This window comes from Bemisia tabaci, chromosome 8 (assembly GCF_918797505.1).
Source record: "Bemisia tabaci chromosome 8, PGI_BMITA_v3".
Lineage (NCBI taxonomy): Eukaryota > Metazoa > Arthropoda > Insecta > Hemiptera > Aleyrodidae > Bemisia > Bemisia tabaci.
In genome coordinates, this window is record NC_092800.1 from 36,811,556 (window position 1) to 37,093,007 (window position 281,452).

General features: G+C 37.6%; 16 protein-coding genes and 2 long non-coding RNA genes across 26 annotated transcripts in view; 8 read left to right on the forward strand and 10 right to left on the reverse strand.

Annotated features, from left to right (window-relative positions):
* Positions 1 to 8,491: 8,491 nt before the first annotated feature.
* Vlet (COMM domain containing 10 protein valette) lies at positions 8,492 to 12,869 on the reverse strand. Its single transcript, XM_019053976.2, has 4 exons — positions 12,551 to 12,869; positions 11,569 to 11,770; positions 10,413 to 10,571; positions 8,492 to 9,283 (listed from the first exon to the last, which is right to left on the reverse strand). Exons 1-4 carry the CDS (start codon positions 12,583 to 12,585, stop codon positions 9,089 to 9,091), a joined length of 591 nt encoding a protein of 196 aa, XP_018909521.2. The 5' UTR covers positions 12,586 to 12,869; the 3' UTR covers positions 8,492 to 9,088.
* A 79-nt stretch (positions 12,870 to 12,948) lies between these two features.
* Positions 12,949 to 21,252, forward strand: LOC109038780 (O-glucosyltransferase rumi homolog). Its single transcript, XM_019053969.2, has 6 exons — positions 12,949 to 13,387; positions 14,435 to 14,588; positions 14,923 to 15,124; positions 17,032 to 17,310; positions 17,944 to 18,176; positions 18,892 to 21,252. Exons 1-6 carry the CDS (start codon positions 13,240 to 13,242, stop codon positions 19,106 to 19,108), a joined length of 1,233 nt encoding a protein of 410 aa, XP_018909514.2. The 5' UTR covers positions 12,949 to 13,239; the 3' UTR covers positions 19,109 to 21,252.
* Positions 21,253 to 21,932: 680 nt separating this feature from the next.
* On the reverse strand, positions 21,933 to 36,144 carry Bre1 (E3 ubiquitin-protein ligase Bre1). The gene is made up of 9 exons (XM_019053915.2): positions 35,986 to 36,144; positions 35,625 to 35,792; positions 33,524 to 33,710; positions 32,508 to 32,696; positions 31,809 to 31,927; positions 30,672 to 30,923; positions 29,302 to 29,427; positions 28,149 to 28,322; positions 21,933 to 27,060 (listed from the first exon to the last, which is right to left on the reverse strand). Exons 2-9 carry the CDS (start codon positions 35,775 to 35,777, stop codon positions 25,378 to 25,380), a joined length of 2,883 nt encoding a protein of 960 aa, XP_018909460.1. The 5' UTR covers positions 35,778 to 35,792; positions 35,986 to 36,144; the 3' UTR covers positions 21,933 to 25,377.
* Positions 36,145 to 36,459: 315 nt separating this feature from the next.
* On the forward strand, positions 36,460 to 49,541 carry SMC3 (structural maintenance of chromosomes 3). The gene is made up of 8 exons (XM_019053912.2): positions 36,460 to 36,724; positions 38,063 to 38,138; positions 39,174 to 39,212; positions 39,731 to 39,870; positions 41,208 to 41,366; positions 42,723 to 42,834; positions 43,512 to 43,693; positions 44,446 to 49,541. Exons 1-8 carry the CDS (start codon positions 36,710 to 36,712, stop codon positions 47,332 to 47,334), a joined length of 3,612 nt encoding a protein of 1,203 aa, XP_018909457.2. The 5' UTR covers positions 36,460 to 36,709; the 3' UTR covers positions 47,335 to 49,541.
* A 3,840-nt stretch (positions 49,542 to 53,381) lies between these two features.
* Atg1 (serine/threonine-protein kinase unc-51-like protein Atg1) lies at positions 53,382 to 70,774 on the reverse strand. Its single transcript, XM_019053917.2, has 18 exons — positions 70,234 to 70,774; positions 69,486 to 69,578; positions 69,060 to 69,143; positions 68,545 to 68,581; positions 67,818 to 67,868; positions 66,816 to 66,941; positions 66,061 to 66,134; positions 64,744 to 64,904; positions 63,615 to 63,784; positions 61,942 to 62,017; positions 61,465 to 61,579; positions 60,391 to 60,474; positions 57,703 to 57,811; positions 57,004 to 57,102; positions 56,089 to 56,358; positions 54,987 to 55,114; positions 54,530 to 54,665; positions 53,382 to 53,727 (listed from the first exon to the last, which is right to left on the reverse strand). Exons 1-18 carry the CDS (start codon positions 70,327 to 70,329, stop codon positions 53,642 to 53,644), a joined length of 1,995 nt encoding a protein of 664 aa, XP_018909462.2. The 5' UTR covers positions 70,330 to 70,774; the 3' UTR covers positions 53,382 to 53,641.
* Positions 70,775 to 71,237: 463 nt separating this feature from the next.
* On the forward strand, positions 71,238 to 74,321 carry LOC109038744 (Vacuolar H[+] ATPase PPA1 subunit 1). The gene has a single exon (XM_019053918.2). It carries the CDS (start codon positions 71,411 to 71,413, stop codon positions 72,035 to 72,037), a length of 627 nt encoding a protein of 208 aa, XP_018909463.1. The 5' UTR covers positions 71,238 to 71,410; the 3' UTR covers positions 72,038 to 74,321.
* A 1,607-nt stretch (positions 74,322 to 75,928) lies between these two features.
* Positions 75,929 to 84,447, reverse strand: LOC109038764 (zinc finger CCHC domain-containing protein 8 homolog). Of its 2 annotated transcripts, none has more exons than XM_072303828.1 (9): positions 84,297 to 84,447; positions 83,770 to 83,863; positions 81,872 to 82,353; positions 81,329 to 81,522; positions 80,221 to 80,432; positions 79,387 to 79,511; positions 78,650 to 78,836; positions 77,487 to 77,683; positions 75,929 to 76,269 (listed from the first exon to the last, which is right to left on the reverse strand). In XM_072303828.1, the coding sequence occupies exons 3-9, from the start codon at positions 82,298 to 82,300 to the stop codon at positions 75,958 to 75,960; spliced, it is 1,656 nt and encodes a 551-aa protein (XP_072159929.1). In that variant the 5' UTR covers positions 82,301 to 82,353; positions 83,770 to 83,863; positions 84,297 to 84,447; the 3' UTR covers positions 75,929 to 75,957. The 2 variants fall into 2 exon arrangements, with proteins under 2 accessions (XP_072159929.1, XP_018909495.2); XM_019053950.2 differs by having other exon boundaries at positions 84,218 to 84,438.
* Positions 84,448 to 85,175: 728 nt separating this feature from the next.
* Positions 85,176 to 91,446, reverse strand: LOC109038765 (lymphokine-activated killer T-cell-originated protein kinase). The gene is made up of 5 exons (XM_019053951.2): positions 91,188 to 91,446; positions 90,004 to 90,189; positions 89,070 to 89,264; positions 88,349 to 88,687; positions 85,176 to 87,821 (listed from the first exon to the last, which is right to left on the reverse strand). The coding sequence occupies exons 1-5, from the start codon at positions 91,297 to 91,299 to the stop codon at positions 87,688 to 87,690; spliced, it is 966 nt and encodes a 321-aa protein (XP_018909496.2). The 5' UTR covers positions 91,300 to 91,446; the 3' UTR covers positions 85,176 to 87,687.
* A 132-nt stretch (positions 91,447 to 91,578) lies between these two features.
* On the forward strand, positions 91,579 to 94,173 carry LOC140225320 (uncharacterized). Its single transcript, XR_011900448.1, has 2 exons — positions 91,579 to 92,662; positions 93,587 to 94,173. It is a non-coding gene; the product is annotated as an uncharacterized lncRNA (long non-coding RNA).
* On the reverse strand, positions 93,827 to 100,820 carry LOC109039316 (uncharacterized). Its single transcript, XR_011900447.1, has 4 exons — positions 100,602 to 100,820; positions 99,566 to 99,720; positions 98,545 to 98,627; positions 93,827 to 95,632 (listed from the first exon to the last, which is right to left on the reverse strand). It is a non-coding gene; the product is annotated as an uncharacterized lncRNA (long non-coding RNA).
* Positions 100,821 to 101,446: 626 nt separating this feature from the next.
* Positions 101,447 to 113,978, forward strand: LOC109038772 (pentatricopeptide repeat-containing protein 2, mitochondrial). 2 transcript variants are annotated; one of them, XM_072303829.1, is made up of 9 exons: positions 101,447 to 101,968; positions 102,547 to 102,778; positions 104,478 to 104,580; positions 105,763 to 105,957; positions 107,587 to 107,775; positions 108,987 to 109,106; positions 110,755 to 110,862; positions 111,739 to 111,903; positions 111,976 to 113,978. In XM_072303829.1, exons 1-9 carry the CDS (start codon positions 101,902 to 101,904, stop codon positions 112,081 to 112,083), a joined length of 1,287 nt encoding a protein of 428 aa, XP_072159930.1. In that variant the 5' UTR covers positions 101,447 to 101,901; the 3' UTR covers positions 112,084 to 113,978. The 2 variants fall into 2 exon arrangements, with proteins under 2 accessions (XP_072159930.1, XP_018909506.2); XM_019053961.2 differs by having other exon boundaries at positions 111,739 to 113,978.
* Positions 113,979 to 115,214: 1,236 nt separating this feature from the next.
* Positions 115,215 to 130,362, forward strand: LOC109038748 (hydroxymethylglutaryl-CoA synthase 1). 3 transcript variants are annotated; one of them, XM_019053926.2, is made up of 6 exons: positions 115,215 to 115,472; positions 116,017 to 116,196; positions 124,553 to 124,721; positions 125,227 to 125,413; positions 127,399 to 127,541; positions 129,232 to 130,362. In XM_019053926.2, exons 1-6 carry the CDS (start codon positions 115,392 to 115,394, stop codon positions 129,432 to 129,434), a joined length of 963 nt encoding a protein of 320 aa, XP_018909471.2. In that variant the 5' UTR covers positions 115,215 to 115,391; the 3' UTR covers positions 129,435 to 130,362. The 3 variants fall into 3 exon arrangements, with proteins under 3 accessions (XP_018909471.2, XP_018909472.2, XP_018909470.2); XM_019053927.2 differs by lacking the exon at positions 115,215 to 115,472 and adding an exon at positions 115,590 to 115,745; XM_019053925.2 differs by lacking the exons at positions 115,215 to 115,472; positions 124,553 to 124,721; positions 125,227 to 125,413; positions 127,399 to 127,541; positions 129,232 to 130,362 and adding an exon at positions 119,235 to 122,738 and having other exon boundaries at positions 116,020 to 116,196.
* Positions 129,482 to 142,875, reverse strand: ics (ras suppressor protein 1). 2 transcript variants are annotated; one of them, XM_072303830.1, is made up of 9 exons: positions 142,636 to 142,875; positions 141,673 to 141,723; positions 140,232 to 140,352; positions 138,636 to 138,754; positions 137,386 to 137,468; positions 135,527 to 135,641; positions 134,747 to 134,879; positions 133,508 to 133,609; positions 129,482 to 130,331 (listed from the first exon to the last, which is right to left on the reverse strand). In XM_072303830.1, the coding sequence occupies exons 1-8, from the start codon at positions 142,781 to 142,783 to the stop codon at positions 133,516 to 133,518; spliced, it is 864 nt and encodes a 287-aa protein (XP_072159931.1). In that variant the 5' UTR covers positions 142,784 to 142,875; the 3' UTR covers positions 129,482 to 130,331; positions 133,508 to 133,515. The 2 variants fall into 2 exon arrangements, with proteins under 2 accessions (XP_072159931.1, XP_018909474.1); XM_019053929.2 differs by lacking the exon at positions 129,482 to 130,331 and having other exon boundaries at positions 132,639 to 133,609.
* Positions 142,876 to 145,099: 2,224 nt separating this feature from the next.
* On the reverse strand, positions 145,100 to 150,807 carry Tim17b (Translocase of the inner mitochondrial membrane 17b). 3 transcript variants are annotated; one of them, XM_019053958.2, is made up of 4 exons: positions 150,746 to 150,807; positions 149,527 to 149,717; positions 148,544 to 148,778; positions 145,100 to 147,067 (listed from the first exon to the last, which is right to left on the reverse strand). In XM_019053958.2, the coding sequence occupies exons 2-4, from the start codon at positions 149,671 to 149,673 to the stop codon at positions 146,952 to 146,954; spliced, it is 498 nt and encodes a 165-aa protein (XP_018909503.1). In that variant the 5' UTR covers positions 149,674 to 149,717; positions 150,746 to 150,807; the 3' UTR covers positions 145,100 to 146,951. The 3 variants fall into 3 exon arrangements, with proteins under 3 accessions (XP_018909503.1, XP_018909505.1, XP_018909504.1); XM_019053960.2 differs by lacking the exon at positions 150,746 to 150,807 and adding an exon at positions 150,564 to 150,717; XM_019053959.2 differs by lacking the exon at positions 150,746 to 150,807 and adding an exon at positions 150,461 to 150,700.
* Positions 150,808 to 152,079: 1,272 nt separating this feature from the next.
* On the reverse strand, positions 152,080 to 156,807 carry LOC109038781 (uncharacterized). Of its 2 annotated transcripts, XR_011900343.1 has the most exons (3): positions 156,567 to 156,807; positions 152,721 to 155,472; positions 152,080 to 152,274 (listed from the first exon to the last, which is right to left on the reverse strand). XR_011900343.1 is itself a non-coding variant. In XM_019053970.2 (2 exons), exons 1-2 carry the CDS (start codon positions 156,612 to 156,614, stop codon positions 154,945 to 154,947), a joined length of 576 nt encoding a protein of 191 aa, XP_018909515.2. In that variant the 5' UTR covers positions 156,615 to 156,807; the 3' UTR covers positions 152,080 to 154,944. The 2 variants fall into 2 exon arrangements, 1 of the variants encoding a protein (XP_018909515.2); XM_019053970.2 differs by having other exon boundaries at positions 152,080 to 155,472.
* Positions 156,808 to 159,543: 2,736 nt separating this feature from the next.
* On the forward strand, positions 159,544 to 182,685 carry LOC109038767 (apolipoprotein D). Its single transcript, XM_019053953.2, has 5 exons — positions 159,544 to 159,707; positions 175,819 to 175,954; positions 178,647 to 178,869; positions 179,910 to 180,061; positions 181,543 to 182,685. The coding sequence occupies exons 1-5, from the start codon at positions 159,694 to 159,696 to the stop codon at positions 181,849 to 181,851; spliced, it is 834 nt and encodes a 277-aa protein (XP_018909498.2). The 5' UTR covers positions 159,544 to 159,693; the 3' UTR covers positions 181,852 to 182,685.
* Positions 182,686 to 183,059: 374 nt separating this feature from the next.
* LOC109038768 (phospholipase A2) lies at positions 183,060 to 203,026 on the reverse strand. The gene is made up of 6 exons (XM_019053955.2): positions 201,629 to 203,026; positions 189,980 to 190,110; positions 188,854 to 188,984; positions 187,332 to 187,491; positions 185,655 to 185,786; positions 183,060 to 184,443 (listed from the first exon to the last, which is right to left on the reverse strand). The coding sequence occupies exons 1-6, from the start codon at positions 201,632 to 201,634 to the stop codon at positions 184,284 to 184,286; spliced, it is 720 nt and encodes a 239-aa protein (XP_018909500.1). The 5' UTR covers positions 201,635 to 203,026; the 3' UTR covers positions 183,060 to 184,283.
* A 16,433-nt stretch (positions 203,027 to 219,459) lies between these two features.
* The window catches only part of LOC109038766 (transmembrane protein 178B), a 152,990-nt gene continuing 90,997 nt past the window's right edge, over positions 219,460 to 281,452 (forward strand). Inside the window, exon 1 of the mRNA XM_019053952.2 lies at positions 219,460 to 219,832. Within this exon, the coding sequence (XP_018909497.1) occupies positions 219,707 to 219,832 (126 nt within the window). The 5' untranslated portion in view covers positions 219,460 to 219,706. The remainder of the gene's footprint in view (positions 219,833 to 281,452) is intronic.

Consider the following 281,452-nt stretch of genomic DNA (forward strand, 5'->3'; position numbering starts at 1 on the left):
ACCATTCGCACGCATTTCGCGCCACTGCCACCGGCCACGCCCAAACCATGAACGAGACCCCGCGTTGTCGGCCCGTCGCCCAACATTCTCGCCCGAAGATTCAAAGTTTCGGCTTGTCCTACCTCCTTTGTCCATTGCAACCATCCGCTTCCACCTATATACTGCCGTGCTTAGGAAGAACGCCGTACACGGAGAAAAAAACCTCGTGCGTGGGACCCGAAGTTCAGGTCATATGGATCTCTGAAGTTTTCGGATTGAGCATCTGAACACTGGTTCACAGGTTCGGATCACACATCTGAAACTTCAGTTCTCACAGCTGAAGTACTTCAGATGTGAGAACCGAAGTTTTTCGGATGTGAGAACCGAAGTACTTCAGATGTAAGAACTGAAGTTACAGATGTGTGATCCAAACCTCAGCAGCTGGACCTACAGTGTTCAGCCGAAAACTTCAGAGATCCATATGACCTAGACTTCGGGTCCCACGAACGAGGTTTTTTTCTTCGTGTATGAGCATTCGAGAGTTGCCAAATTTCGTTCTATAAAATGTTCATTTTTGAGGAAAATTATGAATATTTTCCCTTGAAATTTTCAGGAACCTCAGGTGTAATTGTAAACAACATTATTTGAAAAATTTGAAGAAAAAAATTCATCAGTTTACCAAGAAATTTGTGTTTTATAAATAGAAATTTGGCAACGCCTGGAGGTTCATACGGCGTTTTCCCTTAGCGCGGCAGTATAGGATCCCTCCATATCCCTTTTGTCTTCTTTGTCTGCAGCTTTGTCTATCAATTTCAACAAGCAACCTGCTGGGGCGGCTCTCAAGTTTCAGTCCAAAACCTCGATCCATCCCTGAACCAGATAGATCCTCTCTTAGGTGTTCCAATGAGAGTATCTTTTTGCGTAACCATATCGATCTATGGGTCAGTTGTGCTGGTCACAGAATCGGGTTTTGATGCTTGATTCTTGTTAATTAGCTCAAAATAATAAGATCTGTCCAAACAGCAACTTTCTTTGTTCAATACTAACCGAGATTTTGCCCTTTGAAAAGTCGGGTTTTTGACGTCATCAACTGCGGTAGTGACACCCTTGGTTTCTTCCACCTTACTTTCATTCGCTTTTCATGTTGAACAAGTGGATCAAATGTGCGTCACACTGACTGATGAATGCAAGGTATGGAAGAAACCAAGGGTGTCTCTATACCGCGGTGGATGACGTCAAAACCCGACTTTTCATAAGGGGATATCTCGGTTCATATTTAACGCCGGAAGTTGCTGTTTGGACTGATCTCCTTATTTTTAGCTAATCTGCAAGAATCAAACACTAAAACTCGATTCTGAGACCAGCGCAACTAACCCATTACCCTTCGATCAATTTTTTCCAGCAACCTTCATGGATCGACTCATCTCTCACATACAATTTGGGATCTTATTTGTTTTGTGCACTTTTAAAGGACTCAGCGAGGCTGTGTGATTGGCTCATTTCTGATGATTGTGGCACCACTCTGAATTTAACAGTAAAATTGTTGAAAAAATAGTCAGTCGCATGATCGCAGCACTGATGCAGCTGCCTTATCTACAAAACTTGAAGCTTGGTTCCGCCTGCCTGTTTCAACGTCAAGTTTTTTCGATTAGTAAATAATAATCAAATCTGTTAAATCGCCAGTCGCTATGTTCATTGATGGCCGAGGACATGAAGCGAACTTTGAAAAGAAAGTAACGGTTTGGGTAGTGTGAGGTCTACGTTTTTTTCGATTAGAACACTAAACCGAACTGTTCGGTCCGTCGAACCGACTCTTCAGAATTCGATCATCTCAAGCGAATAGCTTGGTCGAGCTGACCGAATAATTCGGTTGTCTGTATCGAACGAAAGCATATTCCAAATCACCAGGACTATTCGATTTCAACGACTTTTCTCTTCAGCACACGATGTATAACATGCATCTGCGTTTCTGTCGTGCTACGGAAAAACGCTGTATGAACATTCGAGAGTTGCCAAATTTCCTTAGATAAAATATTTATTTTTGGGAAAAATTATGAATATTTTTCCTTGAAATTTTCAGACACTTTGAATTAAATTACAAACAAAATTATCTGAGAAATAGGCAGAAAATTATTCAAGATTTTTCTTGAAAATTAGTGATTTGCCAGAGGAGATTTGGCAACGCCTGAATGCTCATACTGCGTTTTTCCTTAGCACGGCAGATTTGTCCTGACTACGGTTTTCTCCAACTTAAACTGACAGTAAGTTTAAAAACGTTTTAATTTATGCATAAGAAGCGTTTGGTGCAAATTTATCGTGTCACTAATAAGTAAAGCAGCTTTTCTGCGCGAAGAAAGAAAATGGAGTAACAAAATGGACCGTGCCGTGGAACGTGGTTCCCGGTCAACGATGGAGTGTGATTCGCCTTAATTTACAACAGATAGGCTATTATCTCAACACTTCAAATTTTTTGCCTATACTGTCAAAATGAAGGCGAGCAACGTTTCAGGAACTGCACTCTGTTTGGCGCAATGCATGAAGTATTCATGCAGTCCTGTAGGCGCTGTGCCTTTCACGCCGACCGCTGCTGAACGCAATGTGTTTCACGCAAAATCACCCAAAACACTCTGCAGGCAAATATATATCAAAATCAAAATTTTCGGATTTTCCAAAATTAAATTGGTTTCTCGTGAGCCTGGAATTTCCTTTTTTTTTGTAAAGTATTAACTCAACTCAGTTTCACCTCGTATTCTCGAAAGAAGGCGTTCATCCGAAATTTTAAATAAGCTTTTATTGGTCCTGAATATGCCCCTACAGCATAAAAAAAAAAAAATTCAGAACTTTCGGACAAATGTTGAGTATCTTTTAAGCACTCAATTCTTAGTCATTCTTTTTGAGGAGAAAATCAATTTCTTGCCTCTCCTGTAAACATGTCATTTCGCGGATTCATGGACCTCTACCACAAACCGAGTCAATTAATATCCCTTTACTTCGTAAACAGGCACGTTGTTGCCATAAAAATAGAGAATCCCGCGGTGTGGATGATTCACAGTGATTTTTTTTCTCTCCTCAACAACACTAGCAGGCTGATTGTTAAAATTTATAGACAAAGAAGACAAAAGGGATATGGAGGGATCCTATTGGTGGTAGCGGGTGGTCGCAATGGACATAGAATGAGGTAGGTAATGGACTAGCAAACAGCAACCCAAGAGAGACCCTATAGTTAGTCCATCATTTATCCCCCAGGTCTAAACCATCCATTTCAATCGATGAGATTGCTCCTTACTCCCTATGTCCTCTTTGTCTATAGCTTTGTCTATCAATTTCAGTAATCAGCCCTCTAAGCTATTCACGGAATGATCTCGAGCGCTCATTATCGGCACGGGTTAAAACAAAATCCGACCAGAGGCTACCTTTTTTTTATCAACACACTGACGCAACTTTGATACTAAATAAATTAATTCGCCTAATTTGGCAACAATGACCGAATATTGCGCACCTGCGTGCACGATGGTGGTCCTGATTCCCACTCCGGTGTCCCGAATTCGAATCCCGGTCAAGGTGCCCGCCAACATTATTGTCAAACTGAACTGAATTTCCCTCTGAAATTGCATTCTGCTCGCTCTTCTCATTCGGTACGGCAATTTTGCACCCATTGTGCTGCATTAAATCCGGGAACAGTGTTGCCATTTTATTTTACTTAAGATTTCGGGGTTCCTGACATTAATTCCGATTTCTTAAAGTTCCGAGAAAAATTCTGGTTTTTTCAAGAGTTCCGAGGAAATTCCGAAATACACCCGGATGTAGTTCCGAGGATCGTCAAGTTTGTAAAAAAATCGGTCAAACTGACATGTTGTATTTCGGACCATAACGTCCGATTTTTTTTCTTAGATCAACTCATGATATAATTTTAAATACTTTACATAGAATGACTTTTTTCCATAAACTACGGACACCGTTTCCAAGAGGATCGATGATAAAAGTCGGCTGTAACGACTTTCGTCATAAAAAAAAAAATAAAGATGCCCGAAATGCAAACACCTCCTTTTTTTTTCTCTATGGTTTTGCACCTTCAATGAACTATACTGGTGTGGTGTACTGCAATGCTAAGGAAGAACGCCGTATGAACATTCGAGAGTTGCCACATCTCCTTCGATAAAATATTTATTTTTGAGGAAAGTTATGAAATTTTTTTTTTGAAATTTGCAGGAACTTTAGGTAAAATTGCGAACAACATAATCTTAAAAATTGGAAGGAAAATATTCATAAGTTTACCAGGAAATTTGTGTTTTATCAAAGGAAACTTGGCAACGCCTGAAGGTTCATACGGCGTTTTGCCTTAGCACGGCAGTATACTGGTGTGGTGTACTGCCGTGCTAAGGAAAAACGCCGTATGAACATTCGAGAGTTGCCAAATTTCCTACTATAAAATGTTTATTTTTGAGAAAAGTTATCAACATTCTTCCTTGAAAGTTTTAGACTATTTAGATCAAATTACGAACGAAATTCCCTGAAAAATCGAAATTATTTTTTCTAAAAATATTCCCAAAAATTCGTGATTTAGCAAAGGAGATTTGGCAACGCCTACAGGCTCATACGGCGTTTTTCCTTAGCAGTTAGCACGGCAGTGTAGGTAGCTGTTGTGACAGTAGTAGTGAGAGGGACCCGAAACAACGAAAACGACAAGGGAAAGCGGCGTGTTTTTAGCTGTGATATAACTCACATGGACGTATTCATGCTAAAAGGAACTATGTCACATGCAAACCCTATGCTTATAGTTCCTTTTAGCATAAATGCGTCCACATGTGATTGCCCGTGCCCGCTAACCTATCTCATTAGTATGATCAGTGTTGGGTTTCCGCCGTATTTGGTCAACACCCAAACCAGTTCGCGTCACATCTCCGTCGAGTCTGTTTAAACATTCACGTCATCCGTTCCTAGCGGCTTCACGAAATTAACGAGGCGAGCATGAAAATGATAAGAGGACTTCTCCCATAAGGACCGTACCTGGAATCATAGAAAAAACCTACACGGAAAAAATTAAATTGCTGATTTAACAATTCAATTAGGTACTAAAAAAAAGTGACTGCAACGTTTCAACGTAGATTTTAAAACAAAAACACACTACTTTAACCGCTATTGTAAGCTAATTTAACCACGGGGGTGGTTGAAGTAGCATTTTTGTTGTTGTTGTAAAATCTACATTGAAAGATTGCAGTCACTTTTTTAGCAAATGAATTGTTAAATCAGCAATTTTTTTCCGTGTAATTCGTCGGTTTTTAGACGAAGGGACGTAACTCTATTCTAAAATTTCAAAGACTTGAATATCTCTGCCCAAAAAAATCGTTGATTTTTGCAAGTAATTGGACAGCGTTTAGCAGAAAAAAACCAAGCCACGTCAGCTATTGCCATTTTTTAAACTGGGCAATTTCATTTTTTTTACAAGAGAACGTTTGTGCAGATTACTTTGAAAATTTTAAGGAATTCGCCTCGTACTATGCAAAAATGTCTCTAAAATTTGCACAATAATCCGCACAACCCTTTTTATATAAAAAATTAAATTGCCCAAATAAATTTGGCAATAGCTGATGTGGCTTGGTTCGTTTCTGCTAAACGCAGTCCAATAAATTAGAAGGAAAATTAGCGAAATTTTCCCTGTAAAAATACAATTAACAAACGGCAATCTAGTTACGTTCTTTTTTTGCCCGGGAAACAGATATACTCTTTCGCCTCGGAAAAAATAAAATAGGATGAAAATTTTGAAACACCGCAATGGAGATACATAGTTTCACACCTTGGCCTTCCGTGTGAGACACGGACATCCGTCAAGCTTGGATGGTAGCATTAAGACTTTGCCAGCAACGTGTTTGTCCATCTACCCAGCTGCAGCTAGTGTACAGTAAATTAAAACGCCTTCAATTTTTTGAATGCCACACGGACATCCGTTGAGGTTGAATAGTTGCATCAAGGCGCTGTCGTCAACGCGTCCCATCGTTCGTCGCCACAGACTAATACAAGTAGTGCGAAGAAAGTCAGAAGGCCTTTAGTTTTTTTTACATATCGATGGCCAAGTGAGAAACCACGTATCTCTGGTTGCGATGTTGCAAAATTCCCGTCAATCTTTATTTTTTCTTCGGCAAACTAGTCAACGTAGAAATCTCGTGATATTTCCTCTCTGTCAGCAAACAAATTGGTGTACATTTCAAGCCATAAAATAGGCTTATTTAACTTGGAAAAACTATGGAAGGAGCGGACATTTTGAAACACCGCAGCGGAGATGCATGATTTCGCACTTTGGACATCCATATGCAACACAGACATCCGTCGAGCTTTAGTAGTCGCATCAAGGCGCTGCGCTGTTACCAACGCGTCCGACGAGCGACCCAAAACGCCTTCAATTTTTTGAATGCAATATGGACATCCGTCGAGGTTGAATAGGTGCATTAAGGCGCTGTCATCAACACGTCCTCTTGTTAATCGATCCCTAAAGACGAGTATGGTTAGTGCGAAGGAAATCATACACTGGAAAAAAAAAAAAAAAAAAAAAAAAAAAAAAAAAAAAAAAAAAAAAAACACACATTGGATCTAGAGTCCAGACTCTTGAAAACATTGACAAGAAAAAATACTCTTGATTCAATCAGATTTTTGCTTAAATCAAAAGGAAATCCGCTCAAATTAAGAGGATTGGTTCTTGATTTAAGCAAAAATCCGATTGAACAGGAGTATTTTTTCTTGTCGATGTTTTTAAGAGTCTGGACTCTGGATCCAATGTGTTTTTTTTTTTTTCCGGTGTAAGGCCTTATTATTCAGTCTCTTGAAAATGCGACATGCGGATGTATTGTCCATGCATCCACCGAGCATGAATGAATAGTTTCATATTCCCTTCAGAGCAAAAGAGATTTTCTCAAAACAGACGCAGGCACCGATGAACCCTAATCTGGACATCGTCGGTTCGGGGGGGGGGGGGGGGGAGGGTGTCAGTGGTATGCCCCCCTCTCCCTCCTATCAAAAACCGAAAGAAAAATGACAAGAAAGGAAAGAAAGACGGAGAGGATAAGTTTTAACAGGTTACACAAATTTTAGTTTGGTTTTGTTGTCGTTCGTTAAAGTCTCCGGAAATATCTATTGAGATGGCCAACGGAATGATGAATCCGCTTTACCGTCAGTGAACTTCATACTGACGTGCTAAGGAAGAACGTCGTATGAGCCTTCAGACGCTGCCGTATTTCCTTCAATAAAAACTTAATTTATTCGGAAAATCGTTAATATTTTCATTCAATTTCTTCAGACAATTCAGCTCGCAATTTTATCTAAAACGTTTAAAAATTTGAAGGAGTACTACGCATAAGGTTCTTTAAAAATACACGTTTTATCCGGGGCAATTTGGCATCTCTCAAATGTTCATACGAACATGTTCTCAAATGTTCTTCCTTAGCACGGCAGCATAGAGGGGTATATATAGCTGACGGTGTGAGAAATGTGACACCTCTCTCTTCCTCCCCCATCCCCAAATGATATTTGACGTAGCGCATTCGATGGTGGAAATGCAGAAGTGCGCATCTCAGAATACACGATTTTCCAGGAGAGTACAAAAAACGGTCTACATTCCTCTTTTTAGTTCGTAGACGTGTAATAATTTTTGAGGATAGCAAGAATAAGATGGTTTTTTACACTCCATCAGCATTTTGAATTATTTTTCGAACTGTTAGAAAATAAGGCGAAGATGCCGAGATTCGCGTTTTCGGTTTTCGGCACTAGGAATTGACGCTTCATCCCGAGTAACGTATTTTGGCAATTAGTGTTTTACCCCTGTTGTTGGCGGATTTGGATCATCTAAAGCCTGAAAAAAGAGTTTTACGCTTAAAATTCCTATTCAGATAAGGTTTAGTTGGATATCATATGGCCCATGCACGCTATTTCCATTTAAATCTTCAAGCAAAAATACTTAAAAACCACAATCTGAACCGAGCGTATGGGCTCACTCTTTTGAAATAAGACTCGGAGATAAAAACAAAAAACTTATTATTTAATCAAAATAATACTCTTCGGACTCCTCGGGCATTCTTCAAAATTACGGCTCGAATGAAGACATCAATATTATGAACATTTTTGGTCTACGCCATTGCACAGAGCCACTAACTTAGGATACAGAAGAGCGCCTTCAACCCACGCCGTAATCTTAATGCAGAATTCTGATACCACTATTCGGGCGGGCGTCACGACAGTCGTTTTGCATAGCCGGCTAATTGAAGGCAGATCATTGGCCCAGGCAATAGGGTACGAATTTCAGCAATTTGAGGCGTAATTTTTAAGGAGCAAAACCTCCGGGGGTGCTCTCCCTGCCATCCAAGGCATTAATTATGCAGAATTTGTAAGTAATATTTTGTAGTATATATGATGTGTCGTAGTATTAAAATTGCTCATTTTATACTATTTGCCATGTATATCAAGCCACAATATGTACACATATCAGCCATTTAGGTACTTGCGCATAAATAAAACTATAAAAAACTTAAGTTATCAACACATTTTTATTTTCTAGGATTAAATTTTTACAAAAATTTGATAGAAAAATTGCAATATAAACCTGAAATGGGTACATAATACATTACTACAAACTTAATACTTGAAAATAGCATTTTAATGAGATAGAGCAACAATAACATTTAATGTACAGGAGTAAAAAAAAAAATATTGAGTAACAGCCCCCCCCCCCCCATCAAAACAATAATTAGTAGTAGTCTGGCATTTTCCATAGAAAAATACATTTTCCATAAAAAAATACTATTTATAGAATGTACGATAGAAATGTTGGAAAACTAATCAGGGAGTTTTCTTGCTATTTTGTGTGATTTTCTTTAGAATGAGTGAGAAAAACTGACAAAAAATTTCATGGGAAACTTTTGGTTAGTTTTTCTTTAAAAAAATAAAACATGAGCATAGCTATACAATGTCCCAATCTGAGATACACACTTTTTGACTTTAGCCATTGACATACCTACCTCACTATAAAACAGGTAATCTCAGAGATGACGGTCTTAGAATAATGAAGAGTTTCTCAAAACAAGTCTGGAATGATTGCACCACAAAGGATTAAGATAAAAGTCAATCAATTTAGAGCATCCAGTTGAGATTGGATATTTTCTAAAACTGAGTAAAGCTTCGTCAATTCTTGACGATTTAAATCCAGGAGAATGTCTTCTTGGTTTCTAATATTCAATTTGATCTCAGCTCTAGGCTCCAATTCTTGGTCCCCTTTATCCGATTTTATGGCTACGTTTGTACTCCAGTCGATGCCTGTGACCTAAAAGCCAAGAAAAAAGAAGAATAAATTATAGAAATGAAATAGACAATAAAGTAGAAAAGAGTTACAAAAAAACAAAAATAGAACCCCACTGAGTACATGAATATGACCATGGTAAGAGAGGAACAGTCACGGACAACAAAAAACCGCCGTGCCTCTAATTACTATTGATTCATCTGCATTGTACATCACAGGTCACAGGTCAAATGGACTGCATTTTGCAATTTGGAACTATAAATTCTGGCCCGGTTTAAAAACAACGTATGTGCCATTAGTTTCCTTATGCACATACGTGTTTCTTCAAATGAGACAGAATTTATAGCTCCAAATTGCAAAATGCAGTCCAAATCTATGCCACATAAGTTTAAACACTTACAGAATGTAATAGAAGATCCACCACCTTGATTCTTGCATTTACTTTTGATGCTAAACTGAGGACAGATGATTTTCCGTTGCACTCTAAAAGTGTGTGAGCTCAGGTGTGGACTCTACAAAAATTTTGTTGATCTGTTCGGGGAAATGCTCGACTGCTACATCACAACCCAAAGACTTTTTTTGCATAATGCTCTGCTGCAAACTGCTAGGTTCAGATACCTGTTATCTTCTACTACTGTTAATGAGAGAGATACAAATACTGAACAAATTCCTTTCTTTTTCCTATTTACACTGCAATCATGATACTTTTCTTTCAGACACACTTTATAGCACCACCTCATAGTTTGAAATCATTAGTGAATCATACTAAACTATTTTAGACATCTCCGTGGTATTATTCATTCCTCCAAAAACCAAATTTTATGCTGCAGACTAACTCTATTCAAGGTTTACTAATTTAATTGGACAATTTAATTAAATAATGAAAAAGTGAAGGAGGCAGATCTTCTGATTCACACCAAGAGAATGACCTCTAGTTTGGTGTTAAATCTAAATTTAGTAAAATAATTAAGCTTGGAATCGAGGTCAGAATTTTATAAGAATCTTTCAACAGATTCAAGAATTTTAAGTTTGTGAGAAGCCTTTTCTCCAGTTGTGACATTAAACTTTGGTGGAGGTTTAGTCGACCTTTAGACGGAAAATTTCTGAATCTTTTCTACAGGACAACTCAAAATGACTTTTTAACTTCTCTAACCTGGTGGGAGTAGAGAGATTTTTGTTTCATTGCGTTCACAAGAGATTCTGCTTCTGTTGACCACAGTTGAGAAAAAGCGACGGCTCTTTCTTCTTCCATGCGTAATGTTTCGACCATATGTTTATGGAGAGCTGCAGGTTTTATGATGTGGAAAATTGCCTTGAATAAAAGAAGAAACATAATTTGTAGAAATTAAAATTTTAAGGCAATAGGAACAATAAAGCATTTTACTGCCAAGATAAAATTTGGATTGATGCTATCTTTAATAAAATCTGACCAAAAATATTCAGAAATTTTTGAAAGCATAAAAGAACTATGTACCTACATATTTTATTCATTTTTCATTTTTTTCCTCCAATGTAAGCAGATGAATGCAGGGCGCAAGTATCAAAACGATTTGAGAAGATAAGAAATAGGAGGCTCCCTGTTCTATTTCTTCACTTTAAGTAATTCTCACAGCTTTATGTTATACCTTTCTTCAATATTCACCCCATGCAATGCTAGATGCCAGATACTCGAGACTGAGAAATTTAAATCATCTGGCCAAAAGTCATCAACAAGGTCTTTTGATCACTAAGCAAACGGCTTTGAGGTGAAGCTCTCTCTTGCTGACTCTTGCAGTGTTCACTTTCTTAGAAAAATGTCCTGCAAACCATTATACTCCTCTCTATGAAGTAGGGATGGCGATGTTTTCTAATAAATCAATTTCGGGAAATCAATTTGATTTTCGGTAGAAAATTGATTCGATTTTAAAATCGGATGGAAAAAATCGATTCAAGGTACAATCGATTTTCTTCGAAATCGATTTTAAAACACTTAAAAATCCACCTTCAACGCCAAAAACAAATCTGAACCTTGAAATGAAACTCCGGTTTCACAGAATTTAGGCCTTTTTGTGCCACATTAACGTAGAAAATTTCGATTTTTTCAATAATTCGATTTCTGCTCGAAAAATCGATTTCGATTAAAAATCGGCAACAAAAAATCGATTCAACTTTTTCGATTACTTTTTCCAAAAAATCGATTTACCAAAATAATCGATTTGATATCGCCATCACTAATTCTCATTTTGATCCCCAAAGAGCATTGCCCCTGACATGTCTTGCATCTTACTACCTACAGAAAAGATATTGTGGAGTTTATCATAGATGCCTACCTTTTTCAGAATGTGGGTTGTTGTTGATATTAGTTGATCTACTTCTACAGAGCTCAATTCCAGAGAATGTTGCAATTTGTCCCTTTCTTCTGTTGTGAAGGGTTCGTCGAGATCCTTAGAGATAGCTTTGACAATACGATTGGTTATTAGAAGGAATTTTGTACCATCAATTTTATTTATGATGTCCACTCCTTTTGAAAGCCTGAACAAAAATAAAAAACAATTTTAGTTTGTCCACATTTAGTCACTTTGTGTCCGAGTGTGAGCACGAACTTTCATCACTATCATCGGGACAAAGAGTATGAAAATATAAGGGAACTAGGATCTGGTGGTGATGCTGGTGTGTTTCGTTCGTTCAATCATTGTATTTTCCGTTGTTATTGTAATAAATAAATAAATAATAAATGACCCGCAGCAGCTGTGACAGACAGCTAATTGTATTAACGTACAAATTTTGGCAAACAGTTTTTAATTTGAAAAAATGAAATAATAAGCTGTAAGTAACTAAATGGTTTCACAGACAACTTTATGAAAAATTACGCATAAATGTAGAAAAATGATTAGAAAACAATTAAACTGCCTTGAGTTTCAGGACTTTCAACTCAGATTTCAGAATAGAAATCAGAATGATAGAATACCAATTCTACATACATCAAAAGTACGCATAGAACACAAATTCTTGACGTTTATCGATACCTCTTCTATTCTATTCTGACTGAATTTGGATCAAAGAAATGCGCATTCATACAAGGCTTGGTATGAAGGGGATCATGCAGTCAGAAGTACATCAAAAGGTACAGTATGGAAGTGGTGAATTCACTTCAATATGTACTCAAATAAGGTTCCAGAATTTTGAATACAATTCTGAAGATATGATGCCCTTTTCAATGTACTGAGACGCTTGTATACTTGTAGCTATTTTTTATGACGTTCATGTTAAAATCGAGTCGTAAAGTAGTATATATCGAAGGGTGTCGCTTACTCAGAGTCTGCTTCCCAGAGATCAGCAGAAGCCATGTTTTATGAGACTTAAATTGCACTCAAAGTTAAATGAAGCACACCTTTACATGCACTTAAATCGCATGCACAGAAGACTGTAAGAGTCGAATGGTTTTCTGAAATTATGCATCGAAATCGATGGAAATGATGTTAAAAGTGACCAACACGATTTTTGAGTACCTTGAGGTAAACCATTCAAACTGAAAGAAAATATTTGGAGGGACAATTATAACTTAAAATAAATTAGAAAGTCACGAAAGATTAACAATCTCCTCGTTGATTCTCTCTTATCACTATTAGATCACTATCAAGTTTTATTTACATAACATTGATGGATGTTGCATTCGTGCATTCTGGCAACAGGTGGTTGCGTTTTGTAAACATAACCTTATCATTTTCATGTCCATTCGTGACTTCATGACTGATTCGTGATAAAACTGAGCAATAATTTGTAAATTTTCCTTTCTAGTATGTTTAGAAAAACAATTTTTTAGTAGTTACGCGATTAGCATAAGAAGTTCTTACCTGAATTATATTTATTTCTTTTCAAAGAGAAACTTTGGTAACTTCTCCACCAAAGACATGTCTTTGTTCTTGACTCTCTTGAGTGTAGCTTAAAAAGTATTTTTTCCGGTCTGATAATCAGCTATCCCTTTTATATTTTTAGTCTCAATGGAGGACTTGTCTTCAAAATTGATCTTTTTATTTTTCATACTCTTTTCTACGCATGATTTTGGGTTTTGCGGTGATACGTGTGACCCTGGTGATAACTCAATATGCAGCCAGGAACCAACCAGCAAGAGTTCAGTGTACGCCAAAGGTAGGCATGTCAGAGGAGTATTTTTGGCTTTTCTAAGCATTTTAAAATTTTGATGTATACATACAAAAGAACTTATAGAGTTACTGAAACAGGCGTATTTTTCTTTTTGCATGCAGAAAGGAAAAAGAAGCTTGACGAAACATGGAAGAAAAATAACGATTTATAGCTCTTGTTTGGATGCATTTCAGTGAACAGTCTCATTAGCTATGAAGAAATCAGGTTCTGATGCTCTCCCCATTTCCTATGAGTTTTGCTAATTTCATGCCACGAGTATGTCTTGACGAGACAGGCATAAACCATGAAGCTAATGACATGGTCACTTAATAGTTGTCCCAAGCAAGAAAATCACATCTGCAATTTCTCAGTTTCTCCTCATGTTATGCATAAATAAATTTGGCAGTCAATAATGGATAATAACTGCATGGTAAGTTGCAGATGCTTCCACTTGTTGAAAGCACACTTAGGTTGAGAAAAATTGGAACACTGAATTTGATCCATTCACTGCTTAAGGCGATTTGTCCTGGGTTCCTGGCTTGGTCGAACTGGCGTGCAATTTACTGCATCGAGTAACTAAAAAATCTTGGCATATTTTGATTACTCAACCAAAAAAGGATGATAGCCCCCACGCATGAATAGGAGAATCACTCTGAACAAGAAATTTGCAAAATTGGAGAAATGAAAGCAGGATTTGTCTACCATAAAAATGCTACAATCAATCTGAGTTACCTATATTACATGAATGTAACGTTTTTTTGTAGCCTTATCCTGGGGTTTTTTTCCTCTAAATTTTACAATTTTTTTTTGGTTGAGAACGATTCTTCAGACTCATGTGCAGGGTGTATCTTCCTTTTTTAGGTCAAAAGGTCAAAACCCGCCAAGATTCTTGACTTATTGGCTACAATATATACTATGCTTGTTTGACTATGCCAAGAACCGAATACAAATCATAATAAGTAAATCTTTCTTGCCCAGAACCGCAGTATCAGTCACTACAATATTTTTCGAAGAAATTAATTCTTAATTTGTCTCTGTTTGTATCTTTTCCAGAGGCAAGTTATATAGTCTCCGAAATCGAGAAAGCGGAGAAGGAGTTCAAACCTTGCCATGATCCTCTATCATGTTACAGTCCTGTCATTCAAGCTGATTTGAAACCGTTCAAGGGTGGAATTACCAAAGATATGATTAGTGAGGCAGAAAAGAAGTAAGCACCGTACTTTATACTCTTTGTTTCTTTTTTGTTGGGCTCCTCTTTAATCTACCTTTAAATGAGTAATTAATAAATGATCATCTGATAAGCATGGCAATTGGATCTTTCTTCTAGCAATCAAGATCCATCTAAGTGTGCTCATAGTTTGTAAAAATAGCATGTGAAAATTTTAAAAAATGTTGTAAATCTGCTCTAATTTCCACACAGTCTTTCAGCAGGTTTGATTTTAGTCATTCACTGATCTTCTTTTTGTCTTCTATTTTTAGTAAATAAGCTCTTATTTTTTTTTAATGTTTAAAAATGCAGTACAAAAATCTCTGTCTTCTAGGGGTACTAAGTATCAAATAATTGATGGTCAGCTGTATCGATCGAAAGACTGCATGTTCCCAGCAAGGTGCTCTGGTATCGAACACTTTATTTTGAATATTATTGCTAAACTGCCAGACATAGAATTTATCATCAACACACGAGACTGGCCCCAGATCTCAACACATTTTGATAAACCAATCCCTGTGTTCTCATTCAGTAAGGTAAGTCAACTTTTCTCAATGATAAGAAGAGAAAGAGAGTAAATTGATCTCCTTACCATTCTACAGTATGGAATGAACTGGATGCACCCCTTCAAACGAGTGGCAAGAATGGAATATTTAAAACTGAAGTTGCACTATTAAAACAGAATACAAAAAAGATGGAAGGATAAATGTTCAGGCAAGTTTTAGGGCTGAAAGCAAGGAAGGTTCAAAGCTACTGAGAGGGTACTCCTTGTTGTCAGACCCTTTGGATATTTTTCATAGTATGCCATTGTGACTACTTGAGTGAACATTATTCTTTGTCCTTCTTAAGTACCTAACATAGAACAAAAAGATGGTGAGACTAATGAACAACATCTCTGGTCTGGCAACATTGCAAATCTCCTGTCACATTTTATTTTTTGAAGAAGGCCTAATCATCTTTTTTGTTCGATTTTTTTCCCCTCCATTTTTCCAAGAATATTTTTTCAATATTGCAAACGAAAATGTTGAGGAGTATATTTTGGAGAAAATAAAACATTAGTGAAAATTTTCCAACTCTGCAGATAAGATACATGGGCTGTTGGTTTCACCAGCGATATGTATTTCATAACTTCCTGCCTCTCACTTGTATTAGTATCATTCTCCCAAAGTGCAAATTATCTTTTACCTATCCTGTGGCATACAGGGTGAGCGAAAAGTCCCCGACCCCCCCTCTAACTTTTGAACGAATTGAGCTAGGGAAATGAAATTTTGGGGATGTTCCTATCTCAAAGGGGACCATCTTTCGGGGGAGTCAAAATTTTGGTCCCCCCCTCAGGGGGGGACGGGGGCCCCCCAACTTTTTTTTTTCAAATGGCAACCCCTACCTTGTGATACCTCATTCGAAAGAGCATAAAAAACTAAGAATTTTGGCGCAAACCGCAGATCAATATCTTAATTTTTGACCGAGTTATGATAGGTCAAAGGTCAACTTTGACCTATTTTCAAAAAATCATAACTCCGGTTCAAATTATCGTAAAGGAAAAAATAAAACGGGAAAATTTACCAAATTGTGTCCGCTTTTAAGTAAAAATTGCAAAAATCACTTCGATTTAATTTTAAGGGGGGGCTCGGACCCCCAAATACGTCAATTCAAAGGTCATTCAATTTTCCCGCGAAATAAGCCAATTTCCCCTGGATTTGCCTCCACATTATCTCAGTAAGGTCAAAATCAGTTCAACATTACGTTGGCAAGTCCCCAAATTTCGGGAAAAGTTATAAAAAAATGATATTTAAGGTAATTAAATTTGACCGTTTAAATATCATTTTTTTTAACTTTTCCCGAAATTTGGGGACTTGCCAACGTAATGTTGAACTGATTTTGACCTTACTGAGATAATGTGGAGGCAAATCCAGGGGAAATTGGCTTATTTCGCGTGAAAATTGAATGACCTTTGAATTGACGTATTTGGGGGTCCGAGCCCCCCCTTAAAATTAAATCGAAGTGATTTTTGCAATTTTTACTTAAAAGCGGACACAATTTGGTAAATTTTCCCGTTTTATTTTTTCCTTTACGATAATTTGAACCGGAGTTATGATTTTTTGAAAATAGGTCAAAGTTGACCTTTGACCTATCATAACTCGGTCAAAAATTAAGATATTGATCTGCGGTTTGCGCCAAAATTCTTAGTTTTTTATGCTCTTTCGAATGAGGTATCACAAGGTAGGGGTTGCCATTTGAAAAAAAAAAGTTGGGGGGCCCCCGTCCCCCCTGAGGGGGGGACCAAAATTTTGACCCCCCCGAAAGATGGTCCCCTTTGAGATAGGAACATCCCCAAAGTTTCATTTCCCTAGCTCAATTCGTTCAAAAGTTAGAGGGGGGGTCGGGGACTTTTCGCTCACCCTGTATAACGACAAGGAGCAATTACTGAAAATTGTATTTTCAGACAAGGAGTTATTACGACATCATGTATCCAGCCTGGAGTTTTTGGTCTGGAGGTCCAGCCATTAGCCTCTACCCCAAGGGGATAGGGAGATGGGATATATTTCGCAAGGCGCTGAAACATGCAACAGAAAAGTGGCCTTGGAACTCCAAAAAACCAACAGCATTCTTTCGAGGCTCCAGGACAAGTGACGAGAGGGATCAGCTTATTTTACTTTCTCGAGACTCACCGGATCTTGTAGATGCTGCTTTCACAAAAAATCAAGCATGGAAATCAGATAAAGTAAGTCTTGCTTAGAATTGTAAATACATCGAGTTTGATTTGAGTCTCTTACTGATAAAAAATTCAGATTTGTTGGAATTTTTTGTAAAAACTTTATTCACCCAATTTTCTCTTTCATATATCATCTCAAGATTTTAGCTATTTATTTAAAGACTCTTACATTTTGAAAAAGACAAATGAATTTACTAAAAGGTAGGAAGTCTCATTTGAGAGATAAATAAGTTTGTTCTGTTAGTAATAGTTTTGAGCTCAAGTAGCAAGCTACTTTAAAGCTGAGAAACAGAATATTTTGAATTCGAAAATGGGTGTTGAGAGATATCTCTAAAATTTAGGATTATGGATGAATGTAATTTCAAAACTCTTTTTCTCAACTCAATCTGGATGCTCTTTGGCTCCTTTCTTTTAAACATGGTTCAAATAATGTCATAAAACAGATAAAAGAAGTGCGTATCACTTACTGCCTTTTCTAAAACATTTCAAATCTGCTCACATGGTTGCATTGTTTTTCTTTGTTTTTTTTTCTGTCAAATGTTTTTATTTCCACTTTGACTGTTGATCATAATTCTCTTTCATGTATTTTTCAAGCCTTTCTAACTTTAAATTTTTCTTGATATTTTCCTATTTTTGCCCCAGGATACTTTATATGCACCTCCTGCAGAAGAAGTTTCATTGGAAGACCACTGCAAATTTAAATATCTATTCAATTTTCGAGGTGTTGCTGCGAGTTTTCGGTTGAAATACTTGTTCCTTTGTAAATCATTGGTATTCCACGTCGGCGATGAATGGCAAGAGTTCTTCTATCCGGCACTGAAAAAATGGATCCATTACATTCCTGTTCCTACGCAGGCCACCAAAAGTGAAATTCGGTAAGTACCTGTCTCAAAAAAGTCTGATTCCAATATTCTCACATCGATTAAGGCTTGTCTGATACATATCGGCGGTGTAAGACAGCAATCACATAACTCGGTTTGCGACGTCGCAGACTTCCTATCATACTTTATTCTTTAAATGGAAAACTACTCAACGAAAATTCTTTGAAACTGCCGTGATTTTTCTTCTTCTCTATGCGAAGAAAATTCTGCAAAAACTTCAAGGAATGGTGCCAATTTTTTCTCCTTTAAAATAAATAACATGGAGGCGGAGATTTTCAGACATGCAAACGAGTTATGTGATTGCTGACTTACACCGTTGATATGCAATCTGTTCCTGTAAGTCCTAAAACCCTACTATTATGTTAATACTGTAGCCAGGACTGCAAAAATGTGGGAATGGATCTCTTCAGTGAACATAAGTTCTTCACAAAGAGTTCCTGAACTTTTTTGACAATTGTCAAACTTGGTTTCCCAATCTTGTCATATTTGGGAAAAAATTGATCATCTATTCTAGGTACAATAATTTTTAAAGAATTAAATTTGTTAATTAAATTTGTTTGTTCGTTCATTTGTTCAGCTGTTTTGCTCTTTTTTGTTAATTACTTTTGTAATTGGGCAACTTGCCCGTTTTGTATAATAAATAAAATAAAATAAAATTAAAGTTAGTAGAGCTATAACAGATTTTAATTTCCTGTACTGTATGTTTCAGGGCACTCATAGAATTTTTTAAGGAGCATGATGATCTCTCCCGGAAGATAGCTGAAAGAGGTCATGATTTTATCGCATCGAATTTGAAATTTAAGGATATTGAATGGTACTGGAAAACGTTGCTCAACAAGTATGCAAAATTGTTAACGTATAAGCCTACATTAGACGAGTCTCTAATCTTAATTGAAAGAAGCGGTGGACCGAAAACAGAACTTTAAATGAAAAAGAAGGAAAACTCAGCTTCATTGCCATTTTTTCTGTTCCTCATTTCCAAAACAGTTTTCTGTCTTAGTTTTTCAAACAAGAGCAGTTTTGAATAATCTTGGATGTTTTCCTCCCACTCTCTAGAAACTCTTTCCCCCTAAAACAAAGAGCCTCGCCAAGTTTCGCCCCTTTTTTTTATACCCGAGTTGATCAACCGGACAGTGCTCAAATAAAAGCCTATGGTAAGGCAAACTTCCATGCAAAGTTTCAACTTGAAGTGACCCCTGGTTTAGGCTGTACAGCGTTGCCAATTTTCCAGTTTCATGTGCTAAAATCAAGGATATTGGACTATTAGTCCGATGCATAAGTAGACTAGTACACCCAAGTTGGTCAACGGGACAGGGCTCAAACGAAAGCTTATGGTAAGGCAAACTTCCAGGAAAAGTTTCAACTTGAAGTGAAACCTCTATTAAGCTGTACAGCGTTGCCAATTTTCCATTTTTATGCGCTAAACTCACGAAATACTGAATCGTCATGGTTCAACAGACTATTATACCCGAGTTGGTCAACGAAACAAGGCTCAAACGAAAGCTTATGGTAAGGCAAACTTCTGGGAAAAGTTTCAACTTGAAGTGAAACCTCGTTTAGGCTGTACAGCGTCGCCAATTTTTCATTTTTATGCGCTATACTCACGAAATACTGAATCATCATGGTTCAACAGACTATTATACCCGAGTTGGTCAACAAGACAAGCCTCAAAAGAAAGCTTACGGTAAGGCAAACTTCCAGGAAAAGTTCCAACTTGAAGTGAAACCTCGTTTAGGCTGTACAGCGTTGCCAATTTTCCATTTTCATGCGCTAAACTCACGAAATACTGAATCATCATGGTTCAACAGACTAGTATACCCGAGTTGGTCAACGGGACAAGGCTCAAACCAAAGCTTATGGTAAGGCAAACTTCCAGGAAAAGTTTCAACTTGAAGTGAAACCTCCTTTAGGCTCCTAACCTAACGTATTTTTCGACTTCAGCCATTGATTTTCATCTAATAAAGGGTGGAAAAATACATTGTCAGATAAATCTGGGCAACACTGCCACGCAATTAAGACCCTCTCGTTTTGCCCTTTTTATTGTTAATGAAACTATATAGAAAACCAAGTGCCTTAATTTACGGAATAGGGAATCATCTTTTATGCTTTAAATAATGTCCTTGTCTTTTCTTGAAATTTTTTGTGATTTTCCCTCACTTGGTAAAGAGTTTCCTGTGAAAGTGCATTTTGTTTTTCGTGTCTTTCGTTTAAGAAAAAAAAAAAGAAATATGTTGTAAGCTGAAATTTTAAAATATTTTACAAGATGCACGTTTTTCAAATTTCATCAGTAATATTGCTCCTTCAACTCATGCCACTTCGCTACTTAGCCAAGTTACTCTGTTAGCTTAAGTCTTGAAATTTTTTGTTTTAAAAAAATTTCAAGTTTTACCATAATATTTTGTTTTGGGTTATGTGAGAAAGAATATCAATTTTAAACAGTGTAGTGCGTGTTCTAAGGTGCGCATGGAGAAGGAGTAAAACTGCCTCCTGCCATTGATAAATGGACGATCAAAATCAGTCTAATTTCATCAACTTTGCCTAATTTCCTCTGATATTATATTCTTCAAAGGGGAAAATAAGCAAAATTGGCATTTGAAATTTTGTGAGTGTACTCTTTATAATCTAAGGTAAATTCTCGGGAGATTTAAGGGTGTTTAGTAGTTTAGTTCTCTCTATAAAAAATCAACCATTAGAGGAAATTAGGCAACTTACGATTCTATTAGACTTATTCCAGTTTAATCGATCCAAATAATCATTCTACACATTTCTACCAGGTTGTTATTAGAGTGATCAATGAAGAACAGAAAATAGATAAGTTTTCCTTCTGATAAAGTGGGTGGAGGGATTTGGATCTCTTTAAAAATGTTTTCTTTAGCCGTCTGATTTTGATCTCTTATCCAGCTTTGTAACCAGGTGATATCTGATTAGTTCTAGAGTGAATTGCATTTAAACTCACAATTCCTGTGATATTTATTGTAAAAAGACACCTTTTTGTTGAATTTTTACATTTTGTTTTGAAGTATTATTTACCAAGGAACTGAAATAAATCAGTTTTCATACATCTCTTGAATTCTTTATACAATTATCTTCCTGACTCTAAAACCTCGAAATGAGGTTTTTTCTTTTCTTTTTTTCTTCCTCATGAACTACCACCTTATCTCTTGCTGCCAACTAAAATTGACCACCAGACAGGGTAAAAAATTAAGTATTGCAGCACAAGTTTTCTCCTTAAAATTCATTGCAGAATACGTTGAATACATCAAGAACTTCCAAAATTAATGGATAATGGAGAAATAAATTTTTGGTAGTTTACATTGTAAACAGTAAATTGAAACTTCCTACTCAGGAAAAAACCACGATCGACAAAGGCCGAAGTAGGCTTTGAAATCAACCTCTACATTAGACTAATAACTAGAGCTTATTTCATACACATTTCCTTCCTCTTCTTTTCAAAGCGCCTTTAATCACGTCCAAAAAAAAGTTAGTACACAGAGAAATTCTTCTATCGTAAGAAAATCCCAAAATCAGTTTTGCACTCGATTTGACTTGAATGGACTCTGGTTTTTTTTGTAAAACGGAAGTGTGAATCAACGTAGAAAGAACCATTGTTTTAATAAATTTTAAAGTCCGATCAATTTGACTTCATCTGTTATTCTTACTAAGGCTTAAAGAATTACAGAGTACAAAAAGAAGTCAACATTCTGGGAGCATGCATCCTCAATCAATAGAATTTGAAATAATAAATCAATGTGCATGTACAAAACGATTATTTATTCATAGCTTTTTACACAAGAATTAGATTTATACACAATATCATACCTGCATGTTTGCGAAGAACGAAGTGCCTTTGTACAATTACTTAATTACAAACAAAACCATTTTTCGCAGGCAAAAAAAATTCATGCCCTGTTCAGTTAGTAGGTACAGACATTAGGAAAATATAAAAAACGATGAAAGAGTTGTGAAATACAGAGAGAAGAGATCGGTCCCTAAACATTAGTTTTCAGGATTTACTATCAAGATGAGTGAATATGAGAGTCGTGAGGAAATAAGATTGCTTGGAGCAATAGATCAGTGGCTACATCAGTGGTTACAGTAAATTGAAGCCAGTTATGGCATTTTAATATCAGGAGAAAAAGAGGTTTGTTAAAAAGTGAAGCAGAATCCAACTTTCTGCTTGAATTGACATCCAAACCTAAAAATTTAAGCTTCTACTAGATAAAATTGCAAAATCTGAGGTAATGCAGGCAAGAATTCATCTATAATTTGGCTGACATCATTCCATAATGTAAGTAAACCATGGATCAGTTAGACAGATTCAACTGAAATCAGCGCAACTTCATTGGACGTTGCCAAGTTTTTCCGCATGTTTGATTTTTTTACCAGAGAACTAAACAACTTAACGTCTTTAAACTTTCTGAGAAGTAACCCTAGATTACGAAGAGTGAATAGAAACAAATTTCAAGTTTCAGTGTGGTTTAGTTCTCTGTTAAAAAATAAAGCATTACAGAAAATTGGACAATGTCTGATGTTGTTAAGGTGATTCTGGTCAAATTAAAATTAAATTTCGATTGATGAATTGTACATCAATTTAACTTGATAAATACGAATCAACTTATTGTTTTCAGCTCCGAAAACTGACACTAAAAAAGTGCAACTAATTGGTTACAGATTACAATTTTTACTTGTCTCTTTGGTAGTACCTCATCCAAGAACGATCAAATGATACATTTGCACAACTTAAACAAATAAAAAACGATTTATAAAATTCATGACAAAAAGACTTCAGCAGTCTTCATTCCTGGGTAAATTGCTCGAATAATCACTCCATTGTTTGACTGAATGAGAGTTCATTCAAAATTAGTCAGCCGATTGGTCTGAGAATGGCAGATCTGCCTTTTACATTTTCGCATTTTAACTAAACGCAAGAATTAGGATGGCAGATCTTCCGCACCTGACATGAAATATTGCTAACAATGTTGTCAACATGAACTCCAAATCTAAACTTAAGATGGAATAGTGGTGGTTTTGGATTCAAATCAATTCCTGGAACTTTGTCGGGTGTCCATTACATGAATCATACTTCATGGATTTAATTATGTATGTCACAGGCACATAATCAAATAGTCAGTAGTCAATCAAATAAATAGTCGAGTCACAGCAGACAGTAAAATTTTGACCATGTTCAAATTTGAGTAAGTTTTTAACGTTTTTATAGTAAAAATTCATAAAATCTACAATTTTTCCTGATAGTTTCCTCTCTAGATGCTCCTAAAATGTTTTGACTGTATAATTTTGAAAAATTCTGTGCTTCACAACTTTCTGGAAATTTTCAGATAAATTTTATTTTAAAAAGACGAGATCATTTCGAAAATAATTATTCATTCTAAAATTGGTAAAAGGATCTAAATTTCAATTCAAGTAAGATTATTTTACTATCTGCCTAGGCATTTGACAAAATGCCTGATTTGATTATTTGCCTGCGACTTGTACTTAAAACAGGAGGAGAATCCTGTGGGTTTCATTGTAAGTTCTTTGCATCCGAAACTTATTAGAAACCCGGGATGCATGGAAAAAAGAAAAAGAAAATGCATTAAAGCTACAGAGATCATGAAAAACACAATAGGCCTCTAGACAATGTATAAATTAAAGCACCACACAGCATGTTATCTCTTTAAAATTTCATGAGTAAACAAATTAATCAAAATTAAGTTCAGAAATCAATTCCTTCAGAAGATATGAGAGGTTTATAATTCACATTAGCTGAAGGGCAAAAATACTGATTGGAAGGTCAGAATTTGACTTTCATTTCAGCTGTGTTAAAAATACATGTTGATATCTCGTGCAGGATTTGATTTTTGAACTTCCCATTATGTGATTTGTTTCCTACATTAGATTTTTGAGAGAAAACATGGGACGTTTCTATTTAGTTCAGACTTTGTCTGGTAGCCCACTGCATAAAGGATTAAACAAAGACACTACATCTCTTAAACAGGACAGGAAAGACTCCGAGAGATTGGTGATACCACTTGGGTTGCGTTTCTTCTGATTTCAATAACAATTTAAAAGGATACGATCAATACGAAGCATCACATTTTTTTTTATTATTATTATTAATCGACTAGAACAAGCTAGAAAAACCGTGTTTTCAAGAGAGGCTTTAATGTATGTTTGAAAAAAAGCCTCAAAGAGAAAATGCAAAACCTTTCAGCTTTCATGAGCTTTCCTTGGGAACAGAGAGCTTGCCTTACAAATATCAGAACTTCACAAGAAATCATGAAACCTCCAGTTTCTTCAGAAATGCCTTAAGATGAAAGATGACGATCATGATTAGTGGAATGTACAAAAATAGTGACGACGATGATGGGATGATTATGTACAGCTAGATTTAACACGCTTTCCTGAAATGGTCTTTGTCTGTCGAGACCAACCTCAAACATGAGAAACAGTTAAAAAGGTTATGGGGTTTATAGGAGAAGGGAGAAGTATAATGAAAAAAAGGGGTCTGAAACTGGAAACTGTATAGGTCACACAATCATACTGAGCCTATCAATCTAACAAGAGGCAAGAAGCCTGGATTTCAAAGCCAACCTTATACTCAACCATGTTGTATCAAATTAAGGCAGCCCTCATCAATTTGATGGCGATGCGCTCTGATTGGTGATCGAACAACCAATAGTGGCAACAACCTTCTTGAATGGATGAGCTCAGTTTGATCGGGTGACCCACGCTTCTGACATTAAAAAGTTTGGCAGTTCACTATGAAGTGAAAATAAGACCACATAGCAAAGTGTCAAATCTTAATGATACGTTTTGATAGGCTAAGTACAAATAAATTGGTTTTTTCCCTTTGATTTCTTCAGACCGTTACAATAATTAAATCACAAACAACAGTGTTCTATTCAGTTTGGAAAGTTTGAAAAGAGAAAATGAGTAGATTTTCTCTTAGAATACATGCTAAGTTTTGCACTCAATTTAGTCTTTTTCTGAATGATTGAGGAATCACATAACTTACAATGGAAATTTTATCGATTTTTTTTTTTTTTTGGTTTCCTCTGAGAGAAACCGCAGTATTGAAGGAGCGAAATGTAATAGCTCTTTCGAATAGGAAAAAAAAATAGGGTTTTGGAAGTTTTACAATTTCCAATGTGGTCATAATTAACCTAAAATCAAAAGCTCATCGAATTTGATCCCTTTATGAGCCTAGATACAGTCTATGATAGTCATTCGCTCCGAACGCAGCATTACATTTAGGACATTTGCGTTGTCGAGTCTCATAGCGCGTTCGCAGACAGTCCCAACAGAAGACATGGAAACACTTGCTGAGCACAGCATCTTTGCGCTTCACCTTGCACGATGGACATGTCAGCGTCTCCTTGTACTCGCGAATTTCTTCCATCATAACTTCATCGAGGGTTCCTGCCAGCTCGATTTTCTTCATACGCTCTGTCTTACGACGTAGCTGCGCTATTTCCTCTTGCAATCTCCGAGTTTTGTAAGCCTCTGCTTCTAGCGCCGATGTTTTTTCAGCAACAACTTGCTGTGCTTCTGTCATTTGAGCATGATACTTCTCTAAATGGAGCTTCAGATCAGCTGCTGACTGGGCTGACTCAATTGCCTTCCGTTTATGCATTTCCATAGCTTGCTGACGAAGTACAAGCTCTTTTTCAGTTGTTGTTAGATTGTTCTGCAACACCCTTTCTTTCTCTTCTAGCCTCCGGATGACGACATTCATTGCCTCCATTTGACCCGAGACTAGGTTTAGTTGCTCTTTCAGCGCATCTTTTTCTTCTCGTGAAAGTTTATGAAGTTGATTAGACTTAATTCGCTCTGTCATAAGCTTAAAATTAGCATCATCTTTTTCTCGCAATTGCTGAATTAACCTTGAATTCTGTTCTTGCATATCTTCGAATGCTTGACCCGTGACCTCCATCTCGTTCAAAAGGGCCTCCTCTTCCTGTTTATGTGTCGCAACCTGCTTTTGTAGTTGATGCGTCTGTTCCTCAAGGTGCTTTATTTTCCTAAGTGCATCCTCATCTGCCAGTTTTTTGCGTTCTTCCCGTTTGCTTTCTTGAATCTTTTTAAGCTGCTGTCGAGCATCTTCTAGCTCGGCTCTGATTTTCTTCTCAGCGGCCATCAGCTGAACCTTGTCACGCTGCTCTTTACTCACTCCTTTGTACATATCTAATAGCAACTTCATTTCTTTTTGATCGTTCATGGCTTTTTTCAACTGCGCTTTTAACTCACGAACTATTTCTGACTCCGCGGGTTTCATCTCCTTTGCGCGGTGTGGTTCAGTTTTAACTGGTGGTTGAGATCCGGGCTCTTTCTTGATGGGTTGTTTTGCAGCGGGTCCAGCAGCCGCTCCGTTACCTTCTTTTTTCGTAGCAGACGGTGACAGAAGTTGTTTGTCTTTCTCGCCATCTCCTGCTTCTACTTCTTCAGCTTCCTGTTCTTCATCAGCTTGTTCTTTCTTCACGTTAGCTTCTTCTTTGATCTTGTTTTCTTCGTTTGACCCACCTTCTGCACTATTACTACCCTCTTTGTGCTCATTTCTTTCTGCTTCCCTGCGACACTCTTCACGGAGCCGCGTTTTGGTGTCTTCTAGTTCTTTCTTGAGCCTAGGAATTTCTGCATTTGCATCTTTATACTTACGTTTGTAACGATGGACCTCTCCCTTCAACTGCTGGTTATGGTTTTGTAGAGATGTAATTAAGTGGCGCATTTCCCTGTTGATAGGACCAGTCTGTTCGTTAGCTGCTAGATTTGTTTCGAACTCTATCCGAAGCATTTCATACTCCTTGCGAAGTTGGGCAAGGACATCCTCTAACTGCATGGCTTCTGCACGTAGTTTCTTCTGTGCTGTCAGCTCCTCACTCTGCAAGGAGAATTAAAAAATAAAACTAAAGAAAAAAAACTAGAAAGAGCAATGATTTACTTCTCTTCATTTATCAAGTGTTTAGGAAAACAAAGGAAAGAAACAATTTTTTGAATTTTGAAAGTTAATTACTTTTTTCAATTTTTTTTCAAAACAGAAATAATCATTTATCTGCAAATTAATTTAGAAGGAGAGCACTGAACTCATTTGAGGGAAAGTTGACGATAATCTCATTTTAGAGGGAAGAGAAGGTTAGTATGCCACTGATCTAATAAGGTTTGGTTAGATTTTAAATATTGTTGTAGTGCTACAATGAATAATCATCTTTCACCTTCAAAAAATCTGGTAAAGGGGGCAAAAAATCGAAATTAAGAAATTAGCAAAGCAGATGTTGGGTTAGTAGAAGGTTTGATTAAAGACAAACGTCCGCACAAAAATTGGTGATTCCTGTTCAAATAAGATGGAATCCCTAGATTGAGAACGGTTGAAAACTGAGAAGTCACCAAAAAAAATGAAAATCAGTTTTTTGCTGAAAAACTCATAAGAAGGAAAAAATATTTTTGATGAAAGAAGTTTGACTGACTGTCTCATATCAATGATTTTAACCCATTGACTTATGATTTAATTTGACGAAAATCAGTAACTTTGAACACTTCAAAATAATCCAGAAATTCTTTTTCTGAGGGTGAAAATTGACACAATAAGCATTCACAATACAACGTTTGAGAAAAATGGAGAAAACTTTGAACAAAATGATTTTTTTATTATGGTTTATTGCCGCAAAAATCGCAAAATCAGCGAAAATCAGAAAATTTTGAGGTTATTTCATGTTCAGACGCACAGTAATATAAAAATACCGTAACAAAACAAGAAATTACCCTACACAATAAGTCATAGAGTGGCCACACTACTCATATAAACATTGATTAGAACGTAATCTACCGGAGAATCGCCGAAATAATGCAAAAAATCAACGGACGGCTGGGAGCCGTCATTTTAAGTCAATGGGTTAAATGTACAAAAGTTGTTCTCCGTAAGTATGAAAATTGAGTCCCTGGTGACAAGACTGGAAAAAAAGAAATGCTCACCTCCATCATTTCTATTTGGCGGAGGTGGGTGTTTTTGCAGGTTTGAAGTTGGACACGACACTCATCTAAGGATGTTTTCAACTGCATTGATTCATTATAAAGAACGGAGAATTGGGATTGAAGACACTTATATTCTGTTGTTTCTACTATGACGCTTTCAGGCAACTGTCGAATCTGAAAAACGAAGAAAGCATTCATTTGTTTTAGAAGAAAAACGTTAGTGATAATCCACCATAATCTGTTTCATAACTTTTGTTAAGCCAAAGCGATATAAATACATTTCATCTTGCGACTAAAGTAATTCCTAAAGTAAGGACAACAGAGTTAGTTTTTCATGAATGTTGAAGAGGTAAAAATAGAGCTGCTTGTTCTGTACGTCGAGAGGTAAAATTTTTTCGGTAAAACATCAGCATATCAATGTGAAACTGCAGAAATGGATATCTTATTTTGCGACATGGCAGACTTCCAGTTGTAATTCATTTTTTAAACTGAAAAATACTTGAGCTGGATAGTTCTCCTTTGATAGAATAAAATGAAAGCAGAGACTTTGAAACTTTGCAAATATGATAAATGTTCCTGCAGCTTCTCTGTCCATATTTGCAGTTTTTAATTATTTTAATACATACATTAAATGATAAAAAATAAGTTCACTATCTGCCATTTATTTCACAATAATGCAATTAACACAGATTTTACACAGGTGGTAGAAATTGTTTGCCCAGATAACCGAAGCCAATACCTTGTAAAAGAGCAGTGGGTCATAATTCTTTAGCCCACATTTCTCATTGTTTTCCGGCTCTTCCTTTTTGGATCAATGAAATAAAAATAAATTATCAAATCAACTGATGGGAGGATACCTTGTCCTACCAGCATTTGTAATCACCTTGTTGTTCAGATCTTGCTATTGACTATTTTCAAGCTCAAATGAATCGGAAGTTACTCTCATTGTCTCAAAGAGTGCGCCATTGACCCTGTAGTTAGGACATTGTCTTTGACAGGTATTGCTTTGATAAGCAAAGTCACCGCATTTTACTCTTGATTCTGAGGGAATCAATAAATTGAAGAATATCCTCACAAATATCCTAAAAATTATCTTCACTTACTAACAATTAGAAAACGCTTGATTCAAAGGTATGAAGAGACAAGAACTTACATCCATTTTTAATTTTTCTACTTCTTTAAGTGTGTCTCGGTGTTGTTGATGTAATCGATCCAGTTCAGTAAGCCTGTTGTTAGCTAATTCCTTCACTTCTTCTAATTCTTTCTCCAGCTCCTCCAACTACGGGATAGAAATAAACATAGTAAGTAAGATTAAGACTACCAAGGAACTCATCAATAATATACTAATATTCTCAAACAGAATATCTAGTCCAGACATAATTAAATATATATAGGTAACAATTTAATCAGCCCAAAATATGTAAATGAAATGAGAAGAACACGGGGTACAGGCTGAGTTTTGCCTTGTTGTTAAGCGGTGGCTCATTTATGTGTAAATTTTAACTTTTGTTTTTTTGTTTTTTTGGCGGTTGAAAAAGGGAATGTGAACCCCGAAACGTCCCGTCCAAATTACTTTTATTTACAGCCTGTACCCCGTGTTCTTCTCATTTCATTGACATAATTAAAAGTGGAAGGTGTTCTGCAACTGACTGATAAGTATAGAACAATTACTTGATGTTTTCGTTATGAGAATAAGATACAGGGTTATTCAAAAGTCACGCACCACTGGCCATGAGACCATTGAAACCACCATTTGACCATTTGAAATTTTTAAGTTGCTCCCCGCCCCCTCCCCCCGGGGAGATAAAAAACTGGAAAGTACCTGAAAAAATTTCCCCCTCGATATGAGGAAAAACGTCTTAAACCGTAAGTTGATATCAGAATTAGGTAGAACTAAAGTTATGGCCAGTGGTGCGTGACTTTTGAATAACCCTGCAGTTGACTTGAGTGGTGAAACAGATTGTGTCATTCCCGGGTGCTGATCCTTTTTCAACCTACATGAGCCAAAAATCAAAGTCAAGGCTATCATTAAATTTTACGATGCAATTGCAAAACGACTTCCAGTTGCTCAATTAATTGGTTCAAAAAAATCTATCTGTAAAAATGGGAAGCTCACAATAATTTTTGCTCAAAAGACAGTCCTATTGCAGAATGTGTGACTCACAAACGCACACTCAAATAAATCTGCACTCACAAGTATAAATTGCAACTTTTTAGATAAAAATTTCTGGAAGCCATTTCGTTTCTAACCAATTCGGATTCCACGATCACATGATCTATTTCTTCTAAGTTGGGAATCATGTCCTCCTCGTATCTGTCCGCAAAGCTTTATTCATGTTTTACGGTCATCAGAAGGAGTAATTTAATTTAGGAGCTTGGCATTTTTTACATTTCCCGCCATCTGGAAGAGTAAAAAACACAGCTCCACAGCTGAAGTATAAATCACTTCAATCATTGGGTCAAACTTTGCACAAAATCAAAAATCCCCTTCCCTCCCAGGAAGTTATAAACGGCTGTTTTTACCTTTTTCTGATTGATTGTATTAGTGACGACGACAGCCTGCTTTTTGTCCTTCTCACCGCTCTTCTCGTCCGTCTGGTGCTGAACCTGTTGCTGGACGTTTTTCAACTTTTCCATTGCTTCGGCAAGATGGTTTTCTAGCTTATCGTTGCGGGATTGCACTTTCTGAAGCTCGTACTGCAAATCATCGATCTGATTCCGAAGCTCTGCAGCTTCGGTGTCTTTGCCAACTACCTGTTCTTCCAGTTCTGCCATCTGCCAATGATGAAATAAAGAGTGTAAACATTCCGCAAAAACAGCACAAAATGCCTTGGGATCCATTTTCACTTATTTAATTAGAAAATGCATCCTTACACAGTAAAATCGTTTATTCGCAGAAAAAAGATGTAGCAAGGCAATGAAGACGGTAAGATTATACAGTCTGGAATATGAAAGGCGGCACACTTTTTAGCACTTTTAGAGATACTTATAAATGTAGTTCTAGGCTATCTACAGAATTCATAAACATTTGATTTATTAATTTTTCACCTTACCATGAAATAAAATGACAAAATAACTCCGGCTTTGTAATCAGTGGTTCGTTGAAAATGACCAATTTTTTATTGTAATTTGAAAATAACCTCAAGGTCGTTAGGTATCCTGATTTAAATAATAATTTTTTCACAAAATTTTTAGACCATAATGAAAACCGAGGCGAGGGGGAAAAAGAGGATTGATTTTTAATTATTTTAATTATTGTTCATTTAATGAATAACATTAGGGAACAGTGAGAGTGTGACTTAAAGCATGCAAAGAAGTATTTTGCCAAGTTACGGAAAAATACTACATGAATCTTCGAACTTTGCTAAACTGTCTCTGATAGGATGAGAGTTTTCAGGAAAGCTTGTGAATTTATTTCATCAAGTTTCCCAATAAATGTATTTTCTGCCTACAGTTTTCTAGAAACTTAATATCCCCACAGATTCAATAAGTGAATGAGGAAATTTCAAGAAATATAATAATTTTTCTCAACTTTTTCCCCTCTCTATTTTATTAGTGGGTTGGATTTAGTAAAATTTGATTACTCATATGGTATTTTCTCTTGGCACGGCATTAGAGCGCTTGAACCGAGAGAGTTTGGGGGTGTGATGCATAAATTACCTTTAAAGAGTTTGCGTGATATTTTTTGTGCAGCGAGGTGTTCAATGCTTGTAAGTTTCGATTTTCAGCTTGAATTTCAATATTTGCTTGCCGCACAACTTCATCAACACTTGGTGCTTCTAAATGAGTTAATTAAAAAGAAAGAAAAGAACGCAGTCAATAACGGAGCTTGGACACAATAGCTTAAGATTTAAACTTGGCTCAAAAAAAGATTGCAGGTCAGAATCTTCCAGTATTGTTTTGAAGTACTTAAGTTAAGTTTCAATGTTCAGAAAAACTTGAAACTAAAAATTCTAGGGAAGTTTGTGCCACAATAGATAATGGAACATATATAAAGAATTTAGGAACATCCAACAAATTTCTGATGTAAAGTGTCGAATTTTTGGACAAGATTATGAGTGGAAAATTAGGCTTTTGCACGGTTTATTGCACTTTGCTTACCAAAATCTAACAAAAAAAAGCTATACTTTGAATTTGATGAAAAATGACAATATCAAACATCTTTTGATCAGTAATAAAATAAATAATATTGAAGAAAAATTAAATTCCAAATTTTCTGAGTTATCAGTGACTTCTCTGCTTAGGAGGCAACTGTTAATCAGCCCAAAAAAATTAATAATTTCTTTTGAGGGACCAGTAAAACAGTCGTGAAGCTAGGCTACTAGATTGATCAAAATTATTTAAAAGAGGGATTCGTACCATTATTCAACTCTCCTTTTAAAGCAGCAGTAATTTTTTCATTCCTTTGCATCAGGCGATCGAAAGCTTGAATTACTTTGGCAACAGCTCGCTTTGACACTTGGACTCGATTTGCTAATTTCTCATCCAGTTCTTCTTTGTCCCATGTTGATAGCTGCATAAGGAAAGAAGTTGTTGCTTCGTTCTCATCTGGAAAAAACAGGATTTAAAATTAAACTTGGTATATTTTGGGCATCATTCCTCTTGTTATCTATTTCTTCATAGCTGTCAATCAACACATTGCTGATATCAGAATTTTTTTTGGGAGAATTTCCAACAAATGAGCTGTTTTCACCCTGAAGTAGTTTTGGTATTTTATGAAAAATGAAGCTTTATACCAGTAAGTGTTGTGGAAGATAAACAAGCATGGCTTACAAACAACTGGACGAAGTTAACTGGAATGAACCTCACTACGTCAGATTATTGTTAAAACAGAAAACTAAGCACTATTGAAACTTGAAATTTTGTGAGTGCATAATCTACAGTAAATTCTTGGCAAGTTTAAAGTGCGTCAAGTAGGTACTTTAGTTCTTTGTTTAAAAAAATGGAAAACAAGAGAATAATTGGCAAATTTGAGAATTTTTGTAGATATAACTGGTGCAGATTTGTGCACTTGCTTTGACTCCAACTGTTAGAAAACGAAGCGTTTTTGGGCGATCTCAGAGTTTAAACACTGTAAGTCAATGATAATAAGAACGTTTAATCCCCTTCTACATTATGGTATGCGAGAGAGGCTTATAAGTGACTGAAGTAAAATTCTGATAATACTTCTATCTGGTGTGAGATGCACAGTCGGCGACTAATGACTCGCAGCAAATGCTGACAAGAGCAGATACAGCTATGCAAGGGCTTTGCCATGTGCTTTGAGCAAAATGATTTCTTTTCAACGGTTACCAGAACTGATAGATCCTCATTGGCTGCACCTGATAATTTGCCAGCCACAACCAAGCGGTAACAATGAAATAATGCCGACTTACTTTTACTCTCAGACTCATCTGCAGTTTCAGAGTCAAATCTTTGCAACAGAATTCTGATATCCTCATTGAGCTGATTCCAATATCGGTTGACAACGTTGAGGACAGCATCATCCTGAGTCTGTCGCTTTTCCAGCTGCTCTATTCGCTGCCGCAACTCAGCTTCTGTCCGGTTCTTTTGTTCTAACCTCTGAAATGAAAAAAGAGGCAGTTTGGATTCATCAAATCGAATAAGAGGGGAGCTAAGTTTCCAAGCATTGACAAAAGTGAAGTAAACGGGTATTCATGGACTTTGCAGCAGCGGCAGGGGCTTGCAACTATGCCAGCAACTGGGGCTAGGTTTCCAGATATATGACAGAATACAAGCTGCTAGAGGGCTGTTTTTCACCCGTGGAACACTTAGTACGCAATGGAGCAGGATCCTATACGGTTCGGACAGGTTCCTCAGGAATACAAATTCAAAAAAGAGGATTGTTTTTACGTTAGTTTATGTTTATGGTAGCATGTAATAAAGGCATGTTAGTTGGACGAGTGTTCAGTGATTTCAGTGTCCTTCTTAATTTTGGCTAGATATTGATAAAGGATGAACAAATGAATTTAATGCCAATTTTGATTCAAGACGCCTCAAAAGTTTTAGTAGAGCTATAAGGATGATTATTAATGGAAGGCAGGTTAGGATTTGGTATGACCGCCCTTTGGACCCACCTAAGAAGAGCAATTCAAGCGTTTTACTGGAACGTGCCAGTGGACCGGAATAAAAGAGTGACATGTTTCATCATGTTCTATAGTGATCCTCTGCAGGTGCAGATAAAAAAAGCCCCTAAATTCAGTGGTTCTTTGGTTTTGCATTTCATCTCAACGAAAATGAACTTCGCGGCAAATTTAGCACTGATTGAAGTTAGGGACTCTGAATACACATAGCCTTTAACTTTTAGATCCCTGCCCCCCCCTAACAACGGTTGAAGAAACTTAATGAAAACTTTGATGCAGCATTACTTTCAGCTGCGACCATAAATTACGTAACATTTAAAGAGGCATCACAACCGTCAGTCTACATTGAGGGATGTCCCTCAACCAACTATCTGACTTCACCTAAGATTAAAGTTTTTTTTATCTGAGCCGCAGAGGATTGCAACGGAACGTGACGAAATGCTTCACTATTTTATCTTGGTCCACAAGCGTGGTCCAGCCCATTCCTTGCATTCCAGAGGAACGCTTAGACCCAGTTCCAAAGGGCTTTTTTTTTTATCCGTGGAACGCAATGGTGGCGGTCCGGGCTGGTTCAACAGGCCTAACCGCAGCTTAAACCAACCTCAACCCACCTTTGAAGAGCGGTCCAAGCGTTCCACTGGAACACATGGAACGCGCCAGTGGAACAGAATAAAAAAGTGATGCGTTCCGTGGCAATCATCTGCGGTTCGGATTGTAAAAGAGCCCCAAGGTGGGTTGAGATCGGGGTAACGCCAAATCTTGGCCTGTAAAGCTAGAGCCATCCAAAAAACATACGACCACTATGATAAACACCCTTTAAATTTTTTTCCCCTGAAGAGGTGGTCCTCAGCATGAAAGATGCCAGTCTTTCACATTTGAAGGATAAAAAAAAGCCCTAGAGGTGACAAACATTCAGTTCAGAAGTATTCTTCTTTCCGGATTGAAAGAGGTTATGTTATTGTTTACATCCACTTCGATAAGAGAGCTTCGGGCTTCTTCTCCAAGCTTTGAAGTTAGATCTACATAAGCACATGACCTCATAAAAAGCTGAACAGAGGAATACTTTTGAACTCATGGAGTAATCTTTATCAACTTTAGACAAAGGTGATATTAGGTGTATAAGTTAGATCGGCTTCATTCTCGACAAGATGGTAGGGTCCGAAAATCAATCAACTCCTGAATGCCCAGCTCATTCGTTGACATATTAAAACAACCTTGGTAGTGAGCAGTAAAGAAATCAAGTAATGACAATTAGTATCGTAAGCGACTGAGTGAATCATAACCCAATATTTTAGCGGTAAACAGGTATTAAAGGGTGTTTCTCTCAGCATTGGATGCTATGGTTCCAAGAGGTGCCTCTTTAGAAAGGGTGAGAGATGAAGGAATTTTATACCTGCGCTAATTTCTTGTTCTGGAATTGTAAGACTTTGATGTCCATTTCTTCTAATGTTGAAATTGGGCCGATCCTGATCGGTTCAAACTGGACTTTCTTTAGTGGTGGTTGGCCGCTGCCCATGGGGTCGTTGTCCCCTGGCCTTTTGGCCATGGTCTTCAAATTCGCCTGGAAAATTAAAATTCTTTAGTTATTACACGAAACTGGTTGTAGGTGCAGAGCAAGTAGTCATCTTGTCATGTGATCGGTGGCTCCAGTAGCGTTGACGGATAACTGGAGAATCAAGTGAATCTGTGTTAGACCTAAGAATAAAAAGGATGAACCATATTATATATAGTTGAAAGTGAAAGTATAAGCTTACAAAAGAACAGGAAGTGGAGGAAACGCAGAGATTTCTGAGACCGGGAAGAAGTTGGTTGACTTTACATCACAGATTAGCAATTTCGGGGGAAATTCGCCGTAGTAAATAAAAATTGATACGGTCTTGTTGTGAATATCGACCAATCAGAGCTCGGTCTGACGTCGCCATGTTCAACGTTTTTCCTGTTGAATGTTGAATTAGCTAAGTTGCCAAATGTAAAATAATAAAGCGATTAAAGCGGCCGAACAGAACTTTGGCTGTTTTCTTTTGAAATCTGATTCAGATATACAGGACTGCTATGAGTTAAGTGAAAATTTGATGCATTTTAATGTTTTTTAATGATCGAACTAAAATTTTGAACTCAATAAGAGTGATATGATAACTTTTTCAAAGTATTTTTCAGAGGATTTAAACTTTCGCGCTTTTTTCATAGTAGACTCTGATTGGTCATTTGCGAATCGTTGATAAAACACTGTTGTTGTATGAAAACGGCGCCATATTGATTGCGCGAAAGTGTTTCGGTTCGGCGGCAAAAGTAATTATTCATTTTTATTTTACGATGCTTGACTGAATACTTTCAATGTATTGTTTTTAACTATCAGACTAATTCCATTTATGCGCTAGTGAAGTTTTCCTCGGCCTCGAACATTGGAATATGCGTGAATCTTGAGTTTCAGGTCCACTGGTCTTCTAGGTTCCATGACCCTTTATCATCTTTCCGAAGATGTATATCAAGCAGGTATAATTGTTTTATTCAACCTTCCATCTGCTACTTGAAATTGTTTTGCTCATCCCTCACGCAATTATCTAATTAATGGCTCTCCATGACGTGCGGAATACTGCATTGTTCTGAACTGAAACACGTAGATGAAGCAGCTACGATTGTCGTACTTGCTTGTCCATTTCAATCCCGCAGCTAATTACATTGCTCACCAATGCAATCTCGCTTTCGATGAACGTCATTGGGAATGTTCAATAACCTAGTAAAGCTACAAACTTATGTGACTTAACTTAATTTGCCCACATGAATCCCTCTTGGCCACAGGCATGGGGGAATCTCGAACTCCGTTAAGTTGCACGCCACTCCTCATTACTATCCTTGCATCATTAAGTATTTGGAAATTACCGTGATTACATAGACTTATAACATAATCTAGACCGCGTGCTAGATCTGACTTATGGTGGGAGAGGCAAAACAGATAGGGGGGTAAAGATTCGTCTTATTACAAGATCCTAATGCATGGTCTAAATTGTGTTATAAGAGTATGCACAATCATTATGCCCAGGCGGTCCACAACATCAGATGTGACCTATGTAAAAATGCAATGTTTGGGAGAAGTGCAGGAATCTGTTCATCTTATGTCTACCTGGTCACACCGCCACCTATCTGAGCCAACATTTGTCTGTACATAAATGCTGAAAAACTCCAATCTCACCCCTGAAATGCATGAAAATACACTCTGAAAGTTCATAGAAAGCTCTTGTACTTTGAAGACTCAACCAAACATCCAACAGAAAATGGAGGAATTGATCCAACATACATTGCGGAAACATATTTGATTTCCATCTCGGGAAATCATGTTTCTGAATTACTACTTTTGCACTAGAAATGGCAGTATAGGTCCAGACTCATCTGAGACTCAAATTCGTATCAAAATCTTGGTTCAGAAAACTCCATTCCTCAATCTAGGGTTACTAGTTAGGAAATGCCAGGGTAAGTGACGAAAGTGTGGAGGAAATATTTTTGTATTGCCTACATTTGCTACTGAGAGTGTGTTTAACATTGCCAGAGATGAACGCTTCATGTTTGGGTCTGCAAGTAGCAATTTTTATCTCTCTTTAGTAATCCTGTGCATCCGCAATGTCTGCTAATTATACCCAAATTTGTCTGGAAATTTAATTTTCTTGGTAATTTCTGTGGCAACTGTGTAAATTAGCCCATGAAAATTCTACATCTCGCCAGACACTATTTCTTTATACTCTAGAGTAATGGCTATTTAACTTCAGCTACCTGGAACAATTTTTCCAGGCGCCACAACTCCTACTATATTTCTAATCTGTGATCACTGTGTTTCAGGTCATTATCCATGGTTTTAAAAGTTACAGAGAACAAACTGTTGTAGAACCATTTGACAAACAGCACAATGTTGTTGGTAAGTTGTCATTAGTATGCACTTTAGAATGAATCATGAGAACAAGAAAATCAAACCATATGAAGAAAATCGTATGAAATGACCTAGGTACATCTCTACTGCAAACCCGAAGTAAAAAAGTAAATTCTCATGTACCCATTCAATCAATTATTAAAGTGCTCTGCACTTAAGTATTCAGGACCAATCTAATATTTTATTCCATTCCACCCTCCAAAAAGTGTACCCTTCTTCCCAATGAAAGGAGACCTATGATGACAGGGTTTAATATTTAAAATGCTATTAAGCATCAATAAATCAAGTGCACTGTAATTTAACATGAACGAGGACGAAATGTGGAGGCCACATAAACAGGTCAAAGAATTAAGAAGTAACAGGGAGAACTCAATGGTAAGGGTAGCGCTTGTAACTGAGGAAATGGCATGTTTTTCGTCAAATTGTGACTGATTGTATTTTAAGATTTGGCAGGAAAGAAGGAATCGCTGAAAATATGGGGGAAGAGGGGGTTTTGAAAATGGCAAGACGAAGTGAGAAAAGGGAAGTCTAAGAACTTTCTGCATCCCTGGAACATTATGTACTACGGTGCAGAAACAAAGCAAGCTTCATAACTTTGATAAAAATAGACTTACCAAAGGTGAGTCTATTTTTATCAAATTTAAATAGTAGCTTTGACTATCATGCGAGCATATCATGTCTTGTATTTGTATTGATTTGCTTCAAAAGCCTAGTAACGGAACCAATATTTTTCTCCAAGGCCCAGGTGCCAAAATCCAAGTTTCAACAAAAGAGAGCAAGAAACTGTACCGTTTGGCGTTCCCTCAATCTTTCGAGCTCAACATCTTTTTTTTAAAGAATTTTGAAACTGATCTCAATTATTACGCTAAATGGTGCACTTATATCATGTATCCTACATTTTTCTTGAAACTTGGATTTTGGGGCTTAGACTCCTAAGAAAAATATTAGTCCAATTTAGGCAGTGCAGCCATACCGCTAACGTTTTGGATACAAGCTAATTTTGTTTCTTTTGTATTTTTACAGTTGGTCGTAATGGTTCTGGGAAGAGTAATTTCTTCTACGGTAAGCATCAGAATTGTTCTATCTCACAATTGACTAGTCCAATTATTTAGTATGAACAGATGACATTTTAACAGGTAGCACTCTTTAGTATTCTAGAAAATAAGTCACTAGCAGTTTTGATCTATTTTGCACCAAAAAGGACATGAAGTTGCCTTATTATCCGGCAGTTTTGTTCCCAGAACATAAAAGATAAGAATTTCAAGTGGCTTTTTCTGGAAATTATGCTCTTTAAATACAAGCTTCAAACCACTGTAATCCTGGTTTGGTTTGAAATTTGCAAGTGTTTTTTGGTTGCAAAGGTTAGTAGAACAACTCAATTTTGAGTTTTCGTGGACAAAGGTCCTGTTCCCTGTAAATAGCCGTGTATCTATAATTGATGATAAGTCAAGAAAAATTCTGTGACTACTAAGCAGTGTTTTTCATACTGGCATGCTTTTTTTGCGATTTACAATTGCAACACTCAGTCTCCCCAGCGTAATCAATTTTGAAGTTGTTCATGTTTTCTTTTATTGTTTCAGCCATCCAGTTTGTATTGAGTGATGAATTCTCACATCTTCATCATGAGCAAAGGCAGGCCCTACTTCATGAGGGTACTGGGCCACGAGTTGTCACAGCCTACGTCGAGATCATATTCGACAACTCAGATAACCGGCTTCCGGTAAACTTAACAGAATTTTACTTCACACTACTGAAGTCTATTTACTAGTCAAATTCCCGAATACTTGTTTTCAAAGAAAGAGTAATTTTTTTACTAATGTCTTTTGTTTCATTTACTGAAGTCTTTGAAACATGAGAAGAATGATACATTGTTTTCTATTAGTAACAGGGTGGTTGAATTTTGCTGGATTTGCACCATTCTGGAAGTCAAAAGCCAGAAAAAAAACAATAATTAGAAGTAGAGTTACAATGAACTGTAATAAATTTAGTGCAAGACTAAGAAGGATACTGCTCAGCTCCAGCAGTTGCATCGGAGGTGCATCACAGGTATCCTAGAACTGGGGAAAGAAAAGAAGAAACAAATGTCACATCCAAAAATTGTACCATTCAACAGATATTTACATGTTAACCAATGGGCCAACTGATGATTGATGCATCCAGACTGATGTTACTTTTGTCTCCTCTTTTCTTTCCCCAGTTCTGTCAAGAGACTAACACTGGTTTGACTCACATTTGAGGACATTAGTTAGTCATTCCCAATTAGATTGCAGCTTAGCTCCTTGCAAAATCCTTGATGCCGTTAAAACGGTGTTTTGGATGGATGGTATTTCTCTCCAATGTCTTCTCACTCCTTTGTATATTAAGTTGGAGTATTTTTGTTGTCTTATTTGTTTTTATTTAAGGAACTTAGTCACCTAACCATTGCCATTTTTAGCCCTGTGTGGAATTGTAAAACAGGGGTGACACATTTTTTCAAATCATGTCGTTGCCAAAGTATATTTCATGGAAGGAGAGACTGAAAATGAGCAATTTCTTATGCAGATTGTGAAGTTCGGAGTGAATTTCAAACTTACTTGATGTGTAGGGATGTTCAAACGAATTCTTGCCAGAACCCTATTGGTAATAGGGAGGGGTAAAATAGGGGGTAAAATAGATGTACACATGGCAACAGCTTATTTTTGTCAGCTACGAAAACTCAGATTGCTATCGGTAGGAGCGCTCTTATCATAACTTTTTCTTGACAGAACTGTTTCAGTAGATTACGGACAACCGATAGAACAGCCCTAACTTGATTCGCATATTGTAATTTCAGTCTTTTTTTCATCAGAAGTTAATCATTTTGCTCCAGCAAAAGTTTTTGAAAAAGAGGTAAAACTGCTTTTTGCTCAGTACTCTTCCAAAATTGATGATGTCTACGCATTGACGTTTGACTTTTAATTAATACAATTTAAAGGGCAGTGTGCTAAACCCTCCATATTGTGAGCGAGTTGGCCTCAACTCCTAATCTTTTTGAGCCAATATCCCAAATAATTGAATCTTCTCTCTTTTGTTTCCCAGATCGAGAAAAATGAAATCGTCCTTAGACGTGTAATCGGTGCAAAGAAAGATCAGTATTTCTTGAACAAGAAACTAGTCACCCGATCAGATGTTGTGAACCTCCTCGAATCGGCCGGATTCTCCCGTTCCAACCCGTACTACATAGTCAAGCAAGGAAAGGTATGTGTGCTTTCAATTAGTATTTATTATTGTATTTTTCATCTGATTATTCTGATAATTAAAAGCAAACTTCTGAGCAGTGTTGTCAATCTTGCCCGTCACAGGCAGGAGCCGAGGAGGGAACTTATGTTGAAGTCTGTCAAATTTAAAAATATTTCATTTTCATACTTTTGTAAATATTCCATTCACTATTATAAAAATGAATGCATGCATTTAATGGGTCACTAAACCATGAACGAATTTTGACTTGCGAATATAGTTTTCTGAAGGAAAATTACGCTTAGAACACGATGCGCACATTAAAAACGCGAACAAATTAACTCAATAACCGAGAAATGCGCAGTTCAAATCGCTCAACTTATACGCAAATTTAAAACGCCCCGGTTTCGCGCTGCGCCGAATGATGTCATCCGGCACCAATCAGAAGCGGGCACGGGTTTCCACGGCTTCCGTCAAATGTCTATCTACTCTTCGTATATGAAAACATTACTAAGGTCGAAATCATATCTTTTGAATTCAAGACTTGAATCTCATTCATATGTTAGCTGTAATAAACGAGCAACAATTCCACATTGAAACACGTTTTATTTTAACAAACATCAGAGGAAAATGAGAGAAGATTGCGATATGACTATCGCAGTGCGTCAACACCGTCAGTTTCCCGCCATTCGGGTGCGTTTAAAATGTCTTGCAGTTTTTAGATTTTTCAAAAGCGGGTTTCTCCGCGATTTCGGCTCCATAAAATTGCGGAAAAATCACCACGTTATCTACTCACATTGTACTTTCAGAATATTCAATAAAATAAACAAGGTTTAGTGACCCATTGTAATATTTACGGAATATCACTCATGATTCCTTTTCTCAAAGATAAAAACTAGCAACAGAGATTCTAAAACTCTGCAACCAAGAAATGCCCTTTTTGCACCCAGTGCCTCAATTAATTAAACAATTTTGTATACATCATTTAATTTTATTACATAATTAGGATTGGAAAGTTCCTGCCAGTTCCTTGGTGACTGCCTTGCATGTCAGTAACTCCATCAATATTAATGGTTGGTTATTTTTTGAGCTGTTTCCACATCTTCCAGCAAAATTATGTCATCATCCAGGAATTGTACTCCTATTTTTTTAGCTTGTCAACATGTATTCTAAGCAAAGCTCAAGTAGTACCTCTAGTACTAGCAGTATTTTTCGGATCTCAAACTTTAACCAATTTCTTAATTCCTGGCCCCAAGTTCAGCTTCCCCCTTATTTTCAAACAGGACTATGGATTTTAAATAGCAATCATCCATAGCCTCCAAATCATTTTATTTACTGATACGCTTTTAATCAAATATATTTTCTTGTTTTCCTCAGATCAATCAAATGGCCACTGCCCCTGATTCTCAAAGGCTGAAACTACTCCAGGAAGTAGCTGGTACTCGAGTGTACGATGAACGGAAGGAAGAATCCATGGGCATTTTAAAAGGTGAGTGGGCATTTGATGCAAAATTTCTAATACCAGTCAAAGAATTTGTGAAGTGGCATTTGGTGCATAAAATTCGAATAATAGTTGAAGAATTTAAGTACCTATCAGTAAAGAAAATCTAGAAATATATGCAGATATGACACTATAAATTTTTTCCTAGCGTGAGTGCTGGTGTTTTTGTTGGATCGAAACAAATTTAGCATGTCGGCCTCCTAGGGTGTAGAGGTTGTAGTGATGGCTCTCTGGTCCTAGAGATCCTGGGTCCAATTCCCAGTCATGTGACCCCAGTTTGATGATCTGAAACAACAGTTGCTAGAGACTGGTTGTATGGACTGAGGAAGGATGGGGTTCTAACTGAAAAAATGCAGGATTACCCCCTGTCTAGTACTTAAATTAATGTAGACAGCAGCACTAAATGATACATTCAAAATGTCTAAAATGGCAGCCAACTCATTTTGCATTTTACGGAGGGATGACAAATTCGTAATTTTGACACGCTCTAAAGGGCTACACAACAGTTGTATGCAACGCACGTATTCAAGAAAGTCTTTCCGAAAATCTTTTTTGCCGCTCTTGAAGGTCTTTCATTTGATGGATGTTCTTTTGCTCAACATGAAGACATTTCAATTTTATCATGAATTTCTAGCCCTAAGTTTTGACCTTCTGTTTGTTCACAGATTCAGAAGATAAGATAGATAAAATCAAGGAATACCTACGGACCATCGATGAACGTCTCGGAACCTTAAAAGATGAGAAAGAAGAACTGAAGGAGTATCAGAAATGGGATAGGATGAGACGGTCTCTTGAGTACTGTATCCACGACAGAGAGCTAAAAGACACTAAAAGAAAGCTAGATGAGGTAAACAATGCATATCCTGCAGAAGTTATCACTTTAGAACTAACCAGAAATTCTCTTATTTAGAAAAAAAATTGAATTTTGTAATTTTTTTCTGTACCTATTTCTTGTTTCCTTACAAAGCTTTTATCGATTTATCTCTATGACGACAAAATTTGGCCATCGCACCGAATTAAGTTTCTATCTGGAAAACTGTAAAAATGCAACCAGTTCACAGGAAAATCTATACAAAAGGCAGATTTTTGTGAATTCAATGAACTTTTAATAGAATCTTGCTTGGAAAATGAAGGATATCCTCTTGAGCTAATAAGTAAACGTTATATTGTTAAGATGAAATCGTATGGATTCCAAAAGGATACAGCGCTGGCAAAATTCAATTATTGTTTTACATTGCTCTTTATGACCTCCCGAGCTCTATGTAGCTTGAAAAATGAAAGCTATGCAACTTAAAAATTTCATTGGTGAAACTACAAAAGTGCTTATCTCAGTTTGCAGTGCTGCATTTTTCCTGTGATACTTTATTTTTGAACTGACAAAAGACTCAGCATCATCTCTTTAAGACTTCTCTGGTTTTACTTTTTTCTTTATGAAGAGTATTCTGTGAAAATATCTAGCAATAGTGTTGGTTTGTTTTTCTTCGATAAAGTAAAATGGGAGTGGAGAATTTGAAACACCGCAAATGAGATCCTTGTTTTTGCAGTTTTACAATTGATTTGCAGAATACTAGTATTAATATGTAATTAATTGTGTTTCAGTTGATGGAGAAAGTCAACAATTTTGATGAAGAGCAGAAAAGACTTCAAGCAGAGGTCAAGGCAGCAAGTGAAGGTGCGAAAAATGCGGCACGGAAGCTAAAAGAAGCCAAAAAAGATGTTCAGCAAGCAAAAGAAGATAGGGATTCACTTTTAATAGAGCAACAACAGCTACTCAAAGACAAAACAAAGTTAGAACTCACTATTAAGGATTTATCAGACGATGTGAAAGGTGATAATGAATCCAGAGATAGAGCAGAAAAAGAACTTGACAAACTGAAGCAAACGATAACGCAGAAAGAAGCAATGCTTGAAGAAATCAAGCCGCAGTATGAAGCGATGAAGAAGAAGGAGGAGGACTGCACCCGTGAGCTCGCGCTCAAAGAACAGAAACGGAAGGAGCTCTATGCAAAGCAAGGTCGTGGAAGCCAGTTCACGTCTAAAGAAGACAGAGACAAGTGGATTGAGAAAGAACTGAAATCTCTGAAGAAGCAAATCAAGGATAAGAGTGAGCATCGCGACCGGTTACAGGAAGATCTTGAAAAAGATGCAAAGAAATACGCTGAGTTAGAGCAAAAAATTGAGCAGCAAACAATTGAATTGGAACGACAACGAGTTTCAATAGACGAGTATAATAAAAAACAGTATGAATTGAAGAAGCAGAAAGACCAGCATCAAAGTGTGAGGAATGATCTTTGGAAGAAAGAAAGCGACCTGCAGAGCAGGATCACGACTCTTAAAGAAGAGTTGGCGAAGGCAGATCAAAACTTGAGGAGCATGGTCGGTAAAGCAATCTTGAACGGTCGTGACAGTGTAGGAAAAGTTCTGCGAACGATGCGTGAAAGAGGTGGTAGAGATGCTGATAGAGCCAATGGGTATTATGGCCAGGTTATAGAGAATTTCAAGTGTGATACGACAATTTACACTGCGGTTGAAGTCACTGCTGGGGCAAGGCTCTTTTTCCACATAGTTGAATCTGATGAAGTCGGAACTGCAATTCTAAGAGAAATCAATCGGCAGAATTTGCCAGGAGAAGTCACTTTCATGCCTAAAAATCGATTGGTTGTTAAGGACATGAGGTATCCTTCTTCTGACCATGCAATTCCGATGGTCAGCAAGCTAACGTACGATAGTCAGTTTGATGTTGCTATGAAATATATCTTTGGTAAAACCCTCATTTGCAGGAATCTCGAACGAGCGACAGAAATTTCCAAAGAGTACATGCTTGATTGTATCACAATTGATGGAGATTCTGTCTCATCAAAAGGAACCCTCACCGGTGGTTACTACAAAAGTAATCGCTCGAAATTAGAGATGCAGAAAAATCGTGCAGACTACATCAAGCAAATCAAAGATCTCGAAATAGAGTTGACTGAGCTCCGCGATAATCTCAAAAAGTGTGAGAAAGATATCAACTATGCCGTGTCTGAAATGCAAAAGAGTGAAACAAAGAACAGCAAGGCGAAGACCAACTTTGACGTTGTGAAAGGTGACATCCGACTGATGAAGGAAGAGCTGGCTGGAATTGACCGTTACAAGGGACCAAAGGAAAGATCATTAGCACAGTGTAAGGCAAGTTTGGAAGCTATGATGTCCACGCAAGAAGGGCTGGAATCGGAGCTCCATCAAGATCTTCTTTCTCAGCTCTCGGTCCATGACCAAGTTGAAATGGACAAACTGAATGATGATATCAGGCGTCTGACTCAGGAAAACAAAAACGCCTTTGCATCACGTATGAAGCTAGAGGCTGACAAAAACAAGTTGGATAATTTGCTCACGAATAATTTAAGACGGCGTCGAGATGAGTTGATGCAAGCATTGCAAGAAATCACGGTTGAAGAGCGGAAGCAAACTTTAGCCAATAGTAAACTAGAGCTTAACGGAGTCGAGAGCCGCATTGAACAGTTAAATAAGGAACTTAAACTGGTTGAGAAGAAAGTTCATGAAGCTGTGAAAAAGCAGAAAATCGAGCAGGAAGAACTGGAAAACTGGCGCGGTAAGGAAAAAGATGCGCAAGACAAGCTTGACTCCGACTCGCGTGACTTGTCAAAAGTAAACAACAAACAGGCAATGTTGCGCACAAAAATTGAAGAATGTACGACCAAAATCAATGAGCTTGGATCGTTACCACAGAAAGATATGATCGACAAGTATATGGCATACACACAAAAGAATTTGTTCAAAGAGCTAGAAAAAGCAAACAGCCAGTTGAAAAAGTACAGTCATGTAAATAAGAAAGCTTTGGACCAGTTTATGAGCTTCTCCGAGCAAAAAGAAAAACTAGAGAAACGGAAGGAAGAATTAGATCGAGGTGAGGAGAAAATCCGAGAGCTCATGAATGTTTTAGAACAGCGGAAGGTGGATGCTATCAACTTTACTTTCAAACAAGTATCAATGAACTTCTCTAGCATTTTTAAGAAGCTTGTTCCCAGCGGTCATGCACAGTTGGTAATGAAATCTAGTGACGGCACAGAGCAAACAAGTCAGCATGACTCACGGGATGTAAATATTTACGATTATGCAGGAGTTATGATCCGCGTTTCTTTTGCTGGCGGTGGAGAGATGAAGGAAATGAATCAGTTGTCCGGAGGTCAAAAATCACTGGTCGCCCTTGCGTTGATCTTCGCCATCCAGAAATGTGATCCAGCTCCCTTTTATCTCTTTGATGAAATTGATCAAGCCTTAGACGCACAGCACAGAAAAGCGGTTGCCGATATGATCCACGAAATGTCCAAGGAAGCTCAGTTCATCACAACCACTTTCCGGCCAGAATTATTGGCGCATGCTAACAAGTTTTATGGTGTTAAATTTAGGAACAAAGTCAGTCACGTTGAGTGTGTTAGCCGTGAAGATGCGTACGATTTCATTGAGGATGATACTACTCACGGTTAATTCCATTTTCAATTCGTGGTTTATGCAAAGAACTCTCAAGTTTGTGACATTGTTTTTATCTAATTCTTCAGTTTTTACTGTAAAACCGACTATATCTCCTCTCTGTGTGCTGACAGAAGACTTATGTTAAAAGTTGACTGATTTTATGAAGTAGCATCAATTTTAATTTTTAAATTTCAGTAGTCTATCACTGGAAAGAAACTATGCATACTTTTTTACACTGGATGGTTGCTACTTGGCCTTACTGTCTTGGCTTACATGATTTGAAGCATTTTTTCTGCATAAATACTATCAAAATTCATCTGACTGTGCCAATATAGCCCTTCATATAGGGTTGCAAGAAACCTGTAGTAGAAAGCAAGATCGAGAAATATTTGAGACCTTGAATTAGGAAATTTCTCAAGTAACTCTGTCAAGAATCGAAAACATAATAAACTCGTCCACCAGCGCAATCAATCAGTTCCTCATTCACCAATGTTTGTGGGATCATCACTGCTCTCCAATCGCAGAAAAAATTGATCTCTCAGTTTATTTCTCAAAAAATTCAGTGAAGCCTCTTGATAACCTCTTTTTTTTTCCTTCTTTTGTATTTCGTAAATATCAGTCATTAATTGTGCCAATAAGCCAAAGAAATTGCTTGAACCAGAACATATATTTCATCTTGTCAAAATTAATCTCTCTCTGTGGCAGAGAAGTAGCATAAAATCATTGAATTATTGATGTTTATTTCTTCAAGACCCTTATTTGACTTTATTTCCTTATCTTGTTTGTTTTCTCTTTTCTTTTCAATTCACTTTTGTTTACACCTACTTGAGATGATTCATCTCCTCAATTGTCTATTTCTCTAATATTAATTTGCTGAGCTTGGGAGAAATCAGAATAATTAGGCTTTGAAAATTTAAAAGCACTCAGGAGTTAGTCGAAATTCAGTTGTTGTAATATTTTTCTTCTTCTGTTGTAATGCTATTCTGAATTTTTCACTGTTTTTCCTTAAGTTGTGTGGTTGCCATTGGATGCTGAAACTCGTCAAATGCTGTCGCATGTTTTTAACTTTTCATTGTATAGGTTTACTTTATTTTACTCTTTTGATGATCCTCATAATTTTACTTTTTTATATTCTAGAGAGCACGCTCTGGAAAGGAGATGTTGTACGAAGAATCGGAAGAGCTCTGACCTCTCTTTAAGTTGGCATAGTACAAATTTTTTGATCACCAATCGACTAATTTAGTGACAACGCCATTAGGTATTAGATATGTTCAATGGTTCCACTCAGAACCAATGACCTGTTTTGATGTTGATTGTTTTGCTGCACTTCTTGAGCAGGGCACAATTCAACAACAATATATCAAATGACGTCACCACTAAATCAGTCTGAAGAAAATTAATTGTTGGGTTAATCATAGAATCTAACAAAGAACTGTTAAACTCAATTGACCTCAACCTGGAAAATGTAGTTTTCGTTTCACCTTGATTTGTGCATAAGCTGAGTCTGTGATTTAAAACAATTTGCCTTCGATCATGTATGTAATTTCTCTCCATCATTTTTAAATTTACTGTTTTTCTAACATTGACCATTAATTTTTATGATTTGGCTGATGCTTTTAAAATATCGAATGGGTGATCAAGAGTGGCTGATATTTGATGTTGAGTCTTGGCATATTTAGATTTTTCCACCATGCATGACTTATCACTGCCGCCCATGATATACGTCATGAAAGATATATGTTTACCTACCCCAAGGATGAGAGGACCACGCATCCCATGTGCTACACCTGTCTCAATTTAAAGATTTTTTATTGTAATAACTAAAGACCTTGGTTTTTCACTGCGTCTAAAAAAAGTTTTCTTATCCCTAACTGAAAGCCGTAAACAGCCTTTCTAAAAAGTTATATTTTAATTACACGTTTTAAGGTGTGATGCTTTTTGTAAGGTCGTGATGAATTTTAATAACAAGGACAGATTGTAGATACTTGGTGTACATGGAAGCTTTGTCTATGTTGGTGAATCAAATGCAATTGCATTTGGAGCTTTTTGAGAGGCTGAAAGTTCGCCTCAAGTTTAGCGGAAGTTTGCCTGCATAGATAATGCATTTTGCTTTTCAGGTTCGACTCGGAACACATTTCCTTCTTGTAATCTAGTTGTTTCCATTTTATATAAAAACGTGTAAATATTTTAAATAAATGAATTATTGTATGTATTTTTTAGAAGATATGTCTTGTTTTTTTTTTTCTCATCAGTATACTTCTCTCGAGTATTTCATATAACAAAAATGACAGTTTCATAATGAATGAAAATTAAATATTCAAATGCATGTACAGCATTTAGCAGAAAGGAACAAACAGGATCACACTTTTTTTTCAATATTGAGCAACTTCTGTTTTGCTTTAAAAAGTACTCAACATGTTCTCAGAAATAAAATTTATACAATGGTTTTTTCGGCAAGAAGACCAAACCCATTTGCTATTCTAGGCATTTTTGAAGATAAAAAAGAAAATGCTTGATTTTTAATATAACACCGCAATTGCATTAATTCCCTTCTGCTAAATGCGATCCATGTAGCCCAGAAAAAATTCAATCAATTCTTCAAACTTTAAAAACAAGATTCACATGCCTACTCTTGGTAAAAAGGACATCTTTCCAAAGCTTTCAGTTGCTACGCAGTCAAAATAGCCGGACGTTAAGTTTTACGTGTTTCTTGTTGGCAGGTTTCAAGTTTGCCATTTGCACTGACTCTTCATCACTGTGATCTTGAAGCAAAAAAAGAAAAAAAAATGCGACGAAAATGTACCCAAAAATGGTTTGCGGGGGCACAAGTTGCACCGGGGGAAGGGGGGGGGGGGATATACACGTGGACTTAGAATCGAGAAAAATCAAAATCTTGACTGATCCTAATTTCGAGACATCGCAATTTGAAATTTTCGTAGTAAATGCAAGTTTTCTACTGATTTTGATCCGCTTTTCTAATTCTTTGTCCATTGAATCAGTATATGTTTATTAATTCGTTTGATTTATGTCAATGGAACTCATACCCTCTCATTACATGCAGACTACCGATTATACTATTTTGTTCTTTCTTTTTTTTTTAACTTAACAATTCGCCTTCTGCTGCGTATTGTTGTTACGAATGCGTGCTGATTTTAGCCTCAGCTCATTACATTCTTGACTCTCTGAAGTGTTTAATGTGCGAAAGGAATTCGCCTTCAGTTGCGTCTGCAGCAATTGTTGTTAACAACATGTTGTGCGTGCTGATTTAAACTCATTACATACTCGACTCTCTGAAGGCGTTTTATGCGTGTAAGTAGCGCAGTCTGTCGGAGAACGAACAAAGTAGAAATTACGCGATTCATTCAGTTTCACTTCTGATGCTCTCCAACAGGGTGCTCTACTTTTGCACATTAAACGCCTTCAGAGAGTCAAGTATGTAATAAGCTGAGATCAGCACGCACAACATATTCGTAACAACAATTGCTGCGGACGGAGCTGAAGGCGAATTGAAAACAACCGTATAATTCACGTTGAGAAACATGTTAGCTCTTTAATGAATATTGTTAGGTATCAAAAGAGAGGTATATTTTATAGTCTTTATATGAGGGATTCTCGAAATACTTTTCACCATCAACTAAAACATAGATTAAGTTTAAATGCAAAATAAAATAATAGCAAAAATAAAAAAAATTGCGATATCTCGAAATTAGGATCAGTCATGATTTTTATTTTTCGCGATTTTAAGTCCACACGTACCATTGACTCACTCTCTGCAAACCGTTTTCAGGTACATTTTTATCATGTTTTTTTTTAATGGTTTAAGACCACTGTATCATATTAAAAAACAAAAAAAAAAAAAAAAACTTGTTTGACCAATCCTCGTCAGCTTTACTCTTAAAGAAACTCCTGTATTTTAAGGTGAATCTACAGCAAGAAATTTTAGAGCAACCTTCAAGATATTAGGCACTTTGCTAAAATACTTGTTTCATGTGAAATTTTTGGCAGCAAAAGGATAGATCACACCCTGAGACATGCATCAGCTGTTTTACCCAAAGATTCTATTTTGTAAATCCTAAAATAAAGCTGAAAGTATACAAATGCGAAAATTAAATTTTTGACTGATCGATTACAACATTTGTCATTTGCACACTCTCAGCTTTACTTACGAATGCACGAAAAAGATTCCACAGAAAAAAACAGTTAAGATGTGCCTTAAAGCGTTTTCGATCGAAAATTTGTTTGATATCTCAATGTTTGTTTGTTTTCGATGTAGATTCACCCAGTACTAGATTGCCAGGTTGAATTACATAGTGCTAATCGTAGTCTGTTGGATAAGATCAGTTGATTTAGAAAAATGGTGGGTACAAATTAATGAGATAAGAATAAGACACACATTTTGTAAAAATTATATTTATAGGATTAAGAAGGAAAACAAGAAAATGATTGCACAAATTTAAAATTTTAAAGAATTTGAAAAATAAGGTCTAATTTTGACTTGATAATCATTTTAAAACGTCTCTCACTGCTATTTACATTGTTCAAAAGTCTCTTACTACTAAGCACGCATAGGAAACGAAAGTTTTGAACCAAACATTGCATTCTAAATTTGATTCCAATCACTTTGTACAAGGAATTACGTACGTTTACAACTAAGAATTTGTTGACACAGAAAAATAAGCAGTGCCTTAAAAAAAATGCCCTCGCAAATAGTATCAACACTTGATTTCACTGGTAAAAAAAAGAAAAAACAAGTAAGTCACTTTTTAAACAAAAGCAAGCAACATTTGCCGTAACTTAACAGCTAGAACAGGTAAGTTATCTCACTTTTAACGCATTTAAAAACTAGATAGACATCTATGAACATTTATCTAAAAATAGATGATCAAACAGTAAGCCATGTAGGAAGGTGAACTTTTAGCAAGACATCTCTCATTGAGCAGGCCTTGGGATGGAAGTGGAAACTTTTCTGTTTTCTGAAGCATTTCCGGGAAACTAAGGGTGATCCAAGTGATCCAGGGACTAGACTGCTACACGGTCTGTGTCTTTGAGGAGCAATAATTATCATAATGCACAAGTTAATGCAAGACACTGATTCATAAGGTGTAGCAACATTAATACTAAGCACCTGGCATGACATCAAATTTGTGAAAATTCGTTGAAAAAATACACTGGCTACCTCTCTCATACACATCGAGTCAATGAGCAATGTCCGTTATGGTGGTTTCCAATATAAATTTTCGATATATCCTTACAAAGATGTCTACTATTTAGTATTAATGCTGCTACCTGTTAAGGATCAGTTTCTTGCATTGACTTGTACATTTCAATAATTATTGTTTCTCTAAGATACAGACCGTGGAGCGGCGCAATGTGATAGCAGTTCTTCTCCCTGGATCTCTTGGAATCACCTTTAAAAAGGGGGAAAAAATCACATGAAAAACATTAATTGTTTGCACCTAAATGGAAAACAGGATCTTTTCCGGGAATTGCTGTTGCAGGCACTCAACTTTCCAGCAAAACTTTTATCCCTCCGCAGGTCTTGCTCGACATTTCTGCACCTAGCCTCATTCACCTCAATCTGCTTAGCATTATTTCATGACATAAATTCCTATGAAACAATGGAAGGAATTGCTGCAAAGCATACAAATAAAGGAGCCAATTTCAAAAAAACGGGCAACATGAATTTACAGAGAAAATTAAGCATCTTACTTAGTTCTTAAGCTTCGTTTTGGGGTACATTTACCTTCATGCATAAATTTTCACTTTAAGGTCCTGGAAACGTATCATGACTCAATTGCCAGGCCATTCTTTTTTGACAGAGACACTACATAAAGATCACTAATTCAAAACATCCATATACGGTGAACATGGTTTAAAATGCTACTATCTTCCTTCCTCTGAAGATATTGTGTTTCTGCCTAAAGGAATAAAAGGACATACCATTCTATCACGGAGCAGGATTTGCTGCTGCTTTCTTGGCGACAGACAAGAGGGAGAGTTGAAAGTGTCAATTTCCATCTCTAATTTTAGGAGTAAGTTTCTTTCTTTTTTTAAAAAAAAAAAAAAAAAAAAAAAATAAATAAAATAAAATTGAGCGAGAAAATTGATCTTTTGAAACTTGGAACAATCTATGAGTTAGTCATTCAACTTAAGCTTTTCTTGGGCAACTGGGGTCCTTCATTTTCTTATGAAACTGATACAACAGCCGTCACCAAGTCTGAAGAAAACGCTAAGTACAGTTGAAAAAAGCGCACCAGAAGTTATTTTTGTTTTGACCAGCCCAGTTATCAAATAACTGCCAGGATGTAATACTTGGACACTTTTAGTCATCCTCGTAGTTTGTGTTATTTGAGTACACGTAACCTTGTTGCTGAAGAACGCACAGCCTTTTTTCCACAGCATCACGGTCTGAAAAAAAAATTAGATACCTCTCGTCATTCATTCACAGACTGGTTGGATCAATTGATACTTATTTGGAGTTCGAAGGAATGATCGTTCTTTGTGAGGAAAATTCAATTTCAGCAAATTGATATAATCTATTACGAAAATTTGATATTTGATTAAAACTGCAATTTCTGAGAATTTTACTGGAATTACTTGACATTTCCTTAAATTTTTTTAACATTTTCTTGATTACTGCAACTCAAAAACTAAAAATGATCCAAAAAGACTTGATTTCTGTTGTTGCACAACAATTTAAACAAGGAAGCTCATGGACAAAATGAATGCCACTTTCGAATCATTCCAAAATTTTTTGATTTTTCGGATTATTTATGCAAAAAATCTACATTTGAAATTACTAATTTGTGACCATCCATGGAGATAGGAACCTCAGTCTACAATGGCAAAATTTTTCGTAGAACTATTCTTATTGAATTTGGTAGAAAAATCAGATTCTGAAATTTTGACCGAAGACTCTCTAGTGTTCTAAAAATTATAGTTTTATCCAATTTTAACAATTATAAATATTTTTGTGCCTAGAGATTTCAGGAACCTTACAAAGATCCCATTGGATCTGCTTGAAACGCATTGGTGCAACATTGGTGTTTTTTCTTCCTCCTGACAGGATTTTCAGTTCATAAAATAAGGTAAGGAAAAAATGATGACATGAATACTAGAGCCACTTTAGGTTCATATTACTTGGCAGTTAAAGATGAATTTAAAAATTCAAGGGAATAAAGTCGGAGAGGAGATTAAGAGAAAAGCTTACATTTTGTCAAGAGGGCTTTGTCCTGGTGATGATTAACCTGCTGAGAGAGACTATGGAGAAGAATCTGCGCTGTCTGGTACCTTTGGAAACACTCAGTTGGATTGCCAAACAATTCATCTAAAGCTGCTGACTGGCACTGGAAATATGAAAATTTTCGGGTTGATAGAGAATGACAGATAGAATAATATGTATACTGATCATTTGTAATAGAGAGGAAGAGATAGAATTATATACATAGTAATCATTAATAATGAGTTGGGATGGAAAACAGGAATCTGAACCTGAGAAATCTTGAACAGATAATTTGATTTTTTAAGACTTCCGAGTTGAAGTATTCCAGTCAATCTTTATTGACTAAATACTGTACAGTTATACCGTTAGTAGAGGCACACTACACATTTTTGAAGAGACAGTAAATGGAAAATTGAGTAGAATTCATCATCCGATAGAAACTTACCATTTGAATGGCATGATTGTATAAAATCTTATCAGCTGTTGCGCTTGCGTTCTGTAGAATACCAGGAGAGTTCAGTTGTTTGCAATCGCCGAGACACTGCCGGAATCGGACATTCAAAAGCTTCACAACTAAAACCAGAGCAAAGGTAAGTAATCAATAATTGTTTCAAAAATAGTGCGGAAACATTCTGACAGATAACAGACCATTTTCCTTAGAGAACATATTATATTTTGTTCTCATTGATTGCATTCTTGTTGTGTTTTCTTTAGCTTTTTCAGCAAAAATGACGGAAATTTTAGTCACAAACAGAGGAAACATGGTGAAATTGCCAACAAAGCTACGGTATCAACTGATTCTCGTCTCATCTCGGTTTGAAATTTTTTAAAGTAAAAAAATACAATAAATTCCACATAATTTCCAGGTTTCCTCTGACCAAAATGATCAAAGTCTCTCACTTTTCGCATCAAATATTTGTGCATGTAAAGATATAAATTTTGGAAAAATTGCAGTCCCCAGTTGAAACTAGTTCCTCAATTCACTATTCAGAGAGTAACTTGTAGCATTAAATCCTTAACCAGACTTCAAACTTAAATTAATGGCACAGAAAGTGTTGATGTTTCCTTAGATTTCAAAAATTAAGATTTTTCAAAATTCCATTCTTGTGCGTAAATTCTCTGTTGTCCCTGAGATCCCTGACCTGATGGAATTCCCTGACAATTCCCCAATTACCAGGTTTTTCGGATCTGTACATACCCTTCAGCTCATGGCAGAAACTAGTTGCTAACGGAAAAATACTTCTGCCCTGTGAGATTTCAAAATGACCAGGAGCCGCTGGTTGAGTTTTGCAGCTATTTAGGAACACCATCAATGAGATACAAGGTTTTTTAGATTGACCATTGACACTTAGATTGACCATTGACACTATCATTTAGTCTTCCAAAATCAAATACTCTATCAATCCTGTAACAACATCTTAAGCTTCCTTTTTCGAGAGAATTCACATCAAAGTCAGGCCAAATAGAGAGAGATCATAGGCGGAAATTCTTCTTTATCCCCTCCTCTTATCTACTAACCAGCAATTAATAGAATGTATCTGAATTACCATTTTTGACTGACGATGAAGGTTGAAGTTGCCCAGATCTGAGCTGATTTGTTGCTAGTGTTAGTGCAGAGCTGAGTAGCTGCAGTGCACGGACCAAGAGGACCAGTCGCTCTGTCCTGTTCCGAGATTGCGAGACATCTATGACACAATCGACTAAAGCTAGGACGAAGTTTAACTTGGCCAGTGTTTCATTGTGCTCGCGTTCTAAGATTGTTTCTGGGGATAGTTCGGGCAGGTTGAAAGTCATTATGCCTTCCGTGCCACCTAACTCTGCACAGAGACAAAATCTTGTTAGAAACCATCAAACAATTTATTTTCACGAGAAAAAAAATGTTCTTGCTATAGACAATAAGAAACAAATCAGAACAGTGTTGAGAGGCTTGCAATTAAAAATCTACGATTACATATTACGTATATCCCTAAAGGAAAATTAATAAAAATGTTTCCTTGCAATTTTGTGCAATTTTCTTGGTGGGCCGAAACAACTTTACAGAAAATTTAGATAGAAACTCATGGTTAGTTTCCCTTTGAACAAATAACATATGAGTAGAGACTTGCAATATCACAATCTGAGAAATGCATTTTTCAGCTTCAGCCGTAGCTATGCTTATTACAGTGAGTTTGGAGACTTGTCTTCCATCATTGGCTGAATAAATGCAATGGTGGAATGTTTATGGCTGTTGCGGTACATTGCAATTGCAATGATGAAATTTTTATTAAAATTCATAATTAAATGAGAGAAAAATGATAAATTGTCAAAAATATTGCTTAAGATGATCTGATCACTGAACAGTAAACAGGTGGTGCGATTAGAGAGTTTCTAATGGCTTTGAAAATTATGGAATCAGATTAATCTTGGGTGTTTTACAAAGTTTAAAAAGTCACAAATCTAATTCCTTAGTATAAAACAATTACCTGGCAAAGTCATGGCTCTTGAACTAAATGGAACTAAAGGAAGATTATTTGAGTTTAATGCCGGAATAGCACCTCCGCTGACTAAAGGAGCACTGAAAACTAAAAAAAGAAAGAAAAGTAATTAGTTATAGAATATAAATCTTAAAACTGAAGTGACCCTTTTTGAAATAAAAATGTGTTTCTCATCTCTGTTTCTTGACTCATTTGAAGGAAAAATTATTTGATCTTACTTAATGTTGTGGCTGAAAACTGGGGACTTTAGGAGAAAAAATTCACATTTTCTTTTTTCCAAAAGCTTAAAACTGGGGGGGGGGGTAAAAAAACTAAATTTAGCGTTGTATATTATGAGGTAAGGTAAGAAAGGGACCTTTATTTTGAATAAACCAATTAACTTGATGCTCGTTGTAAATAGCTTTATCTGAAATTAAGAACTGTACATGATTCTGTGTTAGAACATTGAAATGATTGTGCTTTAAAAAAAAGGAGAAAAATCCTTATTTAGCTGTTATGGTAATAATTTTCTGTAATTTTAGTTCCATCAATCCTGAAAGTTGTGAAAGCAACAGACTCACTAAGTAGGGGGGAAAAGGCACAAGAGAGAAAAAATAACATTTGTATTTTTAAAATTTATGAACGCTTCCACCCATTCCTCATCACTTCCAAAAGAATTTGTTGCTCTTTGAATTCCTATAACCTTACCTGATTTGCGCAACGGAGAATTGGTTGGCGTGACAGTCCAAGTATTAACTGGAGGAGGAGTAGGCGGTGGGTTTCGACTTCCAGGAGGAGTTCCCAGTACAAACTGCACCTAAAATTTGAGAGAAAAGAAAAGGTTTAGAAAATGTAAAATGAACATGAATATAGCATACATATATTATCACTTTTCAAGAAAATAAAAGACTCCCTTCAGGGGTCCGAGCAGAGCATCTTCAGCACCATTAGAGCCCAGATGCCATGTTACCAAACATCTCAGAGAGGCTGAAGTTCTTAAACAGGTCACATCAATTAAAAAACTCTGATTGGCAAAATTTTTCATTTACATTGCATGCTGCTACGAACTTTTTTGACGGGTTTTTTTCCTGAGAACGATGGGTCATAAGCGTAACATTTCTACCCACTAACTGACAGTTGTTTTGAGAGAAAATTTCATGAACTACCCAAAAATTTCATTGTTAAGTTTAGAGAAGCACTTCTCAGGGGATAAAAAACAGGCCAACAGTCGTGATGACCTAACAAGGCCTTGTCTTTGGCTCGGCTTCAGCCAATCAGCAAATGCAGACTCCCTTGTCTGCCCACATCATAGCAGACAGCCATGAATATCGCTCCTAAGTGGGTCCAAATTTTGGCGACTTCAAACTCGATTTTACCCCTTATTTTGAGTAAAAATAAATAAAAGTAATTGTGGGAACTCAACTTACTCAGAGCCTTGAGAAAATGAATTTTAAAAAATAGATGTAATTGACCCATTGAGCAAACACCCTATGTCGCATTTTTGAAAGAAAAAAAAAAAGAATGGACCACTAGACAAGGTACGAATTTCAGCGTTCTGATACATGTTTTCAAACCAAAATTTCACGTAGAACACGATACGCACAACGAAAATTACCGAAATTAACTCCTTACTGAGATATCTAGATAAGAGCTTCACTCTTAATCTTAATTACCCGCTTCTGTCTCTCGTAATTTTTTGATAAAACGTTCCTTTTTATCGGATTGATCTTTTGATTCTTGTAAAGAGCCTGAGCTCTCAGCGAGAACACTTTCTGGCCAGGAGCCTCGGCCTGGTTGGAACTCTCTCTCATTTCTGGACTCTGGACTTACGTTTTTTGGAACATGGAACTCCGGAAAACTTTGGTAACTCGTCAAAAGACTTTTCTTTCTCTCTCTGAAATCTTTTTCATTTTTAGACCATTTTAACATTTTAATTTCGCTAATATTTTCAATGTTTTATCTTTTTCAAAATTCTTAAAATTTTCAATCAATAAAATTGTAAAACACCAGACTTCTTTGTCTTTCTTAACTTGAAATAATGCCGATCGTAAAAAGCATGAATGTTTACATATTATTTTTCTTCAGTTTGCTAATTTGCTCTCTCACACTAATTTAGCAGGTATAATTGTCCAAATGACATTATGACGAAACAACTCATTTGGTATGGTCATGTCCAGAGAATGGCAGGAGACAGGTTGCCGAAGAAGGTCCTTGACTGGGTTCCTCCTGGGAGAAGACGCAGAGGGCGCCCAATGAAAGGTTGGAGGGAAGGGATTGAAGCGGAAATGTTAAGGTGCTCAATCCCCCAAGATTTGTGGTTTGAAAGAGAGCAGTGGAGGTTAGGGGTCGTAGAGCGCGAGGGAGTGCTGTAAAGCGACTTATGTGTGTATGTATGTATGTATGTATGTATGTATGTATGTATGTATGTATGTATGTATAATTGTCCAAATACTTGGATCTTCACTTTAAGGGTGAATTTCAGAGTATTTCGTCAATTATATCTCACAACCGCTCCTCCAGTGATAATACTTGTTTCCATGTAAGAGTATAAGTCGTAAATTTATAAAATTACGCCTTATATGAAATCGGGTTTATCTCTGAAGGAAGGATGACCATCCCAATGAGCCTTCTGCTCAATTTTCTCCATTGTAGAACGGTGGTCGTTGCATTACGAAGATATTTAATGATTCTTAATGCGTGAATTGAAACCACCCGCTCATGAAAACTCAATGCTCTACGTGATTCATATCGCGCGCTAAACGTTATCATAAACGTCTCAGCGATATAAAAATCTGGCAACCTCAGTCTTGACGCTTTGGCTCAGCTATAGCAAATTGCTTATAGTTTGAACAACACATGGTGGGAAATGAACATTGCTCGATTGAGAAGCTTGCTGAAACCATTGTAGTGTGCGATTTGACTCACGTAGAGCTTTGAATTTCTTGTGAGCGGGCAGTTCAAATTCCTCGTAACTGATGTGAAATAAAAACGTTAATATCTTCGCTAAGAGTTGGTTTCAGTAACTTTTGTTGCGTGAATCGTGTTCTACGTGAAATTTTGGTTCAGAAACATGTGTTAGAATGCTAAAATTCGTACCCTGTCTAGTGGTCCATTGGAGGTAATTTTGATTTCAACTTGTGGTTGGTTTTTTTCTGTCAACGATTTAAAGTCGAGAAAAATATGTTAAACATGAAATTGAAGTTAAGCGTTTCCCTTAATGTTGAGTCTTATGGAGGAATAAAACTTTGACTGCTTTTTCTTGCTTCAAATTTTATGTAACTTGGTAAATTTCTATTAGACAATGTCTACTTTTTTTCAAAAGTTTTTTTTTTTCTTTTCCAGGAGAGTTTTGGATTTTTGAATTCCATTGCGCTGATTTAGAACCTAGAAACTTACAGATGGCGGTGAGATAGAATGAATATCCGGTGGGGTGTTACTATAGCGCTGCATGCTAATTGGTTGAGATCTTGGAACTGAGTTCTGGAAAATAATAAAAAAGAAATTATTAAATTTTAAATTATGAGTTTGAAAGAAACTTTTTTTTTTTTTTTTTTTTTTTTTTACTACTAAATAGCCCTCAAGGGCTAATCCCACGCTTTAAGTCCCATCCCCCCTCCGTCTCTACTGAACCAGTCCCAGGCAACCATTGTTTGAGACCATCAAACTCAGGTCGCCTGGCCGGGAATCGAACCCGGGACCTCCCGATCATAGAGCAAGCGCTACAACCACTACACCATAGGAGGCCGACTAAAACTAATAATGAGAATGAAAAAAAAAAAAACCAAAATGAGGTTTAAAAAGAATAACAAATCGTCATTGCCTGCATGAAGGAAAGTATCTTGATTGTGCTCTTTCAGTATTTCTTACCTTTATTTAATTTTTCATAGATAAACCATCACATAAATTTTCCTGAAATTTTTACTGACTAGTTTTAATCCTTGTTAGAATAAACTCTGAATTTTTTGGATCAATTTGTGCGACAGTTTACCCACAAAAAATAATGATCCTAGAAATTTGGAAACATAGCAGACAAGATACATTCCAAGATACTCCTCCCAGAGACGACAATATGGTGTCCCTTAAGCAATATAATTTCTGATTTTGTCAGTTTTAAGTTATGAGTCACCTTACTTTTTAATAAATTTAATACAGACAAAACATTGCTAGCTGCGACATCTCCCTAATTTTTGATAATGTTTATTTTCCCGAGTCTTTTCTCAGGAAAAGTCTTTTTCTTCGGACATTCATTTGCTTGAATTTTGACTGATAAAAAATTAGGAACCTTCAACAGGAATAAATCATACATATTTGAACTATACAAAAAGGGGCTGTTGGAATAATTTTCCACTTAGAAAAGGATTAATTATGGAAAGAAATTTTGTAGAAAGTCATTTTTTTGAATACGAGGTCTTGTCTCTCAACACCTAACTACCAACATCAATATTAACACAGTCATATTAAAGGTTTTACCTTTGTGGGTGAGTTTGCACTGGTTTGTTGATTCAACGACTGGTTTGGAACGGGAATCGGCACGGGAATAGAGAGTGAGCTGGGCCGATGAGGACCAGTTGCAGTTTCTCGAGCACTGAAAAGCAAACAAACACCATGAATTACACCATTTTCGAAAGATGACAACAATTTCTCTTGTTTGCACGTTTTTCAGCCATATAAACATCATGATTAAACGCTAGGATCACAGATTTCATTGATAAAAGAATGATAAGTACCACAACTCGTTTCTTTAAATGATCAGCCTCTGTAATCAATGGATGCACTAATCGCTTAACCGACTTTGGCCAAGATAATATTATAAATTGCAAAGTGGAAAAGAAAAGTTTGCGCTCAGTTAGATCAAGAGTTAATATACTGTTGTCAGTTACTTCAAGTTAAACGCAAACGATATGAATGAATACTAAATAAAAAATGTTAAAAATTAAAATTACTAACTGTTTATCAGTAGGCAAATTTGATGGCACAAGAACAAAATCATCTGATCCGTCTGGACTGATGCAAACAGGAAAACCTGTAAAAAAAAAAAGAGAGCAAAATTGAATGGACATGAATCTTGCTAAGTCGGGCGTAACAATTGCACATAACTGTTTTGCGCCATTGTAGAAAAAGTCTATTTTGTTTGAGTTTTAGTGAGCATTTGTGGGCAAAACTCATTGAATTTGAATTTTGTTTCTCTTGATTTGCAGCACTGGCGTACTCTTCTGTTCAGCAACAATCGGAAAATCAAACAAAGTAGGTTCCAGAAATTGTCAGGAGGTTTTTAACTTAACTTTTCTTGAATCCTCTCTTATTGGCTGCACTTCAATGGGCCTGTTGCAAACTTTTGCTAGAGCAAAAGTAAGAGTTGTTTCTTGTAGATAATGCCTCAAAAATCACGATGAGCGCATTGGCAAAGTCTGAAATGCACTCATAACTTCACAATCTGCGTAAGAAATTTGCGTTTTTTTAAGCTTCCCGCTTCAAAAACGATACTACGGCACAGGTGAACATTTTGTTAGAGGAGTCGCTCCATTGTCGGCGATATTCATCATGACCGACGCTTGCGCGCAGTTCCGCGCGTAATTCGAGGAGAGTTCAAGGTCAATCAATTCGGGCGTGGAAAATATGAACGTTAACACACCGATTGTTATCTGGTCTAATTCAGTTCAGGTGTTATCTCGTCCCATCAAACGTGTTTTGGCGGATTGGCGTCGGCCATGATGATTATTGCCGACGATGGAACGACTCCTCTTACAAAATGTTCACCTGTGCCGTAGTATCGTTTTTGAAGCGGGAAGCTCAAAAAACCGCAAATTTCTTACGCAGACTGTGAAGTTATGAGTGCATTTCAGACTTTGCCGATACGCTCATCATGATTTTTGAGGCATTATCTATAAGAAACAACTCTTATTTTTGCTCTAGCAAAAGTTTGCAACAGGCCCATTGTGAAAAATAACACAAGGATCAATTTTAATGAAACATGTTCCCCCTACTCCTGTTTAACAAAATGCACCTTAAGGCATGTAGCACAAAGAAATTTGGATGAAGAATCTAGAGTTTATCATCAGCTTACTATGGTGGTAGAAGGGTGAATCAAAACCCATTTTTTTACATTCATTAAGCAAATACAATTTTCAGACATTCCTTCAAAAAATTTTTGGCCAAAACGTGGAATACATTCTAGAAAGCAAGTAAAGGGGATTTGATGATTTTTCCCTGACACTTTCGTCATGTCTCCTGACATTCCCTGATTTTCACAGATTTTTTAAAATTCGCTGACATTTCTTGGTTTCCTTGACTGTGGAAACCTGATTTAGATCTGGCAAACTGTCCCCTTGGCATGGCAGACTAGAATTATAATCAAATTTTCTTAAAATTATATTTTAAGAAAAATTACATTTTAAGAACTACAAACTTCAAACCCTATTGATCGACTTTGGTTTGACAGTTAAGAGCGTTCTTTAAATCAAAATTTGTTGTAAAAAAGTCCCCAAGGCGCCCAAATTTTGACCAGGTAATTTTGCGTTTCTATAGATTGAGATATTTTTACCGACCGCCAGTCACAATTTGAGAATCATATACTGCAGTTTTAAAATCGGCATTTGATGAGTCTGGCTGAGATATCTTACCAGGTTCATGAACTGGGCTTGTGGCCAATGGTGTCGGCTGATTTGGCTGCGGGGGAGGATGCAGGAAGGCATGATTGAAAAACACATCAAAATCCATTCGCTCAGCAGCGTTCCGTCGCAGTAATCCTTGAAGTAGATTTGTTAGTTCTGGTGAAGTTCCACTTGGAATCCTGATAAAATACAACAATAAATTGGTAAGTTTTGTGCGGCATTTAAGGATTTAAGAAACACTGGCATTAAAAACTCTCAGCTTTTTCATTTGTAGGATGAGATTATTTTCACTACAACTAATGTAATGAAACTTGGTAAAAAAATTAAGTAAGAAACTTATCGGCCATGCCTCATGGGAATTACAGTGTGTAACTCCTAATAAAACACTCAGCTTGACTGCTGTACCCTCCTTACTTATTATGCGATGAAAGCAAGTCAAGTTAGGACTTGACTGTTCCTCATTTGAGGCATATAGAGCAGATATTTAGTCAATATCAATAATTTTTTACTTGTATGATGTGCAACCAACACACCAACACACTCAATGATCAACCAACACACTCTGATAATGCAAAATTGTTTGACTTCAAGAGTTGGTGATTTTAATTATAATTATAATTATTTCCAAAAACCAAAAAGAACGATCAATGAGCCTTGAGAGTATTGATACAACCACTTCATCATATTAAAGATACATGATATACATATCGACAGTGAAACTTCCAAATCTTGTATCTCGCTTTACAATGTTGCAGACTGCCTGTCATACTTTATTTAGCGTCAATGCTTAAAAACTTTCCTGTCTTTTTTTCTCTGTGCAAATAAAATTCTGTGAATACTTCAAGGAATGATGTTGATTTATTCTCCTTCAAAAGAATAAAATGGTGGGGCAAAAATCACTCACTTTATTAAAGATTTAGGCATTCTGCCATAAAATCAGTTGCACGGCCATGAGGCAAATCAAAAATAAAGCCGTGAGGCAAGAACGTCAGATCATAGCATACAGTCAGCATTTTGAAATTTTTTCCACCCCTAAAATGATATCAAATGAATGCTGGGAGAGAAATTCACTTGAAAATTCTCGTGACCAACAAAAACTTATCATCATAAGAGCAAATTAGGTGCAAACTAAACTTACTTAGGTGCCAAATTGGGATTTTGTTCGTAGAACTTTTTGAGTACTTGTGGTGTTTGAGCTTGGAACGGTGCCTTCCCAGTGAGGCATTGGAAAACAATCGTACCTAAACTCCACAAATCAGCTTTGGCATCATATTGGAGAGACATTATTACTTCAGGAGCCTGTATGAAGCAGAGAGAAAAGAAAATTAGGCAGGGAGCAGGAAAAATCACACTGTTAATCAAAACACTGTGTTTCTGGTGATAAATTTTAAAGTCAAGTGCCTATAATATTATTGCACTGACTGACCCTTCAGTCTGTCGAAATCAACAACACTATCATCTACAATGACCAAAGCATATGGAATCAGTGGTAATCAAAATTGAGGATGAATTTTCTGGGTATTTTATTTTTCTGACCTCAGGAACCAACCTCCAAGATCGGTCAACGATCTAGCGTAATTTATCAAGATAGAAACGGTTTTTACTATTTATCGACAATGAAACTGCAAAAGTGCGTATCTCAGCTGCAGAGTTTCAAAATCTCCTCTTCTATTTCATTTTTTAAAGGGGATTCATGGCCATACAATTTTCATGGAATTACAGAAGAAAATTCGCTAAAGTTTTTAAAATATAGCATTTCGTGTTTTTGTACGTAAAAATAAAGTTAGAGAGGAAGGCTGCAATGCCATGAACCAAGATATACATTTCTGCAGTAACATCAACGTTATTTTACTTAAAAGTGATCTCCAAGTTCTCAATTTTTACATTTAAAGTTATGATTTTAGGAAATAATTGTTCTAATAGTCAGGAAAATTTGAAAGATTTGAAAAATGGAGCAAGACATGGAATGTTGAAATCCCTTAAAACCTTTGTAGTGTGTCTCTTAGCTGATTTTTTAATCTTCTCAGATAAAAACTGAATGATATGATGCTAGGATGATCATCTTCATGAAAATAAGTATGCAATTAATTCTGACAGTTTGATAAGGATGTAGTATGCTTGAGCAAGCAAGCTTGTGTTTGCACATGGCGTGAAAAATTTTTCCAATGAAAACTTTTCTTTTCATGAGTCATGAGAAAAAATTAAGAAAAGACCGAGACAGATACTAATTTTTGCAATTTTTCTACTTAGCGCATACTTAAAATCTTTGTGCAGAGTGAGAAAAATGTGTGCGACTCAGGTTGCAATTGATTGATGCTTTGAAGTACTTTCAGCAACCCTGCAGTGCAGTGTGCAATACATTTTGCTTTCGATGACTTTTTCATAAAGCTGTTGCTCTACCTGAAGCTTATATATTGTAAATTTTTTCCAATCCATAAAAAATAATGATAGTTACCATGTACATGGGAGACCCACAAAGAGTAGCTGCCATAACCCCATCTTGTAAGAATCGTGCAAAACCAAAGTCAGCTGAAATTAATACACACTGATGAGAAACTGATCATTCATGTACACAAAAGAGAAAACTGGGAAAATTTTATAATTATTCAGAATAAAAGGATATGTGCAGATCTACACTAGGGTGTACACATCTTAGCTGGTGCATTGACCTTTGACAAATTTTTAAATCTTTTACGGGTCAAAATGTTTTTTTCTGAAATACTTAATGCTGAGAACCAGTTGTCTTTTGGCACCTTGGAATCAGGTTTGTTCTAATTGATCACATAGTTCTATGGCTTTCCATCACCCAACTGAATCCTGCCTGAAAGTTCCAAAATAGAGTTTAGCATCAATCAAAGAAGTTTGTCTTGGTTCCAGCATTTCAGAGCATTTTACACACTGCGCCTGCTGGATTCAAACACTGCCTTTGAACCTAGTTAATTATCGAACTTTCAGACAGCATGATTAAGTCAAAAGTAAAATTGAGTTTTTCTAAAATCTCAAACATGGATAAGGTAGACTGATCAAAAAAAAAAAAAAAAAAAAAAAAAAAAGAACCTCTGATAAAATTGTTGAAAATAATAAATACAAGTAATAAAGAAAATAGTTAATCGTAAAGATTCTGTTTTTGAAACTTAGATTTTGGAAACAAATTAGATTATTACAATCAGATATAAATCTTTCAAGCGCAAATTTGAGAAAAGCCAGTACCTATTTTTAGGCGGATGTGTTGAGGCTGCGGGTAAGGTTTTGTTCCGGCGTGACTAAGCAAAATATTTTGAGGTTTCAGGTCTCGATGGACAACACCCTTTGCATGGAGAGCCTTCATAGCCCCAGCTGAAACGAGAAGCGACAAATCAGAACAGCATACGCAAGTAGAGATACAAAGGGGGAAAATATTAAAGAGGAATAAATAACTCTCAAGAAACTGTAAAAATGTTTTGCTCAGAAAAGTTTTTAAAACCAGCTGTTGAAAAAACCTAGGTTGATATGTGATGGGTCAGAAATTATTTAATTACAGAAAAAATGGGTTGCTTGAGCTTTGCTTTTTAGTTACAAACAACGGCTGAAGCTTGTGAATTGAGAGAGTGATGATATCTCATACAAACAGGGTTTCCATAAATTAGTTTTTGGATTCGTTGACTTTCCCTAACTCATTTTAGTTTCCCGAAACTCCAAAATTTTTGAATTCCCTGACTTACTTTGACCTAATTAAGTTGATCGAAATCTTGACTTAAATTTTTTTCTTTGACCTATGCTGCTTTTTGCTAAAATGTGGGCAAAATATCCGGTTACAGATACTTAAATTAAATAAAAAAACTCTTTGAAATTGTTGGTTCTCTCTTGACTGGCACCGGCTGAAAATGCCGATGCACTATTCATAACATTTACTGATTTTTTTCAGAAGTTCCTGACTTTCTCTGATTTTTCCAGGTTGCCAAGAAATTTTTTAACCTTCCAGGTTTTCTAGACTGTTTAAAACCCTACAGTTGATCAACAGAAAATTTGATCCATTTATTGACTGACGATAAGATAGGTCTTTCAAAAAAGGTCTTTTTACAATATATTGACTTTGATCCTGGATCTTTCTAATTTTGCCTCACTTATGAGAAAATGCAATTCTACAGCACACGCAACTGACCTGATGAGATACGTACAGGAGTCAAGACGAATTATCAAAATACAGATTTGAGAAAACATGAAAGAACTTACCTAGTTGCGTAAGAAAGAGTCTGATGGTATCTTCACTTAAAGTTCCTTTTTCTGGAAATGAATACAAAATAACAAGTTATAAAAGTTATTGAATTTTTTCGTGGATTTTTACTACAATTTTTAATTCATCCAAAACCACAAGGTTTCCTGACGTTTTCATTCTTCCTTTTTTCTTTTGTGGTAAATTTAAAAACTAACAGATAGATGAGGAAGGAGAACATGAAGAAGTGGACAGATTTGACAAAAAGCAACCTGATTACTTGATCTGAAACTCTTTTCAGGGGCTGAGGTTAACTGGAAAGTTTGATTTATGATACCTTTAGGGTTAACAAACTATTAGTTTCATGTTGACATTGATTGAAACACAATGTCAAGGTTAAAAAATGAATCCTAGTAATTTTTCTTCTACTGTAGAATATACACCAATCAGTAAGGAAACTGTCCATATGCTTCTTTTGATGGTAACTTTTCTCAAGCAAATTTGAGTAGGGCTGCGGGGTGAAAGCAGACAAGACTTGAAACTGTTCAGGCAGAAAAACTTAGAGCCTTAAGCTAAGATGGAATCTCAGGAATTAAGGCAAAGATGACAAACTGTTGCCCTTCTGGTGGTTATTATATACTTCAGCTTCCTCCTTCCCAAAAAAAAAGAAAAAAAAAAAAAAAAAAAAGAGAGAAAATGTAGAGATGAAAAAAATGATACTAAGTATAAAATTGGGCCATTGATTACCTGTTAAATAATCTGCGAGATCCCCTCCATTGCAAAACTATAAGAAGAAAAAAGAAAAACAATACTCAGCAAAAGATGCAAAATGAATAAGGAATATGAGATTTCATTCACATACTGAAATTATGGTGATAAAATGATTGTTACCTACTTTTATTTGATGATGAGTAAAAATATATCCAGATATCTCACGATTGAGTTCCAAAGAAATGTTAATTAATTAGTGTTGCACATCTGCTTCATTACTATTCTGAGCGGTATAGAAATAATTAAGGTCATTCAATGAATAAATTTTCAGTTTTAATTTTTTACACATCCAGATGAAAGAAAAAAAAGCAACTTCTAAAAATTTTAAAGTTTGAATCAATCAGATGCAAATAAAACAAGAGAGAAGTTGCAGTAATTTCTTTTTTTTTAAAGAGAGGACACTACTAATTATTGTTCAACAAATTCTGTACAAGATACTGAGATGTGATGGGAGGATAAGATCTCTTATCACAAAAGGGTATCATATTTACCTCCATGACCAGAAAGACATGCATTGAGGACTCCTTGCAATCCAATAAAGCCACAACATTTTCATGGTGTAGTTCTGTCAGTTCCTGAAAAATAAAATCAGGAGTCATCAAAATTTCATTAATGAAAACAATTTTAATACAAAGATTGAGAAAAAAACACCCGAGGCAGTGAGTTTGAAAACGCACAATACGTACTATGCAAATTGTGCATTTTGAAGAGAGTTGCAGGATTTTCAATCAGCTCAACAAGATTTTTATGAAATTTTACAAAAAAAGAGTCTTGTTAATTGAGAGAGCTTAAGTAGAAGTAATGCAATTATTGGTCAAAGAAAAGTTTATTTCCTGGGCAAATAAATTGAGAAAAAATTCCAATCACTACAAGGGAATATCAGTGAAAGAACAGTATATACTTGATAGATTGCTTACTTTCAAAATTTTGATTTCCTTAGCAAGCAAGTTTTGAGACTTGGCGAGATTCTTCTTAGTTATACTCTTGATGGCCACAACAGATTTCGGATTCTGAAACAGAGAAGATAAGCATTGAAAAAATAATAATAATAATAATAAAAAAAATACTGCGACTAGTATGATCCACTGCATACTTGCCTGATCGCATCAGTCATGTCCGAGAAGATGACCGAAGTTGTCGAATCCTGTCAGATATTTATTGAAATTCCCCTCTGACTAGTGAGCTTTAAATATACTTTTGATATTTTTAGTTATGAAAGAGAAAAACTTCAAAACTCTTTTTGTCAGTTCAAACATGGTGCATTTTTATCATAGAATAAATAGACTACACCAACAGAATCGAAAGCCACCGCCATTTATATATGTCATCGAAGCAAAACTGAGTCAATAGGTCTGCGGCATGTCGACGTTCTGCAGAGGCCGGATGATAACAGATACAGACATTTTTAAGAATTAAAAGAGATTTTTTTACACTTATTTGCCGCTAATCCAGAGAAGTACTATCAAGTTCCTTAAACTTCAGGTTTCAATAAGTGCGAAGATTGACCGACTCTGGGAAGAAAAATGTTAACATTGGTTCTTACGGAGCTTTCGCATCTGTTGACGTAGTCTGTTTATTCTATGAAATGGGGCAGGTGATTTTCGCTACAATGGCTGATGTAATATCACCCTCCTTCGAAACACATGGACACGAGAGTTGGTTTACCTTTTTGAGTCTCCCTTTGTAGACGACTGCAAAAGCTCCATGTCCGATGAGATCCCGAGAGTTGTACTCGTAGTCCCCGATCGTCTCCATCGTCATTGTGTTGTGTTCCTGGGTTGTAGACCTCTTGAAGGCCTACCGTGCTCGCGACCTAGTCAGACATCATCTTCGGGTATAGCTCTTCACGCTCCAACTCAAGACGTTACGAACGCGTAGAAAAATGGAAAGATGCAAGAAAGTGTCGCATTGTTTGAAGACTCAATTGGAAAAATGAAAAAGCGAAACGAAAGTTGCGTGATACTAGGCACAAAGCGAGATGCGAGGAATGACTAGAGAGGTTTCTCAGTAAAAAGCACTTAGATTAGCTTACACGGTACGAAAATTAACAAGGTGGCGTGGAAGGCTGATGAAAGCTTTAGCGGAAAAGTACTGACTGTAAATTTAAAATGCCCGATTAATCATGTAATTATGTCGTAGAATTTCACAGAAAAAATGATGGAAGTGTGATAAAAGACTCTCGGGCACTCAATATTTACAGAGGGCAGCACCAGCTCAAGTATCAAGTCAAATCTAAGAATGAAAATGGAGTGATAATACGATTTTATTAATGATGATTCAATACTTTTGCAAAGATATTTACATAAATTTTCAATTTTTTTTTTTGGTTTTTTAAAATTATTTCTTTCCTTTTTCAATTTTTAGCTCCATAACAAAGTTCCAAAGTTTAAATGGCTAGTGTGACTTACGTAGTTTAATCAGATATTACAAGGTAGCCAAATTTATCTCTATTATTGTTGTTAATTTTAATAGCAACATTTTACTTCAAAGTATAATGATGATAGAATTTTCCCCGCATACTTTTGAAAGCATGAATCTAGAGAAATGTACTGTGAATTTTTACTCGGGATAGTTTTCAATAATAGGGCACGATTCACTGGCGTTATCAAAGAAGTTTAGAAATTCGGCAACAGTGTGTAAAATCGACGTCCATGTAAAAAACAACAACAACAGTCACATGACGTTCCTTTCCCCTTTGAAGTTTGTGATAAGTGCTGCTACAAAATGATTATCTAGACCCTCCCTTTTATCTAATTTTAAGTATTAAAGTCGTTTCCCGGCCTTCTCCGTGAGTGCAGTGATTTAATATTTTATTTCATATCGCTTATATCCATCAATCAAAATGGGTATGCGTCACACACTTCTATATATTTGGTCTGGCACAGTTTTGTCGGGTGTCACAGGAATCGGTCTGTTCTATATGCTGGCTGGAAAAGGTCACAAAATAGATTTTGGATGGCTCCTTGAAGGAATTTCACCATACATGTGGGGAGTGCTCGGTGTAGCTCTGTCCGTGGCTCTATCAGTAGTCGGCGCAGCCATTGGCATTCACACGACGGGAGTGAGCATCGTGGGTGGAGGTGTCAAAGCACCGAGAATCAAAACTAAGAACCTAATCTCTGTTATTTTCTGTGAAGCTGTGGCCATTTATGGTCTCATCACTGCCATAGTACTGTCTGGTCTATTGGAACCTTTCCACATCACGGATGCGACAGACCCTGTAATCAAAGCGCAAAATTACCATGCTGGCTTTATCATGTTCGGTGCAGGACTCGCAGTAGGCATGGTCAACCTGTTTTGTGGTGTTGCAGTAGGAATCATTGGGTCAGGAGCAGCCCTAGCAGATGCAGCTAATTCTGCACTCTTTGTGAAAATCCTTATCATTGAAATTTTCGGTAGTGCTATTGGTTTATTTGGTCTCATTGTTGGAATTTTCATGACGGCAAAAGCCAAAATGGGTGACAAATAAGATGGGACCTCTGGACTGAAAGTTAGTGATCAAAATCTGCATCATATTACATCTCGCGGGAACGTCTTGCATCCCTGTGTGGTATTGGCTACTGCATAACCTCATTAGGTGATCATCAAGCACTTTTTCATACCACCTGTTATGCGAGTTTCACCTGTTGTCCTAAGCGTCTCAATGTTAATATTTTGTAAATTGAAGGTGTCTTCAGACTGTAAATAAATCATGAAGTAGATTTCTACCAATTAGTTCTTTGTATATTGAAGAATGATGCATGATGCTTTTTCATCTGAGAAAAAAAATTAGACCATTCCAGCTGTCACTTATTAATGCACTCATGGATGAACTAATTTAGGCAAAGAAATCCTGTTTAGGAAAGAATCCTCCTGTTTTACTTTTTTCTTTTTTAGGTTTTCGTTTGTTTGCATACCATAAATGACAACTAACCGCTCCCTTTAAAGTCGTTTTTCAGCGGTACACTTACCCGACTTCCCAATGCTACCGATGTATTATCTTTTTTTGCAAAGTGCGGTAAACCTTTCTTTTTTTCCAAGTTTAACACTTCATTACTACTAAATTTGCCTTAAGCCTCTTGAAGTTTAAGTTGAGGATTCGCCACCATTCCATTTCATCTGTTTTTTGTCATAACCAAAGCTCTGAATTCACTGTAATCGTTATCTATTATTTAAGCTGCCAGTATACTCTTTAGCTTTTGGTGTACATTTGAATGTAAAACTTACTGTTAGCGCCAGAAGTTAAATATTAAATCTGAAATGCATTTAAAAGTGTGAATTTTATTCTTCAGCTCTGTCAACAAGTACTTACTCTTATAAAGCGGAGACATATTTTTTTAATTATGAAGCCAGAACTATATATTTCCATGGAAATATTGAACAGCTACTGAAGTGTTAGGAAAAGTAACTGGATTCAGAAGCGTTGCAGCTCACTCAATTTTTCAAAATTAAAATTGATAACCATAATCGTTTGAAATCCTCTGTCACTTTAAGCCTCTCGTGGGAAACAATCTCTGAAAACTGCAGATGAACACGACTCAAATGTTGTCTTTTCAAAGTATACACCAAGGATTAATGTCTTGAGGTCTTCCAGGCTATTCCTCTCTTGTGCACATTAATATTCAAGGAAGTAAGTAGGAAAGAAAAAAATTTTACAAATGTGGTGTGATCTGAATTGTGAAAATTCACCCGCGAAGTTAAAATGTAAGCAACCTGTTGAAAATTTATTTTGACCGTCATTGTTACCGAAAATTCGTGTAAAATACAAGAAGGAACAACATTGGAAATATGTATTTTGTTCTCATCATTTTTTCCATTTGCTACCTAAATGTTATTTAATGATAACTTTGTAGAATTATTAGTTTTTAAGAAGAGTAGGTATGCAGTATTTAAATTCACGGAGAAAATATAGGAGGTGGTGGCAAAGCAGTCTTTCTCAGGTTCAGTCGTAATGTTCATATGTACATCAGCCAATAAGAATGAGGCTACAGGATTGGAGCAAACACGGCTTCATGTCATCATGATCCAACACTGTCACAACTCCTATTAGACCAGCGTTTGCTCGCTGTGGCGTAGAAATGTAGGCCCATTTCTCCGTTCACCACCACCTGCTGAATTTTCTGTAGAAATGATCTAGGTAAAATGAACCCACATTTAATTTTTTCTCTGAAGTATTTTCTTTTTGTTTTAGTTAAGAAAAAATTATAGAATATGTAACAACTTCACTCATAACATTTATGATAGTTTTTGAAAATAAAATGTACAAAACACTGTAGACTTGCATGGAAGTTGCATATCTGTTTCGTACATTTATCTACTACAGCTTTTTGCCACCATAGAACACCATTCTTCCTCCTCAAGGCCAATTCAAAAATTAGCCTGATAATTTTAATTTGTTTCATCAATTGTTCTCTATCTAGTAGTCTGACAAATTTTTCTCACTGTGAAAAATCTTGTAAAATCAAAATAATCGTATCTGCAGATAAATTTTTCACTGCTGAAGTTCACATATTTCCTTTAATTTTGTTGGAAAACACCTGTATTTTGCTTGAATGATGCATAAATGAGAAACAATGAGCATAAATTACCACTGTCTTTTGAATTACAAGTATTTTTAATGTTTTTGGTTTTCATGAGTCATCTGTTTTGAGGATGTTGTTGAAAATTATTTTGATACCCTCCTTTTGTAAGTAGAATTGTATTTTTTTGTTATTTGATGTTGACCTTGAATTTTCTTTTTGAGGATAATAAATTATTAGATCAAAAAATAATAACCATGTAGTTGTCGTCTTTCTCCTTTTCTCAGGTTAAGAGAATTAGTGAATTATAAAGGTTTAATACTGGGAATGAGAGTACCTTATCCATGGCTGAAGTTGAGAAAATGCATAGCTCAGATTGAAATGCTATAAAGTCTCCTCTTATGTCTCATCTTTCAAGGGGAAACCAACCATCAGTTTCTGTTGGAATTTTCTTCACTCATTCTATAAGACTAGCACAAAATTGCAAGGAAAAATTTTAATCAGATTTCCTTGAAGAAAAAAATTTGATAGAAAAACTCATTTTTGGATTTTAGTCATCTATATCAATGGTCAAGCCAGAGAAACTTGTTTTTGGCTTGTTACAGTGTAAACCTCTTGCCTTGTTTCATTTTACTTCAGAAAATGTAACTACCTCTGAGTAACTCCAAAAATTTTGCACAATTTCTCTGAAACTCAATACTTGAATTTGAATTTTGGGAGCAACTTTCCGCACAAGTATTTTGCTTCAAAATTTAACATAAATTAAAAAGATGTAGAACTCACTTGTGACGATAATTTTTGTTAAGGTACTCTGTGTTAAACTTTAAAATCAAAACTTAAATGTTACAGCCGAAATTTTGTGCGAAAAAATTGGTTCTTTTCCTTCTATAAAAATAATTGAAATTTTGAAACACCCCAATCGAGGTTAGATTTCTCTAGTTTTTCATACCATGGATGTATAAGTTGAGATCCAGAAGATTATAGTAACAGATTTGGTATTTTGATGTGATACAAAGCATCTGAACCAACTTCTGGTACTATAGGACGAATTTCTTTTGTCATAAGTAGAAGCCAGAACACCTGCTTTGTAAAAGTAGCGCCAAAAAATTGTCTTACTATTATTCTTGGAAAACTGTGACACATAGTAAATGAATCTGCAGTTGAACTCTCCTATAATTTGTCGATTCCAACACAAAGGGACTTATTTAATCTTTTCTTTCAGAGTTCCTGAGCGCATTATGTTTTTTGTGGGAGAACTAACAAACAGATGAATCTGTAAGTTTCAGAAACTTGTAACTTCAGAAACAAGAGTGAAGAAAAATCACTGAAAATTTCAGGAAAGCTCATGCAGTGATTCTGCTACGCACAAATAAAATGTAACAAAGAAATTCTGAGACAGTGCAATCTAGATACGTTCCTTCGTGTGGGAGAAGACTAAGTGTATCGAGAATTCATTAATCAGGCAATCACAAAACACAGATGCGATAAGGGCACTTATCAATTACAGTGCTTCAGAACTTTCATCAATAAATACTTTTTTATGGGAAGAAATACTAGATCACTGAGTCCAAGATTTGTACTGAAACCTTGTCGGATTTTAATATGGCTCGTCTTCTGTAAAATTTCGTGAGAAAACCAAAAAGTTCATTGAAAAGTTTGAGAAATCATTTCTAGGAAGCAGAGAAGATCAGAAAAATCATTTCAAACATCCCATTTTTGGCAATTTTAAAATGAAGTTTCTTCGCTATTTAGCGATGGAAAAATTTGAAAAAATTCCTAGAGGCTTTGTTTGCTCTGTACTTCCAGAAACTGAATTTAAAAAAATGGGTACCACTGAACAAAAGAAAGTTAACACAGAGGTGTGGTTTGCATAATATCTACACATTTATTTCTATGGATTAATATTTGACATCACTTTTTTAACCCTATTGAGTACAAGACTTAGGTTTTCATATTTACCTGTTGATTCAGGTAAGTTTTCAAAATTGATAACGTCGCTAACATTCTTCTGGAATTTGTCGAATGAGGGAAGTTGCTGATAGGGGGATAATTTCAAGACTGGGGTGCCCTGCTCCATTGACTTGACTTTTCCAAGAGATGCTACAGGTGTCCGATGCGCACCGGTCGCACTGGTTGTGTTGAGCTGGTTGAGGAGCTCATTTTTGTACTTTTCTAATTGCGTCAAAGATGGTGATTGACTCCGCTGAAAAGAAATTAATGGAAAATTAGAGTTATTTCGAACATAATGAACATACGTATTTAAATTCATGAGCAAGCAAGTTTAACACTTGTTTGCGAATCTGAGTTGAATTTTTTTGTTCTCAAAATACTTACATAAGCCATATATAAGGTCGATTGCTCAAGGTATATGGAAAAATTCCTGACGGAGGTCAATAAAAAAAAATATATATATATATGAAAACTTGGACCAAAAGCTGATAACTACAGAAATTTATAGAGTTTGACAAACTCTTCGAAAGTGTGTGACAGACTTATAGGGTATTTCCATAAGTTGACTTTTTATTCAAGCCTTTCTTCCAGTGTAATTTTTCGATCACATACTGCTGTTCAACCCAATATTAGATGAAATTCAATAATTTTCTTGTCATTGATTGCCTCTTTTTTTAAATAATCCAATATTCACTTTGCAGAGAATTTACTTGAGAAGGGAAACCAATTTCTCTGCGCTATGGGTATTTTTGACCTCAACCCATTATTTTGTTCATTTTCTAAGTTAAATCTTAAAATTTGAGTATTAAACCTAATTGTTTGTATCTCAGGGCTTCAGATTCACAGTGCAGAACAAGCAGGAAGCATCGCTAGCTTTCATTTCTCTGTCTCTTTTAATTTCATTATTTGTACTTGAAATGCATAAGTCCTTTGTAAAAAAGTCGGACCTAGCAGACTGTATTACAGAACTGAAAATTTTGCACATTTAATTTGACTAAAAATATTCTTTCAAGGTTCATGTGATCAGCATTATACAAGTGCGGTGTTTTGCATCCTGATTTTTCTGAACACACAGTCTTAAAGGCAAACATTTTAGCAACTGCTTCTGAGTGGCAGCAGAAAATTTGTCCGTGGATGCATTAGAAAAATCAGTGTATAATTGAACATGGATCCTTGGTCACGGTAACGGCAGATAAAAAATCTGTACACCAGTTTTATTCATGCATAGTGGTGAATAGAAAATTCCGCACCACTAGGCCAGGCACCACACCTGCAGCTTTTGAATATATAGAGACAAAGAATTGAAATTTTGTGAGTGCTCCTAGATCAATGGCAACGACTTTTAGGATTTTCCAAAATTTTAGGTGGACCTCGCTGAAAAAAAGGCAAGATACATGAGATCTATAGGGGTGGTAAGGGACTTGAAGATCACGCTGGATATTTGTGAAAATGAGATTCCAAGGTACTCACAGATGAAGATTCTGCTTTTTCCTCCTTTTGTTCTTCTACTTCCTCCGTTTGTTCTTCTACAACTTCTCCTTCTTCCTCATCATCTGGTTCTGCTTCTTTATTGCTTTTGTCAGTCGGAGGAGGGGGTGGAGCAGGGGGCTCCTCTGGAGGAGGACAAGGCACGAACTTGCAGGAATCTGGCGGTAACTCTTCTCCATCTAAAATCAGCATTGAATAGACATGAGGGAGGAGTGTTGATAAGGGGCGTTTCTGGGCCCACCCACAGGCAGGTCCAGCAATTTGGCAACACCGGATTCCCTCCATTTAAACCTGCGTTAAATAATTGATTCTTGTTGGAGCACCTCCGTGTAATACGAATTTTTGCAGTTTCACCACTAATGTAAATTAGAAGATTTTAAAAAGGACCTACCTGCATAAAGCTTGGATCGAAATTTAAGATAGAGGTCTGAAGGACCATTCAGTGCTAATTTTAAGCCATCAGGTAACTATTGACAGAAGACAAAGCTGGGAAAAAACATGACAGCCTACAGCAGATAAAAGCTTTTTTTTTTCGCAGTTCTCATACTCAGACTTAGTTCGTGTAACGCTGCTCCAACTTTCAGAATTGTATAAGCAGAGAGAGTCTATAGAAAGGAAGAAAACCCGTCACTGCCACTGACTTTTAATGGAGCCTTGGGTGGTATTCCTTCTTGTTAACACACTTGTTCCCTTCCTGTATTTTGTGCACGTTCCTATCTAACATTTGTTAGCAGTTAAAGACTTGTCTACGTATGTATTTTCTTAAAACTCTCAATGCACTTGGACTTCCGTAACATAAAAGCGCTTCAAAAAAAAATTAGCTTTTTCTAGTAAATATGTTACTTTTGAAAGCTTTAAAGTTCCTCCCAAGGATCGGGAATCATTTTGATCCACGACAGAGAAATTTGAAGGAGGGGGAATTTCAATCGATCTACATGAAATTTGAAAATTGTTTGATCATTTCTATTGAACAGTATCCGAATGATTAAAGATTTTTTTTTCTTAAAAAAGATTCGTTTGGGAAATGGGGCTTTCTATATTTATTTCTCAAAATAACCTGATTGTTAACTATAATGAAAATGAAAAGCTTCAGAAAATTTTAGCTTCTTGGCTGAAAAAATCTATGGAGTTTAGTTAAATTTTACCTTGAATTTCTTCAGTTTCCATGAAATCGCCGTCACTATCATCTCCATTGGCTGCATCCTTTTCCAGCTGCTGCATGGCTTCTTTCCTTTTACGGTACGCTGTTACGGCTTTTGGCTTCAATCTAGCGATAAGATTCTCTAAACTATGCGCATCCTGCATGGGTGGAACTTGGTATAATTCACTTTCCTGTAAAAAAATGAAATATTGCATGTTTGAACGAATGTATTTTGAGAGAGCATTTACATCATTTATTGACTTAAATACTGTTTAAAATTATAAGTAGGTAAATAGGTACAGCCAGTGATGTGTAAATGAAAATAATGGTGTCTTTGGACTTGACAGGGAAAAACTCTCAGACTTTTCCTGGTTTTCCTTGACCAAGAATTCCTGAACTTTTCACATCAAAAATTTATATGCACAGAATGGGAAACACGGAAGATGAAATCTTTTCCCAAGCTGCCGGCCTGGCCGAGAGCCTGGTGATTCGGCATGTACTTGTCTCCTTTGGAGATTTTTACGCCAAAGAGACCGCAATCAATTCCTCATCCATAAGTTTTTTCTCTAAAAGGACTTGGAATCAAACCCTTCCTTCAGAGTTGACTTGCCGCTGAGGTTCATATACACGAGGCTCATCTGCAATAAGGTTGCTTTTAGCAGAGGTTCTACCTAATTCTTTTTTCAAGGCCTGGAGATACATGAATAAAGTCTCATGAGAAATAACTGAAAATTAACTTACATCAAGAATGTCTTTTGGTGGCGGAACGTTAAAGCCCGGAAATTCAACCAACTTGTTTAGATCAAACTGATCCCTTTCACCTTGACCCACTATTTCACCATCTTCATCGTTAGGGTCTGAGATAGCTGTTAGGACAAGATTATTCTTGTAAAAATGAATGGAATGAGTAAAACAACAAAAAAAAATGAGGAATAATAGAAATTATACAAAATAAACAACTTAAACGCTTAGACCAGAATCTGCCGAATGGTGATCGATAGAACTCTAAGAGAGAGAAAATTCAAACCGTGGTCCATTTTTAAAACTCAATTGCTACAGATATCTAAGAATGAGTCTATTGAGACAGTGCCAGAGATGTTCTAAGTTTTTACGATTCTCATAAACTATGTTTGCAATTTGAGGACTAGCAAAAACTAAAACAGGGCGTCCACAGACTCAACAAAAAAAATTCCCAGACTATTCTAGGATTTCCCTGGTTAAAATAATCAAATTTCCTAATTTTAGGCATCGATAATTTGTTAGATAGTACATTATTATTTTAAGGTTTTTTTGCATTTCCAAGTCTGTGCCAATGACCTACAAAATCCACTTGCTTAATAGCATATTGCCCTTAAAATCACGATAATTTCATCTACCCCCTTCAGGCTTTGGAATTTTTTAAGTCCTAAGGTCACGTCCAAATACTTACAAAACCCATTTCATTCATAGCTTGCAATTCAAAGAGTCAAAAGCATTTCATTTAACACCTTCATGCTTTGGCCCTTCAGTTAGTCGGACAATGTTTAATCTGTTTGAAAATAGTCAAGCATTTCCAGAATCAAGCATGAGACTTACGTTGACCAGTAGAGTCTAACAAATTAATGCCAGAGTGGCGCACTTTGGCCTCCTCCAACCACCCTGGAGGATAGCCGAGGACCCTCATCCTATAAATATACTCAGGTAACTGGTTGTCTTCAAGTCCCATTGCTTCTCGTAGCTTCTGACTTGGCATTCCAGGGATGGGCGTTCCATACATGGTGCCTTCGTCTTCATGATACCTAGTTTGCCTGAAAAATAAAAAAAAGGGTTAATGAAGTGCACAATGACAACTCAAAATTTACAGTGATGAATAATTACGTTGGTTGATCTTTTCATTTCTGATTATTCAAGTGCTTTTGAGGATTAAAATCATTCAGACTATGGATTATTATCATAATAGACTGGGGCTGTGCGAGCGTGGTTTTTGGGTTCGAGCATTTTTTCACTGTGAAGAGTCGAGTTCGAGCTTTGAAAATGACCCTCAAGCCTAGTTGAGTTCGAGTAATTTTGAGTTTGAACACACGATTTTACAATGAAAAATGATGACGAAACTAAAAGTAATTATAGAATGATCAAAATATTTAGGAGTTGGACTCTTATGGCGTTTCCAGCTTAGAAAAGCTCGAAATACTTGAAAAAAACTAGTGTTATTGGCACTTGAGCCAAATTTGTGTACTTGCTCGAATCTAACCCAATTTTTGAGCCGAGTTAATACTCAGCTCAACTTGAAATTTGAGTACTCGCACAGCCCTATGATGCACTATATTTTATTGAAATCTCAAATGGGAGAATGTACGATTACCAGATCCTTATTGAGGGATCACACTTGAAACTACAGAGAAAATTTGTGAAGCATCGGTCTTCACTTGGAATGTTGAACTTTTATTTTCAAATCCGTACTTGATTATTTCCTCAAAAATTCAGTGATTTCAATAAATTTTCAGGACAGAGAAATTTAGAGGTTTTCAGTCAAAATTTTTCAAATTTCTGGGAGAAAATTTTTGTTTTGGACCAGCTTGGCAGCACTGAAATATATTTTAATAATACTCATTAAAAAAGACTGTACAAGAACTCCAGATAAATCGCAAATTAGTGGAAACGAGCCTATTAACTTTTTCTTCTTGATAAATAAGAGTACACTTACGACAAGCGAAATGCTTTTTTGGCTTGCATTTCCATTCGAAACTGATTTATCATCGCTGGATTTCTTCGTTGCTTGCAATCTCTGATCTGATGCCCACTGGTGCCACAATTCCAACACATGGGACCCCCGCGACCTTTGGGTTTTTCCTCTACCGGCTTTTCCTCGCCTGTTATCACCTCATCTGCCTCAAATTTCTGCAAGTAGAAAATTTAAGTCAGTAGATGTGATTAAAATCCGAGGTATATTTTATTAATATAAAGACTGGATCTTCAGTAAGACATATTTGGGCTTGAGGAGTCTTCTAAACTGGACATTAGAGGACATGATGGATCTATTTTTCATCACATTAAATTAAACAGCCAACTTGGCCTTCCTCTATTCATGATGTGTAAAATTTATAAATATGAACTTTTGGATAAAATTAACACAAATCCAGTTTCAATCTGTACATAAGCAGCAGTAGTATACTTCCTTCACTGTACATTAGTTTCAAAGAGATCACATCAGTAGGCAGATGTAAAACAATGAAGAAAGTTTACTTACGCTACGATATTTTGGGACAGCTACAAAGTCTTTCGTTGATGGAGTAGTGTCAATTTGAAACAGATCATCGCAATTAACATTTTGCGGAGTTTCAAAAAGAGCTAACAATGAATTTTTCCGTCGAACTGGGGTGATAATTTCAACACTATTGTCTATTTCGTCATGGGTTGAACAGCCTGGGGCATCCTCGTTGGTTGAGTCAAGTATTATTTCTTCCTTGTCAGACTGTTGAGGTGAGAATCCAGTGGAATCAAGGACTATGAAATCCGGTGTGCTGTTCACATCTGCTGTCGGTTTTTTGTTCTTTTTCTTCTTCTTTTTTTTCCTCTTGGGGGGAGGACCAACTCCTATTTCATCCAGAACTATCAGGTCCTCTTCGCATATAACATCAGAGTCGTTTGAGTCTACACTTTCTTCAGGGGCTACCATCTTTTCAAAATGAAGCTCTTAATTTTGAAGGAAGAACTAACTTTTGGCAAAATCTGAAAAACAAGACCCATCATAAATTTAGCATAGATAATATTTTAAAAAAATGGTTCACGTATTTATGATACCATGAAAAGTATTTTGGTGAATAAATTGCAAAGATTGCATACATAATTTTTAGAATAAACTTTTCAATAAATCAAAATGCAATTTTGGACTAGACGCATCAACTTTAGAAGTCGAAGCTCATCTAGTTGTTTTATATAACACGACATACATGATAGGTCATAACTATCCTTAAATGACCAATTTTGAATGATAAATGGAATCTTATGGTCTTTTTTTAATAATCACAAGGTTGCACATGGTCTAAAATAAAAATGAGTTTTCTCTGGAATGGGGTTTTACGATCTCTCATTTAGAATTCACTCCAGGTTGTCACAGTCTGACAATGCTCAGTTCATTTGTTTAAATATTGGGAGCTCTGTCAGTGGGAAGATTAATAAAATCATACGTTCCTCTACAGGACAAGTCTAGAATAAGACGCGATCGAGCTATGTGATTAGTCAGCTATGTCGATTGAATGATTGGCAAAAGCATGGCCAGCCCTTAATTGGGCTGAATAATCGACTAGTTGCTGACCAGCAAGGGGGTGCCATTGGAGAGTCAATTTTGTATCCTGATGAAGAGCTCGAACTGCAGATATCTATGTATGTCTGAATGGCATATCAAACTAATTAAATAGTTCCATTCCACATTGGTATAATCATGTCCAACAGAAAACCACTTGAACTTAAAAATCTGCCTGCTGACACAGCAAACAAGATTCAAAGTTTTAAAACAAATGAATTAAAAAGTTGGCAGCTGAGTTGACGCACAGGTTTCCCAAGATCTGATATCTGTAAAGGGCTGGACACGCACTCAAAGTGAAGCTTCAGAGTGGTGGCTGTTTAGTCAAGTGTTGCGCATTCGGTGCGGTAATCAGTAGCAACACTTGGCTAAACAGCCACCACTTTGAAGCTTCACTTTGAACAAGTGTCCAGCCCTTAATAGTGTTGTAACTCACCTTAGGTTTTAAACTGCAGGTATCGTCATCTTCTGCACAGAAGAACATATCTTGACTGCGCCGTTTCAGTATTTCTGCCAGCATATCAGTTCTCCATGGGAAAACTGTTGCCAAAACTTGTAAAATTTAGTTTCTTTTCTCACAAATTAGATGAAAAATGAACTCGGAAATATTTAGAAAGTTCATGTGACGTTTCTCCCATAAAAAAATTACATGTTAGCAAGAGATATTGAAACAATGCAATTGCAAAGCGTTCCTTCTTATGGAAATCAACAAAAGAAGTAAGGAATATTTCGACATTGGAGAATCACATCGATGGCTAGTATCAGTACACTTGGATAGTATACAAAATACCTGGGCAATAAATCAAAGAGCTGAAAAAGAAATAGCTGACAGCTTAACTTACCTTTTTACTGTAAGCTTTCAACGATTCATGTCAAGGTAAATCATCAGCAGATCATGCAGCTACATATCAGCATCAACCAGTTTCGTTCTGCCACCTGTCGCAAGAAAAAATAGATGATAGAATCACTGCATATCATTTGTAGGGTAAAATTTGTATCTAATCACAAAGCTATACTTCATAAATTAATGCTAACAGTCTTTATTGCTAGCCTTTGCACTCCCGATTGTTGATAAAGGAGAGCATTCAGTCAACGTACAGATATTGTTGCAGAGTACTTCTACTCCGATAAATGATGGATCAGGAGGTTTATTTCTTCTGGATTTTAATTTTGGCATATTCCCACTTAGTTGACTAGGAATTTCAAGCGAATTAGCAGCTTTCAGGAAAATTTACTTACAGATAATTAGTTAAAATGAGGCAGATAAACAAAATTCCAAATGCAACTAACCTCAAAGTCTTGTTTTGTGATGAACACTGGCTTAGACGAAATAATGAGCTTGACAGAAAATTTGATCGATAAAACTCACATGTAAACCGCTGTCTTGAGATTCTGTGGATACTATGTAGTTGAACTTTTTTAAATTTTAGGATATGTAGAGGGTAGGAACATGAAAGAAGGTAGAAGGTAGCTTTTTGTCCGACAATTTTTCTGTTTTTCACTGTACTTTCTCGTCATGCCAATAGATAGCGCCACTTCTCCAAGTGAAAATGCCTTCAAAACTATGGTTATGTAAATAACCTGCATAACATTTCTATTGCAACAATTGCTTCCGATGATATTGAAGGCGCACTTTAACTGTGATGCTAATTTAACAAAAACTGACTAAAATGTTAATTTACTTTTTTAGCGCGCTGATTAAAATTTAAGTTATAAAGTTGTTGCTTATGACTGATTATGCTTTGACTGGTCAAAACAAATATCTGAGAAACTGATGATTTCACATTCAGGGCCAGATTTATGATTTCACTGCCTGCAGCCTCCTGCCTCAGGCTGAAGACAAATTAATGCTCCAAGATTTCAAAAGTGAAGACTTCTTTTTTTTCATCTTTCCAATCATCATTCACCAATAAAGTGGCAAGTAGGTAAGTCACCCTAAAAATATCCAATTTTTTTTACCCCTTTTCTTACTTCTCTATGCTCCGGTATAAATAACTCAAAGTTGAATTTTAGCTAACATGAGTCCTTAATCCTGCGGACAGTCACATAAAACAATTTTTTTGAGTCAATGTTGAACTAGTTAAAAGTATCATCTTGAAATGGCAGCAGTGGTGGGTTGCAATGGCATAGGTAAATATGGTAAAAAAAAATAAGATGGTACAGATTTGTCGCAAAAAACTCCTCAAGTTTTCGACCGGATAGCTATTCTTGGGTTCTCCAGAGAAAAATCAAAATAAAAATTTACAGCTTTACAGTTATTTTATAAGTATATTCTCTTTGAAAAGCTGTAGTACAGCATTTATAAACATGTTTTAAACATTCATGGCTTATTAGAAACCCTTAGAATAAATAAATTCAGATATCAAGATCAATAATTTACAGAACCAACTTAGCATTAAAGTTGCATTCAAGAACATGTTTAAAAAATGAACCGGTCATTATGAGTAACTCTTACATTCCTATAAATATTAAAATTCTCAGAGCAATGCTCAGTGAAATATGAGGTTAATCCTTTAAAAAAATGACATCGATTGTGAATTTAAAAAGGATTAAGCTTGCCTTTTTCATCAGATGAGTTGACGTTTGTTAACTGTGAACATTTGTACACAGTTGACCGTATCACATATCTGCACTTGGCATCAGTGCTTTTGGTCAATCCTAAGGCATTACTAGCTGGTGGTGGCACGATTGTTTACAAACGAGGTGTGAACAACTATCGCCATCTAACATAAGCTCTGCTAAAATTACATCACTTGAGAGGAATACAATTTCTTCTAACCTGTAAAAAATAAGTCCTTAAAAATCTCTAATCAGTCTTTGCAAACTAAGACACTTGTAAAAAATGGTTTACCTGGTGGTTGAAGATGGAAAATGACTATTGTACCTGCATTGTCTCTATTATTTTATTGTTGTCTCCGTTATTTTTTTATTTTTATTATTTCTATTCAGTTCGCTGTAATTGTGGAGGTAATTCAGGGTGGCAGTAGAAAAAAAAAAAGTTAAGACTTTTTGATCAACAATGAAGCATAAAGAGAAATTAAATCTCATGTTGAGTGACATTAATCTACATGGTTTTCCTTATCAAAGTTATAATATCTCAAAATCTTCCTTCAATTGGTTGTGAAAGCGAAAAGTTGAAGGAAAGGGGGAAAAATGTATGCATTATTACATTGTTTAACAGTATTGATTAGTTTTCCTTGCCTTTCCAAATTTCCTGACTCAGCGGACACCTTCGGTATGACCTGCGCACATGTAGTGCAGTAAACAGGTAACGTTTAAAAGCCTGCATTTTAGACAGAGAAGGTGAGAAGCCTTTAAAACAATTATCCACTATTTTGAATGATAAAGCAGGTAATTCAAAATAGTTTAAATGAAAATTTATACCTATGATAACTTCCAGGAGAGTTCACATCTTAGGGCAACATTTTTTTTCAGGCTGTGCAGCATTACCAAAATAATATCTTTTAAATGCTGGAATATTGTCATTTTTTAAACATTGCTTTGAGAATTGTACTTCAGCTTTAAACATAAGTCTTACATTACCTTGTAGGTTAAGGATCTAGTCTGTTAAAGTAAGCCAACCAACTAGACGATTGAGCATTTCTTTCATCCAGCATTAAAAAAATAAGAACATGGCAATGTTGTTGTAGATCTTTTATGAAAGGTTATTTTGTAAAGCCTCAGGCTGAAATTTCACCAAGAAGTTTGCATCAGGTTTGGGTTGTATTTTAGTGACCTGTTCAAGTATTCAAAAGAAGGAAAAAAAAAAGAAAAAAAAAAGAAAAATCCTATTTTTGCAGACTCTTCTGGTAGCATTTAAAACGACCAGCATATACAGCAGAAAATATTTTAAAACCGATGATTTTGCACTTCAACAGATTGCTAATACAGATTACTAAAACATGCTAAAACCGCGATATTAGCTGCCTAAATTATACTGATTACTGAATTACTGATCCTGTCAGTATACTAAATTATACTGCCAAACAGATTGCTAAAACTGTGATATTTCAAATGAGGTATGAAAAACAGTCTTTACAAAAAAAGATACATACGAATTAGACTGAAAAAGAGTACAGTAAAAAGAAGAGATCAAAAACTTGCTAACATAACTTTTAAGTACATTTCTATACATATGCCTGCAGCATTTCGATTATTTTAATTACACTTTTTTAGACTTTCGTTGTTAAAATTTATCAGGAGAAAAGCTACGGTCAAAGAAATTGCATTTAAATTTGAAAACTCATTTTAAATTTTTGACAGAATATCATGGTATGTCACCTGAGTGACCAAGAAATCATGCTGCAATATCTAAAATGGAGCAGAATCATTATAAGCATTCTGCTTGTCAATCAATAAATAAAATTGTAAAAATGTTTTGATAGGATGAATTTTTACTCCCTACATATTAAATTCCTGATTTTAAAAGGCTAGAATTATTCCAGGCTGAGGCGATTTTCATTGCAAATCAAAACTGAACAGAATTTTTTTCTGGTCGGCTTCCTGAGAATTTTTTAATCCTTACAGTGTTGTTAAATTTTCATGCATTTAATTTTTAGATTAGGTATTTCATATATAATTTTCAATATTCTCGTCTGTGTCTCCTCCGACATCCAGATTGCTAAAACTGTGATCTTTCAAAGAAGGTATGAAAACCAGTTGTACAAAAAAAACGATACGTAAAAATTAGATTAAAAAAAGTACAGTAAAAAGAAGAGATCAAGAACTTGCGTACATAACTTTTAGATACATTTCTTTGCTTATGCCTGGAGCATTTCGATTATTTGAGCTGCGCTTGGGCGTTCATCTGGCACTTCCTCTGTGCACATATTAAACAACTTAATGACAAGGCTGTATTCTTCTCCCAAATTTTCTGGTAGCTTTGGTCGAGTACCTATGAAACATTTAATAATAGGATTAGTCACAGATTGAGCCTCAGTCGTTGACAAGTCTACCTATGATCAAAAAAAAAAAAGGAAGGACATTCTGTAAAAAGAAAGGTACAAGAATGGCTTTTTGCATTCTTATCAACCATCATAGAGTATGAAACTTTTGAATGAGGAGTTTGCAGCAGGTTGCGTACGTATGTTTTAGGTTTCTTGTTTGGGTAGTGCTCTTAGGTTTAAAGGCACAACCTTTTAAGGACACTGTTTTTTATGCTGGCAGTCTTTCAAGCATCCTACTTTTGAGAAAGGAAGCTGTTAAGCGCGTTGTTTTATTTAGAGGCGCAATTATAGCAAAACAGCAAATTTTGGGGAAGATAAATTAGGGAAGGCTAAGAACTTTCTGCATCCTTGAAGCACCTACAATTAAAAATGGTTTGAACGCAACTCCTTCCTCAGATTCATTTACTTAATAGCCTATGGAAAGAATATTCAACTTTTTAATACAAGAAAAAAATTACAATTTATTCAAACTCACCATAGTTCTTTTCGTAAGCCGAGAAGTTTCCACTTGATGCGGAGCTAGTTGAGGTGAGTGATACCTCATCACTGAACACATAAGATACAGAGCTATCTGTATCAGGAAAGTGTGGTGTTCCTAGCGTCATCAGTTCCCACAGTGTGAGACCAAATGAAAAAATGTCAGCCTTAGATGTAACGCTGCTACCATCTTCATCCTCCAATATTTCAGGGGCTGACCAGGATGGGGTTCCAATGTACCAAGCATCTTTACCAGCATTTTCTTTGTCTAGAACGTCATCATCGGTCAACGGCAGGCACACCCCAAAATCGCACAGTTTTATCGATGAGAAATTATCTGAAAAAATAAATAATAGGTGTGCTTGGATCAAGGGTGTGGAAAATTTATGATAAGATGCTCACAGGAATGCCTGACAGGCCATTTTTAGAAATGCTCATTGAGGTGTGACTTGCCTCACGAGATAATTTGGGATTTTTCAGTTAAAATTGTTAGGAAATAAAAACATACCAACATGAATTGTAAAGCGATTGTGGATAGTATGTGGTGGGCGAAAGAATTGCCACATTTTACAACTCTTTTCAGAGCTAAATCTTCTCTCCTGAAGGGAAATTAATTTGCCTGGAAGAGGAATAATTTCTCAGTTTTTTTAATAGTTAGGTGCTTACTTGAACCTCTTTGATGTTAGATTAGACAAATGGTCTTCAACAATGATACAAACCTTTTATGAGGATATTGTAGGATTTTAAATCTCCGTGAAGTATATGTTTCACACGGTGAAGATAATCAAGACCCTTTGCAGTCTCAAGCGCCACTTTTAGTATAATATCTGCTGAGAAAGGTCCCAAGTTATTTTCCAGTCTCTCCTCTTTCATAGTTCCAAGGCAAGTAGAACACTGTTCAAGAGCGAGGCAATCTGTCGAGCAGAAGATAAAACATGATGAGATTAAATCGGAGGAAAAAATGCAGTTATATTGTGGTTCAGGGTGTCTACTAAAACAGGCTGGCCAAAAATCAGTACTTTTACAGTGATTTTTCAGTACTTTTCCAAGAAATTCAGTACCTCTTCAATAGAAAAATTCAGTGCTTTTCCAGGACCTCCATCTGACGAAATTCGAAAAATTTCAAAAATTTGAATTCCTCGCTCAGAAATGAAAAAAATTTCGGACCTCCTAGTTTCTGCACTTTTTCAGTACTTCCGGACCGCCCTTAGAAAATCAATACTATTTCCGGACTTTCCAGAAATTCCGGACTTATAGACACCCTGAGGTTGTACTTACTTACACAAGAAAACGGTAATGAGTGAGAACAATTTATAATTGTGTTTCCGGCACCAGCCTGAGTTTCACAAAAAGAGCATCCATTCTTCTGGCGGAATTCGATACACAGTACAATTTCAAAAACTTTCAGAGACATGACTTTACCATTAGCCATACCTTTTTGGAGAAAATCAATGACCGAAATGGTCTTAACTCACCCACTTACATCATCGACAAAATACAAGACGTCCAAAATGCAACATCCTCCTTATTTTCTCTCAGAGCGAGCTTCATTGATTGATGAATTGAAGGTGGATGGATGATGTATGAGGACTAACAGTGGAGTTTACAACAAAAGATCTTGTTTATGAACACAACATACCGCACGGTGCTTACCTTTGTTGATGAATCCTCGATACCCGACAATGTTTGGATGATCCAGGGTTTGCAAAACTTTAGCCTCTTTCTTCAAACGGGTTTTCAACTCATCAACTTTATAATTGTGCCTGATTTTCTTCAGTGCCCACGGAGATCTTTCAAATCCCTCTTTTGGAGGTCTGTTAAACTGATACACATTTACACCTGGAATAAAATATATAATATTATCAAACATTTATCTGTATAATATGCTTATCTTGCCACGCGAGCTAAGCTCTAGGCAAGTGTACTAGTGTATTTGTTTGTCTCTATTGTGTTGTAATCACCTGTGGATGAATAAATAAATAAATACAAATATCCAGACAGTGTTCAAAGGAATTGAACTGAGAAAAAAATCGAATGTATTTAGATGTCACAACCAAAGGCATTATTCCAACTTTTTTAAGGAAAAATTCATAAAATTCACAACAGTTAAAAAGATGAGCTGAACTCTCATTTTCTTAGATTAAAAGGATGGATATTCACCTCAACTTCTGCAAATATTTATGAATAAATGTGAAAATAATTGTCCTCACAGGTTTTGATAACAATCCACCCACTTGATTTAAAATTTGAATCTTCCTGTTCAGGCTCCTCTGCTTGTCAAAATTACTCATATCAGAGTTTGAGAATAGTGGAGGCATCTAATACATTTAAATTAAAGCATGTAACAAAATTTAAATTGGCAATAAAAGATCCGAATCACGAGATACCTATTAAACTCTTGGAGTCAAAGCTGTAGAAACAATTGTAATTAACTGGAGAGGATACAATATAATGTGAATTAAGAAGCGTATCATATCTTGGGAGTTGCATTGAAAATGACATTCGGGTGCTGAGACCTGATTAGCAAGCACATTGAAAAAAATTTTGCCTCTTCTGAAGCGCATTTTCCATGCACTTGGACGATTAGATCCTCTTCATACTAGAATTTGTATGAAAGTACACGCTTCACACCCAAATTTGACTAGAATTGAAAAGGTAAAGAGTCAGGAGTCGTGTGAACTACTTATCTTTTTCCAGTGTGCGCTGAACCTATATTCTGTAATTCGCATCCGGTGATGCATGTTTATTATAGAGAGCCCATATGAATGTGACCAGTGCTCAAGTGCTGTAATACTTAATGTTGAGATTGAGATTCGAAAGAAAATTTTGAATTGTACCTGTGCCATGACCAACATGCTTCAGCTGTGGGGTTGGAGGAATGTTCAGAGGCGAATCTTGTGAAACCTGCCTTATCTTTTTAACAACGGGAGTTTGGCAGATATTTTCCATGGTGAGCCGCAGAACTTTCAATTACAATAATAGGTCACAAATTGCTTTAGGAACTTTCTCACGACAGTGAAGACCAAAGCTTCAATTTTCGAACTCAAACTCAAACTCAAAACTTCAAAAGTAAGTAACGGCTAACGGCTGATAACAGATAACATTGGGAGCAGCGTTGTCAGATGGGTTTACGGGGTTTATTACATTAGTCCAAATTTTGCATTTTATTAAGCGTAAAAGGCAACATTTAGCGATACTAACGTTACCTACCGTCAACATGTAAACAAAGAGAAAACAAGAGTCCGGACGTGAATTGCGGAGCGCGTGGCACCCCCTACTTTTAGACGAGTCGTCTCTGATTGGCTGATTCGCCTGGTGCCCACTTTCTGGAGCCCTTATGGAAAATAACACGGGGTTCATTTTCCATCGAAAATATCTCGAAAACAAGGAAAAATTTATACGTCCATAATCCAGAGGTCGATTCTCCAGATTTTTCTGAAGAGATTGATGGGTAATACATGACACTTCTTTCTCAAACACACGGAACAGCTCGACTTGGAAATTTTTTTTTTCAACTTGAAATATGGCACCCGCCGATTGTTTACTGACACCAGGTCAGCTGATAATGGGCACCAGCAGTTCTCGATCTGATATTTGACAAATTTTCAATTTAAAATAATCTTTTGTGACTTAAAATGGTTTTTTGTCTTTCAATCAGTATTGTCTTAATACTTTTTCACTTCAGTTTCTAAAGTTTATCGCGTTTCTTCATTGTTCCTTTCGCTCTTAATGGTTGAAGCTGAAGCCAAGTAGCTCGTCGGTTTGATCTGCTTTTTTTCCTCGTAGAGGATTTTATTGTGCCTCTCCTTTAAGTCTCAGCATTAGCAGTGTTACTTTTCCATCACATACACTTACTTCAGTAATCATCAAAGCTTACATTTCAGTTCTGTGTCTCCAAGTATCTGTGTCAGGAATCGTTCTCAGAGAGCTGCATCTCATGACTGCAGCATACAGATGAAAATTATGCTTGTTTTATGGTTTTATTTAAACAACTTGTGCTCTAAATTTATCATATGAAGTGACAAATGGTGTCTATTACTGTACTCGAAAGCCTAGCATAGAAACTTTGAGCACCTGTCTCAGTGTGAGCGGTTGTTTGTTGCGGTCAAAGCTGCTCGTTGATGACAGTTCCTCAAAGGAAAAGTCTTCGATGGATCAAGGATAATTGTCTCCCTAAAATAGTAGTTCACACCCTTTCTTCATGAAAATCTCAAAATTTAGTCTTCGTTTCAAGTTTGAGACCATTTCTTAGTTTTATCCTTGGTGTTGCGGTGTCATCAGAAGTGCACAATTTCTGCGGGAACAGTTCTAGGTATGATTTGGAATTTTTCAATTAAGAATGAACTGCAAATACCCAATCATATACCTACATCAATCAAGCTTGACAGTTATTAATGTAGGCTGAACCTCATGAGATACATGCGGCACTGTTGAATATTATGAAAAGAAGTTTCAACCATCCACCCCGAAGATAATTTGAATTCTATTTTGACGGACTGGTGAGAACTTGAGGTTTCATTTGCCTGAGGAGGCACCTTCCATATTCACTGCCAATGGAGTCCCTATCTTCTTCTCACAAGGGTATCTGAACATTGAAGTAGTTGTGGATTAACTTCATGATGCCGCAATCACACGCTGAATTTGTCAGCTGAATATGGCAGTCAACAGTCAGTGCTCAACAGCTGAAATTCCACTAATTCAAGTAATTTTGATCCAAACGCGTATCAAACCTATTCGAATAGTTCAGACAAATCAGACATTATCCGATGGTCGCTGAGAATCCTTGCTGAATTTTGCGCGTCAGGCATCGGGCCGATGACTTCCACATTCAAGCCACATTCAGCATGTGATTGTGGCATGAAAGGTAGATCAACTCTTAATAGCCTTCATCAGCAATATGATTGATGAATTTCAATTCTATAATTAATTAGCTGTGTTTTAGGTAGAGGCAAATATTCCATTCTTTTTAAGTCATTTATTCTTAATTTATGAGCAAATGGTTTGGTTTTTTTTTCTTTTTTTTTTATTGTAATTGCTAGTTGGGATCCAGACACACATTTGTTGAGGATTAGATGCATGAATGTGGTCAGTTGTATGTAAAAGAGAATGAAGAAGTACGGGTCGTAAGTATGTAAAGATAAAAAAGAAAATTATACTAAATAGATTATTCATTTATAACTAATGGTTGTAGTATTTTTAGAAACAATAAAAAAAAAGTATGATTCCCTGATTCCAGAGGAAACTGGCTACGGTGGCGTTCTGTAAAACCTCAGAAAACCTGAACTACACAAATGTCAAGGATCATTTGCTGAAATCAATCCTAATTGAGAAAAATCACATCAAGCGACAGTATTGGACATCCAGATTTTCTCCAAGTTTATTCCTAGAAAGAAAGAAAAAAATTAATTATATTTTTACTAGTGTTAGGGTCATCCCCTGAGGGGATGAGAGGTTTGGACACGAGATACTCAATGGATGCAGGTATGATGACGAACTGTATTGTGAGATGCCAAGTCCGACATCCCCGGACAGCTAGGCGACAGTGCTGCCTCAGGTGGCAATGTATAGAAGTACCGTAGAATTAAATAGACATACTTATAGTGAGCACAGTTTGAGCATCAAAGACAAAATATATGCTGAAAGAAAATTTATATTTTGGTCTTCGTAGAATCAAATAGACATAATGAGCACACTTTGAGCATCAAAGACAAAATATGTTGAGGATTGTTGTTTGCGAGAACCAACTATCTATTTTACATTGAGAGAATTTTTATGCATTTGTGGTAATAATTTAAAGAAAATATGAGATCCAAATTGACCTACCATTAAGACATTCCTTTAAAAAATGGATCTGGACAGCAACAATAGCCTGATAACACAATTTTGAAGTCTAGTGTGGAATTGATATAGGTAAAGAGTTCAATAAATGAACATGAATAATCATGATTTGCCTTATCATAGATTTCAGGTTTTTTTTCTCTTTTTTTTCTTTTTTTTTGAAGTTTTGAAAATCAAATAAAATTTAATCAGTTTGTTTTGTACACAATCAAAAGTAAGAATGTCCATATACAAAATTTCAAAAAGCTGTGATGTACTTCCATAGAAAAATAAATGAAGACATTTTCAGTACTATTTTCTAAAATGAAAAATTTGATGAGACCTTCTGATTGAAAAGTTGGATGTAGACATAGTTACTTGACAGTAATACAAATGAGAATGATACAATCAAAGAAAGAAAAAATCACAGATAGACTCTAAATGAATCATTGGATTGTAAAATTCATTCTACAAATGCTAAAACACATCTGGATCTAATTAAGATTTTATGATGCAGTGAGAGAAGATTACCGAGTGATTACGGAGTACAGAAAAAAAAGAAAAAAGAACCATACACAAATATCCTAAGAAAACTATTTTCCAAACAACTGATAAACATTATACTAGACAAATGCTTTTAAGCTCAGAGAGATAGTTTTTCGTTGCTACGGACAATTTTTGCCGAAGACATTGCCTTGCCCTTTTGGCAACAAATTAAATCAATAATAAGGTAGGAAGAGTATTTAAAAGAAAGAAAATAAATAGAGCCTATTGATTTAGTAATTGAATGTTGGGCGAAAAATATTTCTTTAGAGAGGTAAAACTTAACCAAAATTCCTCTGCTGTAAAATTTTTGAAAATTCGATCTGATCACTTTAAAATGAACTGATGAGAATAGATCCCATTAAGGCAAACACAGATACTCAAATTTAATTGACAATACACCTCAACTTCGTTCTTAAGTAAGTTACTGGAAATAAAAATGATTCGAAAAGAAAAAATAATGTTAATGGCAAGCCTAAGATACGCGAAAAAGTATGATCACTTACATATAGTCTGCACTGCTTCTAAATTTCTTTGAAAATGGTCTTTGTAGGAATGAAGGAAGCTTTTATTAAACTAAGGATTAAAACATCACATTATCAGGATAAATTTTCTACAAATAACTTAAAATATGAATTAGTTCCTGTTCGGGTCATCCCCTCTGGGGATGTTAAGGTGTGGTTACCACTTATTAATGAGAAATGATTTTCTCCATTCAATTGTGACGAGACACTAGCTACAAATTTTTGCGTAGAAGGACCATAATTTTATGTAGAGATAAATGACATTCCGTAACAATAAAATAACTGGAGCCGGACAGCGTTTAATAGCTTGCTACAACAGTTCTACTGCATTGTCCTTGTTGAAGTTCTACTTCATTGAGGTGATGGAGCGAATAATTACACTTCATTTTACAACAGTCCTAGAACAAAGAAAAAAATATAGAGGCTATTAGTTCAACCAAATTAGTAGTATAAATAGTTGCTCATAAGAATACCAACTTACTATTTCCTACCCGAAGAAATTAAATTCCTCGTATGACCTCTAATTTTTAGATGCTAATGTTAATGCAAAATATTTTACAACATGCACAGGGTTCCAATAAGTTTAATTTTCTGAGACTTGCACTGCTTGTCTTTTTTGAAGGGGATTGACAGGATTACTCTTTTTTTCTACTTACAACTCACTCAATATTATTAAACTTTTACTACTTCAGTACCTACTCTACATACATAGAGCCGCTTCTATAGCGCAGCCTCGCGCTCTGCGACGCCCAAACGCCATTGCCCCCCTATCCTCCCAGAGATCATCAGGCAATTGACACCTTCTGATCTCCTCCTCCACCCCTTGTCGCCAACCTTTCACAGGACGTCCACGCCGTCGCCTTCCGGGAGGAACCCAATCGAAAACCTGCTTGGGCAACCGATCGTCTGCCATCCTTCGCACATGTCCATACCAGACCAACTGCTTGGACCTGATATCGTGCACGATGTCCTTCTCCACACCCATTATCTCGCGCACTTTTTCATTGCGGACCTACCACCACCTACCTTTTCAGTACCTACTCTACCACTAAAAAATTCAAGATGGAATCTTGGCCAGACACATTAAAATAAATAGTTTTAAATATGAAGCCGCCATTTCAAGATGGACAAGTTAGATGGTCAAATTGGCTCCTGACTTACAGAAAGTTTATCTGATTTTAAAGTAAATGCCCGTTTAAAGTCACTTTAACATCCAAATTTGAAACATCCTCCGATTAGATGTTTTGCTCGACAGAAACTCAATAAACGTGAGATGGTAAAGTAGCAATTAAAATGAAATAATACGGTATAAATTATTACCCTGCCAAGTCATGATTTTGTATAAAGATTGGCCTCTTTTTCTTTACTTTATATTATTACAAAAGCAATGAATAACGATGAGGAGAGGCTGCTGCTCACTGATGAGTTGTATTATACACTTGCATAACTCCAGGATGAATTTGGAACAAATTACTTCATTTTCAATTCAGGCTGAGGAGAATCAAAATGTTCGTTGTTGTACCACTGCATAATGGTTTCTGTCTTCTTGGGGAATCATGTTCCACAAATCTGATATGTACGTTTCAAAACGAATTGTCATTTAATTAAAATTAGGATGTTTGAGATAACCGTGAAGAAATGAGGAGATTCCATTTGTCTCAAATTACAGAGAGGTGAAAAAACTGAGGAAATGCTTTGTTTTAAAAAGCTCTTCTTGATTGGCATCTACAAAATGCTTTTCTGTACTTGAGGCAACTTAATAAACTTCGAAAACTGTTTTCCTTTGGCTATTAATGACCCATGAAATCAGACAATTTATTATAAAAATTTCTCTTATTTTCCGCAGACTCAATGCTTTTTCTGCTGATATGGTGGAGTCTAACATTGAAATAAGATCTACAGAAGACAGATATCAGTTCAAATTTGTGCTTGGAAATATTGTCTGCATCATTAATTCGATCGTTTAAAAGTGGAAAAATATTATTCAAGTCTTCCTCTTGGCATGATTTTAGGATAATGTCAACACATTTCTTTGTGGTATACTTTGGTTGAATAAATTTACCTCCACTTTGAGACATAATTTGTCTGATAAGCCGTTCGCAACAGAAAGCAAGATTTCGGCAGTCCTCACCGGGAATGATCAGCCCTCCTTTATTTTTTTCTTCAATTAAAACAATAAAATCTTTGACCGGTTGAAAATTCATAGTGACGGTGCAAGCAGGACCTCAACACTTTTTCTGATGGCACAGCCGGCAATATACGTGACGACGACTTTGGTATACACCAATAAATTCGAGAATTCAGTAAATCTCCACAAACCACGCCCCAAAAAAAGAGAAAAAATTAGATGTTAAAAAGGTTTAAAGCAAGAGAAAATCCCATGATAATTTTTACTCAATTCCGATAAAAAAATTATGTTATATTACACACCGATCTTCTCTTCGTTTGCTTCTGTAAAGAGGGAAAAATTGAGGGTTCTGCAGTGGGAGTAAGTTCCAATTTCCCTGTTTTGGGGTTTCGAATGACACAATTTGGGCGAAAGTGGATGGAGCAAATCCTAGAGTTTCCATTCGGTATCCAATTTTCTCTCCTTATAAGCCTTAGCCACTTTTTGAGAACTTTCTCATTTGAAAGGGGTAATCTAACATCATTACAAAAGAATATTTTTCAAAACATCAATTAGGTAATACTTTATAATTGGAAAAAATTTAAAGAGAACTTTGTGATACAGAGAGCACTGAGTGAAAATCTCATGATGATGTTGAAGAGACAGAAAAAAAAAAAACTAGGCCTAGAGATAGGCCTTCTTAGGGACCACAGTACATTTTAAAATATGAAAAAGGAGTGGCATCATACGAGATACAAGGCTGTGAATCTAAACAGGCTAAGACCATGATTAAGAGGGTAGAAAAAACAGACTACAAAAATGAGTTTTCTAAGAACTGAAAAGACCAGTGACTTCGAAGAAATTTAAACAAACGCAATAGAATGTTTGAGTATAAAAGTATAAAAGCAAGCACAGGAAGTTACAGCTCTTGAAGGCCCACTCCCTCTCCTTCTTTCTTTTGCCGACACTGAGTGAAATGATAGGAGGTTCATGTGACAAAATGATCTCGATGAGCCAAGTTATCATTATTCTCCAGAGATTGCATTTTCGAGGTCATTAATTTAATTATACCTACATAGTTTTGATGCGAATACCAAGAAAATAATTGAGAGAGAGAACCTGGATACACATGGTTCAGTTTAGATCATACGCAGTTTCAGCTAACTTTACAGATGAGTACTTGAAAAATAGGAAAATACGAACCTGAAGAAGGAAAAATTCTCCTTGTCTCTTTTTTGTTCACTTCTTGACCTGCAATTGGGCACGCAGCAGCCACCCATGTTTATCTGCAAAATAATCAAGTATGTTAGCAACCCTTAACAAATTATGATCAACACTTGCCTAATGTAAACTTCGATAAAGCCTTTTTTTCTAAAAACCTAATGTAAACTTCGATAAAGCCTTTTTTTCTAAAATTACCACTCTTTGTGTTAGTCAGTCTTCAAAGCATTAAATTTTATTTGGACGCATTTTTTTTTTTTTTTTTTTCTTTTCATCAAACAAACAAACTATGTACAAGGAAACACTTTTCGATCTTTTATAAGACTTTTAAAAGCTTAATTAAATCATTAACTGTGCACTTAACAGTAAGTAACGATTATAATCTTAAGAAATAAAAAACTATAATTCTGATAATTGAAGAGAAATACTACCATAGGTACTTACGGAGTTGGAGGCAGTGCATAGAAAACTAAGAAGAGTGCCTTTAAATACTGATTACTGTCTACTATTTATTTGCATCAAAGTTAAGAAGAAGAGCTGAAAAAAACCACCCAGGGGCCACCCTTACCCCCACCCAATAATGTCCATGGCCTACCAAAAAGCGACCCTTCTATCCATAAAATAGTAGGTATCTCTAATTATTGCTGGTCATTATCTTCACTAGCCAGCTAATAATGACTTCACAAAAAAAAGAAAGAACGTACATTGGGAAAAAAATGTATTTAATGAGATGCTTTGTCAGAGAAAAAAGATTTGCTCCTGCATTAAAATGGAAAGACTTAAAAATTTCTCACGCGTCAATGAATGGCGATGAATTACACAAAAAGTTTTTCATCTATCAAGACATAAACGAAATTCTACACAGAATCAATTCAGGATTTTATTCCTTTTCATATTTTTTTCTCTCATTTTAAAACATTTATTCTTCCTTCAAAGAGACAGAAAAGAAGAAACAAATTGATGACCCTGTTTTACAGGAAAAAATATTGTTCTGACAACTTACTATGCCAACTGCTTCTAATATTGAGAATGAATAACTAGGAGCTTGTTGCCACAAACAAGCTGGTTTAATTCTAATTGCTGTGAAAGCTCGAGGATTGCCACATGATAATCAAAAGGGTCTTCCTCATACAACGGATCGATGTGCAGTTGTTAAACCTGAATGAAAAAAAACAACAACACCAAATATTAATGACATTGCATCCACACGGTCATTATTATTCCGATATTAATTTTTCATTCATTAGTGTCTAATGAGAGGCTTTTGTCGGAGAAAAAAGATTTGCTCCTGCTTTAAAATGGAAAGACTTTAAAATTTCTCACGCGTCAATGAATGGCGATTAATTACGCAGAAAGTTTTTAATTTATCAAGACATAAACGAAATTCTAGACAGAATCAATTCAGGAATTTATTCCTTTTCATATTTTTTTCTCTCATTTTAAAACATTTATTCTTTCTTCAAAGAGACATTAAAGAAGAAACAAATTGATGACCCTGTTTTACAGGAAAAAATATTGTTCGGACAAACTTACTGTGTGACACCAAATGTATGTTCACATTCTAAAAGACAGCAGTTTCAAGTCAAATAGACGTCATTCTGCCAAACAGATCTATGTAAATAGAGACATGAGCCCTGAGACCCATAAGGATATGCGATAACAGTGCTAACGTCATGATGCACACAGTTCTGTTTGATAGGACTTCGTCCGATTGTGAAATGATGACAAATCCAACATTGGCCACCCTTGCCCCCAGCCAATGTTGTCCATGGCCTGCCAACATGCGACCCTTCTACCCTTAAAATCGTAGGTATCTCCAATTAGTGGCTTTTAAAAACAAATAATTCCTTTTTTTCGACATTTTATGAGTCCAAATGTTTTCACTTTATTGCTCTGGAGAGCAGCTATAAGTCGTACCAAACCCAGGAGGAAAAAGGAAGAAAGTACTTTGGGAAGAAAAATGTATTTAATGAGAGGCTTTTGTCGGAGAAAAAGGATTTGCTCCTGCTTTAAAATGGAAAGAATTAAAAATTTCTTACGCGTCACTGGAAGGTGATGAATGATAGAGGATGCAGGATTTGCACTTATCGTCAAACCACACTTCAATTGAGTGAGAATTCAGTTTCTGTCCTTGTGTTTTCTTGAAATTTGCGAAAACACACACTTGATTCGAAACACAATGACATAAAAGCACAAGACCATTTTACCTGCACAAAAGATGATTACAAATTTCGGATCGAGATTCGAGAAGTCGAGATTATCAGCTGACCCGGTGTCCGGAGTAAACAATCGGCGGGTGCCATATTTCAAGTTGAAAAAAAAAATTTCCAAGTCGAGCTGTTCCATGTGTTTGAGAAAGAAGTGTCATGTATTACCCATCAATCTCTTCAGAAAAATCTGGAGAATCGACCTCTGGATTATGGACGTATAAATTTTTCCTTGTTTTCGAGATATTTTCGATGGAAAATGAACCCCGTGTTATTTTCCATAAGGGCTCCAGAAAGTGGGCACCAGGCGAATCAGCCAATCAGAGACGACTCGTCTAAAAGTAGGGGGTGCCACGCGCTCCGCAATTCACGTCCGGACTCTTGTTTTCTCTTTGTTTGCTACTCGTTCTTTCTCTGTTTCTACCACCCCACTCCTCGCCTTGCCTTGCCCCCTCTCCTCTGCCATCTTTGTTCTCCGCTGCGCCCTGCGCCCGCTGCGAGGTTGACTATCGAATCGTTATCGAATGATCCCGTCATCCCGATCGATAGATTCCTATCTCAGCCATATCTTCTATCGATCAAGGACATTCGATATCAATTCAACAATCGAGCAGGTTCTCCCCGCCCCGGCACCGAAACTTTATCAGCGTCCAGGGCTGCCGATTCGTGAGTAATTACTCACATCGTGAGTAATTTGAGCACCGGTGAGTAAAACGTGAGTAATGAGTAATTGGTGAGTAATCCGACGATCCGTGAGTAATCGTGAGTAATGCAAAATCCATGGGTAATTCTCAGTAATTCTCCATTTTTGGCGCGATTTGTGTGAGTAATCGGTGAGTAAAATTTGGAACGGTGAGTAATCGGTGAGTGAAAACAATGTCAATGTGAGTAAAATCGGGAAATGGTGAGTAAAAAGTGAGTAAAATTGAGAACGGTTAGTAAAATCGCGATCAGTGAGTAGCAAGTGAGTAAATTTTAGATTGGTGAGTAGCGTGTGAGTAAAAAATTCGCGAAATGTGAGTCCGAGTATCGGCAGCCCTGCACGTGGGACCAGAGAAAACCCACAATTTCTAGCAATTTTCGCGTATAAAGCAGTGTTAATTCCATTCAATTCTAAATTGTAGTTTCCATCATGTTTGCAAGATGTTTGACAAGTGCCATCAAACTGGTCCAACGACAGCAATCCAGTATTTTCTCAGGTACTTCCATATAATTGGTTCCTATAACCTCTACCTCTCAGCCCCTCTCTCAAGAATATATCTCATTATGACTTATGATGTAATGGTCTTTGAAAGTTTTTTCCCGACGAAGATAGATTTTGATATTCTTCGCAAGGTATCGAACACTGTGAAAACCTCTGGCTTTGTAGTTGTATTTCTCAGCATTGCTGTGGCCATCGGTCTTAGGCTGTACCGTAGCCTACGAGAATGGAGAGGCCGTAACTAGTCAGTTTTGTGACGTCAAGCTGTGTAGAGTAACGATTTTTGGTATTGAGCTTTCATTTCCTCGATTATTAGACAATGTCACCTATGGGTTAGTTAGTTTTCTGAAGTGAAATTTCATCCTCTTTCGAAAAGGTTCTTATGAATTATTGCAACAGATCAACCCCCGAGAAGATATCGGCACGGAAGAAACACGTGTCAGGCGTTCTCCCCTAAGAACACATGTTAAACGTAGTTACGTCCTCTCCATTCTTGTAGGCAACGACTGTATCTATTTAGAATTTTCCGCAGTCCTTTGTCCTCGTATTCCAATCACTGACTTTATGTTTTTTCAGGTGTGAGAACTCTTTACTCCTCAACAATGATGGGAATAGACAACTTCGCTCAAGTAAGAGAACTTCAAATCGAACAAACTCAAGATACAGCTGAAAGGTTCCGCACAAAAATGGGTGAATTTGTTGATCCCAGCTCCACAAATCTAGTTTTTACGGAGGATTTGAAGCTCATGGTATACATAGCAGCCAATGAAAAAGATGATCTCATGTTACTGGAGAAAATGATGAAAAAGTTAGTGAAATCTTTTTTTTCTACCTGTTCATCTCAGGAGTGAAGGAAATAATCTACCATGGCAACTCAGAATGTCATTGAAGAGTTACACTTTGTTATACCTGAACATTGATTTTTACAATCCACGCCCTGAAAAGTGGCAGGTGACAGGCAAAGACTAAGACATGCCTGGACCATCATCATAGCGGCCTGCATTACCATTGAACAACTCAGGCGTGTAACTAGTGAACCCTAAAACAACTGATCGAGCTGCTTATCTTAGTGTAAGAGCTCGACCTGCTGTTTCAGGCCCGCCACAAGGGGGGATACTGGGCCCCTAGTACCGGGACCCAGGGCCCAGAGGGGCCCATGCTGCCCTTGACACACTACTTTGAATTTAATTATGATCCTTGTCTCTCAAGGAAAGTGAATAATTTACCCTCAAAATGTCGTCAAATGTGAATAACTTTTCAAAAACACGCTGGGACTCTGTAGAATTCTTCTTACTTCTTTGAAAATTTCTATTTTTAAAGATTTTTTAGTGTATAAATCATTTTTTGTGTGTGATTAAACTTCTCGCCCTAAGGGTAATGATCATCTATTTACCTTTTCTTTATTTTAACCTTCTTGATTTTCATGATACTATAAATTATTTTTCTGGGGCGGGGGGAGGAAGGGTAGCATTCCTGGGGCCTGGGCCTTAAAACTGGTTCCAGGGCCCAAGCTGGGATGTGGCAGGCCTGATCTTACTCTGTCTCTCACTTACCACTTTTCATTAGGGATGTCGATACTCAGTATCAATACCGGTTTCGACACAAAGCATCGATACGGGTATCGAGCATTGAGCAGAAGTATCGATACCATCGATACTATTTCTAAGTTATGCTGTAATTCGGAGTTATGTCTGTCAGCTGTTTAATTCCGCCATATTTATGCTTTTCTCTAAACTGCCCCTGTTCGCATGCTGAGTCAACTATTATCAGCCCCTTACTGCTGTTATCGAACCGAGCTTTTAACATTTTTAACGGAAGTAATCATCCTGAAAAACCCGATTATTCCGTTGTTTGACACAGTGCATAGTGAAGGTGTAACTGAAGAGGGAGAGGTTGGTTATTAAAGAAAAAGAAGCTTTCTTCATGGCCAAATCAGATTTATCGATATCGGGGTCTGAGGATCGATACCACATGGTATCGATACTTTGGAAGCATCGGTTAAGTATCAACAACCCTACTTTTCATAGCATAAACTGAAAATACATTTTCAAGGATCAGTTAGACGGACCTGCATTTTTCTTGCTTGGCTTATTTATTTATCATGATTGGCACATGAGTCTTAGGACAAGCATGGTAAACGTTTAGTGGATACTCAGTTGGATACCTGACAATTTAAATCCTACTAAAAACTTTATTTCAGGTACCCAAAAATAAACATGAATGGAGGTGCAATTTTTTTTCTTTCTTGTAGGGCTTGCAAAATAGTGAAATGCTTTCGTAAATAATCTAAGCCCCTGCAAAGGATATGCAGTGTGGTGTGTATGGTTTACTCATTTTTCTTATGATGATTATTCTCTCTAATTTAAGAACTGATATTTCATTTTTTGAAAGAATTCTCTCTTTCTTACTGGACTAAGTTTCTTTCGTAAGAAAGAGGTGAAAATATTTTTTGATGAATTCTCCCATTAATTATGTCTGCAATGAAATATTAAATCTTTTTCTTTTAGGTTTCACAATCAAAACAAGGAATTGCGTTTTGGCACATTTTCATTTGGTCCTGTAGTCATGCGACTTTATACCTTGTTCAACTTGCCCCATGAAGCTTTCAAGGTAAGATTAATTTTTTTATTTTCATCAAAGCAATTGCCTGCTATTACACAGAGACGAAAAATTCCTCAATAACAAAAGTAATAAGAAAGTGTCAGTCAATAAAGTTATTGGAAAACATTTTTTGAAAAATTTGAGGTAAGTAATCGATAGTTTTAGGTAAACTTGTACGAGAGTATATTTGGTTTAACATCTATGACTTGAGTTTGCTTTTAGCCCTCAGATTTGAATATGAAAATCAACAAGTATTGTAAACTTCCATTTATTTGTTTGATTGATTGATTGATTGATGGACTTGAAACAATTTGATTGAGTAGTTTTCCTCAAAGAAAGCAAACCATCATGGGAAATCGTTTAACATTGTAATGCAATTGTGTTGTGTTAAAACTGCTAATGTCCCTTTTAGTGTATTTTCCGAAGGAAATACACTATTGCGTTTTTTCCAGCTTTCAGTTTTTTTTATTTTATTAATACTTTTCAAGAGGTGATACAATCATGAAAATGGTGCAAAGACTTGCTGTGGGATTAAGATAACCCATCAACGAGTATTAACACCTTTCAAATGGTTATGTCTAACTCTGAAAAGTATCATCAACTCCATAAGATTCAAGGCCGGAAAAATAGACAATAGCAGTTTTTGCACAACATTATTCAATTTAGATGCGCGGTTTTCGTATTTAGCCATCAATATTCGAAGCTTTAAGTCTATTATTTATATGTATAATTAAAGATCAGAAAATAGTACATAAATCATAACCAATTCATACAAATCAGTCGCTGCACTATTTTCTAAGATCTATTCCAGCACCGAACTTTCTTTGTATGATGCCTATATGATGTACATTTGGCTCATCTCAAAATAATCCCATGAGAAATTTATATTTACCTCCCGCTGTCTCCTTAACTAACCTGCGTGGATTACTGCCTGGCTTTGGTTGTTGAAAAGGATGTAGAGCCATAAGTAATGTTGAGGCAACCTTTTTGGCATCATTGCTAGGCACGAGGTTTTGCGCTAAATATTTAGAGAGAAAACTTTGAGGAGGCAGCTGAAAAATATTCTCTTCTCTGTGTAACTGCCTACATTTGCTAATTTTATAATCTCTCAACTGTGCAAAACTATCTTGAAGAAGTCCCTACTTACTTACTTTTAAAATACTTACATCAGGTAACTCTTTTGTGTCTTAGCTTTTCAAGGATCCGGACCTTAATGGATTTTTTGACCAAATCACAAGTTTTGTGCTCCTAGCCGATCTCCTTTTCAAGAATGAAATGTACGAAGAAGTCTTGGAAGTCTACAAAATTATTCAAGACAAGCAAATACAGAATATGAGGTTCCCCAAGAATCTAACCACTGTTGTTTTTGCTGCTTTGTACAAATTGGTAAGTATGAGGTGCTTTTTAAACTTTTGTGAGAACCAGGCTCGTAGTAACTATAAATATCTATGTGTCTAACCCATATTGTCGATAAAACCTGAGATTTTGTTATCAGAGCTAACGCGGTCGCAAACTACAGATCTAAATTAATTTTATAGAAGAGAAGCTCAAAGTGTCTACAGGTCTGGAAAACTAGGAATTGTCAGGGAATTTCATTGGATCAGGGAAAAGTCGAAAATTTCTCAAAATATTTAGTGCGTCCAAAAAGTATGGGGACTGGTGCTGTAACCTCAAAACTAAGAAAGCTATGAGCCTGATCTTGGTTTCATTCGAAAGATTAAGTGAGACCAAGATCAGGTCCCTAGCTCTATTAGTTTTGAAGTCAGAGCACCAGTCTGGATACTGCTTGGATCCAAATGTGGATTAGAAACTTGAAAAAGTTTGAAATCTGAATAAATATTGGTCCTCTCCACACAATCCAACTGAGTCGTGATCTGGTCCGAGGTTCACTGCCCTGAGTTACATTCTGAATAGTGAATAGAGGAATAACTTTTAACAAAGAATTGCAACATTTAGTCAATTGAAGGATTAATAATTGGAGGGAAAAGGTTTATTTGTTCTTGTCTATCGCACTGAAATTAATGCTGAAAACTTCTCATTTTCACTTCTAAGCTTTTAAATTGCCAAGTTGAAAAGTTAGCAAATTTTTTTCTTGCCAAAGTTGTGGACACCCCGGAAGCTGTAAAGGTTTTGCACCCTTCCAATAAGTTACAGGGTTGCACAGTCAGGGAATTTTATAAAGTCAGGGAAAACCTGGAAATGTCAGGGAAAAATTGTCAAATCACCTTCATTTGCTTTCTCGAGTGGGTTTGATGTTTTTAACGAATTTTGCCGGAAAACTATTCCTAACTTTGACTTTTGAAATACTGGCATGTACTCAATGGACCACTAGACAAGGTACAAATTTCACCATTCTGATTCATGTTTCTTAACCAAAATTTCACGTAGAACACGATGCGTACAACGAAAATTACCGAAATCAACTCCTTACGAAGATATTTAATGATTCTTGATACGTGAATTCAAACCACCTGCTCATGAAAACTCAATGCTCTACGTAATTCACATCGCGCGCTAAACGTTATCATGACAGTATCTGCGATTTAAAAATCTGGCAACCTCAATTTTGACGCTGTGGCTCAGTTATAGAAAATTGATTATAGTTTGAACAACACATGGTGGGAAATGAAAATTGCTCGATTGAAAAGCTTGCTGAAACCGTTGTAGTGCGCGATTTGACTAACATAGAGCTTTGAGTTTCTTGTGAGTGGGCAGTTCAAATTCCTCGTATGCAATGTGAAATAAAAACGTTCATATCTTCGTTAGGAGTTAGTTTCAATAATATTCGTTGCACTAATCGTGTTTTACGTGAAATTCTGGTTAAGAAACATGTATCAGATTGCTTAAATTCGTACCTTGTCTAGTGGTCCATTGTCAGGGAAATGTTAGCGAATGTACTTTTCCAAATTCTGTGGCAACCTTGAAGTTAAGGTGAGTCAGCTCTTTTCAGACCACTTTGATACAATTTTATTAATTGTTAATCACAGTGCCCGCATCCGACTGTTTTTCTTGCAGAATACTCCTGAGGCATTTGAAAAATGCGTAGGCTACATCAAAGAAATGGATGAAGCAGGTCACCAGCTGGTCAGGCGAGCAGTTTGTTTCGCAGTTAAGCTAGCCATTAATCAAAACAAACCTGAGCTTGCCAAAGAACTACTGGCACGAATCAGAGGGCAAAATTATATCACAGTGAAAAACTTACAGGTGATGCTTCCTCTTCGTTACAGATGCCTCTTCTTTAATCAAGCTCCATTTAATTTATTGGAATATTTGCTGAGATTGATTAAGTTCACTTTGATTAGATGGGGATTCTTCTAGCAGTCGGAAAAAAATGCATGTTAATTCTAGGAGACGTTGTTACCGCTGCATTCTTGTGCACATCAATATTCAATCATGTTAAATCAAAGTTTTACGGTGTTCATAATTATTATGAAGGAGGAAGCCAAAACCGTTGAAGAATATGACTCAACAGTCAATTTTCTTTGTGAGATCTTTTTATTTTTAAACTGTGAATGTTCAGGAGAAAAAAGTAAGGAAATTTGTACGCCTCTTTTTTTAAATACACTGTCTGCATTGGTAATGTGTAAAATCTAAGTTTAAGGATCTGCACATGATGTATTTGTAATTTATTGACTCGTTAGTTTTAAGGTGGTTTATCAAAGCTTTACTGACAGTTGGATCTAAGTACTTTTTTAGAGAATTTCAGAGCATCGTATCCTGCTGTAAGTATGTCAAGTATTTTCATACAAAACTTGACCAAAGAACCACTTCAAATTAACTCCGAAAGTATCTTATGAGTCAATATCTCAAATCATTTTGCCCTTAGATTTTCGAAATGCATAGGCAACATACTTTAAGAGCTATTTTTAATTGTTTCTTGGTCGCATTTGCTGCATAAATATGTGATGTGATGCCCAGAAATTTTGCAGAAATGCCCTTAAATCTAGAAAGTATAAATCCTCTCTATTCTAATAAAATCATTTTTAAGACGCTCGATGGTCGAGGTGAGAAGGGGGAGTATGACGGTCGATGGGCAGGAGTGAGGAAGGGGAGTTCAAAGGTCAGAGTTTTAATAGAGAGGTTTTTACCTTCAGAGGCCTTTGTTTAGTCATGGACAGCCGTATGTGGCCCTGTCAAAAATAACGACCTCCATAAAAATAATTAAAATTCAGAATAAGGAGAAGGTCATTGAAAATAGTGTTGGCGGAAAATTTTTCTTTGAAACATTGTTTTGTTATTCAACTAAAATTATTTGCTCATTAGCCGCCAATGGACGATTTCGTCGATTTCGCTGGCCAGGGGGCAGAGGCCCCCTAGTTAATTGATGAACTATCAAATCTCTCTCTAAAGTGCTGAAGAACCACTGCAAGGCCATGTTTGATTTTATTAACACTCTCCTAATTTTTTCTTTTTAGATTTTAGCTTTGGCAAACCTAGGTAGGGCCGATGATGCCCTCCCACTTTTAAGGAGTGAAATAGATAATGACGTTCCTTCAAGAAGTAGAGATCAAGGAGGAGCCTTTTTACAAGAAGTTGTAAGTTTTTTCGTCCATATCTTCAAGTCAACTCATTTGCATACTAGCATTTCTTTGTTCATAGTGCTCAGGAATAATGCTTAATTTGTCTAAAATCAGTAACTTTGGATACTTCTAAAAGGTCATAGAGCTCATCAAATGACGCCGACGCATCAAATGAGATTCTTTATCTGCACAGTAAGTTTTATCTGTAGTCAATGAAAAACAGTTGTTCAGAGCTTTTTTTGTTTTATTTACCTCTGTCAAAAATCAAGAAAGATGCTAAATCACTAAAGCAATGAGATTACAGAGTTGTAAGGCTTACCTCACCGGTTTGAAGTTTAATTTGAATTGTAACAAAATCACAGCGGTTTGGACTCGCTGTCACGTAAGTAAAATCACACCAATTTAGGTGGACGAATAAAGAAGGAGAGAATTAAAACATGGGTAAACAAGGCTAAAAGATTAAAAACACCAAAAGGCAGGATGTTTCTAGCTGTTACCAGCTCATTTTCAGCTGCAAAAAACACAAAAAAACAAGTTAAAAATTAAGTGGCGACCTGACCCCAGCCGTTATCACGTAACCACTGGAATTCAGTACGGAACATCCGAGGCAGACACAGTGGCCGCCTACACACCAACCAGTGTGGAAGATGGGTAGGCAACCCCTGCTCCCACACATCTGCCCACGAAATACGAATAGATGACAGACGCGCACTTACTGAGTCCACTTCATTGAAAAAATTGGTGATATGCAGCCCCTAAACCTTCCACATGCAACTTCCGAGCAGACGTGAATCTTTCTCCGAATTGTAGGTGGAAGCACCTGCCAAGCCGTTAACCTACCATGAGCTTCCCGCTGTAGCAACCTGGCAAAAATTTGTGGACAGCAAACTCTAGTGTAGTGTAGTCTTTCTAGTCTTTTCAATTTTTGGAAGCTATCCTGTTAGCTGTACGTCCAATGTCCACCTGGATTTGTGTGATTTTACAAGCCAGCGAGTGGAAACTGTCGTGATTTGTTCAAGATTCAAATTGAGCAATCAGGTCAGGTGAAGTATTTTTATACTTGTAAATCGAAGGACTAAAAGAGAAAGAGGAACTACTGTCAAAAATGCGTCAGATTCATAATGTTTTGATTTGTAGAACTATACCTATGGTTTTATCTATCAGGAAGTCCAAAAAGCCCAACCAAAATACTTGCTTAGGTCATCAGTTTTTCAAAAAAGACAACACAGATGAAAATTTGCAAAACTATGCCACAGAAGAAAGATCCAATTTTTAGAAAACCCAAAAATGTGTTTTTATGAATAAGTAACACTATGCTATAGAGGGTTAAAGTAATGAATTAATTGAGAATTCTGGACACTCAAATTGTTCCAATTTCCATGAAGGCTTATAAATGTAGCTGAAAAAATGTCGTGGTAAGGGTCATTTAGTCTATACATGATCACAAAAACCCGTTCCAAGGAAACAGGGGGCCGACCACCCTCCCTGCTCGCTAGTTGTACCTGTAGCAGCTAGGCACTTGTGTTCGCAGGCTATATAAAATCTTTTTAAACCTTGGGTTTCAAATTTGGGCTCAAAAAGAAGACACGCCAAGCCCTACTTCTTACTCACAACTACAAATTTCATTATGGATACAATAATTTATTTTTTTTATGTGTTTCAGATCGATAGATTAGAAGAGGAAGTCGTAAAATTGGACCAGAAAGAAGTAACAATAGAATTCAATAGGATAAAAGAAATTTTAAATCAAAACGCACTAGTACAGGACAAGGTAAGTCTCATATTCCTTTTGCAGCTTCATGCTGTAAGAAATCATTTGCCTTTATCATTAGGAACACGGTTAGGATTGACATTTTAACCCAATATGATAAAAAGTTTGAAATGTCCACCAGTCAATATTTTTAGCTATAATCCAAGAAGTGTAAATAGCTAGAGGCACTGATTGTTTTGTCAAGCAGGAAAAGAGAGGTGTAAGGCCGGCAGAATTTTCTTTATTTCAAGAAAAAATTCACTCCCCTGAGCTGAAAATCTTCCTTGAGAGATAAAAATGAAGAAGTTTTTTTTAATAAATTTGATACAAATCCTCCGAAATCTTACAAAAGCCTTAAAATGTGCAAGCACAAATTTGAGAACTACAGCAAACAGTACATCTGCCTCTGAAAGACCTGCAGCTCATGGGACAAATATTTTGTCCATTTAACCGAATCATCAAGCGTTCCTCAAGATCAGTTGTGCTTTCACTCATTGACCTATGAATCAATTTTGGCTATAACATACGCAAATCAGTTATTTTGAGCAATACAAAATCATCCTAAAATTCATTCGCTGCCATTGAAAATCAATATTTTGCTTGAGTGGGCCAAGAAACGGCTCTCATCAATACCACTTCTTTCAAAACTAAGGCACACCCTGGAGGATCGATGTTTATACTTTGGCCCATTCCCCTAGATCTTTTCTATTTCAATGTTCATCTCAGTGCGTTACTCAGAACAATCTCTCTGAAGAACCTCTCTTTTATGTATAATATCCAGATTTACTTTGAAGCTCCTTACCTTAAAACTCCGCATCAAAATTTTAGTCCTAAAAAATAGATTAAATATCTGTTTTTTCGCGGTTAAGTCAATCCCCGTTTTTGTTTTTTTCACAGAGTCTGGACTCATTTTTACTGGCCGAAATCAACATTATTCCCTCTACTCCAGAGAGATCGTTTTTCGAAGGCGGCTTCAACACGAGGAACCCTCGAGACGGTAAATACCAAGACAGGGGTTTTGCACCTAGAGGCAGAGACAGCTATGACCGCAGAGGCAGCTTTGACCGCAGAGACGGCTACGACCGCAGAGACGGCTACGACCGCAGAGACGGCTACGACCGCAGAGACGGCTACGACCGCAGAGACGGCTACGACCGCAGAGATAATTTCGACCGCAGAGATAACTTCGACCGAAGACGAAGAGAAAGACCAAATGGGCCAGGCCTCAGAGACCTAGTTTAGTTGCCAGAAAATAATTTGGTATCATAGATCCCTGGAAACTTTAATAATAGTGCTCTTAGATTGTGTTTATTTGAATCTTGGAGACTCTCGGGTAGCTGTCAGTCCAACCGGTACTTCAAGTCAAAGTTACATCTCTAGGTCATGAATCAAGGAGAGAAAATTGTGCTTTAGGTTCTAATGCGCAATTGTTATTGCAGGATAAATATCTTTGACCCTAATAAAAGTATAGTTGATTAGCTGTGGGTCCACTTTCCTCTGAGGGGAAGTCAAAACCTGGTAAAACCGTAAGTTAGAATGGACTGCAAGACGAGGTACAAAATGGAGCGTTACAAACGTCTCATCAAAAGCTTAAGCAGAAACAATTAACGCAATGAAACTTTCCAAATTTATCTTACAAGTTGGAAAATAATGATTTTTGTCTGTGCTAATTCGCATTTCCTGCTTACAGAGAAGCCTGAGTCTACTCTAGCAAATCGAGAGCTAAACTGATTTTGATATATTTCACGATGGAAGAATTTTATGTGAACTAACTTTTTTTGGAAAAAATTAAAGGTATCTTGTATCAGGAGAAGAAGGAAGTGTGTGTGAAACTAAGCTTCATTTCCCCAACGCACGGGTTAATATCTCTTCCTAATTTGACCCATATTGATTATAGTCTTTGAAGGAGAGGGAAGTTGAAATTGTCTGTTAATAATGTGAACTGTGAACGTTTATTTCTCACTTTTGAGTAGAATGTGGAAGTTTTTTTATATGTTTTACCTTGTCTACGTAACATATCGATGGTGAAACTACCAGACCACGTATCTCGTTTGCGGTGTTTAAAAATCTCCATTCACATTTTATTTTTTTTAAGGAGATCAAGTCAATACCATTCCTTACAATTTTCACAGATTTTTCTCCGCACCAAGAGGAAAAATCACGGAAGTTTTCACGAATTGACGTTGAGTAGTTTTCCAATTAAAAAATAAAGTATGACAGGAAGTCTGCGACGTCACAAACTGAGATACATGGTTTGGTAGTTTCACCGTCGATATTGTTTAGTAGTCATGTGTTGTAGTGCTTAATTGCTTACCTTTTCTGGTTGTCCATCAGAGTTATGTTCTCTAATGAATTTCAGTGCAAAACTGTAGAAAAAGAGTGTTCAGCTCAAGTAGGTGCATTGGAATACTTAGCTGGGGTCCCACAAAAACAGAGGACTCGTACAGTTTGGCTCTGTTTTGGCGTTTTGATAACCCTCTGCCAATTTATAAAAATCAAGCATCAAAACCTTGACAACTCTTATGAGGAATTTATTGCCTATTCAGCAATAAATGTTCTCAATAATTCAAAACTATTCTTGTCAAAGAATAAGATTTAACCGTCAAAATTTTCAAAAATTTGTATTCTTTTTCCACCCTAAACCATACCATACTGCTTGAGGCCAGAAAAGGGGTCGATATGTTGCCATGGACTGTTGGCTCAGTTGCCTGTTGGACCAAGTTTAGCCATAATTCACCGAGTTGCATTTTGGGAACAATTAAGTAAGGGATAGTTTTGAATTTAATCAATCATACATTTTCTCCTATGAAAAATTCAAAGTTGGGAGAAAATATTTGAAATGTGAGAATTGTCATTTAACTCCATCCTTGATATCGTCTCATGGAAAAATATAATTTAAATATCTTTTTCCGGTTTCAAACTTGATGTGGCTGTGTACGTTTGTGTTAAACTCTGTCCAGTATTCCTATTCAATTATCTACTCCTGATTTTTTTTTCTTGATTTATGACTTGGATGTTGTAATCAAAGCTTTTCATAAAAGTTAAACCATTGTATTATACATTTTTTTTTTGTCTTCATTTTTTGAATAATGGCCTGTAAATACTGAAATCATAAGAATAAAATTTTTTACCTGTTATCATTGTCTTTATTATTTGATTCTTTGTCACCATGACAAAATCCAGTTAGAATCCAAAAGTTTTATGAAGCTTCAAAAACCACCATCACCGAGAGGATTCTCTCTTTCAAACTCCTGAGTGAAAACATTTTTCATCAAAATTTTTTGAGACATTGATCCTCTATGACCTGCTTACAACTTTTCAAATATGATTAAAAACTAGCCTTTCACCGCTTCATCTAATCACCGTCAAAAAATGTTCTCAGTGTCAACCCATCTATTTTGATGTTCCTCAAGTCAGTTAAAGCAAATCTTTAAACATTTTCATAAATATGAAACTTGTTTTCATTTATTGCAGCTATATTTTTGTAAAAACACTAAAATGGGAAGCAAGAATCAAGTTGAAAGATAAACAGAAAGATGACTCCAACGTGTTAAACTGAAACAATTTTCCTCTTTTTACTGAATGGGGGAATGAAGAAGGATTTTGGATGACTATGCTACCTCCCATTATCAGTGTCTTGCTTTGTCTTTAGTCCTCAAATATTTTGGAACTGTCAGGGATTCATGAGCAGCAAGGGCGCAACGCTTTTTAGCTTGTCTAAACCCTTCCCCTAAATTTGGTACAAAGTTGGACAGAAAACCCCTAAAATTTTCGAAATCACGATTATAAAACAAGGACAGATGACTTTGATTTACAGCTCTATCGCAGCATGTGAACTTGAATGTATAGGGAAAAATGTATTGTGAGCCAACAAGAATTCAAAGAATAGTTGTTCAGTACAGGAACTTTAAATTCATCAAAACCTTATTAAATGGTAGCAAGACACTCTTTACTTTTGGATCACCCCCAACTCCTTGCTTCGTTACATTGACTCACTGACTAATAAGTGATTCATGGATGTTACATAAAATCGGCAGTTAGAAATTTTTCGTTAGTAAGTTCTAAGTCCTATGTCGATGATTCACTACTAAACGACTTTCAAATTTTACCGCTTGTGCAACGTCACCGTGTATCAGGTTTACCAAAACTCAAAGTGAGAAAAAGTTGGTTGTTTTGTGGTAATTTATTCATTCCTCGTAATTTGTATTTACGATCAGCAAAAATTAATGATGGAAACGTCTGTGTCCTTCCTCAAGTAATTTTTGATTTTAATAAATGGGAAAGTCGGAAGAGAGCTTTTAGTAAATAAATTGTTCACTGATCAGAGGTGTTGTCAATGAAGTTTTCGAGATCGACAAACTTGAATTCCAGTTTTGAGGTTAATTAATTACTGGAGTCGGAGTCTACCTTGAGCAGCCACCTTGAGCCGAGCCGCTGTGTACCTGTGAGATTCTTATGATAATAGAAAGTTTTTGGGGCTAAAGTCCCGTTGTTTTCACAAAAATTCAGGTCGTTGTCTTCCCTCCTTTATTTATTCATGTGCCCGTGGAATGGATGGTTCGGACTGCAAAATTAGGAAAAGGATCTTACACACTGGCAAGGAAGTGAAACAATTTCAACCCGGTTGCAAGGTAAATTCTTAGACACTTTCTTATCAGTCTCTTGCTTCTAACGAGAAATTAACGGGCCTTTTTTTTCTTTCTTTCTCCTTACACGTATGTATCCACGTATGACCTACTGCACGAGAAACTTTCTTTGCCTCAGTGAGAGTGAAATCAGATTCTGTCATCTTTGGCCAGATCAGGGTTTTGCTGATAATGAATTTCACCATTACAAGCAAATACAGTGCCTCTCAAAGTGTTCTAGTTTGGAAAAAATAAATCTCTCAAATAATTTTGTAACAGGTACTTTGATTTAATTCTGTTACTTCTGAAGTGGCTGAGGAAAAAAAGCTAATATTTAGTTTGATTATCTTTGCTATGGATTTCGATTTTACGAGTTGATATTTTACCTTCCCCTGAAATCAAGGCTTATCTTTCTTTCATTATTCCTATAATATTTTTCCTCGGAAGCAACTAAATTGTTGACCTGATTCAATTTTGCTTTTTGAATTTGATTCATTTGAAACCTGTCAAAAATTAAATTTGAGTCACTCATGGTGATTTCGATTTTCAGGTACGTTTCCACTTTCGCACTTGTCTCTGTGATGAAAATGGGACAGAAATCGATGACAGCCGTAAACTGGGGAAGCCCATGGAACTAGTTCTGGGGAAAAAATTCAGATTAGAAGTTTGGGAAACTGTTGTGCAGGCTATGGCAGTTGGAGAAATTGCAGCATTCCATGTAGATAAATCTGTAAGTAAAATTTTATTCATCACTTTTAAGCTCTGTAAGTCACTCACTCATTACTTGGTAGTCATCGGAAACAATTTATTAAACACATTTTGAAATTTTTGTCTGTGAGAAGTAATACACTAATATTATTAGGTACGGATGCCTGACTGCCTCAGGAGAGATTTTCTCAGGGCAGAAAAAAGTTATAAAACTCCAATAGTTTGCTACCACCTGTCGTTTTTGCACCTCAGTCATATCTTCAATATGCCTCTTGGCAAAATGTCCAACTTCATGATATATTGAGCAAAAATGAACTCGCCAGATCGAGAGATAGGGCATTTTCCACACCTTTGAATTTTTCCGCTTGAATGAGACTATAAAATATCTTCATGAGATTCCTCTGACAGTAATATTAGATGGAGCTTGTTTTTAATTTGGAAAGAAATTGGCAAGTCAGTAAATTAGTGGAATAGGTGTCTTAGATGAAAGGAATTTGTATTGTGAGGGAAAAATATTAAGAATAGTCGTAGGCAGATGCTGAACAGGATGAGACTCCGGAAGTTAACCGCAACAAATGAAGAAAAATTAGGAAAAAAAATTCTGCCAGTCGCTTTTAATTAAAATTTTGATGGCGGAATCAGAAAATTAAACACTCCTGGAAAATTACACCTGTTCAAATGTGTTTTCGTGGTGGAAATATTTGTGCTACCATTGGTGCTGTTCTCATTTCAAAAATACTCTCCAAAAATGTTACCAATAGTGAAGGTTTGCTTTTTTATTAAATAACAGAAGCAAAGTTTTCCCATATCCCAATCGAAATATGGTTTTTTTTTCTTTTTTAGTAATTTTACCATCATTGCATCATTTTTGACATCAATGGACCACTAGACAAGGTACGAATTTCAGCATTCTGATACATGTTTCTCAACCAAAATTTCACGTAGAACACGACACGCACAACGAAAATTACCAAAATCAACTCCTGACGAAGATATTTAATGATTCTTGATGCGTGAATTGAAACCACCCGCTCATGAAAACTCAATGCTCTACGTGATTCACATCGCGCGCTAAATGTTTATCATGACAGTCTGTGCGATGTAAAAATCTTCAACTTCAATCTTGACACTTTGGCTCAGCTATAGCAAATTACCAATAGTTTGAACAACACATGGTGAAAAATGAACATTGCTCGATTAAGAAGCTTGCTGAAACCGTTGTAGTGCACGATTTGACTCACGTAGAGCTTTGAGTTTCTTGTGAGCGGGCAGTTCAAATTCCTCGTAACCAATGTGAAATAAAAATTTAAATATTGCCGTCAGGATTTGGTTTCAGTAATTTTCGTTGCGCGAATCGTGTTCTATTTGAAATTCTGGTTAAGGAACATGTATCAGAATGCTTAAATTCGTACCTTGTCTAGTGGTCCATTAATGATTACCTAAATGTAAAAAATCCAACAACACTTACTCGAGTATGTAATAGTGGCATGGCATAGCAATAAAACCTTTCCAATTCTAAATTTTCAGTTCTCTTCTGCTATCTTTTATTGTTCACTTATCTCGTCAATTATCATTATTTTTTTTATGTATCTATTTTCATTTAAGATGTTCAAGTTCAAAGCAGGGAAAGTTGGGAATGTCTTGCACTATCCCTTATTCTTTAACCTTCAGGCATCTGTGAAGCTTCAGAGTTGTTTCTTGCGTCTTTTCCTTCTCCCTCGTATACTCTCCCTTCCATGAACATTCCACTCTCCAAAGTTCTGTTTTTTGTCACGACTTTCATGGTGCGCAAGAACCCCAAAGTTAGTGTATTAAGTTTACCATAAGATAAGATGCACAGTTTGTGCTAACTCTCTATGTGGTTAGGTGAAAACATGGTTATGATTTCAAGCTTGTCCTTTCTCTGTGTTACTCTTAATTAAGATGAAACAAATTCATCAAAATGATGTAAAAAATAAAAATTGAGGCACTTGTACCACTGATCGAGTAGCATGATTTTGTTCCATTCTATGCTAGAACATGTAATAATACTGAGCCCTTTGGTTTTTGTAATATTTTAAAAGGTGTACTTAAACCAAGTCTTGCAAATTTGGGAACAACATCATTGAAGTTTTGTAAAGCATACCCAAGCATATTTCAAAGCACATTTTTGTGCATGTAGCACATCTTATTGTATTGAAGGCCAATACTGCCATCAAGATTTATTTTTCATCGATCATGGGCCAAGTGCCATAAAATAAAAAATTACGTTAGATGTAGCATTGTGCTGTGCTGTGAGCACCAAGGAAAAAATACTACAGGAATACTGCTGCATAACAGGCTAGGTGCTACCAACACTAGAGTAGCCCCCATAATGTCCGAAAAGCAGCATTATAGAAATTAAAGTGTCAAAAAAATTAATGTTATCAGAAATTGAATTGTGAATAACTCAGAATTAAATTTGTGCGCTCAGCCTGTTTTTGATGTCAGTCTTCGATTGTTCTCTAGCATTTCAGATGATTTTTGTCTTGGAAGGGGAAAACTCTAATGTTTCTTATCAAAAGTTTATTCTTTTGTTTATTTTAAAAACTTGTTCCTTATAATCATAGAGCCTGTTTCGTATTTTCAATCATATAAAGTGAAAATAAACATCATTTAGTCATCCCTCGTGGTAGGTAGAATCATTTCTCTGTATTTTTAACTGCGACAATAAAAGCAGCCGCTTGTTTTTAAAAATCTTACATTTGTCACAAAAGTGCTTCAATGCTAATAACGATTTTCGGGGGAAAAAAAGAAAGGCTGAAAGGGTATAAGTACTGTCAACTTGTTACTCTCAGCACCTAGCTGAAAAATGTTGACTTTGCTTCTGCGGTGCTCTCATTTTTCGCTGATTTAAATGCTAAAAGTGGGTTAATGTTACTTTAATTTCTGTTTTTTGATGTGGGAGGTAGGGAACTAGTTTTTATTAAAAATAACATTCATCAATCAGTCTATTTTTCATTTTCTTAAAGGGTATTTCTTTTATTTCTTACCTAGTCACAGTGGGTAAATTTTGTCATATTTCTTTTTTTTCTTTTTTAGGTTTTATTGTGAAACTATTTAAGTTTACAGTAATTATTTTACATTAAGTGGCGCTAAATATTCTTCAAGATGGGAGCCAGGCCAGAGGATGTTGGCATTATTGCCCTTGAATTATATACCCCTGCTCAGTGCGTGTCACAAGAAGACCTGGAAAAATTCGACCAAGTTTCGACTGGAAAATATACAATTGGCCTCGGTCAAGAAATGATGGGTTTCTGCTCGGATATCGAGGATATCAACTCAATTTGTTTGACGGTTGTCAGCAGATTAATGAAAAATTATCAGATAGAGTATGCAGACATCGGTAGACTGGAAGTAGGAACTGAGACGATAATTGATAAATCAAAAAGTGTGAAGACAGTTCTTATGCAACTCTTCGAGGAAAGTGGAAATTTTTCCGTGGAGGGCATCGATTCGAAAAATGCATGTTATGGTGGAACGCAAGCTGTATTCAATTGCGTCGACTGGGTAGAGTCGTCTGCTTGGGACGGACGGTATGCCATTGCGGTAAGCGCTGATATTGCTGTTTACGCTGCTGGTAATGCCAGGCCAACTGGGGGAGCGGGTGCTGTTGCCATTTTAATTGGAGCTAATGCACCTCTAGTGATTGAAAATAGTCTCCGAGCTTCATTCATGAGTCATGTCTATGATTTCTATAAGCCAGATCTGACTTCGGAATACCCAGTTGTCGATGGAATACTTTCAATCAACTGTTTCCATGATGCTTTAGATAACTGTTACAAAACTTATATTGAAAAATTCAACAAAAGATCTGACTCGAGCAAATTCTCAAAATTTACAACCTTCTTTGATGCTTTAGTTTTCCATACCCCTTTTTGTAAAATCACACAAAAAGCCTTCACTCGACTAATCTACCGAGACATTGTTAGATCCAAACAAACTGAGGGAGAGCTGAACAGTATACCGCCCCATATCTTAGAGGGCGTTAATGACGAAGAGGCAGAGAAAAATCTAAATGCGTTTAACAAGATCAAAAACTATGAGAAATCCGTCATGGAATTTGCATCCGCTCACTATGAACGAATGACACTACCAAGTTTATTCTTGGCAAAGAACATAGGGAACATGTATACAGCTAGTTTATATGGAGGCCTCATTTCATATTTGATCTCCAAACCTTATGAGTCATTGATTAATCAACACATTGCGTTATTTTCTTATGGTTCTGGTCTATCATCCTCCTTGTACTCCATTTTCATTAAAGACAAGCCTGCTCTGAAAACATTGGTTCAAAGTATATCAAAAATTCCCAGTGAGATGAAAAGCAGGAGAGTTGTAGCGCCAACTGAGTATACAGAAATCTTGAAATCTAAAGAAAATTTCGCTAGTGAATTACCATTCACACCCTCTGCTTCACCCGACTCACTGAACAAAGGTGTGTATTATCTAACGCTTGTTGATGAAAAAAGACGAAGGTTTTATAAAGTTACTTAGATTCAACCTTTTGAGGGTATCGGTTACTTTTGTGTGCAATGGTATTATTTATTAGTTAGGTAAAGGGAAGATTTGCTCAAGACAATAAAAAATTGTCACTTAGGATCGGGCCTGTCTTCGAAAAGATTCTGATATTTTTTGAACTTATTCAAGACATTATATCGCTTTTTGCCAAGGATTCTCATAAATCAATCTTTTTTCCTCGTAAATTTTGGTCAAAGTTGATCTTATTCATAATATAGACGTAAAAACGTAGGTAACAGACTGCACAAGATAAAGTAACACTTTTTTCTTGTTGAACTTACCTAAGTAGAGATGAGGTGAAGCTGTGTTTCTGTTGATTATTGTAATAGAATTGAGCCACATTTTGCAATGAAGGATTTATACCTCTAGCTCATTTTAGAAACAACAAATAGGTATGCAGATTTGTGCTTTTAAGGGGCCAAAAATGGTAGTCCTCATCACGTTATGCAGTCCAAATGATGGGAAGTGGAAAAATTGCTTTACTTACATTTTTGCAGTTTCTCAAAAATTGAACCTTCCGTGAAGACTTCCTTTTCTGCTGCGACATTTCATAAAAAATGAAATCATCAAGTTTTAAAATGACAGAAAAAGATATGGAAAACTTATCGGTCCCTCATAAAGTGTATTGAGCACTGATTAGTTCCTTGTGTGCATTTTCTCCTCTCTTGCTTGTTAAATTCCTTTTCCAATAGATGTCACAGCACAGGGGGCATTTCATTCTAGTGTTTCAATTCTCAGAAAAAGAGCAAACTCTAATTTGGGTTTAGCCTTGCGATCATCAATAGAAGATGGTATCATCCTAATTTTATCCCCCAGTAAAATTTTTCACTGAAAGCTTGTGCTCCAGTTTTTTTTGATTGCCTTAGAACCCATTCAATCAAACATTCATGTTCAGTAGGAGCCTCATCACTATGCAGCTACTAAATAGAGTTAATGAATTGAAATATTTGACACATCAAAAGAACTCACTGATCCTAAAAAAGTGTTTTAATAACCTAACAGAAAATGTGAAGAGAAGCCCGGTGAATATATGTTCGATACGGTTGTTTTAACAACAGCATCCATGTCACATTGAACGTGCCAATTAGTCCCTCAAACGGTGTTGCTTGTTCACATGTAAGGAGTAAAAACTCTCTCAAGAGATTCATGTCCATTCCTATTTGCAGAATTTTTGAGGTACTGCGATGGGCCTGTAGACAAGGTCTGAATTGAAGCACTACGCAACATGCTTTCTCGCAATAATTTTAAGGGAAACACAACAAATCATCTTACAGGGGATCTAAAAATTAACTCTTTAAGAATAGAAGTGTTTACGATAAACATTGGTTATTTGACAAAAATACAAATTACATCATTTGTACAATCTAACTTCCACTTGCAACCGATCTTTGTTGAAAATACTTGTTATCATTTTGTTAATAAGTACTTGCGATTCTTGAACTTCTCCTGGTGTAAATAATTATCCACGTTATATTTTGTAGAAAAAACATACAACGTTTTTTTTAAATTCTATTTCATACCTACCTTGTTTAGAGGCCCATTCAAGTTTAATGCTCAGGAAGTAGAAATAAATATTTTTCAGATTAATAACCATTCTGTATCGATTATCTGGGAATGTACACTCCACTAACTCTCACTTTAATGCTCATGATTTAATGTGCCAAAGATGAATAAAATCCAAGGGAAGCAAACGACCCCGTGTCTCTCAAGATAGACTCGGCATGTCTTTGTTTTACTATCACTGACAAGAAATAATCTGTTGAAGTTAAAGAATTTATTCTATGGTTAAGTTTTTAGAATGTACCCTCATTTCGTTGATAGGCCCTCTAGGACCCTGTAGCTTTAAGATTTTGTAATCTCATTCTCTTTTTTGTATAATGTTGTTATTCTTACGTGGTTTTTGTATTCTCCATGGAATTGGCTATAATTGAGTAGTTTAGATTTTAGCGTAATGGTGATTTGTTACGGCTCAATTTTAAATTGACAGCGTTTCTAGCGAAAAGCACAATAAATATTTCAGTTATATGTTTTTTCGTTGTTATTGCCGCTCCACACTCTTAATGATTATCAAAGGCAGTTTTCCACTCATTAGATTCAAAATTAAAGTCAAAATGCTCCCTGTAAAATTGTGTTACTTGAGTACATTGAAAGTCGTACAAAAAAGTCCTTGTTTCACTGCCAAAAAAATTCATTTGAAAAACAGCAGTGGTAAAACTGAAAAAAATCTTGCAGTGTCTCAAAACTTCTGCTGTTTGTTTTTTAGAGACAAAACCATGTTGTTGCATGAATATTTTATTACCTCCTTACATAAGAATGCATCTCTTGCCTGCTCTGTTGCAGTATTACTACGAATATTTAATTTTTTCACTGGAAGTCAGTCGCATAAATTAGTTAAAAATTTTAATCTATTTTCACTCAAGTTTAAAAAAAAAAAAAAAAAAAAAAAAAAAAAAAAAAAATCTTTAGAAACTTTAGGCGATTCATGATACCGTTTTCTTATAAAAAAAATAAATGTTAGTAAGAAATACTGAAGAAATGCAGTTGAGACAGGCTCCTTTGAGTCGAAGACAAGAATTTCTAGAAAGGTAAAAAATGAGCATGCGGATGTTCATCAAATTCAAATTCTTGATTTTTCAAATTCTTGATACTGACTAAATTTTACTCTGTAGACTAAAGTTCCTTACAATTAAATAAAATAGATTGTGAGTGGGACTATAATATGTATCAATGAGATCGCAAAACAAATGGATTACATTTTGCAATGAGGAACCACTATTTCTGGCCCATTCTAGAAACAACATACATGCCATTGGTTTCCCCATGCAGATATGTGCTTTTATGTGCAGAGATAGTGGTTTCTTACTGCACAATGTAATCCAAATATTAGAACCTAGGGGGAGGGATTAAATCTAAAGCTTTTATTTTTCTCTCTTGCAGTTTTTTTTACTGCACTTGATGGTTTAAGAATTTCTGAGGAAACATCCAGATCTTTAGATAACGTTCTAGCCAACTTCTTACCTTTGAAAAAAGTTATATCGTGTGATAAAATTGATTAAATAATTAAAGATCAATTTCTACCAGGAAGGACAAAAAAAGTGACAGCAATCGGCATTAGCAGAATAAGGAATTTCTCATGGGGCCAGAAGTTCTTTGAAAAGTGTGTCAAAGAGTGGTTTTTACTGCTATAGTAATAATAATAGCGATCTCTTCATTTTAAAATTTCTAAGGATGTGGCTTCCTTTTCCTCACCTTTCGTCAATCGTCATCAAGCGAAACAACTTTTCAGCCAAATGTCTTTACTAATCAATCTGTAAAAAATGGACCACATTTTGGAATAAGGTCCACAACTTCTGGCTCATTTCAGAAACGACGGACATGCCACTCTTTTCCTATGTAGATGAGTGTTTTTATGGATGAGTCAGCAACTGTAGTTCCTTATGGCAAAATGTGGTCCAAATATACGGCTTGAAAATACACCAAAATTGCTAAGGTACCTAGTAGAAATAACACGAATATTTCCATATTTCTGGTTGAGTTTGGGAAACCCCTCAGAAACTGAACAGTTTAAGAAAATCAGAGGGCCGCAAAGGCAAGTCTTTATTTTGCAAGTGCCAAGGCCGCAAGGACCTTAATATTTTTTTTTTTTTTTTCAATTGAACTTCTATAATCAGTCATGTTGAAGATCCTTGTTGTATTTTCATGGAAGACATCTGAATGTTTGACTGCTGATACATTCCCACGAGCCAGAATTAATGTTCTGGGATTTTTAAAAGTAGCCTCATGCCGAGTTATTCGAGAAAATACTACAAATTTGCATTGAATCTTTCTCTTTTCAATAGCTGTGCACGTACTACCCTTTTGTGTCGAAAACCTTACGAGATGTCAGCAAGCCAGATAAACCACCTGTTCGCTCTCATTGCTGCGGAGGCTCATTCCAGTCAGAGGGAACAGGCTATGAAGACCTGAACAAGCTTGTTGAGAAACCGCAAGATCTAGAATTCACTATCGGTAAATTTGCTTTTTCAATTTTAAGTGTATTAAAAGTAATTAAATATATTTCTCCCATTTTTATGTCAGAAAAATTTCAGAAGGTAGTGAGGAAGCAGCCACTTTAAGATTCAGTCATAACTTTGAAAACCACATTGGTCCATCGGCCAATCAGAATGCAGCTACAACCCTGTGACGGTCATTGCTGGCAAAATAGGCAACATATCTGCTGCTCTCTCCTATTTATTTAAAGATGGCAGTGGCTCCCCTTTTTTGGTTTCAAATCATAAGGGCCATTGGTTAATCTTTTTATGATCAAAATAATAAGAGCGTGCCTACTTGTATAATGAGTTAAAAAAATAAAAAAAAATAAAAAAATTAACGGACACCACAACCTTCACCACATGAATCGTCTTGACCATTATCCTTTTGGCCAGCACAAGATTATAAAACAAGTGCATCATTTTCTGAGATGTGCTAGTATTCAGAACAAATTACAATTTTAGATATTTTTTGCTCTTTGCAGAGCTGTTGGAGGTAGCAGCACCCAATGAGTACAGTAAAGAAAGTTGGCAATTGACAGAGGATGAAAAATTGAAAGAGGTGCCAAAACTACAAATAGCAGGGAATGAAAAGTACAAAAACAAGGATTATGAAGGAGCGGCTTCAACATATGCTACAGCAATCGGATACTTAGAGCAGTTAATGATTAAGTGAGTATTTGTTGTAAATAGTTTTGAAAAATGTCCCAATTTCGTCTCCTTTTTTTGTGGAAGGTTTATTTTCATCTTGCTTCATCAAAGGGACTGCTTGCTGCCATGTCTCGTCTCTAATGAGAACTTTTTTTTTAATTCTATATTTTACCTCCTAATTACTTCTTCATTGGATTAAGTTATGCAAGACAGTCACATCTTAATTGTGGAGTTTCAAAATCTGAACTATTTTAATTTTTCGGAAAGAAATGAACCAGCATCTCCACTCGAAAATTGTTGCAGTTTTTTTTGCCCACATGAAGGTTATTTCTAAAAACTTGTAAGTGAAAATGTTGATTGGTTTCCTTAAAAAAAATTAAAATAGGAAGTGAGATTTTGAAACACTGCAATGCAGATATGACTGCTTTGCTTGACTCTTCTGATTGTTGAGAGATATCAACAGTTGGTCATAAATTAGAAAAAAAGGATTTTTCAACTGGCATGCTCTCTACTAAAGGAGCATCGTTTGTACTAAGAAAGCAGGTTCAAAACAAGTCGTGGAGAAAAATGATGAACACTCGGTCAATTTTTTTTGTTCTTACAATATGAAAAATGAGAATAGTTACAGAGAAATAATTTTATAATTCGCTAATGCTACTGCAACTTTTTTCATCGAAGTCTCATTTTTCTGTTTAGTTTTTCCTTCCTACATCCGTGAAGAGAATTTGAAAATATTCCTCAATCCACCCACAGCATATTTTACTGAATACAGAGCAAGTTCGGGTGTTAATCTAAAATCTGTGCTAAAAATAATGTGAGCACAACCAGTCGACCTCTCAATGAGTATCAGCGGTGAGAGGCGAGTAAATCAGTATTCATGTATGCGCATGTGATTAGCCGGTGGTGGAGTCACACTAGCAAATTTGAGACATCTGAGAGGGTGATCTATTTTTGTCTGTAGGAGAGATCCTAGCTTGGAAAACGAAGATTAAAATTGAATCATTTCACTGCTTAACAAGCTCACTTGACTTGTAGACTTCACTGAGAAATATAAACCCAAAAAAAATGGAATAACAGTTCTTTTCATAGAGAATCGAGTCGCTTGCAAGGTAGACATATAAATAAAAAATATTTATATGTTTAGACGACTTCATGGTAGGTACTCATGTTGTATTAGATAAGAACATGAGAAGTTGGTTTGTTTTAGTGAACATTGGCTATTTTTACGCATGGAAGCTACGTTTTCTCCATCATCAGACACTAAAAATACTTGTTGAAAAGGTATTAACATACAGAACCAGTTGGTTCTATGTAAATATTCCATGTTTTTAAGTGCTTTTTAAGCGTACTATCCTGATGAGCATTTGTTGTGACTGGGAATTAACATGGGGAGAGACCCTGACTTTCACAGGAAAAATTTTTAGGAGAATGAAAAGACGTAGTTTCGCTCAAAAATATCGAAGAATGTACTTCGATGAAAACAGGGTGTCTACTAAAACAGGCTGGCCGAAAATCAGTACTTTTACAGTACTTCTTCAGCACATCCCCAAGAAATTCAGTACTCCTACCAGAAAAATTCAGTACTTTTTCAGTACCTTCATTAAACGAAATTCGAAAAATTTCAAAATTTTTAATTTCTCACTCAAATTGCAACCAAAATGACAAAAATTCCGGACCCTCTTGAGGAATTTCCACTTTTTTTCAGTGCTTCCGGACCGCCCTTAAAAAATCAGTTCTATTTTTGGACTTTCCGGAAATTCTGCACTTGTAGACACCCTGGAAAAGCAAAATTTTGGGCCATAATAAGAAACTAAACTAATTTTTGACTCATTTTTACCCCGACTGTACTGACAGTCCTTGCCTGATAGAGCACAGAGATGATAACACTGATTGTTATAGAATTTAATACTGGGCAAACAAGCTGATCCTGCTTTCGAAACTTTAAATTTGCTCTTCTAAAGTTGTGTATTTAACACTCCAATTTGTTTCATAAATTCTTTTTACAGGGAAAAACCTAAAGATGAGGAATGGAATACGCTAAACAGCCTGAAATTACCTTTACTTCTGAATTTTTCACAATGTAAGCTGCTCTTAGGTGATTACTATCCAGTCATTGAGCATTGCACAACAGTTCTAGAAAGTGAACCAGGTATGTACTCACATCACTATGATACCTTGTAGTGGCACAGACTGAGATTTAGCAGGACGGTAGATTATTGTTTGTCACTCACAAGGGAGCAGAGGAGGGATTGTTACATTGGAACTTTAGTTTTGAGACGTAGGTATGTCCTGAGTTTTAGACACCGCCTGACCAAAATCCTCAAATTATGAAATTGAAGTACCAAAGAGAAATTTTTTGCAACTAAAATAGCAGAGTTGCCATGGTCAGGGAAAACCGGGAAATGTCAGGAAAAATGGCGAAAATGACAAAAATGTAAGGGAAAATTCGTTAAATCACCTTCCTTTGCTTTCTAGAATGGGTTTGAGGTTTCGAACAAAAAATTTTGCCTGAAAACTATTTTAAATTATGCCTTCTTAACTATCCGTCACATCTTCAATTGTCGAGGAATTCCACCAAAATGTGTCAGGGAAATCAGGGAAATGTCAGGGAATTCCACTTTTTAAATTCTAAGGCAACCCTGGAATAGATGGAAGAATAGCTTTTTATCTTTTGGGCAGATTCAACAAGAATCAACCTAACTATGTCAGATGTTGTCTAATTTCATCTCATATTTGGTTTGTTTACGAGAAAACTAAGTGACATTCTACCTTGAAATTTTGAGAGTATGCCTATTGTATATTAATTGTGGAAAATCCGTAGAAATTTTCAAGGTATTGGGTTGTTTCGACTTCTGTCAAAAAAATCACACATTATGGGAAATTAGATGATGTGAAACGTACTTAGGCTGATGATAGTTACATTATACATCCATCCAACTGCAAAACTAATTTTTTGGTAATTATGAATAAAGATTTATTATTTTTAATCAGAACTTGATTTCTCCTTAAACTCTTTAAGTTGAGTCATCAAGTAACACAGGAAACGATGTAACTAAAGAATTTGGCCTTCATTGCTTATCTTACAAAATAAAAGCCTTCTATCACATGTCATTTTCATGATAGAAAGATCACATTCTCTCCCATTTTACTATTTGCTAAACTTGGTTTTGACATTGCCTCATCATGAGTCATTTTTAAAAGTTTCTATCAAAATTCCGGTTGGTTTTCTATCCAAAATATGAAATTCGTCCGCAAGTTTTGAAACATTTAAGTAATTTTACCTCTCCATCTTAATTTTAAGGGTTTTTTTGGTCTGATTTCTTTATCATCTGCGTTTTATTTCAGCCTGACCGACTTTTTTCAGTGTTGGTAGGTAGTTGCTTGGAAATTATTATGGAGTATATTTCAAATTTGAACTGAGTCTTGATGTCTGATGAGTCTGACAATGAGTCTGAGATTTGAGTTGAAGGAACGAAAGAGTCCGTGAGATCATGAAAGCCGAGCAGAACATCGTGCATGAATTTATGACCAAACAGCTTGTCTGATATGGTCATGTTCAACGAATAGCAGATGATAGGTTGCCTAAGAAGGTACTGGATTGGGTTCCTCCTGGGAGAAGACGTAGGGGATGTCCAGCAAAATCGTGGATAGGTGGCATTCAAGATGAAATCGCAAGATGCCATTTACCGGATGACCTCTGGATCGATAGGCAAGGATGGCGATCAGGTGTCGCAGAGCGCCTGGGCACGCTTTTAAGCGACTCGAATGTATGTATATTTCAAATTTGAAAATTTGATCTTTTTTTGTGGCTTCATGAGTTCTCTAATGATCTGTTCCAGGCAATGTGAAAGCCTTGTTTCGGAGAGGAAAGGCACATTTTGCTGTGTGGAATGTTGAAGAGGCCAAAAAGGACTTTGAACGAGTTGCAACCTTGGATCCCTCTTTGAAGCAAACAGTTCAAAATCAGTTAAAAACGATAAATGAAGCAATTGCAGAGAAAGACAAGGAGGATAGAAAAATTTTGCAGGGGAAAATCTTCTGAGCTATGAGTGTATGTGCATTAATCCATAAAAGAAATGGATGAGAGAATACAGCTTGCAAAATATTTTAATATCAATTGTGAAGGACGGACTCTCCTCAGTTACACAATAGACATTGTTTACCAATTTTTATTCCTTTTTTAAAATTTATCGAGGAATTAAAAATATCAATTGTACAAAGTTTAAATCTAGAATTATTTCCTTTCTTTGAGTCAAGTTAATGCCAATTTTTTTACCTTCTTTTACCATGTAGTAACAATTGAGATAAAAATGCAAGTTCAAGACTTCATTTTTCTCCTCATTTAACCATTCTTCATTATAAACTGCTCTTCCTTGGACCAACGAGCAAGCTTTTTTACTGTTTTATAGAAAACCTAATCCAGCAACGATTTTCTTTATATTCACGCACTTGCAGAGAACATATTATGATGGCTGGAATAGAAAACAAAGTATTTGGATTGTGGTATTTACAGGCTCCGCTTATAATTTAATTTTTTGTAAGTGTACAATGACTGCGTTGCTAGAAATCTTTATATATATTTCATCAAATAAAATCGAGAAATAACAGAAATTTCGAAAGAACGGAGAATTTGCAGGTGTCTGAAATTTGATAAATTTTGTGTTTGAATGGATGTGAATAGAACATGTTGTTTGCGAGTAGCCATTGATATATTGAGCAAATCGGTGTGTACAAACCTGCATTTTTAATTGCATTTATGAAAGAAAACAGTTATTTTGGATAGCCAGATTGAAAACGCTTTGTTTTTCAAACCGTTTACATAAACGCATCCAGCGATTCTCGCTTATCGTTTTCAGATGGTAGAATATCATTCCTAGATTTGTAGCAAATACTCTAATGTAATTTGAAAGAGGACGTGTATCCCAACAGTATTATTCAACTGAAAAATAAAGATAAGTTGTTTACTTTTATACGGTCTTTTATTTCATACACAATGAAAAAGCTGGACCCTTTCTACAGTAAAGTCAAGGATTTTGGATTGATTTAACACTTCATTAGAATTATGTATTGATGATTAACAGGACAGATTTTTCCAAAATCATTAGAATAGTGAGTTACTTTGTAGAGATAAAAATATTGGCTCTACAACAGCCACTTTTTAATAAAACCCTAAAACTTAAAAAAATAACCATGAAAAAAGTCAATATTGATTTACACTTTAAATTAGTAATTTTAAAATTCCCATAACATTAAAAGTTAATGAGTTATGACAGAATGGGTGTGAGCGACTGTCCCTAAATTGCATAGTGCTTACTCCGGAGAATAAACAATTGTCACCTTTTTTATTGACTGGGGGTATTAACAAAAATCAATTCAACTTCTTTTCAGGTTGCCTTACTTGGTGCCTTTGAACATTACGGATTGCCACGTTTTTTTCTTTTAAAAATAAAACATGGGAGAAAATTTGGCAACTTTGAATTTAGTTGGGCTGAATCTATCCAATTCACAATAAAAGGATGAAAGTTCATTAAGCAAAACATCCGTTGTAAATTGTTTGAAATGACTTTCCACAATTTTCAAAGAGTAAACCAAAAGACTAATACTTTCTTCAATTTTTTGTTTACTCCTCAACAGAACTCATGACTCTCCTGTACTTAATGGCAACGCTAATCAATTCAACATTTTTGAAATAGGAGGAACAGTGTGAGGACTAACACTGAGTATTTTTTTCAGGCAGTCTTGCATTTAATGGGATCTTGCGACAGCATTATATAAAACCCTTAATTTAGCCTTATGTAATTTAGGGACAATCCTTCAGAGCATGCTCTTGCACATAGCGTAGATATCTCTTGCACACACTAGTCAGCGCAAAAGGTAGATGTATTTCAAAATCAATAGTGAATTAACTATCAGCTCGATTGAGAAGATAGACAAACGGAAAATTACCCCATTTTTCGCCAAGTTCATGATGCATTTGTGCATTTTTAAGCCTAGTGCAGAGCTGCAGCACAAAATATCTTGGAAAGCAAAACAACAAACGCTCCATCAAGAAATAAATGATTAATTAGAACTAAAAATACAATGAAAGCGCTAAGTGCAAGAAAGGCACTTCTTGTTTAGAGTATCTCAGAATCTCCGCTAACATTTCATCCATTATAAATGAAGTAAATGCTTACATATTGTTGCAATTTTTAATGAATATTTTCTGTGATTTTGCAAAGTTCTGAACAAAAAATTCCATTAAAATCATTTATTTGTTCCTTCTGTAAAATTTAGATTAGCAGTGAAGATTTCGAATCTCCGCAACAAAGAGGTGCCTTTCCTGCACTCAGTGCTTCAGTTAATAGATACATAAAAAATACTGAGTTTATTTTGAGAGCCGCCTAAAGCTTACTTCTGAAATTTTTGTAAAGTATTATCTGAACCTTAAAATATAAATTAAAATTTCAGACAACTTTCAGATAATTTTCTAACAAAACTTTTCAGAGGTAAGTCTTTTAAGAAGTCTCAAAGAATAAGCACCAATGTTAAAATTTTGTACGATTATTGTTAAAAATGTTAAAAAATTTGTTCCAATTGACTGAATTTATGCAGGAACCACTGATGTCCATTTTTTCTAATTTTGAGAGAACTCTAATAATCTATATTACTCAGGGATAAACGGTGTCTAAAAGCTAGTTATTACAGTTGTGAATTATATGAAATGAATCATATTCGTTTCCAGCTTCGTTCCTTATAGTGAAGGAGTGCTTTAGAAAAAACGAAAATGGACACTAATTGTTCTTGCATTGCACAAGGCACAGGAATTTAGTCATAATTAAAGTTCAGACTTATATAATTTAATCATATATGAGAATGTGAGAGACCAACGTTGTACTTTCTGCAAATTTTTAACCATTGAAAAGGAAACAGACGTTAGCTCTACGGGATCGATACATATGCAACTATCTAGGAACTTTCTACAACAAATAAAAAGCTTTTCGGAATCTATTATCATAGATAAGTCTAGTTCGTTGCATGATGTCTCTTTGCAAGTAAGATGATGTTGAGGATTTTTTCAAGGAAAAACTGAATACTGTGAAGTGGAAATGACCAAAAAATTCATTGAACAAACCTGAAAAAAACTCCCTAAACAATGAAACGCTCAAGAGAATCAGTGGATGTTATAATTTCACACCAAGTTTAATGGATAAACCTGGTGGGTAATACATTTTTTGTTGTATTCAACAAATACAATTTTGCAATCTTTTTCAAGCTGTTCTGGGAAAAGAGGAAGAAAAATTTGGACCATCATAAAATAGTTTTTAGAGAGGAGGTCCCACTCGGCATTAACGAGCATGATGAGGAAAAGAAAAGTGTCAAAAAACCATGAATTCAATGTTACATAATTAATACAAAGGCTCTGGAAAGACATTGAAATTTGACATTGAATGGAAGAAAAAATGTCGAAACAATCGCTGCTTCATCGCAAGAATAACAAATTCTTTGTTAGGCACGAATAGTTAAAAAATAATAATATTGATAGTAAAACAAATGGTCAATGACAACTGGAGAAAACCAGTTCCTTAAAATATTTTTCGCCGACCTTTAAAAAAAGCACGGAGGATTGTGCAAAGAGATTAGGACACATGTTTCATTACATTTAATTTGCACAAAAATTCTTTGAAACTTGAAAAACTTTGGGTACAACCCTTTCATTTATGACTCTGTTACGACTACCATGCGTGTAGCTCCCAGCGGCGTAGCCAGAAATGTTTTATGATGGTCTAAAGTCAAAAATTTCTCACACAGGGGTCAAAAGGTAAAATATTCCTGAAAAAATGACAGTATCTTGGGAACATTTTCTAATCACAGGGGAGTGGGGTGGTCCAGACTCCTTAGGCACGCCACTGGTAACTTCTACAAAATTTGCAGAACATAATAACCTGTTTTCCATAATTATGAATTCTATAACAAGTAATTACAACGAATAGGCACTGTAAATGTGAATGAACCAACGAATCAATATTAGTATCGGCACTGTGTGACTACATTGAAGGCAGTGAAAAAAATGCTGTGCTCTGGGCTTTGGTTACACATAAAAAATAAAAGAGTATTGATACTTGGAAGTCTTACTTTATGACTTAGCCTTGCTGCTTGATCCTGGAAATCTTGCGACTTTTGTCGTTAACCTTGGGTGGCGGTGGTCCTCTCGTTGAAATGTGACGGTTGTATAAACTGGAAAAAATTGAAAGAATAGCATAGTTGAATGATTCAGCATTGAATTGAAATAAATGAAAAAAATAGAGAATAGCGTCCATCATAGTGTTTGGTTTTGCTTGTAGAATCTTACAATTTTACAAAGGGAAAAAAAGATTTTTACTGACGCCAAGTTTCTTCTTTCAATATTGACAGAGATATCATACTTGGTGAAATACGATCTATGACGTTCTCTGGTGGATTGATACAAACATACTCATAGGTTAAAAGGAAAAAACCAAGAAGTTTTTACTGCAGGCTTATTCACTTTCTTTTCTGCAGAAAAATCTATGAATTAATAAACCATGGCTGCAACAGAATTTAGAAAATAAAATTCCCTGACATTTCCTTGACACATTTTGGTAAAATTCCCTGATAATCAACAAAATTCCAAATGTTTAAAAAGACATTACTTGAAATATTTTTTACACAAAATTTGTTAATTGAAACGTCAGACCCATTCTAGAAAGCAACTAAAGTAAACAAGTTTTCCGTGACAATTTTGTCTTTTCCCCTGACATTTCTAGGTTTATCCTGACTTATTAAAATTCCCTGAAATTTCCCAGTTTTCCCTGACTGCGGCAACTTTCATAAACATTCACACCGAGAACTATTTTGGTGTAGATATAGTTGACAGAGAGCTTCTCTCCATATTATTTAATTGTAAAATCGTCAAGAAAATCTTGATAAACATTAATGACAAATTTCGATTTTCCAAGTTTCTATTTGCAAAATTTAATGCTTAACCAAAAATGTTTCAAAATCCTTGCCGACGATACACTTTAAAGTAAAATAGAGATCCTAACATGTTAGCTCAAGCTGGAGTGAGATGAAAGATCGGGAATCTTGCTTTTCTGAACATGTGGTGAAAATTGCAATTTTTGGTTTGGTTGAAATTTCAAAGTCGAAAAGTCTAAATTAGTGCTAACCAAATGTGTGTTTCTCTAATTATTGTATAAATTCACCATTACTTCCTTTTATCGCAAGTGTTTGTTGATGGAATAGGTTCATGCAAGATTTATTCTTGGTCAAATTTACTTCTTTTGCATCATTTCTGAGGGAAGATGAGGCTGAAAAAAAGAGGTTGGCGACTTGCTTTGTTCTGACAATACTTACTATCTGTAGGTCTCCGATCGGATGTAGTCTATGACATGAGAAATGCCAACCTGCAACTGGTCTGCGATAGGAGTCACCCATGGATTGAAATCCATCTTCAGAATCGATTTACTTCCGACTAAATCTAGATTCCCTGAAATTGACCAACGTGATAGATTAGTAACAGACTTTGACTGATTGTGAGGTGCAACATGAGATTATTAGGAACACAGTACAATGTAACACATATCCACCTGCTGCTTTACTAAGTCTCTGCTTCTTAAAAACATGGCTTCGTTTTTTGCTCGCCTAAAATTCAAAATTTGATGCACATGAATTGAAGATACCAGTTTCACCCAACTTTCCAAATTTCTCTCTGTTTATCATGACATTAGGGTCTGAAAAAATTCAAATTCATCCTCTCAAGAAGGAAAGGTCAGGGATGTAAAATAATCTTCAGTTGGACAAGTCTTCAAATCATTGTTTCACTTCCGTACTTAGAAAAATGAAAATTTGATTTACACAGAAAAGCGACATACCACAATGATTATTTCTTAACATTTTAAGTTATTTATGTCAACCTATCAAACATCCCATATAAATAGTACCTATCTAAAACAAAAAAAGTTTAACTTCTTAGTAAGGAGTACATGATAGCAGTAGTATAAAAGGCACATATGATAGAAAACTGAAACTGGAAAAGGTTTCAATCGAGACTGTGCCATGTTTATTTGAGTTTCATCACATCTTTTTGGAAATTTCAATAAGGATACGGCTGAACGAATAAAAAAAGGGATTTACCAATTTCAGGAGGCAACACTGTGAGTCTGTTTGCTTGAATGTGCAGTTCACGTAGACGAGTCAACTCTCCGATTTCTTTTGGCACATCAATGAGGTCATTCTCACGTAGAACAAGCTGAAACGAAAATACTGACGATTAGCAAAACTAATCAGTTTGACCCAGTTGGAAACTTGAAGACTAAAATTAAAAAAACCGACTCCCTACAATACCGCCTGATAGACCTATGACAGATTATGAAAATAAGTTAGCAACTTCACTGCATTTCACGGTATAAAATACGCAAGCTGATGTTTCTAGTTTGGTCCAAACCTTCAGAGGAGCGCTGTAAAGTATGCAAAAATTGCAGATCCAGCCTGAAAATTACGAACTTTTCTCTTCGTCTTGCAAAATTGACAGTTTGCAGATAGACAGTATTGTTCCTTAGCCATCAATTTGCAATTTTCAGCCTGCTAATACTCCCTAAGTTTCAGTTGAGTATACCTAGTTCAAATTTTGAGTCATCATTTGCTTCATGAGGATGTTATAATTATTTGAAAAGAATCGTTTCCAAAGCCGGCAACATCGCTAGGAAAATTTAATTGTGTTTTTTCTCAAATTCGTGATTATTAGTGTGAAATTGTTTCAAGAAAGGGTTGATCTTTTTTAAGTATTTTCTGGGCCAAAGGATGAGAAATTAATCCCTGTAATCTGGGGTCAGTTTTCCGCTATTGGAGGGATGATTCCGGAGAAGGCAAGATTTCCAGCTCATCTTTGTGTAAAAAGAAAAATATACATAGGGTGTTCAAAAAGTTTTGCACACTTCCGGATTTTGAGCGAACGAAAGCAGCTATCAATTTGCGGTTTATGTGTGCTTAAAGTAGACGTAATTACCAATAAAACAAGACCAAGAACAACTCTCTAGCTTAAAAAATGACAGAGATACAGGGTTTTGAAAATGACATGTAGCGTGACCCCTCCAGGATTTTTAGCTACAAATATGTTTATCAAGGGAAAAAAAGTTAAATGAGAATTGAGTGTTTTTATTGAAAAAACTTACAAAATCTTACGGAAATTGACGAACTTCAAGTTTCTTCATCGGATGACACGGATGACTCAACATTCGGCTGTTTTTCGAAGTATTTTCCACCACTTTGAACACAAAGCTTCAGCCGTTCTGCCCACTTCACAAGGATCGTCTTTTCGAAGTCCTCTTGACGGAAGGTTTTGAAGCATTTTTGAACAGCGGTTTTGATCTAGGCTTTGGAATGGCTCTTTCCTGAGCCAAAGAAATTTCTGAGAGGCACACGGTTTGATTCCATAGCCTAGATCAAAACCGCTGTTCGAAAATGCTTCAAAACCCTCCGTCAAGAGGACTTCGAAAAGACGATCCTTGTGAAGTGGGCAGAACGGCTGAAGCTTCGTGTTCAAAAAGGTGGAAAATACTTCGAAAAACAGCCGAATGTTGAGTCATCCGTGTCATCCGATGAAGAAACTTGAAGTTCGTCAATTTCCGTAAGATTTTGTAAGTTTTTTTAATAAAAACTCTCAATTCTCATTTAACTTTATTTCCCTTGATAAACATATTTGTAGCTAAAAATCCTGGAGGGGGTCACGCTACATGTCATTTTCAAAACCCTGTATCTCTGTCATTTTTTAAGCTAGAGAGTTGTTCTTGGTCTTGTTTTATTGGTAATTATGTCTACTTTAAGCACACATAAACCGCAGATCGATAGCTGCTTTCGTTCGCTCAAAATCCGGAAGTGTGCAAAACTTTTTGAACACCCTATGTATGTATAAAACATGAAATAAAAGTGTGCAGATAATCAGAGTTTTGGAGATGATTTAAAAGGATGAAAAATGAAAAAAAAATGGATCTTACAATTTGTAAATTTTTCAACTGTCCAATTTCTGGGGGCAGAACTTCAAAATCATTGTCTCCAAGATATAAGGCTCTTAAAGTTTCTGAAATGAGAAAATAATAATGGTCAGAGCAGAACTAAATTATTTAACCTGGTTTATATATTTTCCCATAATATTATCCTGGATAGAATAATACTCCTCATGATAAGTTGATACAGAAACATGGTAGTATAAAAAATAAATGTTACAGCTGCCTTTAAATATTGAGTTACCTACTGTCGATCCCCTATGGCCTATGGCTAAAGAGCAAAAGATAATGAACTGGTCATCCAATTAGTTCAAGGCTCCCTTTATTGCGCGCCAATGTCTTTTTCTCAGAGCATCAGAATAAAATTGGCTGGATAAATTTTTTGCTTCTTGCCAAACAGATCATCAACTGACAAGAAAAATTGTTTTTGCTCAATTCCCTGTATATACTCAATTTCACAGATTTTCCAGCAGTATATAAACCCTGGACTAAAGTTATACATGCCCGACCTAAAAAAGAGAAGATTCTCTGAAATGACTGCAATCTACTGCCGGAAGTTTTTTTGACTTCAAATTATTTGCAGGTAAATCATACTATTCAGAGAATTTGGCACACACAATAGTACTCCTATTAGAAAAACAAGTTTTCATTCCTAGATGAACTTCACTCCGTCCACACTTCAATGAGGAACTCAAAGGTAGTAACTTGACAAACATTCAGCCAAAGAATGACATTATTCTGCAACATTTTTCAGTTTTAATTTAAAGGGCTGAATTGACAATTATACTGCCGGGGCCTGATAAAATCCGCTGCCCTTACTTAATTACAAAAATAATGATTTTTTTTTCTTTTTGCTTCTTAACGTCAAGTGATTTTACTTTGCAATGTAATGATATTGGAAAAAAAGGAGACAATTTTTATCAAGAGCTGCTGCTGCTTTGCGTTCATGATTTAAAAATCAACCCTTGTGTATACAGAGCGGACAAAAGGAATAAATTTTAAATTGAATGTACCTACTCTTTACATGCACTTAAATCTTTTCACACGAAAAGTAGAAAACCTCAGAGTCCAGCTAAATCATTTCCTGATGGAACGTAGCAACAGCAGAATAGTCAGTTTACCTCCTCGCATCAGATCACCACAAAATCTACCTCTTCAGAATGTAGATGTTTAAAACATTGATTCCAGAAGTATATAATATGATTCATACTGATTCAGGATAAATATATTTTTTGGAATACCTAGCATGAAAAAGTTCCCAGGAAGACTATTTTCATTCAGATTATTGTAAGTAAGATCCAAAACTTCTAGCACTGGTAACGCTCCAAAACCTCTTGGTAAACTATCCAGACGATTCATTCTGTAATCAAAAGATGTGTTACATTAAATTTGAGACAAGCACAAAAAATCTTGAAACTTAGCGAATGAATCTTGAATAATACACTGTTTACTGGATCCTGATTTCAAAAACACCTCCATATCTAATTCCTTTGACCACTTTGGGTCATTGAGGCCATTTGCATTGCTAATGATATGGTTTTCATTCCAATTTCAGTAAGAAAGGGCCGAAAAACTGTGCCTACATTCTCACCGATTTGAGAGATTAGAGAAAAAAAGAAAAACCCTGCAACAGCTCCATCACCTGTGGCGTATTTTGCAAATTTGAAAACCCTGTATCTTGGGCCTGGTTTTAGATATCATAGCCAATTTTGTTAAAGTATTTAGATCCCTCAGTATGAATGATAAGAAGGCAAATAACTATTTTTCCAAAATTGTTAGTTATGTTACTTCGGTTCTCAACTACAGATTTCTTCAGCAGAAAGTTCTCTTAAACATGCACCAGAACTATAGATCTGAAATTTTTATTTTAAAAACATAAAATTCTAGGAAATTAATTACGGACAAAAATAAAAAAAAATAAGAGGAAGAAATAGAATTCCCATCCGAAGTTCTGCACTTTACTTGACTTGCGATTGAATCAGGTATTTTTTCAGAAGAAAGTCTTCAAGACTGAGAAAGATGTTGCCCGTTGTGACTGAACTAGAGGATGAGAAAGTGGATGCTTGTATATTAATTCTTACATAAGAGAAAAATAGAATTTTCTTGCCAGCCAATGGAAGTGTATTAACTTCTTAAAGCATGTTAAGTTTTATGTTTGTTGCACATCGTACCTTGTTTGCTGTTTATTCTGTTATCACTGCAGTCTCATTTACTAATTTTACTATGTAACGCCATTTGCTGGTTTTTATTTTAATTTATTTTTTATTTTAATTCTATTTTAGCAGTTGATAATGGTGCCATAAGGTACCGAAACATCCTGCCTTTGTATTTTGTATTTTAGCCTTGTTTCCGCATTTTCGTGTGTTTTCGATTGTCGTTTCCGTTTCGGGCTGCTTTTACATTCTCTTTGTTTTCCACTTCTTAAAGCATTGAGAACATTAAATTTTGTGCCTATGAGACCTTTGGTTTAGTCATATATACCTATTTCATCAAAGGAAAATAATATTTAACAGGGACGATCGGAATAAGTACGAGTTTTGATACCCTGTTAAACACTTACAACAAGTGAAACTTACTTTCTTCAATGATGATAAAAAATTGATAAACTGAAAAACAGGATTTCTATGTGAAAATTCAGGAATTCTGTTCCTCATGACTAATCAACAGCTACCTACCTCGTTTAAGTCCTCTTTTTTCACCTAGATCTTTAGACTTAAAACTGACAAAAGTTTTCAGTTCACATCGTACCTACTCCAAAATTGGGTGAAAGTTTCAGTAATTATGTGATCCGTGTAGATTTTGACACCTGTACTGAGAATTCAAAAGCAGAAACTTACCCGACATTAAGTATCCTCAGCTTTGGCAAAGAGGATATTGACACTGGGAGCTCTTCGATTTGGTTGTTGAACAAAGTTAGTATTTCCAAATTGACCAGATATGCAATACTTGGTGGGATATCTGAAAAACGAGAGGAATTATGATTGCATGTTGGTGAAACTGGTTTTAAAAAGAAAAGAATGTAATATTCTGATCCTCATTAATGTATTTATTCTATGTTCATGTAATTAGAGGAAACATTCTCAATGATTTATAATTCATTACTTTTACACCCTGGTCAATAAAGTTCAATGAAACTCAACAAATTCTAGTCAAATTTGATAACATGCTTTTTTTTATTGTTAAATAAATGTTGTTAATTATAATAAATGGAGAATTTGCACGCAATTTTTTTATTGCTTCATCTGAAAGTGCCTAATGAGCTGAGTTCGCAATATTTTTCATAATTTTTTTCTGACATGGGAAATTGGAGAAAAATTGATTTAAAAGTGAGAAAATGTGCCGCCTTGTGACGTCATCTGGCGGCATTTCCCATTTAAACACATGTATTTTAGCAGAATCGGTTATTTTGTTATATCTCCTCTAATAGTTGCTCAATTTATGAATCAAGGGTATCTTCGTGTTCAGTTCACTCAGAGGATTCCACTTAAACAGGAAATTCATCAAATTTCAGACCCTTGCAAATTCTCCATTGTTGTGTGCCATTTCTTCAATTTTAGGGGGGAAAAATTAGTGATTTTAAAATGGCTCAGTGGTTGCGTCATTCTAGTGATGTTTTACATGCTGACCTTCAGTGGTTCCAAGGTACACAATAAACTGTAACCTTAACTCCAAATTCAGGGTTAAGTTTTGTGTATAATCAATAGTTACAAGTCATAAGTCTACTCGTAACTCGTGTAACACAAGAAATTTGGATAACAAGAAACTCTGGGATGCATCTGACCACCTTGATTTGAACGTACTTGCATATCAACAGTAAAACTGCAGAAATGCGAATTTCAGTTTGCGACGTTGTGAACTTCCTGTCATAGGTACTTCATTCTCTACATCAAAAACTACTGAATTTCATTTCTTGAAAACTGCTATGACTTATCTCCTCTATATTAAAAATACTCTGTGAAAATTTCCTGCTTTCATGTTGTGTGGGCACCTTTTAAAAATCTAATAGGAGTGACAATTTTGAAACTCCGCGACAAATAAGCGCATTTTTGAAGTTTCATCAATAAGTATGTTTTCATCAGAGTTGTAGAATGGCGCAAAGCATCAAAAAAATAATGTAGATACACTAATAATTCAGTCTAGAATGCGAACTGAATGCCACTAGAGCTATCTGCTCTGTCTTTACAGTTTCTTATCAATTTTTATAATTTGCAACCCAAAATCAGGAGATGGTGGTGCTTGATAAGGAATCATACTCCCATAGAAAATACCGTCGCTTACCTTTAATCCTATTATGACTCAGCGTTAGTCTGGTGATATTCAGCATGTTGACTGAAACAGAAACACACAAATGAGACTGAGTACTACTCGTAAAATTACAAAATTGGAATTGTGGCTGACAGCTATTTCAAACGGTAGGTACATACTTTTGTAATTGGCCAGGGTTTTCAAAATTTTGTTCATTTTCTTTTTCCCTGACTTTCCCCCGACTCAAAAATTATACCTTTCTTTGACAGACCTGGTTAAACATTTCAGCACCTAGTTAGAGATTCAGTAAATTCTTTTGGTAACCACCGGTCAAGTGCAAAATTTTTTATCACATTGAGAAATATGACCAAGAGATAAAAGGTGAAAATAGACTAGTCGAAGAACTAGGTGGGTCGTTACCTCTTACGGGAAAATTTTGGAACTTGATCAGGGCCAATAATGTCCAATAGGAATTGAAATGCCAAACATCTCTCTTTGAAAACTTGATGGTAATGTCTTAAAATGACAGAACATGAGTAAACGAGGTGAAACAAGTTTTGGAACCCACGACAGTAGCCATAGTAAGCTGGGCTGTCTGTGACATACAATTGAATGAGTCCATAGGGACTTCCTCATCATGTCAAAGGTTCAAATTTAAATCTGCATTTCTTCTCAATATCTTAAGTAGATTTAAGATATAACACCCCGGAAATTACTGACAAGTCGAAGATCGACATGATAGTATGCTGGCGAACATCGCCCACGCATTTCAGCATAATAGGATTTTGTGAGGAATTGATGCATCAGGTCCAGTTAAGTGCATTAGAAGTGGAGAGAAATATGCATTCACAGCGTGAAAAATGATGAGTTAAGAGGAAAATTCATAGAAATTTGGAAATATAACCTATATTCTGGTCAGGTGTGCAACACCCACATAAGGAAATTGAGCCAAATCAAGTTACCAAATTTGGGCATGACGGCTATTTTTATACTCACACAGTCCAGGTAATTCCTCGAAAGAATGAATGCCTTTATCGACCAAATCTAGCTCGGGATTCTTGATTTCCCGAGCTTCTGCGAGCGCCTTCCTAGCCTTCGACATTTTCACCTGCACGGGTAAACACGAAACTGGTGCCTCATTCATTGCGCGCGCACTATCAGTAAACAAAAGATGCAGAAAAGCTAAACAATCGGGTGATAAAGAGCTCGAAATGTAAACACAAGGGCGTAGAGACGGCACGACACAGTTGCCAAATTTCAAATGTACTAACTTTTTTACATTTAGACGCCATGATTGCTATTTACAAAATTGTAAGACTGGCAACTGTGTAGCAAAAGTTGCCAGCCCGACACTAGCGCTCTCTTGAAACAATTGTAAAAAGCACATCGAAACTCGAAAGTGGAACTGCTGAGATGCAACTCCACTGCAGTTGTTGTTCAGAACTTGGCAAAATGCTTCAAAATTTGCTGCCATTAATTTTTCGTAAGAAAATCACCGAGCATTTAGAAATAAAATTCAAAGATAATAATTTTGAAAGTGCAAGGTAAAAGCACAAATTTTTTTTTTATTATCGATGACCGGTTATTCTTCGAAAAGGTAAATGACAGGAAATCCGCAACGTCGCCAACCAAGAAGCCTGCTTCAGTGGTTTCACGATCAACAGGCAGATAATTATCTGCTAAAAATCTAAAATTCTGTTGAATGGCCTGGAGCATTGATGCAAGTAGGCCAACATGATAAGACTTCCTCCTTAAGCATAGATGAAAAATTCAGTTTAATCTCTGTTTCAATAAATTTGTTTCTCGCCTGCAAACTAGTATTTTTTTTTTTAAAAATTAAAGAGGCACATTATTTTTGATGATTCCAATCGTTGAGCGCAACAAAAGTTCTCACGGAACCTCTTTTTCAGCTGTCAGAGAAAGTTATTTGTAAAAACGATGGATGTCCGTTTGTTTTAAAACTGATGTAAATCACTCACTGATATTTTAGATTAAAAATAGTGAAACAAGTTTTTCAGAGGAGAGTTTGCTGTATAGAAACCCACTGCACTGAATTTTTGTGGTTTTCAATTAGGTAAAAATGTGAGGCTTTTTTTTTCTTCTGATGCTTAGGAATTATTCAACATCCATCCATTCACAAATAACGACTCTTATGCTCAGACCTATCAAAATATATTTCATCCTAAGTTTTGTTGCTTTCTTGCATTATTTTTGAGAGAAGGGGAGCATACGCAGCAGTGCCATTCATTAGAAGTGAAGATTCCCTTGTTGCAAAGAAAACCTTTTTTACTTCTAAATTCAAAGCAGCTAATGAGCCAAAATAAGCATTTAGGAAAAAGAAAAACTTAGGTGTTTTGTCCACATATAGAAAAAGACTCCCCCCTCCCTCCTTTATAAAATGTTATAAAATATTTTGTTTTCGCAGTGACATAGGTACCTATAAATAAATTAGCAGCCCTTTCGAGAAGATTGGAGGAGTGTCATGTCCAATCAGAGGTAAAAAAAAGGTTTCACTCTGAAAGAGGCATCAATTTTTTTTTTTGATCATTAACAACATTTCAACGTTTTTCATATTTGCCCTTTGCTAGAAGATTTTTCACTTAAGACAGGGATATTGACGGTGAAAGTATTAGACCACGTATCTCGGTTTGCGACGTCGCAGACTTCCTGCCATACTTTATTTTTTAAATGAAAAACTACTTAACGTCCAGTCTTAAAAATTTCTGTGATTTTTCCTCTTCATGCGGAGAAAATTCTGTGAAAATTTCAAGGAATGATATTGATTTGGTCTATATCAAAAAAATAAAATGTGAGCGTAGATTTTTAAACACCGCAAACGAGATACGTGGTTTGGTAGTTTCACCGTCGATATGTGCTCTTCAAATCTCGAGAAATTTCTTTTAAAAGTAAGTGGACAAAAATAAGTTTAAAATGCAGCCGAGATGAATGGGTGTTCTCAAAAACTTTTTTGAGCGACTTGCATCTTGCAGCTTTGATCCAAGGATTCACAGATTTTAACTAACTTCACTTACAAAAGAATTTTTTTTTTTTTTTTTTTTAATTAAATAAACTAAAATTGCATAATTTAAACTATACCTATAGACATCTTTGAAACTCTATCTTCAAAATTAATGAAGAGTAAAAAAAAATGAGGCTTAGTGGGCTTCCTGTAAATATTTTATGCTCACTTTGATTCAGTTAGGTAATGCTGAATTTTATAAAAAAAATTCTGCCAGTTAAAATTATGCAAGTTTGCTATAAACGGACAACATATGAAGTCTCCCAAAAATTTGGCTATCAATGCTCACTTTAGTACCTAATATGTACAACAGTACTGCTTCAACAAAATTCTTTAAAATCAGCATCAAGCTTCTTGAGATAATAGTGATTTAAATCCTTTTACTAAAGTCTCAATATAACATAATGAGGATAATAGGAGTTGATAAGGCAGCAACCTTCGTATATTTGTGAAAAATTTTATTTCAAAACAACAAAATTTCACAGATCATAAATCTCAGACCAAAGAATATTGACGTTCTTAGGTACATATATTCGTTCCTACAGAGGATGGAAAACTGGCAAAACCTTGGTATGCTGCAACAGCGATCTTTCCTCAAGGATATTGGCGAAGTTGAGAAGATAGTGATGCCCCTTCTAGATCTAAGACTTACAAATGTGATTCAGAAAAATTTACTGATTTCTAAGGCAAATTATGAGACTAGAGTCCCACTTACACTTAGTTTCAGTATTACATCTTTTTGCTGAGTGAGTTTTAAGAGCAATGCAGTAATGCATAACAAACCAGAGTCATAGTAAAAATAAGGAATCTACTCAGGATGAAATTCCCTGTAATGGTCAGTTTTCATGGAAAGGTCATCGGTTCTTTCGAGCTAAACAGTAGTGAGGGACACCAAAAAACAAAATTTAATTTTTAGCGGAAAAAGAGATCCAACTTAAATCACAGTGGTGAGTAATAATATGTACGGTTACGAAGGAAATCTGAAAGCGCTTGGACAAGATTTAAAGCTCAAAGAGAGAAAACTGATATGAGTCAATAGTGAGCAAAATTAAACTGCATCATATTCCTAGAATTATCCACAAATCGCCGTATCCTAAACAAAAGAACATCTTTTGTCTGCATTGTTTCAGAAACTTAACAGACTAATGATTTTTCATGGGAAGACCATTGCTTGGATTTGTCTGAAACTTTCGGTGGTCTTTTTCATGAGTGTAAAAAGCACTGGAAATTTCAGGAAAATTCATGCGATAGTTCTCCAACAAAAAAATTGAAAGTTAGTGAGATTACCAAAACAATATAGATACGTTGTTAAGTGTGGGAAACTACACAATTTGATAGCATCAAGAAATGTTGACTTTTAAAAGTGATCCCAGTCAACTCAATCAAGTTTCTATCTGTTTTACGAGCACAGAGCGAAACGTGGAACGATTTTACAAGAGAGTCTTAATTGCCAAACAAGTTTTCTTTTCTCATAATAATTTGATGAAAATTGACAGACAAGGTATGGTTTCCAGTTAAATGAAATACATAGACAAATGGTGTAAATTTTCATGCATTTGGACATTTTAGAAACTAGACGTAGATAATAAAAAATTGTTGAGACCATGATCAAAAATAGTAAACACTTCTGCTGCTTCGAATTACCAAGCTCTTTGATAACATGAAATATACGTTCACACTAAGAAGATGGCCTACTTGAAGAGTGAATTAAAATACACGACATTGGGGCATCTTGTATCTCTCATCAAGATTCTATGAATATGGAAACGATGTAAGATTTGTTGCACTCCAAAAGTTGGACAACAAATTCGACATGGACGAAAAGATGGCAACGAAATTATTCAGTCACATTAAAAAATTGGTGGAAAGATATTAGTGCGCTAAATAATTTTTTGCAGTTCAATGGAGAGACATTTATTCTGCTTCAAAGTCATAGAATGATTCACAGGGGAGACATTAGTTTTAGCGTCACGTTCATAAAAGTTTTTCTCTTCAATACTTAGGAAGACTGCATGTGACAAGCTGTTCAGAAATAGAGGCACATACAAAATATTTCCCCTCATTTCTTGCTTGCATTTTGGCGAAAACAATTTCAGCTCTTGGATGAAGGCAAGTTGCAGCAAAAGTATTTAAAATAAAACAGAACTATTCCCATAGTTCAGGGGGAAAAAATTGAAAAAATAATAACATTATATACAGTGAGTGAACAACCCTGCAAAAGCGCACTCGTAATTTTTACTGTGACTAAAAATATACCAGGTATAACAGAATTTGATTCAAGGATTTACTAGGTTCACTGATAGTTCTGTGGGTTCCCGCCGCCAGGAAAACCAAGTGAGGCTGGGTCTTCGAATGGGCCATGCTGTCGAAATTGTTCTGCTGTCAGCCTTGTGAACAGAATACCTACACCTGAAAATTACAGAAAAAAATTAATCAATGAGCGATTGATGTGCCATGATTTTAACACAAGAAAAATAACTTCAGGAGAAAACATTTGAATGTTTCCAGAATTTACTGACTCAAACGGTCAAAATTCCTTGGTTTTTCAATTGACAATTTTTCAATATTCTTTACTGTGGATGGCAATATTTGCTGTTGATGTTAAAATTGACCTCAATACTCTCAATTTTCCTGATTAAATGTACGATTTCCTGCAAATTTCATTTCAGTAGTCGTGAAAACTTGAGCGATTAAGATGCATCTTGGTAAAGGAGAATATTTCAGTCTTTTAAATTGTACCGCAATATTATCTTGTTGAGAAAACAAAATGTCTAATTTGATACTTTTCACTGAATTTATTTAATGAATATTTTATTTTTATTTCAGTTCTAGACATTTTCTTTAAAGTTCTTAGTAAAATATCCCCCCAAACTTCCAGTTCTACAAACATTTATATTCTAATGCTGCGAAGTTTCACCCCTGAAAACTTAATTTTTCTTTGCTTATCATTCCAAAGGAAAATTTCAGGGAATCTTTGTTAAGTAAATTACATAAAAAATAAAATTATCATTCTTGGGTAAGCCAATAAACTTAAGGATCAAACTTAGCAGTGTTCCGATTCAATAGAGCTTCTGTAGCACTGATTGTTTTAATAGACTTCAAGACATGGCAAAAATTACAGGGTTGCCTCAGAATTTGGAAAATGAATTTCTCTAGCGCTTCCTCAATCTCCCAGACACATTTTGGTAAAATTCCCTGAGAGTTGAATATATGCCAGATGGTAAAAAATACATAGTTTGAAATATTTTTAGGCAAAATTAGTAGTTTGAAATATCAAACCCATTCAAGAAAGCAAATTAAGGTGACTTGATGATTTTTCCCTGACACCTTCGTCATTTCCCCTGACTTCTCAAAATTCCCTGACTGTGGCAACCCTGTATTTCTTCACTTTTGAATTGAATTCAGGAATGTTTCGTGCATCCCTCATATTTTTGGTGAGTATTTAGAAACATGTGCTGTTGTGATCAATTTTGTATCCTGTCACCAAGTCAGACACTTCCAGGAGGAGAGGTCTAGAGTGACAATATAAATACCGCTAATCCTGGCATTATAAAACAATTAAACTTCGAAAATTTATTTTGATTTCCGTGGAGAAAAAGGTTTTGAAGCCAAACTTGGGCAAAAGGTAAGAATTGAAGCAAAGAGGCTCTACCTAGAATTATATAATTCATGAGGGGCCTCTAGACGACTTGGAACTTAAGTAAGTTTGAGAATAGTTTAAGCCTGAAATTTCAATGAGTGAGAGAAGTGATGAGATCAGCTACACAAAAATTTGCGAAACTTTCAAAAGTTCTCAGATTGAAAAGAAAGAATGGCTATGAGTTCAAGAACCCCATTGATAGAATAGAATCGTACCGACAGGTTGGAGCAATGAACTGCACATACCTTCAATAAGAGCTAAAAGAACGCCGCCAATCAACGCGCTGCCTGCCATTGCTGGTACACCGTTTCGTGCAGCGAGTATACCCCCTGTGGCTGCTCCACTGATTATGGAATTCCATGGATCCTCTTTATGTCTTAAGTAAACTAAAGTGCAATCTATTGATGAAAACACTCCACCCCAAACCGCAAAATTTCCGGCTAGAATTGGTGATCTTTGTTTCACTGCTGCCAGACTTCCCTGCAATCAACAAAACGGAAACATTAGCAACATTGGAGAGCTTCCCATGATGCACATACTGAATCATGCATGTAAATCTAGGCAAGGATTATTCAAACAGATTTTCAGATCTTACTTCATGTCACTTTCAAACCATTTCATACTTACAAATATATACAAATTTAAATATTGATACACAAGTCTATAGTTAAGTAAAAGCCAAAGAAGCGTAATTGAGGCCATAGCTTGAACAACCACCTGTGGCGGGAAACATAGTTTGGAGAAAACCCCATTTGAAGTTTTGATTATTAGATGCGACGCTGATTTAGCGCCATGGGAAAACTGCAAAAGCATTTTTTTTTTAATTGATTGTACCCTTTGAACGATCTGTCGTGCATTTTTGGAAAGTATTTCAGAATACACTTTAAAAATGTTGATTTTAAACATGTTGTTATAGGTGGTTATTCCACACGCCACCTAGTCTCAAGGTAGAATGTCTTATTAATTGTGTAAAGAATACAATTAATGTTTTACAACTGTTATAGAATGCCATGCAATGCAAAACAATGGTCCTGAGGACTGATGAAGTGCATGATAGCGTTGATGGGCAGAAAATCATTGATACACGCACAAGTCTAAAAAAAACCTAATTTGAACGTATGGTGGGCTAGTTATCACCACGATCCGGTTTCTAATTGAACAGATCTCGTACATTCTGATGAAACTTGATAGTCTACAGATAAAGATTAAAAATACACGGAACACTCACAGCAAATCTTCTGGACATTCCACTTGGGGCATTTCTAAATCCTTTGATTCCTTGAAATAGAGCACCTCCAATAGCGCCCATTGTGAAAGCTCCACCACAGTCATCAACAATTCTCCACGGACAAGGTTCTCGGGCATACTCTTCCATATTGTTCGATTGGTTTTAAATTCGTTTCAGTTAGTTTTACTTATCTGAAATGGTAAAAACATGGTGATGAAGATATTCTTAAAATTCATCATTTTAGCTTGTAACTAACAGCATTCAATTCAATGATGTCGCCTGGTTAGAAGTTACAGTTGAGCATACAAGCAATTATTTCCAACTTGCTTCTGTTCTTGTGTGACTCGTAAGTATTGTCTATTTACAGCCAAACTATCTTGACAGCCCTTCATCAACAGTACCATTCGACATTCAGCTTCGACACCTATGACTCTGGAAGAATTTTGAAAGCTAATGTTTAAGTTAGTAACAAAAGCTTCCTAGTTTACTGATATGATCAATTTTGAACCAGTTTGACCAACGGAAACTGCTTTGGTAGTATCATTGAGATAGCTCATTTCAGTATACAATTCACAAATGTGTGAGAATAGAGCACAGTCCGATGAATCAGTGGTTTAATCTATGAGCCGAGGAGACTAGATTACAAAAGTGGTTGTGTGATTGCAAGACTGCTTTAGCCGATGTTAAAGAGTTCATAACAGATAACATCATAGGTACTGATAAGGCATGTTGTCCATAATTTATGTGTCTCACTGTAGAAAAGTATGCACGGACTCTTTCCAGTCGTGGTCCAAAGTAAGTATCTTAAATGAGATTGGCATAATGGTAACTAAAGGGGATCAAACCCACAACCTCCAGACCGTCATTGCTCATCTGAGGTTAGAGTGCCTGGTTTGCGGTGTTAGAATTGAGATAAAATTGGGTATTTACTTACAAACTGGTTGCTTCAAATGCAAAAAATATTGATCTTAAATTAAACTTGTCAAGGAAGGGCTAACCGTTGCTAAACTTTGTCCTCTCTATGACTATGTTCTTACGTTGTTTGTTCGAGAAAGATGATCACAGGGAGAGATAGGCAGCGGGGACCAAGGACTTTGAAAACTCCCGAGCACGTTTTACGAAATTGCACAACACAAGATCGGTGAGCGAGATAAAAATGAAAGCGAGCAAAAAATGTACAGAAAAATACACTGGCTGACCAAGTGACAAATTTTCTTACCGTGGATTGAGATTTAGTTAGGAAAATCTAAAATTTTCTGACGAAATTCGGGGGGGTGGTGAGGCGGAGCGCAGGAAAAAAGAGGGTTAGGAAAGAGAACAGATCCGATCGCAGCGCACTCACCGTCGATTTATCCAACTACTATTTTCTTACGTCAGACAAGTTGGGTAGGTACTGCGTACAACTCCGTACAAGCAACGACATTTGCCGCTTGCCGTATTGAAGGCGAATTAGACTGCTTCTATCAGAACACCAAAGTATAACAGCCTACCAACAATAGACGTTGCTACGTTTCCTCTCATGTTCTGTTGCTCAACAGAAAATCCATCGTTGGATACTGACTGTTTATTAAAATTGAGGGGTTCAGAGGACAAGTGGGATGAGTGCAGTTTTTGCTACTTTCAGAAATACTTGTTTAAAGTTTCAAAATTACATGGAGCCCTAAGTATGACGGAAAGAACGTTCGAACTCATTTTCAGATGCTCAAAACTGAATTTTAGTGGTACTCACAGAATAAATTGTAGGACTGGCTTTAGTTGAATTCACTGGTATCTCATTTTTTTCAAAAACTGCACTTATCCCACTTGTCTTTCAAGCCTCTCAATTATGTGATTGAAAAAAAAAGAAAAAAAACTTTTAAATCTATTTAAAGTTCGAGAAAAAGTTCAACACCCTGAACAGTATAGTATCAATATCATGACTACTTGCGGAAAAAACAATTAGAAAAAAAGCTCTCTTGGTTACGTCTTAGATTATTTTGTTTTACTCTCTTAATGTTACCTTAGGGCCTTAAGCAGATAGCAGTTCATCTGCCTTAGGAAAAAATAGATCCAAAATTCACGATTTCATGATTAGAATATGTATTGAATGTTAAGGTGATAACTTGATACTGACAGTAGAACTTTACAGTGGAATGGGAACTTATAACAAAACTTTTTGTTGCATCATGGATGGAATTATATTATTCTTTTAATGAATCAAGCCCTCATCTACCCTGCAAAGAAAGAGCACAAGTATGTAGAGAAAAAACATGCTTTTACGTAAAGTTGTGTTGATTTTAACCCTTTCTGTGCACGTTCAGGAACAATATCATGCTTAAATTATGAAAAAAATTATAATATAAACGTGTGAAAAATTAAGATGAACATAGGATTGGTTCACAATACACCAGATAATTGGGGCAGAGTTAAAGTAAAAAATCTCTAAATGTCTATTCTCCATCAACACTGCCTTTCTTTAGCAAGGACATTATCCACCTTAAAAAATGGACACATATTAATCCAGGATGAAAGTATGAACTCAGCACTAAACAGACTAAATGAGTAACAAAATAATTCTTTTTTTATTAAACTTTATTTAATTACAGGTACTAATACATTTTGAAATAATAGTTCAGAAATCAGACTAAAAACCATGGGTAAGAAATTTTAGACACTTTGATCAATATATGTGTTTCATGAGAATTAATTATACAAAACCCAACAAAATTATTTTTAGTAAATTAGTTAATTGCCATAATGTTACCTACTCTTAAGGTGATTCGTCAAGCTCAAGTGACGTGGTCGAACTGGCATGCGATATATCGCATCTTTTAGGTAAAAAATCTCCGCAGATTTTGAATTTTCAGCAAAAAAAAGGACGATAGCCCCTGCGCATGAGCCTGAAGAATCATTCTAAACCCAAAAATCGGCAAAATTCAGAGAAATGAAAACAGGATAGTGTTTGGAAAAAAACCTCGCATTCGATACCGAAATCGATAGCTGAATCGAATGCAAGGTTTTTTTCCAAACACTATCCTGCTTTCATTTCTCTGAATTTTGCCGATTTTAAGGTTTAGAATGATTCTTTAGGCTCATGCGCAGGGGCTATCGTCCTTTTCTTTACTGAAAATTCAAAATCTGCCGAGATTTTTGACCTAAAAGATGCGATATATCGCATGCCAGTTCGACCACTTCTTTTGAGCTTGACGAATCACCTTAAGAAATATATTTAATTTTCTAGACTAGTTGGATACATAAAAATGTTAAAAAATAAGAAAAAAGGAGAGAAGAATGGATTTCTGGCTTTCATTTTAAGCTTCTCAGGGCATGAACAATCCCAAACAGTTGAGAGGTCCTTAAGAGTTATCAAAACTTAATATAATAATCAAAGGAAATAATGGCAAAAATTAAGAGTTTGGTACGGATAAATAATACTGAATTTTAAAATACATTCATGCTGAAACCTGCCTGAAATTAAAATGAACACAAAAAACTAATGAAAAAGATTCTGTCGAATAAAATTATGTGACCATTGGAAAAAAAGTAAAGTCACCTCCTCATGACTTTAACAGGGAATTGAGTTTTTTGAAAAACCAAGCAAAGCCACTTTACTCTGCTGCTAAGATTGCGCATCTTCGCCTAGGTTCATATCAAAACAAAACACATGATAATTTTTTACAAATATTTTAGCAAAAATAAAGAGTACATTCGTTGAAAAAATAAGCCATTACCTAAGATTTAATCATTGTGATTATTTTATGTGAATGATCTTAGCAGCATTTTGACAGATTTATGATGTCACTCAAGAGAACAAAGTGGCAACAAAGTTTTTGATTGCCATGAGAACGATCATTAACTGATCAGCATTGTAAAAAAATTTTACAGTTTCCATGCAACTTTTCATCTAAAAGCAGTATTTTAACAGAAAGTAAGCTAACCTAATTGTGGAGGGGGTGGAGGGGGGGGGGGGGGGGCTGAGCGATTGAAGCCTTGCTTCTACGGGCAAAATGGCACAGTTTCTAAGTAAGAGAGAGCTGACACTGCCCGTTCTTCAAGGTGCAGTTCTAATACCTATACCTACTTTAATAAAAAGCAGGGAATAATGGGGAATTATCTCGAATAAGTTATCACAGTCCAAATACAACAAATAAAAAAAAAATAACCTAAATAACAAAACAAACTAGATTTTTACATGTATGAAACTGGGACTAAAAGGGCACTTACATCTACAACGCTTCAAAGCTAATATTAAAAAAATGTATGATGACTCCCAAATCATTCAATACCGTGATTTGGTTTTTGCTTGGTATGATTCATGTGTACTTGACTTTTAATTCTACATTAATAAAAAAAGTTTCAACTCAAACTGAGCCACAAAAATTGAACAATTTTTGTAGTATGCTATTTGGAAAGGGAAAAAAATTGAAGTTGACATGAGCTTCTACGAGAATCTTGACCGTTCTTAAAGAAATTAAGAACTAACAATAAGTTCAGAGTGTATTATGATTAGATGCCTACAGCGAGGTCTTCTTAGATCAAGATTTCCCCTTCTTTTAAATTCAACTACTTTTTAATTTAATATTTTGATACAACAGGCTAACCTAGGAAAACAATGAATGTCATGGCTAGAAATTCACATGATCTGATAAATACAGCTTCAGTAGGTTGTAAAAAAATTCGGCCAAAAAACTAATATTTTCACAAGTTTACTATGAAATCAGATATTTCATTATAAGGGCTGCCGCTACCTATAAAGAGACCGTCTTCCTCTTTTGTATTAAAACACTGGGACTTTATTGCTTGTGGTAAATATTCCGTGAGGACATGTGTTATTCTCGCGGAAAATTTCAAAGTTAAAACTTCTGGCCTCTAAATATATGCCTTCATCATGGCACAAAGAAAAACGAAAAGGAGGCTTAATTAGCTTTTCTAATTGTTAATTTTCCCATAACATTCTAACAAAATAAATAACTTCTAATTTTATGCATTAATTCAATGTATTCTTACTCTGTTCCGTGCAAAAAATAACCATATTATTTGGGAGAGGTTCCTCACTTATTTACCATGAGTTCAACAGAGTTAAGTTACACAATATGAAGATCAGCCTTATTACACGAAGGGTGGTAACTTAAAATAAAGGAGAAAAAATAAGAAAAACAAATATTAATCACAAAAAGAGCTTAAAACAAGGTAAATTTCCAAGCAAACTTCTAAAAATTCGGATGTAAGAAAAGGGAGTATTCATTCAAGTTGTTAACAGAGCTAGAATTATAGGTATGATACCTCCATTATCCACTCATCACTCATTCTAGTTTGTTTCTTGAAATTGATTGATACACTGTGAACATCCCTTGCTTAGATTTAACTCTGAGCTAGCGTTCTAACATCTCACAAAAATAAAATGTTCGATTTGGAAATAGATTCAGTCTTAAGGTCAAATTATGAGGCACTACCTATTCTTGGGCAGCTTGACAAAACAAGTTCTGTCTGAAACTCATTAGGCCATGGCTGACGTCTCATCAAACTCCTCTCATAGCTTGGATTCTCACGACGAATAAAATTGAAAAGTTCTGTGTCGTTTTCAGGGTTCACGCCCGGATCGATGAACATAGACTCAGGAAAGAACAACATATCTTCACCACCTTCATCCTCATCAGATTCATACTCACCGCCACTTCCATCATCATCCAAGTCGTCACCATCATCATCATCGTCATCTTCGTCATCATCGTTGTCATCATCGCTGTCATCATTTCCCCATCCACTGTCTTGCTGTCGAGCGAGTCGGCGAGCTATGCTTCCTCTACGTATTTCATGGTACACACCACACATGAAAGCGATGATGCAAAGAATTATCACTGTGGGAATGCGAAAACGTGATTCCCAGATCATGTTGATAATGAACCACAAAGTAGATTTAACAGAGCTTTTGGAAGAACTGACTGGAAGATGTAAATCATCATAAACCTGTAGGAGAAGAAAAAAGTGCTTTAGGTACAAGGCTTCTGTGATTAGAAAATTTTCTCTTAAATATTGCCCTCCCCCCCCAACCAACATTGGTCTCACCAGATTCATGACTGTCATTGTCAGTACAGTTTTAAAGAATTGAAAATCAGTCTCAGTGGTGATCTCAAGATCACGATTGGGACTAAATGTAACTGGGACTCAGTTTACTCCTGCAAGAATGGCTCGACTTAGTGTTTCTACTGATAATTCTCTTTCCTTGTGGATGCTTACAGAGATGGAGCTCATATCAGATAAGTTGGCAGTTGTTTACTGTTTACTGACAAAAGAATTGGACACTTTTAGCTATCGACGGTGTAAGTCGGCAGTCACATAACTCGGTTTGCGACATTGCAGACTTCCTGTCATACTTTAATTTTAAACGGAAAACTACTCAACAGCAATTCTTTGAAACTGCCGTGATTTTTCTCCTCTGTGTGAAGAAAATTCTGCATAAACTTCAATTAATGATGTCAATTTGTTATCTATCCTTTAAAAAAATAACGTAGAGGCGGAGATTTTCACCGCCAACGAGATATATGATTGCAGACTTACGCCGTCAATATATTCCCTCAGAGGAAGGTATAGGTTTGGGGTATCTGGGCACACAGCAAAGTCATCACTGTCGGTCACTCCTCGATTGCTATTAAGCGGCAGCATCATAATTACTAGCCAACGGAAAGTAAACAACTACCAACTTATCAGTCGCAAGTTCTATTAAAGCAGGGGTTCCAGGTCCTCCTGTTGCATCATTCCTTACGGTCAAAATCTTCACCCATGAATGTGTACCGGTGGTACAAAGGAAAACTGCTTCCACATAGCCTTAGCCTCTGAGTAAATACCAAATGATTGGGGAGGAGATATTTGCAGTGTTTCAACTACAACACAGAATGTCAAGGAGACAGCGGGGACTGTTTCAATGATGGATGTCTGCGACTTCTGTAGAGTCAGAACATTTTGAAGCTCAATAGAGGATTCATCAGCGTGTAAGGTTGTATACCTAGTTTAGAACACATCCAAACATTCTAAGGTAATGGTAAAAACGTATCTGAACTTACATTGTACTGATCGCTTAACTTGATGGCAACATTTTGAGTAGCACTCATATGCGAGGCTAATGTTAACAATAGCTCTCGTATTTTCCCCGTGATGTAATGGCACTTGAAAAATTGAAGGAAAAAACACTGGCGTCGATTGCCAGTTGATGATTACCCGAAGAAGTTAGAAATTACTGCAATTTCACAACAGAACAACGAAAGCTGATAAGTGATAAGGTTCATTTCTAGGTTAGGTAATTGTTGTGAAACCTTCGATTCCCATTGGTTCCCGCCAATTCTATGGCGCGCTCGGCAAAATATACAAATTGACGCGCCAATTTTCAAATTAGCGGGGACCGCTCAAGTTGCGCGCACACCGGAAATCAGCAATACGTGGTTGTGGACGGTATGACTTGTATACGGCACAACTATTTAAATCTTATTACGAGTCGTCTCTGATTGGCTGATTTTACCCGCCAAATTTCCAATCCGCTGGAGCCCTTATGAAAAATAACGAGGTGTTAACTTTTCATTGAAAACAAGGACAAATTCACTCGTCGAAGATTTCAGGAAGCAATTCTCTAGATTCTTCTGCAGAGATAGATAGGTAACACGCGACACTTTTTTCTTTTACACACCAATAACAACTCGACCTGCACATTTTATTTTCAACTTGAATATGACACGACAATTTTTTCCTAAACACACCAATGACAGCCCGACCTGTGCATTTTATTTTCAACTTGAATCAGGCCCGCCACAAGGGGGGGGGGGGATACTGGGTCCCTGATCCGGGGCCCCGACCCCGGAGGGGGCCTGTATTACCCGTGAAAAACCACTACGAATTATCACATGCAACCCTTGTTTCGTAAGAAAAAGTGAAAAATTTAATAAAAAATTTCGCAAAAGGTGAATAGATTTTCAGGAACACGCCGGGGCACTGTAGAATTCTTCTTAAATTTTCAAAGAAGTATACTTCTTGGAAAATTTCTATCTATTTTCAAGATTTTCAGTACAGAGGGATATTTTAAGTAACTGCGTTTCATTTTCTTCCGTCGTCAGATGCTAAGAGTCTCCAGTCTGGGCATCCTTGACTTCAATGGCTCATGGCTCAACTCCCTTGCCATGGACAAACGAAGGGGAAGTCCAGGGGGCCTGGCCCTCATAGAACTGAAAATAGTATCATATGCCCCCCCCCCCCAAAAAAAAAAATAAAAATTTTCCATATGTTTTGAATGCAACAATTCGCAAGTATTTTGTGCTGAAAGTAGAAAAAAAAACATAATTATTCCGCATAAATTGATGGAAAAATTCTCTAGGGAAGCTTCAAATTCCAAGCTTCCAATTAGTCGTATAAATTCTAAAATTTCTCGGGGGATGTCTCTCGGACCCCCCCCCCCCCTCCGTGCTTGGGGCCCGGACCTTAAAACTGGTACCAGGGCCCGAGATGGGATGTGGCGAGCCTGCATGAAGGCTATTTCCATTTAAATCTTCAGTCAAATTCATACGGCGCAGTGATACAACTATTTGAACTCTCCGGAATGCGTCAGGTATCACGCCGCATTTGAAGGCGTTTTCAAAACAGCCAAGTTCCGATACCCGGATTATCGTTTTGCATAGTTCATATTCTTTTGTTATATTCCGTACCACTCGTTCATTTTTAATCCTCGTAGAAAAACCACCCATTTGTAAATACAATTCAAGCTGAAGCGCACTTCAGCTATGCATTCACCACTGCAAAAATTTCAGAGGAAATCGACAAGCCCAGCGTGCGTGGAGGCTATCTCCATTTAAATCTTCCGTCACATTCTTTCGGCGCAATGATACAACTATTTGAACTCTCCGGAATGCGTCAGGTATCACGCCGCATTTGAAGGCGTTTTCAAAACAGCCAAGTTCCGATACCCGGATTATCGTTTTGCATAGTTCATATTCTTTTGTTATATTCCGTACCACTCGTTCATTTTTAATCCTCGTAGAAAAACCACCCATTTGTAAATACAATTCAAGCTGAAGCGCACTTCAGCTATGCATTCACCACTGCAAAAATTTCAGAGGAAATCGACACGCCCAGCGTGCATGAAGGCAGGCCCACCACAAGGGGGGGATACTGGGTCCCTGGTGCCGGAGCCCGGGCCCCGGAGGGGGCCCGTGTTTTCCGTGAAAAACCACTACGAATTCACATGCAACCCTTGTTTCGTAAGAAAAAGTGAAAAATTTAATCAAAAATTTCGCAAAAGGTGAATAGATTTTCAGAAACACGCTAGGGCACTATAGAATTCTTCTTAAATTTTCAAAGAAGTATACTTCTTGGAAAATTTCTAGCTATTTTCAAGATTTTCAGTACAGAGGGATATTTTTAGTAACTGCGTTTCATTTTCTTCCGTCGTCAGATGCTACTGGGCATCCTCGACTGCAATGGCTCATGGCTCAACTCCCTTGCCATAGACAAACAAGAAACGACGAAAATCAACTCCCAAGCTCAAAAAAAAGCTCTCAAGTTGAGGCCGAAATGGAGGAGATATCCCACCCTACGCTGAGAGTCCACCTTTACATCAAGACAAACTCTCCATGCAAAGATAGGGAGCAAATACATTGGCAGGGCTGCCACTTTATTTGGGGACTCCAAAACTGAAAACACGGCAACCCTGCTAATGTATTTGCTCCCTATCTTTGCATGGAGAGTTTGTCTTGATGTAGAGGTGGACTCTCAGGGTAGGGTGGGATATCTCCTCCATTTTGGCCTCAACTTGAGAGCTTTTTTTGAGCTTGGGAGATGATTTCAGAGAAAACCAGTGGCACCATCGTGTTTCTCGCGAACTTTTACACAAGTATCCATGGTCAAATCGCAAATCCCTCACACATGCAACATCTCCATTTTTTCAAAAACTGCACTTATATGCGCTTTGTCCTCCAAGCCCCTCCCCTCATCTTGTTTTTGTATCCACAGACGAGGTAAACTGACTCCCAGAGCAAAACCGGTATGCTATCACCTCCGTCCCGTTGTCGGCACGGCAACTACCTCTCCGCCGTGGCTAATCAGTAACGTGTTTAGTCATCCTTCATCAGTGCTCTGAACAAGGTGTCTTACGATCCGACTTCTCCGCGCTAGTGTTGTTGTTTGATTATAGCTAGATTTTTTCCCGAAATGCTTCCAAGCCGGTATGTATTTTTTAAGTGCTCTTACACCAACGGCTCTTTCTCAATTCCTTTCCAAGGGTTTTAATGTGCACCGAGATAACATTATTGACATCAAGTAAATACAAGTCAAAACTGGCTCTTGGAAACTGGTTCCTGGCTTTAGTAATTTTCGAATTGATTAATTTATTAATGATTACAGTAATACTTAAAATTGTTTTTTTTACATTATTAGAATGAAAGGATTGGTTATTCACAATTACGAAGAGTAAAGTTTTAGTTCGAGGAATTATAAACACAGCCAACTGCAGATGCTATAATTTTACTTAACTGGAGTATGGCTCACTCTAAAATGTATTTAACAATATGCATCCTTCCATTATTCATATGGAACGCCAATTATTAACTGATTTTACGAATTATAGAGTAAATCATTATTTTTTTTATTCAAAATTAATGCTATAATTTTTTTTCAGTAAGTTTACTCACTGAAATATGAACTAAAAATAGTGGACAAAAAATAAACGAACAGAGATATTATTTGCTCCGTAAGATTGAGCGGCCACATCTTACTGGGTTATTCAAATGGTTCGGCGAGAAGGGAATCATTTGTTTTTATTTTATTTTTTATTTTTTGTCTTGTTTTTTTTTCTTCATCTAGTATACAGATTGATCGAGTCTGTTCCTGATTTTTAAAAGTTCGTATTAGACTGACTCCTATGACTCTTTCAATCTCCATCATCAACCCCCCCCCCCCCCCTCCGTGGCAGAAATCAAGCCACAACGTTAATGTTTCCGATCCTCAGTAAAACAAGAATAATAATAGAGGCTCTACTCTCTGTAACGCGTCAATTGACAGACTCAAAATAAATGTTTTATCCGATTTAAATGGTAGCCTCGAAATTTCACCTGACTGCTGTCCGTCTTGTAAATGCGAATGGAGCAAATTGATCACCGACGATACCGCTATTCGAACGTTTAGGTTCTGTTTTTGCCTAATCGTCTAAATGAAGGCGAAAAATGTTCTTTAACTTAATTAAGGCGCCAAACTAACGTTCCTCCTGCGATCCTATGTCCTATTTTTAGAACGTAAGAGACTTAGTAGAGCTAAAACCTCTCTGATGTGTAACCAAAAGGAGGAGCGAGTGAAGCTAAATTTTTAAATTTAAGTTTTTCTCAAAATTCAACCAATCTTATTTAAGAAAATTAATTGATGTCGCTAGAACAGCAAAATTCATCTTATTTTTAAGAGATTGAGAGTCGTGTCAAACCAGTAAGTGTGTAAAAATGTAAACACCCAAATATGTAAAAGATAGCACACATCGATAATGAAAGCACCAATATTCGATTGAAATGTTCACAAATGACGCTTATGTTTTATTTTTTGAGGAAATATTCCTCAACATTCCCCTGCGAACTTGATGTGCTTGGTTTATTACTCTCACCATCGATATGGCTGTCTTGCTTGTGATAAAACTGTAAACTTACTAATAAGTCTCATTCTCATAAAATTCATGGATTTTGAATCACTGGAACAATATCCAAGAATTTTTGGACGATTATGAACGATTTTACGAGAAATGGATGACCTGCTAAAAAAACTGTCCTCTCGGACATTACCAGGCTAAAAGAAGGCGCCCATAATTTCGTCACTTTCCAGCCAAGGTATCACAAGCGCCATGCGACATTAAAAAATGTCCGCCGCCTTTTTTACTGAGATATTGTTGGTTGACTCGGTTTGAAAATTTCAGCCTTTCAGCTTGCACATGTACAAAGAAAATTCAGTGAAATTTTCGGAAACGCTTCGTTGAACAATTTCTCTGTAAAAAAATAAAATGGAGACGGAAATTTTTAAATGTCGCATGGTACTTGTGATACTTGACACTTGAAAATCCTTCACCGAACACATACTACATGCATATATGTACATTCAGCTACCGACACCCCGCAGGACTTTTGAGGGGCACCTCACCTTCTAATGATAGAACTCTGGATTTGCATGCACACAAATCAGTTATTTTGCGCAGGCTCTCTCCTTTCTCCTGCTCAGAGCACAAAGGAACTTAATGAATGTAAATTCATTTCGCTGCAAAACAAAGCAACGGCCTGGTAATGATATTCTGATCGAAAATCAGTCGTAGCTGACTGATATCCCGACGGAGCCGCATGATAAAAAACCATTAGCGCTGGCTGATTTGAAAAAAAAATCAGTAAGCGGCTGTCTCTCCAATGATCGCACGGGCCCATTTTCGATGACTTTGCGAGTTGCAATTATGAATCAGTGCTAATTTGTCGTGAGACAATCAACCAGACGTAGTTTTCTTCTTCCTCCATCATGCGTCTGTGCAATGAACCCACAGGTTTGATAGCCGAACATGGGAGCTGTTTGAGCGCACGAGCTATGTACACAGGGTTTTTTTTTGGGGGGGGGGGGGGGCAACATGCTCACATTTTTTCTCAAAACAGCGTCTACAGTTTTGTTATATCATGATCAAGTGGAAACAGCCTTTCTTGATGTTTTCTATTCTCCCACTTGGGAACCAATCAGAGAGCGGCACAGCATGGCAATAGTCTGTCGAAATTCCCTTCCAGAAAGAATATCACAAATGCTAAAGCCCAAGTCACACTTTCAAACTGTTCGTTCAACTCTTGAATGTAAAACTTGCAATGAAAAGTTAGATAGTGTGATGCTGATGCAAGGAAACGACAATTTGACGAAAAGTTGAAAGTGACGTCACGTTGAACAGAGAGTAATTGAATCAAATTTTTTTGCGTTCAACTTTTCATCCGAATTTTCGTTCAATTGTGTCGGATGAAAAGCTTGATAGTGTAAATTGGGCTTAAAATAATAAATCTTCAGGAGATAAAAAAAATTAATCGATGACTGGAAATATTATTTCCAACTGTATTTTGGCACTCACGCTGAAAATGCGATCATTTTGAGCAAGCATTTCGAAAAATAGCATCTTAATTCCATCAGTGTTGGCTCCACAGAGTTGAGCGATGAGCATGAGGCTGGATGCACCGCACCGCACCAGTTGGACTTGGACCGAAACAAGTATCGACCTTGACCCTTGATCTTATCTGAGATTGGTTCCCGTTCTTCCATACTCTTGGATGGTGTTACTAACCCCGACGGTGGCATGGCGTGCTTTGCGATGTATCGATTGATCTGCCATTTAAACCTATGGGAAAAGATCGATATACAGGGTGCTCGCAACGAATACATCGATAATCGATTCTTTACCATAGCTTCAAATAGGGAAATAACGATAACTCGCCGCTGAATCCCGACGAAGTGGAGTCTCGGGAACTCGATCGCCTTCTTTCCCGTCGCTTCCCTCAGGTCCGAACCATCGCGCGGTTAAGCGATCAGGAAGATGGCAATGGCCTTCTTTGAAATCACATCCAGTTTGTAGTCCTACAATACAGCCCCGATTACATCCCTATTCAGAGTGGTGGCTGGGACCGGAGGCGCTGCAGTTAATCGGAAATTGATTAAAACTAGTATTGTGAAATCAGGAAAAACGATGTAAAAAAAAGTTTTGAAAATTTCGGTTATAGGTCGCTTTTGAGCTTAAGAGGTCGATTAGGAAGATATGAATTTGCAGGTGTGATGACCGAGAATTCGTTTGATAGCTTAAGGCAATTACATGATGCTTCTATTATTTCAGAAAGAGATAGTTTGCTCTACTAAAATCTGAAGGAAGCGAATGGGTGAGAGGGGGGGGGGGCTGGTAAATTTGAATGAGAGGTTCTCCGGGCTGAAATGGAAAATTTCATAAATAATGAGAACTTAACATTTTACTTGAAATTTCATGAAAATTTCAATTTACCCATGAAATTTCAAAATCATGTAACAGGCTATTTTTCATGAAACTATGTAGGAACTTTTTGAAATTTCATGAGATTCACTTGAAAATTGAAGTGCGATCTTATTAGCCTTGCGAGATACCTGTCTCGCAGGAGGGGGTCAGCGGGACCTTTTTAAGAAACTGTTTGTGTTTTAACCCTTAAAAATTGAAATTTTCGGCGGGCGCCTTCGAAGTCAGAGACAAATGAAGCGGTAAAAATTGGATCGAATATGGCTTCTCTAAAGTTCCAAGAATATTTGGAGCTTCTCGTATCTTTAAAATACCTAATCACCGTTCATTTATGTCATCTAGTTCTTCAGTTCTGAGAATGTGTTTAATCCATTTTTTTCCTCACCGTAAAATTTTCCACCGAAGACCAGGAGTCTCCATTGGATGAGCTCTATCTTCGTTGAGTCATTCTCGTATACTGCCATGCTGAGTAAGAACGCCGTATGAGCCTTCAGACGTTGCCATATTTCCTTCAAGAAAAACCGAATTTACTGAGGAAATTGTGGATATTTTTCCTCCAATTTTTCAATCAATTTAGATCACGATTTAATCTAAAATATCTGAAAATTTCAAGGAAAAATACGCATAATTTTCCACAAAAATACATGTTTTATTCGGGGAAATTTGGCAACTCTCGAGTGTTCATACGCGTTTTTCCTTAGCAAGGCAGGATAACCTTCCATGCTTTGCAGTTCTCCTCTTTTTGATGGACAACCATTTCAGTACCTCATTTTTGCTTGTATTTCCAAGCAGAGTGATTTATATCCATGATAGAGCAGTTTTATAAAGTGCGCTCTAATGCTGTGTTTTTCCGTTCTCTTCCTCATGTCGTCAAGCTCCGGCCAACGTATCACAAGCGCCATGCGACGTTTCAAAATTTCCGCCACCCTTTTATTTTCTTACAGAGAAATTGTTCAACAAAGCTGTCCGAAAATTTCACTAAATTTTCTTTGTACTGCTGGTAAAATTCGGTGAACTTTTCAAACCGATTCAACCAAAAATTTCTCTGTAAAGAAATAAAATGGCGGCGGAAATTTTGTAACTTCAAATGGCGCTTGCGATACTTTGGTGACGAGTTTCCTTTAAATTTTATTAACACTAATCATTTTAAGGTCATTATCTAGGCTTATTTTACACAAATCAGTCCAACTACATCAGATATCGCGCAATAGTTTTCGTTTAAGTTCTATTTTTTAGATAAAAAACCGAACAACATTCTAACTGCAAAATCTCTGAGTTTTATTTCTTATAATTAAGAGGAAATTCCCAAGAGGTATCAAGGCGTTTTGTGTTTTATTTCCCTGACAATAAATAAAACAAGAGAAGAAATTAGACGACGTGAAATGCAGTTAGGTTGACTCTGGTCAGATCTGCCCACTTCTTCCGCACTCTGCTGAGACGCTAACTTAAAGCTATGCGTATTTTGAGACGTTTCCGGCTATTGGGTAATTTCTTTTTTGCAGCGAAGTAAGGAGTATTAAAAACAGATTAGGCGGCCGCGATTCCAGAGAGAAAAGAGGTCTCATTGGAGGAAGTAGGCGTAATGTCTCCTCAGAGAAAGTTACGTAAAATATGACGTTTTAAAGATAATGATGACGTTATAATTAGTCTATAGGACGTACTGTGATTTTTTCTCGGTTTCGTAGTTCCCACCCCTTTAATTTTTCAACCCATTTAATTTAAGGAGGAAAGCCTGATGGTTATCGAATCGATTTTTTCAAGAAAGGGTGTAAGTCCATGGGGGCGTTTTGATATGGCCTCGAGGTACTTCATTTCTTACGGCTGAAACACTGAGTCAGAATTTTCATGCCAAGAGATTAAGCCTCTCAATCCGATCTCTACAACAAATTCTAAATCCATCGAGCAAATCAGGAAATTCGCAAAAATTGATGAGTCTCTCATCTGGTACCATCCACCGTGAAATCCATAACGCCCTAAACACCGATTCAATTACTAAATGAACATTATTATTACTGTAGCTGTTCATTGGGGCACGACGGTGACTCTCGAGGATTTCGCGGATCGAGGTGAAAATGATTCCGTGGTGGATCGACATTGGTTTTAGTCGGCGCACAGAGGAGCGAGCCAATCGGAGAGGTCGGATATATTATGTGGAAAGTTTAAAAGCTAAAAGTGTTGGTTCTACCTGCGCGAATATAAAACGTAAATGTTTGAAAGTGGTTCCATATATTTTTTCGTAAAATTTCCTTCAAAAAAAGAATAAGCACCCGGTTTCATATCCCGACGAAACAAGGACTAAAATTTGCAGTTTCTGTAAATAATTTTATGTTTGACGTCACCCAGTGGTTCTTTCCATTGTGCGTCGGTTGTTCCAAATATTTTTTCCGCGTTATCGAAGATCCTCCAATTTTCAGAAGGATTCTCTTCATTTCTTTGACGTTGCATAGGCCTCCGTAGTTGCGCTGGTCTCAAAATCTTGTTCTAATGGTTGGATTGACGCCTACTAACGTTTGTATTCATATTGGACCGCGTTTAGCAGAAAGGAACTAAGCCACATCAGCTATTGTTAAATTTAACCTGGACAATTTTTTTACGAGAAAACGTTTGTAAGGATTTCTTTAAAAATATTAAGGAATTTGCTTCGCACACTTTGTTAGCATGATAACATTCGAACTGTAGGAGAGTCTTCGATACGGGAAAGTACACTGAAAAAAAAGTTCGGTAAATCCGAACTAGTTAGGATCATATGGAACCACGATTTTGTTCGGTACACACGACCGAATTATTCGGTCTGCTCAGCCGAACTGTTCGGTCCAATGAACCGAACTGTAAGAATTTATGATGGTTCGGTCGCACAAACCGAACAGTTCGGTTGAACAGACCGAATAATTCGGTTGTGTGCACCGAACAAAACCTGATTCCATATGATCCTAACTTGTTCGGATTTACCGAATTTTTTTTTTCAAAGTATCATTTTTCTTCATTTTGATTCCATCATAAAACATCAATTTCACAGGATGTGGCCCATCTCGATGTGTATCGATTGTTTACCATGCATTTAAATGGACGAAATCCAGTGTTGCCTTCTTGCGTTTGAATCACCACTGGTTGCCAGTTGAAGTTTTTTGACCCCTATTCCATCAACGAACAATAATAATTCTCATTTGTATCGCACTTGAGACGTGGTGATTCCTTCAAGGACAGTGAATAGGCAATGCCCATTGAAAATTTCCAGCCACGTGAGATCATACCCGTGGCAAAGTATTAATCTGAACTTCTGATTTCATCTAAATTGTGGAGATGCGGTCGGTAGTTTTGTGTGGGTGAGAAAATCCGCGAGGTACGTAAATTTACGCTGTCTATTGTGTCGGCACTCATCAAGTACGCCTATGGGCAACTGGAGTTATGTTTCGTTTCCTTTTTCCTACGAACGAAAAAAAAGAGGAAGTCATAAAAAACTAATCAGTAAGGAAGAGTTGAAATGTATTCATTTGTTAAGAGCCAGGGCGTTCATTCGTTTTGAAACACCGATACAAACCATCAAGTGAACGTGCCGGAGGAGGAGGGGTGCATAAGACGCGTTTACTCGCGTTGGGCACATTTTTGGTGAAAGCCCTGTCAACACTACAGCAAAAGTTCACGGAACTTTGCGCGAAAATTAAGTTCCGTAAACCTATCTCTGTGTGGACAAGGCCTTCCATTCATAAGAAAAGAACGAAAAAATTATGAAAGAATAAACATGAATGTGGTTTAATATTTTTAATTTCCGCCACCGCGCCAACCGCACTGTGTTTGGCGCAATGCGTGAAGTATCTCTACAGTCTTGTAGGCGCTATGCGTTTCACGCGCCGATCGCTGCTGACCGCACTACGTTTGACGCAATGCGTGAAGTATTCATGGAGTCTTGTAGGCGCTAATATGTGTTTCATGCCGACCGGCGCGGCGCGCCGAGGGCTTCTCCTTTCCATCTCAAGTCCTCGTCATCATTGCTCTCTGCGCCGCGCCGCTCCGGGCCAAATTGCGTGTTTGGATTCTCTCTCTCAATAGTCTGTCTCTTGTAACACCGAAAGACGAACAAATTAGAAATTACGTACTTAACTCTCAGGAAATGAGAGCTTTTTTCGCCTTTTCTCGTTTGTAATTTTTTTCTGAATCAGATTTTTTTCTTGATACCTACATTTGAAGAAATTACAAAATTTGCCGCCCCCCAAATTTGCCGCCATGGGCCGCAGCCCATGTGGCCACCCCCTTAATCCGGCCCTGCTTTGCACCCCACAGAGGATCGAGTCAATCAGGGAGGTCGGACGTGCAATTTTTGATTAAAACTGCAAATTTTGAGGTTCATCTCGTCAGATTTTAATTTTTAATTATTATCTGAAAGAAAATTTCACGAGAAAACCAATGGAACCAGTTTTAGAGCCACAAAATTTTGTATAAGCGGAGTTATAAGCTCATTAAAGTTTCCGAATTTTGTCCGATCTCTCCTGACTCGATCCACTGTGCGCTCTTTACAGACTGTTCTCGTTCTGTCGATATTTCAGTCAAGTTCTTAGCCCACTATGGAATATTTGAATTTTCAAAAAACTGAAAATTTCATGACACGAATATTTTAGAAGGTTAACAGCAAGGAGTAGTGGCAGAGATTAGGAGCTGTGTCATTGGGATCATAATCTTTGAGCAGATAGGAGTCAATTACGATTGAGCGACATACAGAGCGTAAAAATAGGCTGGTATTGCTGGTGCGTTGGTTGACCTGTATGTATAATTTCGAGTCAAATCTCAACCAACGTATCATTCTCATAATTTAATCATCAGTATAATTATACGCCATTGCATATTCTTCAGCGAGTTAGTTTGCGTCATTGAACTCCTACCTATAACGTTCATTCATGATCGATTCAATGGCCTAATTATTACTGGAGGATTTATAGAGGCTTCGCACATGGTCCAAATAAGTACCAGTATTCAATAGTATAAGTAATTGATGCAAGTGATAACAGCCTTCGATCAGAAAAATCGTTCTCATCATGTTGGCAATTCCCTAGGGATGATACATCCGCGGGTGTTTACGAGTCATTCTGACCCTCAGAAGCTAGACTGAGACCTCATGCGCCTAGATAATTTTTGATCCCGACTATGCGACTGTCTACGACGAGTTGGAAAATGTTCAGATGGACTTTCTTGCGATTTCGAGATTTCGGTGGAAACCTCTCAAGTGTCCTACAAGGGGATTAATTCGTTTTCTTATGTTTGGTGTGTTTCTGGAGACTAACCTTTTGAACTGCAAACTTTAAATTGCCGTCAATCCAGTTTGTTTCACCATTTTGAGAGTTTTTTCGTCCAACAATGTTCGTACAATGCTTCGCTATACTTTGGTATCAATGTCTCAATTTTTAGCCACTGTGAGCTGAGGCTTCCTCCCGTAGATGGTCACACATATCCTGCCGTGCTACGGAAAAATGCCGTATGAGCCTTCAGACGTAGCCAAATTTCCTTTGATAAAATACAAACTTACCATAAAAGTTGTGAATATTTTTCTTCAAATTTTTCAGACGATTGCGTGCGCATTTTAATCTAAAATATCTGAAAATTTCATGGAGGAATATGCATAACTTACCCCGAAAATTCACGTTTTGTCCGAGGAGATTTGGCAACTCTCGAATGTCCATACGGCGTTTTTCCTTAGGAAGGCAGCGCTAATGGAGGTCATTGATAAAATAACTTTTTTTCGAGGGACCATCGGGGTTTGCCCATAGGATCCGATTACGTGAACTTCTCGAAACCAATTTTCAGCCAGACTTATTCTGTTGACTATTTATAAGGATTTTGGACAGTTTTTCGAAATTTATCGACATGTTTTTTTAAAGGAATTTCTAGCATTGCCTCATCTCGGGTCCCTGAATCTCGATCGTTGATGCTCGTTTTGACGTGCAGTCTGTCGTGATTGCGCACGGAGCAGAAAGTTCATTTCTGTATGAGCCATGGTTAGCATATGCTTTTATGTGTCTCGAGGTTCATCCCAGCATGCACTTACTGCTATCTTCGCTATCATGACAGTAGTGGTGGTGGTAATGGATAATGGAGTGACAGAAAAGGCGCGGTTGTTATGAATGGCCCGAGTAAATGAATGAGTCACACTGTACACGTGAGTTGCGCGCAACCACAATACTACTTCCAACACGCTTAATACTATTCTGTTCGTTCCAGTCAGATCGTCTGTTGGCGGACAGTACGCAAAAATCGCTTCGATAATAAAATCAGGAGTTTTTTCGAATGTCTGGGCAAATAGTCAAATTACATCATCTTGGATTAGAATTTTGAGATTTCTTCTGATTTTTCACTTGAAAATATTCCAAATATGTAACAAGGATTATTCTTCGAAAATGTTGGTACTTTATAAAATTCTTCAGAATTTTCACCGCTGAGCTAAATTATCATTTTCGGCAGGGCTTTAAAATTGGATTATTTGCCTAGACATTAGAGAAAAGGACCGGATTTGACTATTTACCTGCGACTTATGATAAAATCCTTCTACAAAGAGAGGTTGAAACAGTCTTCAGATGTCTGGAAATACGATCAAAATTTAGAGAAAATTTTCTCATACAAATCCAATGAAGCGGAGGAATTTAGGCTGTTTTACTTTGAGGGACAACATGCGCAATCCTAGCAACTCCTGATGTCGCTTGCCTTCTTTTAAATTTTCACTCTTCATATGAGAAGGCCCATTTTTCCTGAAAAATTCGCTCCAATCCTCACGCTTTCGTCATTTGTGACATCAACGGCTCGATTTGACACCGATGGCTCCGATGAACTGAATCACCTTCGACTTGCGTTAGCACTCGCCAACTCAGTAATTTGCCGTCGGAGTCGACGCGCGCGGGCAACAATCGGACCGTTCAACGTCATTTTCCCACCCCCTCCCCCCTTGCCACGAGCCGAAGATGAAGACGGTAAATACAATCGGACTCGACTGTTACGCGCTATCCTTGGAATGTATTTGACTCGATTCTCTCGGTTGTTTGTGTTGCGTTACCGAGCATTACCCCATCGTCGCATCGGGGTCTTTCTCCTCGGACAGCCGCACCAAACCGCGCATGTCATCGATGCCGTGATAGCGAAGAGAGTAGTAAGTGCAAAAATGAAGTTTTGAGAAAACGGGCTCAGAAGCCTCTGACCGGAAAATTTTATTGAAAGAAGCCTCCGTTCTTTGTCAATTTGCCACTAATCGTCCGAAAGACTCCTAGAAATCGTTTGGATGATTAAAAATCGGCTACGCTGATTCGCCCCACAGAGTGTGGCATCACACTACATCTCCGACGAAAAATCCGAGATTGTCCCCACAGAATGTGGGACCACACAACAGCATATTTTCAAAGTATGAAAACGCGTTTTTGCTGTTGATCTCCGCCACAGATTTGAGGGTGGAATCAACAGCATTTACGCCGTTTTATTTCTTGATAACGGTTTTATTCGTTTCGACATTCAGGCCATCGAAATGATTAAAACTAATCTATCTGTCCATAAAATTCGGAAGAATCACATTCATCACACAATGATCTCCATTAAAATGAGCTGTTTCTTACAGTTTGCTTGATCATCGAACCCTCCACGTGCTAATATTCAGTGGACACGCTTATAGAGCCGCAAAATCCACGGCACAACCCTTGGATACAACTATTCGTGCTTAGTGATAGCGCGTGTTGCCTAAATAAAAATTGAAGGCGCTTCCGCGTATTGCGCTTTCACAAAAGCACATATGATTATCATCCAGCGGGTAGCGATCTGCTAGCCGTGATTCATAGTAGGGATTCTGAAGGAGTCGTGAATGAGACTGCCTTGAATATATTCGCAACTTACCTTCACTTTTCAGATGCATTTGAATATTGTGTATTGAGACCATTATTCACCTGTAAGGTAAATGGGAGTGTATATCTGATGCTTTTTGATTAACTAATTACTACGCTCTTGTCCTGCGTGCCGACCTGTCATATATCGATGGCCAAAGTGCCAAACCACGTATCTTTAATGCGATGTTTCAAAGTTGCTGCCCCTATTGGGCCAATTGTATAACTTGAAATTCATGTACAGAATATTTTGCTGATGAATAAGAAAAATCAAGAAAGTTCTCGAGAAACTACTTTGAATAGTTTTTCAAAGAAAAAATAAAGTACGACAGAAAATCTACAACGTCGCAACGGCGGCACGTGGTTTTGCACCTTGTTCATCGATATTAAAGTAGTGAGTTTATGTCTTGTGAGCAGAATTTTAAAACATTCGTTAAGATATTGAGTCGGCTAGGTATGGAGGTACGATATACACACAATATTTCACAAAGATACCAATATTTAGACGTGCGCGTCCTTTAGGGAGCTTGAGAGATCTCTGAATACGTTCTTAATTTTTTTTATCTCTTTATTTGTTTTCAAAATTATTATTGATTTGGACACATCCTACCATAATTTGAGCAAATTAAACCTTAATTTTTCTCAAATTTTAAGAATAAGAGACGCCTTAACGCGCGTTGATGCCAGCGCAGAGATACAGCTATTCGTGCTCGATGGATGGCCGTGTTGCATCTGCAAAATTGAAGGCGCGATGGCGCGAGGTGTGAACTCGCAATGCTCCGTTTTATGCTACCAATAAGGTAGACTCGAGCAGACTCGGGAGTAGAATTGGAAAACGAAGCCCAAATACGTTTTTCCTATCTTCGGCTTTGTTAACACTAGATGTTTTCAATTCATCGTCTAATTTTTTTTTTAAGGATGTATTTGTAGACAAATATCTGAAGCTCCTATGTGCGAGCACTATAACACCCCCGAAGAGATGGTCGGATCAATTTGACCTGGCTTGAGCATCTAAGGATTAAACAATATTTTCTTTCCGAATTTTTTTTTCTGTTCTTTCCTATTCCAAAGTATAAAGTTGGAGTTACCAACTTTACTGAAAAAATCAGTAGTGTTCTCTAAATTTTAGTCCATTAAACTTTTGGACGACAAATTGTTTTTAAATAAACTGTCAGATCGTAGATAGACTTTGTTGCACCTGTCTACGCTCATGTGTCACAGTTGAACGCGATCGAGATGAGACGTGCCTTAAGTGGATTGTAGTAACCGGTTTTTATTTACTTATGGCTTCGGCTTATTTTCCTTGACTCTTTCCGAGGGAAATTCCAGATCAACGTCAGAATCTTCAGGTAAACAGAGTGACAGTTGTGAGCACTCAGACTACATCTATAAATAAAGGTACTTTTAGGGCTATGCATATTCATGCAAGCAAAGGTTTATAAAAAATGCGTAAGGCGGCTCTGTTTTTGGCATTATATTTCTTCGTCGACACTAGAGAAAATATATTTTTTAAAATATCTCAACATTTTAATACATTTTGAGGGAATCTTGTGACCCTTGGAACGTGGACAGTTCTGTTTATATCAACTGCTTAGCACTTTATCTGACTAATTTTTATTATTCTGTTGATTTTCCAAATTCTGCATTACTTATGGGGTATCTCGAACGCAGACATTTTTCATGAGAAAAGTATACAATAAGTTTTTGGAATATTTCTTCTGCATGTGAAATGTTATATTAAGATTGCAAAATGCTCATAAAAATCATCCCTCTTTTTCTTTTTCTCGGATATAGGACCAGAAAATTATCGAAATGATGCACGACAAAGAAACTACTTGCTACCGCAACGCCCTTTTGAAATTTTCATAACCAAAACCTTAGTTGAAAAAAAAATAAATAATAAAACCAATATTTTTTCTTCCTAAATGTGCAGGATTGTTATTACTTTTCACGAGGACTATATCGAGGGTTACAATTTAAAGGAATCCTGGGTGCATACCTGTTTACCCTGGTAAAAATTGGCGATAAGAGCTGCGTTTCAAAATACCATAGGAATTCTTATAGCCGGCTAAAGAAGGCTACAGAAAATCATCATATAGCTGGCTGTAGAATGCGGAGAAAATCATACGGCCGGGCTATACGAAGCGATAAAAAATTATGCAGCCGGGCTATAGTTCCTATCGCCGGGCTTTACACTTTATCGCCTGGCCGTTGCTTTTTCGCCATCGATTATAAAAGGCTATAAGAAATTGTGTAGAAATTCGTGTGCTTTGGAAATCATTAAGTTTGATACGGAACCACCTTAATATTTACAAAACACACATTATATTTTCCTTTAATACATATTTTTTTCATCAATTAAAATGAGAATAATCCATACAGGATGTGCAAACATTTCAAAATCATGAGTTGAATAACGCTGACTCCGCCAGATTAAATATTAGAGCCTAACACAAAGCGGAGCGGCGACGCACTGGCGCCTACAAACCTAACAGGGATACTTCACGCATTGCGCAACGCGTGAAGTATCCCTGTTAGGTTTGTAGGCGCCAATGCGTGTTTCGCGCTGGCTGCCCGCCTGCCACGGCGCTTGAAGCAACTATTTCACACCAGAGGTATTGCACAGTATCATACGAAACTGAAGGCGCTCTAATATATTAGTAATGGCAGGCATCCATCAAAAGTACGGAGCTTTCCTCGCAAAATAAATCAAGATACTACGGCCCAAAAAGAGAGCAGTATTCCAAAAACTCACTAAGTCCTAGCATCCGTAATTTGTAACGTTTAGCATACACTTTATCGCCTGGCTGTTGCTTAGTCGCCATCGGCTATAAAAGGCTATAAGAAATTGTGTAGCCGGCTATAGAAGCTATTGGAAATCTTACAGCCGGCTGTAGGTCTATGGTATTTTGGAACACAGATTCTACTGCCAATTTTTACCAGGGTAAGATTTGCGCTTTCAATTTTGACATTGGTATTATAATACACTTCTTTTTTTGCATAGAATTGGAGTTAAAGATTCACCTTCTACAATCCCAAGAATGATACCTAAATGTTCACCTCATTACCTACTATTTCAACTCATTCTTTGCATGCTACGAAAGAACTATGAAGTATTGACCGCAAACGGAAGCAGTCCTTCCCATAGACTCATAATCGATTCTAACTGTTCGGCCTTAAAAACTCTAAGTCTACTTGTACGCGTCTTTTCAGAAGTTGAAAGCTGCGACCATATAGCTCCTTCTTCCTTTTGTTTCTTTGTTTCGTTGGTGTTGAAGCACTCAATTCCGGCTGTCAAATTCCGTGCTTATCACAACTATCCGGCATTAAGCCCGTCTAGCTTCGTGGCTTTCAGTCTGGTCAGCGAGGATTTCGCACGAGACAATAAAACGCATTGACAGCTCTGTCTTGTTACGGAAGAAGACCGTAAGTACAACCCGGAATGAATCTTAAAGTTCATAAGAACACATGCTAACCGCGGCTTTCGCCGATTTGTTATTGTCTCTTTCGAACTGTCATGCTGAGGATAAATGAGGTAACTATGAGCCATCAGACGTAGCCATATTTCCTTCGATGAAAAACAAGTTTTCCAGGAATCCTTTGAATATTTGTTGATAGTTTTTCAGAGAATCTTATTATTCGAGTTTTGATTTACTCTGAGAAAATTGAAAATGTTCTTTAACGTAAAAAAGTAATGGAAATGTTGATAATACTGCGTGCAAAGTAGCTAACATTGAAAAAATTATTTAAAAAAATTCCGTTTGATTTTGAGGAATTTTTCCAGCTTCATTTTTTCTTTTTTTCTCTCAAAGAAGACATTTTTTACTCAAAGGTTTTCTTTTACATTTAAAGTATTCTTTTACTTTTGTTAATGAAAGGAAAATTAAATTTGTCATTATAATTACACAGTTATTTCTTTGAATTACAAAAAAAAAAAAAAATTAATTTGCAAAGAAAAAACTCATTTGCCCGAAAAAAAAGTGTAATGAAAATCTTTTCCTCGAAAGCACAAAAACTTTTTAGCCAGAAAATAATGCTAAAATCAAAGACATTTTTTTTTAAATTAGAAGAAGTTTTTAAACAAATTTTTAAATATCAAGAACAAATATTCGTACATACATATAAGTCGCTTTACAGCACTCCCTCGCGCTCAAAATTACCCCCCTCCCTCGCGCTACAAATATTCGTAACTTTTACAACGCTTTACAGCACTCCCTCGTGCTCAAAATTACCCCCTCCCTTGTGCTACAAATATTAGTAACTTTCGTTAAATATATAATTTTTCAGGGGAAATTTGGCAACGTTTGAATGCTCATACGACTTTTTTCCTCAGCACATGCGGTGAGGTCGAGACGCGACTGGAAATGAAAATCGGAAAGGAGGCATAATGAGTCACGACTTGGCGGAGACCGATGTCCAGTAATTTAAATTTAATAACAGCCGGTGTTTGCGTTCGTCTTGTTTCAGGTCGCTCAATAAAATGGCACTCCTCGCCGTTTCCTGCGTGCTAACCTTCGTTCTTCTCGGGTCAGTCCGAGGTCATACCTACCATCTTGGGGACTGCCCTAATGTCGAACCCATGCCAAATTTTGAAATGTCCAAAGTGAGTACCTTTCTTTTGCAAATCATTTGTACCTGACAATTTTTTGGATAAAAAGCGCACTAAGGGGCTGTTTAAGTATTACGTAACGCACTTAGGGGGGGGGGGGTTGAGCCAGCGTTACGGTGCTTTACAAGGGGAGGGGGGGGTCATGCCCAGCGTTACTTAACAAATCCGAGTCGGGGAAAAAAAATGTGCACAAAATTGAAAATCGGCCGCCCTTCCCGAGTGAGTCTTTCCGTAATGTTTTGAAAATGGGGGGGGGGGGGGGGTCAGGCCAGCGTTATATAATTCAGAATGTGGGTTGTAGGGCTGCGTTACGGGTGCATACATGGTAGGAGGGGGGGGGGGGGTAAAATCGGGAAAAATCGTTACGTAATACTTGAACGGTCCCTCAGTCACTTTTTCGAAATTTCAGGAAGCTCTACGAAAAACTGGGATTTTTATTTTTTTAATTACACATTTAATCCAAAACTTGTCCTTATCTCAGGACCAATGTGATTAAACCTATTTATACTTAGCAAGAATACTGGACAAATAACAGTGACGAGGCGCGTGTGAATGGTCGAGTTTCGATATTTCCCCATTTGCTGCTATAATAAAGAATCGATTATCAAGGTGTTCGTTGCGAACACATACTCTTTATCGATCCTTTTCCGTAGGTTTAAACGGCAGATCAATCGATATATCGCAAAGCACGCCACGCCAACGTCTGACGATACGATTGACTGATACTCTCCGCAAACCTAGAGCAAATAAAACGTGCCCCGAAAGCGTCAGAGCAAACTGATTCATCCTGTAAATAATTTGGATGGAAGTTACTAGGCTTAGGAACCTTGAAAGATAAGCCCGGCTGACTCAGGATCCTCATTTAAATTCAGATCATCTTCCGCCAAGTAAAGCTGAATAAAAAAAGCTCTCATTGAAAGAACTGAGCGAGAGTTTTTAAAATTCACTGCTCTGAAAACTATTTTACATTTTTACATAAAGCATAGAGTCTTAAGTATGGTAGGAATTATGATTTTTTTTTCTTTTTCTTTTAGAGGGGAACAGAAATAAGGCGCTCTACCGAAGGGGGTTTTAGGAGACTCCACAAGCTTCTGAGAGACTCCGAGAAGCCCCACGGAAAATATTGGAAAATCGAAACCACTTTGTTGGAATTTCGAGTGAAAGTCTTATATAATCAATTTTTTTAAATTTTGTGTGGGGTCTTCATTTTAGGAGCTGTGCTACAAAGATGGGTTAAGTGCGAAGAAGGGATTTTTGCGGCATATAAGTCCTTCTTTAATGAGCCGACCGATAATTTGCAATTATTTGTATGGTTTGCGTTAAATGCACTTCAGTTTCTTATTTTGCGTTTTCGTAAAGAATATTTTGGCCTCTATTGATTTCCCTAATTTTTCACCAATCCTCTAGGATTCTTCATAAAGCACAATTTTCTTTTTATAAACGAGAGGTTCCATGCATAATTTACCAAATTTCGGATTGCAGAGGAATAAATTTTTTTAAAAATTTGACTCATTCTGTGATTATTTTAGAACTCTTAAGGATTTTCTGATTATACTCACGATTTATTAAAATTATTTGTCTGTCTCATTAACTACGGAGTACGGAGTTACGCTTTGTATTTAATTAATTTAAATGTGGGAAAGAACATTTTTGTATGAGGTCTGATTAATCCTATGGGTAGTTATTCGAGAGCTATTGTAACATCAGGGGCTTAAAAACCCCTACAGTATGAATCTATCAATAGTAAAATTAGAATTGGAGAATGGACTTATTCTTAGTTTATGTTTAAATGTGATGTAAGGTAAGACTGCTACTCATTGTCCGACTGTTTGCAGAGCCTTGGAACAGCAAGATAGGCAACAAAACCTACACAACGAGCAATGAGTTTCCAAGTCATTTGAAGGCGTTTCTCAGGCGATATCATAAATGAGAACGCATCTTAGTGAGAGAGAGAGCAACGGGATGGTTACATCAAAAGGGTAAAATGAATGATAGAATGAAAATGTGTTTGGATCCAACAAATTTTTTAGGGCCTTTTTTTGTGGAAAAAAACGCCAATACATGTTGAACCAAATAGGAGCTATGGCAAAATGAAGTTAGCGGTCGAAAAGAGTGATTTTTACAGCAGTAAGTTATCCGGTATTCTAATATGCAATGTTTCTAATAGGGCATGAAATCTTTGGATTTTAATGCAACTCCACATCTATTTTTGGCACAAAATTAAATTAAGCCACCCACAGTTCATTCTTAAAGACTTTTCATAGAGTTTTCCGAGCGGAAACCTCATAATTCGATCCCTCGATCCAACGTGTCAAAAACAATTCTACCTAAAATTTTGCTTCCACGGAGTAGGCTCTTAAATGGTCACACACATTAATGCGTGAGAGCATAGATGTGTGAATAACTTCTTCATTAAAATTTAAATTCATAAATGTAATTATAATTTTGGAAACCATTAGTTTGGCTTGACTTAAAATATTACTAAAATAAAAATAAAGATCAATAATAAGTACAAAATATAAAGTCTACGACATTAAACTTGATAAATTTATTATTATATAATTTTTACCATTATCATAACAACTAAAGGAGGTTTCCGAGGAAAATTTCACAATTTTTTTTCCCCGCGATATCCATCATTGAGAGTGACTTGTCCTTTACTAATTCATAAAATGTATGTTTCTAGTTCCTGGGAAAATGGTACGTCATCCAAAAAACTTCAACCGGCAGTCGTTGCGTCATTTACAACTTTACCAACACCAATGAGCCTGACCATTACCAAATCGAACAAATTAGTGAACACCCTGTTTTGGGATTGGCCAGCGTAGACAACAACTACCACTACTCTGGCAAACTGTCCGTCAACGACCCTGATACGCCAGCAAAAATGACAGTTCGCTTCCCACTCAGTAAGTACAGTAAACGAAATGAAGAAATGTTTTCAAGAAAAGATTATGACTTCATAATCATTAGGATCCTGGTTGAAATAGCAATATTGATAAAGAGGCCTGAAACAGACGTCACAACTAGCGAAACTTTTTAAGGATCCATGCAATAACGACACTTCTAAATATTTATTGACTTCTGTTACATTTGCGTAATGTAGGTACTCAAATTAAATTAGGAAAAAGAAAAAAATGTGACACTCGAAAGTTTAAGATGGAAGTCAAATGTCGCAGACGGGATAAGCAATGAAACTCGTGACGATATGAGCATGGAGACAAATGGACTGCATTTTGCAATTTGGAACTATAAATTCTGGCTCATCTGAAAAAACACTTATGTGCATAGGGAAACTAATGGCACATACTTTGTTTTTAAACCGGGCCAGAATTTATAGTTCCATATTGCAAAATGCAGTCCAAATATCTTAGACGTGACTACCACTTCCATGCAGGAGTTAGCGCCTTAATGCAACTATTCATGATCAAGGGATGTCCGTGTTGCGTGCTCATAAAATGAAGGCTCCCTGAATTCCTTTAGGCCTTTACAAGATTAAAACAATGAATTCGTGTCTCCCTATATTGAATATCTGAGTATTACCGATGGTAATTTTGCAAGTCTGGTAGCAAACATGCAGGAGAAGGGAGCATCGAACGTTAGTTACCCGTCCTATCTTTCCTTTTTTCTTGGTTAAAAAGGTAACTTCTCTCTCGAAGTCTGCTCATGATATTTAGACTCCAGCATGCAATAGAAACTGATATTTCTTTCTTACTTCAGAAACAACGTGGATACCATTAGTTTTCGCATGAAGATAGGTGGTTTTATGGATGAGATTGATACATAAGTTCCTCATGGCGCACTAAGTTCATTCGCACTTACGAAAAACTCGTTGAGGAAGGAAAAATATTTGGATGTCTATTGCAGAATACGAATGTAAACATTTTTCGGAATTGATATGGCTTATGTGATATTTCTATAAATTAATAATTTTTTTGCCTTATTATAGGTGTTGCTGGAAGCGCTGCATACACTGTTTTTTCAACTGATTATGATAAATACGGTGCCATTTTCACGTGCCAGAAGTTAGCCTTTGCCAACCGCTTATCAGCTACCATCTTGTCTCGAACCAAAACTCTCGACAAAATTTACGTTGATAAGGTAAGTAAGCATGGCCGGATTCACCTACTTGCCGCCCATGGGCCGCCTGTATTTTGCCGCTCCCTTCTCATTCGTTTTGAAACTCGATAAAAACCATCAAATGAGCCTGTCAGCGGGGAGGGAAGCATAAGACGCATTTACTCGTGTTGAACACATTTTTTGGGAAAGCCCTGTCAACACTACTAGCAAAAGTTCACGGAACTTTGCGCGAAAGTTAAGTTCCGTAAACCTATCTCTGTGTGGACAAGGCCTTCCATTCATAAGAACGAAAAAATTATGAAAGAACAAACATAAATGTGCATCAATGATTTTAACTTCCGCCGCCGCGCCGCGCAGACCGCACCGTGTTTGGCGCAATGCGAGAAGTATTCATGCATTCTTGTAGGCGCTATCCGTTTCACGCTGACCGCAATGACCGCACTGTGTTTGATGCAATGCGTGAAGTATTCGTGCAGTCTTGTAGGCGCTAATATGTGTTACATGCCGATCGCCGCGCCGAGGCTTCTCCTTTTCATCTCAAGTCCTCGTTATCATTTCTCTCTAAGTCGCGCCGTTCCAGGCCATATTGCGTGTTTGGTCTCTCTCTTAACTCGACTTATTGAAGGTGCTGTCTCTTGTATCACTAAGAGACGAAAAAATTAGAAATTACTCTACTTTCAGGAAATGAGAGATTTTGTCGCCTTTTCTCGTTTGTAATATTGTTTTTATAAATCCGATTTTTTTTTATACCTACACTTTAAAAAATTGCAAATTTTTGCCGCCCCTTAGATTTGCCGCCATGGGCCGCGGCCCATGTGGCCACCCCCTTAATCCGGCCCTGTAAGTAAGATGTTTAAACTTGCACTGATGCATACTTATAGAACTAACCTAGATTGCAAAATTAATTTTGCATGAATGAATGGTACTTACAATTAGTAGGATCTTTATGCGGAGGAGTCAAATGCCACTTATTCAACTCTTGGATAAAGATGCATGAGGAATTCCATGGGAACCCATTGGATTCCATAGGATGGGAAAATACACACCCATGGGTGTCATTTTTCTCAAATTTTGAGATCGCAAATCTGTTGTCAGGGTACTAAAAAATTCACTTAACAATTTTGACCAAAAAAAATCAACGTAATAAAGGCGTGGTTCTTCAAGAGGAAAAATATTGCATTCGATACTGATATCGAAACTGCACTCGAATGCGATAGTTTTCCTCTAAAAAACCACGCCTTTATTACTTTGAATTTGTTTGTCAAAATTGGTAAGTGAATTGTTTAGTCTCCTGACAACAGAACTGCGATCTCAAAATTCGAGAAAAATGACGAGTTGCTGAAAAAATGGAACAATCGATGATATATGTAGCATGCCGTTATGTCACAAAATATGGCGTTCATCGAATCATAGAGAGTAACGGTGCTGTTAAATCGTAAGAGTCGCCACACAGTACACCCAATTTTCTCTTTCCTGTGACGAATGCACATCCCTTGTTTCAGATCCGCTCGAAGCTGAGCGCGGCCGGCGTGAACCCTTACGACCTGAGCGTGATCGACCACTCGAACTGCGAGAAGAAGGACGGCGTGAACATCAACATCAACGACGAGACGTTCAGCCCCTCGAGCATCGGTGGAGCCGTCAAGAAGGTCGGTCAGAAGATCGGCGAGGGCTTCGACAAGGGAGTCGAGGGTGCCAAGAAGCTCTACCACTCCATCAGCGACGACTCCAAGGATGATGACTCCAAGGAGAGTCGTAGGGAGGAGCTCATGAAGCCTACTTACAATGCCGATGCTGAATGGCTTCCTTGAATTCCCTTAATTCCCTTAATTCCGAAGTTCGGGGTTGATATTTCCAGCTTATAAAACCAACTTACAAGTTAGAATGCCGATGCTGAATGGCTCCCTGAATTCCCTTAATTTCCTTAATTCCGAAGGGTTGGTTGACTATTTCCAGCTTATAAAGTCACCTTAAAAAACCGATGCTGAATGGCTTCTTCGAATTCCCTTAATTTCCTCAATTGCGTTAATTTCCTTGATTCCGAAGTTCGGGGTTGACTATTTCAAGCCATTGGCGGATCCAGCGATTTGGCAACATCGTTTTCTCTCCATTTAAACCAATGGAAATGTATCGATTCTTGAAGGGGCTTGGTGCTCTGACCAGAAGCGATTATTTAACATAGGTTTAAATGGAGTAAATTCGGTATTGCCAAATTGATGGATCTGCCTCTGTTTCCAGCTTTCCGGTTTTGTTACGTATTACGCCTCTAGGAGTTGTCGAAAGATTCATTTAAAAAAAGGGTTAAAACGTTTTACCTACTTTGAGAAAACACATTTTCCTTTAATTTATTGGAAGTTTTGGTTTAGAATCGAATTTTTTTGGTCCAGGCCAACTGTCAGCAAATTCTTATCGCGATGTCAAATTGCTTTGCGAGCGCTTGCTCTTATAGAGTTGAGCCATAGCGCAGCCATATAATCTTTTTTCTATGTTTCTGTGATCACAATGTTTATACTCAGAATACGGTTTTTCACTCTCATTGTTCCTGCGTTTGTTTACATTTTACATTTTTATATTTTTTTGTTCGGATTTTCACATTCGCTTATTTTCTGTGGTCGTTTAGTGAGAATAAACTTCATTGAAACAGATGCGTCGATTTATACTTTCAAAACAATCTGATAGCAGTTCACCTTTCTATGACCAAATAAGATAGAGAAAAAAGTTCAAGGCAAATCAACTTTTTTTACCAAATAATGAAGGAATTGTAACAACTCAAAACTGGGTGTAATGTTTTACTTTATGCACATAATTACAATTTACAAATTAAAATAATCACGCTTAGTATATTTAGGCACATTCTTAGAATGAGTTATTAAAAGGCGTGCAATCATAACTTACGGAATAAAGTAATTCTACAAACAGGCAAATAAAGTACCCATGAATGCACGGCACAAAATTAGGTGGGGTATGGGTCCTATTAAACTATACATATTTTAAATTCTAGTCTTATTGAAACGAATAATTGTAAAACATCTTTCTTTGGCTTTATTCTCAAAATTAAATTTAAGTACAATGTATTTATATTATAATGAATGAGGACATCCTAAAAAGAACAGGCGCCGGTAAAGGCCTTTTTCAGCCCTTAAATTATTGAAAAAGTGTAAAGTGCTCTAAAAAGGCTCCATTTTGGAAATCATATGTTTGAATAACTGTATTTTAGGACCTCGAGTTCGTTTTGAAATTATGCAGCGCATAATAAAGTGGGTTTCGATGTTGTCTGTCTGTCGATGTCTTACATAGAAAATCTTGCCTAGCACTTTAAAAGGAGCAAAAAACAATTTATATGGGCACCTCTAATTTCGTCACAAGAGCTATTTTCAAATGATTATTTACCGAGTCAACATAAAATTTGGATTTTAACAAAATAATAAATTGCGTAAAACGTTTTTAACGTCAAGAGATCCCTGTTACATGATTATTTTTTCACTTTAAAGGTAAAAATAGTATGTTTGTACAAATTATACTATTTAACAAATATACATACATCATACATTCCACGTAATGAGTAGTTAAGTAGACTTCCAGTTGAAGAGAGAAACAACTCGCCACTGAAATTGACCAACTCTTTTACCGTATCTATTGATACATTTACATCATGGCATTTTCCATTTTTCATGATTCTTGTTCCACCTGCGACGCGCTTATTGAAATATGCCGTAGGTGAAATGATATAAATTCATGCATAGACTTAATCGTAATATTCACGATCTACATTTTAAGTTTGACACGAATATACTGACTGAGAAAAATATAGGTCAAGGGTACAGTAACAGTAGGTTACCCTATTAGCACAAGTTTCCCACAGGTTGCAATATTGCAATTACATGGAAAAATTATTGTTGCTATTGTGCCGGAGTGTTGTGAATTTTGTCTATTCACTAATTGAAGGGGCTTCTCTCATTGAGATTTATCGCAATGAATTTAAAATAAATCGCGATGTTTCTTGCATTGCAAATCGCCTACTCTCCTCACACATGCACTAATTTTTTTGAGCGTTTAATTGGCATTTATTGACTAAATTATGTGAAAATATTGCAATTTTACTGCATGAAATTGCAAAATCATTTCAATATTTTTGTTTCTTTGTGCTTACTCTACCACTAATGAGTTTCATAACATGGGTTTATTAAGCACCCATGAATCATAATTTTATGTAACGCCTTTTCTTTTGAAGTTGTAAAGTCTGCTAAATAACTTCCTCAAACCGACCAAAGTGCGATTTATGTTTGAACAGATTTTTGATAAAGTCTTGAAAAATATTAGTCAGAAAGTTGACGGTGATTTCCCTCTTCGGTATGTGAACCGGATACTTCGAAACTGCAGAGAATGTAGTCTTACATTTGCCACTGAAACGAAACAAACCAAACATAGCATGAAGATATGATGAAAAACATACTTAAAAAATTGGACTGGCTTCATTCTTGTCTGCACTCTATCCGCGGATTATTACTAGGACCCGGACGATATGACAGTAAATATTTGGCATCAGAGATATTTGCTCAACTTCAACATCCGAATCATTTCCAGCTTCATAAATTCCTTCTTTGGTATCAGAGGTGATACTTGAAGACCTCTTATAATTTATAAATAGAATCGTTCCGGCTTCCTTTAAACACTCCGTCATTGATTCGTCTTTTAGGAACCTTGTCTGTCCTCAGCTGGTATCGCACGCGACAAACACAACATAAAATTCATTATAACGCCTGGATGCAACTATTCGAACTCCACGGATGTCCGTGTTGCATACTCACGGAATTGTAGGCGTTTTGAAACTCCGGTCACTCTCCTCTTCACCCGTGAATCCCGTGATGCAAGACAACTAGGCAACACAATCTTAGACAACACTAGACAACACACCTTATGCCTGCGTGCAACTTTTCTAATTTACCTAAGAGATGTCTTTGTAGTATTAAAGAAAAATGAAGAGTGATAATGACTCCCATAGACGGATGCTCTTTTAACCGTAAAATTCGGACACAGGTGGGCCATCGAGAGACGTTCAGTCATTTAGAATATCCATGAAGGTCATTGAGGGCTCTCTACTCTGACAAACACATTACAACCTTGCTGACCGATATTCTAATTCCGCGACTATCATGATGATGGAATTTTTGTCAATGGTCTAATTGCTGTCACCCTGAAATGCATTCATTAACAACGTCCATTGCTCCCCGATAGAACTGGGTCATTCCCTACCTTAAATCGCAACGTATCAAAATTAACGCGTTTTCGTTTTCGACGTAATTTTTCTCTTGCAAAAATTGTTGGCTCACACACAGTGATGAAAAGTATGCCACGTACTTATGTTGTGAAATCCATCAAATTTTCTCGAGGGGGTTGAGTAGATTACTGGGGGATGGGAGAGATACCCTCCCGCTCCCCTTAGTTCCGTGCACGATCTTCAGTTAATGTAGTCCACTTCTGTCCTTAAATTTTAGCAAAGGACTCAGAGCTTCATATGTGAATGTATGAGCCGCTTTTACGGCGCGCTTGGGCGCTCTGCGACGCCTATTCGAGCTTCATATTTAAATGTAATTAACAGTTTTCTACGACTTACTCTTCCGTGCAGTTTCTCTGGAAGCACATAACTTTCGCTACATTGAAAAAGATGGTTCCCAAAGTATTTGCTGTTGGAGTATTGACATGCCTCAGGCACTTCTTGAAATCGGCATCACATTTACAACTTGACCTATAATCAACACATTATCCGAGTTAAATTACTGATATGCGATGTTAACATTCATAGGGAAAGGGAGCTTAGTCTACAAAATTGAAGAAAAAGCACAGAGGAGTGTCCCACAAAATTTTTGGGTAAAAATGCTCTGCTTAGAGAGTGAAATAATCAAGTATAACACTGGTTGCGAAGGATTGCATTTAAGGTAAAATTATTGCTGTTGCATGCATGGGAAGGTTGTACCGAGTGTTGCCTATTCACAAATTGAGGGAGCTCCTCTTATTGAACTTTATTACAATAAAATTGCGATCAGTTGACGTTTCTTTGCAGAGAAGCAGCAGATGATTGGTCCCTCAAACAGCTACGATTCCCGATTTCAAACATGAAATTGAGAAGGTGATGCGAGTCCCCAAAAAGTGCTACATACCTTATACTTATACGATTTTCATTTGATTTGAAAATTCTCTCAACACTTACAATTGGTGCTCAGCAGAAAAATCATCTGAAATCCTTATAGGAGCTATCAGAGTCTTTGGATGATTTTCCTGCTGAACATTCAGCACCTCGCACCCCCCTCAAGTTTTTGTCTAAAAATGGGAGTCGTAACTTTTCGAGGAACCAGTCAGCTACTGGTTAGCTTAAACCTAAAGTTTTCTTAGTACAATCGTTAAAATAGCACTAATGATTTTTTTTTGTGTGCAAAATCTGGTAAATTCATTTACTTAAAAATTTGAACTATCATATTCATAACGTGCTCAAAAATAGAGTTATTTACTTAAAATGTTCACAAAATTCGCCATTAATATGACCTTCAGGTCGATACATTACTAAAATAGATCATAGCTATCTGGAAAAAGAGTTGAAGAACCCCGTCCATTACCAAAAGGTCTTCCGAAAAATTATGAATCTGATACTAAGAGGCTTTTACTGATCACAGAATAGACCACTTGACAAGGCACGAATTTCAGCATTCTGATATATGCTTCTTAACCAAAATTTTACGTAGAGCACGATGCGCACAACGAAAATTACCGCAATTAACTCCTTACGAAGATATTTGATGATTCTTGATGTGTGAATTCAAACCACCCGCTCATGAAAACTCAATGCTCTACGTAATTCACATCGCGCGCTAAACGTTATCATGACAGTCTCTGCGATATAAAAATCTGGCAATCTCAGTCTTGACGCTTTGGCTCAGCTATAGCAAATTGCTTATAGTTTGAACAACACATGGTGGGAAATGAGTATTGCTTCATTGAGAAGATTGCTGAAACCGTTCTAGTGCGCGATTTGACTCACGTAGAGCTTTGAGTTTCTTGTGAGCGGGCAGTTCAAATTCCTTGTAACCAATGTGAAATAGAAACATTAATATCTTCGTTAGGAGTTGGTTTCAGTAATATTCGTTGCGCGAATCGTGTTCTGCGTGAAATTTTACGAAACATGTATCAGAATCCTTTAATTCGTACCTTGTCTAGTGATCCATGCTCCAAAAATTTAAAATCTGTGACCACCTGTTAATTAAACGTATTTGTAGATCGAAAAATTGTCGTTGCTGACCTAGTGAAGGGAGATCGATTACAGACTCCATCGATGCACTTTCCGCTGGGCATGTCCTCCGGGCAGAGGTCGTGATCCCGACAACACTTGTCTTCGGCAGCGTACTTTCCTATATCCTCGTAACTGGATGCGATATTTCCAGGACCGCACCACTTCGTACCTGAAACAATCGTCAATCAAATACATTTTAAAGATAAATTTGCAGGTTGTTCAACGTCATTATATATGTGAGAGACAATATCAGTTGGATTGCATTTTGCAAAAAGGAACCACTAGCATTGCAATGATGCTAAGATTGTGCAACTTCATCTTTTGCAATAAAATTGCGGAAATCGTGAAAAACTATGAAATTTAGATGGTAATTTATGTCTTAAATTTACAGTTTTTAGCGAGTAAAATAGAAACTATTAATGGATAATCGGGTTTTTCCTCCAAGACAAAAGAAGTTGCACAATCTTAGCAACATTGCAATGCTAGTGGTTCCTTTTTGCAAAATGAAATCCAGTTATAAGTTTTATCAAGTTATTTTGTAAATCTTATCTTTAAATACTGGTAAACCTCTCAATGTCCTCTCGTTTAACTGTGAAAAATAAACAGATAATTTACAAAAATGAATTTAAAATAAAGGAAAAAGAAGTATACCTTACGTAATTTTAAGAAAAAAGAAAGTGTTATACCTAAATCAAATTAAAAACGTTGAGAAAAAAATGTAGAATTAGCAGAGGCACTACGAAGGAAGAACAAAATTAAAAAAACAGCCACCTAAATAAAATTGGTACCCCTTTCGAAATATTTTTAATCTCTCTAAATAATTATCTCTCGAACTTGGTATCAACAAGTATTTTCATCACAGATCAAATGGAAGTTATAGAGTATACAAATGACGTCATTTGTAATTTTTTCATTCAACCAATGTTAATTAAAAAATGACATATCCCGTTTAGGAGTGAATTTCCAGTCGCTCCCTGGAATTTTTTACATGGAAACGGTTGTGCGGATTTTTGTGCGAATTTCAGTGAATTTTCTGCATAGTACGAAGTAAATTCCTTAAAATGTATACAGGAACGTGCAAACGTTCTCTTGTAAAAAATTAAATTGCCCAGCTAAAGGCAATACTGCCGTGCTAAGGAAGAACGCCGTATGAATCTTCAGGCGTTGCCAAATTTCCTCTGATGAAATACGAATTTCTTCGGGAAATTGTAAATATTTTTCTTCCAACTTTTCAGAAAATTTTGTTCACAATTTAATCTAAAATATCTGAAAATTTCAAGGAAAAATATGCATTAATTTCGTCAAAAATGCATGTTTCATCCGGGGAAATTTGGCAGCTCTCGAATGTTCATACGGCGTTCTTCCTTAGCACGGCAGAATAGCTGATGTGGCTTGGTTCCTTTTTGCTAAACGCAGTCCATTTTACGGTTTTTTTTATACCTCAATAGCTCCATCATGGATGACCTCTTTCCTGAGTATTCGAGATCGAGGCGTTATCGGAAAATTGATGAATATTCAGCGATGAGTTTACCTGGATAGATAAACATGTGCGCGGGGCCCTTCAAGTTTTGGCAGGCGGTCATTGCGTCATGGAGCGCGTTGTCATCCATCGGGTGGACGAAGTGCGGGTCCACGATTTCCAACATCCGTTCCACATCTGATCTGAGCATAACAGCGTAATCAGAGAACCAACTTCAAATTGGCTTCAACTTCAAAATACATTTTAAGGGTCTTTGTATAATGTTTTACTCCTCGCATGCAGTGCCCAATTTTTTGCTTTAAAAAATGTGCTGAGGAAAGGTTAGAATACCTTTGATCGAATCCAAGTTTTCTGCTCATCAGTTGCCTAGAGGAACTCTATAAGCACCACTTTGCATGACTGCACTGAAAAGAAATCTGAGAGGGAACCATTTCGTCGCTCTTCTGACGCAAGGGCGTATCTTGATTTCAACGTGAACCCTGCTGTCCATATAACGCCATGCTTTCCAAGGCTCATGTGGAAATCGAGATACGCCCTCACGTCAGAGGAGCGTCGATTTGTGCACTTGTGTTTGAACAACATGGTATCTACATTTCGTCACCCTCCGGCCAAAGTATCACAAGCGCCATGCGACGTTTCAAAGTTTTCGCCGCCATTTCATTTTCTTACAGAGAAATTGTTGGTTGAATCTGTTTTAAAATTTTACCGAATTTTATTGGCAGCACAAAGAAAATTCATCGAGGGCAGCTTCGCTGAACAATTTCTCTGTATAAAAATAAAATGGTGGCCGAAATTTTTAAACGCCGCGTGGCGCTTGTGGATACTTTGGCCGACAGGTGACGATAACGGCTGCTCATACTGATCTTCCCCTATCCTCAGATTAATACATTGATAACTTAGTTATATTTTAATCGATCAACGCTCGCGGTAAGACTCGCTCTATAATTTAAAAATCAAATTGTTTTCCATTTCAGTTGAAATAATGATTAATACTAGTGAATATTGTTGAAGTATTGCTCAACAAAATGTTTTATTCTTTGTTGACTTATCATAGTAGAAAAGTGTTGACCCAGCACTATCTGTGAAACCGCTCAATAACTTTTTTTGTCAATCACTGAAACTCTAGGCTCACAGCCTGAATTACTCAATTACGTGCAGTTTGGTAAAATTTTCTTACGTTCTGGTGTAGAGTTTACACTTTGGGTTCATCGGAGACAGCTCCACGACTTTGCTTTGATCCGAGTTGACCATCAGAATATTAGCCACGCTTGACTGCACTAAGGTCATTAACCAAGCTAAACCAAAATTCTGGAACAGAGACAGAGGCATACATTAATGCTGAGGAAAATGTGGATTCTACGATACAGGTTACGAGGGTCCGTGGTGATGGAGGAACTAAAAATCACTGGTTTTGTGACCGAAACTAGCCTATGCAACTAATCGCTTTAATACTTAACTGTCATGGGCCCGCAGCTTAGCTAGAATAACGGTCTCAAATTCCGTCCTCATCATCCAACATCTATGTCCAAATGTTTGCGTTTCTTCTGAGTATCACCAAAGCATCTGCAAGATTGTTCTTATGCAGCACAGGCAAACTGAACTTGATTCTCATTCAATAATTCCGTTTTGTGTTTTTTCTATCTTTTCGTTTAAGTCTCCTAGCCCATACTATCCGTATAATAATTGGACCGAGTTTATCAGAAAGTAAACCAACCCATATTTTCGAAACAATTAAGTTAAGAATGTTTTTGAGTTTCACTAGCCGTATATTTTCTCCTGCCAAAAACTGGAAGTCTAAAAACAAAACAAAAAATTGTGAAAAGAGGGGTTAAAGTTGATTTTTTACATTGAGCCTTATGCAGTAATAAAACTTCAAACCTCTTTTTCTCAGTTTCAACTTAATGTGGGCTGGTTCCTTTATGATGAACTCGGTCCAATTTTTCTAAATAATTTTTCAGGAAATCCGTGTTTCATCTAAGGATATTTTGAAACAACTGAGGGTTCATACGGCGTTTTTCCTCAGCTAGGAAAATTTATAGGGAATTTTTCGGTAGGACCATTACCATTATATCGAGTCGGAGTGTCAAGTAATAAGTCCGTTTCCTCAACAGCTATCGCATTTTTTAAGCTTAATAAACATGGATAAAGCAGATTGTGCCATCCTATTTTCCCTCGTATACACAGAAGTGTAAGTACAAAAAATGGACGTATTTCTGTCAAACGGAACCATGTGCATTATGACGTGAGCTCTGTTATGCATGTATTCTTATGGGTCTCAGGGCTCATGTCTTAATGCACATAGTTCCGTTTGACAGAAATACGTCCACATTATAATCCCTGACGCACCCAATTCTTCAAAAGAGGGATGATGCTGGACTTGTAACTCGATGCCTCAAAGACAATATTCGCGCACCACAGTAAAAGACCACTCTGTAAATCAATCAATCGCAAAAATGTTGTCTCTCAATAACCCAACGCTTTACTGCAGAATTAATGCACCGTGAGGCGCGGGCGATATGCTGTTTCCTGATTATTCGATTAGGATAGACCTCGGCCATGGGATGACTGGAAAATAGGTTTTAATATTTTTTCTGCGTCGCACATTTGGCATGAAACGTAATTATGATATAATCTTTGAATTAAGTGGTATATTCTGCTGAGACTAACCAGGTAGAAATATTATGAGGAAGATGATTCTGATAAATTTTGGAATTCCAATCAAAACTGCGAGTAAAAGACTGAAAAATAAGAACGAATTCCAAAATTTTTTATGTGCTCATCGAAATTTTTGAGCATTTTTTCAAGGATTAATTCCTCTCAAGGTTCAAGTAAAAGCTTACTCAGGACCGATTGAAACTCATTCTTGAGGAAAGTACACACTTCAAGACGTTGATTATATTTTATGGTTTTGCTTCGATTCTTATGAATTGTACCTATGAGTTGGGCTGACTGAATAATATGCAATATGGGGAGTTTTTTTCTTAGAAAAAAAAACAAAGAATTATACATACCGGATTAGGAGGCATTAGAAATCAGACGAGAGAAGAAGGAGAAGGCGGAGGAGGAGAAAATAGAAACATGAGAAGAAGAAGGAAAAGGGGGAAAGAAGAGTAGGATGAAGGAAGGAGAAAGGGAGGAAAGGAGAATTGAAGGAAGTGGAAGAGAATAAGAGGAAGCAACAGAGGTATAGAAGAAGGAGAAGAGGAAGAAGTAGCAGTACAGTAAGAGAAGGCAGCGGAAAAAGAATGAGGAGAGAAGTACAAATAAACTGAACTTTTTCTTCTCTCTCTTCTCATTTCTAAAGCTATCTGCGGGATGCTTATCGAAATCGATAGACAAGGCTATAGACCAAAAAGGCAAGAGGGACATAGAGGAATGCTAATATAGTGGAGGCAGGTGGTTACAATAGACAAAGAAGGTTGGTAATAGACTAACAAACGACAACCATGAGAGACCCTGAAGTTAGCCCATTATTTTCTCCTTAGTCTATAGCAAACGCCATTCAGTCAAGAAGATCGCTCTATGTCTTCTTTGTCTATCACTTTATCTATAAATTTCAATAATCAGCTCACATGATCTGACTCGTGTGGAGTGTCTCATGATCTGAATTTGTTCTTCTAGGGCTAGTTTATTTTAGCCGCTTAAGGTAGCTCTATGACCACCGTGCGACGCGTCAGTAGGCGTAAAATTAATATCTGAATAGTGCTGCAATAACTAAGCGTTTTCACGGGTAGTTAAAACCAGCGCCGCGGCGCGGCGCGGCGGGTGAAAAGCTCAATGACATCGATTCAATAAAAACATCATCCGGGAGATGGGCTGGTGACACGCGAGTGATCAGCTGTAAGGGCACGTTTATTTTGGCTTCGTCATCGCCGATCTTTGTACTTCCTGCGGCCGGTGCCAGCACAGGAAACAAGAATAATACAACCTGTAAGGTCCATTCTTCAAGCACTCCTGCCTCCAAAAGGTTGCAAGTATTGTCCTAGGCACTTGACCCTCTTGACTTTTTGTGGGATGTCAGCGCTAGGGTCACCCGAATTTTTGGCAGACTGACAGATCCAGGTCACGCAAATTGCTTCTGGGTAGGTCCGGTCTTTTTCTGCGTTGTATTCCCGACAGCACCCGTTAATATTTGATCCGCACGCATTCGGTTTTAGTGCGCATTTCACTTTTTTCTTCCTTTTTGGTTACTACCACACGGTGATTTTCTTATCGTGCGTTTAGGTCTTCAAACATTGAGAGGAAACATCCGTTTATATGAGTCTTAATATTGCACTGAAAAACGAGTTGCGGGCTATATAGGCATACCCTCCGTTCCGGGCTCAGAAGCCGAAAGTTCCGGGTGCTAGAGCCGTAGCTTTTTGATTGCTCCGGTTGCTACGCCCGGAACTTTCGGCCTCTGAGCACGGGACGCGGACGTTATGTGTACATAGCCCGTATGCACGGCTTCCATTGCCGGAGGTTTTTTTTCTCAGTGCGTGCGTATCTTATCGACCCTGCAAGTCAGTTAACTGCACTTTCGATCAGGGTAACCGCATTGATTCATGAAGGCGAATGATCCTTTCTACACTTCGGTTAATGTTACAGTCTTTCTGCAGTTATGTTCAGTTTTTCAGCCATACGGGGGAAGAATCGGCCGGTATAGAACACCGCGCAGCGGTTCGTATGACATAAGTTCTTTCATCGTTTCGACAGACTTCCTATGGCATAATTAATTTTCTAACTGGGCAAAATCATCGTCATTTATTACAAACGTCCCTGATTTCCCTTCTCTATTCTATGAAATTTCTGAGGAAAAATATGTGTTGCTTTGATTCCTCTCCTAAAATAAAATTGGAACGAGGATTTTGAATCATCGCGAATAACATACACGTTTTAGCTGTTTCACCATCGACATTTCGCATTGTTTGCGCATTGCACGTCACTGATAAAAACAAGCGCGTTGTGAGAGTTAGTTGTGTATGACTTGTCGTAATGACCAGTGCTCAAACTATCTCATGAAATACCTGGTCAGGAAAAGTCCAGAAAAGTTTCACGCTCCAGACCACTTATGCGCTTTTTCGAATGGTGAGAGCTCGCAACGAACTTTGATAAGATAGAAAGAGTGGATGAGGATGTGATTAAAATGCGCTTTAACTGGTTAAACGGTAGGTGCAAACACGTGAGAGCAAATTTGATGCAGTTAGCATAGAATTCATCATCATTTTCCGCCGTGAAATCGCACTTGAAGGAGCTCGTCGAGTCAGCCCCCACAAAATTGCCGGTTTACAGGAGCATTTCCCTAATTCAAATCCAAAAGAGGGAACAAATGTGAACTTTCTGATAGGTCTGGCGTCTACGCACTTACATAAGTGTAGCAACCAGTTTTCACACAAAAACTTCGCTAATTTCTACGCATGTTTACTCTTGAATCCGCACACCATTCCTACACCACCAAGCGAGATCGATAAAAAAAAAAAAAAAAAATATGTTTTCCAACAAATTGTGGGACTAACTGATTTGATATATTTGACGGTATATTATGAAATAAGAGCAGGTCTTATTAAATTTCTTCTTCACTACTGCATTTTAAGAGTTTACAATCATTACACTGCTGGTTTCTCAGAAATGTTCATCCAACAATGTGGAAAAGCATACGCTCTCGTGAAGGTTCAGCGTGAAAGCTCTCGAAATTAACCAGTCTATCATTTGATATGATGTCATTTTGTAGCTCCCTTCTGGCGTAAAGGCGTATCTCGATTACCACATGAGCCCCAGGAAGCATTGATTCACGTGTAAAATAGAGCTCAAGTGGGAATCCAGATACGCCATTACGTCAGAGAAGCGACGATTGAGTGAAAAAAGGTAGACGATCTCCTAGGAAAACCAAATGATGACTTTTCCATACTGTGACTTAAATTCCAAGTGAAAAACTTACGTGAATCTCTGTTGAAAAATTAAAATCAGCAGAACAATTTTTCCAAAAAACATTATTTTTGAATATAAGTGTTCAATTTCTCCTTCAAATATATTAATCTTGAACTTGCCGCAATATCATTTCAACACTAAATTATCGATGGTGAGTCCATAGATTATGCAAATTACCTCCCATCCTCTCCTCGCGAAATGTTACAAAAAAATAAGTAGAAAATTATATCAACAAATTATTTGAATGCACAACAGATCCCACCTCTGGAAAATATGGCGTCCTGTGGTCTGATCTTTCAATTTATAACTATCTTCCTTTATAGGTGTTGTGATAATCCGAAAATTCCAAAATAAAATACTCGGCGAGAGATAAACCCCAAACAGGGTTCAGCGATCCGGATTTTCTCCTGTAGCTAAGCATATCATGTTACGTTGCCAAACTTTATTACTGAAGAAAATCCCCCCTATTTCCTTTCCTTTGCCCGCCCTCCCCCCATAAAATTCATTTAGGTTCTCTCATGCGGACCATCAGTAGCATGGAGGAAAAGAAGGAGGTGTTCGCATTTGGGGCATCTTGGATTTTTTTGATGACGTAGGTCGGTACGGACGACTTTTATCATCGATTTTCTTGGAAATGGTATAATTTATGGAGAAAAGTCATTCTATAAAAAGTGTTTGAAATTATATCATGAGTGGATTTAAGCAAAAAAATCGGACTTTACGGCCCGTATTCATACTTCGAATTCCGGATTTTGCTTGCCATGCTGTACCGATCGCGATCAACGTCACGGGGTGAACAATCCTCAAAATACGAACACCTCTTTTTTTCTTTATGCATCAGTAGTAATAAAAGCAATTCGACAGTCGATAGACGGATTGTTTCTTAACTGAGAAAAATCCGACAATGATAGCCCAACAAAAGGTCAATTTTTTTGTTGAAAATTAGCATGATGAGTATGTAAGAGTTACATCTAATTCTGACAAATGTTGGAATTACTTGGGCGTGATTGAAGGGAGGGCTATAGGGTCTGCCTTCAATGATTTCAAGTAAAAATGGTCTTAATGTGTATTCTGTGAAAAATTCGCTGTCAAATTCTAAATTATAAGGATCAATTAGTCAATTTGAATTTTGCCTCCGTCATGAGGATCCATGTTATTTCAAAACTTCAAACACATATTTCTCGAAATGACAAAAACTGCACTTATGCGCCTTGTCCTCCGAATTCCTAAATTACCACTTCAAAGTCTTTTAAAAAATGTAAATTGTACTACTTCCATTACTCCAACTATAAATGACTAGAAAGAAATCTATCCAAGATAACAAGTACTCATAAATTCATTTTGGAAGTTCTCGGTACCTTCATCGCGTTCGCGAGGAGGCATTTATTTTAGGGATCTAATTCTTACCCTATGTTGTGTTCCAATAGAAGAGTGAAAAATAAGAGGAAAAGAAAGGTGAGAAAAAAACAAGCAAATATCCGTTCACAAAATGGAATGAATCACAAGGCAGTGAAAAGTGTGAAGTAGTCTGTATTCAGTAAAAAGGAAAACGTGTTGGACAATAAGTCACTTCTGACATTAAACCGTCTCGTCGCAGAAAGAGGTTGTCCTTCAAAAGGAAACCCCGGAAAATTGTCCACAGATAAGTGTTTTCTGCACAAATTTTATACAAGTTAATGCATTTTCCCAGATGCAATGAGAAAAAGAAACGTGACTGGATTATGTAGTTTTCTTCACGAGTTTTCACTTGACAACATTCTCCGTTTGCATATTCATGTATGCACTGTATTAGTTAGTCTTGTCACGGAGACCGCATCGTCAAAGATTTGTCTTTCATTACATTTAAACTTAAAACCGTAAAATTGTTGTTGTTCGAAAATGTTGTTTTCTTTTCTCTTTCTTCATTAAACGATTACTGCAAATGCGGTCTGTAGGTAATATTAAAACAACCCACACAAGTGAGGTTGTATTCTAATTCTTGTATAAGGGGGTGAATGATAAAAAAAAGGTCAATCGAAAGTTCATTCCTGATGTGACCATCAAACATTCTCATCCCTTAGCTTGCGAATTTCCGACATGTTACAGATTTTATTCAAATTTTATCAAAATAATCGGGGTTTTTGGAAGCAATTTCACAACACTGGTGCCGAGGCAAAATGTACAGAGAGAACGGAGGAAAAGTCGCCAAAAATAAGAGGGAAACTTATTACATTGTATTTAAACGAATGAAAATTGTAGAGCCGAAGCACAGAGGGTATTATCTGGACCTTCGTGAAACAACCACGAAAATTTTACTGAAAGAATATTCAAAAGTCGCTGCTTTTCATAGGAACCGGAGATACTGATGGAATTGTGGTTAAAATTACCTTCTTCTTGAAAAATTCTCTACTATACAGGGCCGGATTAAGGGGGTGGCCACATGGGCCGCGGCCCATTGCGGCAAAATTAGGGGGCGGCAAATTTTGCAATTTCTTTGAATGCAGGTACAAAAAATCGGATTCAGAAAAAAATTACAAATAAGAAAAGGTGACAAAATCTTTCATTTCCTGGGACATTTATTTCCAGTCCAACACGAGTGAACGCGTCTTATGCACCCTTCTCCCTCCGGCACGTTCACTTGATGGTTTTTATTGATGTTTCAAAATGCATGAGAAGAGGGCGGAAAAATACGGGCGGCCCATGGGCGGCAAATAGGTAAATCCCGCCATGCCACTATAATATGTAACTTCAGTTCAAACTTAATTTCAGCGATACAGCGATGCAAAGTTTAGATTTCTAGGACATATATAAGCATATTTCAATGCTAAAACACGTGGAATTTGCAATGCTATATTCCTAAAATCACTTTTGGACTCAATTAAGTTGAGCGTGAAACTTCTATAGTTGCAATGAATTGCACTTGCATTGAAAAATTATTGAGAGGCACTCTTCTTACAGAAATGTACGAGTATTGCTATAAAATTGAATTAAGTTGCAATTTGTTTTGTATTGAAAATCACGCACATCTTTCACACATTGATGACTTCAAATTATTGTTTAAAATTGGTATTTAGTGACCGAATAATGTAGGTATATTGTAATTTCGCAGAAAAAGGTGCAATTTTATTGCAATAAATTGCAACATTATTTCAATATTTTCGTTGCGCTGAGCTTCGTAGGCAGGAGCGTGCATCATCGTGGAGTTTAATTTCAGCAAAATCTAGATAGAATCCCGAGGTTCGTGGGGACGAAGCCCCACGAATATCCGCCATGAATATCAACAACTTACATTAAATAAATGAAACGCCAAAATTATTTTATGTACACATAAAACCAAATACGATCCCATCATTCTCGAATACTGGACCGGATAGGGCAAACTATTTATCCACTGCGCGTCGATCCACTTCGGGAAGAAATAATTTATTAGTGGAATGTCCGATCGACTCACCGCAGGAACTTAATCACTTAATCTGTTTGGTCGGCTCAACGCTTTCCAACTCGACGAATGTTAAATTTGACAAATCATTACTTCTCGGAGGAAAAATAACTGAATACAGGGTGTCCCAGGGTTAAACGGCTAGACCACACTGCCGTGCTAGGGAAGAACGCCGTATGAAAATTCGAGAGTTGCCGAATTTCACTTGGTAAAGCATGTATTCTCGACGACATTCATGTATATTTGTCTTTGCAATTTTCAGATATTTTAGATTTAATTACATACAAAATTGTCTGAAAATTTTGGGAAAAAATATTTACGATTTTCCCAGTAAATTCGGTTTTTATCAAAGGAAACTTGGCAACGTCTGAAGGCTCATACGGCGTTCTTCCTTAGCACGGCAGTACAGGAGTGTGTTCTACAGTGTTGATTCTTGTAAGTTGGCAAAATTGTTTTTTCTCCATTTAAATGCATGTAAAACAATCGATTCTTGGTGAGGCAGACTCGATATTTTTAAAGGATTCAAATGGAGGAAAAATAATATTTGCCAGCATCCAACTTGCAAAATCGCCACTGGTGTTCTGTAGGTCAAGAGACTTTTTACCCTTTAAACCTATCACTGTTGGAAAAATTCAAAAAAGATGAGAACTTTTCCAAAAAATCAAGGGGCTGTACCCAATGCCTTTGGTCGTGGCTAAAAGTGGTGACACGTTTGCCAAAAAATTTAGAAATGAACAAAAAACTGTTTTTGACTTTTTGAACCCAGGCCTGTAATTCAGCCGTTAAATCCTGGAACACCCTGTATATACTCTAGCACTTACATCAAAGAGCATAGCCCTCAGAGGGTAACATCCTCAGCCTCACTCTGGATTATTAGTTTGTCGCTTCGTGTCAATAACTCGCCAAAACATTATGGAAAATGAGGCTTTATTCGCTGCCGCCTTGATGAACTTGCTCTTGAAGATCAGGTCATGAACCTTAGTATTTTTTCGGCAAAAGACGACCATTCTGTCTACTTGCTGAACTACTCGGGTAAAAATAGAAGCCATTTATGATGTGAATTGTTTTGCCTTTATTATAGCATTCAGGAGAGGAGAACCACGTTATTTACAAATGTGAAAAAATATGACTTTTACTGAAAATTTGACTTTTTTGGTCCGACATAACACACAAAACTCTTGAAATCTATGGAAATTAAAATTTTTAAATAAGAAATTTTCCTCATGGAAAAAAGGGCAGAAAATTTCACACTAAGTATAGACTTCTCTTGTTCTCCTAAAAACTTGATTCTCCTACAGTGAACTCAATCTCTTCATAATGAGCTGATCCCTACGCTACACAATTTTTTTCCTGTCCAAAATTGGAATGTAAATGAAAGCATTAGAGTAAACTTTTCTAAAGTGAAAATGAAAATTATTGATGAAAATGAAACATCGATTTTTCATTATAAAAGTATGATTCAATGGTTTCTCTTGTCTCTTTTGGCTCAAAACTAATATGGTTTATTCTCCTCTTTACTTTTTTACTTTATGGCTCCTGTTAAACCAACATGGACTAAGATTTTGGGCTCTAAAAGAGAACCTTCCATTGAAACTACTAACGAAATTGTCTTAGCATATTATGTAATGATAAAATACGCCCGCGCTTTTCATCCTCCCCCCAGTCTTTGGGGCCCTCCGTAAATTACGTCACCCAAGTAGGGGGAGGAGGTCTAGCAGTGGATGACAGTTGGATACGGTGAGGGAGGGAGGTCGAAAAGTTGAAAAAAATGGGTGACGTAATTTATGGACGGCCCTTTTGATCATTTTCCCCTCCAAAATTTCAATTGTTTTAGAGCTATATATTTTAACATTCGACAAGAGAGTAAGCAGCACCCTTTTTTCTGCGATTTTCGGAGAAAAGAGAAAATTCAATCGGATTTTTTAATTCGTCAATAGTAGGTTTGTATTAATGGCCTTCCGCGAGACTAAAAATAATGTTCCAACAGGATTCTCACAATTAATTAGTCACTCATGTTCCGCATGGTTACGTTTTTCTTCGTTGTGAGACATGCTAATATTATAATTCACCGTCTAAGGTTTTTCCGGTGCCCTACCGGCGGCGCCGCTTGACTCATTTCAGTCGCCGGATGGAAACTTTCAGATTTCAGGAAGCATTTTAATGAGCAGATACGTTTTTTTTCGGATTTTCCTACGTCTTGAATCACCATTGAGCTAATGCATGCTGACTAACATAATGTCTCAACTTGGGTGCCTTTTTTTAATGCAAACAATAGAAATTTCCACTTATGTCACAACACGACAGTGAAACTGCAAAAATGTGCATCTCGGTATTCTCCGTTGCGATGTTCCAAAATCTCCGCTCCTATTTTATTTTCTGAAAGGAATCCAAATTGAAGTTGTCACAGAATATTCTTCTTATATGAGAGATTAATAGCCAAAGTTTTTAAGAAATAATGTTTAGTAGTTTTCCATGTGGAAAATAAAGTATGACAGGAAGTCTGCAACGCCGAGAACCCAGATACACATTTCTGCAGTTTCACAATCGACAGTTTCAACAAAAATTCATTTGCAAAAATTCTGCGTACGTTTTTTCATGAAAAACTTGTCTCTATTCCCGTAAAAGTCAGAATATAAATATGTCATTTGGTGTCATCGTCATGATTGACGATCAAGGATTTTTTTTCAGCTCTGAAATAAAAGTTATATTATTTGTGAGAGAAAAATAGGCATAGTAGAAAATAGAGTTAAAAAGATATGAAGTGAACACTTGACTTCGGAAATGTCATGAGAATTTAGCACTGATAAAAAGTTATGAGCTAAAATTCGTGTTCTACATCAATCAAATTATATGGTTTGTCAATCCAAACTTTCTATCCATCAAACCAAGAGTTCGGTTCGAGTGATCTAACCATGGGATTGGACCAAACTGAAAAACAAGGTTCGATTTCATAAATCGAAAATTTTATTTCGAGAATCAAAATTTTGTTTTGATAAACCGAATAGTATATGGATCATCGGAATTTTCGTCTTTTTCAGCATAGGGACCCACTAAGGAATCCCCCAAGGGTATCCCCTCATTGAGGTATTTTAAGCAACTTTAAATACCTCAATGAGGAAAACTTTCGTTTTGAACGATTCAAATGTATTTAAAGTAATTCAAAAAGTATTATTAGCATTTTATACATTAACTTTAAAATGGCATGACTTATTTTAAATTCTGTCGAAGTACCGTTTACCTACCCGTCATATAAGACAAAATTACCAGGAAAAAAATATAATCAACAAATCTGAATTGCTTTGAGCTACACGTGGGGAAGAATAACAGAATTTATCTAAATTTAACCGCATCTTGGGTTGCGGATCATAGTTGCCATGTGGGACAAAGAAACAGCCACATTAAAATTTGAGAGACGAGAGAATCTTGGATTAGTCATTAAGACGAGGCAACTTGCGATCGCCTGTCGCCTCAGGTTAGCGAGTACCAACTGTCAACTCTTACCTTCATTGTGATGCCGGAGGGTGGTGCGGTCAAAAAACTGATTAGCGCCAAAATCTGCCACTTCACGTGCACTTGGCTGTGGCGTCGCTCATCTCGTGAATTTCAGAAACCGCGTTTGCGCACTGTCCACGTTTGTGGTTTCGGTGTTTTTCACCGAGAGGAAAACACTAGAATTTTCCCCGACTCCAGAGTTGAGCGTGTTAACGAACCCAGTTCATGACACCGGGTGAGCCGCTTTTTGCGTGGCGACTAATTGTCTCAATTCACCGGTTCAAGCTGGACTGGTCGACGGAAAACTACTCTGGAGCGTTCAGTTTAAATTGGAAATTACAACACACTTGCACCCACTTTTCTGAAGGAAACTTGGCAATTTTCTCAGTCTGCAGTCCTTTTCGTTCGTAAACACAAAGTTCGGCGTAACAAATTAGTCTTAGCTCAGCTTTTAAACTTTCAGGTGAATTTTTAGAGCTCATTTAGAGGATTTTAACATTTTTGAAAAATAATGACATTGCAGGAAATACACATGTAGTTTAAGTACTTTTCTCGGAATTAATACCGTAAAGAGTCACATTATTGGAGTTAAACCCTATTATCAAACTCACGATTCCAAAATATCTGTAGGAATTTTTAGAAGATATACACTTTTTTGAAAAACATTGAAAATGTTGAAAAATGAGCAAGTTTTTAGATTTGTTTTTCTTCTAAGAGTCAATGCCACCACGGTCACACTATTGAATTTACACTTTTTTTCATAGAAATTACGTTTTCGAGATATATTTAGTGTTCATTTAGAGGATATGAAAATTTTCGCAAATAATGAAATTTTTAGAAGAGCTACGAGTTCCTCGATTTGACTTCTCAAATGTCAAATTTATTAGGGTCACTTCACTGGAATTGCACTTTTCTCATAGAGCTGACAGTTTAAAGATATTTTAAGGGCTCATCAAGAAGGTATGACATTTTTTTCGAAAATTATCAGAATTTGAGAAGATTTATGAGTTTCTAGATCTGATTTCTCAAAAGTCAATTTTAGTAGGGTCACTTCACTGGAATTGCACTTTTCTCGTAGAGCTGACAGTTTGAAGATATTTTAAGGGCTCGTTCAGAGGGTATGAAATTTTTTGGAAAATGTTTAATTTTTTTTTTTCTTTCAGCTGTTAAGGCTACTTGAAACACATCACTGGAGTTACACTTCCCGTCGTGGAGCCTGGGGTTCACGTATTCCCTCCACAGGTGGCTTTCCCGAGTGTTCTTGGCCGCGAGCGAAGCTGGAAATCCGCGTGGCGCGGGGGAGTCGGCGCGATTTATAATGAAAAGCGGGCGCGATTGAGTCGGAAATCCCGAGCAGGAGTGGATCTCGGATCGCGGGGTCCGCCCTGGTCGAGCGAGCGATCGGAAGTCACTATTCGCGCTAAAAAACGAGATCGAAGAATTAACTATCAGCCACCACCAGTTTTACGTTCAAAACAAAACAAGCCCGTGCCAGGCCTACCCGTCGCACAGTGGATGAAGTCAGTGGGGGAGGTCGGAGAAAATTTGGAAACTTTAAAAGCTTATAACTCCGTTCATACAAAATGTTGAGGTTTTAAAAGTGGTTTTATTGGTTTCCTCGTGAAATTTTCTTCCAGAAGTACTCCTTAAAATTTAAAATGTGACGTATTGAACATCAAAATTTGCAATTTTTGTCAAAAATTCCATGTCCGACTTCTTCCAAAGACTTGTTTCACTGTGCGTCGCCCGTCGCCCGCCGCTATGCGCTAACGCCGCCGCCGGCGGCGGCGTTGGCCGTCTTGGCGGGAAACTCCATTTTTTAACCCTATTCTGACGGATCGTTGTCTCTTAGAAGTTGAAAGAACAAAGAGAAGAAGCAAAAATAAAAGGGAGGAAGAAGATGAGAGGGAGAAGATAAGGAGAGGGAGAGAGGAGAAAAAAGGAGAAGATGTGAGAGAGAGAGAGAAGAAAAGAAAGAAAGAGACGAGAAACATTCTCTCCTATTCCTCATTATTTTCGTCCTCCGTTTCTTCTCCCCCCATCCCCCCACCGTTCTCTTTCTTCTTTTAATGTTGATAAAATGAACAAATTTCCATACCACATTCGTTTCTTTCTCTTTTTCTTTCTCTTCTATTCTTCTTCTTCTTCCTCTTCTTCTTCTTTCACTTCCTATGTCCCTTCATCTTCATCATCATCTTCTCTTCTCTTCTCTTCTCTTCTCTTCTCTTCTCTTCTCCTTCTCTTCTCTTCTCTTCTCCTCTCTTCCCTTCTCCTCTTCATCTCTTTTTATTCCACTATACTTCAATGAAAATCCGGTGCTCATTCAATCATTACTGTTTTCTTTGTTAATATTTCAGTTGAATTTGTCAAATTAATTTTGATGAAATTGATTTTTCTCAATTTATCAGTTAAAGTGTATATGAGAAATAAGCAAAGCACCCTTAGTTAGTATCGCATGCAACAAATGCTGAACGAGTTGATCATAGCGCCTGGATGCAACTATTCGAGCTCGACGGATGTCCGTGTTGCATACGCACGGAAACGAAGGCGTTTTGACCCCCTGTGCACTCACCGCTTCACCCGCGGCGCGGTGCGGCGCGCGGTGCCTGCCTCCTTTCTGCAGCGGGCTTCACACTTTATTTTGGGGATTCATAATTTTGAGAAGATTAAAAATACAAAGAAGAAAGTGGTTAGACGCTCCAGTCAATCAGACCAACAACTAACCAACAAAAACCAACTTGTGAAGGTTAAGAATGTCCAATCATTCACATTTGCGTATTCATTACCATATTTTACTTCGCACAGACATTAGCTGATCAAGTACGCGTATGGAATTTTGCCTAAATTGTTTTCTTCTTTTCAATTTCTCACATGTAAGAGAGGTCAAACATGAGCAAATAAACAGAAACCTATTGAATCCGACCCTTCGACAATATTTAAAGTTAAAAATACCAAAGTAGCGTACATTTTTTACAGAATTTAATTGGAAAGTACACATATGATAGCAATACTTTTTTTCTCGCAAGTGCTGCACTCTAGGATAAATTTCGGACACAAGTTCCATGTATATTGGTTTATTTTGGGTTTTTTTTAAAAAAATATTTCTAACGCTTTTAAGGTGGAACTTTAATGATAAGAACAATGAGGTAGTGCATTATCTGCATCGCATTTAGCAAAAAGGAACCAGCGCGATTACAGCGTTTTCAAAATCGCGCAACTTCTTACTTTCTTTCAAAAATACTCAATGTGTGTACGGTATTGAAATTTGCACAGTTAGATTCCTCAGAATCAACAATTTTTTGAGGGGAGTGAAAACTGTCTGCTATTCTGGGAGATTGTTTAGATACTTATGAAGAAGCAACATTTTTAATCACGCTGGTTCCTTTTCGCTAATACGATCCAACTGTTACCCAACTGGTTTGGCTGGTGGACCTAGAGTACCTGTATAGGGAGAGTAGCGACAGATCGGTTCATGGAGGGCTTAGGGCCCAAAAGTGCAGCCACCCTTCTGAGCAACTTCTAACACACAAAATTTCACTGCCAGCCTACAGATTTCAATTCTAACCAAGATGGCTAAGAATGTACATAAATGAGCGTTCTTTCGCAAAAATAAGTAAATTCATGCAAAAAGTAAACCAAATACATGCTTTCTAAACGACGGTTCGTAACAATTGTGTTTGTAAATCGCTCTGGACATTCGAAATTCATAGGTTGGCTGCCCTTTTGGGCCCTAACTTTATTCGCGGAGGCATCGGTGAAGGCCTGATGGACTTTCGGAGTTTCAGATCTGTCGCTACTCTCCCTATACAGGTACTCTAGGTGGACCCGCAGGTGAATATTTTCGATAAATCTATGATATTTCTGCATACTTTGGCAACGACGCGAGCTGCGAGTTGAACAGTTTGCCTAGACCTTGCCGCTCGACGAGGATAGTTGACCCCGGCAATGCGACCGCTCAGGTGACGAGCGCCGGCGCTACCTATCATCACGGATTTATCTCGATTCTCTCAGTTTTTGCGTGGAATTTATCGATTATAATTACGAATCGCAATAGATTGATTTTGTGGTTAGGGGCCGTCCATAAATTACGCAACGTACTTTTTCAGAATTTTTGACTCCCCCTAGGTAACGCGTTTGTGACGTAGGCCCCCTATCCTTTAACACGTAAAAAATGGTGTAACGCTCTCCTCGACTCCCCCCCCCCCCCCCTAGAGCGTTACGTAATTTATGGACGGGCCCTTAAGTCATCAACAATAGGACAAGACCTCAAGTACAAATTCTGTGTAGAGTTGATTTTGTGTCAGTTCCTTATGATTTTCTCATGAAAAAATCGTTTCTCTAGAAAATAGGAAGGAAGTAAATACAATCAAAGGTGTGACCGCATTTAAATAAAAAGGAACTATATCCATTGAGAGAAGAGTCATGTCGTGTCAGGATGGATATGGATCCTTTTGATTTAAATGTATCCGATTTTTAGATGAAGTGCGGCTGTGCCACCCTTGGCAGACCATTGGCAGACCCAGAAAAGTAAAAAGATTGCAAGAAAATTGCCAATGTATTTTCCAAAAGAAATACACTATCGCATTGTATTGCTTATGACTTCAAAATGAACCGCTAGAAGCTGTGTAAGCAAAAAATGGTTCCTCAGGAAAACTGAAGGAAAATCAACTGAATTTGATGGTCCTTTTTGGGTCTAGCGACTATGTCATATTTACATAACATGTACAAATGCCAAACTTAGAAAAAAAATTGCATATAAATCACGGCGATCAAAATTTTCAGCACTATTTATCACTGATCAGGAAGCAGTTACTTGAACTAATTTTCTGCATTAAATTTTAATTGAATATTTTTAGACCTGGACGAAAAAATCACTTTTCATTATATTAGGGAATTCCGGCTCATGGCTCCGTAGCGGTTGGAGCTTTTAAAAGAAAACTTGCGACGTCGTAAATTGAAATAAAAGCTATTTTTAGATTCCTGAGCGTAACACATTCCTCCCACTTTAAATCGCTCTTTCAAAAGTCAGCTTAACACATCAACGATTTGCAGTTCTTTTTCAACACATCAAGGCCTTGATAGCCGATTCGTGATAACGGTAGATTCCGTGAAGAAGATACCTCTCAAAATTGCACACCGTCAGAGCGCCGTGATCAATAATGCAGGCGTTGATGAATACTATTTACGGCAACAATGCTGTGAGAACTGTGGAAGATTAAGCTATTATTACGATTAATTATGCACCTCGCGTCTACCGTCCAGCATCAAGCTTGCCAAACTGAACGATAAACTCAACTTTAATGTGTGTTTTTTATGACATTTTCGATGAACTTGCGACGAATTGGCAATTGTTTATGAGTCCATCCAATAAACCAAAGGCTCGGATGTGTACTCTTATTTTTATCGATTTCCTGGCCGTGTTGGTAAACAACAAAAGGATCGTGTTCTTACAGCATCGATGCCCTCTCGATGAACGTTGGTCATGACGTCACCAGTGGCGTGGCGTGCTTTGCGATTTATCGATTGTTATGCCATTTCAACCTATGGAAAAGGATCGATAAACAGGGTGTTCGCCGCGAACACCTTAATAATCGATTCTTTACCATAGGTTTAAATGGTATAACGATCGATACATCGCAGTTCAAGCCACGCCACTAGACGTCACAGGAGGGATTGTCCGTTAGAGTTGGCATATAGTTAACCCCTTTCAATGCCACCGATGAAAGAGGAAATTGATACAGATCGCTGTCCTATGACGTAACACTGGTAGGGTCTGAAAGCTTTGGATCTTAATAATAACAATGACGTAATAACTTTTAGTGATGCATTGGAGATTAAAACAATCGATGTAGTTTTTTTGTAACGCAGCGATGGCAGTGTCTATTAAGCATACAAGACCGCGCATGCAGTTGTGGTTAATCTCACGGGAAAAGGGGTTTTAGTCTGTGATGGTAAAATTCGCAGAGGAGCGGTTTCGGCAGTTGGTTCGAAAAATTTAATTTTGACATTGACGGAAAATTCTCTCTGCTTTTCTAAAGATTAACTTATTAACGGCTCGACTCATTTTTGTGCCAGGCCAGCCTTAAAATTTCATAAAAATTTGGCAATTTCATATTCTGCACAATGACAGATCAGAATTCTAAATAAATTTTCCTCGCAATTACACTTTCTTGAAGTGCAAACTTTAAAATACTATAACTTCGGTTAAGTTTGACATTTTTAGGCTTTTCTTCCCCAAAAATGTTTGTAAAACCCTCCTCCGTGCTTCAGTATTAATAACTCAGTTATGAGCTTTTGTGAGCTAGGGTTCTTTTCTCTGGGGGATGTTACATACGATTTGAGGGGAAAATGAACAAACTCAAGAAGAGTGACAAGCGATTTCATGAATTTATCATCTAACCAATATAAAGAAAGCTTTTCATCCATCTAAAACAAAAAAACACTTATTAATAAATACATGCAGTAGAGCTCTTTTTTAAGATATCAAAATATTTCCTCTGAGAATGCCTTAAATTGAAGGTAATTAGTGGCATTGCACTTAGTAATAACTTATCTGTTTTAACCCTGACCTTGTTTTTTATACAATTTTGATTTGGAAGGTAAACAAAGTTGAGCAGGTAAGTGCACAGATAAAACCATAGCAGTGATTCTCCTCTGCAGCGTCTTAGTGTCGCTTCAAACTGAAAAAATGGCGTTGATTATGGTGTATTGACAAATATTTATGAAGCAATTATGAACTGATGACTGAGTTTTTAAGTTCCAGATGTAGATACAATGCACCACATGTGTGACATTATCATTATTTCTACAATATTATCGCAAACTTTGCTCCAGAATTCACCAGCATGACCTACTCACTTTTTTACACTGTAAAGATTTCAGTGAGAAACTGAAACTGTTGAGCTTGATTCGCGACTTCGTGAGGTCAAACTTTTATTCAATGAATTTGGAAGAAAATAGAGGAGCAAAATTGATTTTGAAGTGAGTAGTTTGTGAAGAGAGATAGTCAAACTAGAGTTTCTATCAGTAATGGACGAGGAATAATTTTTAGCTCTAGAGATGACTTCAATGCTCCAAAAGGTCCAATAAGCAGTGTAGTATCTCTTAAATATTTTTTGTCTTTCTTTTTCATTTGGACAAATGGAAAAGTTTTTGTCTTCCCATTGAAAATTCAGAAGACTCTATCCTCATGCTATCACCGTGCATCACCTTGAAATGACGTTTGCGTGTCATCGAAAATGATGTGACATCAAATCTAAAATTTTTAAATCTAATCCTCCTAATTAAAATAGCCATGCATGAAAATGATAAAACGTTTATTTTTGCGTGTGAACCACTCGCATGTCAAATGGGTTTAACTTTGATCGAAGTTGCCAATAAGCTCGAAGACACTTCCTACATGAATAGTTCAATAACAATGTAAGCAATGTACTCATTGTATTTGACATTCAATTGAATCGAGTCTCATTATTTTCAGTTTACTCATCCTAACAACCATTTCCCTATTCCGGACCGAAACGTAATGTGTATCCTCAGTAAAGAGCTCCATGGGTAGGTCAAATCATCGTTCAGCGCCTATGGAACATCAGACATTAAGTACATTTGTGAATGGTGTATATTTACATTACTTATTTATGCACTCATGGTTTTTTACTCGACACGAGTACTATCTATTCACCCATTATCTTCTCTCTGCTTTTATTTTATTCTGCTTCTTTATTGACTATACTCATTTAGCTGGGGCCTACTAGCTGCCAAATGTGTATATTTAGGCGGAAATTTAAAATATGGGACCACCATAAAGCATACTCGAGTTAAATCGAGTGGGCTTTGTCTTTCATGAGCAAAAGGTGTATGAATTTACGTACACAAAAAACGCTTTTTTCTCAGTTATGAATAAAATGTATAAATTTATAGTGGATTCATCATATTCTACGTGAAATTCAAGCACATAAACATGCATTGCGATGCCTGACATCGTGACCTGCCCAGTCGCCAATTATTAATTCACGGAGACTTGAACGCCCATATAAGAAAACAAACTTACGCACCGCGGCATCATCGTACTAGTGGTGAAACACGAATCTTATTTTTTTTCTCAATCTTATACATTTCTGCAGCTTGGTTATATTGATAAGCACCTTGTTGAGCGCATGTTCTGTTTATTGACCCGCTGAATGTCGAGTGAGCAATTTATTCGGAGAATTATTGAAAATTACGCTAGGATTCGACAACTGCTCAACATTCAAGCTATCAGTCATCATTAGGTAAATCTGAGCGTTGACTTCAAAACAACATGTTTTCACTATGAGAAAGACAGCAGTGTAGGATCTGTACTATATGAGGGACGTGGAAGACAAGTCGGATAAGAATAAGAGCAGATTTTGATAAAATTGAGATATTATTTATTTCAACTGAAGCTAGCCCTACGGTGAATTCTGTGAAAAATTCACGACTAAAATTCAATTTTCAAGCATCTGAAAGTGAGTTTGAACTTTCATTTGGGCTAGGACTAAATGTAATTTTGAAACATCAAACACGTATTTCTTGAAATTGCAAAAACTGCACTTATCCCACTTGTCGTTCAACCCCCCCCCCCCCCCCCAATATCGATGGCTTTGGAGCAATACTGCCTATCTGCAATCTGAAAATTGTATAGAGCAAAGAAAAAACCTCGCCATTTTTGTAATTTTGAGGTTAGATCTGCAATATTTTTATACATTACAGCGTCATTGTAGTGCTCTCCTACGGGATCGAAAAGAAAAGAAAATCATCAGCTTGAAGTCGCTAACCCATTTTTGTCGAAATTATCGGTTAGACGGTGTTGTCCAGTGGCGTGGCGTGAATTGCGATGTATCGATTGTTATGCCATTTAAACCTATTAAAAAGGATCGATAAACAGGGTGTTGGCAGCGAACACCTTAATAATCGATTCTTTACCGTAGGTTTAAATGGCATAACAATCGATACATCGCAATTCACGCCACGCCACTGGTATTGTCCCCTAGCCCCCGAAATGTTGTCTTTGGTTACATATAGTAACCTCCGCGACACAATCGCCAAACAGCCTTATTATCAACAGCCGTCCTATTAAAACAAATGTAAACTGGGCGAATTTTAGCGCGGCAACAAATCGATGGCCGGAGGACGCGATGCTCCAAAATCGGCGAGGGGCTGGGGCAGCCTTGCGCCTCGGCAGGAGTCGGAGCGTGTCCGATTACATGCATCGATGTCCCGTCGCGCTTGACAAAACCGCGCAAAGAGCTGGATCCACCGACGGAACTTGAGTCGTTTCTTCGCTGGTGGGACCTTGTTGCACAAGAGGTCGGCAGATTCCTTGGTCCACTCTTCGACGAGAGGAGGACGTTTTCTGCCGGGCTAAGGAAAAACGCAGTATGAATTTTCCGCCGTCGTCAAATTTCTTCTAACAAAAATATCGCGTAATTTCAAAACAATATGTCAATATTATTTTCTGAAATATTCGGATGATTTAGCATTAGGCAAATCTACAGTGGGACTAAGCAGACATCGAGATATCGAACAAAGTTGAAATGCCAGATTTACTTCAAATTGTTGGCGGAAAAAGAGAAAATAACCCGATCCATCATGACCGGAAACTCATTAATCGGACTACATTTTACAATGTGGAGCTATAAATTCGAACACATCTGAAAAAAAACTTATATACATAGGGAAACTAATGGCACATACGTTGTTTTTAAACCGGGCCAAAATTTATAGTTCTTAATTGCAAAATGTAGTCCAATTTCAGTTGTCTATTCACAAAAAATTATTTTGTGAAACCTGGATTGAGGTCGTTTAAGTATTACGTAACGCACTAAGGGAGGGAGGTGGGGTTTGAGCCAGCGTTACAGAGCGTTACAAGAGGAGGAGGGGTGTCGGGACCAGCGTTACGTAACAAATGCAAACCGGGGGGGGGGGGGGGGCTTTGAAAAAAACGTGTCAAAAACTGAAAATCCCGCCTTTTTTATGTGGAGGGGGTGGGGGGGGGGGTCAGGCCCGTAATTCATAAAGGGGGGGTGTAGGGATGCCTTAAAAGGGTGGGAGGGTTATAATACGGAAAAGGTGCGTCACGCAATACTTGAATGGCCCCAAATAAAATTATGACAATTTTTTGGTTTTCATGGGAAGAAATTTGGCAGCATTCAAAATGGCCATACTGACTTTTTCCTTCACAGGGGAGTTTTCCTCGGGCAAATGGGATACGGGTGCGTACCTCCTCGAAAAATCCAAAGAAAAATATCAGCAAATCAAATCATGACATTTTTTTGGTTTTTACAGAGAGAAATGTGGCAACATTCAAAATGGTCAAACTGACTTTTTCCTTCGCAAGGGATTTTCCTCGGGCAAATGATGTGGGTGCGTACTCCTCGAAAAATCCAAAGAAAAATATCAGCAAATTAAATTATGACAATTTTTTGGTTTGTACAGGGAGACATTTGGCAACATCCTAAATAGTCATACTGACTTTTTCCTTCGCAGGGGAGTTTTCCTCGGGAAAATGGGATGTGGGTGCGCATGCGCGTGAGGCGACCTTCCCTCTCGTGGCTCACGGCTCCGGCGAGGATCGAGGATTCGGGTCGTGGATTCGCGATCCGAGGAGTCGATTGGTTCAAGGTCGCCGGCGGCAATCGAGAGCAGTCTGCAATGTGCAATTAAGTGGGATCGCTCCGAGGGGGTTGGATAACATCTCGTTATATTTGGACTCCCATCGCATTGGCGGGTGCCAAACTCATTGTGTGCGGAGAAAAAAAACTTCGGTAATGAGGAACGATACGTTTACGCAGGAGAAAAACATCGGTTTTATAAGCAAATGGATCGTATTCGATAGTGGTTCGATGTATCGTTCGGTTCAAAATAATAGAACATAACCTCTAACGAAAATTTTAGGATCGAAGATGGGAGAGCTGAAAATGAGAAAATTCCTAGTAATTTTGGACTCATAAGTACCAAAAATCCATCACAAAAAACCGGGTCATTCAGATTGATCAATTAACTTATGAGGCTATGTTTATATGTTGAACCAATCGATATCGATAGAATCTCATCGGTCTGATGCATCGAATACAACCCATTCGCGGTTAAAAAAAAAACCTCGATAATATACGAGCCAATGAGAAAAGTGTAAGAATTGTTAGGAACTTTCGGCGAATTTTCGCGAATGGATTTGGTTGAACGTTTGACCAAATCCTAATGAAGAACGTTTTTTCTAACCCTATCTACTAGTCCGTTGAGCTCAACAGCAATCGATGTCTGAGCTATATCCAAAATTTCTAGAGAGAGACCTCTTAAGAGGCCTTTAAACACATTGTTTTCCTTTTCAAAATGATTATTCATTTGCGCATACCATAACATATCTCGGGCAAACTTAACCCTAGTTTATCCCAAAATACAAAAATAAGAGACATCTAAAGTGTAAACGAGATACAACTATTCGCGCAAGATGGATGTCCACATTGCATATGAAAAATATAAGACGCGATGACGTGAGTCGTGAACTCGCAATGCTCTGCTCTATGCTTTTAGTCTGAAGAACCACTAGGAATAAGACAAACGGAAACAAACACAACATGGAAACAGAGTGAGGGAAAGCATACGCGTTAACGACGGCGCAGAGATACAACTATTCGTACTTGATGGACGTCCGTGCTGCGTCTGAAAAATTGAAGGACGCGTGAGCTCTGAATGCTCTGATATATGCTGTCAATGAGGTGTCGCTCAGATTCGGGAGACAAATTAAAAAAGAGGCCCGAACACATCTCTCCTACCTTCGGTTGTGTTACTAACGTAGTGCTTGAAGCATCATTATGAATAGGACAAACGGAAACAAACACATTATGGAAACAGAGGGAGAGAAAAGCATGCGCGTTTACGACGGCGCAGAGATACAACTATTCGTACTTGATGGACGTCCGTGCTGTATCTGAAAAATTGAAGGCGCGATGACGCGAAGCGTGAGCTCCAATGCTCTGATATATACTGTCAATGAGTCGTCGCTCAGATTTGGGAGAGAATTTAGAAAAGAGGCCCGCATACGTCTTTCCTGTCTTCGGCTGTGTCGATACTCGTTCTTCCTTCCGTTTTCAGGTTCTTGTCTGATTCTTTTTTAGGATGGATATGCAGACCTACGTCTTAAGCCTGTGTAAACCGCAGCTTGGTTCTTTTGGAAATAATGGTGCTTGGATGTGTCCAGAGGCTTTATTTTTTTATATTTTCTTTAATTTCAGAAGTCCGTCGGTAACTTCAATACGTTCAATTTTGAAATTTTTACTCTGTACGATTAATAAACTTTGAACCTGAAAATAGCGTAAACTTGTGCTGCTTTGCCAAATTTGTCTGAAACCCTCTCCACGTAGGGTAGAAACCCTACCAGGAAATATTACATTATGTGCCTTTAACCAGCTACGGGTCTACGCCCTCAGATGCGAGCCAGTCCGACCCTGTTTCTACGAACCAAAATATTTGTTTCGTTGATGAAAGATAACCCGTCGACCATGAAAAGATCAGATTGCGGGTTCAGTTACTCCAAGAAAAACAGAATGAGAAGAAAATTCTCCCCATGATAGTCTGATATGCGCAAAAGTATAAAAACATGGACTGACGATAAATGCGCGCAGTGGCACGTGGAGCGAAGAGACATTTTTTCAAAAACATGGTGTGTAACACCGAAGAATGAAAGACAAGGAAACAAATTCATAGGTACATGCTACTTGTGGCAAAGTGATGTCAATTGCAACTGATCATTCTTTCTCGCAATTCACTCATTGAATTTCTAATCGTGTGGCATACAATGCAAACTGTCATTTCTGTCAATATTGATTTACAACCAATGATGGCTGTGAATCGTCATTGCAAAACGGAGTTCCGTCGGATAGGATTTCAAACCATTGCATCGTTTCGTTAGAGACCAAATTATGAACGGTAAACCTTTAAACCTACTCGCAGAAAGGGACATTTTCATCAGTTTTCTCAGCATTGAGAAAATAGTTATGCGCTTTTTCTCGCTCTTTATTCTTTCTCACTCCTTCCTTTTCTTCCTCTTTTTCCCCTTCTTCCCTTCTTTCTTCATGATTTTTCTTTTTTCTCATATCTTCTGTCATATTGTTTTATTCTTCCTACTTCTCTATTTGCTTCTTCTCCTTTCCATTTTATTTATTTTTTGTACGCATCCTTTCATTGCCTCTCGTTTTCTTCTTTAAAGTATCGTCATATTAGTTTGTTCGTTTTTTCTATTTGATTTCAAGGGTTTTTACATTTACCTCGGATCTCTTCTCCTCATTTATATTTCACGCCTTTTTCCCCGTCAAATTATAAATTAGTCTTACAATCAACCTAGTCTATATTAAATTCCGGAAAGTATGTTCACGCCTTCAGTCCATTCCCCTGAATGGAGAACTGATCAACGAATTTGTCATAAAAGTGCCTCCTTTTTGGCTACGCGGGAATTTCCTTCAAATTTGTTCAAAGCGAAACCTTATGACAAAACATTGTTTTATAGGGGTTGAGTATGCGACTTTCTCACAGAAATACCGAACAATGCATGGTCCTCAATTTTCCTCTCTTTTCTTCTTTGGAACTTGATTATAGAATACTGCTGATTTATATATAAGACGAATAAAATAGTGTTTGCAATGAAAAAAAGTTTTGTTTCGTAACCAATAAGGACCGGTTGAAACCAATTCCGCGTCGTCGCACCAAACTTGCGTAGCGCAGTCAGTCCTGGAGTCCGTTGCGGGGAAAAATCGCCTTCAATTTGAAAGCATACAACATATTGAACAGGAATGCTGTATTTTTCAGTGACGACAGACAAATTGCACTAGCTGATATTGAAGGCGTTTTTTACTTTCGTTAAAGTGATCGTTTTGGTTTAGTGCTCATTCATATTCTTCCCTATCAATTATAGGCGTATAAGTTATTATTTCTTAGACATTTTATCGTTGAGGAGACGGAAATTGATGCAACGCACCCTTGAAATTCAAAAATTACCTTCATTTTAGTCTAGCATGTATTTTCCCCCAATTTTAGATGGAAACTGAAAAAACGAAGGAGTTTTATACACGAATCGTGATTCTCGGTTGATTCTCTGCGCTAATTTTGAGCAAATGCTGGATTTGAACGAAGTCCGTGTATTTTCCGATTTTTCAAAAAAAGCATAGACATCACCTCATCTCATGCCTGAGAATTTTACGGCTCTTTTATTAAGATTAAGAGTACATTGTTATGAGGTGATTCACGCGGTACTCAAAATTTGTATTTCCAGATCGAACTAAATTTTAAAGCAAATATAGGATCATCATGGATTCTGATAGGGTCGCCAGGTGAGGTAAATCCAGATTTATCTGCTCACACATCGCCCTCTAATGTAAAAGCGTCACTACATTTTGTGATGAGTTTAAGAATCGGCATAACTCAATGCTCTCCGGGGCTCATATTCAAATAAAGTGGCGTGGCGTGGATTGCGATTAATCGATTTTTATGCCATTTAAATATGGAAAAGGATCGATAAACAGGGTGTTCGCAGCGAACACCTTAATAATCGATTCTTTACCATAGGTTTAAATGGCATAACAATCGATAGATCGCAATTCGCGCCACGCCATTGTTAAAATGAAGTAGTGACCTTACAGCCGATGGCCTAGTACATGAAAGCTTTACTTTTTGCAATGGGCCTGTTGCAAACTTTTGCTACAGCAAAAATAAGAAATGTCGCTTATAGATAATATCTCAAAGATTACGATGAGCGCATCGGCAAACTCTGAAATTCACTCCTAACTTCACAATCTGCGTTAGAAATTTGCGTGTTTTCAAGATTCCAGCTTCAAAAAGGAAACTATAACACAGGTGAACATTTCGTTAGAGAAGTCGTTCCATTCAACCCCTGCTCAACATGGCCGACGCTTCCGCACGCAAGTTGAGGAGAGCACGAAGTCAATCAAGGCGGATATCTATCAACGTGAGACAAATATGAATGTAAACACGCCGATTGTTATCAGGTGGTTAGCATTATCGTCCCGTCGCACATGTGTTTTGGCGGATTGGCGTCGGCTATGTTGAGTATTGCGTAGTATCCTTATGAGCAGGGGTTGGATCGAATGACTCAGCTAACGAAATGTTCACCTGTGCCGTGGTATCGTTTTTGAGGCGGGAAGCTCGAAAAAGCGCAAATTTCTTATGCAACTTGTGAAATAAGGGGTGCACTTCACACTTTGCCAATACGCTCATCGTGATTCTTGAGACACTTTTCATGAGAAATAACTCTTAATTTAGCTCTAGCAAAAGTTTGCAACTGGCCCATTGATGTCACAGCATAGATGAGTGTTTTAAGAATCTTTTTTGACAAAAAAAGCTACGGTTCGTTATGGCAGTTTGGAACTTGCAGCAAATAAGCAGAATCAAGTAAAAGCTATTTAAAAATTGGACGTATTTATGCTAAAAGGAAGAGGAAAAGTTTGGAAAAGTAGGAGTGTGCTTGTGAGTTGAGGACCGTGAGAATGAATGGGAATTATAAAGCACCACTGACGTCTGCGTTGACGACCGGGACCTGCGAGCTGCGACGATGTCGCGGATCTCTAACTCATGAGTCCTGTCCACGTTGGTGTCACATGCCCACGGCTCATGAGTTTGCATGAGTTTCTCCGCTTAGTTCCTTTTGATTCAATGTAAAATCCCGATTTGCCATTTTGCCAAAAGGCATTACGCCCATTTTTAGGAAATCAGCTGCCGTGAGTATACTATATACAGGAAAACTTGTGGATGTTTTTCTGATCATTTTTCCAGACATTTTGTCACAATTTTATCTATTATGAGGAAATGTATAGGAAAAATGGTATCAGATAAACAGTTTTAAGAAAAAAAATATTAGGGGAAGTTTAGTAACATTTGAATGTTCACACACGGTTTTTTTCTATTGTAAGAGAGTATGACCTTTTTGCTGCGTTCAGGGAAAACTACCATATTGGTGCCAAATCCACCATCAAAATTTATGTAGAACGGAAATCGATAATTTCTTCTAAATTTTCAGATAATTTTGATTAAATCAAATATACCCACAATCCAAGTTTTCCCACATGAATCATCAAGGACCCAAGTAGCATTGTTCAACGAAAAAATCTCGATATTTTGAAATTATGTTGCGATATATTATTATGCGATTTTTTGGCGATAAAATCGCAAGGATCATCAACATCTGCCCGATCCCTCGATCTCGTCACAATTGTATTATCTCTATAAAATCGCATTCGAAAAAATCGCATTCGAAAAAGTCGAAATTGTAGCTCAATTCATCACAATTTTTTGTTCGATGGTATTGCGATGAATCGCCGTCAACAAATCAACAAATTTTATTGCAAATTATGCGATAAAATCGCAGCACTTAATCGCAATTTCTTATCCGATAATATTGCGATAGATCGACGTCGATAAAATCGCGATACATTCTTCGATAGAATCGCAACTTATTGCGATCCCTGCTACTCAGTGGCGTGGCGTGAATTGCGATATATTGATTGTTATGCCATTTAAACCCATGGTAAAGAATCAATTATTAAGGTATTCGCTGCGAACACCCCGTTTATCGATTCTTTTCATAGGTTTAAATGGCATAGTAATCGATGCATCGCAAAGCACGCCACGCCACTGCTACTACTTGGGGAGATTCGGCAACACGTTTCCGCTCATACGCTTTTTCTCAGCACGACAGAAAGGGAAGTATCACCAAGGAGGCGAAACTCAAAAGGTAGGGTACCCATCGATAGTATGTCATCCTGTATCGAATCCCGTGTCCCGCGCGTATCCCGGCGGCACAGGTGGAGGAACTGGTTGAGGAATGTGTATAATGAGCGGGGAGCGCTGGAAGCGCGGGAAGGGGGCCCTCCGCCGCACAAAGGGGCGAGCCACGAACAGAAATCAAACACAATTTTTTTTTAATAGAACTGCAAATTTTGACGTTTATTTCGTCAAATTATACATCACAAGGGGTACTATTAAAAGAAAATTTTACGATAAAATTAATGGAACCATTGATGAACTCTCTAGGTTTGTATCAATGAAGATATAAAGAGTTTGAATTACACTGAAAAAAAATTCTCGGCGTTTTTACCAAGGTCCGTCGGTACCTTTACCATCTCACTTTTTTTTACCAATTATTGGTAATTTTACCAAGACAGACTGGTAAGCTTACCTAAAAACCGGTATTTTTACTGTTTTTTCCAGGTAAGAATACCACTTTTATTGGTAATCAATTCCCGGTAACTTTGCCATTTTATCTCGGTAATTCTACCACAGTCGATAAAAAATATTGGCGTTTTTACCAAGGTCCAGTAAAATTACCGAGAAAGTTCAATAATTCTACCGAGATTTCTCGGTAAAATTACCAATTCCATAAATGGTAATTTTACCAAGAAAAAACTGGGATCAAATGGACCGAGTTTAACAGAAAGGAACCAAGCCACATCAGCTATTGCCAAGTTTAACTGGAAAATAACATTTTTTACGAAGAGAACGTTTGTTCGGATTTCTTTGAACATTTTAAGGAATTTGCTTCGTACCGTGGAGAATTTTCACTGTAATTTGCACGAAAATCCGCACAACCGTTTTCACGTAAAAAATTAAATTGCCCAATTAAATTTGGCAATAGCTGATGTGGCTTGGTTCCTTTCTGTTAAACGCGAAACCCTGAATTCTTGGTAATTTTACCCTTTTCCTAGTAAATACACCGAGATTTTTTTTCAGTGAAGTTTCTACATGATGTCCGATGTCTCTCATCGGTGCGCACCATTGTGCGCTGGAGGAGGCCGAGAGAGGGAAACCGGCGGAGACGCTACGAACTGGTTCCAGTCTTACCTGAGCCTCCGCCGCGCAACAGGTGTCCGTATCTCGTCGCGCCGCGATATTATTCCCAGTCTACTCCTAAAATGCATAGATAGCCCAGCACGGATTTTCCACTGGTGATTTCCCTCGACTGTGAGCCTCGATGTGGTTTGTGAAGTGATTCTGTTGTGATTCTGTGTGTTCCGCGGCTGTGTTTTGGTTTTTCCGCGTCCGTTTTCTTCCGAATAGTTTGCCACCATGCCGTGCTCAGCGGTTACTTTATCGTTGGCCACGATCAGTGCTATCATCGCCACGGCCTTACTGGCCATCGCCTTTTCCACGGATAACTGGATGTTCACGAAGGTCTCCAGGGAAGAAATAAAGGTTCGTCCCGATTTTCAGTATGCTGGGTTTGGTTAAGTGAAGCTGCACTTGGGTGCTGAGGGATAACGCCGTATGAACGTCCGAATCCTGTTAAACTTCCTCCAGTATAATGTGTTTTTGAGAAACATTATGATGATGTTTCCTTGATATCATCGCACACACGAGATGAAATTGTAAAGCCAATTTTCTAAAAATGTAACGAGTGCTCTAGAAAATTCGGATTTCAAAATAATAAATTTAGCAATATCCGCAGGTTCATCCGGCGTTACACTGCAGCGCGGCTGGGGACAATACAGGTTATTGTGGTCTGTGGAATCGTCAGCTATTTGCGGGAGCTCAAGTAAAAATCCCGAACATTGGTACTGCAGTTCTCAAAATCTCAAATTTTGAGACCTTGAGAGCTGTTATTGATCAAAATTATGTGAAAAATTGGAAGGAAAAAAGTTACAAATTTTTGCGGGTATTCGCGATTTATCCACAGAAATTTGACAACGCCTGAAGGTTCATACGGCGTTTCCTTGGCACGGTAGGGTAGGTATGATGCGTTTCTAGAACCCTGCATCATCGGTAAAATCAGAATTTACGAGATGAATGTAGTCTCATTATCAGAAAAATGTCGCTGAATTTGCTGTCTAATCGTGACAACATCGCATTGTAATGCATTCTTGCACTGTGAGCAAAGAATAATGGAAGTACAGCACAGCTACTGACCTAAAATAACAATGAGGTGTTAGCTCTTTTATTCATTATACCTTAAATGTCCGCACGTGAGGATGGGCGAGCTTTCAAAGTTCTCTCAAAAGCTTTCAAAATGTGAAGCGCAAAAGTCGTGCTGACCGGAGGTTTATCCGTGGCACCAGCACCACGACTTTGACCTTCCACGAAAGGAGGGAAAATGTTGTCATCGATATTGCTGGAATCCTCTCGCCTTAATAGGAGTAACCACCTCGCAAAGCAGCATACGAAGCATTTATTGCAGTCATTAGGTAATGCAATATTTGCATTCGGCTCACAATCGCTAGTCCGCGCCAACGGATTGGTGAGGGATTCCCATCAAACGCTCATCTGGTTTTCATGGATTCAGTGGCATCGGATTAATCAGCCGTGTCATGCAGAGGCGGATCAAGCAATTTGGCAACACCGGATTTCCTCTATTTAAACCTATGTTAAATAATCGATTCTTGTTGGAGCCCCTGGCCCCTACAAGGATCGATACATTTTCATAGGTTCAAATGGGGGAAAAAACAATGTTGCTAGTTTGCTGAATCCGCCAATGATGTCATGCAAAGGGAGAATTCCGAACAACATCTCTGACATCGCCGAATATTGTCTGATAAATTATTAATTGTCTGCAAACTTTTGAATATCCCCATTAAAATTGGACTCTGTCAATTAAATAAAAAACAAAAACAAAAAAGCAAAAAAAAGCAAGAAAGAAAGAAATAAATAAAATAAAGAAAGAGTTCAAAAGTAGAAATGTCCTTAAGGATAAAGAACCTAAGAGCATAAATAATCAAAATAACTGTGCGCTCATCGTAGCTGCAATAAGAGAAGAATTTTTTTCGAATGCCCAATTACTCATAACCTGACGGATAGAGGGATTAAAATAACTATGTATCACTAACGAAAGAAATCAACTAGAGTGCAAATACGTTGCAGTATTAAATGTGGGCACGGATTGACGAATGAAGTTGAATTGAATGTTGTTTTGTGCAGGTTAAATTTTCGTTTCAACATTTTCCCTACTATTTTGGACATACATTGTATTTCCTTGGGTGTTGTACGTATTGGGTACTTTGATTTTCAAAATTTGGCCTGTGTTTGCAGTTGAACATACAGTTAATTTCGCAATTTTTTTTTAAATTTTAAAATTTAGACATTTTTATTTTGGACATTTTTTGAGGGCGTATCGTCGTAGGTATAGAATAGATCCTACATCGCGATGCATTAATTTTGAGCATTTTTGTGCGCGGCTAAATAGGTGAATCTAGAACAAGATCAAGAACGTTGGCACCCTGTTCATGTGAACTTTCACTTGAAAATTTCACAATTTCGCATACTTATTTACCATATTTTTTGGTCGAAACAAAATTTTAAGACCAAGGATGTAACTCAATTGGATGCGAATCGTGAGTAGAATCTTTACACGTTATTTCGTCGAGAGCCGCTTGAAAATAAATGGAAATGTTAAACTGATTTTGCAACACGGCGGATTCCTGTGGAGTAAAGGTCGCCGCCTACCTGTCCATCCGCCGACCTATCTATGTGGGCTCCATTGTCCGGCCAGATGGAATTCGCCGCTTAAACTGGACCATCTTCTGCTCTCATAGTTCGACAAAAAAGTAAAATTAAAAAAATCCTGCAGAGCCGCAAGATCGCACCGAAAATATCTATTTTACAAGGATAGCATTTTTCATTTGAACAGATGATCTCTTGAATTAGTAAAAATTCTCAAATATATTTTCTGTGAAAGGATTCCGTTCGATCACAAAATCCAGCAGTTCCAAAGAGACTTGAGTGAGAGTCTACACAGAAAAACGAATGGCCTATTCAGAGGGACGAGCAGAATAAAACCTTTATAATTTTCACAGGGCTCATGAAGTTCACTATTGTTATCACTAATGCACTAGAATCATTACTGTATTTAAGCCTGTGATATCACATTCCAAAATTTCGCACTCAAACGTCAAAATTACTTTGCCCAATGTAGGAAAAAAACAAACAAAATTCTAATAAAGGACGACTCATCATAGTAGGTAAAAGAAAACTCTACGTATCATGCTCAAGGACTTGATTTTTTTTGCAATTTTGAGGGCCGGCAGCACTGTAATACCTTTAAGTAATGCATGTCTCTCGAAATTTTGCGATGAAAGGCACAGAAGGCAACCTGGAGAAAACAACATCGGGACAATAAGCTTCAGTTATCGTCGCATGCGACGGATCCTAAACGAATTTCATTAGCACAACTTGGATGCAACTATTCGAGCTTCATGGATGTCCGTGTTGCATACGCACTGAACTGAAGGCGTTTTGACTTCAGACACCAGCCGCCTCATCAGCGGCGCTCAGTGGAGCAAGTCAATGAGAGGAGTTGGGCAAAAGGTGGACACACTAAAGCTCATATCGATGTTGGTATGGAACGTAGAGGTTATGGAATTGGTTTCATTGACTTTCTCGTAAAATTCAGCCTTCAAGAGTCTTCTCATACAATTTAAAATGTGAAGGAACTAACGTCAAAATTTGAAGTTTTAGTCGCGAATTTCATGTCTAACCTCACTGAAAGGCTCGTTTTATTGTGCGGTGGGCTTTATTCTTTTATCACGAGGAATTAAAATGACAGAGTGCGTTCCATTTTTCCGTTAATACTTCGAGGAAATCTCTTAGACGCACGAATAATTGTTCTACAAATCATGCTTAGCACATTGCGGTATCAAAACTGAAGCACTAAAGATACACACATTCCTGCGCTTGTGTGCAACTATTCGTGCTCAAAGAATATCTTGGTAGTATAAACGAAGATCTGAAAGTGCTCTGCCATTTTGGATCTTCGCAGTAAAGCTCGCCATCAGCAACGCGCCGCGAGTGAAACACTGAGTGCCTGGAGCCTGGACAGTCAAAACGCCTTCATCTTCGTGCGTATGCAACACGGACATCCGTGGAGTTCGAATAGTTGCATGCAGGAGTTCGAATGAGTATTCGTCGCATTCGACACGAACTGAGAGCGCTCTGTTTGTTTCTCTTGCACTGTAACTTAGTTCCAGCGTTGCCGAATGTGCCGATAAAGTAAACTAATATTTATTTTGATCGCGACATTGTCAATTCTCGGAATGATGCTTTGATTGATTGAATATCTAACAACGTTGCCGTCCTAAAATGTGGGCTGCGGATTCCACATAGAAAGTAAGATTCGCAGCCCACATTCTAATGAATTAAGAGCGACAAATGCGGCAAAGTAGTATCTCATGGTCGCTCGTAAATATTTTTATCCGAAAACAACTTAACGGATTTAACTGAAAACTCCCCTGATTTATCCCCTGATTATACCTGCAGAATACTGCGAAAACTTTGAAATCAATTCCAGAGTCACACCCTCGGAAAACATACGGGTTTTTCAATTAATTTTGCAGAACACTGGAAAAAAAACCACATTGGATCTCGAGTCCAGACTCTTGAAAACATCGACAAGAAAAAATACTCTTGAGTCAATCAGGATTTTTGCTTGAAACAAAACGAAATCCGCTTAAATTATGAGGCTTGGTTCTTGATTTAAGTTGGAGTCAGATTGAATCAAGAGTACTTTTTCTTGTCGATGTTTTTAAGAGTCTGGACTCTAGATCCAATGTGTTTTTCTCCAGTGAGGAGTGGATTGACACGTTTAGGGTACGGCTATATTTATGGTGAAACTGCAAAAGGCTTATCTCGGTTTGCGGCGTCGCAGACTTCCTGCAATCTGCCATACTTTATTTTCTATGGAAATCCTCTGATCGTAATTTTGGAGAATCCTAGTGAGTTTTCTTCTTTTTATAAAGAATATATTATGAAAACTTCAAGCCATGACGTTGATTCGGTCACCTTTTTTTAAAAAAAAGCTCCTTTTAAAATAGGGGCGGAGATTTCGAAACACCACAACCGAGATCCGCATTTTTGCAGTTTCGCCGTCCATAGTACATACTCGAAACGACCCAGCTTAAAAGATTTCGTGAGTTAGCTGGAAAGTTGACTCTACACGAATTGGTGTTTCCCTTGAAATTTTGCACAGAAATAGTGCGTCAAAGGAAGAACGCCCCGCCGCGGCAGGAACTGCATTCGGCCACTGAAGCCAGGGATACCGGCCGCACAAGTACAACGGATGTCGAGCGTCGCACAGTGGATTGATTCAATTAGAGAGGTTGAACATGAAATTTGTTAAAATTGATAATTTATGAAATTTGATAATTGCAAATTTTGATGTTTAAATCGTCACATTTTAACTTTTAAAGAGTGCTTCTTGCAGAAAATTTCGCAAGAAAACCAATGGAACCACTTTAAAAACCTCAAAAATTTGTATAGGCGGAGTTATAAGCGTTAGAAGTTTCTAAATTTTGTCCAACCTCTCCCATTGAGTCGATCCACCGTGCGTCGCACAGTATATTGAGTCAAGTAGAGAGGTCGGATATAATTTTTTTTTACAAAAACTGCAAATTTTGATGTTAATTTCGTCACAATTTAAGTTTTAAGGGGCGCTTCTTCGATGAATTTTTACGAGGAAACCAATGGAACCAATTTTAAAACCTCAAACATTTGTATAGACGGAGTTATAAGCGTTAAAAGTTTCTAAATTTTGTCCGACCTCTCCTACTAACTCGTTACAGTGTGCGCCGGATGCTGGTCAGATGAGAAGGCGAGCCTGCTCAAGTCCGGGCTCAGATCCGCCCAGGAGCAAGGAGCAAGGACATCGACCTCAAATGCAGCCACCGCCACCAGAACTCGGCTCGCCGCGCGCACCGCGCAGGCGCAGTCCCCATCCCGGCACCGCGACGCGCCTGACGCACGCGCACAAGATACAACAGCCTCTCGGGCTAGGCCTAGTGCGTTTGTGCCGCAAAGGTGGGGTACAGTCTTTTCAAAGGGAGAGATTTGGACCGCGTTTAGCAGGAAGGAACCAAGCCACATCAGTTATTGCCAAATTTAACCAGGCGATTTAATTTTTTTACAAGAAAACGATTGTGCGGATTTCTTTGAACAAGTTAAGGAATTTACTCAAATTATGCATAAAATCCGCTGAAATTTGCACAAAAATTCCCACAACTGTTTTCATGTGAAAAATTAGACTGCCTAATTGAATTTGGCAGTAGCTGATGTGGCTTGGTTTCTATTAGCTTAACGCGGGCTATTTGACACTAGGTCTCACTAGAGTAGAGGTATAGAGAGATCTCCGGATCAAATGGACCTCATTTTGCAATGAGTACCTAATTACAATTTCTGACTAATTTAGAAGATAGTGAAACCACGTATCTGTCTCGCTGTGTTTCAAAATTTCCGCTCCTATTTTATTTTTTCGAGGAGAAGCAAGCCAACTCTATACCTTCAAATTATTACAGAAGATTCTGCTAATAGAGAGGAAAATCAAAGTAATTTCCAAGAAATTACGCTCTTTTTTACGTTTTACTGCCTGAGCACGACGTCAACAATCGTTGACTCCATGGTCAGATTTTGGGCTTGTTGACACCATGATCGTTGACACCATGCAACGTAACCCCGAAAACTTCAGACCTCACTCAAATTGTCAATCAATCCGTTATAAACCCCTTCTCTCACAAAATTAGGTAACCTCTCTCCAAGCCGGCTAAAAAACCCAGTCTTCACACTCGTGACGAAACTTTTTCTTCGTTCAGAGGCACGAGAGCTTCCAGCACAAGTGTTCATTGACTCGTGTGCTTTGCATCGGCCACGGGGCCAGATTTCTGGTGGCGGGTGGAGGGTGGGCCCAGGAGCCGTGCGCGAAATATCAATCAGGGCCCAGGGCCCGTTATCGATATCGGTACCGTAATCACGGCGCATTTCATCACTGCGGAAGCGTGCCAGCTCGACCCAGCGCCCCAGCCGGGGGCACTCCTGTCATCGCCTTCGGCCCCCGACTTCCAACACGGCTGCCAAGGCTCCGGTCCAAGTCCCTCCTCTGGAGTCGACGAGACTAACAAGGAGTTTCGGGTGTTATGTCACGGCTGGCTACTGACCTGAGGCTAAATTTTTCCTCTGCTTTTGCGCTGAGGATCTGTCGGCACTGCGGGCTGATCAATGAAATAGATAGATATAACGATAGAGAAAGATGGCCAAGAGCAAATGGAGTGATCTTGTTGGGTTGGTGTAAGCGGGTGGTTGCGATAAGCTAAGTAATAGACTAGCTAACTCCGCAACTCACAAAAAGATTCCAAGGTTAGTTCATCGTTTTCTCCTTATACAGTCTTAGAGAAACTCGCGTTCCAGCCAGTAAGATTGCTCCATTTTCCTCTCTACTTCTTTTTCTATGGCTTTGTCTATCAATTTCAACAAGCAGCCCGCAGGTGAGATTAGGATGACATTCTACCAGTGGTGGTTTCAGAAGTTTCCATGGAGAGTCCGAGGAGGTCATTTTGATCAATGTTTCTTCGTGAGGACAGCTCAAAATTGATCATAAGACGTCTTAATTTTCATAATATTCCTTGAACGGCCAGGCCGGAGACAATATCGACGGCCAAAGGGCGAAAGCACGTATCCGTTTGCAACGTTGTAGACTTACTGACTTACGTCATTCTTCTTGTGGAAAACACTAATCGACCAACTGAACGAATTTCTTGAAAACCTCCTTGATTTTTTTTGTTGCACTGGTAGGATACTCTGCCACGATTTAATGCCATTCTGAAACAAGCCAATTCTATTCTTGTCAAAAAGTCTCCAGTCAAAAAGAGTATCAAAATTGATTCAGCGCTCGACTTAACTCGAGTATAGGTTTCTTATTAGCGCGGAGTGTGAATTGGCATTCACGAAACACGCTTTTTCCCCATCTTATGCATCGAATTCGAAAACGTTTAATACATTCATCGTATTCTTTGTAAAATTTTTATGATTGAGGTGCCTACTTTCCTCCCTGTTAAGTGGTCCATTAACAATTCAAGGAGACTTAAACGCCCGTATAAGAAGACAAACTTACGCACCGCGGCATCATAGTGGAACTCTTATCTCGTTTCTCTTTGGTCCACTAACATTTGTGCTGCTTAATTATATTGATGAGCAATTTGTTGAGCATAAAATTTGCCTCATGGTCAATGATGAGTGTCGAGCAAGCGCTTTACCCGGCGAATTTTGGCATATCAACTTGGGATTGCTGAACCCTTTGCTTAACATTACGGTTGTCAGTCATCTTAAGGCGAATCTGAGGGCAAATTTCAAAAAGTAATTTCAAAATTCTAAGAAAGATATTAGTGCGGAGTTTCTAAAACATACTGTCTCTGCTACCATAGTCATGAGATCGGTGGGGTTTTTCCAGTCCTTTTTTATTTTTTTTAATGATAAACTTTCAAAATATCCATTGATCCAACCTGATTGTAGAAAGAGATACCTGCACCCAGATGTCAACTGAAAGTAAGCGAGGTAGATATAACCGTCTGAAAGGAATCGAAGGTCCCTCCAACGCACAGTGGATCGAGTCTATAGGAGAAGTCGGCCCAAATTTGGGAACTTTAAACGCTTATAACTCCGTATATTCAAAACTTTGAGGCCCCTAAAGGTGGTTCCATTGGTTTCCTCGTGGCATTTCTTCTCGGAGCATCCCTTAAAATTTAAAATGTGATGAAAGAAACAGCAAAATTTACAGTTTTAGTAAGAAATTTCACGCCCAACTTTCCTGATCGACTCGATCCACTGTAAGACGCCACTCAGATTACAATCGATGGAGGCATCAACGACATCCGTTGCGTTTGGACGAAGAGTCCATTTTTGGCCGTGCACGGTCGAGGTGGCCGACGAAGACATAGATTCGGGCGCCTGGCGGGTGCTGTGCAGCTAGGCTCGTGATTTGAATCTAGGATGACTTTCGATTGTTCTCCGGACGATTGTCGATCCGCCGTTTTGTAATTGCCGCGGTCGGGCCCCCTGCCTCCCCCCCCCCCCCCCCGGATGACGTAATCGGGATTGGGCGGAACGCGGCGCGTGGCGGACAACTGGATCGCCGGGCCCACCCGACAACCGACTCCGGGTGACATATTTCTAGCATCATAATTTTCAACCCGCCCTCAAAGTCACCGCTCTCGCCTGGGTGTTAATTTTGAGTTTGTGGGTCGACGGCATTACATCGCCATCGCAGACTCATCGATTGTTGCATGAGGACCGGAGACAGCACTCCTATGCTATGGGACAACCCCTTGAGAGCATTCGAATGTTACCAAATTTCCCCTAAGAAACTAAGTTTTTATTTTTGAGGAACGTTATGATTAACTTTCCTCGAACTTTTTAGACACTATGGATCGAATTACGAACAAAATTCTCTGAAAAATCGGAAGGAAAATATTTACAAATTTCCTCGAAAATTTTTGACTTGTCGATGGAGATTTGGCAACGCATGAAGGCTCATTCCTTGGCACGGCCAGAGTCCCTTTATACCGAGAGTAAAGACAATGCGAATCCATTACTGATTGGTTCCCGTATTTTAGGCCTTCACAGGGTCACAAACGAGAATAAAGATTACATCCAGAGATTTTCACCAATTGGACTACATTTTGCAATTTGGAACTATAAATTCTGGCTCTTCTGGAAAAACACTCATGTGCATAGGGAAACTAATTGCACATACGTCGTTTTTAAACCGGGCTAGAATTTATAGTTCCTAATTGCAAAATGTAGTCCAATTGCAAAGATTATAAACTGGAATGGACCGGGTCATTGGGGGTACGGCAAGGAACAAATGGAATGACAGAGGGAACGGAGACATAAATTCGGGGATAGGTTGATCAAAGATTTCAAAAAACGCCTTTCAATTTTTGTAATCTTTACACCTGTTTGTGATATCCACAAGCTGCGTTGTCTCAATTCTCTCTATAAAGTGACTCTAGCAATCATCAGCGGTTACTGAGAAATGCCTCCTCGAAAATTCATCATTACCCATCCTGATGAATTAGCAAATCATACATCTCCTGATGTCTTCCTCCAGAGTAACTTTCTTTTCATCCGGGCAATCGCAGATCCAGGAAATCGTTTGCTGGAAATTAAAATGACATTTGAAAACGATAAAGAGTTAGTTTACGACAGGAAGCAGTTCTGTTCAAGCGGAGCATCAAATCGGAACTCAATTCAAATCTGACGAATGGAGAAACCATCGTCCCATGATAGTTCATAAAGATATTCGAGCGAAATCTGAAAAGATTTAATGCGCTGGATCTCTGCGCTGGGAGTGAAGTTTCATTGTCGGTCTTGATCACGGCTCGAATTTAACGGTCAGGGCATCGCTCAATAATTTATAAACTATTTGAATCTGGAGGATAACCGTTTCGTTAAAGGTTACCATCGGCCTTTCGTAAGTTTTTGAGCTTTATCATCTTATTGTAGATTACCTCTTTAACTTACGATCATTGGATTTTGATTTTTCATGCATCCAATCACAACTATTGCCCAGCGCTCTAGAAAAGTATATAATAGTTCCGGAAAATTAATATAATATACCTAACTCTGTTGAAGCATTTTTTCGGCAATACTCGTATTATTTCCCAAACCCCAAGAATATGATCAATCATATTGTTTCACAAAACAAATAAAAATATTATATTTTTTCCAAATACCCGGCTCCGATCGGGAATAAATTTTTATTGCATGAGCTAGTAATCAATTGATTTGTTTTTAGGTATAAAACTAGAGCGCTGTGTAGTAAGTTTTAGACACTTCTCTCCACTATAATTTACCATTAAATATCAACCGGTTTGAACGAAAGGCGTGGTCACATAGGTTTCTGAAAATATATTCTCATAATTCTTTTCTACGAGAAAAAAATTTCGGTGTAACGATGTTTGTTCGCATTTGGGCATCTTTATCCTCTTGACAGCCGTGTTTTAGGACTTATTTGTAAACTCCAACGAGGTGAAAAATGTCACGAGATTGAATAAAAAATAAACAAACCTAAAAGAAAAAAGCTAGAGATACCTGTGAGTGGGCGTAACATGATCATCTTGTTTATAGCTTGAATGAAACAATAAGTCACGTTGCGAAATCATGAATGTTTTTTTCGAGGATTGGAATATCAAGCGGAGATTTTCCCTCTGAAAGTGTCTCGGATTTCACCAGAATCCCAGAGAGAGAATTGTTTCAATTAATTTTGCAACCGTGGATAGGAACATTCCTTCCGAATTTAGGTCTTAGCTATACGAAAAAATATCCGACTCTACGTTTTTTGGGGCTGGAGTACCTAATTTCAGCATGAGTTTGTAGTATCCAAAAGAGTCCTCGTTTTTTTGAAAGACGATCGCATCTCCTTAATTCCCTTCCAAAGAAAAGAAGAGAGGATCTCGTTGAAGAGATTTCACTTATTTTGATTGGCTTTGCTGATCCTCTTTTTTGGTGATTTCGATTTCTCCACGGGTCGGGATCGGTGTCAGATTATCTCACGAGATCTGCATTTTTGTTTTAATTGTAAAAGTCAAAGAGTAATCAAGATCGTGTCATCCTCCGGGCATTACTCCGCGATAATTCACTTTCTAATTTGATCACTCCGTCCACCGCGTAGCCGATGCTCATCCAAAAATCTTTCTTTCCTTCTCGTCCTCTCGAGAGACTGTTGTTTGTTGAGTTTTGTGTTTGGTCCTCAATTGACCAAGAATTGAAGTTCAAAATGTATAAAACCGTAATGCGTGGTGATGAAAAATCTCACATTCAAGATGCATTACTAGAAAATTGGCTCCATTATTTTTTTTTTTTTTCAATAATAAAAGAAAAACATACTATTCTATGAAAGAAGTGAATAAAAACTTACCTCCGGAATTCCGAAAATCGGGTTGTTTTGCGATTTAAAAAAAAAAAAAAAAAAAATAAATAATATTACTGTTGGTTCATCCATAAAAATCCTATCTGCATAGGAATCATTAAAGTGGGAAAGAGAAAAACAACAGAAAGCAGGAGGAAAGAGAAGAAGTAAAAATAATGGAAGAGAGAGGAATGAGAAGAGAGAAGGAGAATAAGAAGAGGAAGAGAATACAGAATGCAAGAAAAAGGGAGAAGAAGCTAAATATGACGTGCATATGGAGGTAGAGAAAGGAAGAGAGAGAAGGGAAAAGGGAAAAAGAGAAGAATGAAGAAGAAGAAGAGAAAAAATAAGAAAGAGAGGCAAAGAGTAAGAGGGCAACCAAAAGGAACAGAAAAAAGAGAAAATAAATACGAAGAAGAAGAAGAAGAAAAAAGCGAGGTGGAGTAGAAGGAGAAAAAGGAGAATGATGTGTCTGCGTAGTAAAATCAATAGTACATACGTTGTTCCTTACAATAACCTAAAATATTAGTTCCTAATCGCAAAATGTAGTCTTATTATTGGAGTTACCACAGCGCACAACCACTTCACGGACCCGCTCGCCGCACGTCTTGTCTCATCACCATCTTTTCCCATCTTCTTTTGTTAGTTTTTTCTACTAATTTCAGTATTTGAATGGCTTGTCATCACAATCTCCAAGCCAGCATAGTGACGAGATGATCGATTTTTGGGTCAGAATCGAGCGATGGGCGAAGCAGCGTCATAGCGGACAATCACTCGTCCACGCTGAGGCCATCTCTATGCACACGTCACGTTCTCTATGAGAGTCGCGGCAAATGAGATGCGCCTGCCGTTTCGTGGAAAAACACCGTATGAGCTTTTAGACGTTGCCAAATTTCCATCGATAAAATACGAATTTTCTGGAGACTCGTGAATATTCTTCATTGACGTTTGCTCTCAGAGAAATCTAGCGTACCTAAAAATTTTAAGAAAAAATATTCATAAATTTGCTCGGAGTCGATATTATTTTATCACTTTGTTGTGTATGCACATTCTTTACATGAGAGTCGAGGCAAATGAGATGCGGTTGCTGTGCGCTGTACTAAAGAAAAACAGCGTTGAGCGTCTAAGCGTTGCCGTATTTCCATCAATAAAATACGAAATTTCTGGAGAAATCCTGAGTATTTTTCATTGACATTTTCAGAAAATCTTTCTCGCAGGTTCGTTTAGCGTAACCTAAAATTCAGGTTTTCGGTTTTTAAAAAATCCTGCGACCACGATCTATTATTGAGTTGGATTATGACAGGAAAATTGCAAAAGAATAGAATAGAATGAAATTTAAGAAGAGTATTTCTTCACGCTAACTGAGGAAAAAGAAAACATTCTTAATTATTCTCAGAAACGAATGTTTTATCTAGAGAATTTTGGCACCACTGGAATCTTCATACGGCGTTGTTATGCGTGGCCGCCGCCAGGCAAATTTCACCGCCCGCTGACCACCGGATGACCGTGAACTTGGTAATTTGTATTTTTTGTCAGTGAATTATTACTCAGGCTCAGGCTTATGCAGGCATCTCACTTCTTTTGGTTCTTTTGAGATTTTTCAGTTGCTTAGACTGTGTAGAGGAATGCTGATACTGTGGATCTGCTTGGAAAGTATACTTAGGATCGTATTCTTAGTCGTTCCTCAAGCAGCTTCTTTCCTTAGGAGGCCCCATACGGCTAACATCGTGATTGTGCGAGCTTCGAAATCCGAGACATCACTGACAAACAATTTCAATTACATGAACTGAGCTTGCGGTGCGTTCCATATCATCCTAACTATTCGGTATGTCAAATTGAGGGAAAGTGAACTGAAGAAAGAGGTTCGGTGACACGAACTGAAAGTTCGATTTGACAAACCGAATAGTTGAGATGACATGGAACACCGAACATTCAGTCCATATGACAGAATTTTTTTCATTCAGTGTAGTATCGATGCAGGAAGGAGTGAGATTGCATGATCTACGACACTAAATTATGACGAGTTTCACAAATATTTGATATCCTTCGATTTAAGGTGCCGAATTGCAGTCAGAGGGCAGAACCCTGTTGTTTCGCACTAAAATACGGAGAATATACGTTCTTTTGTTAGGTTTTTACCATAGTAATACGATGTAGGTGGAAAAATATCCCTGATGAAGATACAATGGTCGTGCGTGCTGCGTCGCTACTTTCTTACCCCAGCGTTGAAGTCTCCGTGTCCAAAAATGGGCGAATAGACGAAGGACATTGGAATTTGGCTATATTTTTCAATAAGGAATTACTATTTCTGGCTCTTTTAGAAACAAACTGTGTACCATTTGATTCCTCGTGCAAACGGGTGCTTTTATAAATGATCCAGAAAGAGTAGTTCCTCACTGCAAAATGTAGTTCAATAAGTGAATAAAATTACGAAGTAGCATTCTCTGTAATTGACAATATATACCTCCTCGCTGGACGAAAAACCTAAAGTCTACTTAAATCAACTCGGGTGACAAACTAATTATGTACGTGTTGCAATGTGATCATTGTCGCAGACTTATGGGTATTTTTGCTGGATAAAGCTTGAATCGCAGCCTAGGATTAATATGCTGAAACCTGAAAATGTCAAAATTCATGATCGACATTTTTCTGAGGATTTCCCCAAATGTATTCGTGTCCTTTGAAGTGTTTATGAATATTTTGTGCTGGCCTCAAAATGTATGCACTGGTGCGCTATCCATACCGTGGAAAGTAAGTAGCATGCAACCGGTGCGAATTTCCTGAATGAAACCGCATGAATTTATGAATGAAACCTGATATTAGCGGGGGTGCTTAAAGTAGTGGAGGTGTGTGGATGGTAAAGGGTCACCTGTTTACTTTTTAGCTGGATTTTTCACCCACGTTCCGATTTTTTTCAGCAACCAAGTGTCGGTTTGCAAACTGGTTTTTTTAGCCTTGAAACAATGATGAGCCTCCCCCCCCCCCCCCCCCCCGGGTTCATCCGCGAGCGAGCGCGATGATGCGATGCGTGCGTGAGAAATCCACGCAAGATGGTGTGCGTTACGCTCGTGATTTCTGGCGGCCACGTCTGCCAAATTTCGCTCAAAACACCGCGAATTTAATGGTAATACTTTCGAGGGAACGGAGATTTCCGGTTTGTTTCAAATAACGGCATTTAAAATCGGGTTTTAAGCGAGAGCATGTTCGATCAAAGACTCGAGAGCCGACCTCCACCAATGCTCGAGCGAACGAATATAGTGCTTTTGGGGGGACATTTTTTCCACTTTTTTTATTACTTGGAAAATTTAAAATTGATGCGAGTTGTATAGTGATGGAGGAAAATTAAAGTCGTTTATGGCTTTAGCAGTCGTAAGTGTTTCAAACTGTTGCTTTCCAGACGAAGGAACTTGATTCCATTTCACGGTTGCAAAAGTGACTCAAACCATTCAAATTTTTACAAGATATATGCTTGTGCAATTTGTGTCCAAAATCTATCCGATCTTTGCTTGAAATCAGAGGAAAAATCAGTGAAATGAACATTGAATTATGCCCGGAAATCTCCCAGTGAAAATGAAATTGGTATGGGAAAATTTAGCAACATCGAAATGTAGCTACGTTCTTTCGAAAGAGCCTAAGAATTGCAGCCATTTTTCTTTTTTCTATAAGAGTCCTTCAGAATCCACTCAAACTAACTAAGTAACTAACTAACAGGTCGCTATTATGGCGCTTTTGTGCGCTCTGCGACATCTAACCGCCACCGATAGCGATCCTGCCATAGCTCCTCCGGCAAATCGCATCTCCTCATTTCCTGCCCTTTACCATCAATCCACGATTTAGCAGGGCGTCCGTACGTTCCAATCTCCACGGACCCACCCTGCACCCTCCTCTGCCTTATTTTGGCTCTAAACTTGTGTTATCTATCTTGATCGTGTGAAAGCAGCTTTTCTATTAAATCTAATACATTTCCGCAGCTGCATCGGTTACGAATGCCCATCTCTCATGAATCTAGACACACACGACTCTGCGGTATGAATCAATCCAAACGCGTCGAAAACTCATTTTCAACGCTTACCATCGAGCCGAAATGTGCGCATCTTACCGAATGACGAGCAGTTCCCGACTGCTAATGCTCGCCTTGCGTCACGACTTGCTGCCCTCAAAATCGGAGTGAAACCCATCCGGGGTCGGTCCGTGCGCATGGTTCCAATGGTCCCGTGGAAGTATTGAATCAATTAGTGGTCATTGGGCGTGCGTTCGCTAATGGCCACTGCTCGCTCTCCTGTGACCGATTCCCGACTGCAACAGGAGTCGGCTACAGACCTGTCCGCATCGTGGCACAACGCAGCGCGCCAAGTCAAAAGTTACATCGCTTCTTATAATCAGCGATAATCGATCTCATTACCGCCGGGCTCCCGTGTGCTGCGTAACACCCCCGTCCGCTATTAGCTCGGAATTATACAATGACTGACCGTTGTCGGTAGAGTACCTTCGTAGGAAGGGTATGGACCTCGGTGGATCCATTTCTGATTGGTTCAACCATCTTGGAGCCGTCCATAACGTACGCAACGCACTTTTTCGGCATGTTTGACCCCCCCCCCCCCCATCCTACCCCTTATTTGTAACGTTTTACTGACGTAGGCTCCTATCCTTTAACACAAAATCGCGTAAGAACATATGAGTAGCCTAGAGGACAAGGAGCATAAATGCAGTTTTCGAAAAAGTTTGAATATTGATAATTTAAAGTAAAGCTAGTGTTAATGCATATGCTGTGAAAAATTTGCTTCCAAATTCCAATTACTAAGCGCCTAGAAGACAGCTTAAACTTTCTTTTCATCATAAGGATCCATGTAATTTCGAAACTTCAAATACGTATTTCTCGAAACAGTAAGAACTGCACTTATGCACCTTGTTCCCCAAGCCCCTAAAATGCGTTTAAGTGGATCTATGTTTTTTGAAGCATCAGGTCCTTATTGATATCGATCGTGTAGATATGTCGGTCTGACAGAACTTCTTTTTCACTAATCTGTGAATCCAGCATATTGACACACGAGTTTAAAACCAGCGCAACCGAACTATTTGTGCATTTATGATAGAAAAACGAATTAAGAATAAAAGGGCTATGCGGCACGCAAATATGCTATGCACACATAGTTCATTTTGATTTAATACATTTCCGCAAATATGCATTTGGCAAAAATACGTCCAACTGAGTACAGTTTTCGCTGAGAGAGCCAATGCTCACTTTCGAAAGAAAAATTCAAGCATGCTGTGGGAAGACTCCTATTTTGACCTCTTTGAACGGTGAGACCAACGTAATCCTCAAGGAGTTTAACGATCACCTGTCTTAAGTTCTCGAACCCGAACACCGAACTTCTCACGTTTCGTGACTGTTGTGTGAGGTTACCAGATTGCTCGATAAAATTTGAACATTTCACATGGTTTTAAATGGAGAAAAGTGTTGATTTTCAGCACAGTCTGGCAGCAATACGTTGTGAGAAAAAGCCTTATAATTCCCGCGATACGTGTTTTCCCCTCTTTTTCCGCCGTTTCCTGAAAGTTCAGTCGCGGTTGACCCCGCGTGCCACGGACGGACCATAGCACTACCATACTAAGGAGAAACGCCGTAAGGACACTCGAATGTTGCCAAATTTCGCTCGATAAAACAATAATTTTTGAGGAAGATCAAGAATAATGGAGATGTTGCATGTGTGAGGAATTTGCGATTTGACTGTTGATTCTTATGTAAAAGTTTGCGAGAAACACGATGGTGGCCACTGGTTTTCTCTGAAATCAACTCCCAAGCTCAAAAAAAGCTCTCAAGTTGAGGCCAAAATGGAAGGGATATCCCACGCTATCCTGAGAGTCCACCTCTACATCAAGACAAACTCTCCATGCAAAGATAGGGAGCAAATACATTGACACGGCTGCCACTTTATTTGGGGACTCTAAAACTGAAAACACGGCATCACTGCTAATGTATTTGCTCCCTATCTTTGCATGGAGAGTTTGTTTTGATGTAGAGGTGGACTCTCAGAATAGCGTGGGATATCCCCTCCATTTTGGCCTCACTTTGAGAGCTTTTTTTGAGCTTGGGAGATGATTTCAGAGAAAACCAGTGGCACCATCGTGTTTCTCGCGAACTTTTACAAAAGAATCAATGGTCAAATCGCAAATCCCTCACGCATGCAACATCTCCACTGGCCGGTTTAAACAGAAATCGCCTAACTGCAATTCGTTTTCTCTAACTCCTAAGGAGTTTTACTTTTTGTAAAAGAGAACCAACAACATAACCCCTTGAAACTTCCATTGAGTTTCCCTTAGGTTATGATTACACTTACTTTTCAAGCCGGTGTTTTGTTAAGTTTTTGTGTTTAAGTTCTCTTGAATAAGGTTCTCAAAAGTAAAATATTAGAGGAAATCATGCAACGTTTCTGATTTAGTTGGGCCAATTCTAGAATGTTCGTCTATTTGTCCCTGTAATTTCCAAGTACGCTTAAGTAAATAAATTGAGAAATAAACCTAAATTTAAGGGAAAAATTTCTCAAGTTTTTAAAAAAATCATATTTTATTAGAGAAAATACACTGGAAAAAAAAACACATTGGATCTAGAGTCCAGACTCTTAAAAACATCGACAAGAAAAAATACTCTTGATTCAATCGGATTTTTGCTTAAATCAAGAACCAAGCCTCTTAATTTGAGCGGATTTCCTTTTGATTTGAGCTTAAATCTGATTGAATCAAGAGTCCTTTTTCTTGTCAATGTTTTCAAGAGCCTGGACTCTAGATCCAATGTGTTTTTATCTCTAGTGTATGGCAACATCCAGACTGCCTTACGACTTTTTGGTTCGAAAGTCACCGGACACCCAAAACCTCCTCTCGGTGGAGATGACCCGGAGCCGGGAATTTTAAAATAATAACCAACCGCCATTGAAGCAAGAGGAAAGGAAAATCAACGTGGGCTTTACGGTGTGAAGGACGTAATTACATTTAGAGATGAGCCCTGACGTCCGTATAATTCCATGCTTTCCTGAGCTCTTGTGAGAATGGAGTTACGACCTTACGTCAAAGGGGCTACGCGATTCGTGAGGGACCCGGCGAAGCAGCGGCGCCCCACACAATCAAATAATTATACGTTTGAAATGACTTAACGAGTGGCGGAGATGGCACTGATGGCATGGAATCACGCCGTTGCGAAGAATGCCAAATTGCAAAGCACGCATTCGTAGGTTGTTCCATCTTGGGCGGTTGCTCGATTCAGGGTTCCCAGGAGATATTAGAGGAAATATTGATAGTGGAACTACCCAACCACGTACTTCGGTTCGCGACGTTGCAAATTTCTTGCCAAAATTTACTCTATATACGTACACTTATAAAAGTTCCGGCCATGGAAGCCGTATTTACGGGTTATATAGACATACCGTCCGCGTTCCGGGCTCAGAGGCTGGAAATTCTAGGCGTAGTACCCGGAGCAATCCAAGCTATGGCTCCAGCACCTGTAACTTTCGGCCCCTGAGCCCGGAACGGACGGTATGTCTACATAGCCCTTAACTTTTTTTCAGTGCATTCTTTTCCTTTTTCATTTCAATTACTCTCTGCTACAGGTTCCTCATTTTTTGTTGCTTGTTTCTTTTTGTTATGGATGAAAAGTATGATTTTAACAGTTTTCATTGTACTAACGAGTTGAATTTATACTCAAAGATTCCTTATTTTTCTGTTGCAGGTAAGCTAATGGACCAATTTGATGTGAAGTTCTGAGATGAATATTTAATCTCCGTAAGTACGCTTTAAAAATATACTAATAAATAACCACAGGCCCGCTATGGGGTGGTTTTTCTACGAGGATTAAATATAAACGAGTGGTACGGAATATAACAAAATAATATGAGCTATGCAAAACGATAATCCGGGTATCGGAACTTGGCTGTTTTGAAAACGCCTTCAAAAGCGGCGTGATACCTCACGCATTCCGGAGAGTTCAAATAGTTGTACATATATCATTGCGCCGTAAGATCGTGACGGAAGATTTAAATAGAGATAGCCTTCATGTACGGTGATACGCACTGTGAGATTGTAATAGAGATCTGTGAAAACTCAAGTGTTTGTGCGTACAACAAAGTCAAGTTGTACACGAGTTGAAATTGAAATCAGTTTCTGAAATGTATTTAATAAAATTCAATTTCAAGAGGTAAAGAATAGCCATTAGAATTCGAGAGGCAAGTAGCAGCGGTAGTCGAGAATGAAATGGAATATTTTCCTTTGCAGTTCCTTCGTCTTCGACCGCTCAACAGTGCAGTGATGATAGTCAACAACTGATTTGTCTTATCAGATCACAGTCAATGATTGTTTCTCAGCTGTTAAAATGAATTTCATTTTTTTCAAGCTCAAATGACCATTTCCGTGACTTGTGCGAAAAACATTCTCCGAAGTTCCTGAAACCAACTGAATTCGTGGATTCTCTCTTGAGCTACCACAACAAATACACACCCGCGAAAGGAAACATTCGTATCATGTTTACAAGCATCTTGCAGATTTACTGTCGGAGGACACAGCGACACACACAGCAGAAAAAACAACAATTTCTGTGAATGGGCTAAAATTAGATTCTGATTGTTTCGAAATACGAATTTGTGAATGTGTGCTGTTACTCCTGTTTGCCGTTCGTTGAAATTCCGGAGGATATGTAATATCTCTTAGATTTAGTATCTGTTGGACGAAAATTGCTTACGAATTCTCTGTACTCAGTAAAAAATTGGATTTACAAAGTTGAAAGTTTTTGAATGTTGCTTTGTTTCCTGTTGTAAAAAGATATAAAGAAAGGAATCGAGCATTGCGCGATGTAGTCAGGCCGATACTGGTTAGTCCCGTCCAAATTATTCGCATTTTTGCCAAATGTAGACAACGGGCCCAAATTGAGCATTTAAAATCAGCATTCGAGAACCGGTCCTGCGAGAAAACACAACGGGAATGAAGAACGTTGTTTCATACTTGCCGCGCCTCGCAGGAATTTAAAAACTGCATTTATATTCAAATGATTTCGAGTGCCAGCCATACTTCGCTCCCGGTGTATCTTCTTTGCTCCGGAATGGAGGACAAGTTGGATTTTATTTCCCTTACCCATTAACACAGATTCTCCGGAGCCAAAGTTTCCAGTGTTCGGACATACATAGTTGTTCGCGATCAGGAAATTTAGACACCAGGGAACAATTTTTAAAAACCCTCGTCTAATCTAAATGTATAAGGGGCTGTCCCTAAATTACGTAACACAATTTTTGGCATGTTTGACCCCCCCCCCCCCCTCCGTTCTGATTTTTGCATTGATTAAAGTTTCCTGTACTTACCACAATGAAGAAAGGAAATACCTATGACAAATAAATTCCAAGCCGCATTCTGATACCAACTCACGTTCTGGTTCGACATCAACGACATCAATTAATTTCGAGAGGAAACTATGAAAAATGACTGGTTTTAACTTTTAGACCTATTATGACGGCAATACGTCCCTTTGAAGGGATCCATTAATAGGATTAACGATTAAACCAATTATTTGTCTCAGAGAAAGACCCTCTACCCTCAAATAATTCTAAAATAGAGAATTTGCAGGTGTCTGAAAGTTGATGAATTTCGTGTTTAAGTGGAAACTACTGAGTGAACTGAACACGAGGATACCTTTGGTTCATGAATTGAACAATTATTGGAGAAGATATGACAAAATTATCCGATCTGCTAAAATACGTGTATTTAAATGGGAAATGCCGCCAGATAACGTCACTAGGCGGTGCATTTTCGCATTTTTAAATCTATTTTTATACTATTTCCCATACCAGAAAAAATTATAAAAAATACTGTGAAATCAGCTCTTTAAGCACTTTCAGATGAGGACAGAAATCCAGGATGAAGTCAATATTTCCGGTCCTTCAGCAGTCCCTTCCTCTTACTATCCTCCAACGAGGAAACCTCTTTGTCATCATGAATATGAACTGGATTGCATTTTGCACTGAAAAAAATAATATGCTAGTTGTAGCAACCTAGTATGTCAGAAAAACGTGTCTGTGATCCAAAGATGCTGTCTTTTACTGCCCTCAGCAGTTAACTTTAGACATCCTCTGAATTGCAAAGTTTTCACACTCGCATGTGGTGCAATCGAGGTAGCACATCTTAGGATCACCAGCACACTTTGTTTTCACATCCTGTGCTAAAACAGCAATACCACTATTTTCAGTGTACTGAAAACTGTCGAAGTAACCGTGACATCCGGGGAAAAATACGGATCCGAGTATGTACGAGTCAAGAAAGCAATGGATATATGGTAGCAAGGCTCAGCTAGCGCCACGGTCGGTGATATTGACCTTCTTCCGTCATCTGAGACATCTGAGAGCTGACGCGGACACCAAGCGTCTGTTTGAACGCGAAGCGGACATTGACACTGCCACTGCCGCGCAATGTCTGCAAGCGCCGAGACCCGAGCTCTATTTGCACTTACGCATAGCGGCCGACGATAATTGCAACCTTACCTCATGCACAGCTGCAATTTCATCGCGTCTGGTGCACACTCTTTTCGAGAAAATCGAGCTTCTTTGAGCGTCCTATACTGCCGTGCTGAAGAACGTCGTATGAACATTCGAGAGTTGCCAATTTCCCCTGCAAAAACATGTATTTTAGACAACATTCATGCATATTTTCCCTTGAAATTTTCAGTAATTTTCGATTGAATTGCGTACAAAATCGTCTGAAAATTTTGGAAAATAATATCCGCAATTTTCCCAGTAAATTCGGTTTTTATCGGAGGAAACTTGGCAACGTCTGAAGGCTCATATGGCGTTCTTCCTCAGCTCGGCAGTATAGCGTATTCTGAAAGCGTATCTTAGTGAAAAAAAACATCTGATGGTTTTTTCAGTGATATTGAGGAACAAAACTTCAAGCCTGATTTTCTTGCTTAAAACTTGATGCATCTTAGTGTGCTCCTATTGAACTTGGTTCAAGTTTGGTTCCAAAACACTTTTTCCAAAAATCGACCGAAGTTTCTTCCAAGCTTCTCATCAGTCTTTATTTTTTAATCGTGAGTTTTCCACTAATTAATACTTTCAAGTCATGAAACCTTTGTAGTTTGTCTTCAAAAAAATTAAAAAAGAGGGAGAATTTTAAAACATCGCACACGTTGTTTTCGAATTTGGGCATCAGTATGCTTATCTGAGTGTGTAAAGTTACCTTCAGCGTAGGCGCGTTATACTAACTTGTTAGTAAGATATTATGCGGAAGGTCGCAGAAGTGATGGTTTTCCTGGTATATCTCACTGATAAGCAAGTATTGCATGTCAATAAATCAACAAATTCTCAGGCTGAAAAATCATCTGACAGCAAGTTTCTCTCGTAAAACTACTCTAGAAACCTGTTCGTCACGTTTTTAGAGTAATTCCACTTCCTGCACAAACTACCTCTCAATCAGAAACTAAATATTTTGAAGGTCCTTCGATAACAAGCCAAATAACGAAAACGGAGGAGCCAATGTTATACAATCGGGAATTCAACATTTTTCGTGGGATGCCGAATGTTTCAACATCGCCAGTTACCCGTGCATAGAGCTGTGTGATTCGATGCACAATCTTAATATCATATTGTTAATATATATTCGAATATCTCACTTCGTTAAAAAAGAGATGATTGAAGCCGATAGTTTTTAATGATTTCAAATTTTTTAATGCATGTTGCTAACAATAAGATGCACCGAGAAACTGACAGGTAGAAGCTTTGCAAGTTTGAAATTTCGAAGTTTTCGCATTTTATGGCATGGAAATGTGGGCGATTAAAACGTGTAGATATGGAGACTATGAGTAATTTCGAACTAAACAAAATTCGCCAATGTTAAGCTACTTGAAAGTCAAAAAATAAAAGCTGCGTAGCCTTGAAACCTTTTTTCTGCAATAATGTGAACATTTAAACATTTTTTTGAACATTTTTTTTTAAAACTTTACGTCGTTTTCAAACGAAACGATTTCAATTCTAGCCGTCTTAAAAAACAGTAATTAAAAAGTGGTCAGTTGTTTCAAAGAAGATTTTAGCTTATCGGAGAGAATTTTTTGCAAGAACTGGAATTTTTTGCGAGAGACGGTTCGTGTTTGAACAGACTGAATACTATACCAATTTTATCCTTTTTACGTATGGAAGTAAAAAAAAAAAAAAAAAAAAAAAAAAAAAAAAAAAAAAAAATCACGAAAGAAAAAAATTAATATAATAGAAGTCATGCGCTTGACCCCAATTAGATATTTTACTACAATATAAATCGGATGTATCAATAAACATTAGGAATTCTGTCGTTCATGCATTGAACGACTTAACTAGACCACGTGTTCTTACCGTCTTAAATCACGCATGACGCGTGTGACGTCACGGACTCCAAATTAGCACCTCTGGCCCAAATAGAATATTTTTTTTTTATTATTTTATTTTCTGCAACAGATAAAATAATCGTAATTTCTAGAGTTTGGTCGTTTCCGCACTGAACGTTTCAATTAGAGCGTGTTCTTTAACGTCTTAAACCACGCGTGACGTCACGGACTCCGAAATTGCACCCGTCGCGACTGCACTTAAATTTCCCTAACCTCCTCCCGATTATAATCCCATTGTTCTTTCTTCCGAGGCGGTGGTCGCTCCCATCCCTCCGCGACGATGCCGAGCTGACCCAAAATTCTGGATTTTCGAATGGGACATGAGATTGAAAACTAGGATATTTTCCGAGTATTTTGCAACGTCGCGGGTGCTTTCACTTATCCGCGCCGCTCGAGCAGCGCTAATCGTCGCGACCAGCGCAATGCCCGGCTGTAAAACGTTTACGGCCCTTTTGAAAGGTCCCGCCGAGAGCTCGTGCGCTCGAAAGTCCCTAAGAGCGTGTTTTGGCGCGAAAAAACACCAACTAGGATGCCAAACTGGTCAGAAAATTGGACGCTTTTATGATAAAACGAATTATGTGTGAATGAATTAAATCTCTCGTTAAAGTGTCTGATCATGAAAAACCAGGAATTGTTTGGAAACCTTATCAGGTCAGGGAAATCAGGGAAAAGTCAAAGAATTTTACGGAAAATACCAGAAATTTGAAACATGTTGAAACTGAAAATTTGGAAAAATTACGGGTGCTGTCTTCAGAATTAAACTGAGTCTTGGTCTGGTATGGGGTTAACGCCCTGAGTAACTTCTAATTAACTCTTAATACATAATAAACAGAGAAATATGTTTCAATACGGAATTGTAATTTTAGTTAAATAATACCCGAGGAAAAAAGGACCACATGTTTCTGTTACTTGCAGTGAAATGGAGAATTTGCAGGTGTCTAAAACTTGAAAAATTGCGTGTGTAAGTTGAAATTACTGAGTGAACTGAGCACGAGTATATACCTTTGCATTCTAAATTGAACGATTACTAGACGAGGTGTGACAGAAGGATCTAATTTTCTGAGATACATGTGTACTAATGGGAATATTCGCCTGATGACGTTACCAAGGCCGGATTTTCCTACTTGCCGCCCAAGGGCCGCCTGTACTTTGCCGCCCAAGGGCCGCCTGTACTTTGCCGCCCAAGGGCCGCCTGTACTTTGCCGCTCAAGGGCCGCGTGTACTTTGCCGCCCCCTTCTCATTCGTTTTGACTCATCAAAAGAAAACATCAAGTGAACGTGCCAGCGGGGGAGGGGTGCATCAGACGCGTTTACTCGCGTTGAACATATTTTTTGGGAAAGCCCTGTCAACACTACTAGCAAAAGCGCACGCAACTTCGCGCGAAAGCCAAGTTTTCTAAACCTATCTCTAATGGACAAGGCCTTCCATTCATAAGAAATGAACGAAAAAACTATGAAAGAACAAACACAAAATTTGGTTTAATGATTTTAACTTCCGCCGCCGCACCGACCGCACCGTATTTGGCGCAATGCGTGAGGTATTTACGCAGTCTTGTAGGCGCTATGCGTTTTACGCTGACCGCACTGTGTTTGGCGCAATGCGTGAAGTATTCATGCATTCTTGTAGGCGCTATCCGTTTCACCACACGCTGACCACAATAACCGCACTGTGTTTGATGCAATCCATGAAGTATTCGTGCAGTCTTGTAGGCGCTAATATGTGCAACATGCCGATTACCGAGGGCTTCTCCTTTTCATTTCAAGTCCTCGTCATCATTTCTCCCTACGTCGCGCCGTTCCAAGCCAAATTGTGTGTTTGGTTTCTCTCTTAACTCGACTAATTAAAGGTGCTGTCTCTTGTATCACTGAAAGACGACAAAATTAGAAATTACTAAACTCTCAGGAAATGAACTCTGAATTTTTTTTTCTAAATCCGATTTTTTTTTATATCTACATTTAAAAAAATTGCAAAATTTGCCGCCCCCTAGATTTGCCGCCATGGGCCGCGGCCCATGTGGCCACCCCCTTAATCCGGCCCACTTCACAAAGCGTCGCATGTCTTCGCATTTAACTCTATTTTGTTACCGTCACCTACTTACATCTGAAAAACTTGAAGCTGAGATACGTTCTAACGTCAGCGGAGCGATGTTTTGTGAACTCCCATAAAATGATTATGGAAAAAATTGAAGTTCAATAAAATATCCACACTCAAGCGAACGAAAACATCTCCTTTTTTTTAAAAAAAAATGTTTTAGCACCACCAGGCAACCAAAGGTGTGTTATCAGTTAAATACCTCACACTTTGGTTTCAAGGATAGAGTTACACGGCAGAGATTGCGTTGAGTGTTGAGTGAAAAGCACTGATGACTGGTGAGAGTGATAAGTGACGAGGTAGGATGTCGGGATAGGTGTTACGAAGCACTCGGCAACTTTTAACAATGGACGTTCGGTCGTTTTGAGTGCTCGAGAAAGTTTATTTTCGCGTTAAAGCGTTTTGAGCCGTCGGATATGAGACGATTGGGTGCCGCCTTTTGATGGCTGTTTTCAACTGGAGAGACGTAAAAAGATACGGGTGTACATTTAAACACAGGATCCCGATTTTAAAAACCATAAATCCGAGTTTAATCATCTTGTGGATTACAACTTCAACCTTTTCTTTCACACTCTCTCTATATGTATGTGTTAAAAAGTTGATGCCAAATTAGACCCGAGCACAGTTCCACTCAAAAAAAGTTCGGTTGCAACTTGCAGGAACTGAACTTTGGTTCCTATCGAACACCAAACTTTTTCGGTTGGCGATTGAAATTGATAGACAAAGCTATCGACAAAGAGGGCACAAGAGGGAAACGGAGCAATCCCATTAGTGGAAGCGGGTGGTTACAGTGTATATAGGAGGCATATAAGAGACTAGTTTTAATCAGGGTGGCAAAATTTAATGAAAAATAAAAACTTGAAATTTCACGTGAAATATTTCATGATATTCCAGAAATTTTTGAAAAATATTGAAAAATACCGGTTCCTTTTCATGTTTCGCAAAATTTAAAAGTTGTGACTTTCTCCCATTTTTGTGTGTTTGAGTGCGGGTTGCATACTCTAGCCCCTGAAAAATATGAAATATTTCACAGCCTAGTAAAATTTCATGACATATTTCACTAAAATTTCCAATCTTTCTTTTCTTTTTTACGTTTCGTGCCACTCTGGTTATCTTGGCCACCCACGAGAGATCCTATAATTAGTCTATCGTTTTCCTCCTTAGTCTATTATAACCACCCGTGCCAACCAATAGGTTCGCTCCACTTTGCCTTTGTACCTTTTATCCTTTGCTTGATCAATCAATTTCAATAATCAACCCGCAGGCAACGAAAGTTTACAGTCATAGAAACCGAATTTTGGTTTGATGAACTATAAAGTTCCGTTTCTGTGACCGAAAATTTCTACTACCTAAATATTAACCCTAAAGTAAAAAGGACGTAGCCTGGTAGCTTTCATTATTTTGGTGGTAATCGAATGCGTGTATCAACGTCACTAGGTGTAAAATCAAGGTATTAATTTCAAAGCATTCATCATTATCCTTTAACTAGCGGCTTCATTTTGCATTACGTAAAGCTGCGGTAATCAAACAAGGACACACATCTCGCCCAACACCCACACCTTTGATTTGAAGGGGTTTTAATTGCGCGACGAAATCTATCAGCTCGGCTCTTAGGGGGGTCTCAATGACTTGCAAACCCTTATAATTAAGATTGCAAGACTAAGTAACCGTGCAAAACTCTGATTGTGAAAGGATAAAAGTCAGTTTGAGTGACACTAATACAGAAGGTAATGTAGACATTCTTATGAGCTAGTCACACGCTCACGGCCTTCGCAAGTATTTACGGCTCCCAGCTCGCAGACTTGACTTTGTTTTGACAGCACAAGCGTGTTATTAGCATAATACTTTCACGAGCAGGTTTTGAGGAATGACACAATTTGTCTTGCTGTAAAAAATCTATAGCACTTTGACTTGCGGACATCGATTGTACAAATGAAAAACCATGCTACTTGACAGCTGCTCTAGAAAGAGCTTTTCGTTTTATTGTTGGGCCGAGCATGGAAGCTCACCGCAAAACTTCATTAGCTTTATTAATAATTGTTCCCGAGGAAGAATAATGCCATAACTCAATTCTTTAGGAGAGAGAAACTGGGCCGTATTCTGATTGATCTACGAGCTTTAGTCTCTCTTGAAGCTTTTCGAGCCCGTGTAAACACATAGGATAGATAGTGACAGAGCCCTATAGATGTGACCTATGAACTTTTTGAACTTTCGAAATGAGTTCTGGACATGCGTATTTTTTCCAAGATTAACTATTTTATTTTTGTGGATCATTCATTTCCGCCTAGGAAATATTAATCCTTCCAGGAGTGGTTGGTTAATATTGAACCCTAAGCGTTCCATGAAGCGCTTAAAACTGGTGTGCCAATCAGAGAGCAGCACGGGCATGACTACACTCTCCGTATGTAAATAAACTCATCATCGCTGTACTTATGAAAAATGTCGCAAGAGGATTCAAAATTTGCCTTTCCTCCCATAAAATATTTAAATTTGAGAAAATATGCGTATTTCTCTTTGAATTTTTTGGGAGGGAATACATTTCTGAAAAACAGAAGGATAAATTGGGCCGCGCGTTTAGCAGAAAAGAACCTAACCACATCAGCTATTGCCAAATTTAACTGACCAATTTTATTTCTCACAAGGATTGTGCGGATTTGTTTACATTTTTTTAAGGATTTGCTACGTACTGTGCAGAAAATTTACCTTTTGCGAAAAAAACCTACCGTTTTCATGTAAAACATTATTAAATTGCTCGATTAAATTTGACAAAAGCCAATGTGGCTTGGTTCCCTTCTGCTTACCGAGGTCCAATTCACAAGTTTCTCACAAAACTCGTATTTCATCAGCGGAAATTTGGCAATGTCCGAATGTTCATAAGGCGTTTTTCATTAGCGCGACATTAATCTCCTCCAATAAATGAACCAAAGTCAGACATGCGGGTAATGAAGTACCGAGAGAAAGGCCTGGTCAAGGGTAAGAAACGGAAAGAAAGTCGGAGAAAATTGTCCGAATACTTTGGGACTCGGCCTGTCAAAGAACCGGACTCCAACCGAGCAGAAACCACGTTTTTACACACTGTTTTTCAGAGGAATTAAGCGGTTTTTCATCGACTCCCGAAGCCTCGGCTGAGCCCAGTGAACCGGGCACTCGGGCCGAAATGAGTGTTATTATCTCTGGGATCTTCGATTTACCGTCACTTTTGAGACGGCCAGATTGCGCTTTCTTTCCAGTTTTACTTTCCGTCCCATCTTGAAAACGAGCGAGCTCCTGGTGTACTCGAAACTTGCGTGTCGCGTCCACTTACTTCACTGAGGAGTGCCATGTTTTACTCGACAACACCAACATGTCAGGTGTAAATGACGTGTTGAGTTGAATGACTTGCTGTGATAGCGGATCTATGAGATGAACATAGATACACGCACGGTTTTAATTAATCCGAAACAGAGAACATGAACTTCGATTCTAATGGACCACCAACATTTTCGGGCTTTAGGAACTGAATACCGGTATAGTAATCGTATTTTCCGAAATAAAATGCCTAACTGAAAAATAAAGTCAAATGTTACCTCGCCTGGCGTCGTTGGTTCATTTTTAGACATGGAGACTTCAACGCTAGGTTAAGACAGTAGCGATGCAGATTTTACGATCATTCTACCCTTATCAGGGGTAGGTTTCCTTTTTCATTTTGTAACTATAGTGAGTGCTGAAAAAAGGACTTATTCTCCGTATTTTAGTACAAAATAACAGGGTCAGCCCCCTGACCGCAACTCGGCACCTTTAATCGAAGGAATCGATTCTTAGAAATTTCCGTTTAATGCATATTTAAGTACATCCAATTAATCCCAGCCCTATCTTCAAAAATAAGTTGCAAAAGGCTTGTCAATTCCTTCTAAAGCTAAAAAAGGCCTTATTGTTGCACTATGATACGGCAATACTCCAAACGCGAACATATAGTCGTTCAGTTTTAACAAGTTCGAAACTCCAACTTTTAAATCACGAACTTCAAACCACCATCCTCGGGTTCGAAGTCTTTGAACCTTATTTTTTTTTCCATAAAATCTTTGTACGCCTATCGCTCATTTTGCATTGCTATGACATCAGTGACTCAGTCTTGAGCTTTCGTGAAATGAGGTTGTGTAAAAACGGCCAAAAATGCATCAGGCATTTTCGAATTTTGATCACTGGGGTGATACAGATAACTTCCGAGGACGCCCAAAACCGGTCGCCGTTTTGCTTAGAAGCGCGCGGGTTGCGACGTTGCCATTTTTTTAAAGTGGAAACCTTTAAAAATTCATATCTCCGCCGCATCTACAAACGATTGTCAATGAACTTTTTTTTATAAAATGTTCCTCTTAAATAGAGCTTTCTAGTTATATATAGTTTTCTGGGGTTTACTTGGCTTTAAGTGGCACTTACGCGGTTTTAGCAGTTTTTGATAGACCAAAAAATTTAGTTTTTATTTTACCACGATCGTGGAATCGACGGAATCTAACAAAAAACCAGATCTAAATGAAAAGTTCAGATTCTCACCTTTCTAACGAGCCCAAGCTCATCCCGGGGGAAACGTTTAGTTCCCGAGATATGACCGCTCTGAAGGGGCTCTGGGCGTGATCCCTTATCGCGATTGCAATGTTCAATTTTTCGTTGAAATAATTACACAGAGACGTAAGGTGTACAACACGAGCCGTATTTTCACATTCGGCTGCCGATGTGCGACGTTGCCATTTTTGAAGTGAAAACTCTTAAAAATGCATAACTCCGCTGCATTTTCAAACCGATTTCAATGAACTTTTTTTTAAAAATGTTCCTCTTAAATAGAGCTTTCTAATGGTATCTAGGTCTCTGGATTTTATTTTACCTTAGGGAGGCACTTAGGTCGTTTATATGGTTCTTTGCAGAGATTTTTTCATACGGAAAATTGAGTGTTGCTATTTTTTTTTCTTTTTTTTCGGAAGATGGGTTCTGTATTTGCCCCGTATTTTTTTAAACATTCAAAATAGATCGGAGGATCTCCATCGCTTCCAGTATAATGCTAACATCTTTGGTAAATTAGCAACACACTCTATCTTGTACAATGAGAAGCGTGCTTTCAATATTTGTACCAGTAAGATAGTTGATTAAAAGATCCTTTTTTAAAAGGTTCTTTCTTTAAATTTTACATTTCAAACCCTCCCACAACCGCGGGGAAACAAAAAAAAAAATAGCAACCACTATTTTCCGTATGAAAAACTCTCTGCAAAGAACCATATAAATCGACCTAAGTGCCTCCCTATGGTACAATAAAATCCAGAGACCTAGATTACCATTAGAAAGCTCTATTTAAGAGGAACATTTTTAAAAAAAGTTCATTGAAATCGGTTGAATATGCAGCGGAGTATGCATTTTTAAGAGTTTTCACTTCAAAAAATGGGCACGTCGCCACATCGGCAGCCGAGGTGAAAATACGGCTCGTGTTGTACACCTTACTGCTCTGTGTAATTATTTCAACGTAAATTGAAACATAAGGGACCCCCCAGTTCGCGAATGACTTAGTGATATAGGCGCATTCACTTGGCAAAAGCGCATGTGACCAATCTTTGAGCGGTCATATTCGGGAACTAAACGTTTCCCCGGGATGATCTTGTGCTCGTTAGAAGGCGGTGAATCTGAACTTTCATTAGACTGGTTTTTGTTTTAGATTCCGTCGATTCCACGATCGTGGTTAAAATAAAAACTAATTTTTGTGTCTATCAAAAATCTGCTCAAAACACCGCGTGTAAGTGCCACTTAAAGCCATAAGTAAACCCAGAAAACTTATATATAACTAGAAAGCTCTATTTAAGAGGATACATTTTAAATAAAAAGTTCATATGAAATCGGTTGAGATGCGGCGGGAGATATGATTTTTTAAAGGTTTCCACTTTAAAAAATGGCAACGTCGCTAACCCGGCGCTTCTAAGCAAACGGCGACCGGTTTTGGGCGTCTCGGAAGTTTCTGTATCACCCCGCGTGAATCAAATTCGACAATGCCTTGTGGCATATTGGCCGTTTTTTCACTACACCCTCTTTTCCGTGTATGCCAATTTGACTAGTACATCCAATTTATCCCAGCTTTATTCTTCAAAAATAAGTTGAAAAGGCTTCATTAGTTCCGTATAAAGCTGAAATCGGGCTTGAGGTTTGCACTATGATACGGCAATACTCCAAGCGCAAACATCCCAGTCCGTCAGTTTTAAGGAGATCGAATGTATAGCCTAACAACCTTTTAAATTACGAACTTCAAAACCACCATCCTCGGGTTCGAAGCGTTATTTGAAACCTATATTTTTTTTTTTGTCTTCATAAAATCTTTGTATGCACTAATCGCTCATTATTGCCATTGACTACGCGCATCAGTGACTCAGGTGCTTGAGCTTTGCGTGAAATGAGGCCCCCTTTCTAAGTGCGCACGCTCCCAAATTCCTAAAATCAAGATCCTGCAATCAGATGTCTGTGCTTGCAATGGGAAAGTCACCGCACGAACTTCCTGCGGGCCTGAAGCGACACCGTCATGACAAAACAATGCCACCAAGTGACTAACCGTTAAATCGGAATTCACGGGGCAAAAACTGCTCGAGTCGCAGGATGTTGTGCTTGCTCGAGCCGCTGTGGCGCTGGTCAGCCTTAGACCTAGAGCTAGAGCCAGGGCAAGGCGGCATCCAGGTTGATGCTTGATGCCTGATGCCTGATGTGCATGCACAGGTGCCAATGAACCGGCCCGGCCCGACCAGGAGCTCAACCTCGCTTCAGCGCTTCCAGGCGTCTTGGACTCCTCAGTAGGTCTACTGTGTTGTTGTCAGACTGCTCTAAAAGTCCAGAGATTCAAACTTTAAAAACTGGAAATAGAGCATCTGCCAGAGGAAATATGGATCAAGTTTAACGTAAGAAAGAGAGAAAGGGCTTTGATAGTTTTTATGTAAAGATAGTAATGTATAGGACTCACTTGCACCTTTTTATTTTAATTAAAATCGAATGCGTTCAGAGGGCTCTGCCCTCGTCCTCAGCGATAAATCGCACTGGAAAAAAAAACATTGGATCTAGAGTCCAGACTCTTGAAAACATTGACAAGAAAAAATACTCTTGATTCAATCAGATTTTTGCTTAAATCAAACGGAAATCCGCTCAAATTAAGAGGCTTGGTTCTTGATTTTAAGCAAAAATCCGATTGAATCAAGAGTATTTTTTCTTGTCGATGTTTTTAAGAGTCTGGACTCTAGCATCCAATGTGTTTTTTTTTTTTTTTTTTTTTTACAGTGCGCGATTGAAGTTTTACACTTTTTAAAATTTTGGAATGAAATTCCGAGCCGGATAGTCTATTATACGCGCCAAAAACCGCGACTGATATGAATGCGAAGCGGAATTATTCTCCTTATGGAGTGGCTTACACTACCACGGAGCGGAATTTACCTTTTTGCAAAATGTCTTGCGCTCTATGGTGCTAATTTCACTTTGCATTCATTACCCGCGGGGGTTTTTGGGCGCTTTGTAGACTCCGACACCAAATTTCACTCCTCGATTTTATAGTGTACCTCCTAATGCTCAAAAGGACACTCGTGTAATGACTATTTTTGCACGTTCGAAATATAATTTCTCGACTTCGAATCTTTTTATACGAAAATAATTTCCGAAAGGTCGAATTCAAATCTGCAGCATGAATTTTGATTCCACACATAAATTTTTAGTTATGATCTCCAAAATAGAACAAAATTTGTATTTTGGGATCGATTCGGCAATCATTGGATTGAATAGACCCCGTCTTGAGATTTTAATTGTCTGTGCTCAGGATGCGGATAAATGAATCGATGCCCCACCCTGATGCTTGCTTTTTCTTCATCTGAAAAAATAATGACGTTTCAGCTGGATAGAAAATATCTTGGGTGGCCTAATTTCGCGCACAGTGCAGAAAATCCTGGCTCTTCATTTTCATATTTTCACTCACAATTAGTAGAGGTTGCCACATGAATCCGTGCAATCTCAAGGGATCAGCTTGTCTTCTCTCTCATATACTGCCGCGCTAAGGAAGAACAACGTATGAGCATTTCGAGAGTTGCCAAATTTTCTCCGATAAAATGTTAATTTTTAAGTAGAGTTATTATGAACATTATTCCTTTAAATTTTCAGATGCTGTAGCTTGAATTGCGAATGATATTCTGTGAAAAATTGGGAGGAAAATATCCACAAATATTCCAGGAAATTCGCATTTTATGAAGGCAATTTGGCAACGTCCGAAGGCTCATACGGCGTTTTTCCTTAGCACGGCAGTGTAGTACAAACCTCGAGGCTCAGGGTCATATCTCATAGTTTCCCAGACGAAAGAACGCAACTACAATCAAAGATTCTTAACCTGAATCAGGAAACTCTATTTTTTACGAGAATATGACTGCACTAGGTATTTCTTTCCAAGATTTACCTGATTTTTAGTACAATCAGAAGAAAAATCAGTAACATTCTCGGTTTTCTCACCCTCTCCCGGAGACATTCGACGCTCGTGTCGTGCGTGCTACCGACTACAGGCGGTGCGCTCTTAATTTAGGAAGAGTGGATGTTACTTTTTTTGTTCGATAGCATTGACGTCAGCGAAAATTTCTCATTAAAAGGGAAAATTCCCCTCGCCTACCCACGAGTGGGTCAGAGTTTTCTAGGTCACCGAAGCGCGCGCAAGGCGACGAACGACGGTGTTAGAATGGACGGATGCCACTCACTCTCCTGTCTAATCGCTCGGTGATTGTCGTCTAGACAAAGAGAATGGATAACCACAAAGGAGAGGGATAAAGAGGATGAGAAGTTGGAAAGAGGAACAGACGGCTATCACCTTTCTCGGTGTAATCCCAAGTTCTGCCCATGTTGTCGAATCTCGTGATAAACTCATTTCAATTCACTCTGAAACGAAAATATAATTTATACGGAACACCAATGTCAAGCATACGAAAGCTCGTATTATACAACGAAGACTTCGGTTATCTGAACGGAGCCCGGCTGGCTGTCTTAACCGAAGTTTGGCTGTTTTGACCGAGGTTCGGCTGTCTTAACCGAGGTTTGGCTGTCCTAACCGAAGTTTGGCTGTCTTGACCGAAGTTGGGTTATTTGAGCCGAAACTAGGTTTCTATAACTGAAAACTTTGGTACCTACCTGGACTGTAAAATTCGGTGTTCCGTATGAACTGGAGTCCTCATAGCCGAGGTGTTTTTTTCTATGTAGGTCTCCTGGTGCAATGTTGAATTGAAATCGATTTTTTAGGATTTAACGTTTTTTGAATTAAGTTTCTTGCATTTGTGAGAATTTCGCTCATTTCCATCCTACATAGCTTCGGCTAGATTCTAAGCTGCTTCTACAAATCCTTTATCAAAATAATATGTTCTTATAAGTCCGAACACAGCACGACACTGAAATAAATATTTAACTCCAAGGAATCAGAAAGGCGTGATTTCGGCGTGAAGCGCCTTCGCTTTTGCGTGATACCGCATGCCTTTTTTTGGCTACTCCAGGTAGTTTAGTTGCCTAACCAATGCTATTCCGTTGAATTATTTATCCCATAAAGACGGTTACTACGAAGAATAACACAAAAAAAGATAGTTAAATTGTGAATTTTCAAGTTTTCAAACTGACTTCAGTGCTAGTGTGTTTTATCAACTTATCATTGGATACGTAGCTATTCGAGCAATGATCATGGGGCGTAATGTAATGTAAACACAGTGCACTTTCAATTTCCAACGTATAGTCGTTAGTTCTTGACCTTGGCTCAATTTGATCGCTCCGTGACACCTTTTTATTTGGAACCTTGAATCAGAGTGAAAGATGTAAATGGTTATCCTCTTGCATTGTAAACAGACGTGCGCTGCACAGTGGATCGAGTCAATTATAGAGGTCGGACATCGACATTTTTAACTAAAAATGTAAACTTTGATGTTTATTTCGTCACATTCTAAACGTTAAAGCGTGCTATCAGAAGAAAAATTCATGAGAAAACCAATGGAACCACTTTTAGAACCTCAAAGTTCTGTTTAAACGGAGTTATAAGCGTTTAAAGTTTCCAAATTTTGTCCGACCTCTCCTATTGGCTCGACCACTGTCCGCCGTTGCACTTGATCTCATGGATCCAGTGGGCCGCCCTAACAAACTACATTTATGAGGCTTTGTTGTTCAACGACATCTCTGACACCATCACCATGTTTTTGTCGTTCGTTGTGCGAAGATCCTGTCTTTTCCCCGCAAAATGTCGTCCGTTTATTGTCCAGAAAATAGTTTTATTTGAGATAAAAATTGAATGAGACCATTTGCACTTTCGTAGATGTTTCAAGGGTGACGTATCTAACTTTTTGTTAATAATCGTGGCAACACTGCAAGTGCATCTCTGCAAATCTCTGCATGTACAATTTGTCTGGATCGACACATATTTCTTGTTTGTCATTGCATTTTCAAGTTGGAAGTAACTTCGGGAGCTCGGAAGCGGATGATAGACCGAATCATAGGTACCATCGTGTACCTGTGAACTTTTTACATGGAAATAAATCGATATATTAATGACAAAATTCCTGTCTAAGAGCGAAAACGGGGGTTTCGTGGAGGCTCTGTAAGGTTGGACCTTGCAGAGGCCTCGCAAATGGGTGGAATCATGCAAAAGGAAGCAGGTTTTGGATGGGAAAAAGAGAGGAGTCTGCTCCTTAGTGGGGATTTTGCAAGTTGGGAACCAACTGTTTTTCTTCCCACTTAAATCCGTTAAAAAAAATTGATCTGACCAAGAATCGATTATTTTTTATACATTTAAAGGGAGGAAAAACACGTGATGCCAACTTCCAAGATATCCCTCTGGGACAATGGTCCCCACGTTATGACAACTCGTTGGCAGATACGCGATAATCCCGCTGTAAACAGCTTTGGTACCTTCTCACAAGAAGTGAATCTCTGTGAAGCTTCTGTAAGAAAGGAAACCTCCATGCAGCACCGCGTGCTTAGCCACCCAGATAAGACAGGAATATTTAGCCAATATTTAAACAATATTGTTTTGGTATTTATGCAAACATTGGGCCAATATTGGTTAAATAATTGAGCCAATGTTAAAAGTGTACACCATCTTTCCTTTTGGCATAAAATACTGTGCCAATACTTTGGCTGAGAATACTGTGCCAGTACTTCAAAGGGAAAGTATTTGGATATCAATATTGAGACAATACTACACCAATATTGAATCAATTTAGGGGTTCGCAGCAAGGGGATGGTGGAAAAGGGTTAATTGTAGGAAATAATTTTATAGAAACCATGAAAAATAAAAATAATGAAACCACTGGGATGTTATTGAATCGATTTTGCAGATTAGAAATTTTCACCCACCTTGGGGATTGAACCCGGGGACCTACTAACACTAACCGACGACCCTACCGATTGAGCTTCACTAGACGATGTAGTCAGTGACTTAAAACCGGTATTTAACGTCGAGTGGACGGGCAACTAGGATATTTTCCATCTGCCTGGATTTGTCCGTGTATTTATTTTACTTTTTACTTTACTATATTTTTTAAATTTATTTTACGTTTTACTTTGTTTTATTTCCTTGCTGACTTATTTTTTTTCTTCACTCTATTTTTTTTTTTTTTTCAAGCACTTCATTTTTTTTCTTTAATTATTTACTTCTTATTCCTTTACTTTGTTTTGTTTTACTGTAAGTTATTTTAATACTTCATCATAATTTTTTTGACTTCAGGAATTCTTTAAATTCATTCTATCTTTAACCTCATTTAGTTTTTCCCTTATACTTTATTTTTTTCATCATCTCTGTTTTTTACTTCTATCTCCTTGCTCCCTCTAATGTTTTACTTCAGTTTAGTCTTTGACTTCATTTTATCATTAATTTGATTTACTTCATTTTATTCTCTTCTTTTGTCTCTGTTATTCTATTATTTCCACCATTCTATTATTTTATTTATTTTTTTCTCTTTAAATTTTTCATCGACATTCTGAGATGCATTTTGCATTTGATTGCAGTGTGATGTCTTCCTCATAAAGACTATGCAGGTGCGATTGCCATATATCTCACAGCTGCACAGCTACTAAGTGCAAGTTCTATAGGAGGACCATAGCACACGAGATTCAGATTTTCTTCTTCAGTTGAATTTAAATGTTTCATTTGAAATTTGAAAAATAAAAAATAAACAACCAGATGTGAATGAATGATAACATTCTCATTCAATGATAATTATTCACAACAGTACATGAACTACAAACGAAACAAAAAAAGAACTAAACTGAGATCACGCGCAAATACATTGAAAATGACCTCAAGGAGGAGGAAATTCAACAATTTCTTGGGAGGCAAAAAATATATATTATATTATAATTATATTATATTAAATTTGCACAACCTGCAATAACCTTTATGAATAATAAGGTTGAAAATAATGGATAATTGTTTAGAAAGAACACATTTGATCTACGTCCTTAAATCTAAGCCTTATTATGTTTAATACTTTTCGTTCATGGGCAGGCATTTAGTATGATGACTTATACCGATTAGGATATCGAAAATATTTTAAAAATATTTTGAATAGCAGTATTATTGTTTAAAATATTTTCAAAATATTTTAAAAATACTTACCAATGCATTACTGTCTTTAAAATGTTTTTAAAATATATAATAAATATTTTGAATATAAATATTATATGTACTGATATTTTAAAAATACTCTCACGATATAAATTTTTACAGTATTGAAATACAAATATTTTGAAAATATTTTATGATGTTTTGGGTAAACATATTATTTTTAAAAATACTAAATGATGATTCTTTAAATATTTTCTAAAAAAATAATTTTGATTTATAATATTATCAAAATATTGTCAGTATTGTGTAAATATTGCGACAGTACTGACAATATTTGCCCAATATTGTAAAAATATTATGTCTTATCTGGGCAACGAATCCTTAATGAGAACTTCCCAAAACACGGTCTTTTCGAAGCCGACACAAAGCATACCCTTTAAAACCAACAATTTGACCCCTATTTCTTTACCTACTCCGATCCTCGTCTGCCATTAGTGCTTAATGCCGTTCAGTCGAGCGTTTGTTTTGGCAACACTGAAAATCAATCAGTGAAGAGCCGCGCCGGGACTTGATGAGCCACGGGATCTGGGTCGAACCCGGAGGAATCACCGATGATCTCAGGAGGGGCTCAAGTGCACTTTTGTCCGAGCCGCCCCCACCCCCCCACCCACCCCCCCCCCCCACCCCCCACCCCCCCACCCCCGGGCCCCGGCCCCCTACCACCTGAGGGGCACTCCTGCCTCTCTTCCTCTCTCCCATTTCTGGAGGATCCAAATAACCAGTGCCGTGGACCACGGTTGTGAAGACCCGGGAGTGGACGCCCGAGATGCCAGAATTATGCGAATGAGAAATATTTTGTAGGAAAACGATGTGTATTTTACTAATTTTTTGGTGAGATTTGGCAACGGACGTAGACGTAATCTACCTGTGCATTATTTCCCAGAAGGAGCATCCGCCCAATGGTGGACTCGGTGCGTTACTGTCAGATTTGGCTGTGGTGTTTTACTTCAATCGATCAAAGTACTAAAAAAATTCTTATTGCAGTAAGAAGGCTCTCATACATATTTTTTGTGGAGCTACAGGAAAAGAGACCTTAATCCACGGACAAGACATTTCGGCAGAGTTGTTAGTCTCGACGAGCTTCGTTGAGCTTTTATACAACAACATAATGTTGTAACGGCGTAACAACATTTTACTCGCTTTAAAAGGTACAGTCAAGTACTACGTTTTTAGATTTGTACAATATTTTACTGTTTTTATTCAACTGAGGAAAGCTGAGTTTTCAGCCAAAACGTTTTGGTGTTATTTATGTAAAAATTAGCCTTGTTACTCGCTGTTTAATTTGTTATTCTTACAATTGAAGTCTAGGTCAAAAATACCTTTCCGAATGTAACACAGGTACATTTCTTCAAAACTTACTAAATACAAGCAACCACGTCATGTATGTAGAGTTGACGGGGATACAAGCAAATTAAACCTCATTTGATGCCATTTTTGAATAATCTGCATGCCACGTCCATCATTTTTCAATCCTAAGAGCACTATAAAGCTTAAGATGGATACTTGTGCGCCAATCCCAAATGGATCAGTGCCCACATTTCCCGGAACTAGCTCCGAATTCCGGAACTTATGAGATTTTTCTGGATATTTCCCGGAAATTTTGAAATTCTTGAAAGGTACCGGATCTTTGGCATTTTTCGGAACTTTTGAAAAAATCTAAAAAGAATTCCGGAACTCTTGACGGTCATGGAGTAAGAGAAATTGAAATGAGCGCTTTGTTGAAATTGAAATTGAAATTCTCAAAAGTTTTAATTATATTTACAGTTTCTATATTAATATTAATTTTAAGCCCAAATATATTGTCATTAGTAATGGGATGAGAGGGCTTAGGGATAACTTCTTTTGTCCTATAGTTATGTACTACCAAAACAAAAAGTCAATAGTTCTGAATTCCGGAAACTTTTGACGGCCATGAAATGGGAGCACTGGAAAGGATCCTCCAATATCTACAAACTCCAGTCTAGTATCAAAGATGTTCAAGTCAGTGTTTGGGTACCCCGTTCCACCTGGCAACGAGGGGTTTGTCCATTGTGTACACTAGACTACGGGACTCGGCGGCGGTATTTTCATGAGCGGCCTTGGTGCCTTGCTTGCGGTAGAGCGGAGTGCACCCACCTTTGGCCGGCAAGAGCGAGAACGCGCTGGGAATGAGACAGCGACGGATGGGCCCTCCGCGAGGGGGACCGGGACCCACCCTTCCAATAACCTCGCGGCATTACCTGTCTTTGTCATAGAACTCTCAAAGAGACCATTGGAACCGCTGCGAGGAGCGCCAAGGTCTCCCCGGATCCAAGGTCGAACTCAAGTGCCTGCAACTCGAAAGTCTGACTGCTTGCGGTTAAAGTCAGAATGAAAATGAAAATAAGGCTAAAAACAAGGGAAGCACCCTTTAATGGACGTATTTCTGCCAAACGGAACTATGTGCATTATGACGTGAGCCCTGTTGTGAACATATTCGTATGAGTCCTAGGGCTCATGTTTTATTCCGTTTAGTAGAAAAACGTCCAAATAAAGAATAAAATCGCTTAAAATGTAAAAACTCGAACTTTCCTTACTTAATTATTTGTCCGGACGACATTTCGCATCGTCCGGACAAATAATTAAGTACGGAGAGTTTGAGTTTTTACATTTTCAGCGATTTTATTCGTTATTTAAACTCAGAATGCTTAAAAATCAATGAATGCGAGATTTCTCAGTTTGGCTTGGAACACTTTTACCGAGAGAGAGTAAATTTTAAGAGGCAATCAAAGCCATCACTGTAGATACACTTTCTTCCAACCTTCCTACAGTAGTGGTCTAGGTTCAAATTAATTTTTTGTTTTAAAACTGCCTGATTAAATACGCCGAAGAATGCAATTTTAGCAGTGTTTATAGCTGCAAAAGCCAACAAAACCTATTTGCAAACATTTTGAATCATCTGCACGCTACGGTCGCCACTTTTTTCATTCTTGAGAGATCCAAAAAACCTTAAATAACTGAACCAATCAGAAATGCTTTCTCCTTAGGTCATACTCCCTCTGGATAAAGTTACTCTACCGAGAGGCATCTACTTAAATTGAAGCGGGCTCTGCTAGCCGGGACGGCGTAGGTACGTCCAAAAACTCATGAGCCCTAGCGTCCTGTGTGATCAACGGAAGCCAGGGCTCATGAGTTTTCGAAATTACCCCTTCTACACGGAGAAAAAAACTTCTCGCGCGGGATCCAAAGTTGAGGTCATATGGATCTCTGAAGTTTTCGGATCACGTATCTAAAAACTTGAGGTCGAGCTGCCGAAGTTCGGATCAGACAGCTGAAGTACTTCGATTTATCGTCACCTTCCAGGCAAAGTATCACAAGCGCCATGCGAAGTTTAAAAGTTTCCACCGCTATTTTATTTTTTTACAGAGAAATAGTTGATTGTAGTTGTCCGAAAATTTCACCGAATTTTTTTTGTGCTGCCCATAAAACTCAGTGAAATTTTCGAACAGATTCAACCAATAATTTCTATGTAAAAAAATAAAATGGCGGCGAAAATTTTTAAACGTCGCATGGCGCTTGTGATACTTTGCCTGGAAGGTGACGATATACCGAAGGGTTCGGGTCACACACATCTAAAGTACTCCGGTACATACCGAAGTGCCTCGATGTCTGACCCGAACTTCGGCAGCTCGACCTCAAGTTTTCGGATGCGTGATCAGAAAATTTCAGAGATATGACCTCAACTTCGGGTCCCATATACGAAGTTTTTTTCTCCGTGTAATAGAAACCGATTCAATTATCGGTCCGTAGAATCAACACTTTTTCTCCGTCCGGGAGCTGGAATCCCCGGTTATAATCTCCAGTCCGTATTCAAATTCAGAGCTGCGTTGCATCAAAGCTCGTGTTTCCTACATGGTATGGTGCGCAAGGCCTTGCAAGGAAATCCAGTTGAACTTTCAATGAATAATAATTAATGAATGAAAGTATCCCACGAGACGCAGACGGCGGCGGAGCAGAGATAGGCGTGTGCCTGGTGCATTCCGACTCCGTTCGACTATGATAATTGGATCAAAACAAAAACGCATTATGCGGCCGACCGTGGGTGTGATCATGTTTCGAGCTGCCAGGACGAGGCCGGTGTTCTGCCGTGCTAAGGAAAAACGCCGTATGAGCCTTTAGACGTTGCCAAGTTGCCTTCGATAAAAAACGAATTTACTGAGAAAATTGTGAATATATTATTTACCACAATTTTTAGACAATTTTGTACGGAATTTCATCTACAGGGTGTCTGCAAGTCCGGAGATAGCACTGATTTTTTGAGGGCGTTCCGAAAGTATTGAAAAAGTGCGGCAATTCCGCAAGAAGGTCCGGAATTTTGTTCATTTTTCCGCCGCAATTTGAGCGGGATATTTACAATTTCAAAAGTTTTCAAATTTCGTTAGTAGATGGTACTAAAAAAGTACTGAAATCTTCTGTTGACGAGGTACTGAAATTCTTGGGAATGTACTGAAAAAGCACTGTGAAAGTACTGATTTTTGGCCAGCCTGTTGTAGTAGACACCCTGATCTAAAATATCTGAAGATTTCAAGGAAAAATATGCATGAATGTTGTCAAAAATACATTGTTTATTAAGGGAAATTTGGCAACTCTCGAATGTTCATACGGCGTTCTTCCTTAGCGCGCCAGTGTTGGTTTTCGATTCAGTCGGGAGCCTTCCGTAGAAAGTGAAATCCGATGCAATTATTATGAATATTTAAATATATACATTCGGACGCATTCGAATCAAAAGAAACTATCTCTACCTTGACATGGGCTCTATTATGCATGCATTCTTATGGGTCTTAAGGCCCAGGTCATAATTGAGATAGTTTCCTCTCGATTGAAGTACGTCCATTTGATTTGAGACAAGAGGTATTTGTTTAATCTGGTTTTAAAGTGCTTTGGAATTGGAAGTTCGGTTAGCTCGAATAACTCGGGCAGTTTTAATCAATTCCCACAACTCGCAAGGTCGCTTGGCAAGTGCCTTTCGGCTAAAAGGTGAGAGGCCGAACGGGTGATTTGTTTTCCATTTCCAGTAGGCGATTCATTTCTGCCGTGCCGCAGGTGGAGCGAGTCAATGGGAGAGGTTGGACATGAAATTGTTGACTAAAACTGCAAATTTTGATGTTCATTTCTTCACATTTTAAATTGTAAGGGGTGCAACTAATATAGAATTTCAAGAGGAATTCAATGAAGCCACTTTTAGAACCTCAAAGTTTTTTATAAACGAAGTTTTAAGAGTTTGAAGTTTCCGAATTTTGTCTGACCTCTCCTATTGACTCGATCCACTGTGCGACAGCTCAGTAAATCTGTACATGCTAAGAGATAAATCTTTGGCAAATTATTAATCAGCGTTTTCTTCATGTGTTTCAGGTGAGCGTATATCTTTGAGCTTCTGTCTTTCATGCTATGAAGGAAATCGTGAGTTTTCAATCTTACTTTTTCAGAAATTAATCATCCATCCTCATCAGCTCCGACACAAATACAAAAAAAGATGGATTTTTCTCAATTTAAAAGATTTTTACCGAGCGATTTGGCTTTATATCAGTAGTCCGCAGCGTCTTACAATTTCGCACCGGTCATTTTCTGACAAAGTCACCAGTTGTAAATCGTAGCCCTTGAGAGCTTTTTCAATATTCTGAATGTTGACCAGTCCCGTTTATTTGAATCTATCCACTGATATCGAGCGATAAAGTGATTAACAGGAGTAGAATATTCTTCCAGGAACATGTTCCTGGAGACTTCAACTCAGGAATAGAAAAATCTACGGATTAACAGATGTGGAAATTCTTTTAGGAATGCATCCCTCCGGAGACTTTAATGCAGAGGTAGAAAAATTGGCGAATCAACAAACATTGATATTCTTACAAGTAGAGGAAAGCATGTTAATGAAGACTTTAACGCAGGAGTAGAAAAATCGACGGATTAACAGACGTGGGGATTCTGTTAGGAATACATGCTTCTGGAGACTTTAACGCAGGAGTAGAAAAATCGGTGGTTTAACAGACGTGGGGATTCTTTTAGGAGTTTTAGGAATACATACTTCTGGAGACTTTAACGCAGGAGTAGAAAAATTGGCAGACCTCTAGAAATGCATATCCCTGGAGACTTTACCACAGAGTAGAAATATTGGTGGATTAATGACTGGTTTGCATACCGCTATATCCATTTGACTTTGCCCTTCGGCGTAAAATCAAAAGTCCCCTGCCGGCCAAAAAGAGAGAGACGGCAATACGTGTCGAACAGATGAGGGAGAGAGACGAAATGGAGGTCAAGAATCGAGGACAGGCAGACGCAGGACTGGGCCCAGAAGCAGCAGCAGGAGCAAGCGCAGCGGAGGACTGTCACTGAGCAAAAACCGCGGACCTACATTTGGTCTCCATCGGAGTTAAGCGGTTTTTGCTCAGTGTGGTAGACGGAGCTGCAGCCTCCGGTGGAATAAAGAAGAAAGACGTCACCTCTGCCGCACGGCGCCGCACAGTGGAATGATTCGATGGAAAAAGCCGGACAAAATTTGGAAACTTTGAAAGCTCATATGGACCAAGTTCATCAGAAAGGAACCACCCCATAATAAGTTGAAACTGAGGAAAAGAGATTTTAAGTCTTTTTTTACCAATTTCAAGTAGCCTATCGGCTAATCCCACGCTTATTACCCCAGCCCCAGGTGACAGTTGCCTGAGACCATTAAACTCAGATCACCTGGCCGGGAATCGAACCCGGGACCTCTTGGTCATAGGGCCAGCGCTACAACCACTACACCACAGCAGGCCGCCATGCCTCAGACTCAATGTTAAAAATACACTTTAACCCCTCTTTTCACAACAAATTTTTTTTTTTAGACTTTCAGTTTTTGGCTGGAGAAAATTTACGGTTAGTAAAACTCAAATACATTCTTAACTAAACTTTTTCGAAAATGTGGGTTGGTTTTTTTCTGATGAACTCGGTCCATGTCTTTGAAAATATGAAACGGTAGGGACTAAACTTGGTTTCATTGGTTTTCTTTGTGGGCTTCCCTTTCAGAAACACAAACTGAAATTGGAATTGTGACGAAAGAAACATGAAAATTTGGAATTTTAGCCATAAATTTCATCACTGACCTCTTCATATACTCGATCCACTGTGCGCCGTCTGCAGACTCACAATTCCTACCGAGAAAGCTGCTCCTTCTCATTCTCACACACACACGGCCGCGCGGCGCGTGTAAATGTGTTCATCACCAACTTTTACTTTTGGAGAAGGTTAATTCCCCGATCGTGGAATCGACGGAGAAAAAGCGATGCGATGTTGCCACTCATGACCAAATGAAGCATGTAGGTTGTAGGATTGAGAGGTAGTATCATATTCGAGGCCATGATCAGGCAGCTAATCTGGTATCGTCTTGTGCGGGTTATTTCATGTTGGTTTACGTGAGGAAAAAATTTTGAATCGTGGGGTGGTTTTCAAAAAAAAAAATCTAAACTTTGAAAAAAAATTGATTAGAAAATATATCGCCATTTTACTGACGTCAATTTATTGAAATATTATCGGTTAAAAAATTTTCTTTGGCTCATTGCGATTTTAGCACATAAATGTGCAATGAAATCGCGATTTTATCGACGGCGCTGATGCATCGAAATACTATCGAACAAAAACTTATGATAAATTGAAGTAAACTCTCAACTTTTCGAACGCGATTTTATAGAGATAAAATCGCGGCAAGATCGCGCATAACCGCTCAGATGTTGATGATCCTGGCGATTCCATCGCCAACACATCGTCACCTTCCGTTCAAATTATCACAAGCGCCATGTGACGTTTCAAAATTTCCGCCCTCATTTTATTTTTCAAAAGAGGAATTGCGCAACGAAGCTGTTCGAAAATTTCACTGAATTTTCTTTGTACTGCCGATAAAATTCAATGAAATTTTCAAACAAATTTAACCAACAATTCCTCTGTAAAAGAAACAAAATGGCGGCGGAAATTTTAAAACGTCTCATGGCGCTTGTGATACTTTGGCCGGAAGGTGACGAAATCGTAAATGAATTATCAACTATTATTATTAATTATATTATAATTATTATTCATTATTAATCAACTTAATTTTCAAATATCGCGATTTTACCTTTGAAAAATTCTCCTTGGAAAATTGATAAAAATTCACCATCACCGCGAAAGCGCGTCAAATCCGCTCCATGTGACAGCTGCGGCCCCGCGCGTGGTACAAAAGAGGGAAAAGGAGAGAAAACGACTTGCATGAGTCGTGCAAGGACCAAGTTCATTGCAAAGCCACTCTGCGGTTCTTGCCCCCCCTCCTGCCCCCCCTCCTGTCCCCCCGCCCCCTCATTTTCTCGTTTAGGCCTCGAGTCAAGGTCTAGTTTGCGGCGGCCATTTGTGGGTTTTGTCGGTACCGCTGATCGGGCTCTCCGGTGGAGGGGGGGAGGGGGGAGTGTGGTCAGTATCCGTCGGAAGTTTCTTCGCCGTTTCCGTTTTTTCCCTTTTTTTCATCTTATCTTGTTTGTTTTTTTTTTTTTCTCTCCGGTAGCGCACAGTAGCGTAAAAAGAGGAAAGCTATTAGTTTTGTGGGTAAACAGTTGGAATGATCACAGTATTGCCCGCTATGCTTTTTTTTGAATTGGAGGATTTTTACATGCTTCCGAGGTAAATACGAATCTACAATCCACAAGATTGTCACTTAACGGTAGTTTTGCGGTTAAATACGTAAGCTATCTCATTAGAGTGTAAGGAATTAAAAAAGCTACCCGTGTAACCGTCGAACCCATCGACGGTGATACTGCAGGAACGCAAGAACGCGTAACGCGTTCATCATGTTCCAAAGTCTTAGCTATCTTTTTTATTTTATCGAAGGAAAACAAATTTTCATAAAATATTATGTAGGAAGAAGGTCGAGAGGGTTTTCCAAACATGACGGGAGGTCTGCATTGTCGCAAACTAAGGTGTATGTTCCTGCAATTTCACCATCGATATGTGATCTTCCATGGGTGAAAAATGTCCGATGGAGCGAACTGTCAAACACACATAACTTCGATTTGGTTTAACAATTTTCGGCGTCCTCGGATCTCAAATGGTCTTAGAATAATACTTTTCACGCTCTATCAATAACTAAATATTGAGGTCTTATAGACTAGGTAAAGCCCTGTTTATACCAGGCGGTCACAGTTTATATTTCGTACCCCACACATGTTTGCAAGACATATTTGGGGAAGGCAAATGAAATTTCATGGGTCATCTTGCATTAACATATTGTTCGGTCATTCTTATAAAAAGTAACATAAAATATGGCCGATACTTGCAACATCGCAAGCCGACACATTTAGTGCGGTATTTTCTCTAGGCTCACTGTCGATTTATGAGTTCGGCATTGCCTGACAAGCTTGTTTCAGGCTCACATGTTATTTATGGAGCTTCAAACTGGAACAGTTAAAAAATGACACATCATTACTATATGTAGATCAAACTAATACCCTAATCACCGAGGCAGGTTGTAGAAACATGTTGATTCAAGTTTCAGCAACATGATGGACGATCTATGCCAGAACTGGAGGAACTGTATAATTTAGAAATGTATTAAATCTAAAGTAGCTTTAAAGCATGCAAATCTTGGTCCCTTTTGGTTAGCAAAATTGCACATGATTCCTCTAAGCAACAAGTCAATTCCGTCCAGAAAATATGTCAATTTCTCCAATTATTACGTGCCTGAACGTCTGGAAGTCAACTTAAAGCTTGCGTATTCAAAAAAGTTAAGTGACCTAACCTCCTCGCCTATTTTTCGGCTCATTAGTAATCATTCAACATTTCAATGCCGCGTGCCGTAATAGCCACGGTTAGAGAAGTGACTATTTTAGCAATTTGGCAACACTAGATTTTGTCCATTTATACAGGGTGTCCCAGGATTAAGTACGAATATTGAATGAGTCGATTCTTTGGGTCAAAAAAAAGACGTTTTCGTAGTATAACTTTTTTTTTCCAAAAACGCTTTCCCTTGGGGCCTTATCACCTATTAGTCCCTATCATCTCGAAAACGATGCGAGTTACAGCGAAAAAACATAAGATACATTTTCTCAATATTTATCAACGTTAAATCTGGCGGTGTCTTCAAAAATCAAGTATTGTCGCTAGAAAAATTAATTTGGCCACTTTTAGATTCGATTCCTCCCAAACCCCCCGTAAAATGAGATTTTCTTAAAACCCGTCCCGTAAAAATGAAAAAGACGCTAAAAATTACCCCTGTTTACCAATTTTTATCAATATTGGTTGATAAAAACTGTCACAGTGTTAAAAAGACGATGTTCTTGCTCCGACTTTAGGGACTAGGGAAAGCGTTTTTGGAAAGAAAGTTATACCATAAAACGTCTTTTTTTGACCCAAAGAATCGACTTTTTCAATGTTCGTACTTAATCCTGGGACATCCTGTATGCATGTAAAACAATCGATACCTATCGAAGCAACCTGCCTCACCTAGAGCTGATTATTTACAATGCTTTTAAATAAAGGGAACCTATGTTGCCAATTTGCTCGAGTCACTCACAGTATGTTTCCACAGGCCCGGGGCAGCTATTACGACATCGAGTCAGTGAATTATTGCTAATGAGCCGAAATTAGGTGAAAAAACCCGACGTGATGTATCTCATCTGACGAAGAGACAGGTGTAGAATACGAGACAGACCGAAGCATTTTTCTCCGTGACAAGTTTTGAAAGCTCGTGGAATTACCCAGTATCGATCATTGACCACGACAACCATCAATTTCAACACTTAATGAGGTCTAATGTGTTGGGATCGCAGAGCTGGATCACGTAACGCCACGTCATGTGCGCTATGACTCGTCCAAGTTGGGCTCTGTGTAAACGAGATCGTGTTCAGTTGAGCTGACGTCATAATTGCGAGGCGCTGCGCTGCCGGTTACAGAATTTCGAGGGAACAGATTTCGTATTAAGATGCGTCGATTTGTGATATTTCAGCGGCGTCATCGTAAAGAAAACCAAGTGAAATTTGGAAAGATTAAAAAATCAGTCAAGTTTTTTTTAAAAAAATTGCAGATTTCAGTTTTTCTTGTAAGTTGGATTAAAACTGTAAATTCTCTATAAATACGTATGGAAAAAAAATCAGAACCACAGGATGGTTTTTTTTTTGTTTTTTTTTTTTTGAGCCAACGTGTACTTCCGTTGTAGCCATGGGATTCTGGTTGTTGTAACATAATTTAATGAAGCAACGGAGATTCCAGTAGTTTTTAAAAGACACTCGACGCGGAATAAAGCGAGCAACAGGACGTTCCCACAAATACTCGGGGAAAATTGAGACCATTTTTCCGAGAAGGTGTCAACTCCGGAAAATGGTTTTTCAGGAGACAAGAAAAACTGGACCGGATGCGAAAATGGGTTACTTTCCCGCCAAAAACTCAACTTAGAAAAAAAATAGACTCATCACCTTTTCAAAATAAACGCTTCAATTTCTTGTGTTGGCACAAAAATGAACATATTTCATAAAGTAAATCGAGAAGAGACATTTTAATCTGCATTTTGTATCCGGATGTAGAAATACCGACGTAGTGACGTCGCTTCGAGTACCGGCTGCGAAACGGATTCGGATTCCATCGTGCTTTTACTTTTCCATTTAGAATTTTTGCAAGATTGTTGACGGTTGCTCTTTCGCGAAGATGTCCCCGCCACGCCCTCCTCCTACGACGACCGGCAAAATTCAGTAGCTCCGGAACGTGCTCTTTCCGTCTTCGGGCGCGGGCGCGTGCTAAGATTGCGTCATTCCGATTGCAACGTTGCCAAAATGCTCAGTAATTTTCAATTCTTGCATTTGGACCGCTCAAAGCAGAAGGGAATCAATCCACATCAACTACTGCCAAATTTAGCCGGGCAATTCAATTTTTTACATAAACACGGTTGTGCGGATTCAAGTGCAAATTTCAATGAATTTTCTGCATTTTACCAAACAAATTCCTTGAAATTTTCCAAAGGAACCCGCTCAAACGTTTTCTTTTAAAACATTAAATTGACCACTTTTTGGCAATGGATGATACAGCTTGGTTCCTTTCTGCTAAACGTGGTCGCGTGTTTATTTCAGGGAATTGAAGACCGCTGAAAAGGGACAGGACTTTGCCCAGATATTTCGAACCCTGAAAAATAAATTAGAACATGCGTATTTTTGAGCTCTCTTTATTAAATACGTATCGCTAAGAAAGGCAAGATGGTACGGAATTGTAAAACTCGTCGCGAGTTCATTTGCGATCGCGCGACGCCTCTAGCGCGATTTATGATCCGTGCAGCCATAGATTGATAATGACTGCAAGGATCATAAACTCCGTGGAAAGAGGAAGGTTTGATTACGCTCTGAAGGTTCGATCTTGAAATTATGTACTTACACATTCAAATCATCTCGCGCCATAAAATTTTGCGTATCTCTTATCACCCATGGCACACGAGAAAAAATTACCATAATCATAGCTAGAAGAAGGACGGAATAATGACCAAGAACATGAGTGAAGCAGTAAGGGAGACAAAGTTCTTAGAGCACTACGAACGCGTTGAGCTGTGACTGGCAAAATTCAATAAAAATCAATTAAATATTGTTTTTTTAAATTCTCCTATACTTTTTTCTACCTGGTTCCTACCTTCTTTTTGTGATATTAAACTTTTATCCCTGTCTATCAAATTTTTTTAAGTTTTTATTCCCTCGTGATCCCATTTTCGGACTGTATAATATGATATGCATACCAATGGACCAAGAAATAATTTTGAGTGAACAATTTGTTGGCCTTGTCATCCCCGCAGAGTAGTGAGCAAACCCAGCGCTATTTTACCATCTTGTCATTACAAATATGTATGGCACCTGCTACCAGGACCTTGATTACTTTACCCAAAATTCTACCTGCGTTTGCTCGCCGTACATTTTTCTTCTTCTTTCTCTTATTTTCATGCAACACACAAAGAAAACTTTTCATTTTCATTTCTGTTACCAGTCAAAAGCGCATTCCGAGGTTTAAATTCCCTGAAAAAGGCGTAATATCTATGACCATGTTGTAACTCAGCAGAAGGACGTGACTGTCAAATGGGATGCTCAGCCCTCTACTTCCCCTCTGCCCATCACCCATGGTGATACTTCGTTCACACCGAAAACCGGCAAATATCGAGCGGTAGAAGCCGACTGTTTTTGCTCCTACGGTTCGCTTAATTTCTCTTCTCGGAGTGATTTCCGTCGCGGTTTTTCTTCTTTTTCTTTTTCTTTTTTTCCTCGCGGTGCATTCTTCTTCGCATCTCGTCTCCTCAGGATTTTTCGCTTTCGGTTTTCCCTTACGTGCTGCCGCTTGCGTGGCGCACGTGAGTCGCAGGAAAAAGTCCTATCATCCTCCGTGAAGTGTCCACCATGCTGAGGAAAAACGTCATAAGAAGACTCGGACGTTGCCAAAATTCTCCGGATGAAATGAACAGTCAATGGCAAACTTGGGAATCTTTTCTTTGGAAATTTTCTCAGCAATTTGGGCCGCGTTAGGCAGAAAGGAACACTGGAAAAAAAACACATTGGATCTAGAGTCCAGACTCTTGAAAACATTGACAAGAAAAAATACTCTTGATTCAATCGGATTTTTGCTTGCATCAAAACGAAATCCGCTTAGATTAATAGGCTTGGTTCTTGATTTAGGCTAGATTCTTATTGAATCAAGAGTACTTTTTCGTGTCGATGTTTTTAAGAGTCTGGCCTCTAGATGCAATGTGTGTTTTTTTTTTTTTTTTTTTTTTTTTTTTTTTTTTTTTTTTTTCCAGTGAACCAAGCCACATTAGCTATTACACAAACTGATTGCGGTGGACGCACGGGTCACGGGTCGTAAGACAGTATGTCAGAGTTCCTTGAGAAAAAATTGTGGACCTATGAGCTTTTTCGCTCTGTACGGAGATTTTCAGCCTTATGCTGAACTTTTAACGCACGTTGGCTAAAAAATCAGGACACCGGATTGGTTGCAAGGTCGTTGGTCCATTCGGTGAAGATGTGGTCAATGACAACGGGAACCGCATCATCGAAGTCTGTGAGCAAAACGAGTTAAAAATCTTAAACGGATTCTTTCAACATCGGGATATTCATAAGTATACGTGGGTTCAACGTACTCGAGATTAAGATCCATCATCGATTATGCGATAACAAACCAAACAACGAAGATAAAGGTTCAACAGGTGAAGGTGTGCCGAGGGTTATCTTGTGGCAGTGACCATCATTTCCTCAAAGTAGAAATAGCTTTTCCTGTTAAAAGTTTCCCACATAGCGTGCCTCAACAGCAGCAGCAGCAACAGGGAGAGAAGGTCCAGCCAGTAAGGTATAACATCGATAGTCTGCACCACCAAAGTGTCAAGGATCTCTATAGGAAGCGGTTAAATGAAAAACTTGATGAAAAACAGGATTTCTGTGATGCCGAAGATCAGTATCAATTCATCAAGACTTGCATCCACGCTGCGGCTAGAGAGGCCCTTGGAGTGCGCGAAAAGATCACCACTGAATGCAAACCTTACTGGTGGGACAAAGAGATTGAGGAAGAGATCGATGCAAAGAGGCGAAAGTACCACTCCTTCCTTCACTCCAAGAGTGATGAGGACAAAATTGCTTACAAACATGCGCAAGCAAAGGTACGAAGACTCATTACGAAAAAGAAAAACGAGTCCTGGGAAAAAAACTGTTCCAGAATTAACACGTACCTGGGAGGAAGGAGGAGTGCGGAAAGCTGGAAATTGCTAAAAGGCTTGCGAAGGAACATGAAGAAGGATATTATATCTCCGATTACAATCAACCAACTAGAGGACCATTTTAAAGTATTATTGACGGAAGGGCGACCCGAGTTTCAAGATAGCGCTCCAGAATGTAACGAAGAAACACAGTCCCTTGAGGTTAAACTCGAGGAAGTTGTGAAGGCAATCAAGGAATTAAAGAATGTTAAAGCTCCAGGGCTGGAGATATACCATCACAGTTGATGAAATGCGGAACGGGAAAGTTATTTCAGCTTCTAAGGGACTTGTTTGATCGTTGCATTAAGGGCGAGGAAGTACCGAAAGAGTGGAAAGAATCCTGGATTTCAGCTAAGCACAAAAAAGGAAAGAAGGATGACTGCGAAAACTACAGGGGGCTATCTGTCGTAGGGACAGTTAGTAAAATTTACGGGAAAGTTTTAAAAGCTAAAATCGAAGAAGAGTGGGCTCCATATGAAGCAGAGGAGCAAGCAGGATTCAGGGCCGGTAGGTCAACTGTCGACCATTTATTCTGTATCACACAACTGGTTGAGAAAAAAATGGCCGTAGGACAGGAGCTCCATCTAGTTTTCGTTGATCTTCAGAAAGCGTATGATAGCGTTCCACTAGTGAAACTCTGGGAAGCCCTGAAAAAATCGAATTTTAGTGATGGACTTGTGAATGCGATTAAGAAATATTACTGTGGAAGTTTTACTAGAATTAAATGTCAAGGGAGGTTATCTGGTGGTTTTTATGTTTCTAAAGGTTTAAAACAAGGATGTTGTCTGTCACCTACTTTATTTAAGATCTTTCTAGAACACGTTTTAAAAGAGTGGAAAAAGAAGTGCTCTGGCATGGGCGTTCCCCTAAATGATACGGACACATTGTATACTCTATGTTTTGCTGATGACCAGGTGGTGATCGCGCAGGATGCGGATGACGCTGAATATATGACTCGGAAATTAGTGCTAGAATATCGAAGGTGGGGCCTAGAGGTCAGTGTCAAGAAAACGGAAAAGTTGACGATTGGAGGGGATCAGCAAGACATAGAGCTGGAAGATGGACAGTGTATTAAAAGCTGCGAGCATTACAAATATTTAGGAGTTCGAGTATCCCAGGATGGAAAGATGGACCAAGCCATAAAAGATCGAAACCTGCAGGGAAGGAAAGCTATTGCTATGTTAAATAGGATTCTTTGGGATCAAAGTATCTCTAAAGAAAAAAAGAGAATGATTTATAACACCATAATCAAAAGCATTCTGACCTACGGCAGTGAAGTGTGGCCCATGAAAGAGCGTACCAAAAAGATTCTTAAGGCAACTGAGATGGATTTCTGGCGAAGATCAGCCGGAATCTCGAGGAGAGATCACGTAAGGAACGAAAGAGTCCGTGAGATCATGAACGCCGAGCAGAACATCGTGCACGAAATTATGACCAAACAGCTTGTCTGGTATGGTCATGTTCAACGAATGGCGGATGATAGGTTGCCTAAGAAGGTGCTAGATTGGGTTCCTCCTGGGAGAAGACGTAGGGGACGCCCAGCAAAATCGTGGATTGGTGGCATTCAAGATGAGATTACAAGATGCCATCTACCAGATGACCTCTGGATCGATAGGCAAGGATGGCGATTAGGTGTCGCAGAGCGCCCGAGCGCGCTGTAAAGCGACTGTAATGTATGTATGGCTAAAAAAAAAAAAAAAAAAAAAAAAAAAAAAACTTCAACATACATTAGCTATTGTCAAATTTGTTAGGGCATTTTAATATTTTACATGAAAATGGTTGTGCTGATTTTTTTTCACATTTCAGTGAATTTTCTGCATGGTTAAAAACAAATGTCCTTAAAAATTTAAAACAAATCCTCACAAACGTTCTCTTGTAACAAAACTAATTGCTCCGTTAAATTTGGCAATAGCTGATGTGGCATAGTTATTTTCTGCAAAACGCGGTCTATTTACTCTTGGTTCAATCTATGGTTTCTAAAAGTTTTTTGGTAAAATATCTATGACTTTTCTCAGAAATAAATGTTTATTTGAAGGAATTTGGCACCGTTTCAATGTTCTTACGCGGTTCTTCCTGACTACGGATGCATTGTCGCGAGCATTGATGACGCACGCGCTACTGAGACTGAGAGGAGGCTCTTGCATTGCAAGAATCGCTCGGAGACAATGATTAGACACGATGACTAGGATTTTGCCACTTCTGGGTGCGAAGAGCTCACAATCAGAATGAATGCATGGGTTGAATGGAATTTTAAGGATTACTAGGAGGTCCGCCCGGTGGCGCGACCTCTGGTGTTTTGTGTCACTACTAACCTCATGAGAATTATCGAGAAAGTTTGAAGAAACACTATTTCGTCACCTTCCAGGCAAAGTATCACAAGCGCCATGCGACGTTTAAAAATTTCCGCCGCCATTTTATTTCTTTACTGAGAAATTGTTGGTTGAATCTGTTTGGAAATTTCACTAAATTTTATCGGCAGCACAAAGAAAATTCAGTGAAATTTTCGGACAGCTTCGTTGAACAATTTCTCTGTAAAAAAATAAAATGGCGGCGGAAATTTTTAAACGTCGCATGGCGCTTGTGATACTTTGCCTGGAAGGTGACGATTTAGCAAAAAAAATGGAAATATATTGGCATGATTATGAGGAGAGGATTGAGACATTTGACTACATATACATTTTCCAATAAGAAACTAATATTCTAGGCCTTCATCCAAGTGAAGTGGAATAAGTTGTATCTCTTTCTCTTTATCCATAAAAAAGTCTATTAAGGGGCTTGAAGCGCATAAGTACAGTTTTTGAAAAAATTGAGATATCAATGATTTAAAGTAAAACTAGCCTCAATTCATTTTCGGTGAAAAATTCGCTTCCAATTTTTAAGTATCAAAAAGTCAGTTTGAACTTTCTTTCCGCCATAAGGATCCATGTAATTTTGAAACTTCAAACACGTATTTCTCGAAATAGCAAAAAATGAACTTAAGCGATTTGTCCTCCAAGCCCCCCTATTTAAGTAACACCATTTTTTTTTAAAAAAATATTTTAGTTATTTTTCATCACACTCCTTTGAATTTAAACTTCCGAGAACATCTCGTACAACTTCATCTAGGCCCATAAGTTAATAGAGAAAAAATAATACAAACAAATTAACGCGATATAAACCAACTGATATACCTCTCCGAAATAAAAAATTCAGCATTTGAATCATGCGTGGAGCGTGAAACAATGGAAGAATATCCGTAGTTAGGTTTGGGCGCAACATACAACTATTTGAACTCCGCGGTGGGCCGGGTTGCATACGCTCGATTTTGCGGGCGAAATCTAAGATCTGCTCGCGGCTTTCAAGATAGGGTACAGGTGCAGCTATTTAGTGTTTTCCTCAAGCGTGACGTCTATTTGGATCAAACACTTGGTTACTCCTGTCGCGTTGTTTTGTAATGCGATTCTGACAAACTGAGACGCTTTCCGAAGTATAAAATTCAGCACTTGAATAATGCGCGGAACGTGAAACAATTGAAGAATATCCGAAGTTAGGTTTGGGCCCAACATACAACTATTTGAACTTCGCGGTGGGCCGGGTTGCATACGCTCGTTTTTGCGGGCGAAATCTGAGATCTGCTCACGGCTTTCAATATAGGGTAGAGTTAAGAACTGAAGACTAGCGTTTTCCTCAAGCGCACTATGGTCTGGGGGCGCCGAATTGTGGCCAAAAATCCGATTTTTGAAAGTACGAAAATCTGGCAATCGAGCATATAATCCTTATCTACATCCTTTAGTAGGTGTGAAATGACCCATCAAATCTTGTGTAATTGTTTTTACGATCAGATACATGGTGGCGAACTTCACATCCTCCGAGGTAAGTAAACAAACTTGAGAATTTAAAGTGCACGTCATCGTGTATTGCCTTGTGTCGCTTTGTGCATGATAAGTTGGCGTAGATCCCCGATCAAATATGGAAAAGAAAGGTGAAAGTAAGTACTTTTTGATGGTTTAATCGTTTTTAGTATTAAGATTGATTTTATGACCACCATGAGACTCCAGAGTTTTGTCCTGATTTAGGCAAAAAATTGCCTTCATCTTAAGTTTTAGTTATCACTAACACGAGCTAACACGTTCTTATCAGTGCAAGAATGTAGCTCATATGTTCCTCTAACAGGATATCATCGGTTTTTTTGCCGCTTTTTGCCGCTTTTTGCCGCTTTTTGCCGCTTTTTGCCTCTGGGGCCTTTTTTGGTCATTTTAGTGAAGGACTTATACGATTTTCTGCGCAATCTGATTTCATTGCAGAAGGAGATAAGAGAGATGAGACAAGGTCAACGTTTGATATAGGGTGATTCATATGTATTTTTGGCTGCTGAATCCGAAAATGATATCAGTTTTTTTCCAGCACTTGCCAGATTTCCGGAAAATAAAGTTTTTTTTTGCAAAAAACCTCATTTTTAAGCAAAATAATATTTTCTCCGGAAAAACGACAAATGGTGGATAAAACTTAGGTATTTTTTTTTATTCTTCAGCCTGTATACATAATACAAATTTATTAACTCGGCCCGCTGTGGTGCGTAGTGATTGGAGTGCTGGCTTTAAGATTAAGAGGTTCCGAGTTCAATTCCTGGCTAGGCAACCCGAGAATGGTAATCCGCAAGGTTTTAGGGTCTGATCTGGGTCTGGGTCTGAAGGCCCCAGAGGCAAAAAGATGCAAAAAAACTGATGATATCCTGTTAGAGGAACATATGAGCTACATTCTTGCACTGATAAGAACGTGTTAGCTCGTGTTAGTGATAACTAAAACTTAAGATGAAGGCAATTTTTTGCCTAAATCAGGACAAAACTCTGGAGTCTCATGGTGGTCATAAAATCAATCTTAATACTAAAAACGATTAAACCATCAAAAAGTACTTACTTTCACCTTTCTTTTCCATATTTGATCGGGGATCTACGCCAACTTATCATGCACAAAGCGACACAAGGCAATACACGATGACGTGCACTTTAAATTCTCAAGTTTGTTTACTTACCTCGGAGGATGTGAAGTTCGCCACCATGTATCTGATCGTAAAAACAATTACACAAGATTTGATGGGTCATTTCACACCTACTAAAGGATGTAGATAAGGATTATATGCTCGATTGCCAGATTTTCGTACTTTCAAAAATCGGATTTTTGGCCACGATTCATTAGGCCTAGAATCTTTATAATAATTCTAACCATGAAAATCAGCGCAGAATGGTTGACACGCCTCCAATGAGTATAAGAATGTCAAAGCTATTTAGGTCTAAGTAGTATTGAGTATATCTAGAAAATCTATGTATCTATTTTGCCAGCAGGGTTTGATGATCAAAGAGTAAATTATTTTTAAAAAATCGCTAGAATGAAAATTTTTAGGGACAATTTTTGGTTCGGGGAGGGGGCGCCCTAAAGGGCTAATGCCATATGTCTTGCTAACACGAATATCACCATATTGAATGTGCAATTTTTTTAACTTACGCTCCAGTCAGGATCAATAGACCGAAAAACATAGTACTGACTTGATTCAATTTCAATCATTTCTTCTCCTCTTATTTTTCTGGATTAAATACGTATTTTTGGAGCTTCTGTCCTGATAACCTCTTGATCATTGAAAAATAGATTTCATATTATAGTGAGACAACCTTCAAAACATTAAACTGACGTTCAATTTGGTATTCTAATCATATTTTGGCTTTTCTTCTAATTTTTTGGTTTCAAGGGCCTGCCGCCATCTTGGATTTAAGAATTTTGTAAAACTAAGGTCAAATTTGAATTCAACGACCCAAAAAACATAAGCACACCAAATTTCATGATATTCTGATCATTTCCTGATTTATGGCCACAATTCGGCGCCCCCAGACCATAGTGAAGCGTGACGTCTATTTAGTTCAACTATTCAGACGCTCCTGTTGCAAAGATTTGAAATACGATTCTAACAAACTGTGATGCTTTCCGTAAGACGAACTCAGCATTTGAATGATGCACTGGGCATAAAACAATGTAAGAGTATAGGAAGTTGAGCTCGGGCATAACATGCAACTATTTTAACTCCGCAGCTGGCCAGGTGGCATACTCCGATCCCTTATCGCGAGCGTGCATAGACAGATCTCATTTTTCGCCCGCAAAATGTAGCGTATGCAACCCGGCCCACCCTGGAGTTAAAATAGTTGCATGTTGGGTTCGAACCCAACTGTGTATATTCTTCCATTATTGTACCCTATTGCGAGCGCACATAGGCAGATTTCATACTTCGCCCGCAAAATCCACAGTATGCAACCCGGCCCTCCCTGGAGTTAAAATAGTTGCATGTTTGGTTCGAACCCAACTGCGTATATTCTTCCATTATTGTACCCTATTGCGAGGACACATAGGCAGATATCATATTTCGCCCGCAAAATCTAGCGTATGCAACCCGGCCTATCGTGGAGATAATATAGTTGCATGTTGGGTTCGAACCCAACTTCGAATTTTCTTTCATTATTCTTCGCGTTGTCTTGAGTAGAAAGAGAGTTTCGTTAAATGATGTTAAAGCAAGGCTCAGATTTTATTGAAATGGTAACTCCAAACATACATAGATCATTTACCTGCACTGCAAACTGATAGAAGAGCACGTGTAGCATGAAGCAAATATAAACTTGCAATTTGAATGAAATCTATGAATCAGACGGTGAATTAAAATTCATTACTATACTTCATACGTCCTTGATTTAAATGAAAGCACAAAAAGCCACCATTGAATTCTTCCTTAATCTGAAAAGGAGCTCCGACAGCTCATAAGTTTTTAACTCTGTGACCATTGTTAACTTTGAACACTCAAAATATCGGAATTGTTCAAATTTAATTGGGTATAATGGGCGCGTTTTACCGCGGCACAGTCTACCCATGCTTTTAAACGAATTAATCGTACTACTAACGACTTCAAAGTAGCAAATCGCCTTCCTAAAATTCTATATAATTAAAAAAATCGGTCGAAGATTCCCTCAATTAAATTTTACCGAGCCGTCTATTACGAGAGAAAGCTAGGCCATAAAATAGAGAAACAACATCAACGAACAAGTTACATTGATGCAATGAAGGTCAAACCATGGGTCAGTGTGTATCGTGACGTCTCTCATTTCTCTGCCGTAATTAATGTCTCAGGTTTAAATACGTTTTTTAACTCTAGAGCAGGAAGATGGAAGAAGCAATTGAGTTTGATTTACTCTTTCAAAATTTCATCTCGTTCCCCTCAATTGGACTCGCATTTGAACAAAATGTAACATTATCATTCCATCTAAAGCAAATTTTGTCTTTAGCGCATCTACATTGGAAGTCTTGGAAAGAGACATCAGTGGATTAGTCAAGCCCTGTTACAATGCGTAATGATAGGTGGGCTCACGAATTGAAAAAAAATGCGAAAAGCTAAAATGGACTTAGGACTGAGGCACTAAAAAAAACGGAGATGTTGCGTGTGTGAGGAATTTGCGATTTGACTGTTGATTCTTACGTAAAAGTTCGCGAGAAACACGATGGTGCCACTGGTTTTTTCTGTAATCAACTCTCAAGCTTTAAAAAAGCTCTCAAGTTGAGGCCAAAATAGAGGGGATGTCCCACCCTACCCTGAGAGTCCACGTCTACATCAAGACAAACTCTCCATGCAAAGATAGGGAGCAAATACATTGACAGGGTTGCCACTTCATTTGGGAACTCTAAAACTGAAAACACGGCATCACTGCTAATGTATTTGCTCCATATATTTGCATGGAGAGTTTGTCTTGATGTAGACGTGGACTCTCAGGGTAGGGTGGGATATCCCCTCCATTTTGGCCTCAACTTGAGAGCTTATTTTGAGCTTGGGAGTTGATTTCAGAGAAAACCAGTGGCACCATCGTGTTTCTCGCGAACTTTTACAGAAGAATCAACAGTCAAATCGCAAATTCCTCACACCTGCAACATCTCCATTGAAAAAATGCGAAAAGCTAAAATGGACTTAGGACTGAGGCACCAAAAAAATTGAGAAATCTCCGGGTCTCGGGAGGTCATAGTGGAGTTCATGCCTATCATCAGTAACTCAATCCTGCAAAAAATGGTTCGATTGCCTTTTTTAGACTACACATTCATGGAACATTAACTTTCGGGAACTAATGTAGTAAACTTCCCTTGACAAAACCGGGTAAATAGCATCGTCCATTCTCTACACCAATTTTTTAGAGGGACGTGAAACGAGACACCCTCTTTACCTAGGCGGGATCCGTACTTCCGGATGTTGTTCACCACCTGTGAGATTCTATGAGCCCGCATTCTCCGGGCACGTCGGGGGCGGATGTCACCTGACCAGTCTTGCCACTCGAGAAGAATGAAAATCCCGCGG

Bases quoted from the DNA above. Each gene is read 5' to 3' on its own strand.
- Vlet (XM_019053976.2), bottom strand. From the start codon at position 12,585: ATGGCTTCTGCTGATCTCTGGGAAGCAGACTCTGA. The intron at 10,572-11,568 runs GTAGGCATCTAT...CTTTTATTCAAG, and splicing joins CAACCCACATTCTGAAAAAG to GCAATTTTCCACATCATAAA. The intron at 9,284-10,412 runs GTTAGAGAAGTT...CTTGGCTTTTAG, and splicing joins AATCTCTCTACTCCCACCAG to GTCACAGGCATCGACTGGAG.
- LOC109038780 (XM_019053969.2), top strand. From the start codon at position 13,240: ATGGAGGACTTGTCTTCAAAATTGATCTTTTTATTTTTCATACTCTTT. The intron at 13,388-14,434 runs GTAGGCATGTCA...TATCTTTTCCAG, and splicing joins GAGTTCAGTGTACGCCAAAG to AGGCAAGTTATATAGTCTCC. The intron at 14,589-14,922 runs GTAAGCACCGTA...TCTGTCTTCTAG, and splicing joins ATTAGTGAGGCAGAAAAGAA to GGGTACTAAGTATCAAATAA.
- Bre1 (XM_019053915.2), bottom strand. From the start codon at position 35,777: ATGGCCAAAAGGCCAGGGGACAACGACCCCATGGGCAGCGGCCAACCA. The intron at 32,697-33,523 runs GTAAGTCGGCAT...TGTTTTTTCCAG, and splicing joins AGATGAGTCTGAGAGTAAAA to ATGAGAACGAAGCAACAACT. The intron at 27,061-28,148 runs GTGAGCATTTCT...TTCTCCTTGCAG, and splicing joins GCCAAATAGAAATGATGGAG to AGTGAGGAGCTGACAGCACA.
- SMC3 (XM_019053912.2), top strand. The intron at 39,871-41,207 runs GTAAACTTAACA...TTTGTTTCCCAG, and splicing joins ACTCAGATAACCGGCTTCCG to ATCGAGAAAAATGAAATCGT. The intron at 41,367-42,722 runs GTATGTGTGCTT...TGTTTTCCTCAG, and splicing joins ACATAGTCAAGCAAGGAAAG to ATCAATCAAATGGCCACTGC.
- Atg1 (XM_019053917.2), bottom strand. From the start codon at position 70,329: ATGACGATGGAGACGATCGGGGACTACGAGTACAACTCTCGGGATCTC. The intron at 66,135-66,815 runs GTACTGGCTTTT...TATTAATTTCAG, and splicing joins ACACATCCGCCTAAAAATAG to CTGACTTTGGTTTTGCACGA. The intron at 57,812-60,390 runs GTAAGTTTCTAG...CTCAAATTTTAG, and splicing joins ATTCTATCTCACCGCCATCT to GTGCAGTTTGTACTGGGAAC.
- LOC109038744 (XM_019053918.2), top strand. From the start codon at position 71,411: ATGGGTATGCGTCACACACTTCTATATATTTGGTCTGGCACAGTTTTG.
- LOC109038764 (XM_072303828.1), bottom strand. From the start codon at position 82,300: ATGGTAGCCCCTGAAGAAAGTGTAGACTCAAACGACTCTGATGTTATA. The intron at 79,512-80,220 runs GTAAGTCTCATG...TTGTCCTAACAG, and splicing joins GTTAGACTCTACTGGTCAAC to CTATCTCAGACCCTAACGAT. The intron at 76,270-77,486 runs GTGAGTACCTTG...ATTTCTTTTCAG, and splicing joins AAAAAGCAGAATCTTCATCT to CGGAGTCAATCACCATCTTT.
- LOC109038765 (XM_019053951.2), bottom strand. From the start codon at position 91,299: ATGGAAAATATCTGCCAAACTCCCGTTGTTAAAAAGATAAGGCAGGTT. The intron at 89,265-90,003 runs GTAAGCACCGTG...TCTGCTCGACAG, and splicing joins TCGAGGATTCATCAACAAAG to ATTGCCTCGCTCTTGAACAG. The intron at 87,822-88,348 runs GTGAGTTTGAAT...AATGTTTCATAG, and splicing joins GGCTTACGAAAAGAACTATG to GTACTCGACCAAAGCTACCA.
- LOC109038772 (XM_019053961.2), top strand. From the start codon at position 101,902: ATGTTTGCAAGATGTTTGACAAGTGCCATCAAACTGGTCCAACGACAG. The intron at 104,581-105,762 runs GTAAGATTAATT...TTTGTGTCTTAG, and splicing joins TGCCCCATGAAGCTTTCAAG to CTTTTCAAGGATCCGGACCT. The intron at 109,107-110,754 runs GTAAGTTTTTTC...TATGTGTTTCAG, and splicing joins GAGCCTTTTTACAAGAAGTT to ATCGATAGATTAGAAGAGGA.
- LOC109038748 (XM_019053925.2), top strand. From the start codon at position 119,304: ATGGGAGCCAGGCCAGAGGATGTTGGCATTATTGCCCTTGAATTATAT.
- ics (XM_072303830.1), bottom strand. From the start codon at position 142,783: ATGAATGAGGCACCAGTTTCGTGTTTACCCGTGCAGGTGAAAATGTCG. The intron at 134,880-135,526 runs GTAAATCCCTTT...GGTCAATTTCAG, and splicing joins AGTGTTGCCTCCTGAAATTG to GGAATCTAGATTTAGTCGGA. The intron at 133,610-134,746 runs GTAAGTATTGTC...AATTTTTTCCAG, and splicing joins CGATCGGAGACCTACAGATA to TTTATACAACCGTCACATTT.
- Tim17b (XM_019053958.2), bottom strand. From the start codon at position 149,673: ATGGAAGAGTATGCCCGAGAACCTTGTCCGTGGAGAATTGTTGATGAC. The intron at 148,779-149,526 runs GTGAGTGTTCCG...TGTTGATTGCAG, and splicing joins GAATGTCCAGAAGATTTGCT to GGAAGTCTGGCAGCAGTGAA. The intron at 147,068-148,543 runs GTATGTGCAGTT...TGTAATTTTCAG, and splicing joins TCTTTTAGCTCTTATTGAAG to GTGTAGGTATTCTGTTCACA.
- LOC109038781 (XM_019053970.2), bottom strand. From the start codon at position 156,614: ATGAGTGCTACTCAAAATGTTGCCATCAAGTTAAGCGATCAGTACAAT. The intron at 155,473-156,566 runs GTAAGTTCAGAT...CTTCTCCTACAG, and splicing joins AGTTAAGCGATCAGTACAAT to GTTTATGATGATTTACATCT.
- LOC109038767 (XM_019053953.2), top strand. The intron at 175,955-178,646 runs GTGAGTACCTTT...GTATGTTTCTAG, and splicing joins CAAATTTTGAAATGTCCAAA to TTCCTGGGAAAATGGTACGT. The intron at 178,870-179,909 runs GTAAGTACAGTA...GCCTTATTATAG, and splicing joins GACAGTTCGCTTCCCACTCA to GTGTTGCTGGAAGCGCTGCA.
- LOC109038768 (XM_019053955.2), bottom strand. The intron at 185,787-187,331 runs GTCAGCAACGAC...TGTTGATTATAG, and splicing joins AATCGATCTCCCTTCACTAG to GTCAAGTTGTAAATGTGATG. The intron at 184,444-185,654 runs GTAAGTCGTAGA...GTTTCGTTTCAG, and splicing joins CAGAGAAACTGCACGGAAGA to TGGCAAATGTAAGACTACAT.